General features: G+C 42.1%; 1 protein-coding gene and 1 long non-coding RNA gene across 6 annotated transcripts; both read right to left on the bottom strand.

Annotated features, from left to right (window-relative positions):
• Window positions 1–10,150: 10,150 nt before the first annotated feature.
• LOC147208711 (teneurin-2-like) lies at window positions 10,151–226,742 on the bottom strand. Of its 5 annotated transcripts, none has more exons than XM_086099655.1 (40): window positions 226,365–226,742; window positions 173,582–173,877; window positions 159,833–159,874; window positions 159,464–159,496; window positions 157,979–158,272; window positions 137,938–137,988; window positions 77,913–78,119; window positions 70,551–70,782; window positions 58,150–58,388; window positions 45,944–46,066; window positions 43,830–44,035; window positions 43,093–43,288; window positions 41,603–41,704; window positions 40,204–40,398; window positions 37,455–37,655; window positions 35,243–35,428; window positions 34,412–34,438; window positions 29,770–29,916; window positions 29,328–29,538; window positions 26,466–26,585; window positions 25,004–25,265; window positions 24,475–24,742; window positions 23,139–23,282; window positions 22,627–22,876; window positions 22,496–22,516; window positions 22,145–22,374; window positions 20,640–20,794; window positions 20,230–20,331; window positions 19,328–19,501; window positions 18,597–19,240; window positions 18,184–18,359; window positions 16,193–16,428; window positions 15,800–16,096; window positions 15,170–15,727; window positions 14,419–14,688; window positions 13,880–14,290; window positions 12,777–12,887; window positions 12,405–12,672; window positions 12,027–12,157; window positions 10,151–11,934 (listed from the first exon to the last, which is right to left on the bottom strand). In XM_086099655.1, the coding sequence occupies exons 2-40, from the start codon at window positions 173,796–173,798 to the stop codon at window positions 11,197–11,199; spliced, it is 8,475 nt and encodes a 2,824-aa protein (XP_085955781.1). In that variant the 5' UTR covers window positions 173,799–173,877; window positions 226,365–226,742; the 3' UTR covers window positions 10,151–11,196. The 5 variants fall into 5 exon arrangements, with proteins under 5 accessions (XP_085955781.1, XP_085955771.1, XP_085955789.1 ...); XM_086099645.1 differs by having other exon boundaries at window positions 43,830–44,056; XM_086099663.1 differs by lacking the exon at window positions 34,412–34,438 and having other exon boundaries at window positions 43,830–44,056.
• A 53,793-nt stretch (window positions 226,743–280,535) lies between these two features.
• Window positions 280,536–281,609, bottom strand: LOC147208712 (uncharacterized). The gene is made up of 3 exons (XR_015100294.1): window positions 281,257–281,609; window positions 280,744–280,800; window positions 280,536–280,671 (listed from the first exon to the last, which is right to left on the bottom strand). It is a non-coding gene; the product is annotated as an uncharacterized LOC147208712 (long non-coding RNA).
• Window positions 281,610–288,358: the final 6,749 nt, after the last annotated feature.

Raw genomic sequence — 288,358 nt, forward strand, 5'->3', positions numbered from 1 at the left:
GTTTTTAGCCGAAAAAAACGACCATGTATATTAAGGTGTTTTAGTGGAAAAAAAACGACCATGTATGGTAAAGTGTTTTAGCCGAAAAAAAACGACCATGAACAGTAAGGTGTTTTTAGCCGAAAAAAAGGACCATGTATAATAAGGCGTTTTTCGACGAAAAAAACGACCATGTATAGAAAGGTGTTTTGAGCCGAAAAAAACGACCATGAATAGGAAGGCGTTTTTAGCCGAAAAAAACGACCGTGTGTTGTAAGGTGTTTTGAGCCGAAAAAAACGACCATGTATAGTAAAGCGTTTTTAGCCCAAAAAAACGACCATGTATAGGAGGGCATTTTAACCCGAAAAAAACGACCATGTATAGGAGGGCGTTTTAAGCCGAAAAAAACCCGACCATCTATAGTAAAGCGTTTTTAGCTGAAAAAACCCCAACCATATATCTAGTAAGGCGTTTTTCGCCGAAACCCCCCCAACCATGTGTAGTAATCCGTTTTTAGACAAAAAAAACGGCCATGGATAGTAAGGCGTTTTTAGCCGAAAAAAACGACCATGTAGATTAAGGTGTTTTTTAGCTGAAACAAAGACCATGTATAGTAAGGCGTTTTAACAACAACAAAAAAAAAAAACGACCATGTATAGTAAGGCGTTTTTAGCCGAAAAAAAACGACCACGTATAGTAAGGTGGTTTTAGCCGAAAAAAACAACCATGTATAGTAAGGCGTTTTTAGCCGAAAAAAACGACTGCGTATTGTAAGGTGTTTTGAGCCGAAAAAAATGACCATGTATAGTAAGGCATTTTTAGATGGAAAAAAACGACCATGTATAGTAAGGCGTTTTTAGCCGAAAAAAACCCAACCATGTATCTAGTAAGGCGATTTCGCCGAAAACCCCCCAAACATGTCTAGTAATCCGTTTTAAACAAAAAAAACCGACCATGTATAGAAAGGTGTTTTGAGGCGAAAAAAACGACCATGAATAGTAAGGCGTTATAATTAAAAAAAAAAAAAAAACGACCATGTATAGTAAGGCGTTTTTAGCCGGAAAAAAAACGACCATGTATAGTAAGGCGTTTTTAGCCGAAAAAAACGACCACGTATATTAAGGTGTTTTTAGCCGGAAAAAAACGACCGCGTATTGTAAGGTGTTTTGAGACGAAAAAAACGACCATGTATAGTAAGGCGTTTGTAGCCAAAAAAACGACCATGTATAGGAGGGTGTTTTAACCCGAAAAAAATGACCATGTATAGGAGGGCGTTTTAAGCCGAAAAAAAACAACCATGTACCTAGTAAGGCGTTTTTCGCCGAAACCCCCCCAACCATGTCTAGTAATTCGTTTTAAGACAAAGAAAAGACCATGTATAGTAAGGTGTTTTTAGACGAAAAAAAACGACCATGTATAGTAAGGCGTTTTTCGACGAAAAAAAACGACCATGTATAGAAAGGCGTTTTTCGACGAAAAAAACGACCATGTACAGTATATAGTAAGGCGTTTTTAGACGAAAAAAACGACCATGTATAGTAAGGCGTTTTTAGCCCAAAAAAAAACCAACCATGTATCTAGTAAGGCGATTTTAGATGAAAAAAAACCGACCATGTGTAGTAAGGCGTTTTTATCCGAAAAAAACGACCATGTATAGTCAAGCGTTTTTAGCCGAAAAAAAGGACCATAAATAGTAAGGCGTTTTTAGCCGAAAAAACCGACCATGAATAGTAAGGCGTTTTTAGCCGAAAAAAACGACCATGTATAGTAAGGCGTATTTAGCCGAAAAAAACAACCATGTATAGGAGGGCGTTTTAAGCCGAAAAAAACGACCATGTATAGTAAGGCGTTTTAACCTGAAAAAAACCAACCATGTATAGTAAGGCGTTTTTAGCCGAAAAAAAAGACCATGTAGAGTAAGGCGTTTTTAGCCGAAAAAACCCCGACCATGTATAGTAAGGCGTTTCTCGACGAAACTAACGACCATGTATAATAAGGCGTTTTTAGCCGAAAAAAACCGACCATGTATAGGACGGCATTTTAACCCGAAAAAAACGACCATGTATAGGAGGGCGTTTTAAACCGACAAAAAAACGACCATGTATAGGAGGGCGTTTTAAACCGAAAAAAAAATGACCATGTATAGTAAGGCGTTTTTAGCCGGAAAAAAAGCGACCATGTATAGGAAGGCGTTTTTAGCCGAAAAAAACAACCGTGTATAGGAGGGCGTTTTAAGCCGAAAAAAAAGACAATGTATCGTAGGGCGTTTTTCGACCAAAAAAAGATCATGTAAGGCGTTTTTAGCCGAAAAAAACGACCACGTAGAGTCAGGCGTTTTTCGCCGAAAAAACCCCAACCATGTGTAGTAATCCGTTTTTAGACAGAAAAAAACGACCATGTATAGTAAGGCGTTTTTCGACGAAAAAAAACGACCATGTATAGAAAGGCGTTTTTCAACGAAAAAAACGACCATGTACAGTATATAGTAAGGCGTTTTTAGACGAAAAAAACGACCATGTATAGTAAGGCGTTTTTAGCCCAAAAAAAAAACAACCATGTATCTAGTAAGGCGATTTTAGATGAAAAAAAACCGACCATGTGTAGTAAGGCGTTTTTATCCGAAAAAAAACGACCATGTATAGTCAAGCGTTTTTAGCCGAAAAAAAGGACCATAAATAGTAAGGCGTTTTTAGCCGAAAAAACCGACCATGAATAGTAAGGCGTTTTTAGCCGAAAAAAACGACCATGTATAGTAAGGCGTATTTAGCCGAAAAAAACAACCATGTATAGGAGGGCGTTTTAAGCCGAAAAAAACGACCATGTATAGTAAGGCGTTTTAACCTGAAAAAAACCAACCATGTATAGTAAGGCGTTTTTAGCCGAAAAAAAAGACCATGTAGAGTAAGGCGTTTTTAGCCGAAAAAACCCCGACCATGTATAGTAAGGCGTTTCTCGACGAAACTAACGACCATGTATAATAAGGCGTTTTTAGCCGAAAAAAACCGACCATGTATAGGACGGCATTTTAACCCGAAAAAAACGACCATGTATAGGAGGGCGTTTTAAACCGACAAAAAAACGACCATGTATAGGAGGGCGTTTTAAACCGAAAAAAAAATGACCATGTATAGTAAGGCGTTTTTAGCCGGAAAAAAAGCGACCATGTATAGGAAGGCGTTTTTAGCCGAAAAAAACAACCGTGTATAGGAGGGCGTTTTAAGCCGAAAAAAAAGACAATGTATCGTAGGGCGTTTTTCGACCAAAAAAAGATCATGTAAGGCGTTTTTAGCCGAAAAAAACGACCACGTAGAGTCAGGCGTTTTTCGCCGAAAAAACCCCAACCATGTGTAGTAATCCGTTTTTAGACAAAAAAAAAAGGCCATGGATAGTAAGGCGTTTTTAGCCGAAAAAAACGACCATGTATATAGTAAGACGTTTTTAGCCGAAAAAAAACGACCATGTAGATGAATGTTTTTAGCCGAAAAAAACGACCATGTATAGTGAGGCGTTTTTAGCCGAAAAAAACGACCATGTACTGTATAGTAAGGCGTTTTTCGACGAAAAAAAGGACCATAAATAGTAAGGCGTTTTTAGCCGAAAAAAAGGACAATAAATAGTAAGGCGTTTTTAGCCGAAAATAACGACCATGAATAGTAAGGCGTTTTTAGCCGAACAAAAAACGACCATGTATAGGAGGGCGTTTTAAGCCGAAAAAAACGACCATTTATAGTAAGGCGTTTTTAGACGAAAAAAAAAACGACCATGTATAGGAAGGCATTTTTAACCCGAAAAAAAACGACCATGTAGAGTAAGGCGTTTTTAGACGAAAAAAACGACCATGTATAGTAAGGCGTTTTTAGCCCAAAAAAAAAACAACCATGTATCTAGTAAGGCGATTTTAGATGAAAAAAACCCGACCATGTGTAGTAAGGCGTTTTTATCCGAAAAAAAACGACCATGTATAGTCAAGCGTTTTTAGCCGAAAAAAAGGACCATAAATAGTAAGGCGTTTTTAGCCGAAAAAACCGCCCATGAATAGTAAGGCGTTTTTAGCCGAAAAAAACGACCATGTATAGTAAGGCGTTTTTAGCCGAAAAAAACAACCATGTATAGGAGGGCGTTTTAAGCCGAAAAAAACGACCATGTATAGTAAGGCGTTTTAACCTGAAAAAAACCAACCATGTATAGTAAGGCGTTTTTAGCCGAAAAAAAAGACCATGTAGAGTAAGGCGTTTTTAGCCGAAAAACCCCCGACCATGTATAGTAAGGCGTTTCTCGACGAAACTAACGACCATGTATAATAAGGCGTTTTTAGCCGAAAAAAACCGACCATGTATAGGACGGCATTTTAACCCGAAAAAAACGACCATGTATAGGAGGGCGTTTTAAACCGAAAAAAAACGACCATGTATAGGAGGGCGTTTTAAACCGAAAAAAAAATGACCATGTATAGTAAGGCGTTTTTAGCCGGAAAAAAAGCGACCATGTATAGGAAGGCGTTTTTAGCCGAAAAAAACAACCGTGTATAGGAGGGCGTTTTAAGCCGAAAAAAAAGACAATGTACCGTAGGGCGTTTTTCGACCAAAAAAAGATCATGTAAGGCGTTTTTAGCCGAAAAAAACGACCACGTAGAGTCAGGCGTTTTTCGCCGAAAAACCCCCAACCATGTGTAGTAATCCGTTTTTAGACAAAAAAAAAAAGGCCATGGATAGTAAGGCGTTTTTAGCCGAAAAAAACGACCATGTATATAGTAAGACGTTTTTAGCCGAAAAAAAACGACCATGTAGATGAATGTTTTTAGCCGAAAAAAACGACCATGTATAGTGAGGCGTTTTTAGCCGAAAAAAACGACCATGTACTGTATAGTAAGGCGTTTTTCGACGAAAAAAAGGACCATAAATAGTAAGGCGTTTTTAGCCGAAAAAAAGGACAATAAATAGTAAGGCGTTTTTAGCCGAAAATAACGACCATGAATAGTAAGGCGTTTTTAGCCGAACAAAAAACGACCATGTATAGGAGGGCGTTTTAAGCCGAAAAAAACGACCATTTATAGTAAGGCGTTTTTAGACGAAAAAAAAAACGACCATGTATAGGAAGGCATTTTTAACCCGAAAAAAAACGACCATGTAGAGTAAGGCGTTTTTAGCGGAAAAAAATCGACCATGTATAGTAAGGCGTTTCTCGACGAAACTAACGACCATGTATAATAAGGCGTTTTTAGCCGAAAAAAACAACCATGTATAGTAAGCCGTTTTTATTATTTTTATATATAGTAAGGCGTTTTAACCCGAAAAAAACGACCATGTATAGGAGGGTGTTTTAAACCGAAAAAAAAGACCATGTATAGTAAGGCGTTTTAACCTGAAAAAAACGACCATGTATAGTAAGGCGTTTTTAGCCTGAAAAAAAAGCGACCATGTATAGGAAGGCATTTTTAACCTGAAAAAAAACGACCATGTAGAGTAAGGTGTTTTTAGCCGAAAAAAAAAAACGAGCATGTATCGTAAGGCGTTTTTCGACGAAAATAACGACCATGTAGAGTAAGGTGTTTTTAGCGGGAAAAAAAACTACCATGTATAGTAAGGTGCTTTTAGCCGGAAAAAACCAACTGTGTGCAGTAAGGCGTTTTTAGCCGAAAAAAACGACCATGTATATTAAGGTGTTTTAGTGGAAAAAAAACGACCATGTATGGTAAAGTGTTTTAGCCGAAAAAAAACGACCATGAACAGTAAGGTGTTTTTAGCCGAAAAAAAGGACGCCTTACAAAACCATGTTTTGTAAGGCGTTTTTAGCCGAAAAAAACCGACCTTGGATAGTAAGGAGTTTTAACCCAAAAAAACGACCATGTATATATAGTAAGGCATTTTTAGCCGAAAAAACGACCATGTATAGTAAGGTGTTTTCAGCCGAAAAAAAACGACCATGTATATAGTCAGCCGTTTTTAGCCAAAAATCACGACCATGTGTACTTTGGCGTTTTTAGCCCAAAAAAAAAAAACCTGGCTCAGAACGCCTTGGTCCTTTTTTTCGGCTAAAAACGCCTTACTACACATGGTCGTGATTTTTGGCTAAAAACGGCGAACTATACATGGTCGTTTTTTTTCGGCTAAAAAAGCCTTACTACACATGGTTGTTTTTTTCGGCTAAAAACGCCTTACTACACATGGTCATGATTTTTGGCTAAAAACGGCTGACTATATACATGGTCGTTTTTTTTCGGCTGAAAACACCTTACTATACATGGTCGTTTTTTCGGCTAAAAATGCCTTACTATATATACATGGTCGTTTTTTTGGGTTAAAACTCCTTACTATCCAAGGTCGGTTTTTTTCGGCTAAAAACGCCTTACAAAACATGGTGTTTTTTTTCGGCTAAAAGCGCCTTACAAGACGTGGTCGTTTTTTTCGGCTAAAAACACCTTACTATACGTGCTCCTTTTTTTTCGTCTCAAAACGCCTTTCTATACATGGTCGTTTTTTTTTCAATTAAAAACGCCTTACTATACATGGTCGGGGTTTTTTTCGGCTAAAAGCGCCTTACTATACATGGTTGTTTTTTTTCGTTGAAAAACGCCTTACTATACATGGTCGTTTTTTTGGGTTAAAACGCCTTACTATCCATGGTCGTTTTTTTTCAGGTTAAAACGCCTAACTATACATGGTCGTTTTTTTCGGCTAAAAACGCCTTACTGTACATGGTTGTTTTTTTTCGTTGAAAAACGCCTTACTATACATGGTCGTTTTTTTGGGTTAAAACGCCTTACTATCCATGGTCGTTTTTTTCAGGTTAAAACGCCTAACTATACATGGTCGTTTTTTTCGGCTAAAAACGCCTTACTGTACATGGTCATTTTTTTCGGCTCAAAACGCCTTACTATACAGTAAATATTCCCATCCCCGGAATTCTACGGAAAGGAATATCCTTCACCCGGAATAAAAACCTATGCATTAACATTTTGACTACGATATTACATGTTACCGGAAGTTGCGTAGCGGAAATTCCACTACCTGTAACCCGGATGGAGGTGTAATGCCGCGGGAGCATAAATACACGCAACGCCCACCCGATGCGACGGAAAAGACAACGCTGTAACAAGTTTTCACTTCGCGTTTTTCAATCATCAGATTCGAAACGACGACGTGCAAGTGAGTTTTTACTGCCGTGCGTTTTACTGTAATTGTGAATGATTTTAACTTTATTCACTTACGTCCTGTAGAACGCGGCACTAGCTTAAAAGCAGCACCCACTCGACACGACCGAAGAAACGTGTTCGCTTCGCCGTTTTCATTCATCAGATTCGAAACGAAGACGTGTAAGCGACTTTATTGGCGTGCGTTTTACTGTAATTGCGAAAGATTTTAACTTTATTCACTTACATCGTGTAGATCATCGCATCGAAACGTAGAAGAACTGTAACAACTGGAGCGGAGCAAGTGAAATGCGTCCGTTTGAGCGAGGCTGGACACAAAGTTAAAAAGATCCAGCAGACACTTGGAGTCGGAAAGACGCAAATCTACGAAACTTTAAACAACAAGGCAGTGATTCAACTCCTGATGACAAGCCACCATCCAGCAAGGAAGCAATGCAAAGGGCAACAAAAATCCTTCAGTATGCACAAGAATTACCAGACATCGGTGATCAACGGGACAGTTACTTGCAACTAGCAAGAAAACTGTATGACACGCAGGCAAACATTGTCATAAACCAAAGAATGCATCCAACAAAACAATCCAAAATACATATTTTTTCCCAAGACAGAAAAAAATAAACATTAAAATACTGTACGTATTTTACTGTTGTGATTTTTTTTGGATACACCTGTATTGCAGTTTTTGTTATATAAACAGTTTTTGGACAGTCTATTTTTGTATTTTATTGATTGTGTTGTTACACGTGCATTTTGTCAACATACTTGCAGGTTCATAAAGGACATGTACCATGCTCATTTCCCAAATGAGGAATTTCTGTTATCAGGACAAATTGGACAGCGCAAACACGAGTCTGTACTAGAGAATATTTACTGTACATGGTCATTTTTTTCGGCTAAAAACACCTTACTATATATACGTGGTTGTTTTTTTTCTGGCTAAAAACGCCTTACTATATACTGTATGGTCGTTTTTTTCGGCTAAAAACGGCTTAGTATACATGGTCATTTTTTTCGGCTAAAAGCGCCTTGCTATACGTGGTCGTTTTTTTCGGCTAAAAACACCTTACTATACGTGGTCCTTTTTTTTCGTCTCAAAACGCCTTTCTATACATGGTCGGTTTTTTTCAATTAAAAACGCCTTACTATACATGGTCGGGGTTTTTCGGCTAAAAACGCCTTACTATACATGGTTGTTTTTTTTCGTTGAAAAACGCCTTACTATACATGGTCGTTTTTTTGGGTTAAAACGCCTTACTATCTATCCATGGTTGTTTTTTTCAGGTTAAAACGCCTTACTATACATGGTCGTTTTTTTCGGCTCAAAACGGCTTACTATACATGGTCATTTTCTTTCGGCTAAAAACACCTTACTATATATACGTGGTCGGTTTTTTCGGCTAAAAACGCCTTACTATATACAGTATGGTCATTTTTTTTCCGAAATACGCCTTACTATACATGGTCGTTTTTTTTTTTTTTTGTTAATACGCCTTGCTATTCATGGTCATTTTTTTCGGCTCAAAACGGCTTACTATACATGGTCATTTTTTTCGGCTAAAAACACCTTACTATATATACGTGGTCGGTTTTTTCGGCTAAAAACGCCTTACTATATATACAGTATGGTCGTTTTTTTGTCGAAATACGCCTTACTATACATGGTCGTTTTTTTTTTTTTTGTTAAAACGCCTTACTATTCATGGTCGTTTTTTTCGGCTCAAAACACCTTACTACACATGGTCGTTTTTTTCGTCTAAAAACGCCTTACTATACATGGTCGTTTTTTTTCGGCTAAAAACGCCTGACGACACATGGTCATGATTTTTGGCTAAAAACGGCTGACTATATACTTTACATGGTCATCTTTTTCGGCTAAAAACGCCTTACTATACATGGTCGTTTTTTTGGGGCTAAAAACGCCTTACTAAACATGGTCTTTTTTTTCGGCTAAAAACGCCTTACTTTATTTACCTTGTCGTTTTTTCTGGTTAAAACGCCTTACTATACATGGTCGTTTTTTTCGGCTAAAAACGGCTTACTATACATGGTCGTTTTTTTCGGCTAAAAACACCTTACTATACATGGTCGTTTTTTTTTTTTGTTAAAACGCCCTTACTATTCATGGTCGTTTTTTTTTCGGCTCAAAACACCTTACTATTCATGGTCATTTTTTTCATCTAAAACCGCCTTACTATATATACATTGTCGTTTTTTTTTTTGGGCTAAAAATGCCTTACTACACATGGTCATGATTTTTAGGTATATGTCCACTAAGCAACTAAAAAAGCAAGCTATTTGAAGCAGTTGAACTGTCTGGTCTCATCAACACTGATTGCGTTAAAATGTCACTTTGAAAGTAAGTCGACTGCTGAAATTAGCAAGGGGAGTGGGGGAGGGCATGAATATTTACTGTGTACGCCTAAAAAAAAAAAAGAAAAAAAAAGATGAAAGTGAACTAGACATTGTTGGGTTGAAATAAACAATCATGTTTTATTCATAAATTCCCCAGAAGAGTCTCGTTTTAGTGAGCGTACGTGTTATCCTTTGATAATACTGATTTGGTACAGTTTGACATCCATCACGAGTCTCTTCACAGTGAGTAGGATCCATTACTGCTACTGCTGTTGGGATCTAGGTCGGAAATCCATCTGTTTCCGAAAATAAAGGAAGAAATAAGAAAAAAACCCCCCAAACAAACAAACATCAAAACTGCAGATGCTGTAGATATGCAATATTAGAGTGCCACAAAACTCTAGAGGAGGAATACCAGCCAAAGATTTTGCACGTTACAAGCCACTTCTTAGAAATATAAAACTCGATATTCTGAACAATATTCTACTGTGCTGCATAAAGGTAGATCTATACACTGTACATTGAAATATATCTTGAAAAATCATTTTCACAGTTTTAAAGACTTTTATTTTGAGTATAAACCATTTTTAAACACTTTATTACATAAATTATTTTTTAAGAGTGACTATTATTTGCCCTGGTAGCAATCTAAAATAATACAAAACAAAACAAAATGAACATTTAATACATCATTTGCAAAAGAAAATGAACTCATACGTTACAATTCATTTTGAATTAAACTGACTGACTCATTCATGATTGTCATATATTACTAAGAATAAATAAATAGAAAATGAGTAAATTAAAATAAATATGAACTGAGCATGTTTTCTGGACTCTGTGAGCGGTGGATTCTGTACAGAAGTGCCTCGGTGAAGGTCTCACAATCCTACTGCGACTGAAACATACAAAACTACAGCATCTACGGCATCAATACGCAACATTCTGAAGTTTTGTGTAATTGGACACATACGTAGTAACATGTTTCTTCTCCCGGTTTAAAATCAACAATGTCGTGTAGTGCCAACGCCCACACGAATCGCCGTCTTTCTTCCCTTTTGCTTTGTACGGTGCACTTTCCGGTCCGTTCGTAGCAGTTCGCGGAGGGCTTCGGCTTGTGTGTTGCTTTGCTTGGTGGTGAAGTGCATCAGCAGACCGCTCAGTCAGTTATGGAAAATGGGAGGCCTGAGACAAGGTGACGACGCTGGACAAACTTCTAACATTGCCTTGTCTGTCTCTGGTGTCCTTCTTTGATGTGTTGTTGCCATGGCAACACTCCAATGTGTTGCCGTGCACTCTCGTCCTTTTTGCTTTCAGCTTTCAATAGACACACAGGAGCCGGCGGAGGTCCATTGAATGCTCAAGGGCGCTCTCAGTGTGACCCAAAGAATATGGGTGAAAATAGCAATCATCTTTTTTAAAAAGGGGAATCTTCTTATTTATTCAGTAGTGCCTTCTCACTTATTCAGTGTTTTTTTTCTCCCTTAAACGAAATGTAACTCTAGAATTTATTTTGTTGTTTTTGTTTTTTGTTGTTTTTTTTTTTGCCTGCGGCAGAAAAATTAATAATAATGTTCTGTCACTCTTTTCAAAAGTCCCTGCAGCGTTCCATGAGTAACCCCGTTTGTTGATGAAATCTCCAGAGAAAAAGGGTTGAGGAGGCTGGGAAGGGAAAAAGGGCTTATGAGGAGTCGGACAGATTCATGGTGGGCTGTTACCTCCTGCCCATCTCATTCTGTCGAAGGAACTGGATATTGTTGCTGCTGTCAGACAGTTCTGGATATTGCTCCACAGGCAGTACGTAGTAGCCTTCATAGCCTTGTACCCTGCCCATGGTTAGGAGCTGTTGTCGCTCTCCCTCAGTCCAGAGGCGGCTGCCTCCTTTTCCGTCTCTGGCCCTCTGCTGTTCCTTGGACCAGGCTCCCGCCAAGGCCCTCTGGCGAGCCAACTCCAACAGTCTTACCTTCTCCTCGTCCAACACGTCGGCAGAGAGCCCGTAGCGAATGCTCAGAACAAACGATGGCACCGCGAATTCCACCGTCACCCCTCTCCTGGAGCGGCCGCTGACTGTCACGTTGATGCCGCTCTCCAGTGACTTGCGGCCGTTTGTAAGCCCCAAGGCCAACAGGTCGCTGTCAGCTGAGCCAATTTTCACAAAGTAGTGGCAGTCCTTCCCATCCTGCGTGTAGTGGGTGCCTTCCAGGTACTGGGCGCCGTTCAGCACCAGAGCCACTTTGCGGCTGTCATCGCTGGCCAAAGATGACACGCCAGCCACCACTCTGCCCTCCTTGAGGGCCAACATCACTCCACGACCAATGATGGGGGTGCTGGTGCCGAACCAGTGTCCGGGCTTATCCTTTCGTCTGCGCCGTTCCTTGTTGAGAAGACGACCCTCAAGAGCCATGAAGGCCTGGTTGTGACGCTCCGCCGCCTGCTGCACACCAGTGATGAGCTGCACAGTCCAAACAAAAAAAAAAAATGATTGTGAGATATATTGACAAGAAGCTCACTGAGTGTCATAGACAACGTTTTCCGATTCAGTACCTGTCCATTCTCACAGTGCTGGGTAGCCTGCAGCTCGTATGGTGGTTCGACAAAATAGAGCGAGTGCCGAGGGAATCCCGGGATTATGTTACTGAGCTGGAAGCCGAACATCACCAGCCAACTCTTCACATCTACAGGATCAGATACAATTTAAATTACATTTCTGAATGGCAAATTTACTAGCCAGTCATTTCGGAATTTAATTAAATTTTTTTTTTTTGTGACGAATACAAAGTGCATGCAAAACTAGTTTCACAATGTTACCTGCAAAATCAACTTTAGATATGACTGACAGTTTTCTACTTCATGTGCTGGTCCTTTGAGTGGAAAAACATTAAAATGCCGTTCATGTGTATAAACACATGATTTTTTTCTTACCTGTGACATAATTTTTTACATCTAACATGTCACTGAGGGGATTGTTGTTCTTGAACATGTACAGATTAAAAGGAGAGGGATCTTTTCCGATCTTGGGCCAGATGCTATAGTCAGGTGAAGTCCAGCGCCCAGCCAAGACATCGTAGTCACGCTGGGTGAAGTGGACCAACTTGGTCAGGGGGTCATACAGACCGCCATGAAATCCAACCACCAGCTGGAACTCCGGGTTGGAGTCCAGGTAAACCTCCCCATATGCTGTGTATTGCACCTGAGTGAGGAGAGCATTGGCTTGTTTGGTATGAGGATACTCAGAAAACACGTTGAAACTTGAAAAGAGCGGGTAATAGGACTACCAATTTGCATTTGCAATACCTGTTTGATCATCTGTCCATTGCTGCTAAACACAGCCAATGGTGTGCCGGTGTTGTCAGATGCTATGTAGTATTCCTCTCCGCTGCTTACCTCCATGGCAAACACATGGCCCTGAACAAAAGAGATGACAATCCAAGTGGATTTGTTTTCACGTTGCTCCAATTTCCAAATTAAGATATTCATATATGCTCTGTATGAAAAAAAATATTGTGGCCTTGCTCAAAACAAAGGTCACGCCTTCTGGTTATATATCAAGAGTTGTCATTCCAGCATAAAACGAGAAGTTCGATACTCTACATGGCATTTGAAAAGTACAGTCAATTAGAATAGTAAAACAAAATAAAAGGAAGCTGAGTCTATGGGGACACAGCTCAGGAGCGCAGCTCTTTTTGTGCGCTGCATCACTCTGACAATACTGTACTCATGTGTGTGTTCTGGCTCTCTGTGTGGTGTGTAGTCAAAATATACATCATATTGTAAGTCTGATATGTCCAATAAAAATCTTAATAAAACATGGAGCTATGGCCTAATTTCCATTAATTGGTGCATTAAGTTCTTGCCAACATTTTGTCGCATATGTGATTCGAAAATTGGACCGCTTTGTTCGTCATGCACATCCAACGGGTTAAGATTTGGACTCCCCGGCGGTCAATGTTATGTGTTATGATATCTCATGCTCTATGAGCCACTCCAAATATGCTCATTAAAATATATTGATGTCATCAGTTGACTTGGATTCTTTTGGGAGCATAACATTGCCGAACCTTGACTGGAGCAACTGAAGCAAACCCAGGCCATAACATTGGCCCCATAAACTTCATGATGATGACTGCATCACTTGATCCACTCTGCTCTCCCTGATGCGGCCATCACATTGAACCAAGGTCAACAATTTGGACTCATCATAACAATTATTCCACCTGAAACCTTCCTATTAAAAACTCCCTATGGCTTTCTTAACAATTATCTTCCCTGATAATGCAAATGGACTTCGCGTGAACTTTGATGAATATCCATTTCGGTGCCCCTGCATTAAGATATATGTCAGCATCAAATCAAATGTCCTTGCTACGTGTGAGCACAATATACTCATGCAAACCTACCTGAAGGTCATAGTAGAGTGAGGAGATTTCTGAGCTTGAGTGGTTAAAAATGTGCGTCACCCTTGTTGGGTGGTTGAGGTCAGCATAGAAAAATTGAAGGTGCTGTCCAAGGCTGTTCCGTGTCGAGACCCTGCGGCCTAACCCATCATAGTGATAAACAACACTCCAGCCACCAGGGCCCCGATTGTAGGCCCTCAGCAGCTGACCCTTGGAATTGTAGTCGAAAATGTCAGAACCGCGCTGGCTGAGGTAACCGTCCTCGTCCAAACGGTACTGGACATCTCCCAGCCGCGTGATGCGATCGCGCAGGTCATAGCGCAGCGGCATGATTCGGGCGCTGTTGCCAGGGTTCAGCAGATGAAGGTTGCCATTCAGGTCATAGCTGTAACGCCATGTCGACCAGTCGTTCACCTGAATACAAAAAGAAGGCCAGAGTGTCACGTCAGTTGCGCATACAACGGGGGCATCACCAGTCTAGTGTCTGATAACACAAGACCATAAATCATCATGATACAAACTCTTCCACGTGGATTATTCACCTTGACCCCAGTCAGCTGTCCGTCTCCATCATAGTCATAGCGATACTGAGTGGTGTTGGCATAGGGCCCGATTTTCAGCTCCCTCTTTACCACCCGTCCCATGCTGTCGTACTGCACCGTCATCCAGTACATGAGGGAACGGAAGATCTCGTACTGGACCTCCTTGATACGTCCGTGGGTATCGAAATGCTTACTCAGCGTCATCACAGCTGTGGTGATAATCTGATTAATGTCGTAGTAAATGACCCCAAATTTTCCAAAGTGCTCCACCTAGAACAGACGGGTTTGCACAATATATAAGTCTGATCCATCCAAGGAACGTACTAGTACCGTATTTTCCGCACTATAAGGAACTTCGGAGCCTAAAACGCAACTTCAATGAATGGGCTATTTTAAAATGGTTTTCATATATAGGGCGCACCACATTATAAGGCGCATAGAATAGAAGCTACAATAGTGGCTGAGGTTGCGTTATACATCCACTAGGTGAAGCTACGCTAAAAGGAATACAATACAATACAGCTTTGTTTACATAGCGCTTTCACAACCGCTGCAGCTGTAACCAAGCGAGTCACAGAACATTTAAAATACAACGTCCAAGAAATCAGAATATTGATCCATATATAAGGCACATCGGTTTACAAGGCGCACTGTCTGCTTTTGAGAAAAATGAATGCTTTTAGGTGCGGAAAATGCGGTACTTAAAAATCACTTCGAAAAGTCTGCATATTCATGCGCAAAGGCAGCGCACCTTGCCAGAGATTTCATCATATCTGTAGAGGTCCACAGGTAGAGGTGTTTCACTGATGACTGGCTTCATACTTGCAATTCGGAAGCTGTTGTCGTGGTAAGTGTAGTCGAACCTTGCGTTGACCATACCCTCCTCACTGAAGCGATAGATTTGCTTGTCGATGAGTGGGCCCATTTTCCGATAGCGAATGGTGCAAGAGAATCCACCGCTCTGTAGATTGACCATCTTCAGCACGCCTGCTGTCTCATCGTAGCCAAACGTGACAGCGGTGCTGTCATACACAATCTCGGACAACTTGGCCAGCTTGCCGTACTTGTAGAGGACGCGGCGGCCGGTGCCCAGGTAATGTATGGCCTGAGGCTTGCCGTCTTCACTGAAGTCGTGGATGATGGAGGCGTTGCTCTCTGGTGGGTTGTAAGTGTTGCGGATGTACCCGATGGACACGTGTGTGAACATGGTGTGGCGGGCGACGCTTGGCATGGTGACTGCCGTGACCCGATTTGAGGGATCAAACTCAAAGATGTACTGCTTTTGGCTCTGCAGCAACAGCACCATGGACTGGGCAGAGAAAAAGTTTTGAGTGACGTACTTTTCTCCGCATAATGTAACCAATGTGAAAACTGTACTTACTTTATCAAGGTAACTGTAACTCCAAACCTTCCCGTCCACAAACGAGCGAGACAGGATGCGTCCATGGGGATCAAACTCAGTCCTCTCGCTCATGCTCCCCCGCTGCAGGCCAACGAGCTGACCAGTGGATGAATAGGACACATTGACCACCGCCAGGCTGCTGCTAGGCAACCACATAGCTGGCCGGCCCTGAGCGTCGTACATGATGCGTAGGGTAAACTTGCGATGATCGTCGTAAATCTTCTCTGTGCGTGTGTTACGGTCAAAGTCAATAGAGAGGAGGTTGCGACCGTGTGCCTGGAGAAAAGTACACGTTTACAAAGATGACTTGGATAAATATGTATTTTTTTACCATCTCCTGCGAGGGTTATGGCTGTAAACTGATCAACTCACTCTTAGCTTCCTGCCAAACACTGTAATTTTTCCTTTGGTCTGCTCCTTACGCAGACGCCATTCAATGGAGTTCAGGCCATTGTCTGTGGGAAGTGTTATATTCCTGCGGCCGATGGTAGGGCTGACATATCCTGCCAGGATGTGGGGCTCCGTGTGAAAACTTATGCCCATCCCATTGGCATACATCACTCTCAGGGTCCCATTGTTGCACATCTGGTAGTTGTTCCTGACTTGGTCTTCACAGAGAAAAGAGGTACCAATTTCAAGAATGATTGCCAGACCGTAATATAATGAGTCCAATGTTGCACGCAGCAAAACAGTTGAACCGAATGTCCCTTCAGGTAAACAAAGCTATGCCAGCATTACTTTGTTGTTATTTAAAAAAAAAAAAAACAGAGGCAAATTAAAAAGAGACCTATTCAATTGTTTTTTTCCCACAATGTCATAATTTGCAATAATAGACACGTTTGATAGAATGCAGTCGTAAGGTATGCTATTACTTCGTTCGTTTTGTGTGTTGTGTTTGTTTTATTGTTTTTCCTGTTTGCATTTTATCCATTAATCCTTGCCTGTTCATTGTCTGCATTAGTATTCATTTTAAAGTGGCCATATCATGCTACTTTAACACTTTCAACAGTTCACTATTAGCTAAATAAAAGGAATGAGCATTTTAACCTGGCTAAAAGCTCCAAAAAAGTTCATTTAGCATGATATGACCCCTTTAATATTAATCAATTCCACATTAAAAAAAACTGACAAGAGATCTAAATGATCAGTTAATCCACTACGACATCCATTTACCATAAATGAGATTTTAAATGTGGTCATATCCTTCACATACGTGTTCATTTGTGTGAGACGATTGTGCCCGCTACATATAGTATTTATGAATAATCTGACTGGATCCTAGTTGAACAATCTCTATAGTACGCTGAATAAAATCTCACATCTTTCTACAGCGTTCCACATTCCTTATCACCACAGTGTAATGAATCCCTGGCAAACACAAGAATGGAATCAGATAAGACAACGTCTAATGTTGAGCTTAAATTCTCTCTCCCAGGACTGAAAACACACATCTTAATCACAGCGAAGTGACTGAAAGGGAGATAAAATTGTTTTGGGCTTAGGAAAGGGGAAGCATGTTCTTTTTTTTTTCATTTAGAAAAGGTGAAAGGGATCAGCTGGTGCCTCCCTTTGAAACCCCACCATAAATGACAGTAATCCATAAGACCAATTTGTAATAAAGCTCCAGGCGCATTTTAACAATGCCTCAAACAGACAAGTGAATGTATTTTTTTTTCCCCACTGACTTGGCAGCAACCGCCCTGAGATAAATCTTTTCTGCACCGTCTGCCTGAACAAGTTTGTAATAAAACAGAAGCAATGGAGAGAGAGGAGGGGTGAAAGCGAGAGAAATGAGAGCTTGAGGGCTGAGTAGAATTTGCTGCGCGGGAGTTAATGAAGAGAACGAGAAAGAGCAGAAGAATGGGAGATGGTTAAGTGAGTATGTCACCAGAGAGCTGCACTGAAAGCCCACACAGGGTGGTGGAAACCTTAAAGTACTTACGGCTCTCTGAACATCTCGACCCGCTTCTTCCCACAACACAGGTGGATCATTGAATACATCTGACTCGTATTCTGTCTCAGGTCTTCCATCCTTAGAGCACGCTCTTTGCTGTCACAATACTCACGTTGGTCAGGGGGGGCCGGGGGGGGGGGGGCAATTACTCTCTTTGTTCTTCAGCTATGGCCAGACCAAATAAGCTAAGGGATAATGGGAACTGGCCGAGAGCTTCGTTTGCATCTCTATGTGTGGCTGTGCGACAAAGCTTGCAGCGCTGAATAGGATTCACCGCACACTACTAATGAATTTTGGCGCTGTGATGATATTCAAATACACAGGATGATCCCGGCTGAATATTAAAATTGTAATTCAATATCCCCGACTCAGACCCTTGAGCTCACATTGACTGTTCACTTTGCATCACCTTGAACCACAGTGTATGAGGCTTCTACAGAGGAGAGGTTGGTGACGACAGTAACGTCGTCATCTCTGCTGGAGCTCTCGATATCGATGGTGATGGAGCGTTCAATCTCACGATGGAGACTCGTAACCATGCCTGTGGGGTAGGTCACATTGGTCAGGCGACCCTCGCTGTCGTACCTGGGAGATGGGACATTTCATTGGGTCAGTATATGTGTTGAAACAAATTTGGCAGAAACCTGCAGTATGTGAAAAAGATTAGATGCAGAAAGGCCTTTTAAGCTTTTGATTGTAGTTTAAAACATGCCACCAGGGAGCAGTATAATCCTGCGCAAGCAGTGATAAAAGTGCATGTGGTTCTCATTGGGTTCCAAAAGACACATCAGAACCACACTTGTCCCACACACGCAGACTCACTGGTAGAAGGTGGTCCATCCGGTCTCATCGGTTTTGGTGGCGAGCAGGCCTGTGTTGCCGCTGTAACCCATGAGAGCCACCTCTTGACCCACGGCTGAAACACTGCGCAGTCCTCCGCTTGGGTCCAGACCCAAGGTCACCACTTGATTTTCTGGCAGGAGCACCAGTCGAAGCAGGCCGGAGCCTCCTCCCTGCCCTAGTCCTTCCCTCCTTACTTTGACTGTATTGTTGCAGTTGTCGACCAGACTTGCCAGTTCACCATCAGGGCCATAGGTGAAGTTATAGAGCGGCTCTCCAGTCACAAGGCTGATGGTTTGGACGTGCAGGCCCTCCCTATTGAATACATACAGTTCTTGTTCCCTGGGTGATGCCACCTCATAGCGAGCCCCACCAGATCCTCCAAAAGCTGGGCTGGAGAGGGCCGGGCCGGGCCGATTGGCTCGAACAGCTCTTATTCGTATGTTGTTGAGGTCCGCAATGAAGAGTGTCCCGTCAGGGGACACAGCCAAGGAGGTAGGAGAGTTCAAGCCGGCATCTGGGGCATAGCCATCGTCGCCATAGAAGCAGTTGCAATTGACGTCGTTCTTGCAGTCGCAATCAGAGGCAGCCCCAGCCAGAAGGGAGATTTCTCCATTAGAGCTTACCTAAAATGAACATTGAAGAGGATATAGTGTTTAAAAAAAAATCCATCTTGAAGAATATAAAGAAAGCGCAAAACAGCCGTGACCTACCTGTCGAACTCGGTTTATCTTTTTCTCGTCTGTCTCAGCGATGTAGAGAGTGCCAGTGTGAGACAGGGCAATGGCCGTGGCGCTCTCAAGAGCAGCGTGGATTGCCAGTTTGCTGAGGCTGTAGTCAATCCCTGGCACCTGGCAATGCATGGGCCGACCTGCTATGATGCTCACCTGTCAGAACAACATTGAAAAGGCATTTACATGCACACATTTATTTGTAACACTTTTGCAAGTGCCCGTAAAACTCAACACATCGTAGTTGGAGCTCACATACAGCCATTTTTAATTTAATCATGCAACCTCATGCACTTCAGCAGAGCTCACTCTTGGCATAAGTTTTACAACCTTCAAAAAGAAGGACCGGACTGAATAATGGGGTTTGGCGAGAACAACGAGAGAAGAGAAGAAGAAATATACACTGCACTTGACTTCATTTTGTTGCCCTCATTCTTGTGGCACCATAGGCACTGTCCCTCGCTAACAATCTGAAAGCCGGATGTTTGGTTGTTTGTACATTTTACAGATAACTCTTTGTCCGTAAAGATTGAATGTTTCATTGATTTGTTCCACAGTGGTGGTTAACTTTTGTTTCCAGGTCAATGGCAGTTATGAATACTTGAAATCGTCACGTTAAAAATGCCACTTAGTTAATAGAGGTCAATTATGATGGTTTAACCCTGGAACATATTCTTTCCATTTTTTTCCTTTGAGAAAGCTGAATGAATAGAAAGTCAAACAGTATCCCAAAGGGGAATTTTGTTCTAGGGTTCCACTGCAGTTGAATATTTCTCGAGCTAACCGTCAAGCTGTTGTCCGCCACATTGCAAGAAAACTAAATTCACATCAAAGCCCTTTTGTCAAAGTGGACACATCGGTTTTGGAGGGGTTGTGGTACAAACCTGGTGGTTCTCGGTAATGCGCAGAATGACGTTGTTCTCCAGGACATAGAGAGCGTTGTCCATAGGGTTCACCGCTAAGTCTGTGGGCCACTCCAGGCGTACCTAGCATACAGATGCGGAAGTTTCACGTTAGCTAATCGACAGTACAGTATACACTAATGGTGGCCATTTGAAAAGAGGCCAAGGTCTCCTCTTCATTTTGGAAATGAAGTGCAGTCCTCACTCTCTTTTGATCCAGTCATTTATCCGTGGACTCTTTAATAAAGGTCCCTAAATCAGAACGTCCCCCAGCCGCCGGCTGGCTGCGGTCCACGAGATTGTCATAGCTCAGCACTCACAAAGCTGTTAGATCATCATCCATCATGCCGTCACCTCCTCGCTTCTCCCCCACTTCTGAGTGACTCTCTTACCTGGCTCACGTCCATGCTGGTGTCACAGCTCAGTGGTCGCACGGCAGTCAAATCGTTGGCTCCCAGTAAAGTGGAGATGATGCCGTTTTGGTCCACCTTACGGATCATAGTGGCATCCACAAAGTACATGAGTCCATTTTTATCCACGGCGATGCCTGCAAATGCCAGAGGAGCGCCGTGAATTATGACTCATAACTCATAATTCGCAAGCGTCTGAGACATCTTAAGTCAATTAAAGCTCGGTATTTCCACCTGCAGAAAACAAATGGCACCCTGGACTGCTGATTCTCACAATTTCTCATCAGATAAGAAGGGACCAAAGTGTTTCAGTGATGGAGCGGGTGCTGAACTTTTTGATAACTGTTAGTTTTGGGATGAGTCATCAACCGAGGACGTGAGCTGATGCTGTTCCCAAAGGGAAATTCGATACTGCAAGTGGCTTTTTTTCCAGGCACTGACAATTTTCCCACCAACCGCTTTTCACCCCGATTCCCAGCCTGTACTTTCCTTTGTTACACTTTTTTTTTTCATTTCCAAGTGATGCTGTGTCAGCCTTACTAGTCAAACAGGCAAGCGTGCTCCAAAATATCTTCCCGGCACACTGATATGTAAGAACAGATGGGGGCACAGCCAAGGGCACGCAGCAAATAAAAAACAGAGACAGTGAAAGAAAAAGAACAAATACTGTAAGCAAAGAAACTGTGTACAGGCTGTGGTGACAGGTAAAAGTGACTCATTGCCTTTTTTTAGCCAATCACTTGTAACACAACTCAACCCAGCCGCGATCCCATGAAAGTATATGCTACACACATTAGTGTCACTGTCGGGAACTGTGATGTTGTGACACCCTTGACAGTTTGGTGTCACGGTTCGAAGATCCAATAATCCACTGAAATTATTCCATTCCAGTATTACATTTTTCATTAACCTGATTTATGGCCTGCTTTTGTCGTCGCCCTGCTTAAGTACAAATTGTATGCCCCCCCCCAAAAAAAGAAAGACAAGAGCATCTAAAGCAAAGACATCCACAGTTAAGGCTTAAATATTAGTTTCCCGTTGAAATCAACGGCTAAATGACCATGATGTCACATTTTAGTTTTTAAACTTTTACTTTCTAGGTATGATCATGTTGAATGGAATTAGGGTGTTATACACTTTCCAAAATGTGCATTCTGTTACATCAAATAAATCACCCCAAAAAAAGGACTGACCATCACCAACGAAAGCCCCTCAGCACGAAAGGGAACGAAAAAATTGCCATCATCTGCACAGTTTGTCCGCTGAAATGATCGACACAGTAGCTGGCATAAATAAGCGCCTTTGCTAAAGTGAAAATAATGAAAACCATTACCTGCAGTTATCCTCATTCATCATTTGATTACATACAAATCTGAAGAATGAGATCAATCAGAATCAATGAATGTAATGGCGGCTCTGTAATCATGACTAAATAGACCGTTTGCTCGCTCCACATGGGCTCATTGCACTTCTGCTGAGCCGCTCACCTTTTGGGCTCATAAGTGTAGCTTCAGTGGCTTTGCCGCCATCTCCGCAGCGTTCATCAAAGGGCAGGCACTGCTCTCCGGTCCCAGCCACAACCTCTGCATTGTCAGACAGCAGGCGACTGCCGGTTAATGAGCGAACACGGTAAATTCGTCGGGAGTTGGTGTCTGAGATAAACAATGCCCCAGATAATGGATCAACTGCCAGGAAGTACTTATTGGTTGGATTATTACTGTGGGGGACAGAAAAAAAAAACATGATCATTTAAGGGAATAGCTTTCATTTTATATTTTCAGTCACAACTTCAAGTATGTTAATTTGTATAACGGTGATGTCAGATAAAAACGTCTTACCTGTGTCTAAAATCTTTGTTCCTTCAAAGAAAAAAGACAAAACCAAAGTCAATCAAAATGGTCGCTGACAAAACTCAAAAACAAAGAGTTTCATTCAGAACCCTCTAAGATGTTTAATGTGCTGTTTTTACCTTAATTCTAGGATGCCGGTGGTGTTCATGGACGGGAAAATCCTGCGTACAAAATTGAGATCCCCTACGTAGAGGCTGCCATCGATGCCCATAGCCAAGGCAACCGGTGCGAGCAGTTTGTTGCCATCCGCAAGGCCGTTACAACTGGGGCAGGAGATGCTTCGTCTGCGGCCGTTACCCATAATGCTGCTGATGACTGGAGGCTGCTCAGTCACAAAGATGTTTTCTCCGCTTCCCTTGTGAAGAATGCCTGCACACACAGATAATAAAGATCAGAAGATAAAGATTCTTTCACAAACACAAATAGGGTGTGTGTGCCCCCCCTGAAGGCTGAGCTCTGGCGACGGGTCTGCATATCGCATGAGTGGATGTGGAACCAAACAGAAAAAAAAACATCTTTCATGATAGGGAGCTTGAAGCTGAGACTGAGACATTTCTGGACTGAATCAGTGTCATAAAAACTCAAACGAATCTGAAGACAAACTCTGCGCACAGTATGTTTGTAGACTTACTGCTTCGTGTGTTGAGTATATGGTGCTTGTCCAGTGACCAGCCACCAAGATTGTTGGGATCCAGTTCGTAACCTTGCAGGATGACAGTCCTTTTCTCCCACAGAATGAGACTGGCGCATGATTCGTACTCGTAGCCCACAGACACTGCATATTCGAAAGTTAAACAAAGAAAGAGAGGAAATAACGTAGGTGACACAAAGAAAAAGTGCCGGATCAATTAAAAAAAAAATAGAGCAAATCCTCACCGCACCAAAGCTAGTTAGCACCTGTGCCTAACTCTGCATTAACAATTTACTAACACTCGCAAATGCCGCTAAATCAACCAGCCATTGTGTTAATTGGGCTGATTACCTGCAGGCCTTTTAACATTACATGTCACACTAACTGTGTTAAAAAAAATCTTCACAGCTTCACAATCAAGGACAGGTATCTGGCTCAGAAAAGCAGAAAGATAAAATAGTAGAAGTTTGGGCTGAGTTGAGATGCCATGTTTATGGCAAGTCCAATGCCATTGCGTATGAAAGAATATACTGTCATTGTTAAAAGGAAACGCGTGTTCACATACTACCGGGTAATTGCCATTTGAGTCTCAGAGAGAGAGAGTTGTTTTCAACATCCCCAACCCTTTCACTGCTAACAGCAGGGGCGCTGTATGGGGCCGAAATGTGACCCAGAGCCCATGATTGACAGGCGCCAAAGAAGACTTTAAAAAAAAATTTAATTGGCAACTTTACAGTGGTGGGGCCTAAAATTATATCAGAGGTGGCACCATTTTCAAACAATAACATAGCTACGGTATGCTCATATCTGCTCACGGGAAAATCGATTCAACCACAAAGATGCTAGATAGGGGGTTGACATTCACGGAAAATTAGGCGTCACGAAGTGAAAGGGTTTCCCCAAGCGAAGCGTTTTCATGATTATTGTCGACGGTGGTGCCGTCTTGTGTTTTCGTGGGCTGAGTAGTGTTTGTGACAGCAGAATGTAATATCACAGAGGAATCTGCTCGCTGTTAACTGCAAACTCACTCTGATTGCTAATAACCCTTCTCTAAAGTTCCGGCTGACTGGCTGAACCAAATGCGGTTGCAATGAAATGTAGACGTATGGAAAAAAAAAAAAACTAACTGTGGCTTTACTGTATAGTAGATTGAGGCTGACTTTTTGGTGGAAATCTCAGTTTCAGGCTCCCTAATTAGAACTCTCTCTCCCTGTCATGCCCCGTCCGCTATTCGTGGCAAAGTTTCTCATCCTCTCAGTGGGCGCAAGGTTTGGAAGAACAAAAGCCTCTGACCCTTAACAACTACTGTCAAATTCATTTAGTCACTTATACTCACCGACAGCCTCGGAAAGCCCGTAGACCCTCTGCCCATAGGCATCGGTCTTATCCCAGATGTAAGTGTAGGCTAAATTAGGCGAGGCGTGGAACCACTTCTGAAAGAGGTGGCCCTCCACCGCGACCATGAGATGGACTTTGAGCAGACCCATGGACAGCGCGGAGGGGGTCATGGTCACCTTGAGCAGGGAGCGGTAACCCTGCGTCCTTGAACTTAGGTAGCACAGCTTTAGACTGGTGCCGGGCACCTCGATCTGCTCATGCAGCACCTAGAAGACAGAGAGAGGAGATGACAAGAGAAAAGGGATTAGTGGAGGGATTAGCGAGAGGGGGTGAATAATGAAGGTCACGGTTCCACTGACGGCTGAAGGACAGAAGCAGGGAAAATATAAGGAAATAGAGAAGGAGGAAACGAAGGAAAGAGGGAATCTATTGAAGCGAAAGTAGAAAGAGGCATAAAGAGGAGCGGGAAAAGAGCGAGGGAACCAGAAGGAGGATTAGCCGGCTGCCAGGGGTCAGTGGTACTGCACCTGTGTCTCCGGTATGATGGGTTTCTCCCCTGGCTTGGAGCTGAAGAAGGAGGAGAGAGGGGATGCAATCACAAGAGGATCAGGCCTGATGAAGCCACTCAGGTCACAGCCAGGGATTGTGTTCTCCTCTGTCTTAAGCACCACAGTGTCCATAGCATAAAACTGGCTCCAGGGCAGCCACACGGTACGCTCCTGGCTCAGGAAGGGGGCGCGTTCGAATCGCAGAGTCAGTGATGCACCACCGTTAGCTATCAGGTCAAACCTGGAGAGGTTTGCAAGGAGAGGGCGGGAATGAGGCACAGAGGGGGAGTGCTGCAGAGGATGAAATGTTACACCGACTCAAACATGACAGCGCTTCTCTTCTTCTTATAACACTAACTACACTGCCGCTTTAGGAAAAACCGAACAAACAAAACACACAAACAAAAAAGACCTGAAATAAAAGTGTCACAAATCAGTTCGGATCAAGTCCAAAACATCTGAAGGCAATAGCAAAGAATGTCACAGATATTTTTTTGCACATTTTGTCAGCTGTTCTTCTCGCCGCGAGTTCATTACAAACAGGGAGCTTGAAAGAAGATATTCTTATTGTTATGATAAACAGCAGGAGGTGTGACTTCTCTCAGGCGCCAACAACTGCAAGAGAATAGCATTAATTTAGGACACGTTTACTGAAGCCGGTGAAACTGCCCCTGACAGCCAACGTCACCTGTTACGTTAACCCAGGTTTGATGTTCAGATGTTGCGGCATCGCTTTCATCAAACTGAAAAAATGCTGCAAAGAAAGCGCTGGTACAACTGCGGAGAGCGAACAATTCTCAACGGCCCTAAGAAAAGAAAATCATAATTTGCTTAATTTATGAGTGGAGCTCAGTTTGAAGAAGCGATGAATCTTCATTTCAATCAGTAGCCCGCAGTCTGACTTAAATCCAATTCAACTTGCCGGAACCGGACAACCCATGTGACTCTTAAACCGGTGCTGCAAAGTATAATTTCTGAAAAAAGAAGGGAAGAAAACTGCCGAGGGTTAGTGGTCAACTTCGTACAAATGTCACCAGGTGCAAATTGAAAAAGTAGCATCCTGAACTACTGTTATGCTGGAGGACGTTGGAAGAAGCACAGCTCAGGATGAAATGTTTTCTGGGAACAATTATCGCAATGTTGATTGAGTTCGGCCCCACTTAAAAAGCTCCGCAAATAAGAATTTTGTCTGTTGTAAGAAATGTACTATGTGCATTTCACACAAAATCAAAATGTTGCATTCTGTCCTTTTGTCGACTTCCCTGTCCATATTTCTTGCCATGTTAAATCAACAGGCATTTTCTGATGAGACTGCATTTGCGTTTTGCACATCACTATCTGATGATTGAGAATCTAATTGAATCTCATCGTATCTAATCTCATTTTAGCGAACCTAATGAGGTAGTTTCAAATGCTCAACAAGGATGTCTAGTGTACATACATTCCATCCTGTCGCGTCAGCGTGTATCCATAGTGGGGGTAGTTGACAAAAGACACGTTCACCCCCACCAGAGGCGTTCCATCTGTCGTCAGCACCTGACCCCGGATAAGAGATGCCAAACTGGAAAAAGACAAAAGAGATAAAATTGAAAGAGTGGTGGGCAATATGTGAGTCAAACCATTTATCATTCCATTTGATTAAGTGCTCCGCCTTTCAATTATTTCATTTGCCCTTTTATCTATATCACTGGCTTTTGACCATTTATTAATTAGCCACAATCAGGAGGCCCCGCAGTCTAGATTACTGCCAGTCAATCTCATAAACACACCTCGACAATGATGGTCAATATTTATATGTATATATAATTATATACACATATAGTCGTGTGTGTGTGTGTGTGTGTGTGTACACTCCTATATATATATATATATATATATATATAGGTGTGTGTGTACACTCCTATATATATATATATATATATATATATATATATATATATATATATAGAGAGAGAGAGAGAGAGAGAGAGAGAGAGAGAGAGAGAGAGAGAGGGCGGCCCGGTCGTCCGGTGGTTAGCACGTCGGCTTCACAGTGCAGAGGTACCGGGTTCGATTCCAGCTCCGGCCTCCCTGTGTGGAGTTTGCATGTTCTCCCCGGGCCTGCGTGGGTTTTCTCCGGGTGCTCCGGTTTCCTCCCACATTCCAAAAACATGCATGGCAGGCTGATTGGACGCTCTAAATTGTCCCTAGGTGTGAGTGTGGGCGTGGATGGTTGTTCGTCTCTGTGTGCCCTGCGATTGGCTGGCAACTGATTCAGGGTGTCCCCCGCCTACTGCCCGGAGACGGCTGGGATAGGCTCCAGCACCCCCCGCGACCCTAGTGAGGATCAAGCGGTTCGGAAAATGGATGGATGGATGGATGGATATATATATAGACACACCAACGTGCGTGTGTCTGGGTGTGCGTGTTTATTGCACATAACATCATCTTTTACACAGTCTGCACGTGTAAGCATTTCCAGACTGAGCGAGTCCTCTCAAAAACTGCAGAGGTTCCTGACCTACTCTGCTTTGGCTGCTGGAAAATCTGAATTTATGAGCACACATCTTTAGGTCAGACTTTTACTGGAAGCACACTACATCATTGCAAAGATTTTTTTCTATGGTAAAGATTTTTTTTTATCAACCTTCGAAAAGTATCACCGTTAATTTCCAATTAATGGCTGTATTTGATAATTTGGTAAAGATGCTGCAAATGACACAAAATTTCCTTGTCAGGGTGACTGCTCCGACATTTTTTGCCATTGAGAATGAGCTACAAGTTGAACCACAGCCACTTTGCACCGAGCGGAAACTATTGAAGCGGCGTCTGACAGCTTGAAGTCAGACTTTTACTGGAAGCACACTACATCATTGTAAAACCTCCCCCTGGTGATATTCTATACATATACTCATGGGAATATTGGGGTACTGGTGATGTTCCTTCCTGTCAAACCTTCCCTGGAGCCACAGTTGTGAGCGACGTTTGTATTCCCAGTAGACCAACAAGCACACTTCTCAGTGGTGTATCCACCAAGGTAATTTGTCTCCTGTCATCATTTCTGATGTAATATTCATGAACAAAAATCACATGATGCTGGAGAGTGCATGGTCTTTAAACTTTTGACTGTTTGACACTCTTGTCAAATGTGTAGCCTGAGAGCCTTAAGTAGCCCAATTTGATCCCGGCACAATGAGGTATGCCTTCCCGCCCCAATTTCCATTGTCAAAAATTGTAACACTAAATTACAGATGTACTCCAAGTCAAATGATTAGGGTCATTTTCAGGCTTCTGCACAGCTTGCTGATGAGCTGATCATTTGTATCACGTATGATGGAGGAGGCAAAAACATGTAAAACAGGCGGTAATAGGGGCTCCGGAGGACTGCACGTGGGCACGCCGATCTACGCAGTCCCAAGCACAGTGGTTAGTGTACTAGTTTGTTGGGAGCTAGGTACAATAGTGTAGTCATACACAGCGGACCCTAGTTTGCATTACAGGTATTGTCGAATTCAGTTGACAGTAGGGGGCGGTGCAGGATAAAATGTTCTCCCCTTGAGATCGATCAAAACAGCTGGATTAGTCTGCTTAATTGTTATCCCACAAATTTTTTCTATCAACCTTTGAAAAGGGTTACCGTTAATTCCCAATTAATGGCTGTATTTGGTAATTTGGTAAAGATGCTGCGAATGACACAAAATGTCCTTGTCAGGGTGACTGCTCCGACATTTTTTGCCATTGAGAATGAGCTACAAGTTGAACCACAGCCACTTTGCACCGAGCGGAAACATTTGAAGCGGCGCTGGCATCTGATTAGAATCCCAAGGTAAGAGACCCAGTTGAAGAGATTACACAGTTTAATTGACTCGGGAATTCCCTTTGGATCCCTCAGGAGAATGTCTTGTTACTGAAGTGTTTCATCTTATCCGGTTTTCTGCCACTGTGTCCAGATAATTGTGGATGTGACACAGATATACCATATTGTAGCACAAGGTGCAAGATTTGGTCGTAATTTTTTTTTATGTATAAACCTGTTGTCTGTGAACAAAATTTATCGTTAGCCGGACACTTGCACGAAAGAGACTCCCAGTCAGTGACATAAAACCACAAAGGACAACTGAAACAGATACAGTAGCAACATACACTACTAAAATGCTGATACTCAATCCGTGTATCATTCATTGACGACACTTGTTGAGAGAAATGGTGTTTGTTTACATTGTTACAAGTGTGGCCTTCAACTCTTCATCGGCACAGAGGAGGGAAGTCGGGAGGGTTAAGTCAATCTCCAGATCAGTCTTTGTTCTTGTCGGTTCGTCCTTACCTGGAATTGAATGGGTTTTCTCCTGGAATGACATGGGTGCCATCCCGTGACACAAGCATCTTGACGCGATCGTAGAAGGAATGGACACGGGTTTGGGACAAAGGGATCTGTTGAATGACTTGCAGAGGGTCCCGGGAGCCACGGCACAGTGGACTGTTTTGACAGGGACTCTGGATGCAGCAATCTGGGTCCATGCAGTCAGTTAGTCCATCTGAGAGAGGGGCAGAAGCAATAAAGTCGTGCACATTGAAAACAAATTGGACATAGTTATTTTAACAATGAATGAAACATGAGCATTCTTATTGATGGCTTCAAATTGAGATTACCGGTAATTCAAATTCATGAAATACCATTTATAACTTTCCATAAACACTTTTGTTTTTCTTTTGTTTTGCAAATCTCCATCCCTGTATTTTTTTGTTTTCTGCTTGCCCCTGTTCACCTCCTTCGTTGTCCTTGTTGTCGGCGCAAGATGTCTCCATGGCAACACTGCAACCAGGGCCCCTCCAGCCAGTCTGACATTCACAATGCCAACTCTGCTGTCCCATGGTGCATTGCCCATTCCCATTACATAGGTTAGGACAGCCATCTGGGTAGGATAGGGGGCAAGATAAGAGAGGTCCAGGGAATGGGAGGATGGAAGAGAGGCGGGATGATTTTTTTTTTAATCATTAAAAAACAAACAAACAACTATCACTTAGTCTGATGCAATCTAACATCTGCTCAAGTGGTTTTGATGGACTAATGAATTTCATAAATGACTAAAGGGTTGAATGGTGTGAGTAACTATGGGTCAATAATAAAATTCAGCATGTCACTTTTAGTATACACAGTAAATTAGTCTTTGTAACTGTCTGTCCATTGCTCTCATTTATGAATCAGTGCATGTAATGGGATTTTGATGCTTTCAGATGGGACAATACAAGTGTATTCAATTAAATGTGAGTATTCGCATGCATGTGTACGCATAAATGGGCGCACTCTGCAAAAGATGAATTTTGACCGTCATAACCTAAGGCCCTAGAGCTAAGAGTGTTTTGCCACTAGCATGGCAAAGCTATCATCAATTTAACAAGATTGAGTGAAAATCAGAAATTCAAAGCAAAAAAAGACTGCATAATTCAAGGCGGGTTGTCAAAGCATGAATAATGGAAACAGAGTGGCGACAACAACAAGAGGCAAAAACGTTAAAAAGCGCCACGACAACAGTACATTGGGTAAAGCTGTGGAAAACAACAACATAAAAAAATAAACGGTTTAGTATTACAATGAAACAATTATAATAATAATTTAAAAAATAATTACCACAAATGAAACGGTATCATTATCATAGACTAAAATTATCATGGCCAATATTGTCATGCTATTTAAATCATGCAAACAACAGAAAATGGGAGCAACACGTTTGATTTTGAAAACTAACGTGTTCATATCCACAACCCATGGACATTAGATATTGTCAAAGAGCAACAACCAATTGTTTTTTTTCCACCTCAAAGGCCTCGATATTTATAGATGGCCATCCGTGGTCTTGCGCAAAAACTGACACATCTTAATTTTCTGTGAGCGTGCAAGGCTTGTTGAGAGTTTTGGGGAATTTTGCAGACAGCTCTGGGCGTTCCGGCAAACTGAGGCATTTCATTCACAAATATGACAACAGCGTAGTTGCAACCCTCTAAATCATTGAACAAATCACTTCACTGGAGGCGTTGTGATTATTATTATGGTTTTTATGACATTTTTCAAATCACTCCCTGGCCACGGCACATGGATGTGTGTGTGTGTGTGTGTGTGTGTGTGTGTGTGTGTGTGTGTGTGTGTGTGTTTTGGTCAGACATGGGCATGAATGATCAAGGTGCAAGGCGTCCAAGTTCCCACTTCACAGCCGTGAGATCTTTGATCGCTTTGGCCATCTTTATACATCATCCGCCTGTGGAGTTCTGCTCGCAGTTCCTCATAAACATACTTGACGTGCTTTGATCTCCTGCATGCGTGGACTGCAGCAATTCGATTTCTGCTTGTGGAGGAATGCGGCTCCCACACGCCAATTTGAAAGGAAATGATCGGAGCCGCTTCCACTGGCTGCGTTCACGCCCACAACAGTGCAAAACGCCGTTTTTAACTGCGCCAAGCTGTGTGCATCTGCAAAAAAAAAACAAACTAGTCTAGCCCACCCATGCACAGATTTATGCCATGCCGCGTGCCAGACTTGCACTGGGCACGAATTTAGCACTTTATCCATGAGATAGCCGTTCCTGATTGAGGTTCCAGACCGAGCTGTTTGGTTTTAGAGAGTTACCAGAGCCTAGAAATGTCATGACATGCAATCCTTAAATACGTACCTGTATATAGATTTGGATTTAAAAAAACCACATCAAAAAACAAACAAAAAAAAAACAATGCCCCAAATAAAGGGTTAAAAAAAACCCTAAGCATTTGATTTTATTTACATGTGAGACAGTATTGCCTTTCAGTGTTCCTCCAAAGCAAACGTCCAACTTACAAAAATGCAAACTGCATCTACTCAAAAATCTATGTGTCACATTCTAATCTATCAGGAAGAGCGAAAGACTGCAGGACACTCAATGACATTGTTTTCTCCAGCAGCAAAAAGACTCACAAATAAACTTATCACAGTGATTTCCTCAATGAATAAGGAAACAAGACTTGCATTTCTACCCCAAGAGGGGAAGGCAAAGACAGGATTGATTGATAAAAGAATATGTGCATGCACACCATTGCACTCAGTTGCAGGCAGACACACACACACACACACACACACACACACACACACACACACACACACAACCACACGCACACACAGCACACACACTCACAGTCACAACCCCACACAGACACAAGAACAGGCACATCAACAGACACACACAATCACAGGCACAGCAGGAACAAGAACACACTCCTATACACACAAACGGATGTGCACGGATGCGCGCGCGCACACACACACACACACAAACACGCACACACACACTCAAGATATGAGTTTGAATCGTGTGAAGGCACAGAGTGAAGAGGACAGACTAAACTGAGCGAGAGATTATGAAAATGAAACGTTTTTCATTGAGTCCTGCTCTGTAGATTAATGACCACATTTTCACTCAAGTTGCAATATGGGGTTTTGCCCTCTAACAAATCGCTACGTCAATAAAGCCATGCATTATGAATATAAATAGTGCAATCTAAGCCATGGCAGCAGCTAAATTAACAAGAGTTTCTCTGAGATTGGCATTCTATCATGTCTAAACCAGCAGATGAGAAAAAGTCAACAAAGGACTTTGAGAAAGACAATGTGCCATCTTGTTTGAACAAGAGCTAATTCTGTGGATGGACAGGGCGGGGAGTGGTTAATGACTTTGGTTTTTTTTTTGTTTTTTTTTTTTAATCCATAATTATTACAAGTCTCTGCATCCGCGGACCGTTCGTGATTGTGAACTATCGGTCTGAAGTGCATTGCACTTCAAGAACAAAGGCAATTAGCAGCGATTGCCTATTAAATGCAGCTGTCATTTAAAACAGTGATCACAATCCATAGTGGGCATTGATCGGCTCGCCTGGGCAGGCCAACATGGGGATCCTCTCTCTTCAATGTCAGGCCTCAGTCAACAGCCACTCATACTAACTTGAATAAAGTGAGATTTTCAGAAACTATTAACTCCACCCTTCCCACTAATGTAGCAGTTCTCGGAAATCCCCAGAAAAGGGGCCGAAATTGCCTCTGCTCGTGGGTCGGCACACACACACACACACACACACACACACACACACACACACACACACACACACACACACACACACACACACACACACACACACACACACACACACACACACACACACACACACACACACACACAAACTCTTGTGCAGTTTGCCGCGTGTGAACAAAGAAAAATCGTTTTTAAGAAGGAGTGGGGAAGATAATGACACAGACCGATAGAAAGAATGAGAACAAAGCACATGAAAGAAAGTTAAACTTCACAATGATAAAAAAGGGGGGGAAAAAAAACACCTTTCGCGTTGACTTTGTTCGGCCTCACCTTTTCTAAAGGTCATCCACGAAAGGTAATACAGGTGCTTACATAAAGGTAGATCAGATAACACACTGTAACATATATTATTTTAGTCACTGTCTCTGGATTGTCCCTCCTTTGCTTCATTTGTTTCACTAATTATTCCTGCTCTGTCTTTAACCCCGACCTTTAAATTTCCTTTTTCTTTCCTGGACAGGTTTTTCATAAGAGCTATTGCATTAAGTGTCGAAGGTGAGACGAAGCTCTCAACATTGCGCTGGGGACCCATACTGCCATGCAGTCTGCACTGGTCCTGTCATAAATTCATCTGTAAGGCTCTTACCTCTATGCCTCAACCAGACAATAGTTGTGATCCCGTTTGGATTTGTGATAGCGGTGACTTTATTGTAAGTTAAATGGGGTGAATTTGGGATAGAGGTCGAGATGTCAGACATCATTTTCTTCATACACACCCACTGCATGCTGAGAAAATACATTGATTCACTCGTCTAGCACAAATGATCATGGAAGGTGCCACAAATACCCAAATATAAAGGCACAAAGACACTCAACAGATCTGTAATGTTTGCATCAGCAGCCTCAGAAATTTTCTAGTTCCTTCAAAATGTTCTTTCAGGCTTTCATCATTTGCTCCTTTTGTGAAGCGGGGGAGTTTCACGTAAGGCATGACTCGGAATACCAGAGCTATTTATTGGCAGATTCTTTGTGCGCTACACAGAAACGCTCTCACATGCATGCACATCCACACGTTGACAGCAAAGCGCCTCAACACTGCTGATACCACGCTCGGCTCTATGGCACCCCCGCCCCCCGCGTCTGGACTCAATGACACCGGACCCCTGCAGTAGTGCACCGCTGCAAGAGGGAGTGCAATACATGTAGGGAGTTATCATTGAGGCTGGCACCCTAATCTACGTACAGATAGCACCACAGAGTCTACGGAGCCAAGCCAGGCCAAGAGCCCACAAATGTAGCAGCTAGCTTCTACCACCACAGGCTAATGAACAAAACACCAGAGTCAAGATACGGTACCTGCTTTGTTAACCATGCTCCCATGGTCTGCAGTGGGAGGAAAATGTGCAAAAGGTAAGAGAGTGGGAGAATTGGCAAATAAAGGAATACATCGATGCAAGAAACATCATGCAGAGCTGAAATGAACAACAGGCAAACTGAGATAAGCTGTGAGTGTCTGCTTGCTGGTGGAGTTTGCGCCGCGCCAAGCTGAGGCCTGACAATTCTTTCATCTTGGGCTGATGCCGCAGTCAAAGCTGCCCTACTTTCTGATGGGGGGAAAATGAGGAGATCATAAACTGCTATTCCCCTGTGCTTTCGTATGTGTTGGAGGGAGTTGTGTGTGTGTGTGTGTGTGTGTGTGTGTGTGTGTGTGTGTGTGTGTGTATCAGGTTGCAATCACAGCGCTTGCGGTGACAGCAAAATGAGACATTGCGACTAAAAGCACTGTGGGTGAATCCAAAGAAACTGGCACTCATCCATCCAAAGTGACAGTGATGTCAGTATGAGACATTGATTGATTGACATTGGGGGAAACACACAAACACACCAACCATTCACTTTTTTTTTTTACATCAGTCAGGTGAAAATTTCACCTTTTATCAAAAACCTTGGTGCTTGAAGGGCTTCCACAGTCTTACAAAACTGTTAATTCTTGCTCCGGAGTTTAGGAACCACTTTTTTTTGTTGTTCTGATTGATTCTCGGTCTTCCTAAACTTCTTCCAGCCTTATTTGTTGAAGAAGTTGGACAGGCTTGACAGATTAATTTGACTGGGTGCTGCTGCTCGGTGCACAGCAAGGCACATTAACCCCGCCCCCACCTCCACACACACGTAGTAAATTGCTCTCACCGATAGTGCAGTGCTCTCCATTCCAGCCCTGGTGACACTGACACTTGCCATCCTTGCAGGTTCCATGTTTGATGCAAAGCGGGTTGCACACACGCTGATCACAACCTGCTCCCGTCCAGCCATCCTCACAGCGGCAAGCTCCACCCATGCACACTCCGTGTGTTCCACAGTCTACGGAACACACCTCTGCAGAAGAGAGGGAGATTTAGACTCTGTATCAGATACGCCACAAAAATTGAAAACTCCGTGCGGAGTACTGATGAGAGTCAGACATAAAGGACGCTTTTAACACAGGAGAACCCAAGAACCCTTTTCCTCTTTGGAAAATGATGAATTTTACATTAAATGACTGCTATATGTTCACTGAACACCAAAATATGTTTTTTTTTCAAATATTTAATGCTTTAATCCTAATTTAGGATTAGGGCCAAATTTGACCCTTTGGGATTTAAGGGTAGCATTTGAGTAGCAGAATTTATAGGAGTCAAATTTGACCCTGTGGGTTCTCCAGCTTTAAAATGGTCAAAAGCCGGATCATCATCGCGACTTCAACAAACATATTCACTTTCAGTTTTCAGCGACACTGTGAGATGTGTTCTTTAGGCTGTGCAGCTACCTGCACTTTGCAGTGGTGTAGGACTACATTTTTTTTTTTTTTAATAGGGTTCAAAATGTGTTGGCAAGCGTACGACCTAACGTGGAGTGAAGGAATATCTGGTTATGGTAGGCTCCCATGAACGTTAAATGCAATCCGAAATAAAACTGCAATAGTCTATGGTAGCTACAATGTAATATTATTATGTAATACGATGTAATATTGTCGGAGGTGGTGGACAACCTGATATAAAAATCACGGATTGAGTGTAACCAAGAGTATTACAGTACTTTATTATTTGGGGTTTTAAATTTATTGCAGTCTTTATTGCAGCGTAGGTGACAAGTACAATTATGTGGACCAATAGAAATGTGCATATTCCCCGCACCCCCATTACAGTGCCTATCTGTAGCCAGATGCATGTGATGAGATGCTACAAGTTTGATTATGTGTCTGAGACTCCCGTGTGCTCGGAATGCAATATGCACAGATGTTTGGAACGCTCTATACTTGCTGAGGGATACTGCTGAGTGGAACAATGTTGTTTATATTAAAGTCAAGCATTGCTGCACTTTTAATGAATGCTGAAGTCCTGCTGCTGGCTTTATTTTATGAAAGACACCGAATGTAAAAATGCTCCTGATATGTATGCACGGGACGGCTTGTTTTCCACTTCACAATGGGAATTTACGAGAATGTAGGTGTCACCGCATACGATAATTTTCAGCAAAGTAATTTTGGTCCAGAACTTGTTTTTCTTCACGTGTTATGGCCTGTAATGACTGCATTGATAATCTTAAAAGGGTGCTAAATTCTCACCAAGTCCCTTGAGAGCGGAACAGTAAAAATATAGACTTTTATTTTCACTCTGCTTCAATTTGGCATTTGAGTTTTTTTTATGTTGTTTTCTTAATAAATACAACTTTGCTCTCACAGCAGCAAGGGGAAGCAGGATATTTTTTTTTTATTACTTTGCCAGGCCATCCATTTCTTGGAAGGATGCACTGCATCTTCATTAACTATGATGGCATTAGCAATATTGTTTTGGTTGTCATCGCATAAAAATTTTTTTTTGGGGGGGGTATCAATAAATAATTCATACACATATTCCAATTAATGAGTTATTCTGTGTGTTATATAAAAGGTCAAGTTTATGGCTTCATTACAACATACGTCACTACGACAACATCTTTGGCGGCCATTAGCTGAGCTTTTTCTTTTCTCCCAATTATTTTTTTGTGATCTAGTTTTCACTTTAATTGTCTGCATTTCCGTTCATACCGTAAACTGTGCTGAATTAAAGTGTGTTCGCACTCAATAGGGGTCACTTTAGCCTTTGTCATTTTGTGTTTGGTTTTGTGTTTTCATATGACCTGGTTATGTTCGCATTAAAAACACAAATCTAAGACTTCACCACAATACAGCGCAATGTCACCGGGGTTATTCAGGTGTTCAGATTCATTATTTTGTATCTTAATTGGAAAAATAAAAAAGCAAAGCTGTAAAGATAGATCAATAGCTTTCTATTATTACTCCCACAAAAAGATATAATTGGCTAATTAGATGACTGCTAACTGACTGCATTGGAAACATCAGGATCTCTTTGTTTGGACTTACCCATAGAGCAGTCAGGTCCCATCCAGTTTGGGTCACAGCTACACAGGCCAGTGTCTGGAATGAAGGCACCATGGCCGTGGCACTGGTCCGGACACTGGGCACGAGGCAGCTCACAGTGGAGCCCGCCCCAGCCTGGCTTACAGTGGCACTCGCCATTCACACAGATGCCATTGTTGGAACACGTCGGGTCCAGGCAATCCACTGCATAAAGCAAGAGAAATCCAATCAAAAAAAGACCACCGCAAATGAGCAAATGGCACATCACAGTTTACGCTTGTAGACAAAGAAATGTTATGAGTAGGTGTTTATAGACAGAAATGACAGGAGGCATCTTTTCATCCTTTGTGTACACCAAAGGATAATGCAAGAAAAGACAAGACAAGCAGAAATCACTGGGGCAATTAAAGCACACAATAATGAATAGCAGCATCTTTTAATTGTGTACTGCTATGAAAGAGCAACATGTGCATGTGATGTCTACTCAGGAGAATCTGACAAACGGCCCGCTACGGAAAAAAAAGACCCACAACAAAAGAAAAACAAAATAATTTGACAAATGACCTCCTCCCAAGTAAAAAGAACACCTCCCCACGCCCCAACCTGACCCTTCCTCTGGCTTGCCCTTTTTGCTCTGTCAAGCTCACTCATCCTCACCTCGTCCTCTTTTCACTCCTCAGCCACTATTGATCCCCCCCCACCCCCCACTACCTTTTTGCACGCATGCTCCCACATCGCAATCTCCATTTGTGTTTGCCCGGCAGAAAAGGTGACTCACAGCTATTGATTTTCATGTCAGCGGCACTCCAGGTAAATTGTTTGAGGGACTCTGCTGGGATGAATATCAGATATGAAAGCAAAGGAGATTGATTTCAGGTGAAGACCAGGAGCAATGCGGACCTCGTTCTGCAACCTATTCCCTTGACCTCTTTGGCCTGCCAATCTCCTAAACACTCGTCCTACTCCACTCTTAATCCTCCTCATATTTCCCTCTGGGACACACTTGCTCATGCTCATTCAAAGCCTCCCATTCTGACTGGCACGCATTTCACCTTATGTTGCTGCTTTGACCCCTTAAACTTTGATGCCATTTTTCCAACTCTTGCTCGTCCATCTCTGTGACGACCAAGAGTGTGGCAGGCAGGTACTTCGTAACGGAGATCAATAGATGCCATTGAATCCCTTAATAAAAATGTGTGATGTGTTTGGCTGCAGTACCATCCGTCAACTTTGTGTATATATGGAGGGAAGGGACGCTCGCTCAGTGTGAGATCGAGCGATGATGATCTGTCACACTGGCGCGAGGCAGAGTGTAGCAGTGAATGTACGATGTGCTTGTTTGGCTACAAACAACCATGTTTCTTCTAAAATAATCACCATATGCGGAGACATTATGGCTGGGAAAAGAAATGACACACGGTGATGCATCTTTATCGAGTCGATGCTCACAAGACTTCAGCAGGGTATCGCATGGGCAGCATGGTGCGCGATATCAATTGAATTCAATTTTCAAGTCAGCTAAGATTGAAATAGTATTCCTCGTATATTTGACTTTTTCTCTCCAAGTTTGATGACGAATTACAAAGTGAACGCACCCCTTTTTATTCCGAAACTGGCTCACTTGGCTTCTCTGAGAAGAAATTAAATCATACAGTCAATTAAGCACAGTATTAACAACTACAGTGACTACAAATATAAATCATTTTTAATGCAGGTATGCAAGTAAGGAACCAAACCGTGAAACCCTGCATATATCATCACGTGCAAATTTGCCTAGTTGCACACTTTTTTTTCTAGCAACCATTCTCTGTGATTCACCAAAAGTGCTGCTCCCCGTTCACTGTTTTGGTGCTCAGGCCAAAGCCATGTCTAATATCGGATAATAATATTGCTTTGGTGCCATTTTGAAGCATCTTGGCACCAAGGGGAGGGGCTTTATTTAGTAATATCTAATAGAGCAAAAACGTTTTTTTATTTTGTTAATTTATGACTTCTTGAAAATCTCCACAGTGCGTTTGTATATTTGTTATTTGTTGTGGCTACGAGGAGTGGTCATAAAAGAAATCATAAATAGAGCGCAAGCTTTTTTGTGTTTTGTCTAACCCCCCCAAAAAAAACCCGAAACAAAACACAACTCATTTGTTGGCTCTTGTACCTGTTGTTCTTTCCATTGCAAGCAGCCCACATTGTGATCTGTTGCCCCATTGAGGGCACTGGTAAACGAGATTTGGTAATTTTGAAAACGGTTGCTCAGGGTGATCCAATCCAGTATTGCTTTGAAAAAACGGCATAGAAAACGTAAAACGGATTACCTGATCCCCCATAGCATTGCCAAATCCAGATCATTTAGATCCAGATTACATTTTCGGAACGGCCGGTCCAGATAGAGGAGCATTCTGCTGCATTTGGTGCCAGGTCGGACTGCTTAAAATGTTCTCAATACCGGACTACAACTACTGTAGAGAACGTTAACAGTAGATACTGTAGGTTGCGACCCACGCTTGGCCAACAAATTCACTGCAATGTGAAGAAAATTACGGGTTTAAATGTATGGCTTAATCCTCTAAATCTAATTTTTATTGATTTAGAGGATTGACCAAATTTTCATTCAGCCATCTGGGAAATAATACCATTTCAACTTACCAAAGTGAAGTACATTTTCTAACATTTCATACTCAATTCTTCCATGCCCAGTGGCATTACTTCAACCTTCCTAAGTATTTCACAATGATTGAAATGGACCTCCTCTCACCTTCAGCACAGCTCTGGCCTTTGTAGCCGATGGAGCACACACAGTTACCATTGGTGCAGCTGCCGTGGCCGCTGCAAAGAGGGTCAAGGCATTGCGTGACAGGGACATCACACTCAGGTCCTTTCCATCCACTGTAACATGCACAGGAGCCTTTGTCGTACTGGCCGTTTCCACTGCACAGCACCGGGCATGCCGCTGGCAGAAAACAAGGAGGAGGGGGAAAATACTGTAAAATCTGGTCAATTTTGCAAGGAATAAAATATAGATCCTAAATCAAGGTTGGGTATTGCAGGGGAGGCTTGATAAGAAAAAAAAAAAGTCGTATTGTGTACCTGCGCAGTACCGAGGGGTTGTAACAAATATGGAATCACTGATTTATAGCACATATCATACACAATGTACCGGTAAGTCAATATGCTTTAAATACTGAAATGTAGAACAGAGTTAAGGGTGATCTGAAAGAAAAAGCAAAAATAAATAAATAAATAAAAATAGCTTACTAAAATAAGCATGTAGACAAGATTTTCAAAAACTTAATTTTAAAATGGGTGGCACAGTGAGAGACTGGTTAGCTTGTCCGCCTCACAGTGCAGAGGTCGTGGGTTCGATTCCTGTGCGGAGTTGTTGTCTCCCTGTGCCTCCGTGTGTTTTGACCGGGTACTTCGCTTTCATCCCACATTCCCAAAACATGCTCAGTAGGTTAATTCATCACTCTAAACCATCGGTGTCAAACTCAAGGCCCGGGGGCCAGATCTGGCCCGCCATATCATTTTATGTGGCCTACGAAAGCAAATCAACTTCCATGATACTTTGTAAATTTGTAAAAAAATTCAAATTCTCATATGTCACAGATAGGAGAGATATTGTAAGCTTTTTCTTGTAACCAAAACTCTCATTCCAGTAACTTACACAACAGTTGAATAAACCGTTATTCTTGACGCCTTTTCTTTGGTTTCAGTCAGAATGGCCCTCCGAGGGAAACAGTAACTAAAATGTGCAGATCGGGGGACCGTATTATACACAAGTAGAAAGATGGAAAAATGCTTATTCCTGGGATTTTTACGTGAACCCAATTTCAACGACATTTGTACAACTCACTCTGCTCACCTCCACACACACACACACACACACCACCTTCCCATGACTGGGTGGAGACTAAATAGAGTGGTTAGGAGGCTGGAGTGTGCCGCTGACACAAAGGGTAATTACAGGCAAAAGGTAACGAAACTATTCATCAAAACTGTCTATCTCAGGTGAGCACGGAGCAAGGGAGACATTGGTTTGGCGAGCTGCCAGTCATCATCAGTCATCTTGTCACCGCACTTAATTGTCCCAAACCTCCTCTCTTCGATGATGTTTCTCTAATTAGGGAAGGAATACGATGGTAAGTAGCCAATACCTTTGGAGCAGTCCATGCCGTGGAATCCTGGGAAGCAATGGCATACGCCAGAATTGCACTCTCCGTTCCCATGGCAATTGCGCGGGCACTCTTGCACAGAATCTGTGAGGAAGACAAAGTGTGACAGAGATGCAGAGAGAATAAGAAGATGGTGAGAAAGCATCAAAGCGTTCATTAAACCATTGCCACTACGAAATTCAAACTCGTGTGGAGCAAAGAAGCTCCAAATCTCACATTTTTACACATGCAGTATCAAAAGGAAATGTATTTAATCTTTTCCTGGGGCTTTTTCCAACGGGGAGAGCGAATGCATTCATTCCGGCAGAAGGCTTCCTCCTATTTATCTTGACCACAGAATTAAATTCAAGTAACGTGTTTTAGCAGCTTACTCGCTTTGTCTCTCTCAATTAGTTATTAAAAAGAAACATCCTAACATTTTGGTAACAGCTTACCCCTCACTTGAGGCCACAAAGGCATTATTATCACAACCAAATATGGATTGCGATGTAAGTTGGAGTGTTACATTTTGGTATTCTATTGACTTTTGTTGTCACTAAATCCGCTGAGAAGAGAGTTCAGCGGGGTTTGCTAATGCGGTCCCATTATGCTTTTGTCAGATCCCACTCTCGCTACTCAAGTGAAATCCTGCCTTTCCTTCTCTTCTGTCGGTGTCCTCATCTACTTCCTGCGAATCTCCAGCCCTCGTCTGCCTCTTATCCTAATGCCACCTCTCTTCCACTCCTCGCATAATTCCCACCACTTCACCCCGTTGTCGCTTGGCCCCCACCATTATGGCTTCCCACCAGCTCCCCACTCTTGACTCACTCCACTGTGCCCTTGCCACCTCGGCCTCTGCTTCTCGACAGTCCCCCTGGTGTAAAAGCGCTGACATGAGACAGCAACGCTGAAGGATTCTTTCTCGCTCTGCTTGACTGACTCTGTCATGTTCTCGTCATGCTGCCCCAAACACAGTCGAAATTAATTGCAGTCCCTTCAGGAGCTCAAAATAATTAATTTAAGAGGTCAAAGCAGCATTCAGTTTTTGTTGGGGTTTGATTACTCCATGATTTTTATTGATAACTATTTCAAGTAACTGAGTGGTTTTGTCTATTGCTTCGAGGACAACAAAAATACATACAAATTACACAGAGCAGGAATAACATTAAAATGAGCCTTTACAAGTGCTTGATTTTGAGCGACACTATACGAGAGTTATTAATTTAACCATTATAGTTCCTCTTACCTCATTGCAGAGGTAGCACATGGGGAGACTACAAAAAAGGTAATCAGTTGTAGCTGATATATATGTACTGTATGTATATACTGTATATATATATATATATATATATACAAACACACACACACACACTTGCGCACACTCACACACACCTCAGACTGTACATATAAATTGCATTTTAAAAGCCTGCATGTTATAGTGGCTAGACGAGACATCCACCTTACTACTTTGTTTTGTTATTATATTGACTCACCCATTATGTTTGTACTGAAGGAAACTGTCTCTCTCTCACGACCATCATTGTAAAAGGCCAGATGCCAGGCTCCGGCATCCAGGTACTGGACAAACACTGCCTCATTAAGAACCACGGTCTGGATGCTCCTCCTCTCTCTTGGAGATTCCACCACACTCCATTTCTCCTTCCCATCCAAGCGCTCCATGTAATCATACTGCAGGAAAATGTAGGGGAGAAATTTCAATGAAAAGTGAGGCATCAGAATAGCGTCAAATCTGGAATTCAGCCAGGAAGTGTGAGTGTTGCTTTTTTCTAAGAGTGTGACATTTAACTGTATGGGTCAGGAAAATACAGTAAATGTCAGTAAAAAGTGTAAGAGTGGCTGGAAACTGTGAGGAAAGGCTGCAGAAGGCAAACAAAGAGAACCACAGGGACTATGGAGCTCACTGGCCACAAATGTCGGTTTCAAAAAACTAGCCTATTCAGGAAGTGAAATGGTTATCTACAAATCAACACGGCTCTGAACTTTGTAATAAATCGAAGGGTCACATTGATGTAAGATCAATTCAATGTAACTCGTGGATTCAGTGAGTTTTTTTCAAGCAACGATTCACCAAATATCCCACGTCATGAGAACTGATGCTAATGGTTTCTCTATACATGGGACTAATGAATAAAATGCTATTTGTGTGACTAGAACATAGAGACATGTCGAAGGAAGTGTCAGATCTTCCTTTGCTTTTGCCGCTATTTACCTGTGCATGCGACGGGGGCAGGCCCTTACGAATATAGACTCCGAACAGGGCATCCTTGCCCAAGGATATGTTGAACTTGAGGAACTGTGCTTGACTGAGGTACAACAAGGACCTCCAAAATACACCAGGCGGGACTTCTTGTGTCACTCTCCTCCCGACGTCAATGTTGCCCGTGTCTATACTGCTGTTCCGTCCCGTCCACGGACCTGGGGCGAGGGGGAAAGAAACTGCATGATCTGTGATTAAAGCCATTGTCTGAATCAAAAGCTTAGAACAAAATAAACTTCTTATGTACGTCAGGGCATTTGATTGGCAGAGAGTGAGAACTTTTAGATTTCGGCCTCTTTTGCACACATAATTAGATTGTGACCTGGTTTTGACTGTTTCATCGAGTTACCTTCCATTTGCTCGTTCTGCATCTTCCTAATCACCCGCACCCTTCAATACACTAAATTCAGACCTGATAAAACCAGTTCAGACTGTGGAGTCACACAGAGTAAAACTCCAATATACTGTTAGGTTATGCCGCTCTACTGTGTGGGCGTGGCTAAAACACGAGCCCATGCACTCCGGCAGAAGTTCAGACGGACCGAACAGAACTTCTAGCTGTAAAAGTTAATGTAAAAATAAATGTAGTTCGCTATTAAATCGAGGTGCAGTGTGATACCGTTGTGTAACTAAAAAAAACTATATTACTCGTCTTAAAGACTGAGGATAAAGCAGATAAGCACACAGAATCGCAGGACGAAACTCACAGCAGACTGCAATCAGGACAGCCATCTAACCCTGGCGGCTTTGGAGCCCAGACATGAAAATATACCGGTAAGAAGAACGTGTGTGCAGAATAGTGAAGCAGTCAAAGTTACATGGCGAATAACAAGATCTGGGAACACAGGGCTCTTAGTCATACTGCTGAGCTTAAGCACAAAGTAGCTTCAAACAAGTCGGCCATGCTGTGGAAGCATGCAGAGTAAGTGAAACAAGAAAAATGCATGGAGGTGGGTCCTTAAAAGAATGCAGTGGGGGTGTGGGTGAATATACAGATATTTTATTTGGCTGATAAACGGATGATTGCTCTCCATAACTCAGCAGAGTGGTTAAAAAGCTCTTAGTGATTGCATAGCTCACATGGCGCCGTAATTTATGGACGTCTTTAAGTTGGTATGAGCCCATTTGGGTGCAAAACTCTATTAGCAGCAGACAATGTTATTTAAAAGCTTTGAAGGCAGGGGCAGTGGACTGTAAATTATGCTATTCTTTTATTTGTCAACTCAAAAGACAACAACACAGTTAGTTGAAGGTCCATCATTATCTCCGCCAAAGGGAACAGCGCGAGGGCTGGGTTTGGAGAGTACAAGTACTTTGTTACTGGACTGAATTCAAATTCTCAGCTATCTGGACTTGCTTTCTGCTCGTCACTTTTTCAACATCCGCGAATGACGATATTCTGTTAAAAGATGCATACGGAGAAGAGTGAAGTCGACAGTGGATGAGATCTTGATTTATTGATCGAAGTCTTGGGGAAAAAACAAGAACAGGGGCATCATGCCAAGATTTGAACCTGAGAGCATTTTCGATCCAGATGCAACAGATTCAAAGATGACAGCTATTCCACATCCATTGCATTATGTAAGAGAATATTTCATGCCATCGGCTACAAGAACCATTTGTGGCGAATACATTGTCTTGTGCTAGCCTAAAAACCACCAGCTTCTGGCATTGAGGAAAATCTCCATTTGATCTGAAACAAATGACAATCAACTGGATTTCTTTCCGTTGTCACTAATTTAGCATTTTTGTGGTGTCTTTTTGTGGTTTTTATGCAGAACGCAGAAGTTCAGACCAGATTATCCAGTCAGAATTTAAGCGAAGCTGTGCCCATTTATTTTGTCTTCTAACTACAAATAATTTGCAAAGCAATAAAAGAGGGAATATGCCATGCATACAGCTATTTTATTTAATGCTGAATCAAGTCATGAAGTCTACATATCTTTATCTTCATCTTTATCTGGTTTGTCTTATCCTGTTCTATTGAGTCTTTTTGCTTGCAACGTGTCCATCTCTGCAGACATGGTTGAGGCTGTTTCAGAGGGCGTGCGTACTGCAGTTCATACCTCTGCCTCCAGAAGGCAGCGTGGCCACATCACTGTTCACAGGCACAGCGCCCCCCAGTCCGTTGTTTAACACCGGGCTGTCGGACGGCTTCAGCTGCCACGTCAAACCCAGTAGGTTGATTGCTGCACACAAACGGATAGAGACAGGAAGGAGGAGAGTGGCTGTTTGTTTGAGGACATATCACATGAACAATACACGATGAAGTTTGGTATGATAACAAACACGCTTGAAAGCTCATAGCGCCAGAGGGGAGCGCAGGATCGACCCTCTAAGTATAGACTGTCATTTACATGGCTACTCGGGCAGCTTTCATCGAGTGCTCTTTTTATTCTGTGTCACTGCTGTCAATTTAAAAAAAAGAAGAAGCCATTAACTCGGCATGAGATGCTTAAAGTATAAAGCTGAGAAAGTCTGACAAAACTGGCAGCAAACCTATAAAAAAAGTTTTTTTTTCTTTTTACATTTTTCCTCCTCTATACCTCGGCATCTCACAACCGTCTTTCAAGCTGACAGCATCTCCTGCTTTTATTTGGGGGCCTTTACTCCATCTCTCAGAGAGCAGATGACAGATTGCTCTCTGAAGAGATCACTCTGTGACTCCTTCTCTTGTCCTCTTCTTTTCCTTCCATGTTCTATTATTGTCTGCTGTGGGGAAGGGACTGTGTTTGTACCTCATGCTCTTACATTTTTTTTTCTGTGTCCTTATTCAGAACTTTATTTGAGGGATGAATTCCCGAGACTAACTCATCTGTTTCATCTCGATCTCATTTTCAAGAGGTTTCTTATAATACATACCCTGAATACTAGCTCCTTTATCTCCAGACCAATTTATGCGTATCAGACAGTCATAGGAAGGGAATCTATGGATACCTTGAATTCGATGGAATATATAATGAACGATATATTTTGAGTAGGATGGACGACTAAGGAAAATTGACTTATTAAACATCAATGGTCACATGTAAAAAATGTCAATTAGATACATACAACATTAAAAGAAAAAAAACTCTCATAGGGATACATTTTACAACATTACACAACCATAAGAAATAAGAACGTGTCGTGCCAATATTTTATTTGCAGGCTCCAGTGTCTCTTTTCGGTAAAACTAAATGATGCCCATTCACCAAATAAACATAAACTTCGTTCAAAATTTGGCCAAGGTATGCATAAAGTTGGATTAATTTTTTTGGTGGTAGTTATTCGGTTTAATCTATTTTGAATAATCTTCTAGGTGTAAACAAATACAATGCTTTATCTGCTGCACCACTTATTCAAGATAATATACCGGTACTTTAAAATGGGGCGGCATGGCTCAGTGGCAGGGTGGTTGTTCCCCAACCCAGAGGTTGCTGGTTTGATCCCCGTTCATTCTGACCTTGCGCAAGATACACTGAACCGCCAGCTGCTCCTGATGCTGTGTGAATGCGCTAATAGTGCTTTGAGTACCCGAGGTAGAAAAACCCCTTTGAATCACAATTTTTTTTAACTCCTTAACTGCACGGTTTTCCATAATCGTGATTGCAACTACTGCCTATTTTTTTATGGAGCTTGTAACAAATATTTACTTGAGTACAATTTTGAATTAATGTAAAATCATCAATTGAAAGTTTACATAGATTTAAAGACTGATCTACCAGTTGTCTTTGATTCTTGAATACAATTCTTCCATCCATTTAAAAATCTGCCTTTGCTCACGAGGCTTGAGGGCGAGCTGGAGCCTATACCGGCTGTCTTGGGGCAGTAGGCGGGGTATACCCCGAACTGGTAGCCAGTCAATCGCAGAGCACACAGACGAACAACCGTTCACACCAAGGGACAATTTTGAGAGTTCCATTAACCTGCCACACATGTTTTTGGAGTGTGGGCGAAAACCCACGCAGGTGCGTGGAGAACATGCAAACTCCACACAGGAAGGCCGGAGCCAGAATTGAACCCTGCAACGCTGCAATGTGAGGCGGACGTGCTAACCAGTCGCCACTACGCCGCCTCATCTTTATGTTTCTTAAATTCTTCTCATAGGAACAATTCTCAAAATTTCTTGTGTCTGTCTATGATCAAATATTTTAAAGGTACCACATGAGGGTTTTAAACAGGCCCAGATTCTTTACTGAGTTACTTTATAAGTCCTATTTTTACTGCCATTGTAAGTTACTTTGTGGTGTGCCATGCATGAGAAGGAAAATGCGTGCCCTGGCTCAAATTTTTTGGAAAACACTGGTCTGTATGAAGCCCAACACTTTGATACACTATTCTATCGTATCTTGGGTAGAATACAGGTGTTATTTATGACTCGCAGCCTCGGGCACTCCCACGCTATGGGAGTCTGCAACACCTGCATAGAAACGCAGGAATCAATTTGGCTCTTGTCAAATTCTTTCTCCACTTGTCAAGGCATTGCACACACAGGGAGGAGTGTAAACGTTGCTGAAAAGGTGGATGTAGCTTCAGGATTCGCTGCCAGGGTACACTCATTCTCACTCCAGACATCTCATCGCTACTTGTCTGTTTTTTGTGTCTTCTTTATTATTCATTCTTCCCTCTCTCCCTTGCTCCCAGGCGATGCAAGGTGCTGACACCTGGGCTATACGCCTGGCCTCCACCACCGTCAGCTCTTTTTTATTCTTCTGGGAGGGGGCAGCGGAGGAGGTGTGTAGAAGAGGAAGGATGGCTGGGCAGACGGTGGGGGAAGGACAGTGTCCTTTCTTGTCTCTCACAGCCACCTCTCGCCCTCTTCCCTCATCGTGTCGACCTTCATTTGTGTCCCTCTTTTCCATTTGAAGTCCCTGACTTTCCTTCTTATCTTTTGCCTGTCCTCCCCATAGATAACAGTCTTGCATCCCCGCACGCGTTCAGTGACACGCGCACACACAGATAGTATCAGGGGGAGAAATTGATGGAAAGATTACCCATTGTATCAGATGAATTGTCGTCTATTGTGATGGCGCTCTCAATCTAGGTCATGCCCAAGAATACAAGCGACTGCTGTGCCCTTTGCTGAGCTGTGTGTGTTGTTTCCCGACTGACATTTGCTCTCGAGAGGTGCAAAAGCCACCCATAGATGGCACTTTTTCTGTTTGATGATGGTGGATCGAAAGCAACAGGTGTCTTTGCAATAAGACAGCTCAGCAGACAAAGAGAGCAAGCAGTATCCATCCATCCATTCATTTTCTGATCCGCTTTATCCTCGCGAGGGGTGCTGGGGTCTATCACAGCTGTCTTCGGGCAGCAGGCGGGGGACACCATGAACTGGTTGCTAGCAGGGCACACAGAGACGAACAACCATCCGTGCTCACACTCACACCGAGTGACAATTTGAGTGTTCAATCAGGGTGCCATGCATGTTTTTGGAATGTGGGAGGAAACCGGAGTACCCGGAGAAAACCCACGCAGGCCCGGGGAGAACATCCAAACTCCACACAGGGAGGCCGGAGCTGGAATTGAACCCGGAACTCGCTTCTTTGTCAAGGGGTGGTTACATGAAACTGATCTATTTATCTTTTTTGCCATAATTTTAACCAATTTCAAAGTTTCCAAGCTTCTACTACAGTTCGCTGAGATGCAACATACCAAGAACACTAATTTGAATTAAATTCAAGTGACAGAGACTAGCAGAAGTATAGTCAGATTTAGGTTGCGGTCTTTTTAACTTGAGCTTCCCCTTACTCATGTTAGCTTTGTCTCACACACACACACACACACACACACACACACACACACACACACACACACACACACACACACACACACACACACACACACACACGATCACAGAGAAGCAGGTTTAACAAGCAAACGAGTTGGATTAAAAATAGATCAGTTGCTTCATGTGGTTTTTATGTAATCTCAATGCATAATTCAGAGAGGCAAAGTGCTTGCCGGTATCATCTGCAAAAGACAGCATCCAAAGCAGCAGAGCACGTGATGCTGTGACAAAAAAGAAAGAGTGAGGGTCAGTGGACAGAGGAAGGAGGAGGGGTGATTAAAAAGGAGGAGGTGCCCGCTGAGCACAGAGAAGGCCAATGGTCAGAGGCCGAAGGAAGAAATCGTGTCATGCTTTCCGAACGTCTGGAGTGAGAAGAGGAACAGAGAGAATATGAAAAGACAGCAAGAACTGAGAGAATATTAATGCACAAATCCCCCGAGGATGAAAAAGAGCAAGAAAACAGGCAAGGGAAGATGTTGCGGGAAAAAGAGCAGATAAATGAGGGCCATGCAGACGAAAAGAGGAAAAGGATGACGCAGAAAGGGAAAGATTTAAGCGACAAATGGCTCCATATTAATTGACTGGTTGGGGAAGAAAATGGTCATGATTCATGGTCTCACAGTAAGTGGTTCCCAACATGGCGATCGGAGAGAAACACCAACCGGCATTGTGTTTGTGAAGTATTTATATGTCCTGAGTAAAAGGATGTAAATGGATTTCTGCATTAGAGGACAAGACAGAGTGGAAGAGAAATAAGGTGACTTTTTGGAAGACGATGCACCGAATGCCCTGATGTTGGGAAATCCTGAGTCTGCCCTCTGAAATGCCTTCCGAATGATCATTTCTCTATCTCTTTCTCTCTTATCCTGTTTCTTTCTACTTTTTGGGAACTGACAATTTAATATACCAGTGCAGCGACAGTTGGATGGGATTAATACCAAAAGAATTTCTGGGGCTACAATGGATTTTCAAATCAGCTGAAAATCACAAAATTACAACATTGATTATAGTAAGAAGGGTATTGGAATAATGAGGTATGAATACATGGTGGGAATACATAAATTCCACTTCTTCCCACTTCTTTTCAAACTGCACTGAAAAAATGGTGGGTTGAATTTACTCAATTTCATTTCATCAAGTGTCTTCACAAAATAAAATCATTTGGAGCCAGGTATATTTTTCAAGTAGATGTGTAGTCTACTTAAAAAAAAAATCCTTGCATCCAGGTAATTTTATTCTGCGCAACAACTTTACGAAATAAAATTGAGTAAATTCACCGAAAACTTTTTACAGTGCATTTTATTTTCTTTGTCTATTATTGTACTTAAAATTATTGTAGTACATGTTTGGAATAAAAGCAGGATTTAGTCTTGTTACCAAGATAAAATGCAAAAGGCAGGAATAAATGGAGGACCCCGCAGCTGATTAATACACCACCACCAAAAAAAGTGTTTCCTCGTGGCTGGAAACATTATGAATGACGCAAGAGCAATCTGAATGGGCGTCTGGTACGGGTTTTGCGGCAGTGGCATGGCTTCATGTTCATACTAACTTTCCTTCTCAATACATGGTCTCACTTTGATCTCACGTTAGTATTAGCATTAGTGTGAAAAATGAGCTTTTATACCGTGTGAGTGAAGGATTTTGCTATTGCAAATAATCTCTTGCAATACAACTCCACAAAAACCATGGGAGTGGAAATGCCTGTCTCCTTTGTACACACAAAGGCAGCTGCAATTCTCTTTGCCCAGCTCTCATGGCCATCCCAATAATAACGTAATAACTGTTTTAAATTGCCACTAAATGAACAACTCTGACCTCTATTAGGCTGGTAATTGTCGCTGAGACCAGCCCTCTATCCTGTTAATTAGTTTAGGAAGCCTCTTGCTTGCTTTTCTACCAGACGCCCCAAGACTCTCCATCCGTCACTAATACTAATTCTTAATTTTGAGTGGCACTTATTTTTATATATATACTGTATATACATATATATACTGTATATATACAGTATATGTATAAATACACACACACACACACACAATACTCATACAATACAAAGTCAGGGATATTTGGCTTCTCAGGTGAAATTTCAGGACGAGCCTCAAATGCCATAGATTTCACCTGAAAGCCGACTACCCCTAACATTTTGTGCTTGGTATGGTTTGCCTCAGACAAACGGCTTCAAATATGCAAACAAATATAATCTTTCCAACTCTTCATCTTAATATTGACATTAAGACGACACACACACACACACAGACATAGACACACACGTACACACAAACGCACACCGGCACTGATCAACCCCCACGGGACCTTCTCACCCAGCTGATGCAACCCAACTGAAACTGCTTGCAACACAAAAAAAGGTTGCTCATGAGAGCTACTACACCTACATGGCACGTTAGAAGCGGGAAGTCACTTCATCAGGCAGACAAAGTGGCTTCTCTATTGGCCCTAAGATATTGAGACGACTCTATGCAAATGTGACTGCGCATGCACAAGACACTCGCAAATAGTGTTTTTTTTTTTTGTGCACGATGGGCCAAATGAAAAGAGATGTGAATCTAGGCGATGCCCTCCTTTGTGAATACTCATTTCCTTTTCGGATATCTCTACCTTATCCTCTCCTCCCTCCTCTGCTTTGCCCATCCTCCACTTTCTCTGTTCCAAATCCACCCATTCTGCCACGTCTCATCCAACCAGCCCTTCTCCCTCTCATCGATCTGTATTAGAAACAGGATATGAGGAACTATGCTATCTTATCGTAGATCAGAGAGAATGAGTGAGGGGCAATCAAGGACGGAGGCCGAGAGACCAAATGGGAGAAACACAAGCGAAGAGAGGAAACGGTATTCTCTCATCTCATCCCTCTCCTGTTGCCAACACAGGACTAGAGAAGCACTGTGGGGCCTAATTGGACTGACAATTGAGCTCCGATAAGACCCGCACTAATGAATAAATGAATGAGAAAATAAATGAATCAAACAAGCCCTTCCATGCTAATGCAAGCAATACGAACGCTGCTCGGCCATGACGTCAGTGAGGCTGCTAATTAAAAATGTTGCGGGTTAAATGCACTCATCACAACACACGAGCTTATCCAATCTAAATAGGCAAGGGTAGTTCAAGGATAAACAGTGATGATACAAACACTTTGGCAAGCTGTCTGCTTGTTTAAACTGGACAATGGAGATGACCATTTACCCCTCTGGTACAGATGGTGTAGCACCTTGTGCATGGCCCTGGCTCTGCCCTTTTTTGCGGGTCTGGCACAGTGTGGTAAGAGTCTAACCTTTCTCAGTGCGACAGGCCCTGCTGCTACGGGCACAAGCGCCATGGCTGATCCTTATGCCCAGGATCCTGCTTATCACCATATGCCCCAGTGCGGCTTCACCTTTGCACAAACTCACACTAAATGGATGTGGACAAGGAAACACACAACACACACACACACACACGCACCTACTCACAGGTACTGGCATGAGCGACACATCCTGACCTCTAGCTGTTCTACCTTGGATAAGCAGAAGGAAAGCCACATGTAGATGGAGAGGGGGACTTTGGGGTCAAGGAGCTTGGTTTGGAGAGGAGCCACATTGTGAAAGCTGGAGGTTGGACACAGTGACACATTTCCCGCCTACGAGGTTGTTTTCGGTCTTAGTGCTCGTTAGGAAAAGAGCAGAAGCCAACACTGCAAAAAATAGCAGATTTTGTTACTCACGCAAACTGTGAGAGACATTGTTCACGGACCGCCGGTATTAGTTGATTTGCATGAAGAGGGTTTTGATGGTACTCTGCAGATTTCAAAGAAAACACTCCTGTGCGCTATATGGCAACTTAGACGCTCTTCTTTTTACAGCAGGAAATTGTCATTCCAAGAGCCAGTTTGTTTCCTTATTAAAATCAAATGGAACCGTTTCAAAATGAGATGGCTCTTTCAAGAAATTTGACCATCGCCAATGTGATCAAGTGATCAATCGTTTGAATTTCACCAGCCTGCAACTACTGTGTGTGTGTACAATGGTAAAATGATTGATTGTCTTGAAACAAAGAATATTTATCATACGACACACTGCTGCAGTCAGGCTACAAATAAAGCACAAAGAACCAGAAGTGATTATGATTAGGTTTGAAATGTGTGACAGCCATGATTGATTGAAAGTGGCTTACAGGCATGAAGGTCAGACCCGATGACTACGTCTGCATATATGAGTATATGAGTGTACACGGTAAATACGGGATACTGCAGTTTTTAAAAATGAAGCCCAGGGCCAGTTTAGTGCCGGGTCTCTGTTTTGCTTGAGAACTTGAGAATTGTTTCTATGAGAATATAAGAAAAGTGCCTTTAAAGCTTTGTCACGTTTAATCATTTTGTTCAACAGTTGTCCACCAAACACACAAACATGGTACATGCCTGCAAAGGAGCGAGCACTAACAAGTTTAGTTATCGTAGTCAAACATCTACGTTTATTTTGACATGACCTCCATCTGTCAAGTGTAAGTCAAGCAGGCATCCTTCGTTTTACTCTGTTCAGTTTCAATTTTCACGTCGTGTCCTCCTGGCCCTACTGGTGTCCTTCACAGTCACTCTGTCCTTTCTGTGACTCAGTCACACACCCTCTGTTCGGTGTTCGCCGTGATCAATTAAGAAACATTAGTCTCACTGATATTCCAGGCAACCTTGTCTGGGAAGCAAGCAATAAACCCGTTTTGAGTAAATCACCTACCCCTCACCACAGAGGCTTTTGCCCTGGCCTCTTATGGAGCAGCCCCAGCCACACTGTGTCTTCAGTCATCAATCCTCCTTTCGTTTCCCGCTGACGTTTTGGCAACATGGTGACAATGACACATTTTCCTTCTTCCCATCTGGCCTCTCTGTTCCAAACTCCATTACACACATTTCTCGGTTTTTTTTGCCCTTTTGCCTTCCTCTTTGTCGGCAGTTTGCCGTGCATGATGACGGACCCGCATCTGCTCCTGTATGCCAGCCGCTCACCTGTATCCTAGCAACAACCTCTCCTTTTGCTCTGGTGCTCGGAACAAGTAAAGCAGACGTAGGGCGAATGAAGAACAAGCTCTTTCATTTTGTCATTTATTTAGTACAGTTCTGCCTCCTCACGAGGCCAATACAAACGGCAAGAAGAGTAGAGCAATGGGGAGGCACACACGAACGCAAGCATACTCACAGTTATCTACATTTGCCATCGACATGGCTTTCTGCAAGATCGACTTCAATCATCTCAAATTGTTCTCTATTGTAGTCTCTCGTCTGTTTAAAGGCAGATCAGGTCCCTCCATTTCTGTAAGAATTTCTGAAGCTCTGTGTGTACAATAGTAATAATTATAGAAAAAAAAGATATGAAAAAAATATGGCCTCCTTCCATCTGTTTTCAGAACTGCAAAAGTATAATATGCAATATTAGTAATATTTATCAATTAAGGGTTAAGTTCAGAAACAGCTATAAATTACATCGCACGGTAGGGTCCGTATTGCGCAAGCTGTTATACTGTAGGTCAAAATTAAAAGCAAAAAACGAATATATCACAAAAACGTAATGCGCTAGAAAAAAAAGTGGACTTTTTTATTTTAATCCGCATCAAGTTGAGGGACACATAAAGCCACCTCTGATCAAAATTTGCGCGCTGAGAGGGAAAGAATATGAAAGAAGGCCAGTACACTCGTGGTAAAACAATGGGAATTGAGTTCCACGTGACCATCCTGTCGCATGTGCTCACACAAAAACCCACATGCACCAACAAAGAAGAAAAGTGCTGTTCAGGCACATGTGTCCTGGTGTAATTTATGAGGGGGGCTCCTGGGCGAGCGCCTAAGAGAGGTCCTCTTCACGCTGCATGGCTCTGGGCACTCTGTTCAATCCTGCCAGTAAGCACCATGCTCTAAATACACACACACACACACACACACACACACACACACACACACACACACACACACACACACACACACACACACACACACACACACACGCACACACACACACACACACACAGCACAGCACAAAAACGATGTAGAAAATCCCCTTATGAGCAGTGAACTCTTTCGACTGAAACTCACTGCACGATTACTGCAACAAAAAGCTAGGTAAACACAAGGGTTTCAGGCTTGGCAGCTCTGCTCGAATTCTGTTCAGCTCAGACAAAACATCAAAACCATCCCTTTACAACAGCTGAAAACGGCCTTGGAGTTTTCCAAATTAAGAATAACAGAGCTATTGTGCGTTACGGGCTGAATTATAACCAGCTCGACTATTATACAAATAAAACTCATGTTTACAATCGTATCAAATATTCCTAGAATAGTGAAGGAATTTATTTTAAAATGCATTAAAATAGAGCAAACTCACATATTCAATGTGTTCTTGTTATTTCAAGCGGGTATTCTTTTTTTTTTTTTGTAACATTCAGGAATACAGTACATGACATACACCGCATTTCAGCCATCACAGGAGTGCACACAGTGAGCAACAGTGAGTCGTGCTTCAGGGCACCTCAGTCATGATAGCGAGCTAGATAAATAGCTAGATTAGAGGAGGGATATGAAGAGAAGGGGACATTAATCAATCAATCCCTCCACATACACGCACGCACGCACATCCGCCCGCACATTGCCGGTCAGGAGAACCGGGGCCAGAATATTTTCTATTCAGCTAAGCTACGGCTGGCCCATTTAATTAATCAGAATGTCTATTTCTGAGAATGTAGCACACATAAACCAATGCATGTTCCTCATTAGACTCTAGCATCATCTTATTACGATTATCTGAACCCGTATGTCGTGCAATAAAGAACTGAAATGGAGGCATCCAATGAATCAAAAAAAGGTGGGCAAAATGATAAATAATCTCTATCGACAGTATGTGCTGCTTTAGCATGATGGGCGAGGCATTTGAGGAGGGCAGATCCCCCCCCCCCCCTCCCCCCTCCTTGCAATCCCAGCTGCATAGCTCCATATGTGGTTGTCCAGTGCAGTGTGACCGTGAAAGCCCAGGAGAGAAAGGATCTGTCTTAAAGCCAGAGGCGAGGGGCCTTGATCTGCTCAGGAGGACTCTCAAGGGCACTCTGTGGGTAGAGGTGAAGTGTGGGCAGGAGCCCCCCCCCCCCCCACCCCACATGCACGCACACACAAAAATGGAGCAAAAACACACACGTACAGATGCTGTCCTGTATTGTATTATTGTCCAATGTCTGTAGTGTATTATATACTCTATGTATTGTTCAATGTATGTAGCGGCATGGGGGGCCTGTCCTCCAAGACAAGTTTCTCCTACGGGAGACCAAATAAAAAGTCAAATCAAAAAAATCAAATCAATCAAACGGGAAGGAAAATAGCACGTGCATATCATGCACACCCGTATTTAAAGTCACATTCTGGACAAATCCAGAGAGGGTATCTGGGGACCTGGGATAGGTGGATTGAGATGTATACATACATGGATATCAATAATGTAAGTCAGACATTGTAAATAAGTTATGTGAAGACGATAAAGAGTTGGGCGGGGGTGTGCGTTTCTGCTGATGTGACTTTTGCATCGGCTTTATCACCCCTCTCTGTTGATTCTTGTCTCTGGCGTAAGAGGCCAATCAACGGCTCTGTGACGCAACTGCCCGCACCTTCGACCACAACACCAACAGACACACACATTTCATCTGATTGGCTTCCTGTGCTGCACCGCAGTGAATCCTGTGTGACCAGAAGTGTACAAAAGTGGTGCACAATTGTGCGCATGTGGTTAAAATAAATCATGGGTGCCAAAATGAAGGATGAGGAATGTGCCTAAAATTTATGAAAATAGATGTGGGCAAGTCTAAGCACCTTGAACATCATTGATGGACTTTTAGTAAATCCTATGCTATCCTTGTGGATCAACGGACAAGTAGAGCACCAGGTTGGTCTCAATGTGCACCGACGGAGCTGCTGCCGGTGTCGAGATTTACACAGTGGAGTGGTGGAAATTGGGGATTCTCTTGGAAATGTGTATTGTGTATGTGTAGTGCCCATACCACAGAGAACAGTGCCAAGTCAAGTTGGCTGATTATGTGCGACAGCACAGTGAGTTTACTTTCAAGTTGCTATTCTTTTATTTCCAAAAGAGAAAAGCAACGAGAGTTGTACAACTCAACAATATGCGATCATAGAGGTTTCGCGGCATTGTCATTGTTCATTTATTTGTTTTTCAGTACTTCTTTTGAAAGTGACATCGCAATTTGTTTCGTAATGTGCTCAGTTTTGCTGGTTAGGGTTAAAGGTTAGGGTTGTGTGAAATCATTTACATATTTCACTACTTAGTTGATTCAGTGAGCCCGTTTGCACACCCGGTTTTCCTCTGAGGTAAAAAAAAATGCATGTGCACCTACGTTCATTTTATTTACCAGCACTGTCTGTACATTTAATTCCTATTCAGAAGGAATATCTCATTCAGAGTCTGCTTGAAATGGGAACTTCTGACTTAGTGATACTAGAGAAAGACTTCTTACCAATAAAGTAGGACAACAGGATGGCCAGCAAGGCAGCTGCAGCGATGGCCGTCACCGCTGCACATTTCCAGCTGCAGTACCTGGATGGCTTCTTGAGCTTGAAGGCTGAGCGGGAAAACGTGTTTCTGGGTAGCAAACGAGGGGGTGGAGAATACACCGTTCCAGAAGTAAGAGGGTAGCCAGGAGAGGAGCTACTGAACAACGGGGTGGTCCCTGACGATGTCTTGAATAAGAAGTGCCTGAAGACAAGAAAACAAGACACAACACATGTTAGCTGTCAATGCCGAAGGATGTCTACGGTGTCACACTAACTTTAGCATATTTATGTGTGTTCAAAGCTCATCGTTCAAGAATGGCAGAGGTGGCGGTTCAATAGCACATAGTATCTTGAAAATGCCTTTTCATGTGGGCTGGTTTTTTTTTGGTTTTTTTTTTTAGCCATTGGATGTGCACATATTACAATGTTTTCACTCAGGAAGAGGTAAAGTATTTCAACATATTAGAACAAAAAAAAAAAGGTATATGTGGACTAAACCTTGTAGGGAAAACATGGACTGGACATGAGAAACGACCAATGACATTTGAAGCAGTTGGGTCACATATGTGCAAACCTTGGACCAATTCCATCTTCCAATGTGTTCGTCCCGCCATATGAGTTCAAACATGCCTGAACTGATTGTATCTCCAGTACAACCTGCTCCATTCCAAGGTCATTTTTGAACCTTCAAATTCTCTTTTATTTCCGCTAAATTCCTTTGCTTTGCTTCTGTTCACACATCTTACAGGATATTGCTGGTCCTTCACATATGATGGCTGTGGAGAATCTTTGTTTTTCCTCTCTCCTGTTCTCGTTGCCCCAATGGGGTCAAGGCTCAGAGAGAGGATAAAAGAGGAATCTAAACCGTCATCCCTTTGCTCATATTATCCATTATCCTCTGCAATTGCTGCACCTGCTCACACATTGCACAGCCCCTTCTGCGTTCTCGCTTTCCATTTTATTCTTTCTCCATTTCCTATGCTATTATTTTTCAGAAAGCACAAAGCATCTAACATTATGCATCTTTTCATTCTCCTATAAAATCCTTTTCTTCTCTTTCTTTTCAGACGTACGTTGCTCTGACTGACAAAGAACATTGTAGACTTGAAACAAGCGAAACAGGACTTGAAGAAACTTTTTCAAAGGACACAGGAAAGACTTCGTTTTACCCTTGCGGCAACTTTTACAAGACACTTCCACACATGTACAAGAACTGAGGAGGTACCACAGACTACGCTGATGTGACTGATCAGAGAAAGGTGAGGTCAATCCAGCCTCAAAGACGATCTTCAGTCAGGATTGCTCGTGTGTGTGTGTGCTTGTCAATTTTGTAGGAGTGTGATGACATTCTTGCAAGGAGAGGATTTCTGCTCAAGGACACCTCAAGGACAATTAGCAAGAACAATAATATTAATTTCCATAAAACATAAACTAGCTCGTGCTTAGCTGGGTAGCACATTCACCTCAAAGTGCAGAGGTGTAGATTTTGATTCCGGCTCCGGCCTTCCTGTGTGGAGTTTGCATCTTCTCCCTGCGTCTATGTAAGTTTCTCCGGGTAGTCCGGTTCCCTCCCATATTACAAAAACGTGCATGGCAGGTTCATGGATCACTCTTCTAGTCCCTAGGTATGATTGTGATGGTTGTTCATCTGTGCGTGCCCTGTAATTGGCTGGCAACCAGTTCAGGGTGTACCCCGCCCGCTGCCCAACGACAGCTGAGGTAGGCTCCGAGACCCTCATGAGGATCAGCGGATCAGAAAATGGAAGGACAAATGGATCAAAGAAGCTGCACAACTACTCATGACTTTCATAGCTGCACACGGTCACACTTGTATTCGTGTACAACACAAAAACATTTGTGAAAATGACAGAACTAATTATATAGTGGAGAAATGTACACCGAAAAATAGTTTCACAAATTAAATTGATCTATAGACCCTTTCCATTTGTCTGTGTGCTTTATATGTCATAAGTCTGGTGAACCTGAGAACTGAGTTTGCCATTCTGCACTGGTATTACTGCATTGGACATAACATTTTTTGATCTCCAAACCTTGAACAAAGTGTACCGGTAGTTTTCTTTTCTTTGTGTGTGTATGACAATGTGGAAAAGGTTAATTACAACTAGAGAACTGGAAATGGAATCAATTGTGATGAAAGAAATTAGTTCAGACATCTTAACCTTCTCTTTACGGTACAAAATGGCTTGCCAACAACCTAAAAAAAAGAGAGAATGGAAAGTACAGTGGAATGAGAGCTGTGCATCGCCGTGATGTGAAGGACTGGCAGTTAATTATCTTCTGCATAACCATCACCACAACTGACACAGGTCAATGTATTTCATTTATCATAGCACCTTCAATTATTACCACTATAAATTCAATAATTCTGGTCAAACTCTCATTTGTTTGACTTTAAATTTTAGTTGAAATCATTTGTTCCACATTCCAAGCAATTGTCAAATGAATTTAACCTCAAATGTACACACCCACAAAACACACACACACACACACACACACACACACACACACACACACACACACACACTAGTCAACCTTTTGATAGCAAGTGACAAGCATACGACAGCTAACCCCCAGGGAGGGTAGCTAGCGCCAATCGTTACATGCTAATACAGCATTATACACCTTCATTCAGTGCACCTTCTTGTCAAGTAGAGTAAGCAGCCCCACACCAGCGCTTATATAAGAATCAACAATTCTGCTTAGTCATCTACAGGCGAACATTTCCTCGCTCACACAGAGACCTGCTGTATAAAAGTCAAGAGAAATATTTAAAATGGAGCACTTATGATTCTTGCCAAGTATAGCATCTTTCCTTCCTTCCTTCCCGCTTCTTTTTTTTTTTGCTCCTTATTTCTTTACATTTTGTAAGGCTCACAAAAGACGGAAAAGAGTGATTTTTGAAAATGGAACATTCTTTTTAAAGTGTTAGGTGTAAAAAAAAATCAAGGGCATCAAAGGCAGCTGTCCTTGTTAATATCTCAGCTCTGTTCTCACATGCACTCATTGTTCAATTATGAAACAAAGTTTTAGACACATTTTTATATTCTATCATTTCATAATCATTATTATTTTTATAGTGCATACCCTATTCAGGCTCGCAGGGAGCTGGAAGCCTATCCCTGTGGGCAAAAGTCAGACGACACTCTGAACCGGCCTCCAGACAATAATGGGATACACATAGCGAAAGACGAGCACACACTCTCACATTCACTGAGTGCAAACTAGTTTTCAGTGAATAAAATTTTAGCATATCGTCGCTGTCCGGTGAAAACCTCATGTATCCAAATATGGTCAAATATTTTTTGCACAAATCAATACTGATGACCCGTCACCACTTTGTTATTTGTATGCAGTATCAACCAATATAAAATGGTGAAGACCTTAAAGAATGAGTTTGCGAAGATGACGTCGGACAAACCTGTGTTTTTGTGCTCTACTTTGTAATAAAAGGCTTTTTACAATGTGTGCTTTTAACACTTCTGATGTGCATGGCTGCTCCAGGCTCCATTTTAATCAATGGAAGCGTAATAAACTCACATTTTTTTTTTCAGCATACTGTATTAAATTACTGATTGAATGCATTTCTGGCATGGAGTTGTGTTAGTTGTGCATTGGTATATGACCACATTACGAGGTATAATTCAACATGAACAAAGCAATGTTATGGAACTCAAGCAAGCTGGTATTTTTGGGAGATTTCCTGCAAATTTGTCATTTTTGACCATATGAGGATTCCGCTCAACAGTAACGAGATACTGGGCATTCTAATCGCTGTCTTATATGCCCCCTAGTTCTGACAAAGTCTATCTGCTATGTATGCTGCATTTAAGGAATTTTGTAGCATGTTTTATGAACCATATTGCTGATATTCAAAGCGCTTTTTTTTAAAGGAATACTAGATTGTGATTTGCTTCTTGGCTAAAATGCTAACGTCACGTGTGCATTCAAAATATGTGTCAATGTTCAATTTTCCTCCCTCCTTGGCAAAAAGAATCAGTTGTAACCCACCACTGTTACTGGATTTGATGACTGCTATTTAAAATATGCTTAGCTCCACTACTGAGACACCCGGTATCCTTTTGATGTCTTTAATAACTGCTGTTTCATATCAGCATGTCTACTCATCTAAGAACAGTCAGTGAAAACAGGTGAGGTGCTCAGAGCATGACGATATTATGTGGGAACAGCATTTCGCTCGCTATCAATTATTCATTCAGCCTCAACTGTCTCTCGCCCTCTCATCATCGCATGCCACTGATTGCTGGATTGGCATCCTGCTGGATTTTTTTTCCCCCACTTCAACTGTAGCCTTTTTACCTGTCATTTGAGTTTCGTGACAAGGGAAAACAGACTGGAGACCACAGGAGAGAAAAACACCTCAGATAGAAGCTGAAGGAATGCGCGCACAAAGAAACATGTGGTTATTCTCTAAAAATAACTGCCTCTCAGTGACAAAGCCATCAATATTAATATGCATGCATAAGCTTACAAAAACCCAAAATGTAAAAGCTCCTGTGTGTACATGCACACGTGCATCAAGGTCAACCAGCATGTGCCTTCGCTACAACTCCTTTTCACCACCCGTGTGTCACGTTACGCACGAAGCAGGAAAAGGGAACTGCTTCGTACGTAACGGAGAAAACGAAAACAAGCGGATCCCCGAAATAGCAGACACCGACAAGGACTTTGTAAAACAATAATATTTATTATAAACAAAAATCCCGCCTAATAAAACAACAGAAAACGCTGGTCTCAGAACGATAGCCAGGAAATAAGGAACGTGACAACAGAAAGCGCTGGTAAAAACGACCACCAGGAAATAAGGAAATACGACAACAGAAAACGCTTGCAAAACAACGGCAAGGAAAAATATGTTAAACGAGTACTGATTTACGTACGCTAAGAAAATGTTTTCCGTGGGACGACGATAATATAACCAACCGCGAATGGTGTCGAACAATATGTGTAATCATAGGCAATAGCAGTGGCACGGCATGCAATACTCCGGCAATGGGTCGACCGCCGGAGCGCCTAGATATAGCAGGTGCAATCTCTGGCAAATAGGCAGCAGGTGTGCAGGCGGCAGAAGTGAACGCGTGCCACCTGCTGCCGAATACGGACCATGACACCGTGATACTGCTGGCAAGGATGAGACACAATGCAACTGATATGTGCAACAAATGACTTGCATTCCACGTGAGACAATGCGCAGTACATGATCTGCATGCATTTTAATATTTTTTTTTTTTAGCATTACTGCATGCGAGAGGGGCCGCTGTAAGCTTGGCATGAGATGAAAATATGTCTACAAGCCATACCAGGGATGGAAAGTGTCGAACGCACTCTGGGGAGGTAATTGACATTGATTTATGTTGGAGAGGACCACGGAGGGTTTCTATCATAGAAGGCAGCTGGCAATCACAGCTCTGTATCATTAAGCCTAGCTATTTGTATATGTGTGTGTGTGTGTGTGTGTGTGTGTGATGGATTGATTATTTTTAGTCATCATACATTCGCTTATTAGATTGATTGATTGATTGATTATGCTTGCAAAGAAGAACGCTTATGCTTGCAATCATTAATTGACTATGCCCGCAATGAAGAATGCTTCTGCTTTTAATAAAGATACATTCTTTATTATGTACTCACATTTTATCCATTATATACTCACTTTTATAACCAAGAATGCTTGGTGCACTGTGTGGAAGTTTAGGGACGCAACCACCTTTCCGAGGACGTGGTTGGGAAGAGATAAGTGTTAAGACTAAACAGTGAGCAAGGTTGGACAGTGAATGGAGCCATCAACACCAGCTGCAATGTGATGTTTTTGTAACAATTGCACATATGTATGTAATTTACACTCACATACACACACATAGTCAAACAAGTTCAGTGTGTGTTCAACAGCCCCCACCCTTTAGGTTGGACACGCCTATGTAGTAGCTTTCCCAATAAATGAGGAGGTGAAGGGGGAGATCGTTAGGGTGATGTGCGGAGAACTGAAACCGAACGCTTCTCCTCATTCCCTCCTGGTACCAGAATTGAGTCTCCTGTCTCCTCCTTGTGTTTTATTCCTGAGTGTCAAATTGGACTAACCTGACAGTGTGTGTGTGTGCATGTGTGTGTGTGAGAGAGAGAGCGCTGTGGAATTGTCCTCGGTGGTCCAGCATGGAAACGTCACACGTAATTAGAGAGTGCTGACAGAGACCCCTCAGCTACATTCTTTCCCTCCCGCATGGCTGAAGCAGCAAGTAACGAGCGCAACCTCGCTGTCATCTAACGCATGCAACACTCTCGCACACACAAGGAGCAGGCAGACACGAACATACATGTACACGCACAAACAATCACAACTGACGTGGGTTTTCTTCTGTGTACCGTATGTGCCTGAAAACACTTAATTTGCATTTGCAGGAAAAAAAAAAGAATTATGGAGGATGGACAAGGGGCTGAAGATTTGAAGAGCGAATTGTGTATTTTCTCACTGCTTTGCAACCCCATTGAGATAAAAGAGGACCTGGACAATTAACCAGAGAACAGAGAGCGTGCTGGGTAATTAGCAGGAAGTCAAAGCGAGCATTTCCCTTGAGCGGAGACATTTTTGCAAACATACACATGCGCCTCCATTTCTTCAGTTCTCCAACATGTGGTTGTTCTGCACTGTACTCAGGGAATGATCATCATCAGAAGATAACTAATGGGAAGTCAACACTGGATGAAGCCAGATCTGAGCGTTAAACAAAAGGCCCAAGGATATTGCCTCGAGAATTGTTTCCAACCACAATTATGGGAATTGGTACAAAGCAGAAGGACAGATGGATGAAGAACAATAGCGGTTCATTTGATTCATGTTCCTCTGAAGGAGGACATGATTCTTTTTGAAAGATCAAATGCATCAAAGTTACCTCATATGGTGTTCGAGTAACCTGTTATTTTTATTTTAATTGCTACAATATAACACCAATGCCCAATGGGCAGAGCTTGAAACTGTGCCATTTTCAACTCGGATAGTAGCAAGATAATTGACAATGTTGGCATAGGGTGCCACTCGTTGTAAAGTCATGAAAATAAATTCTGGGTCATGTTTCATGGAACAAGCGAAGGAGGGGGAGAGAAAATTTGCTTGGTGCGGATACATAGGGGCAGAGCTGTGAGCGTCTGTTGCAAGGTGCTTGGGAGATAACAGCGGGAATAGTGTGGGTGTCAAACTCTCTCACTGGGAAAAGTGTGAGTGTTGAAACGCCTTCCCCACCGGCATCCACCCCAGCATCAACGTACAGCTGTTATTTTTCCTTCCCATTATTTTTGTTGCTTTGAGCAAATCATTCTGATGAGCTAAAAATGGCCTCACGTTTTGGGGGATGCACCTAATGAATGGATGATGCTGATTTATTTTTTTTCTTTGTAGGTTCACGCGAGCCCTATTTTTCATCCTTCATCAAAGTCCTTCTGGCTTGCACAGCTGCTCCCCATTATTCATCCTCTGTCATTCCTGAAGGTAGCATCTCCAAATCTGGGCCACCTTAATGCATTTGATGGTAACCTTGCAGCTCTGCTACTCCATCCAGATAAATTGAGACGCTGCAGCCATCACATTGATCGTATTTCTTTCCGTGATTTGGGTCCCATGGAGGAGTGAGCAGGTGGTAAGCCCATAGAATATAGAATGAAAACCCATCTCAGATTCCCAAGGGAGGCACAAACCGGAAATCTGGTGTTTGATCACAAAAGTCCAGCACAAATGTGAATGTGCACTTGCATAAATAATGCCACGCAAACTCTATAGTCCTAGCTCACAAAAGTAAAAGAATCCACGTTCGAGCATCTAGCCAAACAATCTCCTTCTCTCACCACATTTCTTTATTTGTCTGCCAATCTATTTTTCTCTTTCACCACGACAAAAAACCAAAAAAAATACACTTAGCCATTTTCTTGCCCCTTTTATATTCCCAGGTTATATTTCTAGGCAACATCACCCCCCCCCCCCCCACCCCCCTCCAGTGTGTATTCATCTCTTTCTTCCCCTGCCAGTCATCCAGACCCTGGGGTGTTCTGAGGTGATCAATCTTCATCCTCTCAGTGCTGTCACACTATTCGGTCAATCCAAAAGACACACACACGCATACAATTGCAACGGGTGGATGACAAATGCCAAGATTTACATACATTCCCAGAGAGGAAAGTTTGCATTCAGGGATGCAAACAACAAGCACACAGACACATAAACACACACAAAGGGACACATTTCATTGCTTCCTTATAGTTCCTTTTTATAATGACATATGTTACACCAATGTAGAAAGTATATGGCTTGGTTCTCAGCCAGTGAATAGCCATCGCCATGCCCTGATAGGAGGTCCTAGTTTTGACTACAAAGTGTAGGTGACCGCTCTGCACTGAGGAAGCTTCACACCTTTGCTCTAACCTTCCCAAAATGTACAACACGACAAAACATCGGGACTGCAAAGGGAACAGCAGCAGTGCTTGTTTCTGTCTCATTAATAAAACAGTCAGTAACGTCAGTGAAAGGAATCATCGAAACACAATTCTAACAATGGGTTACCAAGGTTTTCCGATTGTTGTATTCTGTCTCTTTGCTGGCAAAAGCCAATTTGGGAAAATTTCCATTCAAAGACCCAATAAAAGTGCCTTTTGTTTTTTTATTGTGAGACAAAGTGCACTGCATCATGACAACATATGTTTGTAATATTTCACTCTGAATAAGATCTTCCTGGCTTCTAGTATGATGCAGTACAATACAAACATACGTGACAGTGATCCTCAAATCTAAAGCCACAATCCCACTGAGGGGCGAACATTTGCAGATGCTGATGAGGATAGAAAAATCCACATTCCCGTTAGAGTTCGTCAGGGTTCCTTCAAGGTCGGAAATGTTCGCAAAATGTCCTGTTTTAGCATTTTTTTTCTTGTCGTAAGGAAACTTTGAACATGTTCAATATTCCCTCGTGACAAGAAAAGTACAAGAGAAAGTCTGCCGAACGTCTGGCAACCGTTTGGTCATTTGCGACCTTGAACGAACCCTGACGAACTCATGAATGCAACATTGTCTGCCTTCGAAAACAATTGTTTATTCGCCGCTCATTGGGAGATGGGCTCAAGTAAAGCTTTTATTTGATGGTACAGTGGTGCCTTGAGATACAAGTAACCCAATTTATGATTTTTTAAATTTAATTTAATTTATTATTATTATTTATTAATTTTTTTATGCCACGCTGGGCTTCAGGCGGACTTGGGGCACTACACGTCCCCGATGCACCTGGCAAGTTGGTGACAGAAAGTAGACTACAATTTAGACCAGGGGTGCCCATTACGTGGATCCTGATCTACCGGTTGGTCTAAGACAGGTCCCAAGTAGATCCGAGGAGTGTCGAGGAGAAAAAAAACAAACAACCATTTGTGTGTTTTTGTACATGTTAGTAATATTTTTTTTGTGTTAATGTATGCTGCACCCTAATCAGTCCCATTTTCACAAAAAAAAAAATAGTTAAAAAATAAAATAAAGCAGGCGGCCCGGTAGTCCAGTGGTTAGCACGTCAGCTTCACAGTGCAGAGGTACCGGGTTCAATTCCAGCTGCGGCCTCCCTGTGTGGAGTTTGCATGTTCTCCCCGGGGCTGCGTGGGGTTTTCTCCGGGTGCTCCGGTTTCCTCCCACATTCCAAAAACATGCATGGCAGGCTGATTGGACGCTCTAAATTGTCCCTAGGTGTGAGTGTGGGCGTGAATGGTTGTTCGTCTCTGTGTGCCCTGCGATTGGCTGGCAACTGATTCAGGGTGTCCCCGCCTACTGCCCGAAGACGGCTGGGATAGGCTCCAGCACCCCCCGCGACCCTAGTGAGGATCAAGCGGTTCGGAAAATGGATGGATGGATAAAATAAAGCAGGTAAATCTTGAATTTATGGTGGCGCGGGATTACGTCACCGGACGTTGTTAGCGCTCAGCAGTCTGCAATTGCAGCTTGTGATCAGAGCTGTTGCGTTCTATCTTTTATCGTCATTATTCTCATTCAGAGTTTGCTTCGTGTACAATTCACCGAGGGCATGGACAAAGAATAGGAATCTAGGAAGGCCCAGGGAAGCACTTTAAAATGGTACGTGTGAGCCATGATAGTTAACAGGCTACAAAAGTGCATCGCATGCCTCAGTTTCAGGCTGTTTCTCATCATGGCGTGTGTGTGTGTGTGTGTGTGTGTGCGCGCACGCGCGTGCCGGTAAGGGTAGATCCGGGGAGGTTAGTTGATCGAAAAGTAGATCTTCGGTCCAAAAGGTTTGGGCACCCCTGATTTAGACCATCTCTAAGCAGGTCTAAACTGAAGCATAGGTAGTGTAATGCGATTTTGGTGGATTTAATCAAGGAACAGGCCGACACATTCTGAGCCCCGGGAAAATGTGTGGTGGATGTCATTGTACCCCTCTGAATAATCCTAAAAAAACAATTTATTGAAGGAATTAGTGTTAATATCATTTTAAGAATATTTTTTCAAAGCAACCCCTTATGGGGGAGGTTTGGAGGATGTTACACACACAGACACACAATTTTGGGTAGAAGGCAGTCTCCAAGTGCCCACTTCACAGTGGCCAATTTAACATCATCCACAAGTGGAAATCGTCTTGCAGTCCTATTCAAATGTACTTTTTTGCACCAATCTCCCCCAGCTTCATGCCATGTAGACTGAGCGCCTCTCCCCGTGCTGAATTTCAAAGGAATGAGGGTAGCCGCTTCCATTGATGGCAAAAAAGTCGGCTCTGTTCCCACCCACAACGGCGCAACCTGCGCTAGTCCAGTAAAATACCAAAAGAAGAAAAAGTCCTCTCATGCGCACAGTTGGACTGCACTGTGCACTTGACTTGCGCTGGACATGAAATGCGGGCCCATTGTATTGAAACCCACCACACACTCTTTTACATTTTTCAAATGTACCTGATGTTTTCGTGCTCTTTCGCAGGTATGACAGCAACAATGACTGCAAATAACTATTGTGAGTGCAAATGCCTCATGCTGAAAGCCATAGCTCCAATGGCCTTCCACATGTACACATGCATCAGTACAGAGTGAGCATAAAGCTGCGATCAGTGAAGCTGAATTAAACATAGCCAGGCCTCATTAATTTTGCAAAGGGCCAGCACACTGGGGAGCACATCCAAAACCATCAGTGCTGGAAGCCCCTCTGCCCAGCAGGAGAAACACAACTACAGCTTACGGAGTAAATGCTCAAAAACGTGCAAATGCAAGTGAGCGTATGTGCAGCGTCACTCTCACCACGTGACTCATGAAGTGCAACGCCCTGCAGGAGGACTCCGCCCCATAAACGCGCTCTTGAACACAGAGAACAGTTGTTGGCCTGAGTGAAGGGTTTTGTATTTCCTTCTTTTGTGCAGGTAGCATGCCAACAGAGTGCAGACTAACGGCAGTGAGCTTGAAAGTGTTATTCCTCAAGATGAAGAGGAAGATACATTGGAGTGGAAGGCTTTTGGGAATCACAAACAAATGGAAATGCTTTTATCAAGACGGTCAGGTTTTCTTATGTTCCACTCCATTAACAAAATATGATCATTCAGTGCGTGTGTGGGCCTACGTTATGTGCAGCTCATGTGGAAATGTCACTATTTGCTGTTAATGTGAACATTGTTTACTTATTGTGCCATAATTGACTGGGCAGTGAAAAAGAAAAATAAATTGGAAATTCCTGGACCTCCCACCTTAACATAGTTGTAGATCTCTTGAAAATAAATAAATATAAATAAAATAAGAAACATATACAGTAAATAAAGCTGTGGTTTGTATTTTTTTTATTACTATTTCACATTTTGTACTTAAATGGAAAAAAATTGTTTATGTCACATGGATTCATGGAATACTTTGAAAATCATTGTCATTTATGAATTTCCCTTTATCGGAAGCACACCATTAATGGCCAAACTGTGCACAATAGTCTTAAAGAATACTTACAGAATAAAAACAATAGGTCACTTTCTTTTTGACAAATTATGACACCGCTGTACTACAATAATGGTCATGATGGTGGTACTTGGAGAGCTAACTACTATGTATTTGGAGGTGGTACTTGGTGTCAAAGGTTTGAGAACCGCTGCTCTAAAACATTCTGGACCAGTACTACTTCCTCCACAGCTCTCATTATTTCTCTTAACGGTTCTTTCTCACACCATCACCATGTGCTGACAGCAATGCTCTTTAGCAGCATGTCTCTGGACTTTCATTCCTCACTATTGATTACTGGGCCGCACTTACTGTCAGCGGCTCTGGAAATCAGCATCAGGTAGACACATTGACTGTAACAATAGAGGCAAAGAAGAAAATCACTGACCTGGTTTCTAGTGGAACATTGCTGTTGAGTACCCAGCTGTCTTGGAGCTGCACAGATTCGGGAGTGGTAGGTCCGTCTCCGGTTCCTGGGGCTGGGGCGTGAATGGGGTTGCGGCCACCTCTCAGGGTATTTCTGTTTAGGCTGTTTGCAGACTGGTGTGACAAGGTGTGATGGTTGTGTGAAGGGGGCAGCGGAGGCCGAAGTTTGGACTGGGTGTGGTGGTTGGCCACCCCTGGAAGAAGACAAGTCAAATGATTGAAGGCACGTGAAATAAATAAATATATATAAAAATACATGAGAGAATGAAAAATAGACGATAGAGGGGAGTGAAACTCGGCAAGAAAACATTCCCGCTTAATGTTGAGCAACCAATGTTGGGACAACAGGTGTCACATTTTAACGGTGAGAATTAATTGACACAGCATTTCCAACAACACAAAAGTCATAATTGCTTTTTATATATTTCCCCAATGCTTTAGCAGCTCTTTAACCTCACAGCAGACAAACGATGTGTGTGTTTGGGGGTTGGGGGGGGGGGGTCAGTATTATAGCACTCAGCATAGAATGATCCCTCCCTCCTCCTTGTTCTTATTTTGGGGAAAAACATGTCAGCTAGAATCTAATACAGTACTGGGTCTTCCAGCACTGAGCTAATGGACTGTTGAGTGAGAGAGCTGGAAAAACAAACCCAGATGACCCAGACAAGAAGACCCAATCAGACATCCTTTTTCTCTCTAATGTTCTGTGTGTGCGTTGTACCCCAGAGCTTGTGCATACATGTATTTGTGCATAGATATCAATAAAGCGCATACTGTAAAATGAGGGCAAGCTCCATAAAGTTGCAGCACACTTTTTGTATTTGCATTCCTTTTCGTGCACGCCCACACACACACACACACACACACACACACACACACACACACACACACACACACACACACACACACACACACACACACACACACACACACACACACACACACACACACAAGATGCACATTCACACATCGGCAAAATAATGTAATCAGTAACAATCCCTTCCCTTTGCAGCAAATACTTTCTCATCTATTATGAAGTCGGAATAGACATGATGGGATTACTGCATCAATTGTAATACAATTGACTTTGAACTTTCCTCACACATGGTTTCGCTCTCACCATTGAACACAACTAATTGGACAACACCTTACAATAACTCTGTTTGCATGTTACCTTCCTAATAGAAATTAAAAGAGGAGACGCAGTTTATACAGTAGCTGCACCTTGAAGTGGCATCAGAGAAATCTCGTGTAACACAGTTACATAAGGTCCCCATTATTGATCATCTCTTGACTTTGATGAGGAAAGAAGACAACAGAATAGGAGATAAGAATTGGCTGCTTTTCTCCTTCGACCTTTGAAATGAATAGGTCTCCCTGGATGGGCATTCACATTAGATACAAGGCAGTGAGCTTTCTTGTAGTTCCGGATGCTTGGAAGGTGACCCGCTTCCATTGCCACTGGGATGCAGGTCCCACCCAAATGCTACTGAGGAACAGATCCTCGTGAAAGCAGACAAGAAGAGAAGGAGACACCAGGAAGATGGAGGAGGCCTGACCTATTCCTAACAACTGAGACAGAAAACATCTGTTTCGACATGCAGGGATGCTCTTGGGAGAAAAGACACACAGGCACTGTCAAGTACTGTGCATCCACTAATGCAAACAAGCACACACTTGAGAACCTGCAAGACATTTTGCGATCAGCTCTTGCATCATCTATGCAGAGGGTGTAGATTGCTGTGAAAGTAGGCGGATGTCTCTTGTCCTCCGCGTGTCCGATTGTCTTATATGTTGTCTATGTTGTATTGCTTCCCTTGCTGTCGGTGAATTTTAAAAGCACGCAGAGATAACGCTTGCTTGCTAAAACTCTTCTATGAGTAAATTTTGTAAATTTGCCTCTTTGCCAAAGACATATTCAGACCAACAAAATATATGTGTAGGCATAGATAGACCATAAGTCCTCACAACACAAAAATACGAGTAATGTATTCGCTGCCTTACACACCGGTTTGCTTATTGAAATGTGCATACACCAAGACATGCTGTTTTCTATTAAACTTCCTGCTGTAAATATTGAGCATATTTTGGGGAATCTCAATTTGCATAAATATTGCAGCAACACAGCGGAACACTGGTGAGTGCATCTACTTCATCGTTGAGAGGCCCCTGGATCCAATCTTCTCCTGTGCTTGCATGAGTTTTCGCCCTGCATGCGAGCTTCTTCCCGCATTGTTTGTCTGCATGTGCCCTGCGACTGACTAGCGACCAGTCCAGGGTGCTCCCCAACTAGAATTTGCACCCTTTGACCCACAGTCATATTTAAAACAAGCAGTACAGACAAACAGACAGATGGATGAATATTGTGAGGCACATCTCGTCTGGAGTGGGATTATGTTTGGCAGCGCTACAGCTAATATTTTAGCCCACCTGTTTTGTTGCAGATCAAACGGACCCAATTGGTTGCAAGATTTTTTTTTGCAAATGAAAATTCATACATCATGATGAGTAGCAGAACTCATAATGAGACATAAAAATAAATGTTTCTTGGGTGTTCCTGACACGGGCTAATTAATAAACACATGCTGGCCCGAATGAACCCAAGAACATTCTTTTTATTTTTTATTTTTGTTAACATAACGAGAGGGTTACGTTTGAATAACATTCAAATCACATCAAGATTTGAAGATGAAACAGAGCAATGTTACTTTTATGAATGACAACCAGTGGCAAGGTCAGCTTGCCCTAAAGTCCCAATCCCACTTGTGACACTTAATGAAGGTAGCAAAATGCATGTCCATGTCAATTTCGACACACGCAGGAGAATAATTTCAAGGAAATTCATGGACCCCTAATATCTACATAGAACTATCGAGAGCTGGTATATGAGTGAAAAGGCAGATGCAAAATCATTTTCATTTGTTTTCCTTCACTCCTACAGAACTAATGAAGAGAACAGATTATCTACCAGAGCGGAGACAAAGCACAGTAACGTGTGAATGGGTCCGATCAAATAACGATAGCAGACTGATTCATTTGAATTGTCCATTACTATAGAACAAGCTGCAGGTAGGCTAATAGGTTGCTTTCCCAGGAAGCCATTTTGAAAGAAGACATGGTGGATAAACAGAGCAATTAGGGAACAGCTAGCTCTCCTTTTATTCTTCTCTTATCAATGTTTTCACTGCATGGGTAAACAACCATTTTTGAAATATTTTCTCAACAACCTCTGTTGGATTTTCAATCCAGACAAAAGCTCAGAGGCCCTCTGACTGCTATGTTGACTGACCCAATTTAGTCCCACCACAACCCTGTCGCTGTAAAGCGCAAGGTTAGGATCCGGCTAATCCCTCGAAGTTCATTATATCACTCAATTGAAAGGAGACTCATTCAGCAGAGGAAACATTAGGCTGCTAACCCGCCTCCCCTGTAAAGAAAACCGTCTTCAGTGTGTGTGCGTGAGTGTGTGTGTGCGGATTGCCATCTGGCAGCAGCAACCAACTGAGATAGTTTGTTTCGCAGCCCTGGATAGGCAAAGTGTTTATTGACATTTTCTGTGGTTAACAGAGAAAAGTTGCTGGGGAGGACGTGTGTGTGTGTGTGTGTGTGTGTGTGTGTGTGTGTACATCAGAAATGCCCATTCAGCAGTTAAGCGGGATCATTGCAAGGCTCTGCCACCCCCTTCTCCTCATTGCCAACCCTATCCGCTGTCCTTTTCACTTCACTTCATCTCTTTACCACATGAGTCACATCCTTCTTCAGTCTTTCCTTTTACAAAGAAAAAAGGCACAATTATTTTTTTCATGCAATTTTTCAGGAAGACAATAGCCATGCTCTCCATGTCTTACATCATAATCCCAGGTGCTCTTAGTTCATCTCCTTTGTCTGAGCAAATCTCGCCCTGCCTATTTGTCATTCTTCTCAGGCAAGCTGGAGGAGAGATTGAGGTGAAACATCTCATACAAACACACATGCACACAGGATACCTTTATAATATATAAAGTCATAGGGGGTGGGGGGGGGGCTTTGTACAGTCTGGACTTTTAGCAACAATCTCACTCACACAAAACCTCACACTTTGGACAAAGTAACATTTAAGCATATTGTACTCATAACTCATTTATAAGAACTGTTGCTTTGGAACGGGTCACAGTTCGAGGCGTGACCCATAACTACAATGATTTTACTCAATTTTATCTCGCCAATTGTTTGCACTAAATATAACAATCTGAATCCAGATACATTTCAAAAATATTACATAGTCTCCCGGCAAATGGCTGGCAACCAGTTCAGGTTGTAGCCCGCCGACTACCCGAAGAGAACTGGGATAGCCCGCAACACGCAACATTTTATAATTGCTTGACACTTGCCATTATTTTCAACGGCAAAAGTTTTTCTGAAATTTGAAAAAAGTCCACCCTCACTTGAATTGGTTTGTTCTTGGACGTTTGTCTGTGCATGAAATGATACAAGCATGCGCAATGACAAACTGAAACATGCACACACACACACTCACACACACGCACACACGCGCACACACACACACATACACACACACACACACCGCCTCTGCCTTGGCTAGTCATCTTTGTCTAATTAGGAGGCAATAATCTGCTAGAGAAGAGTCATCACGTTCAGCCAAAAACAAGCTATGAGCACAAATGCAAGTGTGTATTTCACCCACACTCACACATTTGCATATAAATACACACATGCTGTTACGCGAATGTCACCCTTACATAAGCGCTATTAGAAAAGAACATTCGTGCACAATAAGCAAACGTGTCTTTCATTTTCCTTTGTTTGTGCAGCTTTGTTTCAACAAAGCCATTAAACATTTATCACATTAGCAGTGACTTAAGGTGAATGCCCTGGCAGCAGAAGGCTCGTCACTTTGGACTAAAAATAACTTAGCTTTCCCCCCCATGCATAATGAATGGCTTGAGACAGCGCTAACGTTAGCTCTTTCCAGGAGTGATCTGCTATGCTCCGTTTGGTCGTCTTAACTCTCCTGGTGTTCTGGGGAAATGTTCCCAGACAGGTGCTCTGCGCCAGATATTATTCCCATATAAACAGTCGCAAACCCAATTCCCAGCCAATCCAGGGCAAAAGTGTTCCGTCCCATTCGACTGTCATGCCTGACTGAAAACACAAGTCATGTCTGTCCACCTGTTAGCTTTGGTAATGGGAGACTACTTTGCCAACACACACACACACACACACACACACGGACGCACACACACACACACACACACACACACACACACACACACACACACACACACACACGGACGCACACACACACACACACACACACACAAACACACACACACACACACGCGCGCGCACGCATACACACAGTGACATGCATGCATATAAACAGCATGCAGCTTCCTGCAGGATTATCTCACAGTGGTCACTTTCTGCTTGGCCTGGTCAGGGTCATTTCATTCTCAGCGTCCACTCTCGATACACCACCACATCCAACACGCATATGGTCACACAGGCCCTCATTCATGCAGACAGACATGCAGTCACATGTGGGGTGTTTTATTTAATTGCCACTATTTACATGTCCTTCAACATACCAGGGAAGTACCAGGCTGCCACTCTAAACTCATTTGTAGATGCCGTGAGCCCGCTTTTTGAATTATTGTATCGAGCAGCTCTCAGAAATAGCCTTTGTCATCTACATTGGCCCCTATTCCTTGTTTCTTTGACTCCTGTACCTTCTTTCCATTTGTACTTTTTCCCTTTTTTAAAATTCAGTCTTTTCTTGCTTTCACAGAGGAAGTTTCACGAAAAAACTTCATAGGTTTGCCGCCCTTGTTTGCTGCCTCTATGATTATAAGCTCAGCCGAGATTTCAAAGAGGCCCCTCGAACACAAAGTGTGGGTGTATATAAACAAGAGCAAGAGATTGAGAAAGTGTGCCTATGAGCCTCACTTTCCCTCTTTGCCAGAGTCTGCCATTAGGGTGTCGGTGGCAGAGTGAATTTATTTGCTGCGCGGTTACTGGGCTAATGATTGATGTTGCCCCAGCAAACAGTAAACCAATTAGGAGGCTGATGTAACGTCATTTTAAAAGCCTCCTAATCACGTTCTTCTTGAACCTGGGACCCGGGCCTTCCCTAATGAAGATTTATACTGGATCAAAGGAGAGCCTAACGCCATTAACAATAGATTGTATTCCACCAAAAATCACATTAGGACTTTCCCTTTCCCTCCCATCAGACCTCTGCTAAATATATCTACTGATTACAAGTGTAGAGGCACAGAGGAGAGGAGAAACAAGGGTGGAGAGAGGGGGTGGGGGACACACACTAAGATAGATATAGTTGGCCCACAGTAACTAATTGTTGAGACAAATGTGTATGCTGATGCACATCATTGCAGTTGTGTGTGTTCAAATGAGGAAAATAAATAGCCGCAACGTGCTGATACCAGCACACAGGGCCTGTAACTACCACCAAGAGAATTTCAAGTGACAACAGAGAGTGCACATGTTGGGGAAACTAATTTACTTTTCTTTTGTAACACACAGTCTCCTGCTTTTTAAATCCATCACATGCTGACAGTTTATTTTGTGCAGAATTATTCACGGCGGAGTGTATACAGTATACACCTGCATACTTTCATAAAATACCTTTACAATGATAGCTCCTCAATGGCAGAAAAAACTAGTTGCATCAAAGAAGCAGGTGGAATCTTTGACCAAAATCTGTGTCAAAGTTTTCTTGTATGATTTATTATTTATCATTATCAAATACTGAATGTTTTGGCTTTCAAAAATGTATAAAAATGAATGAAAATGAAACATCCACCAGTTTTTCACCACTTATGCAATTAGTGCCCCTCTGTTAAAAAGCAAAAAAATATATATCACGGTCCAAAACTTTGGACTATTCTGAGGCGGCCTTAAATGAGCCCTGGTCGAAATTCTATTGAACATCTGTGGAAGGAGCTGCAGTTTTGATAACTGGAGCAATTTGCTCACAAAAAATACACAACAATCACAAAAAAGATCTTTCAGGACAATTTCAGCACTGCTTCAAGTGATCGCAGTCCATTGTGGACCTCAGGTGGTTTAACAGAGTGGATACAACAATTTTAGAGTTTAACTTTGAAAATGTATTTGTCACTGTTTTCCATATCAGTCTGTAAATGATTAAAAAGACAATGTAAAGCCACTGATCATCCACCATCTAAAACAGAACAGCAAATGTCACACACGTAATGACCGAAAACGAAAACGGTGATGGATGGCATGAATGTCTTCATACATTTAAAGAATGAAGGTGTGGATGAGTCGGTAGATTTCTTACCGGTGGAGGACGGCTGGGCCCGGAGCAAGTATGAATCATCTGGGTGGGGCTCCAGGTGAGAATGGGTGGAGTTTTTCTCCAGAAGGGGAACCTGACACTCCCTGATGGGCGGAGACGGGCCAGGGGAGGGATGGTGTGGGGCGGACGAGGAGGACGGATGGGAAGGATGGAGCAGGGAAGAGGAAGAGGTTGGAGGCATTGGGCGACCTGGAGGATGGAAGGAGACAAAGGCGAATGGTGAAAGTTAGACAAAACCGATGGTGATGACTGACAGTGATGTAGTTGGCCTGTTCCGGGTTGCTGACATCCAAACATTGGTGCAGAGTCACATATTTATACAAATCATCGACACAATGTGCTTGAGTGTGGGGAAAGAAAAATGTTCTCACAAGGACTATTTTGGAAGCACAAATAAAAATGGTTCACACGGTGAGAAGCAAACAAAAACTCACAATCTGTATGAATACCGGTAAATGTAAAACAATCAGCCTCGCTGGATGTCAGGCAAGAGACACGTTGAACTTTTGAGATTGTTCGTCCTTGCAAAATGGATGCATGACAAATCAACCCGTGCTGTCTGTGCAATTTAGCAAAATTGGAACTTGTCTTTTATTTGACGACAGATGCCTGCTCTTCTTGATGTCTGCCATTATCCTTTCATTTACCAAAGAGAGAACGTTCTGTTTCCCTCTCACCGAATGGGATGATGCCTTCTCCGTTTCATTTGGACCCTGTTGTAGCCTCATTCTCTACTTGGGTACGACCCGAGAACAGCCACTCTTTAAATAGCCAGAACCATTGGGACATGCGGACACAATCAGGCTGTCCCGTACACCAGAGAGACAAAAGAGGGATGGAGAGAAAGTTGCTCTACTCTCCAAAGGTTTGCAAATCAAGGACAAAGACAAATCTAATAAATTCTAATTAGAGTCAGCTCAAAATATAGAGTAATTATGTCTGCCATATTTGTAGCTCAATCAATCAACAACATTGTTAGAATGAGGCCATCGACTTCAGTTAATCCACTAAAGAACTCAGGTTATTATCACCGCTAATTAAACAGTCACACAGAGACGCAGTGATACAAAGACAATTATTTATTTTCTCTTGAATTTAAAATCAAAATTGTAGCCTTTGGCTCCAAATGAGTTTTTTTTTTTTTTACAGCTTTCAAAAACAAAAAAACCCCACATCAACTTGTCTGTTGACACAACAGACAAGTTCTAGTGAAGAATGACCTTTGTTTGTCACTTTCACTTTTTCTAAAGGTAGACCTTAAAGAAAGAAGCAGGATTCTATGAATAAAAATGGCCACGGGTGTGAGGGTGATTGTCTCGGCCTTGTCTCTCTACAGGAGCCCTGCGATGGGCTGGCAGTCACTTCAGGTTATACCTCACTTCTTTTGCTAAATTGTGAGTATGAAGTTGATTTTTTTCCTCTTTTAGCCTTTGACTAAATCAGTATCCCAAAATATATTTTCCCCCATAAGTATTTCTTTGAAACAAAGACATTGACGTGCATCATTATTGCGGCAGGAGCTCAATGGTAATGACATGCCCTTGGGTACCGCAGAGTCGCCGTAGAGTCCTGCCTCTAGTAATTATCATCACGCATAGAAAGTTTGATATTACAAAATGGACCTTCCAATTACAGTGCATTGACTGATTTAAAATGGAGATCCCCCCCCCCCCTCCATGTGCAATATTGTGCCATGAAATAGCGCAGGGTATCATCAAACAGCGCAGTTGGACACAGTCTCATCAATGTGAGGTGCATTTAATCAATACAGGTGCCATCACGGCTTTATAGAGATATATCTGATCGAAGAGGAGCCGGAGCGATGCCTCTCTTCTGTCCTATCGCCCAAACGGCCCCATCTTGGAGCAGCGTGTCATGGAAAGCAGAGCTGGCATCGATCCTCGGCTCTGCATTAACTGCACCCAAGAGAGACGACCAGCTTTGTCTTCTATATAGCGATGTGTCTGCAGAACCGCGTGTGTGTGTGTGCGCGCGCATGCGAGTGTGGGCAGGCAAACGTGCGTGCTTCCGGTCAATCTCATCAGGACAAACTGAGTAAAAAAAAAGAAAAAGAATAAAGCAAACACTGTGGTGTACATGACGGAATAGGTGGGGTGGGGGGGGGGGGGGTGACAGACTGATGTCAAGGCAGGGGGGAGGGGAGATGGACGTTGGTTTTTCAGGGGTCATGAGGTCAACCACATTAAAGGAGAGCACAGGATTGGACTGAAACAACAGTGGGGAAAAGAGAGGACCGACAAAAATCTAAGAGAACGGAATGGAAGAAGGCAACATGAATGGATGAAGAAAGGCAGGAAAAACAAATGAAGAGGGAAAGAGGGAATAGGCGACCTTTACTTATGTAAAAAAGCAATTGATCCCCCCAAAAATCAATCACGCCCTTCTATTGATGTTTGAGATGGGATATAGCTATTTGCATATTTTACAAGGCCTCTAATCAGGCAGTTGGTGACAACATGTGGTAAACATCTGCCTGAGTGAGTGTTGATGCGTGTGTATGCGTGTGCATGCGTGTGTGTGTGTGTGTGTGTGTGTGTGTGTGTGTGTGTGTGCAGCAGCACAAATCCAAGCCCGCTTTGCTTCTGCATACTATTAATGCATGTGGACACAATTAGATGAGCCTGAACTCACTTGTGTAAGCTTATGTATTTTCTGGGGTGGTTATTAATATTTTAAATCACTTTAATTACAAAACTACCCCCCCAAAAATGCTATAGTTGGCCAAAAGCAATTAAGGGAAGTTTAATCTCTTTAGCAATTATGCTGCAGGGCATCCTTAACTCAGGCGTTTCTGCCCGCTACATTTCCGAGAAAGGTCAGTGAAAATTGGTTTGTGTTATTAGAACAAAAGCTTGGCAATGAGCTCACGTGGTTCTCTTGACAATCACATCGTTGCCATCTTTTAGCCGCCTCCCTGGCCATCTGCATACGTTCCTCCACGGCACGCAATTGTAAAATCCAAAGTGTGGATTAGTATGACAACTATGTGCACTACCAAGGAGCAAACAAAGCTTTTGTCTAAGTACAGTGCCAGGCGGGATACTACTTGACTTTTGTATACTGTAGAAATGCAATGATTAATTGATTAATTGACCTAGTCGATTATCAAATAAATGGAACCTTATTTTGAAGATGGATGAATCATTTCATTTCGAGACCTTGTTTATTCAACATTTTCTGCCTCTCAACAGAAAATATCAGACTTCTGTAGTCCTCCAAGAAAGCAGACTGATTAATTTTGTGTTGAATCAAAATTTGCAAACATCTTTTATATTCTTGCATATTTTCTGACATTTCACAGACCAAACCAGTAAATGATTCCATCCATCCATTTTCAACACCGTTTATCCTGAACAGGGTTGCAGGGAGTTGCTGGAGCCCATCCCAGCTGACTTTGAGCGGAAGACAGACTACACCTTGAACTGGTTGCTAGTCAGTCACAGGGAACAGCTCGAGACAAACAACAATTCACACCCACACCGTCAATGAGTGGGAAGCGATCCCACAATGTCCGCACACAAGTCCGGTGAGTGGACCAGTACACCATCAGCGACAGTAAGTGAATCATCCATCCATCCATTTTCTGATACTCTTATCCTCATAAGTGTTGCGGGGCGTGCTGGAGCCTATCCCTGTCTTCAGGCAGTAGGCGGGGTACACCCTGAACTGTTTGACCGAAACCCTAACTGTAGGGACAATTTAGAGTGTGAGCACGGATGGTTGTTCGACTATGTGTGCCCTGGGATTTGCTGGCAACCCTAACCCTAACCCAAGGGACAATTTAGAGCTACAATGTGTGCTTTTGAAATGTGAGAGGAAACCGGAGTACCCGGAGAAAACCCACGGAGGCACAGGGAGAACATGCAAACTCCACAGAATGTTTTTGAATAAAGCGAAACATTTTAAAACAAGTTTATTTTAACCGATTCATGAATTAATTGACAAGATACTTGACAGATGAACGGATTATTAAAATAACCGGTAGTTGCACATTGGTTAGGACGTTGTATCACCAACCATGCTGTGGCATTACACAGGCCTCTAATATCGCTCTGCGGTGATGCCTCTCCTCGCTGTCCTTGTCGCTATTTCTGTCCCTCCTTTACCTCCTGCCACCCACCTCGCTCCGTCCACCCATCTGGCTGAGGTGAGGTGCGGAGAGAGTGCAGGGATGGAACAACAGCTGGAGCCCCGTCAGAAAAGGATAGACAAATTACCCCTCTAACGAGAGCCGTTTATCATCTCTTCATCTACCCCATATTTCCACCCAGCCTCGACTCCACACGTCTACACACCCGGATGGCAACACTGTAAAAATAATCCCATAATTTGACTCTCGACGATGCTCTTATTTCACTCCTGGTGTGCTGTGTCGTTGTCGTCAATCTGTTTGTGCTTCAATTAGGGAAATAATGACGAGGATGGGAAACGGTCCAGTGAATTGTGCATCGGAGGATGGGTAAAAAGAGGACCGGGCACACCTATGCTGGCACATGTGGAGAGCCATTACTAGAGCTGCTGTCAGCACAGATGTTAGACTGAGGGGGAGCTGTCAGTCAGTGTATGTGCCTCTATATGCATGCAGTACATTCAAACTTTGTTCCAACGTACCATAACGCATCCATACATTATAACGATAGTTCGTTGTAACCATTTCCAATAAAATGGCCGCAAACTACGATGTATAGTACAGTATGATCATTTATAGATGTAAAAACATGAACAGGTAATACAGTATAAACACGTCAATTATAAATACAGGACGTACATCGGAAGAAAAAATGATTTTATGAGACATGAAACAAACAACTGCAGGCACACAGAATAGAAGCTACAACAGTGGCTGTGGTTGCATTTTACATCCACTGTCACTTGGTAGTCTCGGCTGGGCTTTGTCTGGGGAAACTCCCTTTTGAAAGTGAGAGACAATTTCAGCCTTCACAGACAGTGAGATTTGCTTCTGTTTACCAGACATGTTTTTAGACCATGTGCCCAGGACCGTGCCACGCCTCTGTGAGCTACGGCAGGAAGTACAAACATTTACTGAGTCGATCAGTGGTGTTGCTAAGCAACGGAGGGGAATCCAGTGCTGTCCATTTAGTTTGTAAGCAAGGCTTCGGCAGGAGTGATCTTCCCGCGGTCTGTTGTCACAAAAGCCTTGTCACTATTCTGTGGGAAAGATTCGGTCGTGATAATAAAGTTTACATTGTAAAGGTGTTTGTTTTAAGCAAAATCAGCAAATGGAAAATCAATGATGAGAAATCCATCCATTCATCCATCCATTTTCTGATCCGCTTTATCCTCACAAGGACTGCAGGGTGTGCTGGAGCCTATCCCAGCTCTCTTCGGGCAGTTGGCGGGGGACACCCTGAACCGGTTTCCAGCCAATCGCAGGGCACAAAGAAACAAACAACCATCTGCGCTCACGCTCACACCTCGGTACAATTTAGAGTGTTCAATCAGCCTGCCATGCCTATTTTTGGATTGTGGGAGGAAACTGGAGTACCCAGGAAAAATCCACACAGGCACAGGGAAAACATGCAAACTTCCCACAGGAAGGCCGGAGCTGGGATGGAACCCACGACCTCTGCACTGTGAAGTCGACACGCTAACCACTTGACCACCGGGCCACGCAATGAGAAATCGGGACTTTGAAATGTGAATGTTGTAGGGGTGAAAACGGGCTATGCTGAAATAAGGTGCGGCTGTACATGTTGGATTGCAGTGTGTATGGGATGTCATCTGAAGGCTTTATACAGCTTCTGACACAACAGGCCCCCTTTACTCGTTATCTGCCTCTTCCATCGCATCTTCATCACTTGCTTTCTCCTCTATTCATGCCTTTTCTTGACATCTAATTGTGTGGCGAGATGCACACCTGGTGTGTGACTGAGCGCAACAAATGGATGTCACACATTGCAACTATCAATAAGTGGTTCCTGTCAGCTTTGCAAATGCTGAATGTGTGCTGTCACAACCCCAGCCTCTTTCGGTAATCAGTTCCACTGCAGGGAAGGAGGGATACGACGAGCAAAGAGGAAAGAGAGATAAGAGTGCGATTCCACAGACTTGCGCTTGTGCAACAGACAGCGCTTTAATTAATAAAGTTGGGCTTTTGCAGCCTAAAGAGGTGATTGTATCACCGGCGCTGTCTTTGATGTGTAACACGGTCTGGGTTCTTCTCTGGCCCGCAGCTCCCCTCTTGCTCCCCTTTTCATCTTGCTTGCATTACTCCATCACCCCAAAAGTATGCTGCCAGTCTTTCAAATTAAAAAAAAAACTGCAGCCAAATAGGCTTCTTACAAAGCCTCCAATTGAAGCAGGAGGATGGGAAAATGCTGCATAGATGTAGAACATCATTTTTCAACATTTGCTCCTGGGATGTATCACTAGTCAGGTCAAATTATTTTCATGCGGTTCACCAATTACATTTTGATTGCACCTGTCAATCTGGTCACTGCATCTGAGCTGTAATGCCCCCCCCCCCCCCCACCCCAATGCTCCCCATCGAACCTCCTCATGTGCTGGTTGGTGTGTCATGTATTAGTATTTGGGTGTTTGCTGAGGTGTGTGTGTGTGTGTGTGTGTGTATATATATATATATATATATATATATATATATATATATATATATATATATATATATATATATATATATATACACAGGTATATATATATATTTTTTGCAAATAATATATATATATATATATATATATATATATATATAAGCTCCTTAAAGGAGCTTTGTCTGGGGTTGTTGCAAAGTCGACACAGGAACATTAGACCCCTATTCAAACCCCGAACATCAGAACTAAGGAAGCACTGGGCCACAAAATCAGTCACTTTATGCCAATTCCATGTGGTCTGTCCATCTTCATTTCTGATTTTTACTATTTACTATAAATCATGACCAACATTTGAACCGGAAAAAAAATGCCAGTAAAGTCACGTAAAACTGCATTTCATCACATTAAACATTAGCCATATGAGTTAATATTTTTTATTTATTTATCTATTTATTTATTTATTACAACAATGTGCTACTAAGGACACCATATTTTCCGCACAATAAAATAAAATAAAAGCATTCATGCACTTTATATGTAGATCAATATTCTGACTTTGTGGACATAGTATTTTAAATGACAGATGTGCTTTGTTACAGCTGCAGCCGTTGTCAAGGCTCTATCTAAATAAAGCTATATTGCGTTGTATTACTTTTTGCGTCGCTCCATCTAGTGGATGTAAAATGCAACCACAGCCACTGTTGTAGCTTTTATTCTGTGTGCCTGACAATGCAGTGCGCCCTATATGTGAAAATAATTTAAATAGGCCATTCATAGAAGGTGCGCCTTATACTTCGAAGCACTTTACAGTGTGGAAAATACGGTAGTTTAACACAAATCAGCCACGGTGTAATCTGAACTGTTCCTCTTCCATTGTTCGCCGACTGCCAACATCTGTTAGCTGGCTAATTGGCTTTCAAGCCACTCCACACACACTCTCCCACATTTCAACTTCAATGGTGTTGATGTCTTTGCTCTGATTGTATTGTTTTCCCTTTCAAAAACGCATGTGTCATTCAGATGTTATTTGAAGTGAAATGTGAATGAAACGAAGAGAGAAATCATTTGTTTGTTTCCACAATAGAGTTTATTTTGTTCAGTGTTCAATTTGCTGCAAATTATGCTTTTGTTGGTTCTTTATTGAAACAGCACAGCACCTCAACACCTGGTGCAGATATAAGGATGCTTTAGATTAAAAGGGAATAATGATTGATCATAATTATTATCTGAAAATATAATTTGGAGACATCCAGAAAATCCTGAGTCATTTGGTTTGTAATTAAGCTGAACGATTTTATCGGACGACTTTTTAGGGTTTTTTTTCCATTCAGTGTAAACAATACTTCTAATATCAACTATCACAAGACCGCAGATAAATGATAACTAAACATAAGGTGTCCATGAGCATTCTACAATCAGAGTAATTAAAGGCACGTTAAATCTACTTGTGATGTTCTGTTCAAGTGGCAGTGCTTTTATCTTGAGAGGAGAAGAGCAAAGTCACAAGATAAGAAAAATAATCAAAACACTCAACCTTTTAACCTATCTGCACAAACACAACACGGCACCTCTCTGCATCTGCTAATTGAAAAATGCATTCTTGGAACTGAGAATAGCGAGTGCTTGTGTGTTTTCAAGGCTACATATTAGGATGCTACAACACATTCACACTGTCCACTGTCAGATGTCCCCTCCCTAACTTGGGGCAACCCTGAAGGATGCATTACCATATAAATTACAGATATGTTGTTTCTGCTGCTGTAGATTTATGGAATTGTTATGGATTATTGCTTTGGACCCTTTTTGGATGCAGTCAAAATAAATTGCCTCCTCTTTCCATAAAAATGCAGCCACAGGCATGGGTGAAAGAAGATTCGCCTTCCCCTGTAAGTGCACATGCGTGTGCATGTCGTACACAGGCAAACCTGAACACAACCAGGCGCAGAGAAAAATTCTCTCAGCCTTCCTTTACTTCTAAACATGCTCTTTACAGACTCAAAGGATTTGCAAGAGATAATCATCAATATATGTGTGTGTATGCGTGTGCGAGCGCTGCCACTTCGTATGTACAGCGACGTCACTGAGTTCAATATGCCTCCAACTACATGCAATAAAAATTAAAAAAAAAACAGGCAGGCATATGATCACAAGGGTTTAGGAAATTGATCATTACCACATGGAAAATAAAAATGTTCTTTTTAAATACAGTTGTTAGTCCTAAAAAAATGACACTGCATGGATCAGTCACTCGAGCCTGTTCTGTATACAAGGTGAGGCACTCTAAATGAGTCGAAAACAGATGCCTTGAGAATTTAAATGTCATAACAAATGTGTTGTAAATAATGTAACAAACCATCATTTTGAAATGGTGCTTTAAGTCATCTGTGCAATGGAATTTCTGTGCAATGTTTGTGGAGTTGTTGTGCAATTATGAAGGCAGCACATAGCACCCTGGCGAACACGCCTGCAGGTTTAGGAATGCCGTCTTACATTTTGATTTTGACGGGAACACGTGTTAGTCTGTATCTGTCGGAGGTTGCAGAATCAAAAAGGTTACAGCAATACATTCTTTTTTGATGCTGCTGAATCTAGCAATGCAGCAAAGGGTGGTACTGCAAGCTAAACAATCTAATTTTTTGCCTACTTTAGAACAACCTATTTGTGTACAAAATGTGCACTGTTGGTACCATTGTTCGTGGCAGATAATGGACCCTGAATGGGCATACACAAGTTACTCATGCACTACAAGAGGTAAATTACAACTTTTTGACCTTTATTAAGATAAAAACAACCACACATGATTTAACAGTGTGTGTGTGTGTAGCTTCCTGGCCTCTGGTGCACACACACAAATATACGGTATATATATAAAGGGCTCTGAATTACATTGGTGTGTTGGCATGTCAGGAAGGGGAAGCCTACACTTAAACTACATTCACACACAAACAACAGCACAAATGTGAGTCAGTATGCAGCAGGTGTACAATATTATAAACTGTAAAAATCTGCTGATTGCAAAGGGAAGAAAATACTGAAGTGGGTCACTGTTTGACAACATGTTGGACCATACTTTCTGAGGACCACCCATAGGTATTCACGTCCCTTTGCTTTGTTATGATGCTGTTAAAAAGATCTGATGCAACCAGTTACATTCAAAAGTCACAACTAATAAAATATATTGCACTTGTGCGCAGTCTAAGTATTCAATTATCGGTATACACACACCTCTACTGCAAGGCCCCAGAGGCTGCACCAACAAAACAAGAGGCACCGCAAACTGAGCACAAACATGAAGGCCAAAGAATTCCGCAAACAATTAAAGGAACACATTTATAGGTAAGCCAAAGTTGGGTTAAAATAACAACAATATAAACAAATCTTTGATGATTCGCAGGAATACCATCAAATCCATCATTATTCAAATAATATTTGATTCCACAACTAACCTGCCTCGAGAGTGCTTGCCCACGGAACAGAAAAAGGAGGGAATGAATCAGAGAGGAAGACAGACCATTGGTAACCATAAGTTACCATTAGAAAAGCTTCCGAGTTCAACTCACAGTGGGTGCATTTTGGGGTCATCATGAATGTGCGAAAATCACGGTGGCAAGATGCGACAAGCTTACAGACCCTGATCCAAAATGATTTGCAGCCGTGATGGCAGCAAATGGTGCCCCTTCAAAGTGATGATTTTAGTGGTGGTAGTTATGTGCATGCCAATTTAGTTTTTTTTTTTTCGTTTTTATATCGCGCGTGTGTGTGTGTGTGTGGTGTGTGTGTTCAATTGCCCTTTTCACGTAGTTACAAAGTAACAAAAACATATATTACATACTATTATTACCAACATCATTAAAAAGAAAATGAAGCCTCCTAAAGGACCATGTGAGAAAAACAACGCTTCTCTTGGGCAGATTAAAAAAAAAAAAAGATACAAAAAAACCCTGGCTTTTACAATTCCTAAGAGACTCAGAAATCCAGTGCCCAGATATAGGATTGCAAGCGCATCTTTATTAAGGCACAGGCTAATGCCGGTAGCAGAGTTTTTATTACCAGCAATCAGCCATTCTGTCTATTCAGCCAGGAACAGGATGCCATTAAAAATCAAATGCATACAAAATAAGTCTCACAAATTAATAGGGAAACATAAACACAAGTTTGGGGCTGAAACACCGCATACATACTGCCCCCAGTTTTTATTATCTGGGGGAAACAAATACCAAATATGATTTTCTGGATATCAACACAAGCCGATCCGATCAAATTATTGGCAAATGAAAATATTATGGTCACTATAACAATGGAGTTTTTCTAACAAATGGTTTCAAGACAGCGGAAAATCATAAGGACCAATCCGGAAAGACATAAAAAAGCATGAAAGAAAGACTGAGAAAATGAAGGAGGGAGCACTAAGATTCTTTGTTTGCCTCAACACAGACGAGGGACATTGCGTCCTAGAGCAGGTAAAATAAGAATTGTATGTTGCTACAAAATCCGGAATGAATTCCATTTCAGTGAAGATTACACGCGACATAATGTGAAGTTGGTATGTGTGGCACAGTCAGCAATATTTTCACCGACAATTAATAAGAATGCACCCAAAAATGGAGGCACTGTGATCAGCATGTGCAAGCTGTATTTTGGAGCCTGAGGATGAAGATTGTTCTGCAGCCGGGGAAAAAAAAGAAAAGAAAAAAAAGTCAGCAGCTCTTTGATGTTCCGTCTATTTTTAGGAACGACAGACTCATAAGAGACACGGGGAAAAAAAACATCGTCAAATATATTTAGTCGAACTAGCTTTCACCCGAACTGTGTCTCTTGAAGTGAGTCGCTTGGACAAAATGACTCAGACTTTTGTATTCCAGATGTGCTTCTGCCTTGTGGTCTGTGTCATTTATTATCTAGAGACACCCGTGCGTGTGTTTGTCTGGGACACAGAGCTCCCTTTTCAAGATTCAAGATCTTCTCTGGGATCCACCTGCTCTTCCAAACCGGATGGCTCAAAATGATGAAGTGCACATTTAAATACAGTCATTACCGAATTAATGGAGGCTCTTCAAATTGATAACATCCGCTCATATAATAATGCAATAATTGCAATTTTTAATCACATTCCTAGCTAATGTGTAGATATTCAAAAGCAAATTAGCCTGAATTGACTCTTCATCGATCTAAACAAACACCATAAAACTGAAATTGTGTTACAGATTTGACTTTTGACTAACTTTTAATTGGTTTACTCAGTTTAATTGCTTTCCAGATTACTTCCACAGGCCTTCATTATCACCATTTTATTATATTACACTCCCAATTTATTTCCCAGTTTGTTTCACTGTGGATTTAGAGGATTGGATTTTCTGGAATGTCATCGTATTGCAAATGTTATGCTTTTTTTTTTCAGACAAATCCTGTACCTTGAGCTCTTCATTACTTGGGGGGTGTAATTTGAGCTGCTGCCACGGTGAATCCGAAATTAATTCCATGCAGATTACCAGTTTAACCAGAATGGCATACGATGTATCCAAAACATGTGTTGCTTGTTCCACATTGACAAAACATGCCAACCTCCATCCCTGTATGTTTGTGACTATGTGAGTGTGATGGGAGGTGAGTGAAGTTTACTATGCATGTGGATGCCCTCTGAGGTAAGAGCTGCTCTGGCCATGGATGGCTGAGTTGAAAATCTGCATGTTTGTCATGGGGAAGCACTGAGTGACAAGCCTCTGAGAGCCATGTCAGCAAATACTGTCTATCTGTCGATCTTTTTGTTGATGTAACAAACAGAAAGATGTTTGTCATCTGTCTGTCCACCAGTTTTCCATCCGTCCAGCCTTCCCTACTTAATAACATGGATACTTCCATGCATTTTCTATACTGTTATACTATCGGGGGGTCACCCGGACTGGAGCCTATCTGATCGGTGACTATGGACAGTGTGAAGCTGAAACCTGAGTGAGAATCTATCACACATCAGCTACAGTATGTAAATCACTATACATTCTACCATCTGTGCATCCAACTATTTTTTTGATTTGTACATGAATCCACACATCCATTTGTGATCATCTTTAGTGATATAACTTCTTGATTTAAATAAATAAATCCATCCATACATACATACAGTACATAAAAAGAAAAAATACTGTACTCATCAAAAAAGGTTGCGTGAACTAAAAATTTCAAGACAACAACTGTTAATGCAATTTTAAATTGGGCAATTCAACTAAATATTTTCAGTTTTGCTGTTGAGTGGAATGGGCTTTCTGGCATTTTGCAACAAATAAACAAGAGTTGACATATCTGTCTTTTTTTAATCCCCTTATCCTGACAAGGGTCGCTGGTGTGTTGGAGCCTATCCCAGCTGTCTTCGGGCAGTAGGTGGGGTACACCCTGTACTGGTGACCAGCCAATTGCAGGGCACACATCGAAAAACAATCATTCGCGCTCACACTCACACAATTTCGAATGTTCCATTAACCTGCCATGTATGTTTTTGGACTGTGGGATGAAATGAGAGTACTTGGAGAAAACCCGCAGAACATGCAAACTCGACGAAGGAAGGACGTAGCCTGAATTGAACCCTGCACCTCTGCACTGTGAGGTGCAAACCAGTCGCCCACTGTGCCCGCCCCCCACTTAAATATATAAGGAAAAATAACTCAGCAACTAACATTGTTGACATAAATGTCAATATTTTATATCTTAAAGTTGTTTAAAATTAAATGCCCCCCCCAAAAAAAGACACTAGTTGCGTTTTTACAGTGTCCCTATTACATCTATCACGCTTACTTAGCATCTATCGATTTTCTTTCCATCGACCAATTTTTCTTAAAACCACCCATTCTATCTATTCATAAAGACATCTGTTTTTAACCTACCTACCTACCAACTTATGTTTTCATTTTGCTGAAATTGTCATTCAACCTTACAATTAGCTCAGCTTGCATCAGCAGACACCAGAGGACTCAGAGGAATACATAGGTTCCCATGCTGATGGACTTCACATGCCGTTGTGCATCCACATGTACACCAGAGTGTGTATTTGTGTGCCACTTTTACACAAACACTCTCTCGCAAATGTGATGCAACTCTCCAAGGCACGACCTGGAAAACCTATTGCACCAGGTCCAGTCAAGCAAAAGGAAAAAGATTCGGCTCAAGCGGAGAGACAGCCAGCACCGTCAAAATGTTCACCATTTGACATTAGTCCCACTCCAAACTACTGCACCCTTTGCTCCCTTTGAATTATACTGCATAGCTGGAAGACAAATAAGAAATACAGATTTTTGTAGGGCAAAATCCAAGTCAATCAATTTAAGATGAGAGTGTTGAATGAGATGTTTAATTACTGCATGACCTGGGGTATATTAGCACATATTAATGAGGATCATTAACCTAGAAGTAACTAAGACACTTCCTCTTTAACTAAAACAGATAGCACCTTGACTGCCAGACATGCCACTATCACTATGTGCATGTGTCTGCATGATTAATTTGATTTAAAGGGAGTTTTTTTTTTTAAATAAATAGCAATGAATGGCCACTTTGATGAACATTCTTAAACGACTTGAGTCAAAGTGCTTTTGTAGTTAGTTCTGCGAATCCAAGGAAAAGAAAAACATGTCATAAAAAGATGAATGAGACAAGAAGAACGTCACCGTATGACTTCTGGTCAAGGTGTTTTTAAAGACTATGGAAAGGCACAACTAAATATTTCAGTCCCCTTTCGGATGACACATTTATTTCACTGCAGTGATGGACAACTTATAAGAGGATGGAGCAGTCATGCATGCACACATAGGAACAATCTACCGTACTTTCCGCACTATAAGGCACACTAAAAAGCATTCAATTTTCTCAAAAGCCGACCGTGCGCCTTATAATCCGACGCACCTTAAATATGGATCAATATTCTGATTTCTTGGGTGTAGTATTTTAAATGTTCTGTAAAGTGCTTTGTTACAACTGTAGCGGTTGTGAAAGCTTTGTAGAAATAAAGCTGTATTGTATTGTATTCACTTTACCATAGCGCCATCTAGTGGACGCATAATGCAACAACAGCCACTATTGTAGCTTCTATTCTATGCGTCTTATTATGCGTTGCACCCTCTATATGAAAACTGTTTTAAAATAATAATAATATAATAATAGATTTTATTTATAAGCGCCTTTCAAGACACCCAAGGACACTTTACAATAACAAAAAACACAAAACAATACGGGTTGAGCAGCGGCAGCCAAAACGCGCCATTCATTGAACGTACGCCTTAGGGCCTTATAGTGTGGAAAATACAGGAAAATAAGTTCAAATGTGTGCCAAAGATGCTGCTATGGCCACAGGCTCTTACAGCCAAGTTTCTTTTACATCCCAAATCTCTCCCGTCAATGCATCATCTGGAATAAAAAATATCAATAGCATCACGAACACAGGGCCAGTGTGACAACTACGTTGCAGATACACACAGGCACAAAGGGTGCATGGATAAACTATATACCAACAAAGCCAAGCGAGCCAGATTTCATTGTGTTGTGAAGCCAAGGGAAAAAATTAGAAGCGTGTTGCTGGTTACATGCACAATGGAAGCAATCACTTGAACTCTCTGCTGTTCTGTCTGTTGCCCATAATGAATAATGGGCTATAATACGACTCTCTAGCAGCCATTTACATTAAACGCTCTAATGGTATGTGCAGTAAGGCAGAATGTGCCATATTACTTGCACTTTCTTTAATCCAACCATGGCAAGCGGGACTATTGTACATGTTCTCTAAATGGAATTCCTGAATGTGTGTCCCACCCAGTCTGTGTGGCTGTATCCATCTTCAGCACATTAATTGCCATTCCCGGGGGTGTCAGAACTCCAGTGGGACATCTGCACCTTCATTAGAATCTACTGATCATCATGCTGCAGTACCTAGAGAGGGCCCGTTTCCCTCTTTCATCACTCTTTCTCTGCGTCTCAGCGCCTCCCACCCATTCTGCCACCCCTCATTGTTTTTTATATGCCGCTATATTCTCAGCCAGCCTCCGCACTCTTGTTTTCTTTAAACATCATCCGAGGCATTTCTTTGGTTTATCGGTCTGATGCAGGGACGAAGAAAACACTGGGAAAGCGCAAGAAGCTCTTGCGACAAAGTTGTGGACGAGATGAACTTTGAAGATAGTCTTCTTGTGCTTAATAAAATGGCTGCTCTGTGGTATGTTCATTTTAGGATTTCAACAGCTGCCCTCTCATCCTTCAACATTTCTGTCACTTTTTCTGTCATTTTCTGCACATCCTCCCCGCCCACATCTTTGCACATTCTTTTGCATTTTTATTCCCATCAGCCTTCCTTTCGTCATTATCTTTGTGTTAATACTTCTTTGTCTCCCTCCCAAGCTCAAGTGGTTTTTAGCCCCATGGGGTACGTTCACGAGCACTCCACAGAGCCCTACAGACATGTAATGTACCCCCGCCTCCCTCATTGCCTGACTTGCATGCTCCTCCTCCTCTTCTTTCTCCACAGCGGATGGGTGATGCCAGCTGGAGGAACCAGAGAGAAATGGGCCCAATTACAGCATTGGGAACTGAAAGTTGGCTAATTAACAGTAATCCGTTAAAAAATTTTTGATTTTTCAACAAGAATCATCTCTCCGTCTGTCACATGACAAACCCGTGTATTTGAGTACACATTCACATGTGCCACCATTTATAACCCCACAACCCCCACCATCAAAATAAAAAAAAAGAAGATTGCTTGCAGGTACACGCAGGACACACGCAAATACAGGCACAATGACATTGAGCCCTACAGCCTTCACATTTACCAATCCAAGCTCACATGCCCATACAAATATGAGCTGATCCACTTGCTCAGCTGTATTTACTGCAAGGGCAATGTGTTGATTACGTTAGAGCGGCTGATTATTGCGGTGTGACAGTAAAGGAAACAAATATCCTTCATAGGCAGGCATCTATCTCAGCGAGAGGGCTCCTAGCTATAGACTACAGCGCAAATGAGTGTGTCGTGTGCAGCTATGACAGTCACAAAGAGAGGGCAGGAAGATGAGCAAGAGGGGGAGAATGAAAAGAAGTGAATGATGACACAAATGAGAACAAAAAAGTTAGAGAAGCACCAGATGGAGAGGGGGAAACAGCTGAATAAAGAATGAGATGAAAACATGGATGGATGGAAAGAGGAGATGAATTAGGAGCAATTCTCCTGGCTTTGTGAGGCAGTTCCCCCCCAACAAAGGGATAATGATGGTTTGAGGCAAGAACAAAAGGTTCAAAGACAGAAAAGATGCTATCTGTGGTAGAACACAAGAAATGCCACCACCCACATGTGCATGCAGAATTTAAGGTGTGGTTAAATGTGGAACGATGGAGTAGGAAAGCAGGAGGATCAAAAATATTGTCAGTGTTAAAGCAACCTAACAGGTGTGTACAGGACACAATTCTTTTGAAATGACTGGCTCATCTCCCAAACGCTATTGCATGCATGTGCGCACGCGCGCGCGCACACACACACACACACGCGCACGCACACGCATGCACACACACACACACACACACGCACACACACACACACACACACACACACACATTTTGACTGATCGTGTTATAAAGTTAACTCAAACAGAACTCAGGTGTGATGAGGGCATATGGGTCCACAGGAGAAAAGTTATTTTAGCCTGTATTGATGTGGCGACTAGTGAAGTGTATTCGACTGTTAGAATGCTTCTATCAAAAAGGTATTTTTCGGTGGTTGGTTGGCCCTATCAGTCAGTTTCTTCCCCTGACCTGCAGTGTCCCTAACGGTCAGTTTTATGGCCGATCCATTTTACACTCTTCATGGTCCCTCTCAAAGACATCGTCTAATCTCAACAAATCTCATACCGCTTCGTATGCAAATGACCTCTATCTTTTTTTTTCTTCTTGTAACCGGCTTCGAACAAATAAAACACTTTGTACATGCACTGCATGATTTCTTGGCTGCAATCAAGGGCTGGATGGCTCAAACCTCACTTCAGTTGAATTCGGTGAAATTCAGGGATTCATTGTTGCTACGGACGGCTCGGCTCCAAAAATTATATTCTACTTAGAGTCACTTTCTAAAAATGTGCACCTCATCATAAGTAACGCTGGGGTCATATTCAATTGGGCCATGCTTTTGGTGAAGAGTTGAAACCAAATTGTCATTTTTTTCCCCCAACTTGGGTCCAACTCATTCTGAACCAGATAATTTTGAATATTGCAATTGTCTCTTCATCTGTCTCAACAAAGCTTGATTTGACAATCTCCAATTTAATAAGACTGCAGTTGCTGGGGGTTTTTTTGTGCCTAGGTTCAGCCACATCATTTCCATTCTGTTGTCCTTGCATGGTTTTTTGTTTTAGGATTCAGTACAACATTTTAACAGTCACCGACAGCACCCTCAATGGTGGGGCTCTTCCCTACCTGGGGGATCTGGTGAAAATAGAGCACCTGGTCACAACGAATAGTAAACAATCTCTCTATTTATGAGCCTCTTCCAAAGAACATGGTTTGAGCTTGTATCCATGCTAATCTTACTTTCATCTCATCCCATGGTCTTAACTCTTCCAGCAAACATTTGATCAATTCACAGTTCTCACCATGGATTCTGCTGGAATGAGTTAGATTCGCTCTGGTTCTGTGATACAACCTACTTTTCAGGTTCCACTTGCTCTGTCTTTGTCCATCTCTCACACCTAATGACGAATGCTGAGTGATGCAGGATACATTCACTTTGTTTGAGTGTGAGTGTGTGTGTGTGTGTGTGTGTGTGTGTGTGCGTGTGTGCGTGTGTGTGCGCGTGTGTGAGTGAGCGAGAGACTGGAATGTAAGGTGTCTGGGAACGGGAGATGAGTTTCCTCCGCTGATCCCATTTTGCTGTCTAGGCCCTGCTGTCCACCCTGAAAGAAAATCCGATGGTAATGCGATCACAATCAGTTACAGTGCAGGCATAGTGAGATGGACAAATGGACACACTGGCAAATGCTCATACACACAGAGCAACATGCTCCCATACCACTTTCACAAGCGAGTCATGCAGAAAATTGTGGATACGGTGATGAGGAGAGCGTAGTCCATGTGTAGTGAGGATGGACTTTTTAATTTACATTTTTAATGCAAAATATCATTCAAAGAGAGAAAATTGGGAATCTCATTATACTGCTTCTTTATAACACACAAGGCACATCCATCTCACCGATGTGTCCTAAAGAATATGCACAATGCACATAAACATAGGTGTAATCAACCTGTAGGGCCCTCCAGCTATAATCACCACAGGAGAAAAAGGCTCTTCCGCCAACATCATAAATACAGGGAGGAATAATCGACTGTCTTCCAGATATCATTAATCACACATAATCTACAGTACATCTGTGCCACGATCTTCCCAACCCGCAAACCACCCCAAACAGTGATCCAGGCAGGGTAAGTGCAAAGGTTTGTTGAGCACCAGATGCTTCTGATGGAAGATATGCAATTATAGAATTACATATGTGATGATTTAACGCTTCAAGTAAAAAGTTAGAGTACTGAGTGAAAGCTTCGGAGTATGTTTTTTTTAAAAGCGGAACTGCAAGCGAGGACTGACCTGAAAAGTAAATGGGTTTCAATGGACTGCCATAAATATATATGCTACATGATGCAGTGAAGTAGTACAGTAAGGAAAATGTATGACTTCAGATTGTCATGTGAGGAGCAGAATTTAGACCCATGAGCAGACAGGATACGGAAGTGGTACAAAATGCAAAGTGAAAACAGAGAGCAGGGCTGGATGCAGAAGGCATCAAAGAAAGCTTGACGCATACCGGGCTTAAATACCGAGAGACATCGGGCTACACCCAATCCTATGTGATCAAAAAAAAACAAAATGACAAAACAAATGACCATAGCTACTGACAACATGATAGACCCAACCAAAAATCCAGTCACAACCAGTCAGAACAGTACCTCCCATTCAAGGGGCACTACCTGGTGACCTACTCGGCTTGTGCGAAAACTCCCAGAGAAAAGAAAACTCAAGGGTGAGGGACCTTGAGACCCAGAAACGTTTCTTGGAGCCATGTGGTCGAAGGGCGGAAGGGGCGAAAGGTGAAAGAGGAAATAGCAAGGAGAGTCCGGCGGGCAGCCTGAAGGGCGAGCGCACGGGTCTTTAAATCATCATTCGGGAGGCCATACTTGAGGGAAGGGCAGCTGCAGGGTTTGTGCCACCGGTGCTGGGGAGGATCACGGCTGATAGATGTGTGCCGCTGGAGCAGGATTGTGCAACTGCCAGGGCTTGCGTCGCCGAAACAGAGCCATGTGGTGGCCGTGTGACATGTATCGCAGGAACAGGGACTGGTGGCAGCTGTGAGTTATGCGCTGGGCTTGCTCCGGTGGAAGTTGGATCATGTAGTGGTCGGAGGGCTTGCACCACCAAAGCCGAGTTGGGTGGTGGCAAAAGGACGTGCGCTGCTGGAACAGGGACTGATGGCAGCCACAGGACATGTGCCACTGGAACAGGAATGGGGGAGGCAAAGGGAAACAGTCTGGTAAGTTACATTCCCTAGGGGTCTTCCATCAATGACACTTGCTGGTCGGGGCGAGTCCGGAGACTGGCTCCTGGCACAGGGAGTCTTTTGGTCGGAGTGGGCACTTGCTGATGAAATACATGTAGACCCTGCGCAACCTGCAATGAATTGGCCTCCCTGGTCTTCCCCAAAATCCAGTTAATATAGGCCAATTTACTACAATTGTCCAAATTCATGCTCAGTTGCTGCTCGAAGACAAAGGAACAGTTCAGCAGGAATTCCACAACCTACTACCTTTCCCGAATAACATGATCACTTCCTGATTGGAGGTGCAGGGATGGGCTGGAGCAGGTGGTGACGTCTGCGGCAAAGCGCTGGATCTTGGCTGGATAGCTATCGTGTTGATGGTGGTGGAAAGGCTGGGAATAGATTCCATAATCTCCCCCAGGAGTTGTTCATGTGTGCCGAGCAGTGCTTCCTGAGTGTGGGGGAAATTGTGTCTGAGTCTGCTGGGACCATGACAAGTCAGAATATACTGTCACTCGAAGAGCACAATTTGGACCCAGAAGCAGACAGTGAAGTGGAAAAACAGAAAGTCTTTACATACAAAAATACAAAGTCACAACAGAGAGCAGGGCTGGATGTCGAAGGCATCGCAGAAAGCTTGACGTTCTGACAACGTGTCACTGAGCAAGTCGAGCTTAAATATTGAAAGACGTCAGGCCATGCCCAATCAAACCCTATAAAAACAATATAAAAGACCAAAGCAACTGACTGAGCTCAAAACACAGTCACAACCAGTCACCACACAGATTTCACGAAAATGAACTATCCATTATTGTAAAGACATTAACAGTTTACACTTCTTCCTGCATGTTTGGGCTTCTAACAATGTCCATCGCTCTGCCTACTTAAGTTAAATACTTCCTGCAGATAGGGATGCCCCACCTTCAGGGTCACAGCAAGTCAGTGATGTCATCCAGAAGGAATGTCGGTGGCCCTCTAGGAGCCCCTGGGGATCCCTGTGGCGTGCCTGTGTCAAGAATGATCATCAACGGGCCATCAGACTGACAGGCTGAGGAGCAACCACCTGCAGGAATACAAGTGCTCAGGCCACTGACGGAAATGGTGCAAGAGTTTGCCGTTGAGAGTTTGCCAGCTTTTCATGTACACGAGTTCTACATACCTGCAGAGTCTATGCAATCCTTTAAGGGTCATTTGGGTTAGGTGTAACATCAAAAAAATGCTAAATACTGGGTGTGGAGTGAATGATCTCAAACTGATTAATATAATTAAACTTTCATATGATTGAATTCGAAGTAAGTCTTGTCTATTTGAAGAAAACAAAACATTTTAAAACTGAATTTATTTTAATGTGTTCTCAAAGCAGCAGGATTTGTGGCAGCACTCTTAAAATCATCTCATGAAGACCCCCCCTCCACTTCAAATAAATAAATAAATGCAAGCACACAGATGGAGAGTAAACCCAAAGCTGACCTTTTTCTCCTTTCTTTCCCTGTTCCCTTTCTCCAACCTCATTTCATGCTGTTTTTGTCCTCAATAACTTTCCTGCAGTTCCGGAAGCCCAGAACAGCACTGTAGGAGCTTGATCACTACTGTGCCTGGTTACTTCACATATACATGGCCACAACAGGCCCTATTTTTATTCTGAGCGCACGTCTAGCGCGAAGCTCAGTCTAACTGTGGGTAGAGTTTCTTTTCTTGTGGTATTTTGCTAGATTTTGCTCCAGTACCATTGGGCGCAATGGTGTTTCCGCCTTTGTGATGGAGATACTGGCAAATCCTCGTGGCATCCCTCATTTGCCACAAAATCGGGGCGGTCAGAGCACAGTACCCCCGAGCACCCCGTGCTTGACAGCGCGGAAACAGAACTAGTCTTGCTGGGGTCAGTGATATCGGCAAGTAAACTTCAAGCTTTTTAATTGCTGATAATGAGGTCAGCCTTGCAAGTGACCTGGTGAATTAGAGACCGTCTTGCATCCCTGATCCTTCACCGCCCTACCCCTGCAATAGTGTCGGGGGGTCTATTAAATATTTCAGATGCCATTGATTTTAAGTTGCTCAATGAATTAATTTCTACAATGATTTCTACCAAATTCAGAAACATTTTGAGCAAGACCACTGCCCCGGCACGAAAATGTCAATGTGCCTGTTTTTACGCTGAACGCAGACTACTTTCTGTTACCAAATTGCCGGTAGTGAGGTAATTCGTGTGCCGGAATGCCTCAAACACACTAGACTAGACTTGCGTTGGCACGAACATGACGTTATTCTATTTTTACGGCAAGCACATTAGTGCCAGTCTACCAAAGTAGAGCCTAACATCTTTTCTTTTTGCTGTTGAAATAATACAGGGTGTGTTTCTACAAGTTTGTCCAGTTTCTCCATTTACCTTCTTGTTTGCTGACTTGAATTTGTTGCTGAGTGTTTTTCTTCCTAAGGCCCAGCTTTTACTATTACTTTCTTACTCTTACTTATACTCACATTAAGCTTACATCGAATTTCCTTTCAAACTCAAAGTCATGTCTTCTCACGACCCCCCACTGGGGAGAAAAAAAAAAACTAACTTTCAAAGTCTACCAAATAATGAGTCACCCATGCACACATAGCTCTATGAAAACAAACCAAGACACACTCCCACAGAGGCACGGAACTAACATAAAGCCTCTTTTCTAATTATTCACAAAGTGACTTGTGAGTGTTCCAGTTAAAGGATCACAGAGTGAGTCACAACACGTTCAGATGGCCGTCATTTTCAGAATAAAACAGACGGGCACACATAATCAATTAGCTGGGGAGCGCACATATGCTTGTTGCATGACTCGGGATCATCATAAGGTATCGATAGCTGCGGAGGACAGTCTGGCCACACACTGATGGCAATGCCTCCCATATGGGGTTAGTGCAGTCAAACAGACAGACGGATGTCTGGAATGGCTGATGGCTCCCCACTGATTAATTCGGGGAGATGATGAGGGAGGGGTGAAATCTGAACACAGTGATGGGAATAATCAGAGGCAGTGAGCTGTACTTTCCCCGACATTTAAATACGGTGACCAGAAGCTATTATAGTCTCTGTTCAAATTCCTTCTCAGCATCACAGTTCACCCACAGCAGACGTTGCATCCCCCCACCCCCTTCTCTTTGAAAACACTTTTTCACGTTATATTCCCCTTTGAAACTTTGCACACACATTCAGCTTGAACCCGTTTTGTTTGTAGCTACTGGGCTAGAAGTACCACCCATATAGCGCTAACAACTTCAACAACAACGCCAGCAACTTCAACAACAACAACACCAGCAACTCTAGAGGTGCCGTGAGGTAGGTGGGTGCCTCATTCCTCCATGGTTCATCCCCTGAGAACAATCCCTCTTTTCCGCATTTCTATTACCAGTGTGTTTTTTTTTTTTCGAGGGTGATGGTCTATATGCTTTCTGTACGGAAATGATTAGCGGTAATAAGAAAAATAAGTTAATCAAGAATCAATACAGTAGGATGATGACAAACAAGATTTTTACCTTTGGCTATCATTCTCACCTCTCTACTCATCCCTGTGCTCATCTTCTCAACATCCAAATCCCTCCATCACCCTCTCTCTGGTGGAGCATAGTAATCCCATTAGGATCAATATTCCAGGCGAGTGAGCATCCTTTCACTGCAGCAATTACAAACCTTTAGAGACATAAAGGAGAGCATTTCTTCACAGCTTAGACCATCAATCAACTGTTTAGCTTCAAAGGTAGAGGCTTTGTGTGTGTGTGTGTGTGTGTGTGTGTGTGTGTGTGCGAGAGAGAGAGAGAGAGAGAGAGAGAGAGAGAGAGAAAGAGAGAGAGAGAGAGAGCTTGCACATGCCTTTATTCTCAATTGTTTTGTTTGTGTTATTTACGTGACTGTTTTTTACAGATCATATTATGAGGAGCGCTGAATTCATGGGATCGTTTCCACCCATCTGCTGCTGCACCAGAGTCATATCACCTCCCTTGTGTAAGGATGTATTAGCATTGTCCACAAAGGGAATACACACACAGCAAAGCTTTGGTGTTTAATAGCCAGGGGTTAATATTTGATGCCTTCATGCTATCGCCCTCACTCTTGTGATCCCTCCGCCATCCTCCGCTTCCACACCACTGAGAGTTTCTGCGCCAATCCCCCCACCCCCCGACCCCCCTTTTGCAGCAACAGTGTGTGGCATGTGTGCCAAACACACTTAATGCCAATTCAAACAAATGGTTAAACTCCTTTCTTTTGACAGATGTAGAGCCTTCCTGTGATTGTAATTGCACAAAAAAGCAGTTTCTCGCTGTGATGAATAGCACAGCTAAAACGTTCTCTCCGTCTCCCTCTAAATAGCCCCGGTTCCTTCGTCTCTGCCTCTAATGAGGTGGCGTGACTGACAGAAATGGCGAGGGCATATCAGTTCTCATCTTGTCAGCTCTGTGGCCAATTGTGCCCCTCAATGTCACAGGGCTGCTCTTTGCCCAAAGGCCTCCGCCTTCCATCTAGCTAACTGCTCCACAACCCCCATCTGGCACGTCTCGCCCTGAGACAAAGTCAGCCTCAGTTGGTGTTACTCTGGAGGCACAATTGATGGCCAACTCGAGATTCCGGATTGGTCGCAACAAAACTAGGGTCACTGGAAAATGCACTTCATCAAATGGAACCCGCATAGTGACTCGACGGAGGAAATGCGATTCGAGTCTAGGTCAGACTTTTAAGAGAGTATAACAATTTAATCAGTTGTTTAGCGGAGCATAAAATAGAAAACGCTCCACTTCAGGACGGATGCCGCTGTGTGTGCTACAGTGAAAGGCCTTCTAAAAAGAGTGCTCGGAGACAACATCCAGACAATCTGAGTAAATGACAGTTCCAAATGGTCTTCTATTTTTATTGAAAATGCAGAACTCCATTGTAGCCTGTGGCTCACACCGCCATTCCGATTCTTTGTCATGAAAAAAATCAATTAGACTATCATTAGACCAGGCTGATGATGAGGTTCTGTTTATCGTTAACTGCACATTATTTGATTCTTCATTTAACAGGCAGCGCCTCATTTACTGATGATCCATTTAACAAATGTTGTTCTAAAAGTTTCTCAATATGTTGAGTTTTGAATGTATTTGTCTTGTGTTGCGCACAGTTTCCATGCTAATTTCATTTTTAGAGAGGCAATAAAAAAGTGAAAAACAAATGGAGGGGCTGCAGGCTTTCTATTATAAGGTTGTTGTACACATGAGCAAAGATTGTAAATCAATATGTAAAAAAAAAAAAAACAGAGTGGAGCGCATAAAAGACTTGGTGAAAGATGGCACCCTGGCTAGTGGATCAACTGCTAACAAAATTAGTGACGGCAAATGCCAGCAGGAGTAGGCCAAGTCTAAAGCCATGCCATCCCTCAATTAGGCTTTTCGTCTACATACCACAGAACCAAGAACAGATTGAATCCTATACAGCCAGCACTGGCTGTTCTTTGCCTTCATCCCAATTCTATAAATCTCCAAATACTAACGCTCATGAAATGCACACTGCAGTTTTGTGAGCATCACTTCACAGCCTTTTGGGACCAAATTTGACTCTGTCCTCTTCAGCCGTTCCGCTATTGGTGAATCTAGCAAATTCAGCTAATGCACATCCCATTCCATTACATTATCTCACTTTCAACATGCTTTAGTTCCAACAATTGTATACACACACACACACACACACACACACACACACACACACACGCTATCAGTCACTTTTCTGATCTCCAACTTGTTCCTCTCATCCCCTCGAGATGGAGAGAGAAGACAAACAAGGGAACAAGGGATACAAACAGAACAGAGAAAGAAGCAGGGTGCAGGACATCATCCTCTGAATCAGTCTGTGCATATTTTCATCTTGCTCACAGAGTAACTCCCACAAGGCACCAGTGTGCCAAATCGAATGCCTCCTATTTCTTCTTCCTCTGTAATACAAGTTACAGAGAAAATCTCATAAAAGTTCTGTGAAGACAAAGTATTTCTTCCTTTCAAACTCACAATCGAAACATTTCAATGCCCAAACACTGATTTGACCAGTATTACATTTTGAAGTTATTTCAAACCATGTTTGGACACCATTGTCCAATTCAAGTCTAAAACAACCAAAGTAATAAATAATAATAAAGTAATACATAAATGCACATCCGAAGAAACATTTAGAGGAAGTAAAATATGGCAATTTGGGTTGATCTCAGTGAAAATAAAAACGTCTTTGGGTTCTTCTCCCATGCTCATGTTTATGCTGGTGAATAAATATGCGCAGACATTCTGAAAGCCACAATCAGAGCCCTGCTTGTCTGTCAGACTGCTAACTTGGTTGACCGATGAAGAGACAAGTAGCAAGAAGCAAAGGGGCGCATGAGAAGAAAACAAGAACAGAATGCCGCATGTGTTTATTTGCCACAAGGTGGAGGTGAGGAGATTCTAGCCTTCTAAAGATAGATGGAGGTGACAAAAACTCTGACCAAACAAAACAAAAGAATAGATCCTGTCGGTGTGTGTGTGTGTGTGTGTGTGTGTGTGTGTGTGTGTGTGTGTGTGTGTGTGTGTGTGTGATTATGTAGTATGTGCACACCAGCAGGGAATTGTGTAGGTGAATGGCAAGGTGTAATAAGAAATGTGACCTATTGATTGGTTGAAGAATGATGTCTCAGCTTTTGAGAGCAGTGATGGTGCTGAGACAACAACACACCAAAACAAAGTGTTTCATTCCAGTTGACATTAGCTTTGATTCAACCACATTTAACGTCTAACATGCACGTCTATGACAGATAAAATCCGTTCATTATATAATGATGAGTTGTAGTTGCGGTAGCCTCATGGCTGTTGGGTATCATTGTGAGAGTCTTAAACAGAAGAGGGAATGGGCTTCGCCAGATTGGCAATCCAATAAAATGACTGTGGTGTTAAGAGGATCAGCAGACCATCCAGGGGAACAACACGTCGAAAGTTCTGCTCTACTCGTATAATTAAACCGCTGTGATTTATAGGGGCTTTGAAGCCTGTGCCGACTCACTCATGGTAGAAAGATGAACAGTACTGAACTGCTCTATGAACGCACACCAAAAGTGAAAATCTTCTCCGCCTTTGATCTCATCCCCCTTTTATCAAAGGTGGGAGTTGCTGCAAACGAGACGGGGAGGATAAAAGAGCACAACTTAACCTTGATGCTCTGGCTTGACTTTAAGGATTGGTCATAACAGCAGATGACAAGAGAACGCGGTGAGCATGATGCAACCGATAACGCTTGCTGTCCTTCGTCTTATGACCCACCGTGTAAACAGAGATCAGAGGAGTCACAACACCAGAGGTCTATGGATGGACCAAACAGTTTAAATGCCAGGAAGGGGATTGATTAGTTGACCTGACCTGGACTTAGATGTCAATGAGATGGATCGGGAAAGAACATCAAAAGGTGCCTCTTTGAGTAATTGTGTGTGTGTGTGTGTGTGTGTGTGTGTGTGTGTACGCGCGCGCATGATCAAACGCCGGGCTCTCGGTCAGTTATTGACAAATATGTTTGATATCCTGAATAGAGAAAAGGTGAGAGGAATCAGAAAGAATAAAAAGCATTGTTCTATTCAGGCCATTCTCCCGCAGAACGCAACATCTTTGCTAACTCTTGAGTCAAACACAAACAATGGTATAATGATTGAGTTGGATGGGCTGCAGGGGTTCAACAATGAAACATGATTGTTATTTTAAAAAAAGCCTTTGTAGAACTGTTGTTCCCAAACCGTAAGTTGGAGTTCCTTGACAATTTTGGATTTTTTGAGTATTTAATTTATACTCATAATTATCCCTGAGGGCAAATTCATTTTCCATTTTTTGTTCTTTTTTTGCACACTGCACAAAGAAGCAGACCACACTCATGTAGGTAAGCGAGGACAGATGTCAGAGTGATGGGACACGCGTGCAGTGACTGCACACCTGAGCCGAGTCTTGTGGGTTAAAATTACCATCTATTTGTTTTCATCAACACAGCCACCCAGCTCTTCTCGTTCCTCCCACCTAACCTTCCCTTCCAGGAATGTTTGAGTACATTCAGTATCAGCTGTCTTTCTTTCCATATGTGGAGTGGTGTGATCAGTAAGACAATCTTTCATTACCGTGGTCAATTTTTGGTCTGTTAATTGTCATAATTCATTTAATAATATAGATTTACTTGCATCTTTAGCTGAACTGAGATGCCCCTGAAACTGTACAAACACCAAACTGTGACCTGGCGTTATTACATAAACACATTGACAAAAGTATTGGGACTATGTTAGAGTCTCTGCTGCGATCTCTTTACATGACATCATCCACTGTGGCAACCATTCTTTTTAGAAAGAAAAAAAAAACCTAACTAACATTTCACGCCCATTGAGCTGAGATCGAATAATATTGGTTGACGCCTTGCATGATAGTCGTGGTCGAGGGTTTTGCATTACTTCAGTGGCCTTTAACTTCAGAGGTTTCGTTGTCCATACAATGATCTTCAGTGACTATTCCTTCCAACGCCTACAACTGAGCATTGACAACCAATTTATGCAGAGATTGTCCCCATCCAGTGCCCATCGAGGCAATCTGGCTATCTGATAAGATCCAGTAGACTGATGAAGGAAATGCATATACACTACAAGGAGAAAGATTGGAAAGATGAAGGTGAGGGTGGGGAGTAGGCTCAGAACAACAATGAAGCAAAATCCCGAGATAAATGAGGTGCTATTTCAGTGGTAGGATTTATGTACCGTCAACATTACCCCCGTTATTAGGGGGAATCCAATTACTGGGTGCCGATCCTCTCCATTTTCCCGTCGAGTAAAGATAGGGGAGCAAAAGAGTGAAGGATGAAATGGACACATACACCGTGTGAGGAAGAACAGTAACATGTCAGTGTAATTTGTTAAAATTCCATCACATATTTCAATATTTAAAAAATGGGAAGGTGGAGCACACTCCAAATTTTCTAGATAGGGACAGGGAATTGAGCTGCGGGATGCGCAACAAAAAGAAAAGCTTTAAAGGACACAGGCGAATACTCCTGAGTATGTAACCGCTGTAAGAAATTATGGAACGAAGATAGGGAGGGGCAATTTGAAAAGATGGAAGCTCCCGCTAGATTTATTTGCATGGACCTCCACTTTATCGCCTGATAAATTATACATGAAGGATGCAAAGACAATAATTATGGGGCGTTTTAGTGCGGAACAACGGGATGAGGACAGACGTAGCGGCAGAGAAGCGGAAAACTCCCGTCGGCCAAGAAATTCTCAGTGGAAATATCTCGAGAGGGGGCTAAGAGAGGAGGAATCAGAGTGCATTATGATAATATAATGGAGGCTACTTAAGTATACTGTACGTGGTGGGTGGTCCAAGTTCGTCTCCACGCTGAACAATGCATGCTCAATTCTTTGAAAAGAAAAATGCCCTCAGGTAATGACAACTTTTGGCTCATTTGAATGCTTTTATGACCTTGCCTGCAGCTCCACGGCAAACACATGTAGATAGATGCTTGATGAATCTCCTGTCTGTACCATATACTCCTTATCCCTCCCACCCCCCCTGCATGTGTGTGTGTGTGTGTTTACTCTGCGTGCCTCTTCACAATGCATACTTTCCCTTAGCTCTTTATAATCGTTATATCTATTAAACCGTCATCTTCTGGATAGATAGGGAATGCCAGCAAACATTTAGCATGTTGTGCGCAAATCGTCTGTGTGTGTGTGTGTGTGTGTGTGTGTGTGTGTGCGCATGAGCTTACGTGCGTGAATGTGAGCGAGTCATGGAGAGAGGGCAAGAGAGAGACAGCGAGAAGCTGCACAATCTATAAATGAGAAAAAAAGGGTGGTAATGGAGGCAATACAAATTGACAATCTAACCAAAAAAAAAAAAAAAATGGCTGACATAAAATCAAAGAGCGCCTCCTCATGCACCGTCCCCCTGTTCAGCTGTACCAGCGTGTGTCTGCTCAGGAGTCTTTTATCTCGTGTTCCACGAGGCTCGTTGCAAAGCTGGGACACGAGCGGCGAGCGATCGCAGCAGTACTGTGGTACCCTTACAACGCACAGCCACTTAACCCAGGCTAACTCTCTCACTCAGTGCACTCAATAGCCAGTCTGACAAAAATGGAAAGCCCGCAACAGCATGCTGCTTAACATAAAAGCTATATAAAGACGCGGAGGCTTGTTAATACTCTGTCCATGGTCCACGGACTTATCCTCTCTGGCTCAGTGTGCAAGGCTATGTGTGCACGCGCACGTATATGATCCTTAGTGGCTTGCTGGAGGCAATGCCTTAGTGCATGGCACCATCAGCTCTGAGGCAAATAGCGTTGCAGCCCTAACTGCTTCCTCATCCTAAAAATGCACGCACACACACACACACACAAATGCATGCGCACACACTGAAATGAAAGGTCAATTTCTTACCACACCACTGCTCTGGCCAAGAAACCTAAATTGATTGATTTGACTGCATTCTACTGCAGGCTGAGTGAGAAGAATGGAGGAAAATGGAAAAAAAGGAGAACGACAGTCAGAGACGGGCGAAGAGAACTTGTCGAATCGAGTCAGAGGTGGCCAGATGGATGGGAAAGAAATCAAGAGGCAGTTCATGCTGAATGATCGACATTGGCCTTATAAATTACCAGAAACCATCCGTGCCATCATCCGATATTATCTGTGGCAGACACTCGCAATTCTGTGTGAACCTGGCATGGTTGAAGCGTGAGAGGAGAAGTGCGATTGGATCACTCTATTATGGTCATGGTGTCGGAAGGGGGAGATTTGTGTGAACAGATGGTGTTTACCTAGTAGCAGGTTGGTTGGATCACCTAACCACCCCCGCTCGGCCGACCATACCATTTTAGCACCCGCACACCGAATACAAACACACAGACAGGCAGCCACCTCGCGATGTGAAGAACAAAAATGGACCAATATGAAGGCCACTCCTCTCGTGTGAATGAGCGCTGATAAGTCACCGAGCCGCTGTCGGGGAAACGATGGTGCGATGGTGATAAGCGAGGGGTGAGAAAATGAGAGAGAAAGGGAACGGCGAAGATAGTAAGAGGCATGGAGAGGAGGAGCAGAATGGGGCCATTGGTCTCTCTTTCCTGGTCTGTAGTTATGTAGGTCATGTTTTCCTTGGGCTGGAGAGTATAGGAATTTGTAAATCTAACGTAATAAGGCATTGGGCCTGCAGTGACGCCTTCAAAGATGCTCTCTCCTGCTCATTTTCCGTGGCCCATTGCACAGCTAGCCAGGCGCCACCAGGTGATCTGGGAAGCGAAAATGGAATGCGGGTGGATAAATAGACAAAGGAGGGTTGATTGATTTTCAGTTTCTGAGGAGGAGAATATGAAAAAGTCTATAACACGTTCATATTTCCATTTAGAGTCAATAGACACAAAGAGCGTGTAATCTTCAAAGGACACATTTGCGGCCTCTGAATTTGAGAGGAAACCAGAAATGTTTGGTATTTCATGCCCCCTTTCAGAGACTTTTTTTTTCTTCTTTTCCTCGGCTCTTTTATGTTGAGGCGGGTAAGAGGGCTCAGGCAGAATGACAATACCCTTTCTCATAAATAATTTACCTGTCGCTTTGACCAAAACAGAAAAAAGTGAGAAAGGAGGAAAGGCAAAATTGACCACTTCTACGCCATTTGGGGGTGTTTTCTTGATGACTGTGCATGTCCTATCTGTGTGCAACACACACACACGCACGCAAGCAGACAAAGACGGCCTCACGGCAGGGTGAGGTCTGACAGCGCTCTCCACAGACCAGCTTGTGTTGCTAAAATAAGGCAGTCTGGAAAGAGGTGAATTCCCCTTGAGTGGGGCGCAGTAGAGCACTAAAAGCTAAGTGGAGATGGAAAAAGCCTCTAGAACCAAGGTAGAGAGGGAGAGATGAAAGACTCGTAGAGGAGCTGAAGAGGAGGAGAGAGCTGTGGGGGTAGTTGCTTGGGGAGAGTGCAGGAGCAGAGAGGCATATTCGAGTATATGCATTTTAGGTGGAAACAGTTTGTGGCAGGAGATACAAACATCCTAATCGATAAAACGGATGTTCGAATTTTTCTCATTTGGAATTTGATCATTTCGCACATTCTCACATTTTAGAAACATTGTTTCATGATTGACATTCGTTATCTGATGGATAGATCGACGCAAGGTCGATGCACTGGATAATATTTCTGCAGAGTTTACAGCAGTGGAACCCAATTAGCTCAATCTAAATCTGCACTAAAAAGCCTTTCCTGTATAACGACAAGAATGCATGCCGGGCAGGTATAACAATCACAATATGTTTATTGTTGTGGTCGTCGTGCTGTTTTCACAAGAATTCCTGTGTCTAATTTTCTGGGCAGGAAGTATTTGACCTCGAGTTGGTGTGTCTGGGTTCTTAGCCTGTGGTGTTCTTTGTGGTAGAAGCCGCGGACAGATGAAACAAGGGAGTGACTTAATAGGGCACTTTTGATCTATTGGGCTCACAGCAACCAACCTCCCCATATACTTGAACTTCAGTGTCACTGCCTCTAATCTCGCTGCCCTCACTCACACTGTACATCCCTTTCCCATTACCAGCCTTTGTACCTCTGCAGGAAGGCCTGGCAAATAAGTTAAGAGGCAGTAACACCTTGTCTGCATGACTTGAATGTTTATTGAAACATGCTGGATAGATGGATATGTGGCTTTATTCATTTGCAAGGATGGACATTTTCAAAGCAGCTGATCTTAAATTGACTGGTGGGGGCAAAATCCTCACTTGACAATTCGTCTTCTTAGTATTATTGGAACTTGGAAATGTTGTGGGGGTTTTGTATGCATGCGGTCATGACTGGGTTATGCAGCAAAAACAAGCGAGCCAGAGGAGTTATGCTCCGTGTTGTATGGGGCTTTTATCCGCAGACTGCTGACTGTACTCTTGCAGCCAGTCTTTTTCTGGCCGGCTATTCTAATGAAACGACAAGTCCTATGTCGACTCAACATGGATGCTCTTCTCACCATGTCGCAGTACCGCTGTTTCAATCTCACGGTCGGTGCGAATATGACAGAGTGAGATATGAGTGCATGAGCACGAAGGGAAAGGCAAAAAAAAAAAAAAGCCTGTAAACAACTTTTGCCTGATCTCAGAGTCACATAGTTGTTGCTCTAGGAGCAGCAAGAGACCAAAGATAAGTGATAAGACAATGGTGTCTGACGGGAAGCACTCCACATACTGTTGTTTTTCTCTTTCCATCTGCAAACTCTTTTTCCCCCTGCAAGCTGCAAGCCGCCGTGTGTGTGTTTTAGTGGGTGAACGACTGCCACAGTCCTATAGCCTCCCAAGAGAGCTCACTTCAAACAGACTTGAGAAGCATTGCCAAGGGTTCACTCACTGGCTGCGTGTATGTGTGCACAGCGCACACATTTGTATCCATACCATGCCTCCAATTTACCTTTTAGGTCCCTCATCTGCTCTGCTATCTCTCTTTTCATTCCACGACACACAGCGATTCGGATCAAAGTATCGCTGCTAAATGTCACATCACATTTAATGCTCCTCTCGTTGTCAGATATAATTACACAATGATATCTGTTGAGCAGGGGATAATGTGTCCTCCCCCCAAAAAAGTTCATGCTGATAACAAACAAACAACACCCCTTATTGCTGCCGGGTATGTGCATGTGCTGTCACCTCATGTCAGAGCTTTTATACAGAATTACAGACTCTTTTGCCCACTGATGTTTGCTCAACGCAACTTTTGGTGAAAAAAAAAAAGCCAGCGGAGGCCTTGAAGCGTTGTGCTGCTCCAAATTAAATAAATATAAATACAAAACACTTTGAACAGTGAAATGGCATTGACTCAACTCTCGTTACGTTTGAGTAGGTGTCGCTAGACGTGAACAGCCATGTGTGCAATTAGGGACGTGAGAGAGCAAATACTTTTCTCGCGCAAACAAACAAATACAAAAAGGTGCAAGGAGGATTTGTTTCCCTTAGCATATCACAAAAGTGTTGCAGTACACAGGACTAAACTATTAGCCTCGAGTATCTTTTCATTCCCTCTCTCCGACTTCTTGCCTGTCTGGAATGTTTTCCCCCTGCTTGCATAACTTTTACCCGTGTATTTCACATGCTTCTCACATTCCACAATTCTTACGCCATAGAAAGAAATTCCACAAATTTCAAGTACAAACCTTGAAGAAGTCGGTTTTGTTTTGTATTGGCAAGCCGTGTTCAGATCGTTTTCCGTCCGCGTTCGCCTCGATCGTCTCAATTCCACCTTTCTACCCCTCCAGTTCCTCCTCTGCATGAAAAAAGTGAGAGGTCTACCTGCTGGATAATCCTGAATTACATACCTAATCCTCTCATCATGTTGGCAAAACACACATATGGATGAGCGCACACACACATACACGTAAACATTCACATAATTGTGTGTGCTTATGTGCCTCACAGTTGCGAAGGGGAGGTTATGATGACATTGTTAAATTCTCATCTGATGGGTTTTGGAAATAAAATGTAATCTTAGCGGAGGAGTAGCTAACGTTGACTTCCGAGCAACTTGACAGCAAACAGCGGGCATAATGGAAGGTCCCAGTAGAGGTTTGACAAGCTGGTGAGGCGTCTTGTTGGGCTGACCGCCAAGGAAAGAAGGGTGATCAACAATGATGCAAGGAAACGTCACAAATTGCCCTTGGCAGTGGTGGAAGTTAACAATCGATCAGCTTTTAATGGCGAAAAGCTCAATTTGAGGTGCGGGAAGTGCCAAACTAAAGATTAAAAGGCATTCATGGTGATGATAAAAATACGTATCATCTGTTGGCCATTTGAATTTATTTTAGATGAATGTTGGAAATATATATTGAGACAGGCATTCAGAAAGACCTAAGCTTGTTACTCGCACATTTTCACCAGTCTTGCTGCACGTAGCTTCTGCCCTTAACAAATAGTGAGCGTTTTTATTATCAGTTCATATGATTATGTGTGTGTGTGTGTGTCGTGGGTGTGTGTGTGTGTGTGTGTGTGTGTGCGTGTGTGTGTGAGAGAGAGAGAGACTGTGTTTCTGACTAGCCTGTAAATAGAAGGCGTATATTGATCAATAGCAATCTCCGGTGAGCCTTCTCAACAGAAATGGAAGCCCACCTGAGCTGGCATTTGGCCAATGCCATCGCTGCTGCATCAGGCTGAAAGCAAACTTGTGCACATGAACACGTACGCTTTCAGACGTCCATCAAAGATGCATTAGTGGAACAAAGGCGGAGAATGTGTGTCAATGCGAGAGCTCAAAACGGAGAAGTGAATACAAGTCCAACAGCCACACTGTCACATAAATATCATGTGAGACGTGGTTAATTTGTTCATTGAAATCATTTCACAGCCTCTTTTGTTTCATCGTGTTTCTTTGTTCAAGTTGACCTCACGGCGAGTTTGTGTTTTCATACATGCACACATATTTCCAACATTAATTTGCAAGATCTTCCTACGCTATGCTCTTGAAAATATCCTCTGCATTAGCTATTTTTGACTTAAAAGCTGCAAGCTACCTGAGCGGATTGAGGAGCCATGTCGCGCTGCCGTGATGCAACGCTCTAGTGTTCGAGCCGCTGTCCTCAGCCTGTCCCTTAGAATTGGTCTCACATGAACGAGGTAGTGACAGTCAGTGAGGGAAACACGACCTGGCGGCGTGGGGTGACTCAGTCCGGGCTGGAGACAGGAAGGCTCTCCTCCTTTTTACATTTTTTTATGGGAATCACAGAGACCCCGAAGAGAACGTTTGTGAGAGGAGGAAGGAGGGAAGATAGCACAGAGAACAAAAGGGGTGAATAAGGCAGTAAAGGAAGCATCATGGAGTCAATGCTTAGGGGAGAAGGATATTCAAGCTGAATAGAAGAGTGAAGAAAGTGTGAAGCGGCAGCAGCAGCGAGGCAACGGTGGCAGCGGAAAATTTGTTCACAAGAAGAATGGAACATGCAACGGTTAGTTGGGTTTCAAGTTTACAAACAACCGTGGGATGAGTCAATGACTCACTGCTGTCATCTCAAAACCCAGGGGGTATAATAAGTCTACATAGATGAACAATGGAACATCTTAGACAAAAAGAAAACTCCTTTCCAACTCAAAGTCTGGGATCAATTTTTCACTTGGGCATGACTGAAACTGAGACACTTTCATCCGTCACACAGTTAGCCATAGCATAGATCGATCACTTGCGGTGTTCGTGTTGCATGGCTAACAAATGGGATCGCGCTGCATGTTAGTGTTGCCGTGATTGAAGATTGGATGCTTTCCAGCTTACAGATAAATTAAAGGAAGAATGGATGATGAATGGGTGTCTGTCTGTCTATCCATCTAAAACTGCAATTCATAATTTATGCTAAAAAAATATTTTTTCGAATCCACATTCATTGACTACTAATGCTGCTTAATTCAATTCAGTTGACCTCAATTGTATTTTTATTTCGCGAACATTTTCTCACAGGATTGTCAAGGTTACGTTTACAACCTTAACCTTAATACACTAAAACCCAGAACATCCCGCTCCGCCTTCACGGAGTGAGAAACCTTGAACGGAACCAAGATTTGCTCACAGTGTAGTCAAATCCAATTTGTTCCATAAATCCGGAAGCGCGTGTATGATCAGATTGGCTTTACGGGGGTCCACCCATCAGCACTGTCTGCCTGTACGGATTGCATTGATTGCTGTGGTAAGAGCAGAGGACAGTAAGTATCTTGGTCACGGACAATAACAAAATAACAAAAACGTTTGAGCAGTGGGAAAATGTAAATACAGTGATCCCTCGCTATTTCGCGGTTCGTCTATCGCGGCTTCAGTGCATCGCGGATTTTTTCAAACATATTCATAAAAAAAAAAAAAAATCACACACATGGAGTACAGTAATGTATATGTATGTATGTGCTCTATGTGACTCACTGTTGTTTTGCTGACTTTTGCAGCTTCTCGCGGACTGTTTGCGGACTTAAAAAAAAAAAGGTTAATTGTTCGCTATTTCGCGGATTTTCGTTTATCGCGGGTCGTTTCAGATTACTGGACAGCATCGGAGCCATACAAGCACTTACTGTACATTGAAAGGTTGCAGCGCACAAGCGCTCCGCAGTATCACAAATGCACAGCTCCAACAAGCAATGCGGAGACTGGAAGTCCATGTCGCGTGTGCGTGTGTATCGAACAGAAAAGAATGGAAACTTCTCAGAACAAATTCCAGTTTAAATAATTGCATAAAGGAAGTTATATGACATTTCTAACTACAACTTGTATAAAAGCTGCATTTGAAGAAAAAAAAAAGAAAAGTAGTCATCCTAAAAAAGTAGCCGTCCTAAAAATCCCATGATGCCAAGCAAAAATGCTGCTGAGAAGCTATGCGCAGCATAAAGACATAAAACCAATTTGATTGGATGTTTAGTTTTCGGGCGATGCCGCGGCATCAAGGATGCATCTTACATTGTGTGTGATGTTGCATTCGATAATCTTGGGGAAAACCGCCAAATATTGCTGATCCAAAGCAAAAGAATCTCACGATTAGTCAGCCGCCATTTACTTGACAGAGTGTGAATTCGTTGAGAAACCTACTGTTCAAACGTTTAGTGGTTTTTTTCTTTTCTTTTTCGTCAGCGCTTAGAAAAGTGTGAATTTTTGAGGATCAACGTTCACACGTAGAGAGTGCAGAACATGATTAGATGGTGTCAGCCGAGGATGGAGGGGTGCTTTGAGGCACAGGAGGAGTGGGATGTGTTAAGGGCTAGGTGACACACATGGCAGCGCCACATGCAGATGGCACACATGGATGAACAGCCAGCGTGGTGAAGCATGAAATCGGCCACCTCGCTGGACCCCCCATAGCCCCCCACCACCCCCATTCCGCAACCCTACATACATACACAGACACACTGAGAAAAGCAGTCAGCCTGCCAATCGCCTCACCCAAATCACCACTGTGAAAATTAAAACCAACACACGTCCATGCAAAAAAAATAAAAACCCTATAACCACCGAACACCCCCCCAACACACACATACACGGTAATGGAAAATTCCTCACTACAGTTATGAGGAGAAGAATTTTGAGTAGATGAATTTTCAGGATCTGACGGAAAACATTTTTTTCACGTCAACAATTCCCATTCTTACAAGTTCCTCATGATGCTGCTACAAACAAGATAGTCTTGTTGGCTTACTGCATTACCATCAGAATGATGTAAAACCTCCCACTTGAGCACCTGACGAGAGACTGGACAGATTGGACATGCAAAAATGATGATCAAGATTTCAACAGTGCTCTCACAAACACAGAAAGGCAAATATAACTGCCAGGCCGCATGTATAATGGACAACGGTACAGGTGCTGATGGTCCTGAACACAATAAAGTGCGCTGCCTCGAGGAAGGACACAGGGGGGCTGAAAGCAATCTTCCAGTTGACCTTGAGTGGGAAGGACAAAATGTGTGATGGAAGGGAAGAAAAAAAGCCAACGCGAGGAAAAGGAGTGAAATACATAATCTATCTCCAGCGGTGGATGGAGCAAATGCTTTTAGGTGATTGAGGACGAATCAACCTCACACACCGGATAAACTGGAAAGCAGGGAGAAGCTAATTTTCCTCATGCAGAGCGCAATAGAGAAATTAAAATGGGGAAAAAAAGAAGGCGTTAAAAATGAGGATCTAGAGCAGTGGGTGGAGAGGAAAGCAGAGTCAGTAAAGAGGCCGAAGTCAGTGCAAGCGCCGACAGAGAGTGAGTGAAGCAGACAGAGACAGATGGACGGAGTAGAGAGGCAAAGCCAGAGTACAAGAGAGCGGCCTTTGTAGATGACTGTCACTGTTCACTTTCGAGTCAGCATTGCCTTTTAATGACTCACGACAAAATTCTCACACTGTGCATGTGTGTGTGTATGACCCACTAGTTTTATATCAGAGATTTTTTTTTTCACCATCTGGTCCCACACATGCTAATTTTTTAGCCGTGACACGCACATTTCAAATGCTTTGCTATTCTTCCTCTCTCGTACATTGTGCTTCCTCCACTTCCCTTACCCCTTGCATCTCCCGCTTCCCCATATTTCTATTTATTTCTATATTTCTACACTGCTCATCCTCATTAGTGTTTTGGGTGAGCTGGTTTGGGCGAGAGATGGGCTACACCCTGACATGTTTGCCAGCCTATCTCTCTCTCTCTCTCTCTCTCTCTCTCTCTCTCTCTCTCTCTCTCTCTCTCTCTCTCTCTATATATATATATATATATATATAGATAGATATATAGATAGATATATGCACACACAAACTCTATAAGTGTATCATTGAATAAAATGCGTCAGTATGTTCAAACAAGTGTCTGAGACTGTGGAAGAGTGAGGGATGTCGAGAATGTGCGCACTCTCAGTACCTTAGGTGGCCATTAGGTGGAGCTGGTGCCTGGCAGAGAGAGGAAAGGGCAGGCTGAACAAATGTAGGACTTTCCTCTATTTTCCTCAATTGCTATCATTAATTTATCTTGCTGAATCTGTTCTTTTTTTTTGGTATACGTGCTCGTGCTATACTGTGTCAAAATGCTCCATTTTATGAATAAAATACCCTTGAAAGTACCTTTATACAGCTTAAAATGATCCGATGCTGAAGTATAAGCCAAATGAAAGTTCTGTGAAATTCCATGCAATGGCTATTTTTCCCATACTCAAAACTGCATGAGACCTTTCCCAGCCTTGTGAGAACACACACAGAGACACACACCTAGGCGGCATGCACTCCTTGGCACTGTGCAAAAAAAGGGGGCTCCACCTCGAGGAGGAGTGCAGGTCACCACAGATGACACTCCGTCTGTGTCACTCTTTTTTTCCTTTTTTTTTTTTTTGCTGTTTCTGGTGCACAGATGGGCTCAATCACACCTATTTCTCTCTCAGAACGCCCTTGGACACGTTCTCATTCAGCATCGGCATTTATTCATGTCTGTTTTGTTTAGTGTCACAAATGGAGGTGGTTGATCCATCTGTCTTAATTTACACAACAAGTAAATTGGGAGCATGAGTAGAATTAAATTTATTTCATACATGTGACATTTGAGGTAACAAGTGTGGATGGGGGTAACTTGAAAGCCAATAGCAAAGTCAACTACTAATCTGTCACCTGTCTCCAGTGAGAACCAAGTCAGAACCCTGCCAATTAGTCACCATGGATACCGCAGGAACTCTGCGGCCTACCATGTGGGGGGGGGGGGGGCGGGGGGAGACACATCAATGTCAAAGCACACGAAAGAATAAAAATACATTCAAAACGAGCCAGATTTAGTCCATGTCATAATGTTTGATCAGTCTTGAATTGAAACGCCAAATAACTAAAAGTAACCTTGTCGACAGTACACTGAAGTGCCAACACATGTATTAATTAAATCAAGAGAAAGAGGGTAATCAGAGCCCCGTACTTTTCTTGCCATGAGCTACCTGCCACTCACTATACTTACAATTAACTCAAAAGGTGATCCCTACAAGGCTGGAGGGCACAGTATACACACACAGCACAGCGGCAACTTCAAACGAATGGCCAAACCGCACACACATGCACATGCACTTGACAATCAGAACTTTAAAGGGCACATGGAAGCCAAGTTTGTCTGCGCGCACTTGCACATGTACTCACTCCACACACTCAAATGGCAATATACAAGGCAAAGTTAAAAAAAATAAAAATAAATCAAAAACAGAGTCGACAATGTGAGGTATCCACAGCAGCAGATTGGTGAGGTGAAATCAAGGCTCTATTGTTCCTGACGATATTGTCAGGAGACACCGCAGTTATATGTCAAATTCCCATTACAGCACAATAGTATGGGACAGCTGTCAAGTGTCTGGGGGTCTTACCTGTCTCGTGAGAGAGGGTCTTTGTTCTTCCTGTGTTGCCCGAGTGATGCATCGCTCTGCACTTCTATCGCTTTGTGATTAACCCTCTATACCCTTACGTCCTCTCCTCTCCTCCACTCCGCTCTCGTCAGAAAGCCCTTGTCTTCTTTCTCAATGTTTGTTGCACCCCGTTTTCTTGCACTGTCTGCCCCCTCGCAGTTCTTCTATTTTCTCTCCTTTCTGTCTGTTTTGAGGCAAGCTTTGAGAAGCTGAGTCCACTCGCTGAGTGCCAGAGTGCTGCGCGAGACAGGCGGAGGGAAAAGGAGTTTCTACAGAAGCACACTCAAGCAGTGTGGGACAAGACACTAAAACACACGTGGAGCTGTTGCACTGCGGAGACGAACGCTGCACATCAACATGCTTCAGGCAAAAAAGATCACCACGGAGCTTGGTGCTTCTACCCCCTTTGCCAGGAGACTGCACGTCTTTTTGTCCCACTCTCACTTCTTGTCCTTAGTCCTTTTTAAGATCAATCCAACAGACATCAAGGTCAAGGCGGGCGCGGAGGACTAGATGGATGAGGAGACACTCGGAACAGAAAAGGGAGAGACTTTCAGCCTGTGGCAGGCAGAGCAGAAGGGAAGGAAAGATGTGGCTGCAGCTCCATCCTCCATCTGGTCGCAGCTGAGACTGAGAGCAGACTCGTCGAGCACACGCTCCCCGCTCCTTCACCCCCCACTCTCTCTCTCTCTCTCTCTCTGCAATCTAGTGAGATGCAGAGGGAGAAAGAGCGACTGTGAAAGCTAATGAGTGAGCCGAAGGGATGGAGAAAGGGACGGGAGACAAAAACAAAGGAGTGTAGCCTTGAGAGAAGGGCGAGCAGGTGACAATGGAAATGGCAGAATGCTAGGGACCAACAGAATGTTTGCTGGGGAAGAAGCAAAATGTTTACATCATTTAGGATAAGAAATAACAATACATTGAGAAGAGCAAGTGATTGAAGACTGTAGGAGAGTATGGATCACAAGGAAAAAATAATAATCAAATGGCAATAAGGACGGAGGGCACCGCAGATATTAGCCAACGTTATGTCAGATCTCTCATGGGATTTACAATCCAGTCTCAAAATGACCCAACATGAATTTGAATAGAAAATATCACTCAGTACAATCTCGAGAAACAACGTAAACGCTGCAGTAAAGGGTGCACAAATCAGCAAGCTACCAATTTCATACAACACATGACTTTTAGAAGATGATCAGATACATGATGAATAAGCTGAACCACGAAACATTGATCTATTGAAAGACAATTCCATACGATGAAGATGAGCAGCAACACTTGTCATCATGCTTTCAAGTGACTTGGAGTCCCCCTAATATCCAGCAGAGGGCAGCCATCCTGTCCTGTTTCAACCAGTAGGCTGATGTAACTTTGAATTCATCATAATTGGACGCTTTGTGGGGAAAAAAAAATAAACAAAAAAAGAAACCCACACTTGTAACATAACAGAGACTATTGAGAAATTCAACTCTTAGCCAGGAATTATGCATTCAGACAACCCTCTAAAAAACATGTCAACTATTCCGTGCTTCTGGCACTGATGTGGATAATGAACCATAAACAGCAAAAGATGAATGACACAGACCTTTAAATGGACAGTGATTGAAAGCAGAGAGAGCAATAGTCAACCCTCTTTGAACAGCAGGCCGACATCTGAAGAAACCATTGGACAAAAGAGTGTGCGCGTGTGGAGTGGAAGTGTCGGAACCATTGAAAAATGCCAAGGCTCTGTGCCATGGCTGCAGAAGCCATTGTTAGCCTCATTTGAGACCTCTTCATGTGACATTGCCAGATATCATCATCTGCGGCACCCCGGCGTGCACATAGGTGGTTTGTATGTGTCAGCACGTACGTGCATGTTCACACATAAATATGTGGGGATCAAGCCTGCCGTGAGCACATACAGTTCTGCTCCCTTGGTATACACACTTGAGTACACAGGTGTTGAGACAAGATTTACAGCAGAGGCGGGGCAAGGTGGAGGGGATAGGGGCGGGGGTGGGGGGGAGTGGTGGGCGATTGCGGCTATGACTTCATCCCAATAAAACTGAGAGTGGCGCCCAGGTAGGCTCAGTGGGAGGCGGCGGATTTTTAGATGAGGTTTACATCAATTTGTCATGATGAAAAACTCATTCGAGACAGAAACAAATTGCTTTCTTGACAACACCTTGTAATACTCTATCATGAGCACATGGGCACATTCACCTCTCAAGAGCCCCCGCTCGGCACATGTGCATCCGCATGCGCAGCATGCATGGCATCGAAGAGTGAGAGATGTTCTTCATCGGGTTATTCATCATTGCCAACCTGCATTGTTATGTCTGCACGTACCCCTAAAATCTTTTGTCTACCTGTACAATTCAGGCTCCTCCTCCCACTTGCCATAATGACTGGTCAACTTATTGTTTTTAACAGTTGTATGACATTGAAAAATAAGACGCTAAGGTGTATCAGCGATTGTTATCGTTCCCTCGTCTTATGTTGTCCAAAGTTTATTGTTTTAACACATTTATATTACAGGGGTGCTGCTCTGAAACCGTAGGTGTGTCTCAGCCCTAAAGGGAATGATAACATCCCCAAAATTGTGTAGATATTTATATTAAGATTATTATTATTATTTTACTGCCCATTTTCTCTTTAAAAAAAAAGTTTGATCCAGCTCACCCCCTCCCATCACTGCTTTGGAGCGGTGAGCACCAGTGAGGCATGATAATCTCGGTCCTGCCATGTGGAGTCAAAACGCGTAAGTGTAGCTTGCTTTCTGTGACCTTCTACTTAACACCAAGACATTATTGTCATTACGCGGCTGCTTTTTGTTTACGGTGTTTACTGTTTGATCAAGTCGCGAGCGAGGAGTAAGCTGAATTTTCTTTTCAAGCTCGGAATGATGTATCAGTTTATGTCTTACTGGATGTAAAGCACTTTGCTTGGTTATCAGCCTTTTGGTTAATGGCACACAGCGAGAGAGAGAGAGAGAGAGAGAGAGTGAGAGAGAGAGAGAGGGAGAGAGAAAGAGAGAGGGGACAATTCGGTTTATTATTTCATTACCGATGTCCCCCCACATTCAAAAGCGCACAGCCATTGAACATATCAGCAGAATGTCTTCTAAACAAGACATCTATTAATTAACAACTTAATTTACTAGTTGCTTCATTTCACTTTGTGAGGAGGAGAAGAACAGCCTTTCAAGAAAATCGGCATGCAATTTGGTTCTCACTGTAGGGGGTTCCTTTTCTCTAGAAAAAATGCTGCGGTTTTAAAAGATGTCCTTTTCCAGATATCATGGTTGCCATTTGGTTGATTTGACCATTACAATATTTTGCTTGTGTGTGCTGTGGATCATCATTGAAAGAACCTTTCTCACATTTGGTTTATTCACAGACTTCTCTGAACATTTTTTTGTTTTTGAATGGATGGATGGATGGATGCCGATGACACTTTGATTCTGAAAGTGGTTAATTCAATTTCAGGTTTTTTGTCATTGCAAGATTATCTATTTTAATTCAAGTCAAACAGCAAAGATAAACTATAGGGTTCAACCTTGGCAATTCCACTGTGTTTGGTGTTTCCTTTACGACTTTTCGATAATGTTCTCCAGTCGCCACTATCCACCCTGCAAAAATAATTTCCTTGGTGATACTTTTTCTCCTCCTTCTCTCGCGGTTGCCTTTTCCAGCACCCCCATCTCTACGTGCTCCTCCCCTTCACCTGCCTCCCAAACTGAAATACGGAGGAGAAGAAAAGGAAGGAGGGAGAGAGGGAGGGAGTGAGAGGGGAATAGATGGAGAGGGAAGGTGTGCTGTAAAGGTGCCCCCTTGGGTTGAACATGGTCATTTGTCATCAGGCTGAAAGCTTAAGAAAAGACTAGTTAACCTTTACAGCGGATCCCCGTGAGACACAGGAATAAACACAGCAAAGCAAAATGCCTCCTCGGCAAACACACACACACACACACACACACACACACACACACACACACACACACACACACACACACACACACACACACACACACACACACACACACCCTTGCAAGACCCTTACAGCACGTTTTAAAATGCACGATCAATAGTGGGGAAAACATTGCAGAAGAAGCCACCTGCACCCTTGACAACTCTTCTCCCTCAAGAAAGCTTGGTTGTCTCGGAAGTCCTTTTCCTTCCACATACTTCATCCTCCCCCATCCTCATGATTCCCACAGCCCACACAGCCAGAGTAATTAATCAACTTGTGCTAATGAGCTATTAACTAATAACAGACTGACATGCCTCTGCCTGCATGCGCCCGCGTGTGTCTACGCAAGCATATGAGAGTGTCACCAGGGCCACCCCTCAACACACTCATGTGATTAATAAGGTTAAGCTCTTATTAGGCAGGGGAGCGCAAGATGTAAACCCACAAGCCCCTTGTGCATGCATTAAAAATAACACACAAATCTCTCAATACTTTCATCAGCATCACTGATGTTGGCTTCATCTAAAGCACAAGTTAAGGAAAAACAAATTAGGGCATTGGGAAGGAAAAAAAACTCAATTGTTTCATACATTACACCATAGATTCATTACAGTACCAGTAAACCGACACTAAACTTATTCAGTCTACTTTGTCACCACAACACAGGTGAATTTATAAAGCGCTACAAGTGCTAGCAATTTGAATTTCTCGCACAATTGTAGATGTTCATGATTGATGATATTGAACTCTTACGGTAACAATTTATCAACTGAGGGATTGATTGATCTAAAAATAGGAAGGAGGAAAAAAAATCATCAAAACAATGGCCTCTAACCTGGTAATCACTTTCTGTCCTACTCTGACTTTCACGTCGGAGTACAGTGCCATGGACAGCAACACAAAAGGGGCCTCTCTCTTTTTTTTTGGGGGGGGTGAAGAAGTCTCAGACCGATGCCATTGTTTTGACCACACACAGATTTAGGCACACATACAAACATGCACAAACACAGGTACAGAAAAGCTCTAAATAATAGCACTGAAACATTGCAAATGCCAGAGTGTGCACAAACATGATGTGCAGTTTGTGTACCGTTACAAATATTCACTTCTCAATGTCTCTGACGCAAACAGTGTGTCCCTTTGGAGAACGTTTGCTCATATCGAGACTCATTTGCATTTTTCCTTTCCCCTCATGTTTTCGTGTGTGTGCAGCTTCAGAAGTGAACAGCTGCTTAATGGTCATCGCTCTTCAGAGACGGGACTTGGGGAGGCACATTGGGGGCTGGGGGCCAGCATCGTTTTGTGAATATGCACACACTCACACACACACAAATACAAATACTTAGGCCGAGGCACACAACAGGTATAGGCTTGATCAGCTCTGTAAGCAAATTGTGACCATTGACCAGATGTTTTCCTTCCCAAAAGTGACATTGTAGCATTTTCATGCTATTTAATTTTACTACAATGGAAAAGCAAGACTGGCACATACACTTAATAGTAGCCTATAAGAGACAAAGAGTTAGGTTCTCGAAAATATAGTGGGAATAGAAAAGGTATGAATAAAATAATGTTAAATATTTATGTCACCGGATGTTCCAAGCAGCTGATTGAGGGCCTAATTCTGTGCCAGGCTGATATCATTGACATCTTTGGGCTCTCTGAGCTAAATACATGGATGGCTGCACAGAAGGAGCAGTGGAGGGTGTGTGTAATTCCTCATTTAAATAGCAAAAAAGGGGGGATTGAAGCTGGATTTTGTGGAGTACAGGAGGTTGAGTGCTTCCGATAATTATTGGGACGGCTCAAAATGTTGGCATTTTTGCTTATTTTTCGTGCACCACAACACAAGAGTCCATGTCCCAAAAGAAAGAAATGCGCTTATCCTTGTTGCAGCCATTTGACGGCTTGACTTGAACAGCATTCATACACACACACACACACACACACACACACACGCACAGATGCCAAAAGAAGGGATTTAGCAAAGTCACAAAGGGTAAGAGAACGGTCAGTGCCTCGTAGTGTGAAGCATGGAGAGCCGTCATGGCACTTATTTGCCCAGTAGGGAAGTGAATGTTCTGCTATTTATGCCATTTATTAAGCAGACATCTAACTGCTCAGGTAAAGCTACAATAAAATAATAGTTTTTGTAGTAGTAAGTATTCTTTCTACATGTGGAAGCATGTCCAAATTTTGCTTGAGTTTTATGGTACAGCCTCCAACGATATCTCTGGTTTAAACTAGAGTAGCCGTTGAGTAACATTCACAAGTAAAGCAGAGGAATGAAATGTCAAATCACATCAGGGGTAAGGCAGAAATTATCTGATTCATTTTATGCATGCGGCTAAAGTGGATCTGATCCAGGCCAACAACTGGATCAAAGACAATGATTGCATTTTCCAAATGAACATTCTCTCTTCAGCTGCCGTATTTCAAACAGTGACTGGAGCATTTCTACTATCTTTAATTATTGCCACTGCATCATAGGTGGTCCCATTTTACAGCATCCAAAAAATATGTTTTCTTTGTCACTGGAAGGAAAAAAAATGTTCATTTGAGTCAAAAATTTGTTAAAACCAGTTGATATTATCTTCAGGGCTCTTATTGCCTTTTTCTTTCATTCCACCATCTGTGATTAAAACCTTCAGCGATTTCATTTTCTTCTGTCAAATGAGAACCACATTGATTTATAAAATATCATGGATATCTAACACAAGAAAGCTAAGCAGCTTCATGCCAGAGGTTGGACCATTATGTGCATGTTCCTTGTCAGAATTCTCCTGAGCCCACTTACCAATTGATGCCTTTCAAACTTTAAAAGATGCTGTTCTTGTGCCAAAACAAGAATGTATTGATATTGACTGAGCTTGAGACAGGAGGAACACGGAGGCTTTCAAATGTCTTTCGCTTTTAGAGAGCGTTTATCTTTGTCAAAGCAAGTTCCAGGCGGCTTCAGAATGCTAATGGTTCATGATGTGGAAAAAGGTGCCGCAATCAAATGCATTATCAGAAAATGTCAACCCTCAGCGAGTGGCCATTTCCAAGTGGCCATTTCCAATGCAAAAAAAAAAAAAAAGAAAAACACCAGCCAAGTTGAGGCCAGTTCACATTCTATAGAGTAGAATATCTGAGTTTATCTCTCCATGACTTAAAAGATGAACAAATTCTTTTTCACATACACATTTTTCCTTACCTACCATATCCTTTAAAAATTGCAACATCTGAGATGTCTGAGTAAATTTCATTTGAATATACTTTTTTCGGGAAGAATCAGCAACTTTCCTCCCTCGTTTTTGTTTCCTGAGCACTATGCCCTGTCGGCACGATTTGAATGCGTCAAACCACTGGTCAGTTGGACAGAAACACCACAAATGCAGTTCAGACCAACGTATGGTGCTGAGATGAGAGGCAGAGTTTGGAGGAATCAATAGGACAAGCAGGGGACATGGGAGCGCTAACATGGCGACAAATGACCTCCCAACATCACAGAATTGGTAAGCCTGTGGAGAGGCAAGTAAATAAAAAGCCTGGATTGTCAGGCTCAAGAAGGCCTGAGAAATGGTGAGCAAGATCAAACAGAAGAATTGATGGCCTTGTAATTTTGTATTTTCTGCCCTCTAAGGATGATACATCTCTCTACAGGGATTTTAAATCAGACTCCAACAAGCATCGCCGCAACAAACCTGTCACGGCTAAGTAAACAGCACAGTGCAAACAAATGAAAAGCCCGTGTGAAGTGCTTCTCGACATGAAAGATACACAAGTTCAAAGCCGAAAGAAAGGTTTTCCCTCATAGCTAAACATCATTTTTAGTCATTTGGAGAGCCAAAACCAATAGACTCGCAAAAAGTGAATTTTGAGATTATAATGCGTTTGTTTCACCAACTAAGGATGGAGGAGCTGCTTTAAACACACAAGACGAACAGACAACCTGGGAGAGGAGAATTCAGTCGTGGAGTGGAGGGCTGCACGGGGAGGAGTGGGGGCGGTGGGGGTGCAAATTTGTGTGAGCTCATTGTCTGAATGAATTGTGCATGCTCCAAATAGTTATCTTTAGTCGATAAGTAATTTCAATGTGCGAGCCTTGTAGATCACACAACATTAATTCCTTCCAATTAGACACGCTTGAATTCCCAATAAAACGTGAAATGCACAAACACATAACGCAAGTATGGGATCAACTAGAACAATGGGAGAGGGGCGTAAAGTGAGAGGGGTGGAAAAGGGGCCACAAATGAGTTTGAGGGTTTCTGACATTATGATACACGAGGAGAGAAGGCACTCCCAAAAGGAGATGTATAAAAATAGGGTTGCACCTTTCCCCTGACACTTTTCTTGTCTGCCCATTTATCCAATCACGGCTTTCTCATCTCTCTCCTCCCGCTCTCCTTTCACCTATGACTCTCGTGCTGTTCTCTTATAGCGGTTGTCCTCGGATTTTTTTTTCTTTTTTCTCTCAGCGTCCTTCCTACATCCTCTTGCTCAGAGCAGCAGGTTTCATTTGTCTTCATTTTATAATACTGTGTACACCGGATCGATTCAATATGAAAAGAACCACATGACTTAGCATTGTTTTGTGAAAAGCATGCAAGGCGCACACCGGCTACATTTGGTAGTGTAAATGCAACACAGCAATGCCAAATTGACAAATTGAAGAACACTGGATATTTCTATTTCAGGAAAAATGTGAATTTATATACAGTACCGTTTTGGTTATTTAGAGCTTGTTGTGGCCAGGGAGCATTTTCTAGGTAAGATGTTCATGCAGTCACACACTGAATTTTTGCTGCAACAAAGATTTATTTAAACAGATCTTTAAAGGAAACACGTGGCGGAAACTACTTTTTAATGGCTTGTCTCCCTGGAGTGACTGCCCTAGACCATCAAGTGTGAAATTAAATAATCAAGTCCATCGTTTGTTATCTGCCTATTTCCGAAAACGTGACTGAGAACAAGCTTTTTGGCACTTCTGTCCCACTGTTACCTAACAGTGGGTCTCATTTTCATGACAACTGTAGATCCTCGTGAAGTTTCTGAGCCCATGACATGATCAGCTAGGCCGGGAGGTTGTAGGACACTCTGAGACAGCCAGATTGTCTGAAACACTGTCAGTTAGAAGCAATATCATGTCAAAACCAAAAGGTAAGCAGAACCGCATGGGTTTTGCTGGCTGCACAGAAAGGATTGCTCGTTCATGTTGCGCACGTGTTGGCAGAAGTTATTTGTGGGCCTTGTTTTACCCCTGCCCTACAAATCTGCACACACACTGTGGATGGGCTCTGCTTCCACAGATAGAAACTACTCAACTAACAACGCCTAAGCTAAAGCCCTGTTTGTCACGGTCATTAAAGCAAGTCTACCATTGACCCAGCAGTACTGCAGGCCTATTTGGAGTAGGGTATACATTCGTTTACTTGAAAGAGGCAGGTCTAAATTGAAAACATGCACAGGATGTCAGTTTAACTGCAAAGTATACTATACTTACGACTAGACTGTTTTCTCATCAAAACATCATTCCATTCCTCTCAAGCATTACATGAGACAAGAGCACAAACTGGAATCGATGCAGCCCTCTTTTTGTTTAGATATAAAGAGATGTGTTGAGTTCAGCAATCCCGTTTTCCAAAAGACAATCTTCCGATGTCCGATCTCATATGTCTCAGTTTTTTGGGGGTTTTTTTCTGATGAACCTCTCTCCCCATTTCTCTGCTGCTCTCTGGAGAGGAAAAACAAATAACTGTCAGGGTCAGGTTTCCAGATGAATTCCAAATGACTCTGAAGGGCAGAGGGGCCAACCAGCTTTGTCAAGAGAAAATGCTGTTTCATGACACACACGCACTAACGTGAAAGCTAGAACACAAGCGGGGTTACATGAATGTGGTCCACTTGATGACCCCCCCATGCGGAGAGCAGCTACTTTTTGAATCAATACTGAATTTTAAGTCGGCGACTCTCAAGGTGAAGAAGGTGAGCGAGTGCAAAGCATGTGTGCACAAATTTGAACAGGCATGTGATAGGCACCCACTTGATGAGTGTGATGCTTTAAAGCTCAGTCATCAGTGAAAACAGCTCCACAGAAACTTTCCATAAAATAAAAACATCAATTTATCTCTCCGTGCACAGCTCAATTTTCACCCAAGATGAGCAGATCAATAATTTGTCATCATATCAATCATTTTCATTCACCATTGTCTGACTGTCAACCTCGTCCACTTCGGCTCTACCCCGATTCATCCATCACGGCTAAGATAGAGCTTTACACAATGCAGTGAGTAAAGATACAGGTTAAATCGCTTGAGTATTTCTAATACTGTGTTATGTGTAAGACAACACTGTGAGCTCTATATTCGAAGACAGAGAACAAAACTGGCACATTTTGATTTTTATTCTGGTTCAAGCCTTGTTTACATACTTGGGAATTTTGCAGACAGCAGTGCTCCAGGCTGCGTGTTCCGGCGGTTTTCTTTTTAATGTCCTCGGCACACCTGATAGTTTGGTGGCTGAAGGTGGACTACACTTTACGCCCCCTAGAAACAAGTGTAAGTTGGTGGTGGTGTGACACGATTTTGATCGGGGCACAGGCAGACAGATTCCGCGGTCCGTGTACGTGTTTGATAAATTCCATTGTTTTTGATTTATACATTTGGAAGGACACATCATGATTATAATTATTATTATTATTATTGCCGGAATTATTGGTGGCACGCTGGGCATCTGGATAGCACGTCGGCAGTCACAGTGTTGCAGACACACATATTTTCTAACGGTCCTTCTTCATTCATGCTTCTTCTGGGCACTATGTATCGAAATTTAGCACTGGCATTTTAAAATTTGGGCGACCCGGTGGTCTACTGGTTAGTGCGTCAGCCTCACAGTGTGGTGCAGGGTTGGATTCCTGTGTGGAGTTTGCATGTTCTCCCCGTGCCTGTCTGGGTTTTCTCCGGGTACTTTGATTTCCTCCCACATTCCTAAAACATCCATGGCAGGTTGTGGAACACTCTAAATTGTCCCTACTTGTGATTGTGAGCATGAATGTTTGATTGGATGTACCCCAACTATTGCCCGAAGACAGCTGGGAGAGGCTCCAACACGCCCGCGACCCTCGTGAGGATAAGCGGATCAGATAATGGATTGATGGATGGATCTATATCTTTACTATGGCTTATTCCTGAAATTGTATAAGATAAGATAAGATAACCTTTATTTGTCCCACACTGGGGACATTTGCAGTCTACATCAGCAAAATTGGGTGTGGTGGGGGGGGGGGGTAGAAAAGAAAAAACAAAGTGTTGCATGCACAAAATAAATGTTTCAGAAAAAGAACTGTACACAGTATAGAATGCAATATACAGTAAATAAGTTGCAGCTCATGCATATTGTTGGTTCTGAAGGGCCAGGTGAAAAGACATGTCATGTTTGATTCGGCGCTACATCTGTGACTTTGTGACCGTATTCACAGGAGTTCCAAATTTTAATTGCGGCAAAAACATTGACCACTTATGAAAACTATTTAAATGATGAAAACCAAACCCCACACACCGCACGCTGGTTTCTGCCGTGTCATTAATGTGTAGCAGGCCTTCATGTTTTTTCTCTCTCTTTGATTTTGGCAACCAGATCAGATAAATATGTGTGTGAGTGTGTTTGTATGTGACTGCGTGTGCAGCTTGTGTGGATGTGTAAGCGAGAAAGACAGACGGAGAGCAAGGGAGCACGAGAGAGAGAGAGAGAGCAATTCACCTCCAACACATTTGCCGTGCAGGATGAGCCTCTGCTGTGTGTCTGTGAACTGCCAACCCTCTATCATCCTCCTAACACATGGCCTCTGTGGAGAGTGTACTGTATTTCATATATATATACTGTATATATCCATCCATCCATCCATTTTCCGAACCGCTTGATCCTCACTAGGGTCGCGGGGGGTGCTGGAGCCTATCCCAGCCGTCTTCGGGCAGTAGGCGGGGGACACCCTGAATCAGTTGCCAGCCAATCGCATAGTGTATATATATATATACCTGTATATATACTGTGTGTGTGTGTGTATATATATATATATATATATATTTTTTTTTTTTTCCTGTGTGGATGCTGTAAGAGGTAACGACTCGGCTATAAGACAGAGCCACAGATTGAGTTCCACTCTAAATTTAGAGCTCGATGTGTGGGCCTGAAAACACAAAATGGGATTTTGTTTTTAATCACATGACATAGATGAGGGTAAGGGGCGAACTTGGACGCAGGTGTGTGGGTGAACCGGGAAGAGTGAGTAATCTCTCAGTTTTCATACCTCTTTCATCCCACAGCAGCAATCTTTCGAAAGGTCCTTAACGCACAGAGTCAAGAACACTTAGACCTAATTGTGAACTGGTGTGTGTGTGTGAGAGAGAGAGAGAGAGAGAGAGAGAGACAGAGAGAGACAGTTTGCTGAGGGCTAATATCACATACATGCAGTTGTGATTTAATCAGTCAGGTCCACATATTTGGATAGTGACACAATTTTTATATTTTCTTACTATCCCATAATCACACTGGATTCCAAAAAGCCAAGTGTTGACGTCTCGTGATAGCTTCCTTGAGTGCTAACAATAAACCCTCACATTTTTGAATTTTTAATGATAGATCCAGGCATAGCTTATCTGTCTCCTCAGATGTCTTTTGAAAACAGAAAATACAGAGAAACAAATAGCAAACTGTTGTCAATATCAAATAAAAGCTACCTACAAAAAATAAATAAATAAAACTAAAAATAAATGAGTACTGCTTTTGGAGTAAGAAAATTCCCAGTTCGTCCCTGAAAAGGTAAAAACGTAGGGTGAAGATGCAGGGAGGAAAAGGTGACAACTGAGAAAAATCAATTTGACACGACACAAAAGATTTGAAACTGAAATGAAATCGAAAGAACACTTAGACGAGCTGCGACAATGCTGGTTTCTTCTTTGTCCTCTTGCTCTGTCTTTGTGTTTGGCTCTCAGTGAGTGACCTCATGCTATTGTTTTGAACCATTTGCCTTGGATTAGTCCACATCACCTCATCGATGTCGGGTAGTAAGTGTCAGATGTAGTGCCATGACTAGTTTAACTCGATTTCTCCGGTGCGTTGTGGTCACGTCACTGCTTTCAACATAAAAATTGCTTTTCAGTAGTAAAGCTACGTTTGTGATTCTACAATACAATAGAGTCGAAAAGAAGCTGCATTACGTCAGTTTGAGAACTTTTTGGTTAACCTTCACCTGGTCCTTTTATCTTTCATGCTCGCAATTGTATATAACTTCCAGAAGACTGCATATTCTCAGTTGCACTATTTAATGAATGCCAGAATGATGGGGAGACAACCGTGGAAGCCTATTCTGCCAGATGCGAAAGAACGTCTAATCCACGTTGATCGTGATCGACCGGTAGTGCACGTGCGCGGTAACGGGTCGCTGGAGGTTGGTTGATCGAAAAGTCGATCTTTTGGTCTAATCTGTCCAAAAAAGTTCCTATTCTTGATACTCCTGAACAGCCCCCACACAGGAGGGTGGTTCAGGAAGGATTAAGTCACCCAAATGACAGTATGTCACTTCACAGTCCTATCTGGTTCCAACTAGGTATGTCTGCAAGGTTAAAGATTGATAGCAAGAAGCTTAAAGGCTACACCTTAACAAATTTATGTCACTTATCATCCCCTGACAAATTAGTTCCAATGCAACCCAAAAGAAAGCTCCTGCCAACATCTGAGAACACAAATTTGAGGGCTCTCGAGGTATTTACAGAAGGTAGCACAACAGTGGCGAGCTAAGCTAATCTTCACATAGTTTATTTCATTAGATTTTCTATGCTAGTCAAGTACTTATTTGACTGCTGCGTGTGCTTTGTTGTTTCAGAGTCCTGTTGTGGCCGTTCTTTGGAAAATAGCAGTTCTGTTCAAAAATGCAAATGCCATCTGATAAAAGATGCTTTGTCTGCACGGTTTTCAAGTGGGGAAGAAGAGACTATCCTTTTGTTGCTGATTCCCATTTAGAGGCCCTTGATTGGCTTGTAGCAAAGATCAACTAGGGACGTTTGAACCGCATGCATTGTTATTGATTATGGTGAGTTATTGTTTTCTGCCCTTAAATAAATAGCTATGACTTTGCAAAGGATCACTGAAAAACAGGCTTGGGCAAACACACACTGACCCATTGATCCGATTTTAAAGGTGACTGGGCTTTGCTATTGATTGCAACTGTCTGGACAGGCGTGCCACTGTATTGTTTGTTTGTTTGTTTATTGAACATAAAACATATATACAGTAATAATTTGACAGAAAATAAGGTAGATAAAAAAGTAAAAAGAAAGAAATCAATCTTCATTCAACACAGTTATTATGTTCAAGGGAGTAGGAAGAAGTAAAAAACTTATCTAGTCCTACCCCGTTATGTGATTGTATCTAATAAATCATTTTTATATCAATCAGAAAAGAAAAAAGTAAGAAGAAAGAAGTCTCCATTAAGGCTCATACTTTACCCTTAACCGTGATATTTTTACAACTTTTGGTTTGTATCGGGATTATATACTTCCACACCCTGACACTCTTGTGTCAATTTTCTATTGTATTCATAATGGATATTTCTATACCTTTCTCTATTTATCAACTTAGTTCTGATTTATCATTATATTTAATGTTTTGAATTTATCATTTTAACTCTGATTGATGTAGGTTGAAATGATAAATTCAAAACATTAAATATAATGATAAATCAGAACTAAGTTGATAAATAGAGAAAGGTATATAAATATCCATTATGAATACAAGAGAAAATTGACACAAGAGTGTCAGGGTGTGGAAGTATATAATCCCGATACAAACCAAAAGTTGTAAAAATGGTTGTACAATGGCCAAAGCTTTTAATGCAGCGAGAAGGCGCAATATGCACCATATAGCCTACTTGAAAAGTTGACAAGACCAGTAAATGGCGATATACTGTATCTCAGCATTTTATTTCCAGCCAAGAAAAGGGCTCAGCAAAGATTTAGAAACTGATGAAATGCAAGCTTCTCTTTGAATTTGGTCAAGGTGACGACACTCAGATACTTATCTGATGATTAGTCAGCTCTGAGCATTAAGCATCTAATGTGACAGTTTTCACAATCAGGGGTTAAAGACTAGAAAAAAATGGATTAACTCATCTATTCTCGTCCCATCTATCTGAGTGTCTGCAAAAACAAAGTCAAGCTATTAGAGTGAGTATTGAGTGGAGACAAAATGGTTTGAAGAGAAATATTGACATGAGTGTAGCCATTTTTGTTTGCTTTTTCCCCCCCCTGCTGTTTTTAAATTGGAATCCATTTCTTTGTTTGGCATCCACGCTGTGACTGAACAGCAAGGATGACTTCATGGATTTATAAGAATGAAATGCCACCGGTCACCCAAGGACTGTTGGGTGGGTCTATAGTTCGCACAGTGGAAAGGACAGTTGGAGAAAGATTCATTTTCATATCTAATACGCAAGGGTGACACACAAGAGTGGACTTTGCTGATCGTGTTCCTCTTAAGAAAATGACCAGCTCGGTATATCATGAGGGGCAGGATGCAGATGCTGCTTCCAGTTCATTTATGCATCTTTCTAGTAACAGTCTATATGGATATATCTATGACTGGACTCCCAGGAGACTCTTTGTACCTTTCCCATTGTAAAACTGGTGCACAACTTTTTTTTTCTTAGCAAGTGGCACAGCAGTTTGGGTGTGGGCATTTGAAGTTACTACTTACAGTGTGGTAGCGCAACGAAGACACTGATAATTAGCATTTAGATGCAATATCAACAGCAATAGCCGTACAACACGAAATTGCCCAACCGTAATTGAGTAAGCAAATAATACGCCAGCAGTAGCAGCTAAAGCGGGGAAGCAATTTGCACCTATATTTGTGAACAAAATTGGCCTTTGATGACATCCACAACACATCAAGCTGTACGGTAAATGTGAAAAATGAGTATTGAGACACCCGGTCAAGTGTTAATGGGTTTTCATGGGTGGACATGGTCTTCTGGGACAATTCAATATTGTGAGGCATTTTGCATATTTTGTCCATGTATCAATAATCAGAAGCCGTAAAGTCAGAGGCTGCAATATTTGATGGGGTGAGGTCAAGCCTCTCACTTTTTCATCTCATCTTAAACATGCTGTAACAAAAACATGGCCTAAAATGTCTCGATGGGGACACCCGCACTGCCTAATGGGACACCTTGCAAAGAATTAAGAATCAAGGAGATCAAGGGGGAATTTACCCAATCCCTAATTGATTAATTCATTAATAGCTTCTGGTAGACCTTTGTCCATATCATAGTGTTATGTTTCAAGCAATGCCACACTCTCTGGCCATTTCAAATCAACAGGGGACAGCACAGTACATACCACGAGGCGATGGCAAGCTTCGCCTCACCACACTGTGTGGGGCCCCACAGCACTGGGCTCCATTCGATGAGACAGCATGGGGCACAGATCGATATGGATTAAAACTCTGTGTGGAGCTACTTATTGACTCCTCCCCAATTCTGTCTGAAGTTAAATGTGCTCAGTTATTATCAGTGATTATAGAATTTTAACCTTTTACAACATAGCCTAAAGTGGAGTTCGGGTGGTAAACCAGTGTGAACTGAGGGCCATTACAAATTTAAAAAAGGAAAAAAATAAAAAAATAAAAAAAGAGCTCCGCCACTTCCTCTTTGTGACACCTATGGGGCAGATATATCAAGTACTTAGAACGCTGCTTGGTGAGGGAGCTGCAATCTTGGTCTCATTCCACCTGCCATACCTCAACCGAGACACACACATACAGCGAGCGGCCTGGCGGTCGGTATAGGTCTCAATCCCCCTGGCAGTGCTGGACTCCCCATAGCGCTCGGCAGGATTTCAGAGATAATCCAGGCGCTCGCAGACAGTCACTGAATGTTAATCCGCACCCATCGCTTTAACTGCACTGTTAAATCTCAATCATACTCTCAATCATTCCTCCTCCTTATACCCGTTCACCCCCACCTTTTTATCCATTACTCTCCTTCCTATGGCTGAGTCTACGAAAATCTTGCCCACACAACTTGATCCTCGTTCTATCATCTGATTTTAACTCTATCCTTTCTCTTCATCCCTGATTTTTTTTGGAAGCTATAAAACCTCAGCCTTATTCTCTCCTCTCTATTTTCTCTCCCGACTCAGCCCTCTATCACCCGAGCAACCGTCCTCTAATCTTCGGGGGAAAAAAACAAACAAACAAAAAATAAAACACCTATCCGTCTGTTGTAATTATTCTGACACAGATTCTAATTTCATTTTATTTGTCTTTTGGAGCAATAAAGTGACAGCATGAGAACTGTTCCTTCTGAAAATTACAAAAACAACCTCTTAATTTGAAGTCAGAAAAAAATATTACCGCTGCTCTCTCCACGCATCTCAGGGTTCATGTAAAAACTTTTTATTTATATTTTTTGTTCTTAATTATTTGAATAATGAAACAAGTAAATGAGACAGAGAAGTCAGACGCATCTGTGCAATGGGGAGAAACTGGGAATTTTTTTCTCAGAAAAAGATTCATCTATGCCCGGATGTTTGTGCAGCACATAAATCTAAATGAAAATCGATGAGACAAAGCATCCAACAAACACTGTCGCTCTTGTGTTGCTACCCAGACTATTTACTCTGTTACACTTAAGTAACTTTTTGGATAATGCTACATACATTTTATTTTGACTTGAATTTCATATTGGAGAAGAAATGCTTCTTTTACGTCATTAAACGGAGCTACATTCTGCTCACTACTATTGTTTTCATCCATCAGTGCTTACACGATCTACAGTGAGACCCCTGCCCCGGGCGTTGTCACGTGACTCTGTTTGACCAAGTCTGCATAACTACTTGCAAATCCACTTCAGTACTCAAACTGAGAAAAGCAGTCTCACGGTTGCACAAAAAGTCTGTAGCATGACACAGAAGCAAAGTTTTCATCCATCCATCCATTTTCAACAAGGCTTATCCTGAACAAGATCAGGGTTGGGGGGTGGGGGGTGCTGGAGCTGATGCCAGCTAACTTTGGGCGGAAAGGCAGACCATCGTCACAGAGTGGGAATTGATCCCATGCTGCCCATAGACAAGTCAGGCATGTGTACCAATACAAAGTGACTTAATTTAAGTGAAGTATGGTAGAAACAAGAATCAGAAGAGGCAGAACAATTTATGATTACCTTAAACACTATGTAACGAACCAGCTATGTAATGCACTAAGTTGTGTTGTTCCTGTTCATCTCTATAGTCTGTGCCAGTGGTTAGCCCGTCGACCTCACAGCGCAGAGGTTGTGCTCCGGCCTTCCTGTGTGGAGTTTGCATGTTCTCCCCGGGCCTTTGTGGGCTTTCTCTGGGTACTCCGGTTTCCTCCCACATTCAAAAAACATGCATGGCAAGGCTGATTGAACACTCTAAATTGTCCCTAGGTGTGAGTGTGAACGTAAAGGGTTGTTCGTCTGTGTGTGCCCTACAATTGGCTGGCGACTGGTTCAGGGTGTCTCCCGCCCACTGCACGAAGACAGCTGGGATAGGCTCCAGCACCCCCCGCGACCCTTGTGAGGATAAAGTGGATCGGAAAATGAAGAATGTATGAATGAATTATTCTAAAGAGTAGTCATAGTACAATATTTGTGAAACAAAATGATTTTATCATCTTGTTGAAATCCACAGATCTTCCCTCGGTGAGGCATCTGAACGAAATGTAATGGCACAATGTCGAAAGTGCTGTAGAGATGTGAATTTTAGGACAATTATAACAATATGAGCGATTATCATATCCAAAAAGGCTTTTCAACAGACTGGAGGATAATGTTATGTTCCCATTTGGAGCCCAGATAAAAGCTATTACACGCTGTGCAACTGGCTCTATTATCCAGGTATCAACTATATAAACAGACAAAAGGAGTCAATTACAGAGGCACAACATCACAGGAAAGACAACCACATAATAAACAGATAAACCTAGGGGTTGGCTGGGTATTTTAAGGCAGGCGATTAGCAGTCATGACTTACTGATCACATAGTCTCCAAATGGATCCTCATTCTCCTCATCATCTAGATAAGCTGGAGAGGAAGGAATAGAGGGGGGAAAAAAGAAAAAGAAACAAAAAACATTATGAGAAATCAAGACAGGATGACACCGTATGAGTGGAAAATAATGAAAACAAAATTGCAACTGAACAACAAAGAATGCTCCACTAAAATGTATTTAAAAGGGATCAAAACAGCCACAGACAACGTCTCTTTCATGTACTTTCTGAACAGAAATCTCTCCTACAATGCACCATTAAATTTCAGTCGGCTAAAACTTTTAGCACCATGAAGAGGTAAATACGATTACTCATAATTGACTGGAGGACTCTCATTTTTCTTCTCTCGCTCTGTCTCCGATCGTCTTGCTCTCTGGTATATCTGATGATGACATGAGAGGCCATTAAAGCCCACTAAATGTTCCATTACAGCAGCAGCCGTAGCAGTCATCGAGTAAAATGTCCGGCGACAATAATATATCACTAGGCTGCATTTACCTGATGATTATCACGACTTCATGCTGCCAATTAGTCACAAACCACTGTAATGGTTGACGTTGGTGATCTTGAACTTGATGTTCAAACCGTCCTTCATCCGACTGCACTTCTCTCTTCATTCATTGTTCATGTATACGTTTCCTTTTTGGATCACAATTAAATTGCATGTCCCTAATATATAAACACCAACCCTCCTTTGTCAGATATTTTGTCCTTGTTAAATGTTCCATGGTCAGCCGTCAATAGTATTTTTGCAAGCCGTTTAGAAAGCACATCAACTCAGAGTGAGATCAGTGAGCACCAAGGGACATACAGCGGAGCGTAAAAGTCACCATCATTCTGCTGACTCAATAAATTAGGAGTTCCTGACTTCCTCTAGCATTAACTTCTGGGGGGAAAAAGTGCAGTAGGAATTTCATGGCAAGGCTCTCTAAAGCCTGCTTTGTGATATATGACCAAGCTTAAAGTCGAGGTTTGAGGGAGTGGTGTGCTGCCAGTAGACTGTGCGGCAGTCTTAACATGTGGGCAATTATTAGTGCTTGTGATTTTGTTGGATGCAGGAGAATACCTCTGTCTGTCTGTCTCTCTCTCTGTCACACACACATACATTATATATATATATATATATATATATATATATATATAAAAGGCAGACGTCATCATCGCCATCCACAAAAAAAAAAAGAGCTGACAGCCCTAATATTGCAGAACGTTGGGTTTAACAAGTGCGCTGAAATCGAGAGTTGACAGGAGTATTTAATCAAACGTCATAAGGCATGACTCCTTCTTGTAAATGGCTACAAGTCAGGCTTAGATTTTTTTGGAAGCTCCAAAATTGCATTGCTGGATAGAAGACATCACACTTTTTAAATTTTTTTATTTGTACAATTACAAAAAGATACGATCTACCCGTCGGTTCTCATTTTGTTTGTGCCTCCTCAGTGCAGTTATGCATAGCTGTTCCATTTGCTTCTTCCTTTCAGCCGTGTTATCTAAAGACATAACATCAGCCATCGCAATTCATCTCAGGTTTGATCAATCACGTTGCATGTTGGATTGATCCATCTTTTTAATACTCCTCCCGGAACGTGTAAAGTGAAGTGTGTTGCACTTACGTGTTTTTGGCGGACAAATTCCTAGGCACGCTCAATTTCTAGATCAGCTTGCACAACCTTTTGCGTGAGCAAACAGGTTAGCTCCTGTTTTTGCATGAACAAACATTTTGTTCAATCAAGCCCAAATCAGTTAGGCTGGACTTTGTAAAAGTATTTTCGAATAAATAGTTCTTCCTCACGCCACATTTTTAAACAGCTATACTCACTAGAAACGATCTGCAATAAAAACTTTGCCTGAGGCTTATGAAAAAAATCATTCAAAGCACCACTATTGGACTTGACAGGCCATTATGAAACGTGGTCATTTACAGCACCTACAAGAAAAGAAAAAAAACCTAGAAGATATTTGTGCATATCTAAACAGGGGCACAGGGTAAACCTTGTGATCAGTATGCTGAGGACTGACCCTGACCGCAGGATATATACTGAACCTTGACTTCTCTTTAAGACCGACATGCATACAGGCATGCCGCATGCATGTGTACGTCCGTTTACCGCACTTGTTGCAACACATTGGAAAAAGTCCTTGAAGTACCGGTATGTGTAGTACGAAGGCACATTCACACACACGAGCATCCACACACAGGCGTGTGAGTGTTTGCAAAAGCAGGCTGTCAGTGCTGTTCTTACACACCATTCATCACAAGCTACTAATTCCGTTGGACCATTGTCAAGGCGTTCTCACCCTGCGTTGTTCTCTGAAAAGTCATTCAGACCCTAACGCGCGAACCTTTCCAACACATCCCCACAGATAGGCAGAGACCTTGAGGTGACAGTGTTGGTCTTGAGCCCATCATTCCAACAATATCAGTGCTTCTTGAATTTGACGGACAGGTAGCACAGGCAACTGTGTTACTGGTGGAAAGATGGGTGGGTAAACTGAAGTTCAGCTCAGGCAGCTGGCTAAAATAAAGCCTCTGCTTTCTCAACAACACTTTGAAACAGTAATTCATGCCTTTGTCACATCTCGGTTGAATTAAAGTAATGCACTTTAGTTTGGAGTCAGCCAATCCTCCATTAAGCATCTCCAGTCGGTCCAAAATTCTGCTGTTCGCCTCCTGACAGGTACTTGTAAGAGGGAGCACATCACTCCGACTCTGGCATCCCTTCACTGGCTCCCAATACATTTTAGAGTTCTTTTTAGGATTATATTACCGTATTTTCCGCACTAAAAGGCGCACCTAAAAGCCTTCCATTTTCTTAAAAACTCACAGTGTGCCTTAAAATCCGATGCGTCTTGTGTATGGTCATTACGGTAATATTTCGACCCCAAAATGGCTCCTTGCTCGAGACATGCTGTCAACGCAGAGTTCAAACTTAAGGCGATCGGTTACGCAGTTGAACATGGAAATAGAGCAGCGGCAAGAGAGGTCAACGTTAACGAGTCAATGTTATAACTTGCTGTTGGTTAAGTGAACTGTGTCGCTGCTTCATTAAATATGTTTTACTGACATCTGATCATTCTGTTGGTGTTTCCTTGAGCGGAGCTCCATCTCGTGTATGCATTGTATGTTGCATCTTATAATGCGGTGCGCCCAATATATGAAAAAAATTACAAAATAGGCCATTCATTGAAGTTTATTTCCAGTGGAAAATATGGTTTTGGTTTTCAAATCTTGAAATGGACTCACCCTGCCTTACCTCTCTGAGCTCCTCCGCCTCAACACATCTGCCCGGTGTCTTGAGTCAACGGACCAGACACTATTACAGTTACCGAGGACTACGTGGAGATTCAGAGGGGATCGAGCCTTTTCTGTTGCTGGTCCCTCGCTTTGGAATGACCTCCCCGCAAACATTAGGCAGACCCCCTCGCTGCCCATCTTTAAAACTCATTATAAAACTCTTTTTTATTCTTTGGCTTTTGACTCAGCATGAGATTTGATTTTTAGTTTGACTATTTTTGTGCCTTCTACTGTCTTTCGTTATTAATTTATTGTTTTATCGTTTATTGTTGTATGGATTATGTTTGCTCCATGTACAGCATTATGTATACAGCAGTGGTTGTTTTAATGTGTTCTATAAATATAGCAGAGTTGAGTTCAATTGAGCCGATTTGGACAAAATGTTAAAAAGGTCGACCCGGCCTAGGCTGGTCACAAGAAAATCACTGGACAACACACAGGCAGACTTCACTTTTGCGAACGTACACTGTACAGTACACTGTAACATTGTAGACTGTGAGTATATACTATACTATACTATACTATATTTTCGTATTTTCACGACTATAAGGCGCCATTAAAAGTCTTAAATTTTCTCCAAAATGGACAGGACGCCTTATGATGCGGAGCGTCTTGTGTATGCGCTGAGTTCCAAAACCTGACTGAGAGCCGACACGCTGTTTATATAGAGAAAAGGCGGAAGTGACTGTGGACAAGCATGCGGCAAAGAAGTCGGCCAATCAGTGAAGGGTGGGCGTGTATATATACATATATGGAGAGAGAGAGAGAAAAGGCAGACGTGAGTGAGGACAGGCATGCGGGGAAGAAGTCCGCTAATGAGTGAAGGGTGGGCGTGTAAGTGGACGCTAAAGGGACGCCCCAAGCAGGTACCAACACATGTATAGAGTGTGGCTATGTGCATTGTTGCAAAACAACTTCGGTTTTGGGTTCTAAGAATCCCCGAAAATAAATTCTACAAAGAGACACGCCTACGAAGCTCAGTTCAAACTTCAAGCCATCGGTTATGCTTTTGGCATGCGTGTCCATCTCACAGCAGCGGTGAAAAACCAAGTCAAGCAAATGAACTCTGAGCTTGCGAACGGCATGGGAACAATGGATGATCGATGGCAAACACAACTTTACAAAGAGTGAGAGGCAGCGCCGGGCGAGTTACGCCACAATTTGCGAATGGATTGTGGCTGCTTGGACGAACGTGTCTGCTTGCACTGTTGTTCGAGTTTTTGGCAAAGCCGGCATCATTTCTGTGAAGCCACATGGCAATGAGAGTGACTCTGACAACGAGAGGGAACACGGTGTTTTTGATGGATTACCGGTACTTGCACAATTGTTCAATTCTGATACAGAGGATGAGGACTTTGATGGATTTCTGGGTGATGATTGATCAAAAAACGTGAGTACATTGTACGATGGCTAAATAAAATACAACGGAACTCAGTTTTCTGTTGCCTTTTTAAAAACGTGTTTTTAGCTTGTATGTGTATGTCTTGGCATGCTACCGTATGCTTCAAGCTAACGTGTTTTTAGCGTCCGCGCATGCATGCCGTATGTTTAAGCTGGCGTATGTTTTACCACTTTAAAACTGCGCCCAATAATACAGTGCGTTTTGTCTATGTGTAAAATACAGAAATAGCACCCATTAATGAGACTGCGCCCAACCATACGGTGCGCCGAATGGTCGTGAAAATACGGTATTTGTTTTTTAAACTGTGAGACCCAGAGAAAAACCTCTTCACGGTCACCACGTTGAAAAGTTTTAGCTTGCCAGAAAGTAAGCAATGATGGGCAATCAGGTAACTAAGCATGCTCAGATGAAAAAAGGGTTGGACAGAAAGGCCCGACTAAATTTAGCACCACCTTTTCATTCTCTAATTATGAGATTAATACATCCCGTCACAGACGTCACAATGCTTGCTTATGATTTATTATCTTGCAAAGCAGATGGAAAGATTGAGCCAGAAAAGGAAGACGGAGAGAAACATTGTCTGAAGGCAGCTAATCAGCATGCCAGTCTGATTCGGCCAGCCCGGACCAAAGCGTATGCAACCATAACGGGTGTCTTTGTTTGTAAACCCAGCAAGCAATAAACCAAGATTTATGAGTATCAAGCAACTGGGTGGCATGTGCAACATCTGGCACCCTGACATTGGACAATCCAATTTAAACTTTAAAGGTAGTGGTTGATAGGAAAATTAAAGGAAGAATTCATTCATTTTACATGTGCAGCTTGATGGGGAATAATTCGTTCGTTTAACTTATAAAAATGCGTAAGAGCTGAAAAATATACCTTGATATTATTCATTTCCCTTTGCTGGGAATATTTTCAACACAGATGCACATCTATGTTGGATCCAACGAGCCGTAACCCGTGCAATTTACCGCTCGACACACAATGGACAACAAGGAGGACACAAAGAAAAACAAATGCCATAATGCATAGCGAAAATTTGAAACAGCAAACAAGGTGCACACTGGAATGTTATTCCACAATTTTTTCCCCAAAATGTACTTACACTTACTGTTTTGTTGAGCCTCTGGTGTGTACAAGAGTAAGGAGGCAAGCACAAGAAGTGATCTACAGTGGGAGATGAGACATGCCGCGCAAGTGACATTAAAAGCAAACGCCATGCCGAATATTTTTAACATGCAAGTAGTGGGAGATGACCACGGATGGATGACTTGCGTTCACTCAAACCTTCTGCCTTCTGGACATTATGCCCATAATGTGAGCAGAGTTTGTGCTCATAGATTCAGCCACTGAGACACGTGACCAAAGCAGCATTCAAATCCTAAAGCACGGAAGGTAGGAGAACATTGTCCATGCGTGTGATCTTACCCATTCTCCAATGTAGTTTGTGCCATCAAAAGTAGAATCTCACTTGGTAGACTTACTTCTTAATGTTGGCTGGAAACAATATGGTTTCATTCTTATATAATGCTATAGATCTGGCGTAGCTCTCTATGCGTACATCAGTCTGCAGTCTAGTCCAAAGTTGACACACGTTTCATGAACATGGCGGCCAGCTATGTCATTTTTAAAAGCGTTTTTAAAGTGATTAAAAGTACATGAAAAATAATGAAGATGTCAAATTAATTATAGACAAAAGATTAACTTTTTACTGCTGCAAAGGTCATACATATCAGACGTATCCCTTTAAATAAGGGCAGTTTTGTTATATCCTCATGTAATTTACTTCACACATCAAGGATACGTAAGGATTGGATGGGAGTGGATTTAAAGACAAATATTGTCACGGTAAAATAAGAAATGGCAGCAGTACCATATTTATTCATGTTAAAAACATTTGCTGCAGTCGCCAAACAAAAGCCACTGATAATTAAAAGCTTAGTATCTGCCTGTTTGCTTTTCTAATTAGTGGACGGGGATTGTGCAGCTTAATCAGTTGTATTAAAAAAAAAAAAAAGACAACTGGAAACACTGGCAACAAATGTCTGACTTTACAGTGGATAAATAGACCTGGGCATTGAAATATTACGCCTTTAGTAACAATGTCAAACACTCCACCCCAACATCTCTCTATCTACCACCATGTATTGAGTATGACTCGCTCCTGTGTATATGACGTCCCCCCCCAAAATCATGATTTTGAAAGCTGATTTTGATTTGGACTCACGTATTATACGCTGGTTTGATTTTATTTGCTGGTTGCACCCTTCTGTGGCAAACTGACTACTCCATTTAGCTTATTCAGCTGGCACTTTGGTGCCGAGCTTCTCTACTTAAAAGGTGTGGAAGTACAGTATAAAAAAATAGTCAGAACGTTGCCATAATTTAAACTGTTGGCTCTCTTCCATCCTTCAGCAGCCCACAGCTGATAGCGGCCCTTACACATTCAAATTGTGGGTACATTTGTCTTTTGTGGCTTTTTACCAAACACCCCTTCTTCTTCTGTGTTCTTCTCACCACTCAAGTTGGAGTTTGAATATTCCAGAAATAACGATCTCAGGCTATGTCGGTAACATAATTGTATCTTTGCTCAGAAATTGAGGTATTATCCATATTGAAATTTGTATTTCATTAGGTTCTTCAAACAAATGTTGAAGTTCTCTGAAGTACCACAAATGCTTACCTAAACGAAACAAAAGTGGATAAAACTTGCTGTGCGTTTTTTTGCACATGCGCTGACGACGCTCATACTTCCATGGACAGAAGCAGTCACTAAGTACTAAGCCTAAGCAATAATTACATGTGCTCAAGGCATATTACAAATTCACGGACGACCATTTCTGCTCTCTAATGAACTTCAACACCGTGTTATGTCAAACGTACGCGGTAGCAACAGATATGATATGACATGATGACAGATATTAATATGGTGGCGCCCACAACACTCTATGATTCATGGTGCATAGCGCAAATACATTTGTACCATTAGACATTACACATCCTCTTGGAATGAAAGTGAGACTTTTTCACAACATCTATAATTTTCTTCTGTGTCTCAACAGAGGTGGAAACGTTTCTCTCTGTTCCCTCCGTGCCCTTGTTGACCCGACTTGCTGACTTCTGTCTTGTGAGGTCTTTTGTCTAAAAATTGTCAATCTGAGCCTCTCACTGCATTTCCCTCCAAAATCTAAAAATCATGGAAGTGATCATCTCTCAACACAATCTTTTCGGCAAGGAAATGGGGTACAGATGAACCTGCATGTCCTGATACACAATGGACTTGTGTGGGAGATGGAGGGTAATATGACTGGTGATATATTCTGACGAGGGTTGAAGACGTTTTTTTTTTTTTTTTGCATTGAAATACGACTGAAAAAGTGGGGGTCGTCTTATATTCAGGGTCTCGACATTATACCCATTCACGACGCTAGATGGCGCCAGATATCATTGAAGCGAATGCTGAACTTGGCTCCCCATGCCAAAGTGAACCCCTGTCACGAAGAATTAAAATAAAATTAGCAGTAGTACGAAGAAGAAAAATAAAAAAATAGCGGTAAGAAAGAAAAGAGAAGAAAATAATAAAAGAGATAACATAAAATGGAGAAACGTAGCAACAATCTGGAGAAAAGTGGGTCGAAGATCGGCCAGGTTAACCGGCAGCTGAGGAGAAGTTATGATGTAATTTACATTTCAAAAACCAGAAGCCATTCATTTACGAATGTGATTGCACTTTAGTTTACATATTTAAATGTTCAGATATTAAGATTTGAATGAGGCAAAATAACATGCTTTTTCTCTCAAATATATTGTTATAATCATTTGTTTCAGATGTATGTAATAATTTTATGTATAAAAATTAATTTGGTGTTCAAAACGTCTTTTCAAACATGAGTCTTGCAAAAGAGGGGGTCGTCTTATAATCAGGGCCGTCTTATATTCGGGCCAATGCGGTAATTGGAATTCTGATAACAGGCATTGTACTGTTTGGAGATGGCACTTTCCTGATTTATTGCAAAAATTGTAAGATGATGGCAGTACTTCGAGAGGCTGGACATTATGACTGAAGGGCTGCAGGGCCGTCAACCCTCAGACTCAGGTGATGTGGGAGTTCAATCACAGGCTAGATGCGATTCTTGAACTCAGAGAATGGATGCCATATTGGAGAGGTTGTCTGATCACCTCGGCGAGAATTGACTGCAATTTGGATATTTGGAACCAGAGGTTCTCAATTCATCCAGTAAATTTTGAATCGGCCGTAACCAAAACAATTATCTACATTGGCGCCAGGCTTGAGAAGTCTAATCTCTTGGATGTTTTGCAGATATGAAGCTTGGCCCCTCTCCGATGCTGTCTCCACGACAACGTGTATACGTCATTGGTTATCACACGGCAGAGACGATTGGAGCAGGAAACTCAGCGGAAGTGATGAAAACAGTCGAACGCATACACAAACAGAACTCAAATTACATAGATTTTGTCCCTCTGTTCAATGCCTTCCTAGCTTTCCCTCCGCCATCTCTCCCTTCATCACAGCGCAGAATAATGGGACGACGTGACATGCTTAATTGAGGCTGCGGGAATCTCCAGGGTCTGGTTGTTTTGTTGTTCTGTTTGCTAACTAGCAGCGCAGATACAACGTCTGAACACCCCTGTTCAAATGCCAGGTTTTTGTGACAAAAAAAAAAATAAATTAGACCAAGATAATTAGTTACAAAATATTCTTCACCATGTGACCGTTTGCAACCTTGAACAAACGCTGACGAAAAACTCAACATTTGGGCCATGCACAAATGTTTGCCAACACTCGATGCTCATTGAGATACGGGCTTAACTGGTATGTCCCTCACGAGGCGGTCTCACGAGTAGAGTTTGTGTCAAAAAAAAAAAAGTGTACAGTTGTATCCATAACTGTTGGCATGGCTCCAGTAAATCAAGACGATGGAATACAGCTGATTTGCCCATGACCTGCTGATGGGTTGGAGAGAGGTCAAAGCCCATGCCAGCACCCATGGCACTGCAACAGCGACGTCATAGGTGTCAAACTCCAGTTCTGGAGCGCCGCCGCGCTGCATGTTTTCCATCGATCCCTGTTGCATTTGTATCAGGTGTGTTTATATCAGGAGTTTGACACCATGAGCTAGGTTGACTATAGGGATGTAACAATAATCTCTGTGCACACGCACAGTGTTTTAATAGATCTGAATTCCTATTCAATCATTCTTCTCATTCACGTTTTCTGTTTCTGCTGTCGAACTATGGAGCAAGTATGAAATGCTGAGTGAAACGCGGCTCAGTAAGACTACCTGTTACCCGTCGCTATCTCAAAGCCCTTGTCATAGTCGCTGTGGCTCTACTGAAATCAGAGTCGTATTTCATCTCAGAGCACACAGCCAAAAGTGACGGCAGGCCCACTCCAGCTCTCTGTCACTCAACAGAGGAGACAGAGAGCGGGAGAAAGACCTCACAGTTGATATACAGTGTTAGAGCAACACTCTTGATTATAAAGTTGCCAGTTTGGGCGCTTCTTCGGAGAAAATAAATCCTTACTTGGATTTTAAAAGCTGGTAAGTCAAGCAACAAAGTCACATGGAAACACTGGGCAGCAGGATTGTTCGAAGGGAATATGCAATTTGATTGGTTGGTCGCAGCATGTGGGGCGCTGTGCTATCTCGAAGCAGAGATGAAGCAGAAAAGTGACATTTCCATGAGTCTCCCTCTCTGTACAGATTCCACCTTGCATCGCTTCAGATCTGCGATCCCTAGGCTCAAAAGTGCGGATCAAACCGTTGCCAATTCCTAGCGGATCGCAGTGAAGTCCGTAAGGGAGCCTCCACGCCGAATTGACGGGACTTTCCATCACTGGAGAGTTGGTGCGAAGTGGTAATGACCTTCGGGTCAGCAAAATCCCGGGGGACCGCGTCCGGCGGTATACAAATCCACGCAGTCCTGGCGTTAAGCGCCTAGCAAGGTGGCGGACCGGATCCCCAAGCCAACCATCCCCCTGGGTTATGAAGGAATGCCCACCCTTCAAAATAAAACACCGGGCCCGGCGCACCCACGGTCCAACCTCGGGTGCTGCAGACCCCCTGGACCACCACCGTCGGCCACCGCGCTGCCGTGGACCCTGGCCACGGGGTCGAAGTGCGGGGGCGGGGTTGTGACCCGTCCCCCTCCCTCACGCTACATAGCCCCCAGGATGGCGATCTCCCCCCCCTGTGTTGGATCGTCTCAGGTGCCTCTTTGCACAACCTACACCTTGGGTCTTGTCTGGTGTGGTATATCTGGGCCTCAATGGCTCTGGTGCTCAGGGCCTGCTCCTGAGCAGCCAGGATGAGTGCCTCTGTGCTGTCCTTCAGGCCAGCCCACTCTAGCCACTGATAGGACTTCTTGAGATCGGCCACTTCAGTTATGGTCCGGTGGTACATCCCGTGTAGGGGCTTGTCCTCCCATGATGGTCCCTCTTCCAGCGCCTCATCTTCTGTTCCCCATTGTCTGAGGCATTCTCTGAGTACGTCATCCGTTGGAGCCTTCTCCTTGATGTATTCATGGAGCTTGGATGTTTCATCCTGGACAGTGGCTCTCACACTCACTAGTCCCCGGCCTCCTTCCTTTCGGCTTGCGTACAGTCTCAGGGTGCTGGATTTGGGATGGAACCCTCCGTGCATGGTTAGGAGCTTTCGGGTCTTAACGTCCGTGGTCTGAATCTCTTCCTTTGGCCACCTTATTATTCCTGCAGGGTATCTGATCACTGGCAGGGCATAGCTGTTTATTGCCCGGGTCTTATTCTTGCCATTGACCTGGCTTCTTAGGACTTGCCTCACTCGCTGGAGGTATTTGGCCGTAGCCGCTTTCCTTGTTGCCAGTTCGAGGTTGCCATTGGCTTGTGGTATACCGAGGTACTTGTAGCTGTCCTCAATGTCTGCTATTGTTCCTTCAGGGAGTGAGACCCCTTCAGTGCGGACTACCTTTCCTCTCTTAGTCACCATCCGACTACATTTCTCAAGCCCGAATGACATCCCGATGTCGCTGCTGTAGATCCTGGTTGTGTGGATCAGGGAGTCTATGTCCCTTTCGCTCTTAGCATACAGCTTTATGTCATCCATGTAGAGGAGGTGACTGATTGTAGCTCCATTTCTGAGGTGGTATCCATAGCCTGTCTTGGTGATTACTTGGCTTAGGGGGTTCAGTCCTATGCAGAACAGTAGTGGGGAGAGTGCATCACCTTGGTATATGCCACATTTGATGGACACTTGGGTAAGTGGCTTGCCATTGGCTTCAAGTGTGGTTTTCCACATCCTCATCGAGTTCGCAACGAAGGCTCTTAGGATCCTGTTCACCATATACAACTCCAAGCATTCAGTGATCCATGTATGTGGCATCGAGTCATAGGCTTTCTTGTAATCAATCCAGGCTGTGCACAGGTTGGTATGCCGGGACCACCGTCTCCCGTACGCCAAACCGATGCCTTACCAACTGAGCTATCCATTGTTTTTATATATATATGTGTGTGTGTGTGTGTGTGTGTGTGTGTGTGTGTGTGTGTGTGTGTGTGGCATCCTGAAAAATGGGGTCTAGACCTCGCTCCTCAGCAAGCTCTGGAAAACCTGATATCAACCCTGAATTCGGAGTGTCGGAGGATGGAATAATCTAAAACACGCAGGTTAGTGGCCCTCAAAGATCAAAGTTGGCCACACCTGGGCTGGACAAATCTACGTGTTACAATATCTGCATATTGCAGCTAGTAAAGAAACATGTACCATGATTATTAAAAATGAAGAAAAAGACCAAAATTATTTGAACAGGTGTGACACCAATATTTTTCTGTGACAGGCTTTGGGGGTAAATATTGATTCTAATTCACCATATATTCCTTAACTTCTGCATTCAGTCATCCAACGGGGACATGAGTGAAAACTTGCCGCCGTTGACAGAGAGCAATGTTGAATTGAATGTTCAGGCCTTGTGTTTAATGAAAGAGAAATGCAGTGCATATGGGTGGACCCTGGTAGACAACCACAAAGCAGTGGACTGTGGAGCACAGCTGTAAAAGCTGCACTGCGCAGCAGGTATAAATCAATGCCAAAGCTTGGTCTTATTTCATCTTATGCGTGTTTTAATCATTTTTTCCTTCTGATCAATGCTGTTTGAATGGGGACATCAGGCGCAACTGTAGGAATTTACAAGCTCTCTTTCTCCTGCTTGTGTTTCCAAGCGGGCATTTTATGAGGCAGTGCAGAGTAGGGCAGTAAATCTTTGGTTCTACATTGGCAAAATGAAATCTCCTGATGCTGCTCTTCACACACATATTTGTTTGTCTCACCATGGTGCTCCCACAAATTGAACTTCTATCAGCTCTGCCAAGTCAACATTCGATTCGCTTTATTTTAATAGCGTCTGGAAGGTGCTATAAAAGTGAAGTGTCAAGATCCAATACTTGACAGTAAAGTGGAAGGTAGGAAAACTTTGGAATGTTTGACCTGCATTTGGGTAACTCATTGAAAAATGTCTAAATTCATCACTAAAAACATCATGGTGTTATGATGATGATGATGATGATTCCCACGACTGCTTCTTCTAGTATTATGAGGGTCGGGCATCGATAACCAAGAATCAAGTCGCACATTACAGTTCTCCTGAAATCATTCAGATTTTAAAATCCATCCATCCATTTTTCGATCCGCTTATCCTCACACGGGTCGTGGGGGTGTGCAAGAACCGATCACAGATGTCTTTGGGCTGCAACCCTGAACTGGTTGACAGCCAATCACAGGGCATACGAAGACGAACAACCATCCGCGCTCACATTCACCTAGGGACAATTCATACCTGGAGAAAATCCATGCAGGCATGGGACGAACATGCAAACTCCACACAGGAAGGCTGGAGCCGGAATTGAATCCTGCACTTCTACACTGTGAGGTCGACACCAGTCGACCACCGGTCCGCCCAGATTTGAAAGTGTCGGTGATAAATTTCGATACCTAGTGCACAGAAGAAGCACGAATGAAGAAGGGCCGTTAGAAAATGTGTGTGCGTAGCACGCAGCCCCTCCCATTCGCCAGAACTGCGAAGTGAGTGCACGGCAGATTGAACTCTCCCCGCTGACCTCTCCTCCTCCCGGGTGGCCCCACCGCCCGGCCTGGCACGGGCGGCCGGCGGCAGCTCTGGAGGCACGTCGGCACTTCTCGCAAAAATCTGATTTCGTGTGCTTTCATGTTTCATTGTTTATTTTTTATAATCATCATTTCACTGAATAAATGCATATTAATAAAAATAATCAACTACTGACATTTTTACCCATTTACACCAAGAGGATATATTCATCAACAGGCTTGATTACAATGAATCACTACAAATATAAAGCATACTCAAAGTTCTGTAAACTAATTAATTTAGTGCTTCCTCTTTCCAGTATTTTGGTGTTAATTGTGGTGAGAGTGGCAAAGGCACCCGACACTTGACGGAAACCAATTTTATGTCTTCCGCATCACACGCTTTAATTTGTTATCGACACAAGTTTCATTCATCACAGACTTCACAACTTTGGTAGAACTAAAGTCATGCAGAAGCTGGAGAAATGATAGCTTCTCGAAACATCTTTTTTTTTTTCAACTCACTTTTCATTCTGACACTGTGTGGGATGTATTTAATTTAACATTCAACATTTGACATGCTCACATGCTGGGCCATGCCAGCCCTTCAAATTCTGTTCAATCTTCTATGACCGTGCTTTCAGCAAAAAGCAGACCACCCAAATTGGAGTCGTTGATTGAGTGCAGGATTCACTTTCTCTTTATCAGGGATTTATACTGAGGACGTCACAGAATACTTTGATTCAGTCACGTCAGGCTGACATTTGAGACAACATTGGACATTGATTTTAACTGTCATTGCATTCAATAACTTTGAATGACTATTCAATAACTAATTTTTTTATTTTTTTCTTTCTTTTACTCCTGTGTGTGTGTGCGTGTGTGTGTGTGTGTGTGTGTGTGTGTAATAAAACTGGCCATTTGAGACAGCTAGTGCCTCAATTTAATCTTACAAAAACTCTAAATTGATACATTTGACTCTTTGTCATATAATTTAGTAATACTAAGAAAAAAATACATGTCAGTAATACATAATCTCAAGGAAGCTGTGTGGCAACATTTAGTTTATAAGCAACAGTCAGGTGTTCTGCAAACACTAAGACGAGCAGAAGCACAAACGTGATTGATCTGATATCTGTCATTGTTTCTATTTTGGTACGTAAGAGCCACAATCACGCACACATGCACACTCAACCACACAAAGACTCCCGCCTTGGGGGGGGGGGGGGAGGAAACCTCGACCTTTAAACTGACACCTGTCAGTCATGCCAGCATGCTGCACAGATAGTAGCTGGTGAGACACACAGCGTGAGACAAAAGAAGACAGAGGGAGAAGCTTGCAAGATGAAAAAGGAGGTGGAGGAGGTGATGATGAAGAGGAGAAGAGGAAGCAAGACTTTGGAAGCTTATTAGAGATGCTGTGAGATGAGAGAAGTGCAGCTTGGCGTTTTGGCACATCACCATCTTTTTGATTTGTTAGCTTGTGTTTATGATGTTTCTCTGTCTGCCTCAGTCAATATCTATTATTAGATTCTCAGATCCTCCCCCTGCTTTTTTGACACTCTTGTAGCTCCTGCTTCACACTTACCCATATGACCGAGATTTATACCCACATGTACCTGGAGCCAGGGAAAATGAAACAGTCATTTTATTTAGGCCTGCGGGAGTCAAATCGTACTTCTGAGCACTTTGAGGTGCCACCAGTGTCAGATGTTATGTTTGGACCAAGATGCAGGAGTAGAGGTGGGGTGTTTCTCATTTCTCAACTAAGCAGCTTAGCAAGTGGCTTTATCAGACACACTCACGCACACACCGCTCACTTTTATCCGGCTTCCTGTTTGCCTTTGATCCCTCCAGTAGTCAGGCCCAAAGCCACGAGCCACTGGACCTGAGTACACTGAGTGTAAATGTAAAAAGTGAACACAGAGAACAAAACAAGTGGGCATTACTTTGTCGCTTGCTCCTTTAAGTGGCTGTGCGCGCACACACGAACACACACGAACACACACACACACACACACACACTTGGCTAAATATAGCAGCAACGATGATTTAAATGGTAATACTAACCATTTCAAATTCTATAGTCATCAGGTATCAGAAAACCGTGAGCCATTTGATCCCTAATTAGAATGGAACATTGGCCAACACATTTTTCCATAGCCAAATGAAAAATTGCATGAGGCTCTATCCAATACAAATTTATGAACACTTAGCTCACAGATGCATACAGATCACACGGCACTGTGATGTCACTGATGTGGTCACCTTGCCCACAGGGACAGACAAAGTTCACTGTCGTCATAGAAAGTTCCGGAGTTGGTTGCTACACAGCAACAATAAGGTCTGGATATCGACTGTATTTGATTCACAAGGGCTCACTTTGATTCACAATTCATTTTGATTGATTTTCAATTCACGCAGTTGCAATTTTACTTTCATATGGAAGACATTGAGCCAAATTAATCATGCATGTTAATTAATCATGCATGTTTTATTGAACATGGCCTGCTCAAAATAAATGACAATTTAAATCAATTCCAACCACAGGGCAAACTACTGTATGTAGATAGAGTGACAAACACACACTGCAAACTCATGATATAAAAATATCCATATGAGGTTTTATGAATCGATATCAGGCTATGTAAAGGAAACTCGAAACAAATTGATGAATCTTTTTTTTTTTTTTTTTAAACCCAGTCCTGGTTACAGTTAAATTACTATTGGTTCGCTCCCTTTTAGAAATAACATAATTATATTTTTGCCCTGCTCTCAGCAGTGCTGTGCTGACAATGTGTGTCCATACAGCAGGGGTCGGTAACCTATGGCTCGCGAGCCATATCTGCTGGCTCTTTTGATGATTGCAACTGGCTTGCAGATAAAACTAAATATTCCCGCTTGTTTAATCCTTCGATCGATTTTTTTTTACTGCTCATTTCCGGTTCAGGGCTTCAGTTGGCTCCAGGAGCAATTTTGATTGGACAATACTGGCCTACATTGGCCGCTGCTGCGGAAACCGGTAAACGCCCCCTTTTGAATCAACCCGCTCGGTCATTAGCTCAAAGCTAATCCTAAATGAATAAGATGGCGAAAAGAAAAAAAGATGACGAGTATGGAATACTTCAGGACGAATGAACCAAAGGATTCGCCTTTGTGGAGAGAACAGGTTCTGCAGTGTGTCTGATTTGCAATGACAAAATACCATCGGTGAAACGGTCGAATGTAAAGCGTCACTTTGACACGCGCCATGTTACGTTCACATCAAAATACCATGCGAGAGACAGCAGAAAGGAAAGCGTGCAAGCTACTGAACAGGGTGCAAGCCAGCCAGCAGCAATTCTGCGTATGGACGCAGCAAGTTGACTATAATTCCGCTACTTTTGCTGGATTTTTAGCAATCGTGAGGAACGGAAAACCATTCACATTAAGTGAGTATTATAATACATTTCCAAATATTTTGCTTTTGTGGCTCTTTTAGTCAAAAAGGTTCCCGACCCCTGCCATACAGTATTTATACTATATAAGATAAGATAAGATAAGATAAGAAAACCTTTATTAGTCTCGCAATGGAGAAATTCCCGATTCACAGCAGCAAAGTTATGAAAGGAAGAAGTAGAACAACAAAATATAGGAGCTGCTGGAAAGGCAGCCACTCACGCGGCGCCATTTTGAAGTCAAAATAACAAAAATAACACACTAACCACCAAGCACAGAGTTTCCTCCTTGATGAATGTCGTGGCCAAAACATGCTGAAAAAAGTCCACATCAGGTCCACACGACGTAACAACAAACACAAAGTGACAAAACAAACCAAAAAAAACAACAAAAAAAGCAAGGCTCATGAGAGCACTTGCCGACGGCTGCCTACTCAGGCGCCATCTTGACTTCAAAGCATATACTATGCTTCCCCCCACCCCCCTTTTTTTTCAATCTACCAGCATTACATGATTTCTTATTTGATTATGGGAAATGAACTGATTCGGAGCTATTCACATTTGCATCACGATGCATCACAGAATCAATTATTTCCTCCATCCCTACTTTTGAAGTACAACAAAAAAAAAAATCATCACAATAATAAAACACACTCACATCATAAGGCCAGCAGAGATAATCATAATTTACTGCCATATTAAAAGTCTAATTTTAAAAAGCCTCAAAAGGCAGCATCTGGAGCAGATATTGTGGTTGTGAGATTATTTTGGTAATTAACCACAAACCAATTATCAGATATTGGGATGAGAGGTGCATCTCAGGTAAAGTGTTTCATGGTGTGCTGAATGGATGTTGAGCAGTTTGATCGGTTGACACACGTCTCAGATTTTGAGGGCCGACAGTCAGACAGAAATTTAAGCACATCTGTTCAAGCGGCTGATGAAAATGTAATTAATTAAGTTGTTGTTTGTTACTTCAATCCACTTTTCATTAACCTCTATTGACAGATGTGAGAATCTCACGTGGCAGTGTATGACTACTTCAGGATTAACAAGAAAATTGGATCCTTGCAATAAATAACTTTGCTGGAAGTATAAACGATTCCCTCTGGGAACCTTTCAAACTCAAACTGCTGGGAAGCAACACTTCAGAAATGCTCAATTTCGTTTTCTTCTAAAAATACAAAATTATGTTTTGGGTGACAAAAATGTGAGCGGTGAGCTCTCAGCAAATCTTAGGGTGAAGATGAAGGGTAATGCAATGCAACAAAAATAGACTCATCCAACAAATCCAATCCACTTTTGTATCATATGGCGGCTGCACTTGACGAAAAGCAAAATCATGATTGAAACAAAGCTCATCAACACAGTTTCACCATTCCGCCTAACCTGAACTGTTCAATTCAGCTGCACAAATAGTGCCCCGCCCTGATACTGCTTTACATGAAAAGCTGCAAAACGCCAACCCCATTGCATGATATCAGATTTGAGAGTTGGGGCAATGCGAAACGAAACACAATAATTGGAGTGTGACGGCTCAGAGCTTCTAAGGCAGAGCCGCAATGGTTGAATAGGTTCTATAACGTGTCCCGGAACGCTACTCACGAGATACAGATGGTTCATGTGGTACATCTGATAGCATTCCAGTGTAATGCAACAATCACACCATGTGGCTACATGATGCCTGTGTGTTGAATAAAAAATGTTCTTGATGCAGAGTTGGCTGGCCTGTGAAATTGAATGAGGTTATTGCAGAAGCTTACCGGTAATTTAAAAAAAAAAAAAAAAACATCAAACGTATTCCCTACAATCTTAGGCACAGGAGTGCGCCAGCGGTTTAGGCCGCATTCAGGCATCATTGTTGTTTTAGTTGCATATATTTCCACAGGTGTCATGTTGGAAACGTTTCTCGAAAAAATGTGACCGCTGTCTCCACTTGCAGAGGTACGCAAAAAATGTGTTATGGATTTTGACAAACCTTTGTTTCTGGATGAAGGTGCATATAGAGGAATGTACTTCTTATTATTCAGTCAATATGGTATCAGTGAAAGAGTCCAAGGAACCTTAACCATGCTCCACGTTTTCCTTTTGTTCATAGTTAAGCTTTCGGATGAGATATGCACTCCACAAGTGATAACCGAGTTAATGTAGTATATTGTCAGTGTAGAAATAGTAAAGCAAGACATCAAATAAAGCCCATGAGGAATACATGGTGTACTGCAGTGCAGTTCTATATCATGCTAAAAAGTTGTGGTGGAACTTTCATCGGTCCATTTTTCTTTAATGCTCGCTCTATAATATATATACCGGTACATACACACACTGCTTAGCCCATGTGACAATGTCTGGATCCGCCGTCTTAACTGGTTTCAACTAATGTGTGTGCCAAGGGTGTCATATCGAGAAAGCAAGATGCAGAGCCAGGAAAAAGGACAGAGACGTGACTAGCTCACATGACTTCTTGACTTTTGTGCCAGAGGCCTAATCTAACAATACAAAGCAACAATAAACATGTTGCGAATCAATACTTCCTTCTCCAACAATGTTAAAATAGTTTTTTATTGTTGTCATTGTAGAATTGTTAAATAAAATGATATTGGATTGTGTTTAATTGACCCTTATGAATTGCTTGATAAAAGAGTCAAGTTTATATGTGACATAATGATGCTTGTTTTGTTCTGTGTCATCTTATCGTTTGGCACAATTCCTTTAATTGTTATACAAGTGTGCTTTCATCAGGTTCTAAATATGATGGTGTCTGCATGTTAACTCGTCAGCCCCTCAAGGAGTCCTACCAGCTTCGTCGTCCGACTTGTTTTCATTCTCAGAGTCGGTGAGGGTCAGAGCAGAGTTCTCGTGGCTGGACACGCCGGAGCTGCGACGGGACTTCACCCTTCCTCCTCCAGCCCAAAGCTGAATGGCTCTGTCCGGTGACAGGGGACCATCCGGATCAGAGTCTGCATCGGAGCCAGCGCTGAGGGAATAACCCCTTTGGAGGAGGCCCAGTTCAGGACAGTAGGGGACAGCGGCGGGATGAGGAGCAGGTGTTTGATCGCACACTCCCAGTTCAGCCAGGGTAAAGTTCCCTCCTACGAGCGAAAAACAGCAGTTACACAGGTGGAGTAAAGGAATGAGGTGGCTAAGTGCAGTAAAAGTGGTAAATGGAGCCATTTACACGAGTGCTGACACAAACAAACACGCCAACTGGCATACAAATCTACAACCACACGCAGAGAGGCAAACTAATTATAAAACTATGGAGGAGGTGGCTGAGAATTGCAATTGTTGATGCACTCAGGAGAGGAGAGATGACACAGCATGAATCAGCTACACACTACAAAGAGCTTCTGGAAGGAAAAGCGTTTGAGGTGGTGTGCAGACTTGTTGTGAGCATCTTCGATAGTGTTGGTCCATCACTTTGTGTCTCCTCATTTGCACTCAAAAGTCGTTGATCAAAGTGTTGTATGACCGGAGCTGCGATATTACCTTCTGGTCAAAACATCTCACCTGGAAAATTCTGCATGCGGCATCCGAAGGTTAAGCGAACAAAATGCAGTCTGAAACAACACCAGCATTGCTTCAGACTATCCCCCACCTCACCCGCCCATTTGAGACAAACTGACTTGTCTCACCTCAAATAAAAATAGAAAATTATCCAAATTAAAGCACATCAAAGGAGATCAATAGCAAAGCATTGCAGCCCAATTAAATCCAAGCTGAAGAAAAAGCAATTACGGGAAAAAGGCATGCTCAACCAACTTATCCTTTATAGTAATTAAAAGAGTATTGTGGATGCAATCGATCACGATCAGCTGTTGGGGTAGAGGGATCAGGGGGAAAAAAACAGTTGCGTTTCACTTCATTAGCAGATTGTGAGGAAGGCGAAGGGGACGGGGGATGAAACTGGCGACAAGGAACTGTCACGGTGGTGGCATTCTATATGAATGGGCGCGCTGAGAATCACACAGCTGCGTGACTCGGTCAACTGTGACTCATCAGGAGCAATCAGAGGGCGAAGAATTAAAGTGATGAAATTCATCTGCTTGATCTCCTCGTCTGCTCTTTAAAAGCTTGGGGGGGTTGGGGTGGGGGGGGGTCTGAAAAAGTGAGCAGATGCATGGAGCGGGAACGCCTCTCGGGAAAGTTGGAGTGGTAAAAGGAAGTTATTTCTATACACAGCCACAGTGAAAAAAAAATACATGTCTACATCTCGCGAAAACTTGCTACGCTTCTAACCGACTGCACGGAACCAAACCATACATTACATCAACGAATATTACCAGCTGCCTTCTTCTTCGGTTGTCTTCCTCCCACTTCAAAAAAAAAAAAAAAGAAATAAAATACATACAATAAATATTTATTTACATAGCGCTTGCACAACAGCTGCAACAGTAATAAAGTGCTTTACAGAATATTTAAGATGAAATAAGAACACAACACGTAGCATAAAACATAGACAATAACATCGACAATTCATAACAACGATTCCTACATAACCCTTGTTGTTCGAAGCGGTTATCGATGAAAGAACATAACAGCGAAATAAAGCGACTGGTGAATTTACTACAACTACATCATTCTACAATCGATTTCTACTACAATGCTGTTGTCTAAGAACAAGCGCTTTATCCTTGTTGCTGTTATCATACCTGAGAGGAAGTATCGAAGGACGGGAGAAAATTCCAGGAGGCCTGGGAGAGTAAAGCAGACGAAGAACCGACTGTGAGGAATGTAACGTTGTACCGTGAAAAACGATTCTACAGCTAATTTGTTTTCATCCACCAAGCTAGGATGATGGTAGCCACATGACAAAGAAAGAAAAGATTTCCTCTCCGCTTTACACAGTGAATTCTACCACACATTATCTACTTGCGACATCACACGGGCTGTCAATCCACGAAATTAACATCCCACAAACAGTGACTACACATGAAACATCCAATCACTCTGTAATCCCAGGAGTGGTAGGCCTAGTCCTGCGCTCGAGCAATCTACATGAAGTCAAAAAAAGATGGATTGGCGCGAGACTCTGCAGTAGACATGAAAATCTATCTCACTTAGTTCATAACTCGAAACCCAATAACATGTTTTGTTCCTTGATATTATGACAAATGTGGAGGGGGCAATGTGCCACATTTTAATCCGATCAATGTCCTTCTCATTGACGCCATATTTCAATTGTGTATAGTGTATGATATTGTTTCGCCCTCGTGGGCCACAGTATCAGGTAGACCAGCACAAAGAAGGAAAGGAAGAGACAGAAAAAGCAATGTCAATGCAGCCAAATCAAGCCGTCAAAAATCTTACCGACTCTACATATAAACACCTCATCATGACACGCATTGTTCAATAGATACTGCACCTTTCTGGCAACGTCAATCAAAGTGAACGTGAATCTTCTGCAAAGGTGTTTTTTTGTTGTTGTTGTTGTAAGTAGTTGTAATTGTAAATAATTGTGCAAGTCCATGTAATGTGGTAAGTGAGTTTATTTGCATGCTCCCTTGGAGGTATTTTTCATTATGTTTATGTTGCTCCTGTGCTTTGTCCACTGGCCATTGAACATCAATGTTTCAATTGCATGTGCCGCTACAGTTACAGTAAATAATTGATAAACTATCGGTGTAAATGTAAATATTATAGTCGGAAGAGTAATGACTACACACCATTTCCAAAAGAGTAATAATTTGCAATACAGACAACATTATTATTTGTGGCGATTACAAATAAATGAATTTCATAAATGGCATGTTTATTTTTTTCATGTCTTTTGACACAAGGAATTGTTGCGTGACCGGAAGCCGCAGAGGGCCCTCATAAAGTGTTGCCTCTCATCATTTGGGGTTCATGCTTCACAGATCATATATAAGTTACACAAGTGTATTAGGTTGATACTCTGCCGTAGTTTGCACTCATCCATTACGCTAAATGTACTTCCCCTGATAAAAGTCATTATGGAAGTGCGTGGTGGCAAATGTGTGTAATTTGCCGTCTCTGTGTGCGTGTGTCTACATGTAATTGTTTGTGAGTAGGCACACTTGTGGGATCGTACTGCCTGTCATTAAAAAATAATTTGTGCTTGTTAGCAGTTTGACAGGCAAAGTCTGTTTGCAGTAACTTTACGCTGGTTATTGTCCTCTCATCCCATCCTTCCATCCATTATCTGAAACCGCTTAATGCTTACGAGGGTAGCAGGGTGTGCTGGAGCCTATCCCAGCTGTCTTCGGGCAGTAGACGGGGGACACCCGAACTAGTTGCCAGCCAATGGCAGGGCACACATAGACAACTATTTGCATTCACAATCACACCTAGGGACAATTTAGAGTGTTCCATTAACCTGCCACACATGTTTTTGGAATGTGGGAGGAAACCGGAGTACCCGCAAAAAAAGCTCATAGGCACATGGAGAACGCGCAAACTCCACACAGGAAGGCCAAAGCTCAGATTTGAACCTTGGACCAATGTACTGTGAGGCCGACGCGCTAGCCAGTTGAGCACTGTGCTGCCAATGCGCCTCGTCCACAATGTTTGATTCTTCAATGAATTTTATTCCTTAACTCTTTAAATATTATATATATTTCTTTTGTGCATGCAAATACTTCATGTTTTTCTACTTTTTTCCCTCCAAATTTTGCTGCTGTATTTTTCTCCATTGTGAGACAAATAAAGTTTATCTTATCTTATCTTAATATAGTAATTGTAACTTGCAATGATGTTGCTTTTTTTTTCCCGAAAACCAAGAGGTCACATGGTGCAGGGCAACCACCAAGCAAGCATTTTGAGCTTTGGCGGTTTACAGTGCCTTCAGATTTCTTTCTTTTTGCACACTTGTAGAGAAGAATTTTGCTCCTTGGAAGCAGTGGTCATAAAAAGCGCCTAAAAAATAAGCCAAGAGCAGCTGACATTATGTTTTTTAATAGGAGTTCCACTTTTCTGAGAAAATGCCTGTTTTTTTTAGATAATTTCCAGCCATTTTCACTGGTAGCCAGATGGCACATTTTACCAAAAGTTCACATCTCGAAAGAAACTCAAAAGTCTGTCAGTCTATCACTGACAGATGCCCATTTTGCTGACAAGCGACAGAAAACTTTAAAAATAAGGACAACTAAGCACTGACGTTAGTGAGTTTTCATCCATGAGTGTATGTGTGTGTGTAAAGTACTTTGGACAGGTAGCATATGATGAAGATACACTCATATATCGTGCACTGCATTTACCATTTTAATTACGGTACATTGGACTTTTCATCTGGTGGATTATGACTTTTTTTTTTCCTTTTGTTTGTTAGTTTTGTTTTTTTCAAGGGACTAACGATAGACTGACTGGCGGATCGGTGAAATTCACTGCCGGAAGCAACGGTGGATGTGCGGTTAAAACAACATGATGGGCAGACTCAGCCAGTCTGTTAGACTGGCTGATTATTACAGTTGGTTCTGCTTGAAATAATGACAGATTGACGTTGACGGATCCTGCCCAGGCAGCTGACGAATGACGAATGGGCAAAATTTTGAAATTGCCCACCTCTGGTAGTATTTACCATGCATGTTAGGAGGACATTCACTTATGAGCCGACTCCGACCAGGAGTCATTTAGTCATGAAAACACCATTTACAGCTTCATTGACAAATAATGCCATTCAAATACCAACAGTAAACAAACACTTATCTCATTGCTAACTTGTCTTGTTTTGTCTAACAGCATAATCCTTTAGGTGAGGACAAGATGACTGTTTTTGATCTAAAAGAGGACGGAAGCCATTGAATGTGCCTGCTTATGATGCCATTGACGCTTCACTTGCATGTTGAAATTCTTCGTTTGCGCTCTTGATGGATCCAGTGACTCGCTCTCCACGCTCATTAAAGACTGCGGATAGCACTCACACGCACGCGCATACACTTAAATCTTATGATCACAATTCAGCCTCCGTCAGACTGCGGTCTGTCTCAAGCAAATGTTTATGTAAATTGCTATTTCTAAAGTGCAGCCTCTTTGTTACCATTGTAATGCATGTTTGTTTAAACATGCAAAAAAGGACTCCAGAGACAGTTGCGGGAGTTTGAGATAGAGAAAATTCATTAATTTTCATAGATGTGGTCATTGAATTCATTATGTGTCCAATATGAAAATGTGCCGGCTGAGTTCAGCCGATACAAAACGGGGGGGGGGGGGGGGGGGGGGGGGGGGCTGAACCTGTAATGGACAGAGATTCTCAGATGAGGCAGTGAAATCCCTGGTCATGGCCAGCAGCAGCGTATAGAGGGATGAGACGGCCAGAGAATGACGGGGACAAACTTTGTGATTGACGACAGGGTATATAATGAAAGCACCCAATCACTGAGGAGGAGAGTAAGAGAATCATTTTGCTTTGACTGGAATACATATTTTACCCTGAGGGCTCAAGGTCATTGTTATGTGTGAGAAACAATGGTGGATATGGGAATTTGTTCACCTAATATTATCAAACATCCTCACACAACACATCCTCACTAACCATACGATAGTGTTTCGAAGGTGAATGTGATTAAGCCAACTCTAAGGCTACTCATGAATAAAGTTGGAGTAAAATCCAAAGCAACAGCAATGCAAAAATATGTATTTAGAAAGACAACATAAGAAGATAATGAGGCTTAATTTTAATGGCTCAATTCTATATGGCTTTTGTAGATGGCAATTCTAAATTGGTTAACCACTTTCAAGTGCTGCCAATGTAATATTGACTGTGAAAACCAAGTTGCAGTGAATATATCAGTGGGCACAAGATAAAAAACAAAATAATTTGAAAAAACAGCATGGAGGAGATCTACTATGGCCAAGGTATGAAGCTAGAACGTTAGAACAGGGTACAGCAAGTAAAATGGTCAAGTGCAGTGAACTACTGCACAGAGGTTAGAAATTGAGGTCGGGGGGAACAGCCACAGGAAACAAGTTCATTTCCCTGCCTGTTGAGTACATGTACCTGTGTTTGGGTAAATACAAACTGTGGCAGATTTCTGGAGCTGGATTTGCTAATGTAGCACCCATAGCTAAGGCACATTAACAGGGAAAGCTAATCCTAAAATACTGTATAAGCTTTTCGTAATCACTTCGTCAAATTTGAGAATAACAGTGATGAAAAATGTCAAATTGACAATACAGTAAGACTCCTCTACAACGAAACCTACATGGGCGAAAATATCCCCTAGTGTGAAAAAATCTTAATGCATGAACACTATTCCCACTCTCCTGCCCCCCCATACAATGAAAAAAACCCTGTTGCGTTATACGAAATCTTTTTCTCTGCTCTTGCCTCGCGACGAGATTCACTACAACAAAGTCTAATCCAATAGCGACCTCTACTGCTTCGTTCAGAAACAGCAACAGCAACCACCACACGGGTTTACACATGCGCAGTAGTCCAGGAAGTATTTGTTATTGCTAGTTTCAGATGCAGCAAGAACGTTGCATTGCTAAAATGGCTACAGAACGGACCTTTGGATGTCGAGCAGCGAAGACAAGAATAGCTCTGATGCTGGAAGAGAGGGTAAACGTGATCAAAATGAAAGATGGAGGAAGCAAAATAAAATACATTATCCAAGAAATTGATGTAAGTGAAAGTGAATGCAAATCATAAATTTCACAATTTTTTTCTCCTTTTTTTCTTTCTACACTGACTATATGAAGCGTCAAATAAGTGTATGCTCATACTTATGCACTATTGGAATAAAAATAAAGAGTACACATACGTTTGTGTGTGTGTGTGTTTACATCTGAGATCAAATTTGCTACAGTGAAAACCCCCCGTTGTGAAAAATTTCTTGCTGCAAACATGATTTCTTTGTAGAGGAGTTTCACTGTAGTGAGTAGTGCTATGCAGTGCTAAGTACAGAAGATACCATGTAGAGCAGTGGTGTCAAACTCAATTTTGTAGTGGGCCACATCGAAGTTACGTTTTCCCTGAGCGGGCCATTATGACTGAGAATTTTGTGAAACTGTATATATGTTTGATCATCTCCACATATTACATATAAAGTGCACAGCAAATTGGTGGATAACTAGTTTGGAAACCAGAAGTCAAAAATACTGGTTAGTTCAGCCATTGATTACGTTGCTGTCATAAGTACATAATGAGATCATGCTTGTAATCTCTCTTTGTAATGATGGATTCATTCATTCATTTTTCGATCCGAGTCACGGGTCACGGCGGGTGCTAGCGCCTATCCCAGCCGTCTTCGGGCAGTACGCGGGGAACACCCTGAACCGGTTGCCAGCCAATCGCAAGGCACATAGAGGCGAATAACCATTTGCACTTACACTCACACAAAAGGACAATTTTGAGTGTTCAATCAGCCTGCCATGGACTTTTTTGGAATGTGGGAGGAAACCGGAGTACCCAGAGAAAACCCACGCAGGCCCGGGGAGAACATGCAAACTCCACACAGGGAGGCCGAAGCTGGAATTGAACCCGGTACCTCTGCACTGTGAGGTCGACGCGCTAACCACTGGTCTACCGGGCCGCCTGTAATGATGGATTACACATGACAATTTTAAATTTTGGTTGAGACTTCAGCAAGCATCATGGAAAAGTTGACATGCTTGATTTGCTCTCGCGGGTCACAGAAAATGGTATGACGGGCTAGATCTGGCCCCCGGGCCTTGAGTTTGGCACCTGTGATGTAGAGGAGAAAGGGTAGAACAGTGGAGACTTCCAACACCTGTGTCATGCATGTTTATAAATACTTTGTAAGACATACATGTTTTCATAATAAATGTTTTCACTATAAACTGTTGTCAACTTGTATAAAAGTACACGGTGATTTCGCTGGAATTGTAGTTTGACGGCAAGTTAGATGTGTTTCCCCTCCCAAGCTTGAGATGATCAAAAATAAAGCTATCATAGTGAGTACGGGACTTGTCAGGTGACCAGAAATGAACCAAATGAATACTAATGTTGTTTGTGCTGTCGGGTAAAGCAAATGTCTGTTTGCTGACTTCTTTACATTGTAATGATGTGCGGGTAATAGCTCGCTGTGCTGCCACTAATTGGACCAAAACAGCAAATCCAGACTGCGACAATTGTTTTACCATTCCCAAAACTCATTTGCAATGACTTTAACATGGTGTTAGTACCATGTACAATAGAGCTGTCATGTGCAGATAGTTTTGAAAGAATATGTTGGATGCTCTTTATCACAGCTCTGCAGACTCATCAATATGGATGTCGTTATCTGGCACAGGGTGAAGGAATATATTCTATATCAACTTAAATTAGGCCTATAACTTATTATTAGTCATAACACAATGCTATGATTTACAGGGGCTATTGTGACTTTGTGACGTGATCTCAAGTCAACTCATAACATACAGTTTCATCGTTCTTTTGGTGTAAATGACTAAAATACAACGTGGCATACAGACTGATAAATGGTTTTATCTGAGACGTCATCATGTTTGGACAGACTGTCTCATAATTCACAATTAGGATTATTTTTTGACTCCTATTGTATAGTGTGTGACAGCTAAACAAACATTGTTACAAAGAGATGTAAACAACTTCCGGTATATTGAGACATTTTAGGTAAATGTTAATTTCGAGTGTCGATTCAAATCCTTTATCATAGCATAGAATAACATTTCAATATTTAACATTTTAGCAGCTTAGCCCGAATGATGCGTCATGGTCAAACGCTTCCAACAGCTCCTAAGTGGCATCTGATCATTTGGTAGCCATAGAACCCACAGGGGCTCTTGCACCTGCTAATGAGGTGCCTAATATAGGAGCGAGAAATGTCACCAGTCCTTGGTTCGCTATCCCCCTGCCCAGAGGACAGCAGTATGGTTGGTGCAAGACATGACAGGACATGACAATGTAATACAGTAGAATTCTGTAGGAGGGCTTGTTACTGAATAATGTATTGTTGAGCAAATGAGCAGTGAAACAACTTGCGACTCTTAGCAGGGCACAGACTAACTATTATTATTAGTCTTTTAGTCAATTTCTTGATTTATTGCAAAAAATAAGAGATACAGTATTTAGCCAACCAGACAGACTCCATCCATAGTGGTGGATAAACATCAGAAGACAGTTTTTAAATATAGTAGTCCCAAGTGAAAGCAACATGCAGAAAAAAAAAGCAAAAATATCAGGGACGGAAGAAAAGAACGAGAGAAAATGTGGATGGTGAAGGTGCCACGAGTGATCGGGGCGCTGCTGGCAGTAACCCCGAAGCAGGATGGCTGGCTTCAGCAGATACCAGGAACAACATCAGACCCCTCGTACACAGAAACACAATCGTGGGAACAGCTATCATCCTGCACAGAACCCTCGGGCTTCCCTGCCCCTGGTAAGACCCGAGCTTGAAGGAGAATAACTTGTAAAAATAACACCCTGGTGTGTGAACTGACCAAATATATAAATTTGTGAAATAAAATAATACTTTAATTAATAAATTACTACTTTTGCAGGAGTAGAAATGAAATGAATGTATCGCTGTACTCCCTTTTATGTAATGTCAATATCCAATAACATACATCTTTATTTATCCATCCATCCATTATCTGAGCCGCTTATTCTCACAAGGGTCCCTGGTGTGCTGGAGCCTATCGCAGGTGTCTTCGGGCAGTAGACGGAGTACACCCTGAACTGGCTGCCAGCCTTCATCTGTGATCATAGCATTCCTCTTATGATACATCACTGATTCATATTGGTTTAGCAAACACAATTATGGGCTGAAGTTATCTCAGGTAAAACAAATCCGAAAAGTAATGTGGAATAATTCTCCTTGAGTCAAGAGCATCCCGCAGAAGCAAAATCAACAGTGAAATGTGACACACGGTAACATCAGACGGGCAGCAAATCATTGGCATAGATATAATTTTTGTGACTGAGGCAAGGGTATAACGAGTATCAAAAGTGACTTATGCATAAGAAATGTGACATATATCCAAACACAAACACATACGCATACACAAAATCTGTGGCAGGGGAACAACTTTAATTATAGCTTTGAAGACAAGTGAGTCAGCCGAGGGGGGTTGGGTTGGAAGCACTTGATAACAGTGACATTTACAATCTGCCTCATTTATCAAAGGCTGCCAAAGCAGAGTCACAAAGGGTCATTACACAGTAAACATAGATTAACTCAATCACGTAATCAGCATAGTTTGGTCATAATTTATTTTAACTCTTAGAAAGTCACAAATTAGTGAGCCTTCCGTCATTTGTCTTGTGTCTACCTCATATTTGCATGAGTGTGTACTTGTAGTTTTCAAAGTTAATGTCATTAGCATGACGGTTTTGTTACTCAATAATTGATTGGGTTTACCTTGAAATCTGCAATTGACATCAGTTGAAATGTATGACAGAGAGACCAGAGTTGTTTGCTGCTCAGGCAGTTATATGCTAAGTACTGTGTGTTAATTTACAGGATGGTTCTCCTGTGACAGTAGAGAACAATATCATCTGCCACCCACATCCCCAAAGCTGGTTAAGGAAAAAACAAAAGACGGATTGTCAAACTATGAAACACAATTAAAAATCGATAGCAGATTGGTGAAATGTGGTTGAAGAAACTTTCGGATCTGGGCTATGTGACCTCACTATGTGACCTCCCCATTTAACAGTCCAGTCAACCGTCAAAGGACATTTATTGTCTTTCTATTGTCCAAATTAAGTCTGTCATGCTAATTCATGTGCACTACTTGTTGTCACATCACCTGCAGGGGTCTGGTGCCAAAGAACTCATGCGAGAAACACTGCAGTTTGTTGATTGGTCAACAGATATTCTTCACACACCTCTATCCATATCCGAATAGAAATAATGTAAACAGGAACACTAGAAAAAAAAAAGCATGCATTTAAACAAAACCTGTTTTCGTGTAATATGCAGCCGCATACTAGGAAGGAATAACAAAAGGAACTTTTGTTGAGTGATGCCTTGTACTGCTCAATAGTATGTTGAATTCAGACGCAGACACTCTGATGCTGGTTCTTGGGGTATTCATTCATTCGTACCGATTTTGTGGGAAAACTGTTTCAAGAAGGTCATTTGTCCCATATCCTGTCTATCAAAGAACATATGCAGACATCGTGTATAGGAGTGAAATGAGCACCAGAACACTTTTAGTGACTTCTGTGCTTTATGGCTGAGGTACGCTATAGAGCTTCAGCAGCTGGCAGAGGCACCAAATGCCGGCGAGAAGACAAAGAGGGAAGAGGGGATGAATTGTAGATAATCTTTTCTCCATTTATTTTTAATAGCGTGCAGCTGCGTTGAATTCTATTTGATCATCAGTTGTCTGGTTGGTCTCCATGGACACGCAAAAACATCAATTTGAGTGAATGCAAATTGATTTCATTTTCAATTCAAATTCTATATTCACAAATTGTAGATAAACAAATATGACTATTTGGTGTCGACAGACAGATAAGCCAGATCGAAGTCGGCATTCTTCACTAGAGTATTGACGAAATGTCACAGACGGATGCCGGTTTGGATGACGAATGATGACTGACGCATGTGAGTTTTCATCCGTCCGTGTAATCAGTACTAACCGGGTCAAGTACCGACACACCTCTCACTCCATCACTGACGGATGGCCAGAGTTTGATGGACTGACAATGACAGAAGGTGACCAGGCTGCCGATGAATGACACATGACGGACCGGCAAAATTGAGTCAACTGCCCACCTCCTTTCTTAACAGCAGGAGAACTGTAGAACATGTACCACATGTGTGGCCAACACATTCTAAATTTCTAGAATACAGCTGTTCAACTCACTCTTAAGAAGTGCTTAAAGTCGTCAAAGGCTTAATCACGAATGACGAGGTAGTGTTAGGAGCGGTAGCTGTTGTTGCTTTGGCGGGATTTGGGACATCTTCTAAATGCAAAAAGAAGAGTTCAGACAACCTGCTGTAGCGTTTGCCTGTCATCATGCCAGTGACATAAATGTTGTCTGGGCAACAAGGTGAGAGATATAAAACAATCCTGAAAGTAAGCTGGAGAATACAGCACATATAAATGCAAAGTCAGAGAAAAAAACAACGTATTCTGCCTGACATCCTCAAACCATTTAAAACATACTGTTTGTGTATGTACCATTAAAAAGTAAATCAAACAATCAGGATCCAATCATCCGGTTTGACTGTTTCAATAATGTTACTTTAACCAATATGTTGTAATATTAGTTTTGCATTTGATGGAAATAATTAGCATTGTGCAAACTCCATTCTTCACTTGAGGAGGAGGAGGTGAAAATGATTCCTTTTTGTCATGTGAATCATGACTTGTAAATGTCACTTTTTTCTTAGCCAGTTCACATCACAAGTTCAAAGCAAAATATAAAATGTCACGTGTCGAGTCTTTGGTTCGGGCTTTTTAATCCCTTTTTAACACACACACACACACACAAAAACATCCAATTTAGGATTTGTAAATCTGAAGAGAACGGTACATAAGTAAAGGAAATTTATCAGTTACGTGTGAATACATCAGGTGAAGCCGATAAAGCTCAAGTCGTAAAATGTAATGAATGTAACAAATAGAACACCCACGAATCAAAGAAGACAGCACGGTTATGAGGATGACCATGCGTTGGTAACAGCATAGTATGGCAAGGAAAACCAACCATGTGGGGGTGAATGGTTGTTCTTCTCTGGATGTGCCCTGCAACTGACTGCCGACCAGTTCAGGGTGTAGTCTACCTTCCGCCCGAAGTCAGCTGGGATAGGTTCCAGCCCACTTGACCCTGTTCAGGTTAAGTGGTGTTGAAAATGGATGGATGAAATGCATAAAAGTAATTTACACACACACACGCACACGCACACACTGTATTTGAAACAGTACGTCCATACATGCATCAATCTGTTCAAAATAACAAATACATGATGAAAATACTATTGAAGTTACAATCACGAGGCGTCTAATTCTAAATTATTCAGCTGGTGATTTTCTCACTTTGTCTCTCCCACTCTTCCTCATTTGTTGTCGACTGAGCTCTCTACCTCCTGTGGTGTCACAGTCCTTATGGTGCTGCAACACTGTTGGTCTCCTGTGGCCGCACTTCCCACGATGCATCTGTGGCTCTGGGCTTTTGACAGAGTTGATAGGCTGAGAGGACTTCAGTATTGACCAGCCATCGCCTGGTGCGATGTCAGCTTGGTACAGCAGTGAAGTATGGCTGACACGCACCACTGATTTTCAGTCTTTAATCCATGATGCCACTCAATCTCTTTGCCTTGCTGTGCTATTGCATCCACAGAACAAATTGTCATTTTTTTTCTTTTTTAATGTTCACCTTTTACGTTTCCTGTTACACATGGATACTGTATACCTAATAACAAACATATGTCATTGTTCGCATTGTCTTTCTGTGTCATAAACAGAAAAGAGCCTTGCATGGATCAATCCAATTGAGTCTCACTTCTTTCACCAGTCAGGGATTGATACTGCCTGATTCATGTACAGTACCGCCATAATATAGATGGAACGCATGTGCCCCTGCGTAGACGCATATGATTTTAAAGACATGTGAAAGAGAGCAGGAATGCCCTTTAATGATGACCTACTATAACGGCCTATCAGCAAACAGAGGATGCAGAAATTCACAATCACAAGCCCACCATTGCCAAAGATCTATACTGCGTGCCTAAAATAGGTTGCCACATGATACCAGAGGTGTCAAAGTGTCACCTCTGCACGATACTAATAAAACATGAGACAGTCAAATTCATGAGTTTTATGCTTATAATACAACTGGAAAAAGGTCCTGTCAGGATGATCTTACATGGGACTCAAAAATGTGCATGAAATGAAAATATTAATATACTTCATTACTCCGTCAATTTGGTCTTTTTTTTCTATGCATTTAGTAAATACATACGTACATATAAATATATTGTTGCATGTATATAATTCTTCAACACGTCTTAACTGAATACAATAAGCGCTGTTATTTCATGAAAAGACACACTGTATAATATATGCCAACTGGAATTTACTTTCCATTGGGCTACTACATGCATGCTGTCAAACAAATTTTCGAAAATGTTACTTATAAAATATATGATATCAAGTTAGAATTTGATCCGACAATACTGACAAACAGGGCTGGGGAATAAAAGTCGACCGCGATTTAAAAAAAATGTTTTGCCCTGAACCTTTCTTGGCCACATTGCACTCCATTCACAAAGACAAGTATAGGCTACACAAGTCCAGTGCATTCACATTGCATGACCTTTTCACAGTTTATTAGCAACCTCTTTTGGTGGAAAGATGACACTGCAGTCAATGATTTTTTCCACATCTTGTAAATATGTATTTGGCATAGTTTTGACACAGGATGCCCTTCGTGAAGCAGGCCACTTATTTTAACACAGGTGGTGGCTTGGAATGAGGGTCTAATATACCCAATAAAACTATTTGTGTCAAAGATGGCAATTGCTCAGATGCAAGTTAACGAGTTTTTACTTTACTATTGCTAGTTAGAATTTAAATACCCAGGGATCGTTAGCTGGAATGTACTGCATGGTGCTTGTAACCTAGCTCATCATGGTAAGATGTGTCACAGTTGTTAAAGGAAAGTCATTTGTGGTGAACTGCAAGAATGCTAAACTCAGCTTAGCTTAAGTCAATATAGGTATTCAATGTAATGCACGTCTGTGCTTGCAGTGGGTCATGGGCTCACTCGCGACCACAGAGATGCGTTCTTCATGGACATGCCATCGCAATAATGGTATTCTTGGTGCGAGGCAAGGAGCAGCAGGCAAGCGTGACAGTCGTGACTAGATCATTGATTACAGTGAAATGTATTTTGGATCTTTTATTGTATTATATACTGTATATACCATATTTTCCGGACTGTAAGGCGGACCTAAAAGCATTCAATTTTCTCAAAAGCCAACAATGCGCCTTATAATCCGATGTGTCTTATATATGGATATAGATTCTGATTTATTGTACGTAGTATTTTAAATATTCTGTAAAGTGCTTTGTTATAGCGGCAGAGGTTGTGAAAGCTCTATGTAAAAAAGGTGTATTGTCTTGTATTCCCTTTAGCCCAGCTCTATCTAGTGGATGCGTAACGCAACCGCAACCACTATTGTAGCTTCTATTCCATGTGCCTATAATGTGGTGCGCCCGATATATGAAACCAATTTTAAAACAGGCCATTCATTGAAGGCCCTCCTCCATTGCGGGCTATAAGAGCAGTCTAAATGGCCCGACACCATTGAATGGTGTAATATGAAAATATTGTTTACATTTGGCTGAGAGTAGTGTTAATATACATCAACGTTGGCACACATAATTCTTTATAGATACATCGGTATCGCTGTCAAAGTGTTGAAACTAACTTTTTTTTTTCTTAAATCAAGAGCGGAGGGTGTGTGCACATATTCCCAAAATGCTTTGGCACAAAGACCCACCTTGTCTTGGGTACTCATCAGCCTCGTGATGAACAAGGTCGGTCACGCAACCGCTGTAGTGCAGCCTCTGCTCATGCTCGAAAGCCTTGAGTGTCTCGCTGGAGCTGTACGACTTCTGGGTTGGCACGCGGCACTCATCTGCATCCAGGGATGAGGTGTTATAAGGGGAGTCCTTGGAGCAGGTCAGGGAGTGCTGCCTTCGGTCCTTTAGATCCATGATGGCGTGTGTCAGGGCGTTGGAGGCAAGTGTACGACTCCAAGTTGGCCTCACGACAGTTTATCTGCACTTCAGTAACCTGGACAATGGAAATGAAGGGAAGGAAGGTATAAAGTTAATTCTCTCTTGTTTTTTTCTTTCCCATGAATATGTCGGGGAAGTTCAGTAAAAGTAAGTGTGGTGAATTGGCATATACCGTATTTTCCGGACTATAAATCGCAGTTTTTTTCATAGTTTGGCTGGGAGTGCGATTTATACTCTGGAGCGATTTATGTGTGAAATTATTAACATGTGAATATGTCATATGGGGAGTTGTTTAAAAGTGACACCTAGGATGAAGATTTCATTGGATTTAGTGATTTGGAGTGAAACTGATAGTTTGGTCAACTTGTTAGCATGTTCTTTATGCTAGAGTTATCTGAATAACTCTTCATTTGTTACGTCGTTACTGACATTATCAGGCATGTCAGTCATGTAACGTTTGTATACCGTACACTTATTCAGTTGTACTCTTATTCTGTTGTTCTCTATTTTATTTTTATTTTAAATTGCCTTTCAAGATGACATGTATGTTTTTGGTGTTGGATTTTATCAAATAAATTTCCCCCAAAAATGTGACTTATATACGTTTCTTCCTTCTTAATTATGTATTTTTGGGCTGGTGCGATTTATAATCTGGAGTGACGTATAATCTGAAAAATACGGTAATCAACCAAACAAAAATACTACACATATGATCATTGTGTGGAAAAGCTGCTTTGCACTTGGTCCATACAGATGGACTATGTGAGGCTGGTTTAAAATGTATTGAAATCTTTTGACAAAGTAAATTGGCTGGTGCCAGCCCAGCATGAATACAAACAGATAAAACGGACAATAGTGATGACCAAAGCGGTCAGAGAAAGAAAAGAATACTGTACAAGAAGAACAATAACATAATTAAAAAAGAATAAAGATAATTATGATTACAAAAGAGTAAAAAGGAAGGAGGTCGGAGAAGTAGACAGATGCAACAGGAAGGATATAAGAATAGGAGAAATGACTTCAGGGTATTGCTCGTCTCTCCCTCATTATCACAGTGAGAATGAATCCCACTCCCTCTGAGGCTGTAAGGGATAATCAAACACCACCAGACACAGATCTGCACACACAAAACTTCACAAACACTAATACATACACACACAAATTCACAACCAGTGGATGGAGCCACCTATGCACACGCAAACATTTGTTTCATGAACTTAACACAGCCAAAAAAGAACTTTCAACGCAAAAAAAATCATGGAGACACTGTTGCCTCTGTTGCCTCAGTTGTCCATTGTTATTGCATCACAATCAACCAGGCAAATTTAAACGTATTCGCATCTTATACATGTGGACACAGATTATACATTGTGATGCTCACACACCATGACACTAGTGAAAGAGCCTGGAGCAATGTAGTACATTAGCAGCCAAAGATCAAAGTGCAACAATACAACAACCAGCAGTAATTGACAACAATGCCCCCAGCAGCTGCCAGTTACAGGGTATTTAAGGTCATAACAGACTGGCTTGCTTCTTGTGAAAGGAAGTCTGGTCCACCCACTGCATTACAGCAGCCTATCACATTTTCACAACTCCCAGTCTGGAGAGTATTTGTCAATATCAGGGCAGGCAAGAGCTTTCCAAAAATGAGGTCTAATTGGATTCTGAAAGTGTGATGTAACTAATTGCACATTGGGACGGCTTGAAGGAGACTGAGGGGAAGAGAGAGAGAGAGAGAGAGAGAGAGAGAGAGAGAGAGAGAGAGAGAGAGAGAGAGAGAGAGAGAGAGAGAGAGAGAGTCCAGAAGGGGAGTCAATCCTTTATGAGGGCTCATTTTAAAATGCTTAGTAAGTAGTATTGAAAAGTGCCCTGCTATGTGCATTGATTAACAGTAGGATTTAAGTCTCATAAAGAGCTCATTATGCTCCGGTATCCATCACACAAGCTATTAGGAGTTCAACCTTAATGTGTTTGTACCTTGAATGGAGAAATCGGGAGGAATATAGTGGGGGCATTGGCTGGCATAATGCACATAATGTGCAAAGAAAGCTTTGTGCAAGTGTGTGCGTACGATTAAGATTAGAATCGTGTTTTCTGAAAGTTGCCGTTAAGACCGGTACAACTAATCCGTCAACTTCACGACAACATAATGCAGTGAAAAACCTCTCCGTTGGTCCCCGAAACAATATATTTCAATTACTCCACCCAATATCGGAGCCGTTTATCCTCACAAGGGGTGCGGGCTATCACAGCTGTCTTTGAGCAGTAGGTTGGGGTCACTCTGAAGAAGAAATCATGCTCACACTCACACCTAGGGACAATTTAGAGCAGGGGTGTCAAACTCATTTTTGTCGGGGGCCAGATTTTAATTACAGTTTCACTTGGAGGGCCGGTATGACTGAAAGCATATAAGATAGAAGTCAAGAAAAACGGTTTATTCACCTACTGTTTAAGTTACTCTAATAAGGAGTTTGGTCACAAGAAAATGCTTACAGTGTCACTCTTATTTATTACAAATGAGAATTTGACATTTTGGTCGAAATTTTAGCAAGCATCATGAATGTTGATTTGCTTTCGCAAATGATGTGGTGGGCCAGATCTGGCCCCCGGGCCTTGTGTTTGACACCAGTTATTTAGAGTGTTCCATTAACCTACCATGCATGTTTTTGGAATGTGGGAGGAAACCGGAGTACCCGAAGAAAACCCACGTAGGCACGGGGAGAATATACAAAATCCACACAGGAAGTCCAGAGCCCGGAATTGAACCACAGAACTCTGCACTGTAAGGTGTACGTGCTAACCCAGGGGTGGGCAAACTTTTTGGCTCAGGGGCCGCATTGACTTTTAAAATTTGACAGAAGGGCCAGGTCAGCACGAACTATGGTACATAAAAAAAACCTGCATTTGTTGACAGTCCATATCAAACATCAACAGAACAAAAGCATGAAAGTACTGTATTAATATACTTTTTTAAATGACAACAGTGTTGTTGATGACCTATTTTAGCCTGTGCATTGCTGCAGATGGGTTGTGATCAGACCAGTAGAAGTAGAGCGATACAGAGGTCCTAGGTGTACTGAATGTTAAGCCAAGAATCAGAAACACCACACCATTTACTTTCCCACAATACTTCTAAAATCCAAAATTTGTGGGATTTTTTTTTTCTAAACTATAATTATCATGCGTGTGTTCAGGAAGTGAAACAAGATGAACAAGCAAGGGTGAGAACACAAAATGGAATACATTACTCTCAAAGTGTCTTGGAAGAAGATGAAGATGAACAATGTGACGAAGAAGAAAAAGAAAACCAACCACTTGGGACAATACTGCACTTGCCTTGTTAATCGTGGAGTGACGTCTTTGCTATACAGTATCTCGTTGCTTTCCAATAAAAATGTCTACTTGTATAATGCATGGTGTTGAACTTTTTTCATAATCAGATGCTCTGTAGAGCTGCTTGTCGTGTAATGAGTCTCAGGTCAAACGACAAAAATTATGTGTTAATATAACACATCCATATTTAGAGATACGCTCACAGTGCAGAAGTGTAGGGTTTGAGTGCAGGGGTCTTCGTGTGTGGAGTTCTATCCATGCTTGTGGGGGTTTTCTCCGGGTATAAAGGTTTCCTCTCACATTTCAAAAACATGTACGATGGGTTAATGGAACATACCAAATCACCCGTAGGTGTGATTGTGAGTGTGGGTGCTTGGTTATTTGTCTTATGTGTGCCCTGCATGTGGCTGGCAAGCAGTTCAGGGTGACCCAGTCGACTGCCTGAAGTCAGCTGGGATAGACTTTGGCACGCCTGCGACCCTCACGAGGATAAACGGCTCAGATAATGGATGCATGTATGGATATAAGACGTGTATCCATTTGACACTAGAATTGTGACCAAAGTTGACTCATGCTTTTCATCAAACCTCTTCACTTCACATATTTAATCCAAATTTTTTTTGAGCACCAACATTTTTCTCAGACCTATTCCCAATCAATATGACTTGCTTCAGCCTCTTGTGCTTGAGGCCGCAGAACACACTGTTTTCGTCCTGATTTTGCCCCTTCTAAACCAAAGATGTCAAATGATAGCTAAAGATAATCCTATTCGATCATTTCGGTCTGTTGTGCTGGTACGAGTGGATTTGGTCAGATATTGTCGTCGAAAATGGGTTTAGGGCAACAGTCTTATCTTAAATGTGTTCAATATGAACGAGGAAAAAATTTCAAAGGTTGTGAGGAAAGCTGACTGCTCTCAAATGACCTGATACAGTGAACAGTGACATAGACGAAATGTAGCCATTCAAAAAAGCATGACAGATGAACAAGGAAGTGTTGTAAATAAAACAAAATATATCCAGAATCTTAATGTGTGTGTTGTATTCTTTCTGTATGGAGTCTGTCACGTGTAAAAAAATATATATATATATACATTTTTGTGAACCAGGCCTAAGGTGGATCTCATATACAGTATATATACTGTATATATATATAGATGGATTCATATATTCATAATACAAACAGTTAGAAACAGGTGTTTTACGTGTGTGCAGAAGCCACACAAAAAAAGACTTGGGAGTTAACAAGTTCTTTGACAGTGTAAGTAGGTTTAAGTGCTCGATAAGCAGGAGGAGTAAGGTCATCGAATGAGAGATAGATGGATAAAGTGAAGAAAGCCAAGGGGGTAAATCACAAGATCAGGATTGCATATCAATCACATTCCACCCACCTGTGTTTTCCTCAAGGTCACCAAGAGAGCCATTTCCACAAAGAAGCAAGCGCCTAACTTGAGCTTGTTAATTATTCTGGTGACAGCAGCTTGACTTCCCATGAACATCAGACAGATGTGGATTATCCCGTTTATAAGAATGGCACTGGCTCATTATCATGATTGCTGCCATTGTAAAATTCAGTACTATGGTACCAGCAGGGACCACAGATATTTGCATTTTTATACACAAACATTCAGAAAGTGTCTGCACAATCAGAAATACAAATGCAAAGATGACGGAGACAATAGACATGCCCGCGACCATGAAGTGACCGTGAAATCCAGGCACAGTAAGAAATGTAATTGGAAGATGACGGAAAAGATGGATACATCAGTTTGGAAATACGGAGGTGAGGTTTGTCTCAGATATTTTGTTTTTCCTGCAAATAACATCTCACTAAAAGTGGCACAATGTACGGTAGATGCACTACCAATGAAAATCACATTAACCTAATCGAAGGCTAATGACAATATAACTCACAAAGCGTTATGCAACACAAATTAAAGGGATAGGTTGTAAATACTAAAACGACGAGCAACAGTTGAATGTCGCTTTCACTTATCTCTCCCCCCCCACACTCCCCTTCTCCAGTGTCTGACGGAAGCCTTGGCCCTCAATAATGTGGAAAAGACGTGCACTGCACAAAACATGCTTTGAAAACAAGCAGATGTGAGTCATGGCTGCAATGCAGATAGCAGAACCTGACTGACAGCCAGACAGACAGATGGACAGACACTTATTTTATGTATAATATAATACAGTACATTATACAAGTTTTTTTTTTTACAATTAATTAAAAATAAAAAAGAGGCACTAAATTTGATCAAATGTTGCTAAATCCATGTCACTTCTGAATTTTCTCGTTGCCCTAGAGCCCTTGCTAGTCTTATGCCCAGTTGTTCACGCAGAAGGGGCATCTTTGGCTTTTTGAAGATGGAATGACTAATAGCAACAAAACATGGGTTAAAAAAAAAACAAGCTTATCAGAGCTCAAGGACAGATGCATTGTGCAAGTGTGTGGTCATTTTTATCTATCTAGCTTCAAAAGATGTGTGATTCATTAGACTCAATAGATGTGCTTCCTGATAATGTTCAGCGCCTCAGTAACAGGTAGCGATTGAGTGATACAACGGCTGCATCGGTCACGTGACTTTTTCTCCAAGAGATACACGCACCGCCACGGAGTCTTCGCTCTTTTTAACTCGTGTCGATACACGGCACCCATCACTAGCAGACATCTCCATCAAGTGATGACATTGAGGAGACTATTGTACTTGTTTGTCTGGATATTTACTTTCACTTACGGACAAAATTAAAAAGTAGTCAAGGAATATAATGTTGTTTGAGGCGCGGATTTCTGCATATTGATGACTGCATACATTCTCATGTGCTCATCAAGTGACCTCAACACACTTATACCTTCTCCCGCCTTGCCCATTTGTCATCTCTTCTCTCCTGGAGGGAATTTTTGGTGGAGGTTGCGAGCATGTAAACATAGGCGCGAGGACCTAGGGACATGCACTAGGGGAATGAAATGAGCCCATAATCAACGCAGTCTGATCGACGAAACCCCGGTGTGTATGAATTCACCCCGGCGAATAAGCAGGGGACACACGCTGTGTGTTTGAATCAGTCATCACCGAAACGGGAGTCCATCAAAATCGCACTGAGAAGGTCCATCAGAACTGACCCGGTTAATGATGCGACCACGAAAACCCACTTCCTTGGGTTCTTAGCCCGTTAGATCTTTTTTAAAGTTTCCCATCATTCTTCATGTGATTTTGTCTTTCTTGTTTGGTTTTGTTTCCAACTGTTCTTGTCATCCGGGTCCTTTGCGTCAACAAGTTAGCTCCCTCAACCTTTTGTATCTTATCCAGGTGTTCCTTGTTGTCTTGTCAGTTTGCTTGTATTTAGTTCCCTGTCTTCTGTCAGTGTTGGTCGAAACATTGTTGCTACCACATTGCTTGGTCCTTCTGTCTCGAGTTTTTGTTTGTTGCTTTGGTTTCTTGGTATTTTCAGGACTTTGTGTTTTATGTTCAGTACGCCCTGCTTCTCCTGCCTACCTGCTATTATTGGGTCCACTACCTTCACGCGAAACATGACAGAAATGAGGAAACAAAACTATGAAGCAAAGGTGAGGACGGGTGATGGCCACAGGGCGGGTAGGGACAGGTAGTGTCCGCAAGACATGCCCTGCCAAAGCAGGGAAAGTTGGCGGCCTCATGACATGCCCTGCCCAGGGACTGGTTGCGGTCGCAAGATGCGCCCCGTCGAAGCAGGGAAAGGTAGGGCCGCATGACATGGCCCGGCGAAGCAGGGAAATGTGGCGGCTGCAGGACGTGCACCGCTGTACCAGGGATAGGTGGCGGCCGCAGGATGTGTGTAGCCGTAGCAGGGACAGGCAACGACTGCAGGATGTGCATCTCTTGAGCCAAGTGGTCACGAAATCAATTCTTGCCTCAGGTCCCGCAGGGTCAATTTTTGGTCAGGTCGATCCGACATGTCTGCGTGATGGTTGGTGACCCAAAAAAAAACAACAAAAAAAAAACACAAAGTCTTGAAACCAAAGTAACAAACAAAGGCTGAAGGAGCTCAGTGTTTGACACAAGGGACCCGGATGATAAGAACAGGTGGAAACAAAACCAAACTAGGAAGACAAAAATCGAAACCAAAACAGAATCAAGACATTATTGATGGAAATACACCATTCTAATCAGGAATGTTGTAGGTACATATTTCACCTTCTATGTTCTCCTCTATGTCCTCTCATTCTGTCATTTGCTAAAATATAAATAAAAGGGTGAGGGACAATCCAATAGGGTGCCACATAGCCTCTGTTTATTAAACTAATCCTTCAATCCACATTCTTCGGGCCTCGCAAACTCCTCACATTGCCTTAATCTGAGTCAAAACAAAGGGATTCGATATGACATGGTCCCTCTCTCTGTGTCACTCGATTGCTGCCAGTGTGGGTTTGGGGTTATGTGCAAACACTGAAAAACCCACTGGCACTGTTGCATGAGCTTGCTCGTCACACCCATATTTGCTGAAGACTGATTTGTGCAAACCACGTCTTGTGTGCTGTGAGTGCAGGCTGGCTGCGGCGAGTCAGGCAGTTAGTGCCAAGATGCAAACAAACTGGGTAATGACACATAGCTCAAAAACTCACGGGAGACATGACAGGGAAAATGAGAATAAGCTGTGGTAAAGAAACAAAGCAACAGCGTGGAGAATATAGCCAGAATAACTAAACAAACCAAGCTTATAATATAGACACAACACGATGGGGCGGGGGCAGTCAATTTGATTTGCAGAGAATGCCAGAGCACACATTTGTGCATACAGGCCTGCAACAGTTCATAGTTAAAAAGCAAATAACTCGTCAGCCAGTCAATGTGGCAGACACTCAGTGAGCATGCAGACAAGGTCGCCGGGATCTGCTCAAGTCCAAACCAAGCATTAAAAAGGAAAACAAAAAAGTGAGTGAATTTGGCAATGGTTGCTGATGCCAGACGGGTTAAGTTTGAAACAGTTGATCCACTGGGATTTTCAACACAAACAGCCCTCAGTTTTCTGAGAATGCCCCGACAAAAGCAAATGAACTAAAAAAAAATATATATATATATATATAAAGACAGTGTGATGACATGTTGGTGATTATAGAAAATGCTTCAAAATTTTGTGAAAATACAGTTAGTTGGATCGTGCCAAAAAGTCATGAAAGGCGTAACTGCATGGGCACACCTTTGTTTAAAGATTATAATGAAAAATAAATATGAGTTTAACTAACTGATTGTAAAGAAGGTAGCCAGAGATACCTTCAATAGAACAACGATGAAAGTCTGTATGCATACGCTGGGATCATATTCTCAAATTATGGACCTGTCCGTGTCTGCCTGTGTATCCGACTTCAGAGCCCAGGCGAATGTCTGGCGGTGTAGAAAAGCCGTCAGTCGGTTTGCAGTCTAACACCGTTAGCAGGAACCTCGTATAGGTACATTGCTTGTTCTTTTTTTCAATGAAGGAATTCCCATTCAGCTTCATTCTGTTCAATCTAAATTGCACAGGCTAGTTCACCTCTGCCCGAGGACGAAGCCACAATGTAGACTCGGGGCAAACTTTGCCGTGAAGCTACCAGTGAGTGATTAAAACAACCGAGAGCTGACAAGCTAGGCATTCTGTCTGCAACGGAAAGGGCCAAGGCTTAATAACTCAGTGTCACGCCTTGACATTCTTACCATCTGTCCGGGTAAAATATTCATATGTGCAATAAATGTCGCTGGGGACAGACGGTGACACTGTCTAATTAACACTATGACAGAGGTGACACTTGAAGGGCTTTGGCTGATTTCAACTGTACAACATGTTTCACTGTGAAGAATCGTACTGTATACGCAGAGGTGAGCCAGTGAGGATCCCGGAAGTCAGCTCCACTTCCACACCATCTCTCGGAGGAAAGTTTACCGATTGTTCAACAAAACTGCTAGTTGGAGAAATAAGACACACATCAAAAGGTGTATTTTTAATGGCAGCGGGCTGTATGGAACCCAAGAGTGAGAGAACCCTGCAGTGAGGAAATGCCAGAGAAGAGTCATTTCCTTGGGCTGAAATGTCAAAAAGCTGCAGAAGGGTGAGGGGAGACGTTTCTCTGACTTATACAGCGTGACTTGCTTCAAACCAGGTAGACACATCTGGGTCACAACAAGCCACAGTGATTCATACCTGAACCTCAAAGAAGATTGTCACTACCTGAGAGGTACACACCATCAAAGGTGGGAAATTGTTCTTGAACTTTGTTAAGGAGAATAACAACAAATCAGAAGCAGAGAATAAGGGTGTCTCAAAAGAAGCTTATTTCGAAAATCCCTGTTGCGTTTATATTTGTCTACCCATGTCTAACACGGTCATTTTAGAGCTGTCACATTCAGGGATTTGCATATTACATCACTTTAGATCAATTGTTTGAAGGATTGTCGATCATGTCGTATTTTATAGCGCTAACATTGATATGAATGAGGTTATGCTGTATAGGAGCTCGATCTTTGCAGCAATGGAGGCAAAATGGTTTTCACTACTTGGGAGCAAACAGCAGGGAGAGATAGTGACATGCTAATCGATATTGAAAAATCGATACCTCCGATAGCAGATCTTTGTGCGCTAAGATCAATTCTCAAATCAAAATATCAATACCGTACCATTGATATTGATACGTCTGTCATAAAGTTAATGTGCTGTTTATTGTCTACAGTAACACTTAAGTTGCTATTGAGATATTGTCTCCATGATGCATGGTTGCTGAGAATTACTTTTTCTTTCGCCTTGAGTGCAGTGGCATGCCACGTTGCTAATTAAGACACTCCGGGCTCTATTTCTGTTGACAGCGAATCCACCGATTTTCATATAAGCACAAGGCTCGCTGTGCGTGTTTCCCAGTTTGGCAGACCAGTTTCTGCCAAGCTGGGCTGGCAAGAACAGCAGAAGGAATGCCTTGGAAATGTGCATGGCACAGTGACAATTTGGTGGCAGAAAGTCCATCATCCATAACCACATCAAGGTGGCTAGCGCAGTAGAGACAGCTGGTCCAACATGACATATTTCTTTCAAAAATATGGGAACAGTGGGCATCAAGCCCTCTGAAGCATTGTACTTTTCATTGCATTCGAGTAATTCGGCACCTGCAGATTCAGCCATTTGGGGATTTTTTTCAATGCAATTATAATGGGTGTCAATAGTTCGTGAATTTTCACATGACGGCCCCCAAGAATAGTGGGGGATCCACTGTATTTTCCCACTGGGCAGTACAGCTATTCGGGCCAAATGAACAATCAGTGTGGGGGTTGTCTCCAAGTGTCCACTCAACTGTCCAGATATGCTTCTGCCATTTCACTTCTCTGGTGCCCAACTAGCGCGCTGCAATTAAAGGGGACAAAAGGAGCCAGTTTACTTGGCCATTACTGAATTCAGCTGTGACCACTCCCAGAGCGGCGCAGCCCTCCCTCTCACAGTCAGCCGGTCTACACTTGTCTGCAACGTTACCAACATTGGATCTAAGCTATTTCAGTTCTACAAACAGCCAAGATGCATTTTGTGACATTTTTCATAAGGAGTTGTTGCAACACAACAAACCTTATAAAACATCTCAGATTAAACCAGAACACAGAAGATGATGCGTTGATGAAGCGTGCTGAAGAGAACACAGTGTCAGGTACTGCTGTTCGGGCAAGGCAGATGTCTTTGACACTATCCAGGTAAAGAGACAAAAATGTGGAGCTTTTAGTGGCGCTCAAGCATTGTTGCTGCTGGAGTTGTTCAAATTCATAAATATGGTTATTAATTAAGTATGTAAGTAAATGAATACAAGCTTCAAAAATTACTATCTTGGAACAATAACGTGCCTCATTGAGATCATCTCGATCAGCCAAAAAAGATGAGATTTATTCTCGTAAGTTTTTTTAAATTGATCATACAAAGTGAATTACATAGATTAGGTAGAGAGCAATTGTGATAAAAAAGCAATGGGAAATGTATGTATCAGAAAAGATGGATTTAAAAAACATCTTGAATTTGTTTCAACTGTTAAACATTTTAAAACATAGGTATTAACACACTTATGCAACTATTGTGGCATTTATTTGTGAAATTAAATATTTACTGGCAATTTCAATTTGATTTGCAATGTGTTACGTCATACGTCATCATCGGGCGCCGACAGGTATGGCAGCCTCGGTCACACGCTCCCTAGTATTATCCCTGTTTTTGTCATTTTCGTTAGTTTTTGGCGACCCTGAGCGGCTTACTTACACGAGGGAAAAGTTGCTGCGCATTGGGAAGTCTACGCTCGGTCTTTTTTCACCAGCACACGAAAACCCACAAGGTTTTTCGGAGCTAATCGCGAGCGGAGCGGCTGCGCTGTACGGAGCATGGAAACGCCGCCGGAGGGGGACGTGCTCGTCAAGCTCCGGCAGCGCGGATTTCGAACCCCGCTCCCATCGATCCATCTTGCTAATCTCTGCCAAACAAGATGGATGAACTTCTTCTCCTCACAAAGACCAACAAAACCTTTGCACGTTCTGCTGAGCTCTGCTTCACTGAAACCTGGCTCAGTGACCGCCACCCGGATTCCGCGCTACATCTACCCGGCTTCCGCCTTCTCCGAGCCGACCGCGACACGGAGCTATCAGGGAAATCTAAAGGTGGCGGGATTTGCTTCTATATCAACAACTGCACTGATGTCACGAAGCTCGACGCACACTGCAGCCCGGACCTGGAGTCGCTGTCTTTAAACTGCAAGCCATTCTACTCGCCACGTGAGTTCACCTCCTTTTTACTAGTCGGTGTTTACATTGCGCCACAAGCTAACGCTAACACGGCGATACAAACGCTAGCCGAACAAGTAAACAAACTCGAACTAAAATACCCAGAGTCACCCCTGATAATTTTGGGCGATTTTAATAGAGCACATCTTAACCGTGAACTTCCCAGATATAAGCAGCACATCGACTGTTTCACCAGAGAAGGCAACATTCTAGACCACTGCTATACAACAATCAAAAATTCATACCGATCGGTCGCCCGTGCAGCATTGGGTCTTTCTGACCACAATTTAATCCACTTAATACCTACATACAGACAGAAACTCAAATGTGTTAAACCGGTTGTTAAGACTGTGAAAAAATGGACAGATGAAGCAAAGCTAGCTCTACAAGAATGCTTAGACTGCACTGATTGGGGCGTCTTTGAAACTTCAACGGGCACACTGGATGAATACACAGACACTGTAACATCATACATCAGTTTCTGTGAGGACATGTGTGTACCAACGAAGTCCTTCCGCTCCTTCAACAATAACAAGCCATGGTTTACTCCCAAACTCAGGCAACTCAGGAAAGAGAAAGAGGCTGCATTTAGAAGTGGAGATCGGGCACTGTACAAACACGCCCGAAACCAATTGACAAAGGAAATTAACATCACTAAGAGAAGCTATGCAGAGAGGCTGAAAAACCAGTTCTCTGCTAACGACTCTGCATCTGTATGGAATGGCCTGAAAGCAATCACTAACTATAGAATGCCACCCCCCCAAACAGTGAACAATAAGGGTCTTGCTAATGAACTAAACATGTTTTTCTGCCGATTTGAAAAGGTCACCCCCATTTCCCACACACACCCACCTCTACCAGAAACCACTCTACCTACCCCCCCACCCTCTTTTTCTCCACTACAGATCCACGAACAGGACGTGAGACGGCTCTTCAAGCAGCAGAAGATCAAGAAAGCTGCGGGGCCCGACAAAGTGTCCCCCTCCTGCCTGAAAGTCTGCGCTGACCAGCTGGCTCCGGTCTTCACACAAATCTTCAACAGATCCCTGGAGCTGTGTGAGGTCCCATCCTGCTTCAAACAGTCTACCATCATCCCAGTTCCCAAGAAATCGGCAACATCGGAACTGAACGACTATAGGCCTGTCGCCCTGACGTCTGTGGTCATGAAGTCCTTTGAACGCCTTGTGCTGAACCACCTAAAGAACGTCACCGGACCCCTGCTGGACCCTCTCCAGTTTGCCTACCGGTCAAACAGGTCTGTGGAAGACGCAGTCAACATAGGTCTGCACTACATCCTCGAGCACCTCGACAGCACAGGGACTTACGCAAGGATTCTGTTTGTGGATTTCAGCTCTGCGTTCAACACCATCATCCCGGAACTCCTCACCCCCAAACTTCTCCACCTCGGTGTGTCCCCTACGATCTGCCAGTGGATCCTCAGCTTCCTGACGGGACGGACACAACAGGTGAGACTGGGAGCAACAACATCATCAATACGCACCACCAGCACTGGAGCCCCACAGGGATGTGTCCTCTCTCCACTGCTCTTCTCTCTCTACACAAACGATTGCACCTCAACAGATCCAGCTGTCAAACTCATAAAGTTCGCAGATGACACCACGGTCATCGGTCTCATCAAAGACGGCGACGAGTCTGCGTACCGCCAACAAGTGGAGCAGCTGGAGCTCTGGTGCAGCCGACACAACCTCGGGCTGAACACGCTCAAGACTGTAGAGATGATCGTGGACTTTAGGAAACATTCTTCTCCACAGTTGCCCCTCACACTATCCAACTGCCCTGTGTCAACCGTCGAGACCTTCAAGTTCCTGGGAATCACAGTCTCCCAGGACATGAAGTGGGAAGTCAACACCATCTCCATCCTGAAAAGGGCCCAGCAGAGGATGTACTTCCTGAGGCTGCTGAGGAAGCATGGCCTGCCACAGGAGGTGCTACGACAGTTCTACACGGCAGTCATCGAATCAATCCTGTGTTCTTCCATCACGGTTTGGTTTGGGGCCGCCACAAAAAAGGACAAAATCCGACTTCAACGGACAGTTAGGACGGCGGAAAAAATCATTGGCACCGCCCTACCCACTCTTGAGGACTTGCACACTGCAAGAATCAAGACAAGGGCACGGAAAATACTCCTGGATCCCCCGCACCCTGCCCACCACCTTTTCCAGCTACTCCCCTCAGGCAGACGCTACAGATCCATGCGCACCAAATCCAGTAGACACTTAAACAGCTTCTTCCCTCTAGCCATTAACTCCTTAAACAGTCACTGACGTAGTCACTCTTCTTGTACTACAAATACTGCTACTGGTTACTCTAAAATGGTTCAATGATTTGTTGTTAACGATGATACTAATGCAGCATGTTATACCGGAGACAAATTCCTTGTGTGTTCTACATACTTGGCCAATAAAGATGATTCTGATTCTGATTCTAAAAACAACAAGCACTTGTCTGATACATACTGTACATACACAATATAAGCCAGAGTTTAAATACATTAATCATCATCATCATCTAGCTTGCATTCGTTATGCAACTATGATTTGAAAGACACAGCCTTTTTTTTCATTTTCAGCATTTCCCAGACATATGATGTGGATTTGGGAAGAGTATCGAGATCGGATCGGTATCACCGATACCAGCTTGAATCTTACCCAGTACTGGGTCGGAAATGAAATCTTTGGTATCAAACATCTCAACAGGGAGCTTCATTTTCACACCTAGACCATTTGCAGAAGAAACTAAGGAACTAAGAAAAAATGTCAATGAGTGTGGGACTAACAGTTTGGAAAAAGCACAAGAACCCCTTCCTTTTGTCATGCCCTTGCATACACATGTGCCCCCTAGTAGTAGTAACCCACCCAGTTGTGAAGACAGCAAGCAAACACCATCAGTGACACACTGAAAACGTCGTCAGCTCTGCAGCACCCAAGGGAACAATCAGGGGAGTTAGGTGTCTTGCAGTTCCTTCAATGCAATTTATCTTATTTTGTCACTGCCAACCCTGAAGGCAAGCTGGTTCAATGTTCACAAGTATCATTGCTAGAAAGAATTCTATTCAACAACACTGATTGCAATTCAACAGGGCACTACTTCACTGTCCATAAAATATGAACTTTTCCAAGCTATTTGAGAGATGCCATACTGTAAATGAGAAGATAATCAATTTATGTACTACGCCGATTGAAATGGCAAACATACTGTATGTCAGTAGGGTGCATAAAATATCTACTTTTTACCTTAACTGATACAAGAACATTATTCCCCCACTTTCAGCCCCGTCTGTACACTTACTTCCATTGCCTGCTCCTGAGAGAGGCTTTTGTATGAAGCACCTTTAATGGGATTGTGAGGGATATATTGGACTCCAAGATGAGTTTTGACACACGGTGTGTGGATCATGCGTGTACACGCTGAAGTGTGTGTGTTTTTTGGATTGTCATGTAGGGTGCTTTATTATGCCACTTTTACCACTTGTGTTACTGTGTGCACTCACACTCCAAAGCCATTAGATTCTATATAAAATCCCAAAACTGAAAACTTGGAAGCTGAGAGCAGCGCAATCAGTAGGCCGCTAGCCTGCAGAGTGCATCTCTGCACTCTTGATCTGTTACAGGCCATTTCCTGATTGATGGTACTGTTGCACTTTAATGTGTAATCTTCAAAATCTGTGGCATTATCTGTTCTTTCAAGGGTGCCTTTTTTTTATCAATTCTAGAGGTGGAATGTTGTACTGGACAGCTAGTATACGTATGCTCTTTTTTGACTGGACGTAAATGTCCACTGTACTGCAAGTGTCTCCAAAGGAATCGGCTCAGTGTCTTGAAATGGCGTTTGTGCCTTTGGGGCCAGCAGAAGACAGCTACAGCCACTCCAGCACCAATGACATAGCTGACTGGTTCCATTTAGCATGCTAGATTTAGCTTCATTAGAGAAGACGTGGCTGGGAAGGCATACGGAAGAAATTAAATGAGGGATAAGATGGGTGGAGCTGACAGACACTGTAGGCCAGGGCAGGACCACTTTGCAAAATGGCTGAACAAATGCAAAAACTATCTCATAAAATCTTATAAAGACGACATATATATAATGGCCAGCCAGCAGAGGGACATGTAGTGATGTACCTGTTGGAGATAAATTAGGATTGCAAAAAAAAAAAAAGAAACTATATTTCATTCAAAAAACAGTACCGGTAGTTGGCAAAAGAAAGGGCAATGTCCTGAGTCCCTTTCTGGGCACGCCAAACAACAAAACAAGAAGAACCATAGCATAGCATAGCAACAGAGCTCACCCAACGTAAAGGATGGCAGCTGGCGCAGTGAGATTGTACGTTAGTAAAACCTCACTCTTCTGAGCCTTCAAAGCGACTGACTTGGTGGCCAGTGTTCTCAACCTGGCGATGTGGTGTCGTCACTGATTTGAAGAAGCCCAAGTAGGTGGAAATCAGATGGCGCAGGAGCCGCCACCGTTACGCCAATGGGCGCAAAAGTTATACAGCACAATTAACATTTTTATATCATACTCTGAATCATACAATAACATGATTGCACAACACTACACTGGACCAGGAGGTGCTTCCTGTTCTTCCATCTCGTACATGACGCTGGAGTGGGGCCTGATGGCTCGCTCCCAACTGTGATTCTCTGACTAATTTTATTAAGTTTATTGCGAGTTAGAAACCGAATCAGTGAGCTAGAAGGTACAAAATGACACTCACATAGCCTAATTAATAGAAAATTAAGTCATTTCTCCAAGACTGTGAACAGAACCGTGAAGGGTGGAGCTTATCAAAGCACCGGTCTTTAATAATTCAGCCTCGGGGACAGTTTAGTACCGGGGCTCGGTACCCATCCCTAATCAGGTTAGATTTGTGGCTCTTGAGTCTTAAACACACTTGGCTGTGTCCAGCTCGGCCTCACTTAGGCACGGCGATACTATGACTCCGCTGACATTAATTACTCCATGAATGTCATCACTACACTGTAATTCCTTTGTTAGTACTGTGATAGAAATAAGTGAAAAATAGTGGTTTTGTTTGCTTGTCAATGATACTGAAAGATTCAAGTTGACTGTTCTCGTACCTTTGTGCACAGGCCGATATCGTATTTCATGCTCCCTGCGCATTCACCACTGCAGTACGTTCCCAACTAAGGAGCTTGAGGTAATGTGGCAGTTTTATTTGTTTACAATGTTTAGGCTTCCCACAAATAGCATGTGACGCAGTCCTTCACTGAGAATAGTTACATTTAGGCAATCGACTGGGCTTGTTTCGTCACGAGAGCTGCAGCTCAATTCATTTGTAATGAAGCAAAAATCCAATAGAGTTTTCTAAGTGGCTCGAGGAAAGTAGAGAGTCAGAGGAATGTCGGGAAATGGATAAAAGGAGGGGCGGGGGGCGTTGTGGCGGTTTGCTGAGTCTGTAATTTAAAATGGATAACCTGCCGCTGGTATACTTGTGTAAACGTATAGACTGAGCAATGCCGCCTCTCCAATCCCATCTACTCGACTTAAATATGAATGACCGATAAAATATAGATGCTCCGCCACTGCTATCAGTTACTGAACCCCTCTCCATATTTCCTTCTGTCTCTGAGTGTGTCTGCAAAGACCTCCCACTCAACCTTGTGTACCCCTCTGGCAACAGCAAAAACCTTGTTTGAGGAGCCAACAGTCCGTGCTCACTTCCATTACTAGATATGACGACATCTGAGACAAATTCCCTAGAAAAGCTCCAGCAGTGATGAGCGGTGGGAAATTAAACCGAGGCAGAGTTGCAGTAGTTTGCCTCAGAGATGACGGTGTCTGAGAAGTGAACTGGTGTGAGTCATGGCACCTCATGTGTCATGTGAATAATTATTGCATGCATGTGCGAATCTTCTTCACGACCCCACACGCCTTGTCCTCTGCAAGCTGCTCAGCTTCTCACTCCATTTGCTGCAGACTTCATACACATCTGCTCACAAAATGCATTTCTCTCCCTCTCTATCTTTCTGTCGCTCTCTTGCTCCCACTCACACACACACACACACACACACACACACGCACACACACACACACACACACACACACACACACACACACACACACACACACACACACACTACTGAGTCACGCAGCCTCTGAACACTTATTTGCAGTTTGTGACACAACAGCAGCCGCCTCTCAACAACGTCAGCCCAGAGCTCCCTCTCATCTGGCTAATTACATTCGCCTTTGCTACAGCAAGTTCACACACCACTGCGCGCGTGTGTGTGAGAGAGAGAGAGAGAGAGAGAATGAAAGAGAAAGTATGGGGGAAAAAATCACCCTTGCAAACTTTAGGCAACTCAGACATTCCTTTCTATGTAGTTGAAGACAGCACATAAAAAAAAAGTCTGAAGCTTCCAAAAAGCTCTTGTGAAGTCAAGGATAAAAAGCCAGCAAGTAGGCGAGTGGATAGAAAGGTGGGAGGAGGGGATGGATACACCCTCTGAGAAGAGCAAGTGAGAAAATGCAGTGAGGGGAAAAGTATTGTCTCAAGGGAAAATAATACCTCATTGATGTAACAATTTCCCCTTAACCTCAAACAATGCATTTCTGAGCAAAGAGGGACAGAAACCTGGGAGTTTTCTTGATACGGTGCATCCAAGTTCCTTCTCCTCAGTCCCTTTCTTAGGCTTGCTTTAGATTGCTTGAGCAGGAATTAGAACGTCTCTCGGTGAAATGACACTTTATTCAAGAATTTGCCTCTGTGATTAACCTGCTTAATTTGCTAATGCAACTGTAATCAAGCTTTTCATCTCTCCCAGAGGGGTTCCAAAGCTTTTGAAAGAGACAAATCACGTTAGTGATGAGCTCTATTCTGATCTGTTTCCTCTTTACCTAACCTTCAAACGAAGAAGCAAACATGTTTTTGGAAACATCTCAAGAAGTAACGTTCATTCCATCCAAAAATCGAATATGCATGGCGCAGCTGCAAACTGACCAAGACATGACTCTTTACCTCAAATTGACAGAACGAGCGAGGAGACCACTGTCCAGAGAAGAAGCCAAGAGGCCCATGGTCACTCTGGACGAGCTGCAGAAATCCACAGCTCAGGTGGCACGGGACCACTACAAGCCGTGTGCTCCACAAATCTGGCCTTCATAGAAGAGTAGCAAGAAGAATCATACCAATATCCGTGGGGAGGGAACTGTTGAAATCACATCTCTAAATTATAGTTGATTTCCCGAATTTATTCAAACACCTATAATACTAACAGTGCTGCATGTTTAAAATGTAGTTTGGTTATTGATTCAATCAAATTTGTTTTAAAAAATAGCAAGATATTTTTGTCTAGATCAAGGGTCACCAACGTGGCGTCATCGTAAGTTGATGACACTCGCAATGTTGTAAAAGTAAGAATTTAAAAATGTGAACACTGGCAGAGATTTCGAGATGTAAAGTGTCGCATGTGAGATGAAAATTTAAAACAGCACCATTATCCATCCATCCGTCTACTGTTTTTGCAACACCGCATATCCTGAACGGACTCTTGTACAGCAACATTATGAAAAGTAATTTTAGTCAATGTCTTATTTTATAAGGGTGTATCAAGCTGGTTGCCCTTTGCATTGATCAGTCCTCAAGAAGTAGCTCTTAGTTGTAAAATGATTTGTGACCCCTGGTCTAAAATCCCGCTAATGTTTTTATGGAGAAAAATAGGGTGCTGCAAAGAAAATGAAAAATATTTAGTGGATATGTTTTTGCTTGTTTTTTTGTATTTATGTCACGTTTGCGAGGTGGTGGTGGTGGACCCCAAAAAAGCAGCAAGGAGGGAGGAGCTGGGTGTACTTGACGAATTGTATTTAAAACAAAGAAAACGAAATCCAAAACAAAGTCCAAAGTAACAAACAAAAACCATGACTTAAACAAAAACTATCAATAACCAAAACACTACTAGAACAAACATGACAGCAGCAAAGGAACAACGAACATGACAGTAGCATACCAACAGCCACAAACAAACATGACAGCAGCAAACAGCAACAATGACCCGACAATGAGTGGTCGGGCTGGGAGTCCTTTTAAAGCCACTGATTATCTAACGACCAACAGGTGTGCGGCTGCAGGGAAAAGCCCCACAGTGCCACCTGTTGGTCACAAACCGAAACATGACAATTTATGAACAAGCAAAAAAATGATATTTATTTTTATTCAAAGACCCGATCATCCAATAGAATGTTAAGAAGGATATCTGAATTCCAAAATATTCAATAGTTGCAGCCCTACCTGTGACTAATCCATACAGAATCCATATAAAACAAGACCCGCACTCAAACACATGAATACTTCATTCATGTCAGGAAGTGCATCCAAATATAATATCAGGATAGATTTTACATTTATTTCCGGAACAAGCGATTACATTTTGTTGAAGTGAAGATTTATGGCCCATGCCTCTCATTGTGAGATATAAAACAAACTTCTTCTGAAGCAGTGTCACTTTCTACCCACTCCTGCTCTCACACAGATAGAAACAGTCCGTCTAAGTTTCAAAGCCTGTGAAATATTCATAAGTAGCGAAAGGAAAAAAAAAACTTCTAATACACGTAACAAGACACCACTGCTTTTGTCATCACTCTCACTCACATTTCGCTCTTCCTTCCCTCCTGTCTCTTTCGTGGTCCCTCTTTCTGTGGTTCTCATGAATAATGGACACTTACAGAAGCCAATGTCTCAGATTGTTCCAGCTTTTGGATCCAGCTCTGACTGCTGCACTGATCAAAATCGTCTTCCTAATTAACCGTAAAAGTCTTTGTCATGCAAATGTATGGCCACACAACAGTGACTACAGTATGTTGCGCTTGGGAGTTCAAATTAAAGGCTGACGTTGAACACCTGCAAACAAGTTGCACCCCATGAACAAATTCATGTGAGGGCATTCTTGTGTGACCATTAAAATGCAACAACAAAATCATTAATAACACAAATACAACATGAAACTCTCATCCTCTAAAATACAGCAACACAGAGACATAAAACATTTTTGAAATGTATTTTTGCGCAGCCCACCTTTTACAAAAAACAGCTACCTTGAGTGCATGAGTCCATTGCCCCGAAAATACCCAAATGTTTTGTTACATACTTAAAAAAAGTTGTACACACACACACACACACACACACCCTCCCGTCAGCTGAGATAGGCTGTCTCCAGCAAGTTGCACAGAAAATGGATGGCTCGTTCAAGCTATGGTATGAGCTCTACATTGTGAAGCTTAATGTGTCGAACTTTGGATTTATTTGCTGACAGTAAAATATGTCTTTTTGTTTGTTTTGCTGATTAAAATGCTGAGGGTTTTTGGATGTGCTTCTTCAACTGAACTCCTGATGAGACTGACTTGAGCGCAATTCTCCTGAGAGATCGGGGGACATGCATCACGCTGATTCTTGCCCGATTAATATTTAAAGGATGCAGTGTTCTGTTATCTTAATCAGACCTGCAAGGTAGTTTATGGAGGGTTATAACCTGTACATTCAAATTTTCTGACAAGGCAAGAAGACAATCAGCGGACCAACTGTGACTCATATCACTGAAACATATTTATTTTCATGACGACTGTACTCCTCTATGTCAATGTGTAGTCTATCCTCTTTTAATCCTCTCGTCTCTTCATTATGCTAATTAGGACCAAACTCATAAAGATCACACTCCTAAGTGCTCTTTTCTCTCTTTCCTTCTATCTGGCTCGTGTTTCCCTTTGTGGTGTACTATGCCGATTTAATCACGATGGCTCAGAGACTTATGAGCATAAAAACACAGTTTTAACCCTGCTGCCATTGATGTACTGTTCACTTAATGGTGTTAACAGCCGATTTCACTGCAAATTAAATGTTAATTTTGCCCAGAAAGTATCAATTCAAGCACACTGGTTTGTGTTGTACCTGTGAGTGTGAATTTAAATAAGCCTTGTTTGCATGCTTCAGTGCCCGCGAGAATGTGCAACCTCACTTGCATTTAGTGTTCTGGCAGACGGTAAGCAAACACCCCTCTGTGAACTCTTTACAAATCTTGTCAGGCAATACACCAGCATTCTGCTCTTGATCACTCGAATGGGAAGATACTTTCTTGCTGCCTTTCATTTCATAATGCCAAATGTTATTTGATTTATGTTACACTATTCAATGTCGCCCTGACAAAATCTGTTAACAAAAATAAATAAATCAATCATTGACCGTATTTATCTATCTGCAAGCCAAACATGTTCCCGTGGCTCTCTTCTACTTCATAGCCGGAGGAGAGTTCTCCCACTGGCTGTGAAAATCAGAGTGTGTCTCAAAAACAAAGGAGAGAGCTGAAGTTGCTTTTTGGCAACAGCAATACAAGACCTAAGAACAGACGGCAGATTTTATTAAAATACCTTTTTTTTTCTTTTTTTCTATTTTTTTTTTTTTTTTTTTTGCTTTTAGCACCGCATTTCTCTCTATTGCTTTCCCATAGACTCGTTTGGCACAATTCTACTTGCGACTACTGTATAACGTAAAAGTGAATATTTCTTTCTTTTTTATTTCAATAAGCTTTGGCACGCGTAGAAACACACACACACACACACACACACACACACACACACACACACACACACACACACACACACACACACACAGAGTATACATCCCAAACTTTGTTTCATTGTTACTCAAGATCCAAGATGATATGAATGCAAAAGTGTCAGGGTGGAGCATTCTTGAAAGAGTGTTTTGGGTGTTGTCATAACTTTGTCTTTTTTAAGTCACAAAGTATAAATAATATGTAGAAATTAAATGAATTAACATTTTATCATTTGTAATTAAAATTGTTTTATATACATGTTACAGATGTAGATGTTCCGATAATGCTTTTTTGGCATTCATGTCCAAGTCCCTATCCAATTCCTTGCCATTTCATTCAGAAAAAAAGGCGTTCATCCAATTGTTCTCAAATTAATATAGAACGATGCATGCATCAATGTGTATGTACACTTTTATTTGGAAGTTGTAACATCGTTTCACCACGTAACAGATTACTTGACTTTTCTCCAGACCGTGTTGGGGCACCCTTTATTTTTGTTACAAACTGTTGCTACCGAAGACAACACCACCAAATTGTCCTGAAATTATGTCCAATCGCTAATTAAAGTCACTTTAAAAAAATGGCTTAACTGGCTGACAATGTATTGTACGGCACCTGTTGTGAGCGCTCAAGTTAATCGACATAAATGACTGTATACTTTGATGCTGACAGCCTGACACAGTTGCCATTCCTACTGATCACTTTTTCATGAACCATTGTATTTTTTTGAGTTTGAAATGCCCTGGATGAATGAAATTACAAGCATGGAAAAAGATCTGAAATTAGACATAAAACTGTATTTTGAAATCATGCCACTATTTCATTATACTAATTCAAAATATGATGCTCAGTATAACATGCCAGAACATTTCACCCATGCATTCGTTTTAATTATGTGATTTATTTCACACAGTCCAAATTAACACTGAAATTAGCCTGTACACGTGAAGCCATCAATCAGCTACTGTAACTGACTGTCTCAGCCCACCTTTTGCTCTCCGTCTCCCACTCATTTAAACCTGATGAAACAGTCATTGCCCTCAGCTACATTACTGCTCACTGGCTGCATTTAGTGTACATGTACAGAGTGAATCCGAGCTTTGGCGAAAGCCAGGAGAAAATAAGAGGGATTTTTGTGTTCGTCTGAAACCAAACCTAAAAACGTTCGGTATGGTGAGTTTTATATCACCTTAAAAGAAACATGCATTTGTAGACCTGCCACAGGGCTACATCTTCCTATGACGCTTGTTTATCAGAACCACATGACAGAATTAGGGGGACTGGCGGCAAAGAAAATCGACATACTCTGAACAGAGAGCTTGCTTGTAAGAGAGAGAGACAGACACATATTGTCAGGGGAGGGGTTGTCACATACAACCGAAGCAACGTCAAGATAGGAAAATGTCACAAGAAAAAAAATTTTTTGAATAATTTCAGATTTAAATCAAAAGAGGTACTTGCGAGCGTTAACTCAGCACTGCATGTTTGCTGTGAGAGGTCATGCCTAATGAGGTGGCTGGAAGCGCTGTGGGTGTATTTAACAATAATATGAAATGAAAGCAACATAAAAAGCTGCATATAAAATGACTGGCAGGGTAAGGCAGATAATACACACTATAACCTTTATAGAACTCAGCATGTTCACAAATCCACAGTTTAAATGTCAATGGCAGGAGACAACACAAAGTGCTGGATGTATAGAGCACTTACTGTCAAGCTTTTGAATGACGATTTCAAGGATACCTTGTCAAAGACATTGTTTTTAAAGTAGTGCTAGCTTTCCAGTCAATGCTTGTGGACACATTTTTCGATGAACCTTTGAGTGATTAGCAACGTGACAAAAAGTAAGTTCAAATATGTATTTCTGCATGAGGTACAAAAGCCTTCACCAGCACGAGTCTAATATTACAGAGGTTCAAAAATGTAAGCGAGACAGAGAAATTGGGGGAGGTCGAGGGGGGCCTCAAGTCAAATTCCAGAGCAATAGCAAAAACGTACGGAATAGCATCTGTTACTGACAGACCAACAACAAATGAACTTTTAATTAATTGACATTTGCTCCCAATTATTCCTTCTCAAATCTACACTGATGCTGTTACTGGGAACTAATGAGAGCTGCGCTTTAGCAGAGCAAATGTCCAACCTTATAATTTTAATCGTATTTTTTAAATATAAATCAATGAGCTGGTTAAGTCTAAAGGGTGAAATTGGTTTTAATGATTTGCTTATATAGCTGGGCATGAAGAAATTAAGCAAGTTATCTCCTTCATTTGTAGTCGCTAACATGCAAACAAACCACGAGGGTTTTGAGTGTGTGACACCGTCGAGCAGTTCTCAACATATTGGAGCCAGTCCAGAACCGCAAAAAGACGGTTTGAAAAATAAAAATAAAAAAGAAACAACAAAAGGATGAATGAGGCCCTCACTGACATGGTTTGTTAGTGATGGCAAGATTCGAACGCTGTTTGTAGAGGTTTGTAGAGGAGTATTAAATTTGAATGAACAGGTGGAGCCCGGAAACAACTCCCTGTCTGCAAACTCCATGAGATACAGAGATCCATGTCGAGAGATAGTTGTCCAACCTTCCCGTGCAGCTCCTTTGCAGCCCAAATATGAGGTTTGTGATGACAGCGGAACATTCAACAGACTACCACAATTGATGGAAGTGGTCTCGCGTTAGAGCCGATCGTCCATTAAATTGAGGTCCTTTGTGTGTGTGTGTGTGGGGGGGGGGGGGGGGGGGGGGTCCAAACATGTTTTGAGGTTGAGGTCAGCATGCGAAAATATTTTCACACTGAATCCACCCAACTGTGGAGCTTACTTCAGTGTTTGGAAATTAGGATGAATATTTGCCTTTGAGCATTGTTATATTACCTGTCTGTATGTGTTCCTTCAGCATTTGTGTGTGCTTATTTGTCATTTCAGGGAATATCACTCCCCAAAGTCAATGCAAATTTTCTTTTAGCATGTCAATGGGAGTTTACATTGACTTAAGCATTAGCACTGGTCATGTTTTTAAAACAAAGCATGTGTTTTATTGAAACATACAATATCTGTAATTCTTTTTGTTGTGTGTATAGTTTTACATTAAACTCCAACTGGGGTATTCCTTAACAACTTATAGCATGCTCAGTATGGGGAGAATCACATACACATCACACGCTTGCCCCACAAGCAACACAGTACATTCAGGGTACTTTCACAACATCGGGAACTTGAAGACACACCACACAATTTGGTACATGAATCGTCTTTCTTCTATTAGAATACTTTTATGGTTGTTTAGAAGCCCAAATCAAAATTAAAATTAAATTTCAATTAACTTCCCAGCCTTGGTTCATTTTACAAACTAAGTATGGTGAACATGTACTGTTTTGTGAGGTGTCTTAGGCAGTGTATGACCAAGATAAGAATTGGTCCACCTGATTTAGCACTGTTTAATGATTACTGATGAAGTTGCTCAGTTAAATACAGACCAACAATTAAGAACCTGCCAGTCCCGAGTCCACGTTACTAATGAGCTGGAGCGTGCCCAGGCCTGTGCACCTTTGTGCTGAGGTGTGTGTCAAACCTAATGGAAACGCTTGTTTTAATCACACCAGAATCTTAAAGGCTTTGCCGTTGCTGTCACTGTCAATGTCTGTACAAGCTTTATCTCATGGGGCTGAAGCTCGACAGATGGGCGAGGGTTCAGGAGGGAAAAAAAAACAAGTCCTTGACTGGGCCTGGGGTGGTGGCTGTTGCATTCGGCTTTTCACATCTGCCATTTACACACGGCAAAGCTGACCTTACCTCCCATGGGCCATTGTAGAATATTACTGCCGTTGGCATTTCCAAGCGTATCTTATTCTTTAACCTCGTTTATCATGGCATCTGATTTTGTGATTGTTTCTCATAACCTGCATCTGCCCTCATTTCATTTGTCTACTTTGTCACATTCTTTTTTGTTCATTTTTTTTCATTCCGTTTTTTTTTCAAGCCAATCTTATTCGAAGTAGACAATTGCTGCTTTCGAATATAAAGCAAAATTTCCGTACTGACTTGCTGACCTTTTCCACCACAGCTGTTCTGCCATTTTTTGGAATCGCTGATGTCCTCCACGTGACTTTTCCTCATCTGTCATCTTTTCTAGCAATCTCTTTTTTTTAATTAAAAATAAATAAATAAGACTTTATTGAACTGGTTTGCATGTATTGGGTTGCGAAAAATTGAGCAAAACAGAAAACCTGGCATTCTTCTCCAAATAGCTCTGTCTTAAGAAATACAAGCTCTTCGTCCTGTGTATGTGTTGGCAAGTGTGTGTGTCACATTGAAAGCACAAAGGCAGACTGGAATTTTAACAGCGCTCATATGAGTGACACACAGACACACGCATGCATCCACACACAATAACAAAATCCTCAACTGCATTTGTACGCATCATTCTGTCTTTCTTACTGCCTGCTCATTCCCACTTTTTGAACCCCAATCCCATCTAAAAGAGGATTTATGAGGGGTCACACCGCATCACTCCAGCGCAACACAATCTCAATTGGACGCAGAACAACCGTATTCCAGATATCCATGAAATCGAGGCATTACTGGATGGCAACTATTTGACATCTCTATCTTTTTTCATCACTTATGCAGACTGAACATCAATGCAAGTGCTGGTAGATTCTTCAGTGTTGTGTATTTCAGGGTATTTCGTCATGTATGTAATGTCACATTTAAATTGAATCAACATTCTGGTCGGAATAAAATTTTGTCTGTTTTGGTAGACAGACACCCGTGTGCTCAGTGGAAAAAGGAAGCAACTTCATTTTTGGTGCTGCAGCTAGTCGACCGTGTTTGGAACCGCATTGCACCTCTCTGGGCGTTCCGGTGGACCGAGCTGCTGCGCCCCTGGCGCATCTAGCAATTTGGTTACAGAAAGTAGAGTGCCTTCAGTGTAAAATTGGGCACGTCTTAATCTTCCTGCGGTGGCAAGAGAAGTTTTGCATCTTTGTGAATTTGGTAGACGCACCACACGTCACTGGGTGTTCTGGCTGATGCAACGGGCACGCCCCCGGCACATCTCACAATTCTGTGACAAAAAGTAGACTCATACTACGTCTGAGTGTGAGCACGGATGGTTGTTCGTCTCTGTGTGCCCTACGATTGGCTGGCAACCGGTTCAGGGTGTCCCCCGCCTACTGCCCGAAGACGGCTGGGATAGGCTCCAGCACCCCCCGTGACCCTTGTGAGGATAACGCGGATCGGAAAATGAATGAATGAATGAAAGTAGACTCGTTTTTAGACTTTGAAAGAGCACGTTTAATCGTTAGCCCAGGTGGTTTTTTGGTGGAGGTTTGGCGCTCCACAGTTGTGAATGGTGGATGTTATCATTCTCATTCATACATATGACAACAGCATGAGACGAGGTCATCTGCAATGGGAGATCTTGTCGTTGACCGGTGTAAACACACTCTGCAATATGCGCTCCCACCACCCTGATTTTAATGAGAATGCGGGTGACCAATTAGATTGGCTGGAAGTTTGTTTGCTGCTTCCATCCCACAACGGTGCAAATGCCGCCTTCGCCCAATCCTACCTGTGCAAAGTCTATGAAAATTGTCTTTATTCTTAAGGCCTACAAAGCAACAAATCCAGAAGTACACAGATATTCCGTTTGCAAATGTCACATGACCGTACTCAGAAAACAGGCGAGCCGTGATTGGTCGTAACCTTAGCCCTGAACAACTGTAATGTCATTTTCAGTTGAGAGCAAGTGGCAAAATGACTGCTCCTTGACATGGAAAGGATTTTCCACAAATGCAATATTTATCAGAATACCGTGCTTGGACTAGTGGGTCCAAATAGAACATATTATTGTCAAGAAAATGTTGATTTGATGTCCCCTTTTAATACATTGCCAAGGTATCGGATCGGAACCCAGTATCGGGGAAATCGTCAAAATCAGGTGACTCGGACTCAGACACGGGTGCAAAAAATTGTGATGGAGACATCCCTCGACAACTCTTCAGACTCTGCTAAGACACATATTCAGACCATGCGAAGACACAAAATAGGACGACTTGCAATCGTCTGGGACGACATTGCACACGATTTTGGTGTGTCCTCGAGGGAATCCTACCCAATTAACCAGGAGAACATATGTGAAGTCAGTAATCATATCCCAAAGGTGTTAGGAGAATACCTTAAATGTCAGGGTTTCCAATTTCCTGCACACCGTACTCATCCAACCATGCCTTAATGGTCCTTCATTTGTGCACAGGAGATGCAGTTATAGTTCCTACGAAGTTTGAAGCGTAAAACATTCAGGGGGAACTAATGTGACATTGCCTGACTTCTTATTGTTTATTATTTTAAAAATGTGTGTTCAAGACTTTTGTCCATTTTGTTTTTTTCCAGTGTTTTCTAGTGCCTATATGTTTCCCTGAAGACATTTTCATCCAATGACCAGCCTGGCAGTCTTTTCCAAATGAGTTTTATTGCCTCTGTCTCCCTTCTTTCTCTTAATTGTGCTCTGACACCTTCATATTCTGTTCGCGCTTACTCTGTCAGCCTGCAGCAGGCTTTATTTCTCCTTTTTGCATCGCGGTGTTGTTTGACTGTGGATCAGCTGTGCGCTGAGAGGGAGTTTCAGGCTGATTAAAGAGATGATTTATCAGGGCAAGATGTTGAAGAAATTCCCTGATCACTCCTCAAATCACATCCCTTCAAATAAGCTCCATCCATGCAACCAACCACAGAAAGTACTCAGTCCCAAGACACAGGCATTTATATTCATGCATGTACACAAATACTTTTTTTGCTCTCGCACATGAAGCACATTACGCATTGTAACTAGCGTGATGCGAACAATATGAATTAAAGCCCTTTCATATCTGACTCACTAAATAAAGTTGCCAAAGCACACAAAGCAATATAAAAAATAATTAACATATGAAAACACAAATGGATTTCTGTGGAATTCACATGTCTCAGAAAAAGACCAGAATCCAGGACTTGCAGACATCCACAGGTTTCAGTGGCTCAAGCCTCTTCGGTGACTGCGTCGGTTACACAGGTGGGTGTGAAATTGGTCTAGATGGGAAAATCGCTTCATCTTGAAAACTTTGTAAGAAAGACGCATGAGGAATTGATTTAAGCGTGAATGGGAGAATATGCCCGCAAATAGTCGCAGCTACAGGAGTGAGCATGGTCGTATGCAAAACATGGAGTGGATTTTGAGTAAAAAGGATGTTCAAGTGGATTTGGATAACAAACCACAAGGAGGCCTCGCTCGGCCTAACAGTATGAGGAGAAGGCAATCAATTGATTTATTATTGTAGAAGTCATTAATTGCAGTCCATCCTTCACATTATTTTCTTTTACATTTTGCTGCTTTTGGTTGGCTTGCCTGGCAGTCTTTGCGACCCAGATGCTAACAGAGGGACGCAACACGGCAAGCATGGTCGCAATGAAAACATGAAATGGTTTGAGGATTTTTTTTTTTTTTAATGTAACAAAATCATTCAGGGAGGCTGAAGGATATTCTCGCGAGGCTTTATCCTCACTAAAATAGGCCTAACAATGCCACTGGCTTCAAGCAACTGATGCTTTAACACACAAGGAACACGTGATACGGTGAACCAATGAACAGCATTTGCTCACACTGAAAGATATATATTCTCTCCGCCCTAAAGGAAAAGCAATTTTTACTGGATCTTTTCCACAAGACCTCATTGATATCCAGTGCAATGTGGTTCGACACCGTGCAACTCTAAATTTGCCTGTATGCTGTAAAGTAAAATGTGTATTGCTTAGAAATCAGTGAGTGAGTGGTGGGTGCAACGAATGGATCGCAATTTGTCTTGATACTGTATCTTAAGAGAGTCATGACAGTGGGTAGTCGTGGTCATTTCTTTCAAATATCCTAAAAACGTTCTCTCATGCCACATTAAGAACAAGCATCGACTGAAGTCGACAGTCTGGAGTTCTCAGTGGTTTATAAAAGTATGATAGTCTCAAAGCGATCTCTTCATCAAGAATGCATGCCTTCTAAAAGAAGTAGATTCAATGAGAAGGCCACTTTTACCAGGCTGTGGCTTTCATTTTCCCTTTTTTTGTGATTAAATAGTGTCTAACTCACCTTTTTGTTCAATCCATTTTCTGTCACCCATCCTTAATCTACTTCTGCCGCAGTTAGTGATTTCCTATATTTCTCAAGAACTTTCACATGCTCCAGAAAACATAGTCGATTTTATGAGAAGCCAAAGCCAGCATAACTGTGGATCGCAGCTTTATGTGAGCCAAAACACAACAATCATTGTCTACTGTGCATCAACACCTTTACATGTCTCATCAGTACAACTCTTTTGTCCAAAATGTATATACAACTATCAATGTGTATTAAAAGCATATTGCATCTAGATGTTTAAAATATTATGCTTTTATTTTTGCATTGATTTAGAAGAGAGTGGGTATTTAATGACAAGCAGTTTAGCGGGGTAGAAGGTGAAAAAAAAATCGAGCAAAATCTCAAACTCAAAAAAAACTTCCATTAAACATTTATGTCTCCAGTGTTACACATCTGCTGTGGATTTAAGCCAGGATTTATTTGCCGCGTCCTTTCAAAAAGAGCTCATCAAAACCGGACATCTCAGTGCAAATTCCCATCAGTGATGTGTTTTTCCAAAGTGATGTAATTAGATGCATAGCGACATCACTGCAACCGCGCCAATTCCTAAGGGGAGTGGGCAGTGACTGGCTCTAGTCATGGAATACATGTACCGTCATTAGGTAATTAGGATGAAGAAAAAAAAAAGGTAACTGAATTTTGCTCCAGTTACAAATACCAAAAAATAAATAAAACTGAATTCACAGTACGGGAACACAGGAAATTTTATGGACTACATTTTGCTCTAAAAAGGTTATTTGTACCAAGTCTAAACAGGGTAAATGAGAGTAGAAAGTCAATATTGCTTCAAATTGTTTTCAGTGTAAAATTTACTCGACATATTTTATTCTCAACTTTTACTCCGTTTCAACTGGGGAAAAAATGTTGTCTTTTTAGAGTAAAATGTACCCCATAAAATGTACCTTGTACATTTCGCAAACATTTATATTCTCAGGATTACAATTTAATGTGAAGCGGTGGTCGATCAATTTGCCCCCAAAAAAAGAACAAAATCCCACAAGTTTTTGGTCTTTCGTCTCCACACACATCACTCTGTTAAACCCCTGCGGCAAATTCCAAGTTGGCTTTCAGCTGGCCTTGGCCTGGCCGGGGATCAGGCTGTTTAGCCGGGTGGAGCAGAGGTGGAGGAGGCGCCCACTGCGGTAGTCCTCCTGTTCCAAGTGCCTAATCACCCAGGACCCCATTCCAGCCACGGCCAACAGGCGGTGGGAAGCCCCCCCCCGACACCTCGAAACGCAACCCCCAGTCACACAGAGAATATGACTAAAAAGTTGCTTCATTTTGAAAATGTTCAAATCATCATGTGCTCTTGTACACACAACTCTTCTTGGTCATTGAATCTGAAAACTTAAATTCACAAGTAAGCAAAAATGAGGGGGAAAAAAAAGACCAAGCAATGAGACAGAAAAAGAGCCAACAATTTCCAGAGAAAAGGTGCATTTCGGGGAACCCCAATTTTGTTTTGGGTTTTTTTTTGTGTTTGTTTGTTTGTTTTGACAATAATATGTTCTATGCAGCCCCACGAGTCCAAATACAGCATTCTGATTAATATTGTGTTTGTGGAATACGAGTAGTAAAATCCACCCATCCACCCGGGGTGGCCATTTTGCCACTTGCTGTCGACTGAAAATGATATCACAGTTGCTTAGGACTCAGGTAACAATCAACCATCAGCCAAAATTAATTTAGTAGAGAGGCCTTCCGGAATAAAACAGTACTGTTTTACATACCACTGCGGTCAACAGACACAACTGTAATATTTGGGCTTGTACTACTGTAGTACAACCACTAGAGGCAAGTTTTGTGTTTGATGGGGAACAGAGATAGACTGGGTGTATTTCAGCTAATTCACTTCAATTGAGAAATGAGTTCAACCACACTTGAAGTGTTTATCTTCCACTTTTTCCTTTTGCAGCCTGTTTCACTGATCCGTTCAGGCAAAGACAGAGTGTCGGCCTTGAATGGTGATGAGTGTGTGCTGCACTGTAACCCCTGTCAGCTGAGGGATTTCTTATCAATCCTTTTAAACAAAATGACTGAGTCAGCAAAGATTCTTTTATCTGATGTTTAAAAGTGCCTTTTTCCTTTCAGTGTTATACCTTTACACTTTTTCACACAATTCCTCCGAGTCTTCTTGAAAGTAACGATTTTGCACCTTGGCTGCATGAAAGCTATGTGACTCATTAGCTCATTCCTGTGGTCAGCATTTGGAGTAAATGGAACTGTGTCAAGAGGCTAGCTGCCCTCATGGCACATCGCGTGGGAGGACAACAGGGAGTTTAATGACAGCAGACAAGAAATTTCTGCCGGGTTTGTGGAGAGGCGTCTTTGCAGCACATGCTCAAACACACATGCATTGAAGAGAAACCGTGTTAGTGAAGATAGAATTCATTGGTTGTGTGCCCTCAGTTTTCTTATACTGTATTGTATTTTTTTTAATGTTACACTGTTACTATAGTTGATAGCTGTTGCATTAACTGTTGCATCCATTTGGTCATAATGTGTGTGCGCGTGTATGTTTTGTTTATTGTAGAGTTCATTCATTACACGGAGAAGCTGGATATGAAAAAAATAGACTCATGCGTGCAACATAATTTTATTTACGTGAACTTTGACATTTAGGAGGGAAAAATAAAAACCTGTCTCGCTTTATTTGAAATTGAGTTTCAATGAACAAAGCTGAGTGGCTAGAGGCATGAAATGTGAACATAATCAAAGTTGTGAGATTTTGTTGAATAAGTGAGACAATAAGAAAATTGTTTGAATGGAAAATTGAGAAGTGGGCAGTCACGGTGTTTCGCACCAAGAACCAAGAGACATGAAGACATTTTAAATCGACATGAAGACATTTTAAAAGGGATAAGGGCACTTTACTCTCTCTCTGCTTCCTACCATCCATCCCTCTTGGCTTCCTGCGCTTCTCCTTTCCTTGTGCTGCTATTGCGACTCCGTCTTTGTCCACAAGCTCCTGATACTGCACCCGCTTTCGCGGGAGCATCTCTGGGGTTTACCAACTAGCTCATCTGGCTCTGAAGAATTTCCAATGTGGGATGAGAGCCTTTTTCTTTGGTCGAAACACAGACAAGCTGTGTGAAGATTAAAGTGCTACCTCCCCAAGACTGCGCCAAGACACCAAGAGCGACGACAATGTCGAGCAGGGGTGTCCAAACCTGGTCCCTCACTTCATACTGTTAGGTGGCGCAAGCCCTCGTCGTGTAACACAATTAGAGTACACCTACCGATCCATTCGAAGGAATCAGGCTTAACCAAATGCGCTCTTTTCGTAGGAAAAAGCCCTAATTGTGATTCTGACACCACCTGGTGCCATCGCCATAATCTTTTCTACTCATGTCTTGAGGTCTGCTGCTATGCGCAATTTTAATTAAAGAAAAACTGTTGATTATTGAAAAAAGGAAAACAATTGATTGTTCATTTTTAAGCAAAGTGTCTTATTTTCCCCCGTGTATGTATAATTCTTCTTTAACCAGGCAAAAATATATTGAGTCAGAATATGCAATTATTCTAAAGAATGTTCACGTAAACACTCGAATAATAAAATATGAAATAGTTGCAGCCGCAATGCAAACCCTGAATAAATCGGTGTGAATAATTATTGTGACAAATCATTCATATGATCCGTGTCTCTATATCGAAGAATATCATTAATAATTCATGAAAAGTAATACGAGTAGATGTTTTATTTCCAAAGTGTTTATCAATATGATAGCTCTTAGCATGAATCGGTACTCAAGAAGTAGCTCTCAGGTTCCAAAAAAGTTGGCGACGCCTGCTCTTTATTTCGCTTGTTTTGGATTCCCCATTATGTCACGTAGGTAAGATTAAGGTAGAATTTCGTCATGACCTGACACACACACACACACACACACACACACACACACACACACACACGTAAGATGACGTTTAAAAGTGGCAGAGAAACCAGGCTGAATTTGTCCTGGTACCGTGGAGGGGAGTTGATGTTAGTGAGGCTGGCAGCCATGGATGGCTGGGAGCCACGAAGGCTTTGGTCCGCCTCTCAAATGTTGCACAACCGTGCAGTCATGTCTGACTGTGTGACTGCGTATGTGCCTGATTTATTTTGTATTCCATAGAACAAAGTATTCATTCACTGCTTAAAAAAAAAAAAAAAAAAAAACAGGGAAGGGGAAGCACAAGCAATGTTGCTCTCTGTGAGAGATTGTGGTAATCCCAGTGGATCTAAACGCTGATCCTCTTTGACTCTCAAAGTGTAAGGGGTCACACCAAGCTTGAGCTGGGAGCAGAAATCAGAGCAGATAAAATATTTGGGAGCTAAATTCACCCACGGCAGACTGGAAAGGATCAACTTTTTATCAATGCAGTGAAATATGGATTAAAAAAATATCCAAATTAGCAGTCAGCATATACTATACATATGTGTGTGTGTGTGTGTGTGTGTGTGTGTGTGTACATGAGGTGAAAAACAAAAATCAGAGGTATATTGGGACATTATCGATGAAAATATTGTGACAGCTGCACTGCCTAATTGAAGGCCATGAAGATGAGCTTGTGGGCTCCAACTGTAGTCCAAGGATGAGGGTGAAGCCCAGCAAACAGTCCAGATGGGTCAGCAGCACATGAGCCAAATCCATCTTTAACCAGCAGGATCAGGGAGTCCTACCTCACAACTAGAAGGGCAGCGATCTCCCTCACATGCACAATCTTACAGTCTCACACACACACACACACACACACACACACACACACACACATACACACACACATACACACACACACACACACACACACACACACTGCATGCAAAAATCACTGTGTCTGTTTCCGGACATTTAGTTTGAGAAAGTGACCAAATGGAAGCTAACTCATTGCTATGCTAACTGCAGTAATATAGTATATAGCCTTATTGATTACCATCCATAAAAACTGGTTTGTGTCCCTTTCAGTAGGCTGTAATATAAGGTATTAAGTCTTTTTCCAAACTTGTTTATTTTCATATGGGCTGGAGCACTTCAGATGCCAAGTGGGTTTTCCCTTATATTGAGCATATTGATTTTAAAACATTTATGCAACATTGCTCCGCATCACTGCTTTTAGAATATTCTCTGGAGAGTTGTTTGGTGCTGTGAAAGCTTGTAGCATTCGCCTGCTTGTTCTTTCTTTTATGAACTGAATTGTGGTACTTGTATGTGTAACTAAGTCATTTTGTACTTGCTCAACCAACATCTTACAATTGACTTAGCCCGATGAGTTCATGGTGATATTTAGTAACGCTTAATGGCTTATTACAGAATTGACTGATTGTCATGAAAGGTTCCGAGTTGTCAGGGGAGAGGTTTAGAAAATAGTTCTCGCTCCACCGTCTTGAAATGTGTGATTATGCAAATCGGCTTCAGTGTCTTCTTGACTGCGGCACGGGAAAAGCTGAGGCATTGAGACGGAAATGCCAACAATTACAATTACAATTTGTAAGAGTATTTGTCAGAAAACTGCGGGGAACATTTAAAAAGAAATAAAAATGAGCATGAATTGGGTTTGGGGCAAATTGTTATCACAGATGTTCCAGTGCTGCGATTGAAATAAGGAACCCAGTTTCTCTGCTCTCAAAAGAACGCTCACCCACTGAGCTTCTATTTCTTTAGTTCAGCTTACCCGGTGTGTGATCCACTTTCCAATGGTACCAAATGCTCTTTTATTGCATTCATTGGTAACACCAGAACGGCTCACGCTTCGAAAGAAGTGAAAGGGGTTCCATTGTGCGATATTTTCACTGAATTGTGAGTAATGTGGCTAAGCAAAGACGACACCTGGGGATGAGAAAATAGGACAAAAGAAAAGACAATCCCAATTGGATGACTTTATTTTTCTTTGAGGAAATAAAAGAGCTAAAAACCATAATACAGGAAGCACCCCCATTTTGTTCCCCTGATTCCTACCAGCTTCGACCAGCTTAGGACCCAAATAGATCAGCCAAGATATCAAAGAGCTGCGGGATAGATTCAAACAATTTAGTTGGCCAACCTAATCTTGACTGTGGAACAAAAACAAGTCGGAATACAAAGAAATTACATTGACTGAGCCTTTCTGATCTCGCTTATAGTTTTGATTTGCCAGTTTTCTTGGGGGAGGCGGGGGGGTTGTGAAATGCAGTGCTGTGGAGAATGAAGTCAAAGGAAGAGTTAACAATCTAAAAAGAATGTATTGTTTTTTACATCACTCTCCAGGTAAAGACAATGTAATTGAAAGGAACAAAGTGGACTCTGAATGTGCACTGCAAAAACATGGACTACAGAGACAAACCACTCAAACATTTAATCAACCAGCTCAGCTCACAGATCCCTCAGCTCAGTCTGAATCTTAATTGTGCATTTCACCGAGACATTTTGGACAGTTTCTGACTCCATCTTTGGGGGAAGCGTTACATTTTTAATTGTTTTCAATATATTGCATGTTGCCATATGCCCCAATACTTAAGCCAAAGAAAGGCATGGAGTAGGTTGCCCACATATACTACTCAGCCTGGGTATATACAATGCAGAGTTTGAAAGCACTTTTGTGGCATGGACTTGACCTTTCTGAATGCAAATACCCCCCCACCCCCCCCGGGGAAATATATTTGAATCCAAAAACACACACTCATTTGGTCACAAGTCATTCATGGCGTTCTTGGAAAAATAACCATTAAGACTCACACTCAGACCTACGGACAATTTAGAGACATCAAAAAACTCAAAACGTGTTCATGGATGAGAAAGTTGTTTTTGATGCTCAATGAATTTGATTTTTCCTGCAGCAACTCCTATTCAACAACCCTGTTCCCATTCTGCTTCAAACGACCACTGGATTTAAACAAACACAGAAGGCGGTTGAAGTGATTTTGTCGGTACGCTCCACATGCTAAATCCATGAAAATCCCTGCAACAAAATCCAGAAAAATAGCATATGGCTTGAGCATTTGCTGTTTGATAAAGGCTAAGCAAACAGGGATAAACAAGTATTTTTTTTTGGCACCAGCAATTTTTTAATGCAGATCTTATAGCTGATGTGGGCTTATTGTTATTGTTTTCACAAATAGCATCCAATATGGAGGGCACGTGACTTGACTCACTGTTTCCTGATACACGCAACATGCTTTTGCCTGTGTTTACAAAATAACTCATTAGACAGAATGTATAACAGATTGTATGTTCCGTGTTTGACCAATTAATAACCAGTGGATTTATACAATTCATTAAAGAAGGTTGTGTCCGTATTCTGCATCTTTGGCAAATATAGCAGTGTACGCTCACTGTCCTATTTTTAATGAGCATGGATGTTCATCAATAATTGAGTGCAAAGTCCCAGATGAAAACTTACAAAACCGGTGCTCGGTTGGAAAGCAGAAATGATTTTAATCAGAACATTTATTATTATTATTATTTGTTTTAACTGGAGTTGTGTTTAATCCTCAAACCAAGCAGAGGAGAATCCCACATCCTCAAATTAACCATCAAACGCATCAATAAAAAGGAACATTTCAAACCTGGATGATGTCGGTGACTTCACAGCAATAAATAAAGTCATTGAAGACCTTTCCCACAATCATATTTTTCAATCAGCGTAAAGATGATGATGTAACAAAGGCAGTGGGGTAGACTAACAGAATTACACACTTCGCTGAGATAAACAAACACACACACACACACACGCACATACACAGTCGTGACGTAAGATTTCTATACGCAGTGCCACAGACACGAACAAAAAGCAATCTTAAGGCGAGATGACGCCTGGTCACAACAGGAAGCCGGGGAACTAACTTAAAACGTGGCTGGCCAAAACATATCAATATCACTTATCCAATGTTTTATACTCAGAGGGCATATTAATGTAGGGCTCCGCAAGCATCAACTGTGAATGATAAGGTCCTTCACTGTGAGCCTTTGTTTGTTGTTTTGTGCGTATTAGGTGAGATTAGGATGATTCACCTTGATTTGTGGAACATTCGCCTCTTCTGCACCGAGGTGAGCAGGAGACTGAATGGGGTTGGTCTGACATAAAGGTGCTTCCACAAAGGATTATGTTACAGCCCTCTTTATGTCGCCTTGCTTTCTCACTCCCACACAAGTCTTCCGTGATATCCTGGCACAATGTTGCGTCGTGTTAGTATCATGACATACCGCACACATGATTAATGTTAGCATTATAATAAATGAAAGTAGTGTGATGTGGACATACAGGAAGAGTGTGCCCTCATGTGACACTCTGTTAGTCAGCCATAGGGGGCCCTGCCCCAACCCAATGGAGGCCTGGATCTCGAAGAGTGATTTTTTTTTTCTTTTTACATTTTAATATTACTTTGTCATAGTAGCATTGTTGAACAATAAGGTATTAAAATATAGATAGCAGAAATAATGATATGATTTTGTTTGATTGATGACTAGTCTTACCTGATTGATGGCTAGTCTTACCTACAGCAGCCTATAACAGCCTGACTGAAAATAATGTTTGGTGCACAGACTTATGCGTGACAAATTCCTTCACGTTGGTGTGCAAGAATCCTGCCAATTTTTGAATCTGCAAGTTTTCTTGTGCGGCATCGCGTTGTGTGGCGAGATACGTCAGTCAGACATGGAAGTATTTATAAAAATTGAAGACATTGCGGTAGACTAGCGCTGGAACACTCTAAAACATCACCGTAAAAATAGCTTCTCACCTGCAACTGATTGTGGCATTGACATTTCAGACTTTTTAATTGAATGATGACCATGTCAATACTCCCGACTGATGGACCAACCGATAGGTAGATAATCTGTTGGACACACAAACACAGCTGTAGCAGACATATGGAACAAGAGTCCCTCTTTCCCACTGTGCTTATTAAGACATTACAGCTCTTTGCACCAAGCTGCACTAATCCTACAGCCTTATGCTTACGGGTACCGCAGCCAAGTGGCCTTATAGAGAGGCCTTCTCCCTCATCCCCTTTGTACGATCGTAACCTCTCTGCGCGTGAGCATCTGTGACTATGATGAATAGACAAGGCGAAAGAAGAGAGAGTGAATGTGAGACATCGCACAAGTGAGGTCACTGAGGATAGAAAAAGCGAAGAGCATGGACAAGGTAGAGAAAGAGAATGAGGAGGAAGTAGTGCATACAAATTCACAAATTGCATACAAAAGCCACTACGAGCACTCTGCCCCTGTGTTTATGTCCTTCTGAGGCATGTGGGCGTCTGTGTGCCTGTGTGTGTGTGTGTGTGTGTGTGTGTCTGTGCACGCGTAAGGCCGGGGTAGGTTAAACTTGTACTCCTGAAGTGTTCCCAGAAGAGATTAATCATCCTGTGCTAGAATGCAGCATCTTGGTCATAAATCATCACCTGACCCCCCTCGCTCTGCTGCTGCCACACGTCGCCGTGAAGTCAGGGTAAAAGGAATGTCAATCTATAGCCAAGGTGAACAAACAAATTCTTTGATTGATACAGGATGTGAAAGGCAGGTAATTAAGCCTTTATTTACCATGAGTAAATTCTCGTTCATTTCGAATGACCTATCAAAAGGGTGAAACAAAAAACTTGGACAAATCATTTCTCAGACATTTTAGAGGATAATAAAATGAATCGATTTCTTCTTTTTTTTTTTGTTGACGGACTTCTGCTCCACAGTTTGGATCAGAAGACTAGAATAATTTTGTGATTGATTTATTCTCTGACGCATTATTATTCATGTATAAAGACAGTAAACGTGAAATAGTCATTCAAACTTAAATTTGCATATGGTGCCAGTACCAATTTTGACAGGGTCAACGGCTTTAATGTCATAACTCAAACAATGCCTAATTGTAAAGTAAACTTTGTGTGCCCGAGAAAAATAAGTGGACCGGTTGCCAGTCAGTTGCAGAGCAAACACTATCTATTGAGAGACAACCATTCACTCTCACACTGATGCTGTCTTTGAGTGGGAACTAATCAGGTGCTGCCTGCACCTTAATCAGGCGAACAAATTCAATGCAGTTGTAAATTCTTACACACACACACACACACACACAGGGTTCGGTTCCGGTTCTGGCCTCCCTGTGTGGAGTTTGCATGTTCTCCCCGTACCTGCGTGGGTTTTCTCAGGGCACTCAGGTTTTCTCCCACATTCCAAAAACATGCATGGCAGCCTGATTGAACACTCTAAATCAGCCTTCCTCAACTGGCGGACCGCGATCCACGACCGGACCGCCGACCTCCTCTGTCCGGACCTCCTCTGTCCGGACCCTCAGCAAATTGTATAAAATAATAAATTATAAAGTGATTTTTACGCTATACATTTTATATTTTTGGACTACAATCTGCGCATTAGCGCGATCGCTTGTTAAAATTATCCGTTGTATTCTTTGCGTGCACTAACAGATGTATTGTAGAGGACCGCAGCAGTGTGTGTATAATGTTTGACTAACTGGAGACCCTGGCTGAGCAGGGCATGTCGGCGATAACGATGCGCTGATTGGCTCCTCTGAACTTAAGGTGTGCCCATACATGAGCGTCAGCATATACGATGCGCTGATTGGCTCCTCTGAACTTAAGGTGTTCCAATACGTAAGCGTCAGCACGCGTCTATCCCAATACACACGCATTCAAAATGGATGATTGTGTCAGGAAACAGACGCATGCGCGACGCCACTGTGCTCACAGCTTCAGCCCAGGAGAGCCGCACACAGACAATTAGACAAGACGAATCGCAGGAGGTTTCGATTGTGTGCAGTTTTGCTCCCGTCTACTCAGGGATCTTTGCAGCTGTTTAACAGCAGAACACCGCAACATGGTAAATGTGCCTCAACACAATACCTCTCATTATTTGCTGTGTACTGGCAAAGTGAATAATTGTTATTTTCATGCACCCCATTATTGGTTGGTTGTGTTGAGGAGGGGGAGCTGTCAATTTGCTTTTGGCCCTCCTTGGACACAGGTTCTTTTATCTCTCTACAAGGTGGAAGAAGACCCAACACCACGTCGTCTTCAGTTGTGAGGAGTGTTGATTTGTATAAGCTTGGCTTGACCATACTAAATGGGCATATAGCCCTGCTGCCCATGACCGCCGTGCATGGGACCGGACCTTGGTCTTATTAAAAAAAAAAAAAAAAGTGGACCTACAGCATTTCTAGTTGAGGACCACTGCTCTAAATTGTCCCTAGATGTGAGTGTGAGTGCGGATGGTTGTTCGTCTCTGTGTGCCCTGCGATTGGCTGGCAACCGGTGCAGGGTGCCCCCCGCCTACTGCCCGGAGACGGCTGGGATGAATGGATAATTTATATTAGGGTTTATGTCGTGCCAAAACTTGCGCAATAAAATGTGAATTGAAAACGGTGTACGTTCTGCAAGTATTTACGAATAATACCGGGAAATGGAAATAACTTTGGAAGAGAATTTACTGTGTGCACCCCTACACTCCTAAAATGTTAAGTTACGCTGTATTCCGTACTATATTTCCAGCTGCTCCTCCAAAGCTGAAGGGCAGTGGAATCCAGTGGACACTCCTCACCCATCGATGAAGTTTTTACACCTTCATGCTCACATTCAGTTATGCCGTACGTTGTGATTCAGGAACAAATAAAATGGCTGTTCTTTCAGTTAGGTTCAAGTGCAGGAAATTGATTCTTTAATAAAAATTCAACAGCCAAGTTTCATTACGTTTCAGAGCTTATTCTCTTTCCCTTGCGGAGGGGAAAAATATCAGTTCATTAAATTACTTTTCTGGAAAGTCTCGAGGGATGCCATCTTAACTCCCACCCTCTTTCACAAGGCCATTTTAGACTGTAACTAGGCATGTCTGCTTAGAAATGCAGGCAGGGAGAAGAAGCAAGCGCATGTAAGCGATGCATGGAAGCACACTACATTTTCTGAAATCAATGGCTGCCAAAGGGTTTGCGGTAATTCCATTGAATAGAGCAGGGAACGGAACGATCCCATCAATCAAGGTTGAGGGAGTTTGCATGCCACAAATGGTAACGCTGCTGTAATTTGAAATTGCAAATGAAGAACGTGTGTACAGATGCATGCATGGTTGCACTCAGTACATGCTTGGATATGTCCATGGCTAAAAGGGGTAGATTCCTCCCTCATCTTTTACGACTGCACACATTTTGAGGAACCTGTGCATGTGTTTTCTAGGCATGCCAACATCTTTTTGTCACCAATCGTGACTTATTCTTTTTTTTTTTCTATCAGCCCTCAATACTCAACATTGAGAATTTTTCTCTTTGCGCTTATCCTTAGTCATGAATCAGGGCTTTGAAACACGAAGGTTTCATGGAGCAAACATGGAGCATTTACATGGAGCAAAGAGGGGGGAAACAGACTGACAGACAGACACATTTCACGAATAGTCATTTCTTTTGCCACCGAGACCAAAGAATCCAGTTCTGTGCCCACAACAGAACCAGCCTGTTCATGTGCGCTGAAATCCTTCTTTTTGATTTTGCTGCCTCCAAAGCACATTTAGAAATGCAACGAGACCAAGGTGGCCAAAGGCAGTTAGTTCAGTTCCATTGTGCAGGGTTGTCTTGATAAAATTGAATGAGATGCCTTTCAATGTATATGTCCATCCATTCAACCATTTTCTGATCTGCTTTGTCCTCACAAGGGTCCTGGGGCATGCTGGAGCCTATCCCAGCCATCTTCGGGCAGTAGGAGGAGTACACCCTATACTGGTTGCCAGCCAATGGCAGGGCACACATAGACAAACAACCACTCACACTCACGCTCACACTTATCGGTGTGAATTTAGAGTGTTCCATGAACCTGCCATGCATGTTTTTGGAGCGTGGGGGGAAAACCGAGTACCCGGAGGCAACCCACGCATGCAGGCACAGGGAGAACATGCAAACTCCACACAGGAAGGCCAGAGCCGGAATCGAACCCTGCACCTCTGCACTGTGAGGTGCGTTAACCAGTCATCCACCGGGCCGCCCTATATACAAGTGTGTGTGTGTGTGTGTATTTTATACAGTAATCCCTCGTTTATCGCGGTTAATGGGGACCAAAACCACCCGCGATAAACGAAAATCCGCGAAGTAGCGACCCCCCCTCCATATACAGTAGGTACATGTACATAATATTTATAAGGCCAAATTTAATGGTATACATGCATGTAGAAGTACATTTTTAAGTAATTAACATGACTTAATGCTGTATACTAATAGATTTAAACATGTATAAGTTAGGTTAATTTATGAATAACAAAATACAGTAAACATATACATGTAGTACTGTATATGTTGCTCTATGTGACTCGCTGTTGTTTTGCTGACTTTCGCTGCTTCTCGCGGACCTTTGTCGTACTTTTTGCGGACTTAAAAAAAAAAAATTATGAATATGTTTGAAAAAATCCGCGATGCACTGAAGCCTAGCTAAACGAACCGCGAAATAGCGAGGGATCACTGTATATCTATAGATCTCTCTCTATCTATATATATATATATATATATATATATATATATATATACAGGGGTGCCCATTATGTCGATCCTGATCTACCGGTAGATCTAAGACAGGTCCCAAGTAGATCCGAGGAGTGTCGAGGAGGAAAAAAAAACAAATAACCATTTGTGTGTCTTTAAACATGTTAGTAATATATATGTTTTTGTTATTGTACGCTGCACCCTAATCATCCTATCAGTCTCGTTTTCACAAACAAAAAAAATAAAAAATAAATAAAATAAAGCAGGTAAATCTTGAATTTACAGTGGCGCGTGATTACGTCACCGGAAGTTGTTAGCGCTCAGCAGTCTGCAATTGCATCTTGTGATCAGAGCTGTTGCGCTCTGTCTTTTATCGTCATTATTCTCATTCAGAGTTTGCTTCGTGTACACTTCACCGAGGGCACGGGCAAAGAATAGGAACCTAGGAGGGCCCAGGGAAGCACTTTAAAATGGTACGTGTGAGCTACGATAGTTAAAAGGCTGCAAAAGTGCATCGCATGCCTCAGTTTCTCATCATGGCGTGCGTGTGTGTGTGTGTGCGCGCGCGTGCCGGTAAGGGTAGATCCCGGGAGGTTTGTTGATCAAAAAGTAGATCTTCGGTCCAAAAAATTTTGGGCACCCCTGTATATATATATATATATATATATATATATATATATACAGTATATACAGTATGAGAGAGAGAGAGAGAGAGAGAGACACGAAAATCCAAAGTAAGTCTTCTGTGCTGATATTTTTTTTAGATGCTTCACAAAAAGTAGAAGGATCTCCTGGAAAGTAGATGCCTGGTCAACACAGTATTCTAGTTTCCATATGGAATGAAAAATGATTGACGTTTCTCTTTATTGCTAATCCATTAACACAAACATCATACGTACCTGCCATTAATCTGAGCCATTATTCATGAGTTCATATGCTTGAAAGCACATACTGGAGGTTGGAGATGCTAGACTACTTAACAAGAAGTGCAGCCGTAGGCCCACAAAGAGCCAGAGGCATGTTGAGGAGGTTGAGTTAAAACCAGTCAGTCAGTTGAATGACAGATGCACAGTCATAACTATCATCCCTGATATCATCCGGCTGTGCCATCATTTGACTGCTGTCAGAAAGCTCTACTTTTTGGAAAGCATTGCTAACGCTGAGTGTCACAAGCCACACATTCATTTGAACACACACAGTATTCTTCCAAGTGTTGTCTGATCCACACAATGTGACTCACCATATCGAAATCATACGAGAACTTCATAGGTTGTTACTCATGTAGGTCACAAAGAAGGGGCATCGAGGGGAGGATGGCATTCATGGGCTTCAGATTTCAATATATGGTTGGAGCAAAGCAAACCAAAGTCTGCAACAAAAGTCCTCAAGTTCCACAAGAAAACTTCATTGAATATATTAATATAGGTCTGAAAATGTTTTTCATTCTGAAGTAAGTGCAATAATTTGTCTTGAATGCCTTTTTAAGGGTCGGTGTTCCAATTGAGAGATAATGTGGAATTATTTCTGACAGTATGCTGCACATTAAGTCTCTCCATCCTACTTCAAGACAGTTAATTGGCAATCAACCAAAGTGTGCTCCAAGAACAAGTACACAGTAGAGCTCGGAGATATGAAATTTTAAATATATTTATATATACTGTATATATTTTTTTTGGGGGGGGGGGGGGGTCACGATACAGGCCATTCAAGTAATGTGGAATACATAACCCTAAATCAAAATGCCCTCACGGGATTAAATTGCAAAGATAGCAGGGCAGTATATGTGTTTCCTAACTTGAGTATCCTTCAAAATCATCTAATGTACACCTTATAAGTGAAGCATTAACATTAAAATTGAATTATTAATTCACTTGCCAAGTCACATTTGCCGCCCTGTGTCCAAAATTGTCTTCTTAAAGAATCTGCAGGTTGCTTCATGTTTTTTTGTTTGTCTTTTAAGATGTTGTGGCTAATGCCAGTTCTTTATGGTTGTTAAAGCAAATTTGATCATTAATAAAGTGTTAGCTGACATGACTGACAGAAAAAAAGAGTGCGAGCTTTGGCACTCGCAGTCAGGCTAACCAATTAAATGGCTATTTTGATCATCTAAAAAAAACATTTCAAGTTTCTTTTGAATATGGATGTTAATTTTCAGTTGTAAAAACAGAGATGGACTCGGTGAAGCCAATAACAATATTTTGCGAGTTCAATAGCCGAGACCAAGATTAGGCACAACACAAAAAAAATAATTAAAAAACAAGTCGATTGCGGACTGCAAGCCTGCGGTGAGTGCAAGCTGACGTATCATCAGCTCCAATATAATATATCAACGAAGACGGAATACTGCTGCAACTGGGCTTGCCTTTGCACAGCAATTCAGGATTACGAATGAGACAACCACTTGCCTGAAGACATCACATTTTCTAGCTTCCCAAAACAAAATGTATAATGCCTCACAGATGCAATTAGGGATAAACAAAACATAGAAGGGTAAACAATATTAGCTCCTTCAAGATGGACAACCCAGAGAATGAATGGATGAATATGCTCAACTCATGCCACTTCACTTCATGCCCTGTCAAAAATAACACCATATAAAAAAACACTTTCACTCACCACACTCCAAGATAACGAAGCACCTTTTCTTTAAAACTCAGAGTTCTTAATTAATCAGTGGTGACACGAGGTTATTTCTCCTTCCATTACCACAATGATGTGTCCAAAATATTAAGATGCTTCAGGGGTAATGAACTGTACCGCACAAGTCTTAGTTGTTATTCAAAATTTAGTTGATGAAAGAGCATCCATGCCATCAATTCCATTTACCAATGGAACACTGACCACCTGCCTAGGGCTTAAAATGGATCAAAATCAACAACAACAAAAAACAACTCAAGCTTTGGGATCCAGGCGAAAGAGACTGCTCAGAATGAACCAAAGTCCCCCCCACCCTCATCCCCTCCCCCACAGCATGCAAACATATCAAGCTAAAACAAACCGTACTATAGATGCTATATAAAAGTTTATTAATTTGGAGAAGCACAATATGTCAAAAAAATATTACCATCGAGATAATGTCCTGCGCATATGCACAGTGATCCCTCGCTACTTCGCGATTCACTTATTGCGGCTTCAGTGCATCACGGATTTTTCAAAAATATTTACCCCCCCCCCCAAAAAAAGTAGCGAAAAGGCCGCAAAAGGTCTGCGAGAGGCAGCGAAAGTCAGCAAAACAACAGCGAGTCACATAGAGCAACATATACAGTACTGTATGTATTTTTCATGTTTATGTTGACTGTATTTTGTTATTTATACACTAAACTAATCTAACTTATACATATATATATATATATATATATATATTAGTATTGGTGGTCCAGTGGTTAGCGCGTCGACCTCACAGTGCAGAGGTCGTATGTAGCATTACGTAATGTTAATTGCTACAAACATTTACTTCTATATAGTTAGTTAGTTAGTTAGTTCCGCCCGCTCCTATTTGGAACATTGGGCGACGAGCCTCCTCCATTTGTTCCGGTCACTGGCGACCCTTCTTGCTCCATGCCAGCTGACACCCATCTCACTGAGGTCTTCTTTGGCAGTCTGTCTCCACGTCTTCTTCTATATGCAAGTATATAATTAAATTTGGCCTTCTAAATATTATATACTGTATACTCGTACACATGTACATATACCTGTACATCCATGGGGGGGGGGGGGGGGTTACCTACTTCGCTGATTTTCCTCTTTCGCGGGGGGGGTTTCGGTCCCCATTAACCGAGGTAAGCAAAGGATCACTGTATATCGCAAAGGCATGCAATAAGCTGGAATTGTATGTTTTTAGATGCAAGCTTTAATATGCATCGGCATGCAATAAGAGAACAATGTCGAGGAGCATTACTAAACACAAAATAACAATATTATGCAGCCCTATTTTAATTGGTCATAAATTTTACCCCAAATTGATTACATTTTCAAGCAATTGCCTATCCTATTGTACTCAACACTATCAGGCATGTCCACATTTTTTTTTGCTAAGTAACCAAACACACTTTGTAATAGCCTACATTAAATTGAGCAAAAAAAGTGTCCAAATATCAACTAAAGTCATCGTTTCATTTCGGATTTTTGGACAGAAAATAAAAGGCAACAACTAAGGGTTCATTACTGTCGTTAAGGTAATTAAACTGCATTGTAATAATTGATGCAATTGTGCCTTTTTTTTTTTTAAATGTGAGAGACATCTGACTGTAATTTGGCAATAGCGCGACGCTGGCCCTGCGACAAACATTCAACCCGCTATGTGGGTTCATTATCCAACTCTGAGTGGGCTCTGAATTGGTTTGGAAGACCAAACGGTTAGCTGGGCTTGCAGTACCAACATGCCTAGTGTGAAAACGGCATTAGTGAAATTGGACCCTTGAGGTTTTTTAATGCTCTTTTCCATCTGTTTGCCTGTGTGCATGTTAAGGGTTGTATCTACGCAACTGAGCACAAGACACAGCACAAGGAGTCACAATAAATATAACAGCCCCTGAAGAAGGCGCATTGTCCCAAGAGGGTGTTCATTTAATATGCGTGCCTATTTATGTGCATACAGCGTATACTGCCGTGCTTACGCATTCGGGTTATTGTGTGAAGCCTGGGTCTCTAATCCCCTAATCTGTTGAACCTGGAAGTCACTGCAGTTATCTGTCAGCCGGGTCAGAAAGAGGCTCAACACTATAACACATGCACAAGCGTACACACACAGCCAAACGCATTAACACTCCCACAAACACCCGCACAGTGAGAGTAATTTAGTCAACAGGGTCAGCCTCATTCAGTCGAATCAAGATTGATGCTCCTCTGTCCAAACCTCACAGGTGTTGGAATAAACTGTAGACATACGTAACCCAAATAGAGGTATTGAGAGCAGGCAGAAAGAGGTAGAGTGACTCACTCCACTTATTTTCACCTCTAAATTAAAAACAGCATGTTCCAATGCAGTCAGGAATAGTGTCTGTATAAAAGCTCATTAAAACCCATTTCTGAAAGACTGAATTGGAAGTTTCATGTGGGTCTCAAGACAAATTCACATACATATCTTTCTCATTTTATTTGATACAAAATGCCTCCATAGGCCCAATGTATTTATTTAGTCTAATTATTTAGTCCCCCTTAAATGCAGGCCTTGCCATTATCACCAGTTTACCCGTTCAGGTCAGCTTTCAGGCACAACGTTTTTATTTACATTTCCTACCTTATTATCATTTGAGCCATGATGAGTTGTTATTTTTAAGAAGTGCGTCTCCAAAAGGAGGATTAGGAAATACTGATCAACATGGTGATGGCATTCAGCTAAGCTTCTGGCGCATAAGGTCCAGCCAGGACACAGACTCTGAGAACCTTTAATGCTCTGACGCTTGTGTTGGTTCCAAAGCTCTAAGGCCTGTCTCTTTATGTATAAATACACACACGTCTTTGTGTGTGTGTGTGGGTGGGTTGATGGGTATGTGCCAAATAGGACACCCTGAGGGTTTGTCTGGAGCGTGTGGTTGACATGGCCTGCTGCTGTCCAGTGTGCTCCCCTATTAGTGCTCGTACACATGCAAACACATACTATGCACGCACTCTGGCAAACACACAACACTGCTTGACACAAAGGTGACAGATGCTTTTACAGTTTAAGTCAGTACTGTGTATTTGGACATTTAAAAAAATAATATATATATATATTATTTTTTTGTACGTCTATACACATATATATATATATGTGTATAGACGTACACATTTCAAAGTGCTTAGTGATCACACTGCAATCTGTAGGCGAGGCTTTCCTTTTGAATTCTACGAACGTGTCAAAAGCTCAAGGTGGAGGGACAGGAAGCCATACTACAGACACCGATAGATCACACAGACTCATGACTGCTTGGCGAGAGGGAAAGGTGCAGGAGGCGAAGGTACTGAGAGAAACTGTGTGGGTTTTGTGCATGTGTGATCTCAGCGGGACGGCTCATCATCTCTCTGTGTTGTTATGTCATAAGTTAATGGTAACTGCTGGACTAGGGAACCCACTGGATGGGTAGTGGGTGGGATTGTATTTTTTTTTTCCTTTCAGTGCATCCCACCAGAAAGTGGTGGTACTGTATTGGGATGCATTCTTAACTTGCAAAAACACGTTGCACAAGCATGCCAAATGAATCTTCATTCCCGACTGAAAAGATTCCTTCAATGTACTGGAGACTGCAGCTGGCCTTAGCTTTCGGCCGTAATTTACAATTTAGTTCTTGAATGTCCACGTTGTGCCTCTAACCATTTTTTATTTTTTTAATCGTCTATATCTACTTTCAAGTGATCACTGCATTTACTAGCGAATCACCTGAAACAACCGCATACACCCAAAATGCAGGGGTAGGGGCTGGGGTTAAGGGTCAACCACAAAAATTGGTCGACACAAAAATGTCTGCCTCAAAAGCATTAATTAATAATTTTATACACATATTTGCGATGCCTGAAACCATTGTTTCATTTTTCAGCATAAACATTGGTACGGATGGACGCCTGCGCATCAGTCTTCTGTCACTTCAATGGATTATGTCCGGGGGTTTTTTCTCCCCATAAAATTGGCCAAATTAAAGTTTTATGCCATTAGTGCTAAACAGATCTTCCGCCACTTGGAAAGGGGAGCACGGGTAGGCAAATGCTTGACGAGCTGGTGGCTGTTCTACTCCAAAGGTAGGAATTATTGTTCGTTTTAAGGAATAAAGTACATCCAACCACCGCAATTTAGAATGCACTATATTGTATTCATTTCACCTATGATGCGGGTTAATATTGTCCTAAAATTTTGAAGATGACGCAACTTGATGCTTCTCTGGTGAACTCATCTTAGCGTTGCTTGCTCCAAAACTGCATGGCTAAAGCAGTGATCGCGTTTGAGTGCAACGAGACTTGATTATTGTGGGAAATGTCTAAGATAATTAAATAAGGATAAGGAAAGTGTGACAGTCACTGTTGGATAATATTTTAAGAAGAAACCATTAATGGCCGTGAGAGGCACTTGAGATTGTGAGTCCCTGGCTTAGATGGTTAGCACAATTAAAATGTTCTTTACTTTGAAGCAGGGATGGCTCCAGGATTTTTGTTCTTTTCCGGGGCTTAGGGAGGACTTAATGGATACATCGGGGCGGGGCTGAGATCATAATTCATAAATTTTAGAGTATAAAATCAAATGCTGGTGGGGCTTAACTTGGGCTACACAAATTTCTGACGGGGCTATCGCCCTCCTTGGGCTGATGTCGCGCCATTCCTGCTTTGAAAGTTACTTTACTGTTCAAACATCAAGTTTGGCAAACTCAAGTGTGATGTGTAGAGGCATCCAGATCACTTTCATACATATTCCACAGGAAAAAAAAAGGTAGCCTGGGTGGGGGGTGGCGCCATTTTCCAGAGTACTGTAATTGAAATGATAATCAATCGAATAATGGATTCCCAAAATCTCTATTTGCGACAGAACATGTAACTGTGTTAAAATTTCTAATCATAAAACGAACCGTTGATGAATACTTGGCATTTTGACAGTAATTATATTAAAACTATGCACGAATACTATGAAAGCTTAGAGTCCATGTACTTAATATGAGGGCACCGGAAGCACTGTTTCAGAATCAAATAAAGAGTGATACATAATTAGGGGAGGGGAAATGGGAATACAGATGTGACCATTAAGACACACAATTGTGACCCTCAACCGGGGGCGGGGTGAAGAGTCCCGGTAATGACAGGTCAAGCATCAAATTAAAGCCCACTGGCCACTCAGTCTGTGTCATGATGACACAAGAGCATCTTTATTAAGTGCAGAAACTCTTCGACAGACGAGTTTAGTGTGTGTATGTGTGTGTACCTTGGACACTAAATCTTGGCCTTTAGTGAATATACACCTGATTGAATTTCATTTTCATTGAACAGTTAAGTAAGGCGCGCGTGATGGCACTCGTGCACGTTTGCAGCCTCCCGAATACCTGCCTTAGAAAAATAGCTCCACTCCACACTGGCGGCACATACAACCTTGTAGCGCATACTAGCAAAAGGAGCACGGTCGCGCCATTGTCAGCCAAGTGCAGTCCCTCCCCACACATGACCGTGAACGTTATTCAATGAAAGGCACCTCAATGTCATGACACTGCTCTGCTCTCCCCACACTCTCTGACAAAAGATTGCATCGACGCATCGCATGAACTACGAGCATCCACAGAAGCTGAACACAAACAGTCATTGTAAGCATCTCTGTTGCGTTTTAAAACATCACGTACCTGTTTTCCAGAAGCGTTCAGCGCATAATCCTCCGTCTTCGATGTGCAACTTTTTTTTTTCTTGGCGCCCAACAAAAGGGTTTCACACGTGTATTTACTTTTCTTTGCCTTCCTGGTCTTAATAAGGCTCTACAGTATGCGGGCAAGCTGCGGAAAAAAGAAGCAAAAAAACCTCCCGCAAAACATTTGAGCATACGCCGGACTCAAACGGAGCAATCCATCCGGTGTCAAAGCAGGTAGCAGGAAAGAAAAAAAAAACACAGAGAGAGCGCTAACTTTATAAAATGGCCATACGGCTGACACACGGAGCAGTGCGCAAACGTCGAGTCCTCACTGAAGAGAACGAGTCAGACACGCTGTCGGACATACTGCGAAAGGCATCAACAAACGGCAATGACCGAGGCACGGGAGCGCGCGTTCACGGTCGAGCCAGCGGTCATTATTATTATCTGAGCATGCAGGCTTTAATCCACTGTGCACTGTCGGTTGCAGCAGCATCCTTGTAAGCAACGGGCAGGTGCAATTGATTTACTTGAAATCGGACTTTTGCATGCAAATCACGATTTCATTGTCCTTCAACTCACATCTTCGGGTGTCCACTTATATTTAAAAAAAAAAGCGTCTTATAAATGTTAAGGTAGTTGTATAATCGAAATATCATCAGACACCTTGAAATTGATTATGGACAATCAATCTGAGTTTTCTTGATCATTATCAATCAAGCTTCCATTCAAACCATGCATGTATTGAATGAAGACAAGTTTACACGAGGCGTAAACTGTAAAAAAAAAATACGTCCTTACGAATTTTGCTTGCAGTTATCACAGATAGGTAAATTCCCGTCCCATTGTTTTGCATGCCATTGATTTACAAAATCTAAATTGACATCGACGTCCATCCATAGACATCAATGGAGACCAAGCTATAAGTCTGAAGAGAAGTCTGTCGTGTCCCACCTTGGTCATTCATATTTCTGGCATCGCAAAGGAAGCACCTGCGTCAAACTTTTAACATCAATCAATGGGTTAACATTCCGCGCCCCAGATAGGAAGTGTCACTTTTAGACAACAAAGAAAAATAAAACAAATTAACTCATCATGAATGATATTCTATGTAGTCTGCACGACACTTGTGTTTCAAAATGTTCCTATTATTAATGATTGTTATTTTGTCTTCGAATTTGAACATTAATTGATTGGGCTCTTATTTCTTTGTCGTTTCTGATCTATATAGGTGCCCGTTTTAAATAGTGCTCCCTAGTGTTCAGACTGAAATACCACATGCTGAAATGTTTTGTTTTCCAGTCCGCATTTAGGCGAATGAAATATGGGGAAAGACCATGAAATTGGTTCTTAAAATGTCAGTAACGACAATGTCTTTCTGTAAAAAGTGTTCGATTTGTTTGAAACCTATGCCATATTCGAGAAACGTTTGCATTAATTTTCTTTTAATCATATTTGATGAAACATAAAACATGTTTTCATCACAACTGCAAGACGTAAAGGCATGAGCAAATATTGTCAAGTACTCAAATGTAAGTATTTGTCAGGAAAAAAAATGTTTTGGTGGTTTAAGTTTTGATCATATCACATTTCTCTAATGTCACACCTCTATAATAATTTTTTGCGCAAAAGTTGACGTGCATGCCTGCTCAGTACAGTCTCAACCTTCCATGTCCCAGTGCTCATTGCAGTGGTCTTCATGCATCTCGATTCAAATAGTGCACCCACTACACTGCAGGCTACTCTTCACATTAGTGCACTGCCTAATGGGCTTTTGCAATATTAGCAGCAATAGAAAGGTGTAATAACAGGAGCACGCAATCATGCACCATAACAAGGGAAAGCATAGTTAACAGTTACACTATTGCTACTCCCTCTATGAGCAAGCTGTAAATACATATTTCCCAGTGGAGGTATGGTAATAACTTCTGCTTATTTGAAAACATCCCGTAAAGAGAACCTTGTGGCTCTTTTGATAAAGACTTCATTTCAGAGGCATTTTTAATGCATAACTGGGGATTGACATGGAACATGAGCCAACATTGTGCCTTTTATTTATTTTTTTTTTTCCAATTCTGTGTTGGTTTTCTGGTTTCTAGCCCAGTGCGTCTTATAAGTTAGGGGTGAAACATTTTTTTTTTTACCAATAAAATACGTAGCACTTTTATGTAAACAATACAATTTGACACGATAAAGGTGATTTTGATAGGGTAACAATGTTGTTTCTGAAAATAAATCAATTATAATTAAGGGTAACTCGAAATGAACTCAATAGATTTCATTGGATTTTATTTCAAAACCAACTGAGCTTTAATGAATCATCATTGCCATCAGATCAAGCTATTTTCCTGAATGTTCTTGCATAAACAAAGTGAAACAGAACAAGCTAGTTCTCTTTGCGAACCGACCTTATTATGAGAAATAGATGTTTCGTTATATGCATTAAAACATCAATGTAAACAAACCCTTCTGATAAAGTGCTTTATACAGTATATTTGAATAATATTCAACAATCTCTTTTTGGGGAACCAAAAAAATACATGCACAAATAAAACCCGTATATTTTACAATTGCATTAACCTGCTGCTGTAATTGTTCTGTTGAAAGAACTGTGCCAAACAGTAAACACTTTTGGTTGGCTTGAATTTTTTCAAACACATCAGTTGGTCTGAGAGCAAGACACTATGTAATAAGTGGGGGCGGGGTTTCGAGCATAAGGAGATTGATTGAGTTTTACATTAAAAAAGGCAGCGACATCTTTTCGCTCTGTGCCGCTGTTTATTCATTCAAGTTTGCTGCTGTTCATGATGCCATTGCGACGGTCAAGGCCTCCATTCCCGTTAGATTTCACTCGGCATTTGCAAAGGCTACACATGGCAACCATCTCCTTTGGTGCAAAATCCAAAGTGCTTCCACAGAAATGAAAGCATTGCTTAAATCTTAATAATCTCGTCCGTCCTCGCCGCCATAATCTATGTTGATCTATTATTGGCTATGCTGTGTGTACGATGTAAGCGTCGACCAGAGATGACATAAGAGCAGAAAACAAATATAGTACAAGTTTATTAAAAATAAAAGGGCATTGGAAATTTTGAATAGCAAATGGTTTTATTAATTATATCAAGTCAATCAATCAATAACTTGTGTGTCAATGTGTGGCCATCATCGATGTGTACTAGTCCAGTGCCAGTGCTGGAGCCTACCTTGTTACAACTGCCGCTGTTGTGAAAGCGCTATATAAATCAGCATGTATTGTATTGTATTGTATTGTACCTCAGCTGACTCCGGGCAGTCGGTAGAGTTCACCCTGAACTGGTTGCCAGAAAATCGCAGGGCACACATACAAGAACAACCATTCACACTCACAATGACACCAAAGGACAATTTAAAGTGATCAGTTAACCTATCGTGCATGTTTTTGGGATGTGAGAGCAGACTGGAGTACAAAACTCACGCACGGGGAGAACATGAAAACACCACACAGGAAAGCCAGACCCTGGAATCGAAGTCCGGACCTTCGCACTGTCAAGCGGACACGCTAACCGTTTCACCATTTCCTATTCAAATTATTTTCATCTGTAGAATCCTCTTGTCGAGAAAGAAACAAGAGTAAAACCAATTTAGTGCTGTGTCTCTTATCCTCACCCAGTGTTTAAATGGTCACTCGAAATAGTGTGGTCAATTGTGTTGAGGGATGCACTGAGATCCAACAAAAGAAGGGAGCCCTCCCATTCATAAGCTCTTAGAAGCAGACTTGAGGGCCATCTCAGTATGCTCAGCTCTAAAGCCGCATTCACGTTTCTCAAAAAGATTGTTAAAAGACATAAAATGTCAAAAGCTGTGCAGGAACTACATCCATCCATCCATCCATCCGTGTTCCGATCCGCTTGATCCTCACAAGGGTCGCGGGGGGGTACTGGAGCCCATCCGAGCTGTCTTCGGGCAGTAGGCGGGGGACACCCTGAACCGGTTGCCAGCCACTCGCAGGGCACACAGAGACGAACAACCATCCGCGCTCACACTCAAACCTAGGGACAATTTAAAGTATTCCATGAACCAACCATGCATGATTTTGGAATGTGGGAGGAAGCCAGAGTACCCGCAGAAAACCCATGCAGGCCGGGGGAGAACATGCAAACTCCATACAGGAAGCCGCAGCCGGGATCGAACCCCTCTGCATTGTGAGGTTGAAACGCTAAACACTGGACCACTGGGCACTTGCAGAAACCCCATTTTCGAAAATTGGGCACAAAGTTTTGAAATTGGTCGATTAGTTATTAAAAAAAGAAAGATCAAGCTTAGGTTTCTTGAAAAAAGAAAAAAAAAGCCTTTTGATCACAACATTTTTAAAAGTAGAGCACACCAAACCCTCGATGTGGGAACTGTTCATAATACATACAATGGTGGGAACCAGAAAATTTAAAACCTCAGAGAAATTTTGTGGGGCTTGCATCCAGGCAGCCGAATGTTGGCTTCATATGAACTCTAAAAATGGTAGAAGGGACACTGACTCAAAATTGCTAAAATGACTGAATATTCCTGCCTGGGTTTAATGTATTGAGTGCTCTGCAATATTGCAATACCCCCCCCCCCCCTAATGTTCCTAAAGATTGAGGTAAAATAAATAAATAAAAATTAAAAAAAAGAAAAGAAAAGAAAAACATAGTAGGGTTTGTGGTAGAACCTAAAACTTGAAATTAAATTTCACAGTTTAAATGATGCTCTAAAATTCAATTTGACCCAAATGCTTCCCTCGCATCTTTGACAAAACATGCATTTTCCCAAGCACATTTTAACTAACATAGCCTAAAAAAATATGCCTACTTTTCTGAGTTCATGACAAATAAAAACTACAGCACAGATAAACACTCGGGGTTGTCTTCCACAATGCCTCATCTATGTGGCCGTCTGAGTGATGCAATTTCAGAAATACTCGACAGTGAGTTGAGCGAGAAAAGAAAAGAGAAGGTGGACGGAGCATGTCAATCTATTTACAGGCGTGAATTTCAACAGGTGGCAAGACATAAATGACCCAACCACCTGTTATAATTGACACGCTATTGTGTGTACCGTTTAATATCTTCTTGCAAAAGTCCTCAGAACCTAAGTGAATAAACTTCATGAAATAAAGAACACCATATCTGGCAATCCTCTTTTCTCTCTCCATTTATACTTAATTCCATGCATATGGACAGATCAAGAGATTAGCCTTAGTATGTCCTTTAACACATACTGAGTAAGCATGGATGTGGAAGCTCGCCAGTCCAGATTAGATCACACAGAAGCAGGCTGATGCTTTGTCTTTTTGTTCATCGCTTTAAAACCCGTCTCGGGGCAAATAGCTGCCAGCTTCTGCCTACAGGGTGCCCTTGGCCTTCCATCGACCATAATGCAGAAGATCCCATCACAACCCAACATCCTCACTTTTGCCATTTTCGATCAAGCACCGTTTACAAATCTCCTTTTTTCTTTATTGCCATTAAAACGCCATTAAGACACCAATCCCTTATTAACAAGTGAAGACTTCCGCTGCTTATTTGTTCCCGCTTTCTATCCGTTTCATGTTAGAATTCGAAAGTAACTGCTCATTTAAAAAGTGATGGATCCGCACATAATCTGACCCTTGAAGTCTTGCTTGAGTCACGTTTAAATAAGCAAAAAATAAAAATAAAAAAATCCTAGGGAAGTTGTCGGGTATGATATGTGCAGACGAGTGAGCTGACCTTTCTCATTTATGAGCCAATATTAGCACAAGCCATTATGACCTATCAAAGTGTAATGCTTAATAGCTAATGCCCAGGGGTCCTTCAACCTTGAAGCGCTCAAGTTGTGAATTGCATTATCGGTGCTATATGTACAATTACAGGCGCACAGTGTCAGGGGTTCTCTTTAACCTTCTGCAAGGGTTCTCCCCCAGACATCAATCACGAGCAATAATAGCCGCACCTTTAAGGGTTAAATCTCCACCAAGTGAACATCCAAGTTCTCCGTCAGTGGCCTGGCAAATATGTGATTGGGGATCATTGGAAAGATTCAGTCCACTGTTAATTGTGTAATCAATTTGATTAACTTGCAAAATGCAAATTACCAAATTAAAGCAACTGGATTCATAGAATTACCACTGATGAAGACGGAGAAATGGTATCATTTCTCTTTTACTGAAAACAGACTCAATACGCTACACTGTCTGTATATTTTACACACACACACACACACACACAATGACAGATTATTGCCCATGATATTTCAAATAAATAAATAAATAAGCAAGTCCTATTTTGGTTTGCATCAAGTGCAAATTTGATTCAAGAGAGATTCAAAAACTTTTTAATCATGAGAACGTTTTGGGGGACTTATCCGCTGACTCTCCTTTATTTTTAAATTTTCGATCTTTTGACTCTGGCAAACCATCACTACAGTGGCCAGGGCACTCTCCTTTTGCCCTGTGATTTGTGGTTCAATAAAATAATAGAGCTGGCACTTCACTTCAAAACATTGTTTTCTGATAATAACAGAGGTCACGTTTTCTGATTGCAATAGGTTTGGGGCTGTCAATAGGTCCTTGATTATCAGCCATTGCTGTATTATTATTATTATTTTTTCCATAAGATTGTCCAGGTCCGTCCACTTCAATTGCATCACTCTGTGTGCGGTGTGATTTAGAGGTTTCAGTAAAAACACCGCCGACTCAGATGATGTGGTTCACTGCCTTGACTCCGATCAGTGAGCCACATCATCTGAGTCGGCAGTGTTCTGGTGAGTCCTCTAACTGGAGTCAGTGAACCAAATCAAATCACGCGAGTTTGCCGTCTTTCTTTGGGTCCGCTAACTCCCCTTGTGAACTTAGCAGCAGTCAGCCACAGGACTCATAGCATCCGGGTTATTAGAGAACTCAGACTCATTATTTAGACCAAGATTCAAATCGACCATCTGGATTACTTGGGAACAGCCAGCTCTCGTGTCTGGGTTCTCTGACGCATGATCAGCAAAGATGCTGAGTAAAATGTCTGTACACATGATGTGATAGGGGGAGACTTGATTAAAAACCAGCGGTGGCCTATCCAACAGTAAGCCACCCCCCTCCTGCATTTCTCACCTCCTCCCTGCTTTTTTAACGGAGCCATATCTCCAACTTCTTTACTTCCCACCTACCTAAAACCCCTGCTGCTCTGTAAGCTGCCTGAAGCTTCTCGATGTATGCTGACCGTTCTAATGCTCTTCTGAAGGCACACTGCACACATGTAAACACACACACACACACACACACACACACACACACACACACTGGCATAACCTACCCCCCAAATACTGTAAATGCTCATTTGCCCCCCGCTGCTTGATGCAGTTTTGGCAGACGGCGGCAGCTCGGCTATCCAGCTTTCACCACTCTGTCGCTTTCTCTGCTGTACCTATTAATGAAACACACCAGCCAGCTCTCACCGCGGTGAATGTAATTAAAGCACAGTAGGGGGATCTGTAAATTAGAAGTTAAAATTCACATTTTTATTGAGTAATTGACACCAAAGCACAGAAAAACCTCCTGAAATGAATGCAGTTTTAAACGGTGCCACAACCGTAGAAAAGACACAACACTGAACATTTATTTCATGCTGTTTTTGCAAAAGGTGATGTCCAGGTCTGTCCGTAAATGCATGCACAGCACATGGAGGCCATCGTTATTTTAAAACTTGCAATTTTGCCAGCCATGTTAAAACCAGAGGTTCTTCGCTTCCACAAATTAACGTCTAAAAAAAAAATCTAACTTTCCAAGTACTCCCATAATGGCAAATTTTTAAAAATGCAGAAGCACAGGAAGTGTTAATCAAAATTGGACAGTTTTTTTAAAGAAGTACAATAGTTTAAGATGAAACTTTGCAACTTATAGTCAGGGGTGAAAATGCTTAAATAATGATTCAAAGATATTGCGCAATATTGCACTTAATGAAAATTTAAAAACTAAGATTTTTTTAAGATTACATTCAAATAGATTGTACTTAAAAGTTAATACAACATAACTGTACTTATTCAGTCAGTATATAGAGTATGTAAGTAAGTGTGTGTGTGTGTGTGTGTGTGTGTGTATGTGTGTGTATATATATATATACATTTGGGAATCTCTCTCTCTCTGTTTTATAATTCATCAGTCGAGAATGCAATTAAAAGCAACTGATTGAGATACTTTTAATGTGTAGGAATTGAAACAAAAGATGAGACTACATGCATTGCAAGTACACGTGACATCACCAGTTATCGTGCAGTACATTTTTACGGATTGACAAGATAAGAACATCTTTATTTATCTCACAATGGAGAAATTTGCAATTTGCAGCAGCAACATTTGGAGGGGAGAAAGTAAAAAAAAAAAAATCCAGAAGTCCAGTTTCATTCGCAAAGGCGTACGGGACAGACGACTGTTTCTTCAAATCATTGAGCATTGAATCAGTTTTAAATACCCAGAAACACAGTGATAAAAAACCCCGCCTCCTCTGTAGGCCAGGCTGACCTTGGATATGCCAGACAACCACTGTGGACCTGCAACATCAACAATGCAACCATTGCACCTGGGTTTTTTCTTGAATCAAATCAGGTAACAAAAACACCAAAGACTGATGTATGAGAAGCCTTTTGGATCCACACAAGGAAGCCTTCACCAATGAATAACTCTGATCACATCTGACACTTTATTCAGATATGAGGTTTGAGTCACTGTTGAAAGATTCTCAATTAAAGTTTTCGACGAGTCTGTCAGAGTTTTGCAATGCTATTGATAAGTCATTGATGCAGAGTTTCCACAAATGTAATTGAGGATTTAACTACCAAAGAATATTGTGTTTTAAATTTTTACCAGTGAAGTACAAGACAAGAGGTGAGGACATTTAATCCAGGTTGTGGTATCTGCATGACCTCAACTATTTTAATCACAATTGAGTTGCCAGAACAACATGTTAAGCACAGACTACTTTCTCGAAAGAGAAGAAGCAACACTTCCGAGGTCTTGTAGGTATTAACGCCTTCTCTTTTCTGTGCAGTCAAGGTCAACTCCTGTATTAAAAATCCAAACACAAAAACTGACTGACACCAGACAGGAATCACACTTCACTGACATGAAAGTTAACATTCATCCACACAGAGACGAACAACCATCCGTGCTCACACTCACACCTAGGAACAATTTGGAATGTGGGAGGAAACCGGAGTACCCGGAGAAAACCCACGCAAGCCTGGGGACATGCAAACTCCACACAGGAACTCCGGAGCCGGGACTGAACCCACGACCCTCTTCAAGATAAGCGGATAGATGGATGAATTTACAGGTATATATATACATCTATGCCAACCACGCATTGTGACAGGCAGAACAATCAACTGCTCTTCCACTAGAAGACAGAAGGTACATAATTAACTTGTCTATCGGTATCCATTTTCTGTTCATTGTTTTGCACAGTGGTGTGTTGTGAGACTTTTTTTGATGTGAAAAGAGTGCCTTAGCTCACTGAAGCATGGGAAACATCGAGTTTTGTGCATGTTTTTGGAATGTGGGAGCAAAGCGGAGTACCCGGAGAACACCTATTCAGGCATGGGGGAGAACATTGGAAGTGCAAACAGGAACCCAGAGCTTTTTTTATTATGGATTTCTAAAGTCTCAAAATTGTGTGGTCGATTTTGCTGGACTATTATTTACATCGACTGCAGCACATGGGTTAAAAGAGCCCGTGACCATTGGAGTACAATACAGTATACAGTACCAACCATCAACTTTGCATGAGTAGGGAGTATTGGAAATGTTTACCACTGTGCTCATAGATTTATGAATCCAAAGTACATTTGGGAATCTCTCTCTCTCTGTTTTATAATTCATCAGTAGAGAATGCAATTAAAAGCAACTGATTGAGATACTTTTAATGGGTAGGAATTGAAACAAAAGATGAGACTACATGCATTGCAAGTACACGTCACATCACCAGTTATCGTGCAGTACATTTTTACGGATTGACCCTGAGTGTTGAATTTAGTGTCATTGTGCATGAATCCCCCTATTTGTATGCTTGTTTGGACACATACTTTGCTTCCCTTATTTGTATGTCTGTGTGACTGACACTGAATTTAACGGTTCTTCCCCCATGGACATAGGCCAATTTTCTCCGTAAGGTGTCTTGTGACTGTTTCGAAAGAGAAGATGGAGATTCCTTTTTGCTTCAGCTTGGCCAGTAAATGGTGCATGCCTCCCTCCATCAATCACAGAGCTATGCCACCAGACAGCTTGCTGCCTAATATACACATCCATTAGGGTTCTCAGGGAAAAATCACTTGAATCTCAAATAATATTCCAAGCAGCCGCAGCTCCGAATCAGGTAAAAGCAGTTGTCGACAAAAGAAAAGCACATTGTAATAAGGCACCGCGGTGGGGATGTAATTACCGGTAGTTCATTGGTCTTACAGAGGTTTGAATTATAGTTTGTACTTTCCACTTTCTGCCTGTGCTTGCAGAGGTTTTCTTCATGTACTCGAGCTTCCTCCCACATTCCAAAAAATGTGCACGTTAGGTAAATCTAAGCCACTTAATTACCCAAACCAGAGAATGTGAGTCACGATGATTCTTTTCCGATATGCCCCCTTGGGATTGGCTGGCGACGCGTCCAGGGTGTACTCTGCCTGTCACTCGAAGTCAGTTGGAAACTGCTCCAGCTCACTTGCGGCCTGTATCACTAACTCTTGAGTCTTAACCCTATCATTTTTCCCAGGCCATCACTTCAACCATCGTGAGCTGCTTCTTGCTTGTGCGTCTGGCACAAGCCTCTGGTTATTGGAGAATATTGAATTGATGTTCCTTTAAAATGTCGAGTTGCCTTTGCAGTACGGTAAGGGCTATTACTCATCTGCCCTCAAAATTCACCTTCCTTCATCTGCCAGCAGTCACATCATCACTAATAACCAAAGAGGTCATTCCATTAGCAGGAAGGTATGGCCATTTCACTGTCCCCACAGAGTTTGACGCAAATGTGGGTTTCTTTGAATCTTGATCAATTAGTTTTCTTCTTATTTTTTTCCAGTCGTTCTTAATGGATATTTATCAGGTATATGTAAACTATTTTGCTCAATGTTTTCTCATTCTGACGAATCATATGATTTGACTAAATTAAGATGATGCCCAATGTCAGTGACCTTCTTTTTGTATCTTAAGTGTAGCTGCAAGATGTTTTTTTCACTTTATTTCCACCACACCATGTACAGTCATTAAATGCTGTGGAAACTATTGTTCATATAAATGAAGTATGTTAATTGAGAGTGTGAAGGCGCTGTGCCGCACTTCTTCTCAGACATGAGTCACCTTGAATGGAACAAAAATGAATACGACTTAATTCAGCGCATCGTACAACACCTGCAGCTATATCAAAGCCTTTTAGAGATAACATAAAATAACAAGAATACAACAACATGAGAAAGTGACAGCAGTAATCAAAACAGAACGACCGTAGGCGAGGGACACCCTGAACCGGTTGCCAACCAATCGCAGGGCACACAGAGACGTACAACCATCCGCGCTCACACTCACATCTAGGGACAATTTAGAGTGGTCAATCAGCCTGCCATGCATATTTTTGGAATGTGGGAGGAAACCGGAGTACCCGGAGAAACCCCACACAGGAGGGGTTTGCATCCCAGAGCTGGGATTGAACCCGGTACCTCTGCACTGTGAGGTCGACGCGCTAACCGCTGGATCACCGGGCCTATATTGAACACTGAGCGACTAGTTGTTTTGTGGTCAACCGTTACTGTGGGGTTCGAAGTAACCATTTAGACCACATTCTCTGCATGTAACCCCTCTGACTAGGGTTGCTTGAGTAGTAGCATTCCAACAGAGCCATGTTATCGCATCTCGCCCATCTCCGCTTTGTTCCAGTAGCCCATTTTTCATCAAGGTGCTCTGGTTCCCCAGCACCTGACGCAGACCTTGTTTGGCCCGGCATGTCATTCATTTTATTGTCTCTCATCATTGTATGAGGTAGGCATTAGCGTGAAGGATCTTGCCTAAGGACCCACACTGGATGGTGTTATGTGCTCGTTTTTTGCCCCAAGCGGGATTCGAATCACCGTCTCCCGTATGCCAAACCGATGCCTTACCAACTGAGCTATCCAGCCGCTATATATACCGTATTTTCACGACTATAAGGCGCCATTAAAAGTCTAAAATTGTCTCCAAAATGGACAGGACGCCTTATGATGCGGAGCGTCTTGTCTATGCGCTGAGTTCCAAAACCTGACTGACAGCCGACACGCTGTTTATATAGAGAAAAGGCGGAAGTGACTGTGGACAGGCATGCGGCAAAGAAGTCGGCCAATCAGTGAAGGGTGGGCGTGTAAGTGGACGCTAAAGGGACGCTACAAGCAGGTACCAACACCTGTATAGAGTGTGGCTATGTGCATTGTTTCAAAACAACTTCGGTTTTGGTTTCTAAGAACCCCCGAAAATAAATTCTACAAAGAGACACGCCTACGAAGCTCAGTTCAAACTTCAAGCCATCGGTTATGCTTTTGGTATGCGTGCCCATCTCACAGCAGCGGTGAAAAACCAAGTCAAGCAAATGAACTCTGAGCTTGCCGTTATTCCCGGAGGCTTAACTAAAGAACGCCAACCGCTGGACATCGGCATCAACCGGGCGTTCAAAGTAAAGTTGCGAACGGCATGGGAACAATGATTGATCGATGGCAAACACAACTTTACAAAGAGTGAGAGGCAGCGCTGGGCGAGTTACGCCACAATGTGCGAATGGATTGTGGCTGCTTGGACGAACGTGTCTGCTTGCACTGTTGTTCGAGTTTTTGGCAAAGCCGGCATCATTTCTGTGGAGCCACATGGCAATGAGAGTGACTGACAACGAGAGGGAACACGGCGTTTTTGATGGATTACCGGTACTTGCACAATTGTTCAATTCTGATACAGAGATGAGGACTTTGATGGATTTCTGGGTGATGATTGATCAAAAAACGTGAGTACATTGTACGATGGCTAAATAAAATACAACAGAACTCAGTTTTCCGTTGCCTTTTTAAAAACGTGTTTTTAGCTTATATCTGTATGTCTTGGCATGCTACCGTATGCTACAAGCTAACGTGTTTTTAGCGTGCGCGCATGCATGCCGTATGTTTAAGCTAGCGTATGTTTTACTACTTTAAAATTGCGCCCAATAATACAGTGCGTTTTGTCTATGTGTAAAATACAGAAATAGCACCCATTAATGAGACTGCGCCCAACCATACGGTGCGTCGAATGGTCGTGAAAATACGGTATATATGTATAGGCCCGGTGATCTATATATTTAAATATATATTAAAAAAAAATCCTCGTCTCACCCCTCGGGTGGTGTCCGTCCCTCATTCAGCTCGGGTCCTCTACCAGAGGCCAGGAAGCTTGAGGGTTCTGCGCAGTATCCTTGCTGTTCCCAGCACTGCACATTTCTGGACTGAGATGTCCGATGTTGTTCAGTATCTGCCAGGATGTAAGGTTGCTTTTAACTGTGGTGGGGACATGAAGGGGATCATACCAGAGGGAGACTGGGGTTTCTGTTTGAGTACAAAGCACCTGCTGTCTGACCAGTGACGGAAAAAAGGGAGGATCAGAGAGATGTTCCATTTGGGCACCCTGTTTTGGGCTGTAATGTGCAGAGGGGTATTGAAACTCCAAATGCTCCCATCGTGCACTCCTTTATTCCGTCCCAGTGATATTGTAATGAGAGAAGAAGAAACATGAAGGTGCGAGTGCTTTATCTGCTAATATGGCCCAGTTGAGCAGAGGACAAATACCAATCTTCAAGGGGCTCCTCTCATTCGTTCCCCTCAAAAGGTTTGGACACGCCACCATCAGCCTCTAACAAGCACTCAACTTATTGTGATTTATTCTCCCTATTTTATGGTGAAGAATAGGGTGGGATATTCTGTCAGTGATGGGGAGAAAGTGCTTACCTCCTGATATATCTGTGAGTAGTTGCTACCACATGTGCAGTGGAAAGCAGGACAAATAAATTTGTTATTCTAAGTTTAGACCACCCTGAAATTCTTTTTCAGCCCCACAGGGTTGACACATACATCTTCTACTTCCTCCCTGCGGCGTACGCAGTGGAAAAGCACACAACGATTTTGAGTTCAACTGAGTTACTGTGTCTCAGAGAAGGTCTCTTCTAGTTATCAAATTAATCATCTGCTAAATGCAAATTACTGCCCTACATGGAACCATCAGCAAACAGCTAGAACTCACAAGGCATCATGGACAGATGGCCTCCAGAACCACTGCGGTATTGACCTACTGCTGTCTCGTTACACTCTTCTCCTAACTTGTGTCTGCATCATCTGTTTCATCACCACATAAGTCTACTTCATGTTCTTTTCTCAGTCGTCATTTCATGCAGGCATGGGATCCAGCCCACCTACTTCAATTTGTGTATTCTCTCCTGCTCTTACTTTTCCCATTTTACTTCTTCTTTGCTGACTTTCTCCTCCGCTGGCTGAGTGAGTGTACCTGCAGACAACAAGCATCAGCATTAAACCAATCCATCTTCCCTTTTAAGTTATATGAGGGGATGTAAAGCTGATTTATTTTCTAAAATTGCCTGCCCTTTATGATACTTTCAAGCAGACTGCGGCACTACTAGCTCAGTGAAGAAGTCAGAGGAGCAGAGTCTCTGACCTATTTAGGAAACTGGCAAGAGAGCAGCCAGGGAACATCAAAATACTTCAAAGGCTCCCTTTGAATCCGTCGTTACGGCCAACTTAGTGTGAGTATGTGCATGCACAAGTGCACCCACACAAGCACATCCAAATGCACCAACTTTGAGCGTGCACAATCTTCATCAGCTTGCAGTCTCATTCCTATGCTTGCGCTCTCTCTCTCTCTTTCCCTCCCTCCTTCCCTCTCCCTCTCCCAATATATTCTGTCTGAGCTCTTCGTTTGAACTGTGTCCCACATTGCTAAGTATGGAGAAGTCAGAGAAATCACATTTAACGGTGGGTCTGCCACTAGCATCATGACTCAGGCTGCATGAAAATTCTCTTCCTGGGCCAGATGTATAGAAACACATAAACACTGACTATAATCTTAGTTCTTGTCGGGAACAAATTGTATATTTTTTTTCCATTTCACCTTGCAGCCAAAATCCAAACACGTTCTGGGTCGTCAACAATGAAATATGTGTAACATATGATTTTCAAGGCAGCACGGTGGTTGGCGGGTTAGCATGTCCGCGTCACAGTGCTGAGGTCGTGGGTCAGAATCTGGCCTTGGCCTTCCTGTATAAAGTTTGCATGTTCTCCCCATGCCTGTGTGGGTTTTCTCCCGGTACTCTGGTTTGCTCCCACTTTCCAAAAGCATGCATGGTAGGGTGATGGAACACTCTACATTGTCCCGAGGTATGACTGTGAGTGTGAATGGTTCTTTGTCTGTGTGCCCTGCGATTGGCGGCAACCGGTTCAGGGTGTACCCCACCTACTGGCCTATAACAGGTGGGAAGAGCTCTAGTATGCCCGCGGCCCTCGTGAGGATAAGTGGCTCAGATAAAGGATGGACGGATACCATTTTCAAAACTTTGCCAGCCGTAGTTGCTTCATACACAGTGGATACCCTCTAAAATTGGCATTGTTTTGTTTTAAACAATGGCAAAAATATTTTTAAAAATGGGCAAGTACCCACTAGATAGCTCCATTTTTTTGGTTTGTTTTGGTTATTCATTGGACCCATTTTTTGGGTTCAATAACTAACCGAAAATGTTGTTGCTTTTTGACACAATTTTATTTTTGCCCCAACTGTGTTGAGTGTGTATACACCTCTGTTTAAATGCAGGTTTTTTTGTGAAATGAAAAATGTGATCAAGATATAACACCTCAAATCGGTAACTGAGGATGAGGCTGTGTTCAGGAAGAGCAAATGACATTCAGTCACATGTTAAATGGGAGTTGGCACACACCGCCAACATTTATAATACCGCTGCTCTGCCCCACATAAATTCTGTTTTTCTTTCATGCTTTTCGTGATTTTTTTTCCCCCAGCAGAACCTAAACATTTCTGTGCTAACACCAACTGCTATTTCAAACAATGCGTTGTATTTCTCTTCCCCTTTTTGAAGACCCCCGTTCCAGATGAAGAGAACGCCAAGGCATGACCAGCTACAGATATATTATTTTACTTTATGTTAACTGTTTTGTTAAGCGCTTTGTTACAGCTTCATTTTTTTGTGAAAGCGCTATATAAATCAGGGTGTGTGTGTGTGTGTGTGGGTGGGTGTGACATATGGTGCTGTTTTGGTGCGCCAAATATACCTTTTGGAATTATGGCCAGAAACCTCAACCTTGTTTTCATCGGAACACAACGAAATCCTCCAAACCTATGAAAAGGATTTGAAATCATGTATCTTGGGCGATTTTTTTTTCATTGTTAAAACCTGGCATTCAAACGAGTGGTGTAAACTTTTTATATCCACTGTAGCAAAATCTCTTTGGGACAAACCTACTGTTTGTCACGACACGTTGCACGGGGAAAATTGACTTCTGTATGGTAGAAATCTCTCATCAGCTGGTGGCAGGCCCTTGGACGGAAGGACTGAGTGACCAGATTCTTCCTCCCTGTCAATTTCTTGCCAGACCTTTGCTGATGTCACCTTCAGTCGCTAATTCATCACTTTGCAGAAGACCCCAAATGTGTCATGTTTTAACCATTAACTTTGCACCATTAAAGAGAGCAAGCCACTTTCAACAATTTTGATTGGTCAATAATTTGTAGAAATAACACCCACCCATGTGGGCTGACTAATAGCATCGATTTGTGAAGAAAATATTAAACATACAAGTGATTTATACTTTCATGAAATTGTATTAATTTATTTCCAGCAGTCTATCATCATAATTTTTTAGCATTGTTCTCTATGCCTCCATACATCGACTAATACGATAAGATAAGATAAGAAAACCTTTATTAGTCTCGCAATGGAGAAATTCCAGATTCACAGCAGCAAAGTTTTGAAAGGAAGAAGTAGAACAACAAAATATAGGAGCCGCTGGAAAGGCAGCCAAATGTATGCTGGATTTATTATTATTATTATTTTTTTTTTTTACTCAGATTCCAGAGTCACCAAATAAGGCAAATTATAATCTGAATTTCCTGTTCTTCAATATTACGTGTGCTTTGATTGCAAAATGTTGGCAGTTTTGACAGATGAAGAGGACAGCAAATCCGGTTTTCGCCATTGCACAGTCTGCCCAAAACGAAGCTGTCTTCAGCACAACGGACAGCTCTCCACAGAGCGTGTCAGAACCTTGGACAGAGCCGCTGCTTCGATAGCCTATTGCAGCAGTCTTCTAAAAGAGGTATATCTCTAATTCATTTGCAGTGCGTTCGTTCACTGCACTGGATAGGTTTTCTTGTGCTCTGAGAGTGTGCGACCAGTGCGCATTTGCGCAGCTTAGAGGGAACATTGGTGCCATTGCATCTCCAATGTCAGGCGATAGACCGCACAGGCGTGCTATATTGGATAATTTCCCACAGCACACCTGACAATATCTTGCGGCACACCAGTTTGCCGTGGCACAGGGTTTGAAAAACACTGGTATAGAAGACTGCTGCAATTGTCGAATAAGTGAGAGGATATGAGTGTGCATGTACAGTATCTCACTTGAAGGCTCTTCTTGTTGTTAATTGTGTTGGTGACCCTACTCTTGTGCTCTGCTTATTTTTTATTTTCATGTTTGGGGCAAAAATGAAATGGTTCAGGGAGGATGACCTATAAATATGTCCTGCATACATCCTTAGACAGCTAAGGATTTACTTTGGAGTATACTTTGGATTTACTTTACTTTGGAGTCAGCCAGTCCTCCATTAAGCGCCTTCAGCTGGTCCAGAATGCCGCCGCTCGCCTCTTGACTGGTACTCGTAAGAGGGAGCACATAACTCCTACTCTGGCATCCCTTCACTGGCTCCCCATTCATTTTAGAGTTATTTTCAAGATCCTCTTATTTGTTTTCAAATCTCTGAATAATCTCGCGCCACCTTACCTCTCTGAGCTCATCCGCCCCTACACACCTGCCCGGCGCCTCAGGTCTGTGGACCAGACTTTATTAGAAGTACCAAGAACTAAACTGAGGCTCAGAGGGGATCGAGCCTTTTCTGTTGCTGGTCCCTCTCTCTGGAATGACCTCCCACTAAACATTCGGCAAGCCTCCTCGCTGCCCATCTTCAAAACCCTCCTCAAAACTCACTTGTATTCTTTGGCATTCGACTCAGCATGACTTAGATTTGTTCTTGGTTTTACTGTTTGGTGCTTTCTACCGCCTTTATTACCAATTTGTCTTACTGTTTATTGTGCATGTTAAATTGCTCCATGTACAGCACTTTGTATGCAGCGATGGCTGTTTGAAAGTGCTCTATAAATACTGTTGACTTGACTTGACTTGACATCCATACTTTACATATGGTATCTTGAAATTTCTTACGTGAACCCCCCTCCCCCAGTACAGCTGTGTCTGTGTTTGTGCAAGTAGCATGAGTGATTATTTTGGGTCACAATATCTAGATGTTGATGTTGATATGTGTGTGGGACCGTGTGTACTTCATAGTACCAGGGGGTGTTTCTTTGTGAAGCATTTCTCCGCCATGGAGCATTAAATAAATGGCCGTAAAAGCATTAGAGGGCCTTTTAGTATATCGAATGAACCAGCAGGACAATAGAACCACTGGGGTACTCGCTTGTCACATTGTATGCAAATAAAAAATAAAATTTAACTCATTGTTTGTTTGTTTTTTTCCTTTTACATGACTATTCCCGATGGATGTGTACATGTGTATGTCCCCTAATGTAGGACATGTAGATACATTCAAGTATGTCTGCAGTGTTACGATTAGAGTCCTAAGATATATGTGCATCTGTATGTCTGTGGTGAAGCTGGCCCCAATGGACTCCATAGTTTTTTTTTCTTCCTGGGAAGGATTTGGGACAAAGGTGGGGGCTACTTGTTTTAGGCGGTGGGACTGAGGGGTGACAGCATGCTAGAGTCATGAATACATTCAGGGCAGTGGAAAAAAAGAGTGTACTCAAAGTGCCACAGTAGGGGGCTACTGAAGAAATGATTCAGACACAGTGAACAACTCGGAAAACCAAAGGAACATGTTGACAGTAAAGCTGTGTACCACCCTACCATATATCTAACTTGAGATCGGTTATTGGGAAAAAAAGCAACACCTAACACTAAACTATAGCATTATATTTTAGCTACTGTGCTTAGTTAGATAACCGTGGAAGGGAGTTTTTGCAACAAATGTCCAGGCTCACACGCAAAGAACAATTCATATTAATGATAGTAACTAAATGTCTCAACTCACAGACTGATACTGTTCACTGACTAATACTTTCACATATAGACCAACAAAGTGTCAACAAAAATCTCTGGCAACAAAGAACCAGGAAATTCCAATAAGAACAAAATGTGCTTGCAATAGGCAAGGTAAAATAGTAATCCAAGTAATACACAAAACGAAAATGCCAAAAGTCCAATTGTGCAATACTTCAATCGGAAGCTGTTAACAAACACACCAAAATACTTACAAAAAGAGAATCGGAACAGTAGCAACTATGAAGATGAACGCAACATCAAGAAAATATCTCTTGAGCATGAACAGCAAGCAAGGTCAATACGCCGACAGTGACTAGGCAGGTTGGCAGTCCTTAAGTGCATGGCAGCCTTGATTGTTAACAAGGCACAAGTGCACCTGCTGAAGAGGTATGCCCTTCACTCCAGCTGGTGCTGAAAACAAAGACAGAGCCCAAATATGACAAATTTAGAGTGTTCCATTAACTTGCCATGCATGTTTTTGAAATGTGGGAGGAAACCAGAGTAGCCGGAGGAAACCCACGCAGGCACAGGAAGAACATGCAAATTCCACGCAGGACGGCCGGGGCCTGGAATCGAACCCTGCACCTCTGTAATGTGAGGCAGATGTGCCAACCAGTCCCCCCACAGTGCCGACTCTTTTGTAAACAAATTTCAAACTTCATTAATACATTCTTCATATTTATGTAGATTTAGCTCACCATCATGCTTGCATCCTTGCCTACTTGCATTGTTTAAAAAGTGCAATATAGAAATAATAACTGACTCTATACACCTGATGCATTTAACGAACGCGGGAGACATTTGTACACCGTTCAGTATATACTGCATGGCCAGTGGAGAGTCAGAGTGGCTTTTGCTTGCAGGAGCAGAACTCCACCATGTGGAAAAAAGCAAGACCCCACAAAGACAATGCAGGAGCGTTGCTCATAAAGCATATCACCACTCCACAGAGTGTGCACTGTGTGTGTGCGGCACGAGGACACGTCGGGAAACACAAATACGTCCCAATCGCCACGATTATGTCACAGTGGGGCAAAAAAAAAAGCAATTCGAATTATTAATAGATCAAAATATACGGAACCCACAAATCCACTATTTATCAAATTAAATACGATGAAATTTTATGACCTGGTTGACTTTAAAATCGCCCAATTAAGGTACAAAGCACACAATAACCTGCTCTGCCAAAACATTCAGAGGTTTTTTGAAATTCGAGAAAGCAGCTATGATTTAAGAGGTACCAACTTATTCAAAAAACTCAAAACAAGAACAAACATCAAGCAAAGAAGTGTATCTATCAATGGTGTTAATCTGTGGAATAATCTCGAAACGGACCTGAAAATGAGTAAATCGCTTGCTGAGTTCAAAAACAAATTCAAAAAAATAGTACAAACAACCTACATCAATCAGTTAAAATGATAAATTCAAAACATTAAATATAATGATAAATCAGAACTAAGTTGATAAATAGAGAAAGGTATATAAATATCCATTATGAATACAAGAGAAAATTGACACAAGAGTGTCAGGGTGTGGAAGTATATAATCCCGATACAAACCAAAAGTTGTAAAAATATCACGGTTAAGGGTAAAGTATGAGCCTTAATGGAGACTTCTTTCTTCTTACTTTTTTCTTTTCTGATTGATATAAAAATGATTTATTAGATACAATCACATAACGGGGTAGGACTAGATATGTTTTTTACTTCTTCCTACTCCCTTGAACATAATAACTGTGTTGAATGAAGATTGATTTCTTTCTTTTTACTTTTTTTATCTACCTTATTTTCTGTCAAATTTTTACTGTATATGTTTTATGTTCAATAAACAAACAAACAAACAAAAAACAAACAAAACAGTGCAGAACGATTCACGAACAGACACATTTTTTTAACCGGAAACTCGATTGCTTAATTTTTCACTTGATGGGCGCAGCTGTAACGGGGCATTATAATTACACAAAATCTGTGAAATGATAAATCATCGATATGTTCCTTTACTGCCAAATGGTGGAACAAAAAGTTTTATTTGCTCTCCTACTTCAATAATGAATGCCTCTTTGTGTCATGTTTTGCGAGGTGGTAGTTGGAGGACCCCAAAAAGCAGGGAGGCAGGGAGGAGCAGGGTGAACTGACCAATATGTATTTAACAAAAATACAAATAGGAGTACACCGGGAAAAAAAAAAAACTAACTGAAGTACTCATACAAAGTTCAGAAAACCAAAATGAACCAAAGTAACAAAAACCTATGACAGAAACAAAACATGACAGGAGCACACAGACACTCATATAACTCACAATGATCCAACAAAGACTGACAGAAACCAGGGAACTAAATACAAGCGAAGTGACGAGACAACGAAAAACACCTGGACAAGACACAAAGTGCTGAGGGAGCTGATTAGGACACAAATGACGAGAACAGCTGCAGACAAAAAAGGCACATGAAGGAATAAAACCAAATGTAACCTAAACAAAAACATAACACTTTGAATTTGAACTCATGTGTCTTTGATGTCCATGGGGACGTGTACGCTGAATCAATATAATTGACCAGGAGGACATTGTTTTCTGCTGTAGTCGTCAGGCTTTGTCAAGTGCGATGATTAAAAGCAACGAACACAAGAAATCCTGCTGTGTGTCATCAATATGCTTAGACACAAGGCAGTTGGACCACACTGGTTACATAGACACTCCAGAGACCCAACTATTTGCATACAACAATGAAAAACTCATTTTTTGGTAGTATGTTCCCTTTCAGAGCCATTATCAATCTTTCATTTCATTCATCCATCCATTTTCTGATCCGCTTTATCCTCACAAGGGTCGCGGGGCGTGCTGGAGCCTATCCCAGCCGTCTTCGGGCAGGCGAAGGGACACCCTGACCCGGTTCCCAGCCAATCGCAGGGCACACAGAGACGAACAACCATCCGCGCTCACACTCACACCTAGGGACAATTTGGAGTGTTCAATCAGCCTGCCATGCATGTTTTTTTGGAATGTGGGAGGAAACCGGAGTACCCGGAGAAAACCCACGCAGGCCCAGGGAGAACATGCAAACTCCACGCAGGAAAGCCGGAGATGGAATCAAACCGGGTACCTCTGCACTGTGGGGTTGACGCGCTAACCACGTGACCCTTTTCAACCACTTGACCTTCAATTGCTGAAGTATTTTACAGAAGAGGGTAAAGTGGGTTAAGCCCTTAAAAACCAGCAGGCCATAAAGATGACCTCTTTTGTTTTGTAAAACACGGCACAACAACTGCTGGCTGATCTGCTAAGAGCAGACAGAGGTAGGCCTACCAGTTTTAGTGCCAAGGCTGTTTGCTCCAGGGCAGCAGTGTCTCACACCATAGAGGACAGGGGAGCAGGCAGGCATGAGAGCCAAAGCCGCACTATATCCGCAGGCTGTGTGACATGGCAATCATGGCCACAACACTGACATAAACCCCAGCCAAAGATGATGGCATGTTACCACCGCTGAAGGCCTCTGACTTAGTCATTTGCTTCAGTCAAACATGATCCAATGTCCACCTCATCTATATTGTCCACTGCACTAAACACTTAAGTAATCCACCCTACACTAAACAATATATCGTGTAAAGCAGCAGCGTGCTTGGTTTGGGGAGTTGTGCCATGAATGAGACACTGAACGTTCACTGCAGGTGGATGCAGGTTTCATAAACAGTGAACCATTCAACAACCACTGCCTGCTAATCAATCTATTAGGACAAAGCAGCATTTTCTGCATTCAACATAACTGACTGTACGCTGATGCACACCAAAGCTATAAAGCTCAGCTGGCCGTGTAACAGCCTAGCATTTCAAATTATGGACAGAACAATGCAGTACACTCTCCTCCTCTTTCAGTTAGCTGTTTCGAATGAAAAAGCTGTAATAATGTTGTTGTTGTGGTAATATTCTTGTTGAGTTCTTTTTTTTTTTTTTCCAGAGTCGTGCTCCTGTTTGTATTCTCTGATTCTGTATTCAGTGTGTCACTGACAAAGCAGACTATCGCAGCAATATATTTCTTTGTTATGGTTGTGGTGTCAGAAAATGCACAGCCAAATGCAAAGTAGTTGCAGAAGGCATAGCAATGAGAGGGGAAAAGTTTATTAAGTAAACAACGGCTGTGCATCGGAAACCCAGTATGAACCTGAGAAGAGGAAACAAATAAACTTGGGTTCAGCATAAGAAAGTGGGACTTAATCATTTGACTAAATACATTAAAGGTTAAGCGGGCAACATGAAGGGACAAGGAAGCCAAGGAGTTCATTTCAAAAATTGAGGCCGGAAACACACATGAAGACAATCGGGCTGTTTTCGGCAAAAATTGTACCAAAATGTCAAATTGTCACATGTGATAAATAACTTGGAGATTTTGTCCTGTTTACACTCACTTGACCAATAATTGAACGAACTATTATAGTTGACTGATTTCCAAACTAGTAATCCATCATTTTGTTATACAATGATACGATTTATTTGGTTTCATTGTCATGACGGTCCTCCGAAGAAAGACGTAACGCCAAAGTGGCCCGCGACAAAAATGTGTTTGACACCCCTGTCCTAGCGGATTTTTAAATTTAAAAAAATGTTTTTTTTTGGGTGGAGGGTGGGGTGTATAGAGAAAGTGGGTTCTCCAGATGGCACGAAGTATTTTCCAAAGCAAGTCTTTTCTTGACGACATCTCCTGCTCCCACTCCCGCATCCGGTTCTCTTGGGATACACTCGTCAACCATCGGCACGTTCCCGGAAGTGTCTGCTCGTCTTCATGTTTGTGAGTTCACATGTGATTATACGAGAGTTCTGCCTCATGGTACTGGATTCTAGATTATAAGAGGTGGAAAAGGATCTGTATGTGTGTTGTTCTCTGTTGAAATTGAACAGACCACAAACACACACACATACACACACACGCACACGCACGCGCACAATATGACCATAACTGTTTAATGGCTGTTTTTTTCTCTTTGGGTCTGTGGTCTGTCACAAATAAAATCTGATTTCATTGATTTGAAAAATCCTTATGTGTGTACCAGGCCTTCGATTTTGTTTTGAAAAGCCCTTTACCATGTCTGTTCTTTTTCATTTCATTTTCCAAAGACATGGTGGTTCGGACTTAATTTATTGTGTTTATTGTTCGGTTCATTTGGAGAATTATGAAGCTGGACCAAAAAACACCCAGGAAAAAGTTCATTGACTTTAATTAGAAAAATGGTTGATATGAAGGAAACGAGGCAAAACAAAAAGTGAACATGATGCAGAAAGAGAAGACTTGAGACAACTCATTACCTGTGAGTATGACAACCAGATAGGCACAGCTGTTTTTCATCACAACGATGATCTTATTCATTATCTGTTGCCATTGCAGTGTGGCCTAGAACGATTAGGACAAAGTAGCACCCCCCATAGTGGTGATATTTCTCCAAATATTTAAAATAAAAATCCCCTTGATCCATCCTGTTTTGTGGTATTTAAAATAAACCAAAATAGACCAGAAGATTCTGTGAAATTTAGCACTGACCTCGACTTTGGATTAAAGTGTATGCTTGTCAGACCATCTCTTAACTCCCTCGAGTGTTCTATTGCGGTCAATTATTTTAACGCGTCTTCAAAACCCCTATACCAATTGCCCAGCTGCAGTTTTACATTCACAACATCCTGCAATATCAATCAATGGAGCACAGATGAAGAAAGTCAAGATGTCAGTCAATATTGTCCTCACCTTGTGGGGTTTCAGGTTGCTAACTTCTCCTTCAGAAGATAGAAAAGGTTGGCCACCACAGACACATCACGGCATGACTGAATATGGATTGTTCTACACAGTCAGACACTTTTATTCTAATGACAAAAACAAGACATCTGACTTATCTGGGAAATATACAGTAGGCTTTTCCTGCTTAACTCTATGGTGACCAAAGGCAGAGAAAGTCAAAGACCCAAAGTCGACATGCCTGAAGACTTTCATCAGAAGTCTGGCCAGCTTTTTTTTTTTTGTCCTTTGGCAGCGGTTGTATTTGCTGCTTTTCCAGGAGTCAGACATCAAGCTAGACAGCTTGGCATGTGAGGCTTGATAAAAGCCTCATTAGACGAGTAATTGCCAAAGTATTCTTTAAATCATAATTACAAGACAAGAGAAGCATTGCAACGGTCATGCCATCTTGAGAAAGAAAAAAACTAAACAAAACAGATGCTCAAATGTGTCTTCCCCATGTGTGCTGTGTAATGCCCACCTGCTTCGTAAATCTATCAATTTCCAACGAGCAGACCTAACATACTTAATGGCATGGCAGTATTAAGACCCCTTTCGGCAATAGTGTACGTCAGAGATACTCAAATATGAATCTTAAAAGGCCTTAGTCAGGCCAAATGCCAGTAATATTCTAAATCAAACGTCATTATCATCTTCAGAAAAATGAAAACGGGGTCTTCAAAAAATGAATATCTCAATATAGATTGGTAAATAAACCAACATAGGATAAATAACAATAATCAAATGAGTACACTCACAAATGACAACTTTCAAGAACGCCGTTAAGAAAGCAACACTTACTCAGTTAACATAGCAGTTCACGTACCATGCTGTTATTTTGAAAGACAAAACACACCACTTCCGACAGCTGAATTAGCCATTTTAGCAACAGATGCCCAGCAACTTTCACTAATTATCATCATGTAAAACACTCGAGTAAGGCAATCTGGTGCTAACAAAGTGACTATGCTAGTGACAGTGACACTGTCACACCCTCTGCTTCCAGCTACCATGAAGTCAAGTGAACAACAAATATACAAATTTAATGTACTGTATATGTATAATCCATATATCCATTATCTGAGCTGCTTATCCTCACGAGGGTCGCAGGCATGCTGGAGCCTATCCCAGCCGTCTTTGTGAAGCAGGCTGACCAGGCTGGCAACCCTGAATTGGTTGCCAGCCAATCGCAGGGCACACATAGACGTGCAACCATCCGCGCCCACAGTCGCACCGAAGGACAATTTAGAGTATTCCATTAACCTACCATGCCTGTTTTTGGAATGTGGGAGCAAACTAGAATACCCAGAGAAAACCTACGTAGGCATAGGGAGAAAATGCAAACTCCATGCAGGAAGGCCGGAGCCTGGAATCCAACCCTGGACCTCTGTGCTGTGAGGTGGACGTGCTAACCAGTCGACGATCGTGCCGCCTACGTGAAAATTAATAAACTAAATGTTGTAAGCACTATTCCATTTTTAAGTATTCTTGTTTGATGAATATACAGCATGGTTTCAATGACCGAAACTAAATCGATTAACTGCCACACTGAATACAAGACTGAACTCCCCGTAAGTCAAACATGAACATTTTTTCTGAGTTTATTTTGCAGCGGTTGGAGAGATGTTATTTTTAATGCAGTTTGCTTCAGGTTCCAGTCATATTTAAAAATCAGTAGCCTGTATAATATTCTGAAATAAATTACTATGTGAGAAAGCAATTGGGCAAATGTGTGGGAAAAGTAAAATTCACTTTTGGGGAAATTAAAGTGTACTTTCTCGACAAAGACACTTCTAAGAGGAAATTCCCACAGATGATCATAAAACCAAGTAGCAACATTGATTCTTTGTGCCTAATTCTCATGTCCACACAACACAAATTTTCCAGAGAAAATCCTAAGGGACAAAGAGATGGGTGACAATCCGATGAGAGACAGGAAGAGAGACCCATCCTGTGATGGATCCCTTTGGATGGTCCCAGGAGTGCAAAGGGTGTTGGGGCTGGTGGACCAGGCCAACCGGTAGCTGGAGCATGCATGACAAGCTGCATCGGAGCCACTGACACATCTCTGTGTCTGAGCACTGACTCAAGCGGACACCACGGACTGCAAAGTGACTTGAATCTCAAACATAGCCACTCAGGCAAGGCCGTTTGAGTGATATGAATACATACGCTCCAAAATGTTCGAAATAAATTCAAGTACATCTTCCCCTCAAAGCCATACTGCGAGCAAAAAAAAACCTAAACCCTCGAATTCTCATTGAAGAAGGCTCCTCACATGGCTGAAATGTTACAAAAACATTTAGAAAAGTGCAAATTATTGAGGCAAAGTTGGTAAGCTAGTTCGTGCTTTATTTATTATTTTATTTTTCATCTGCCGATTCACATTTTTTCATTGACCCTTGTTCATTTTAGCTGCAATGTAAATTGTTCTCACTTGCTTTTATGCTACTCCTCTTTGACTGAGTATCCCCTCTTCTTCAATCCCTGGCAACATCTTTTCTGAGATGGACTAGTACTGGGGAGATTCATTTAGGCCTGGAATTGCACACATCGCTGCTATATTGAATCTAACCAAGCCAGACTGCAGCAAAAGGACATCTGGATGAGTGAAATTGGATATTCGAGTAGTTCAATACGTTTGAGGTCAAGACTGGATCGAGGCAAAGGCAATTATTCATGTTTGGCTGAGAACTTGACCAACGTCTGAAATAAAACAACACATATTAATGGGATCATTACTGTAATAAGCAGAAGTGATGAATCCTCTTGGTTGAATGGAGAAACTCTCTGAAGAACAAACAAGCTGGAGAGCAACACTAATAGGTATTTACAATGTATGCTGTGACCAGGATGGGGACATTCCAGTGTTTTCTTTCTCGGTCTAAATTGTCAATTTTTCCGAGTGGAGAGAGGATCAATTTTCCCCTGCAAGATTTTTGTCCAATGGAAGGTATAAGTCGGAAAAGGCCAACAATGTTGATCATACACCTCACAAGAATATAAATCTTAAAAGTGGTAAGACTTTATTGAACTACTTGTAATTAATACCTGTACAAAAATTTTAGGCCAATAAAGCAAAGCAAAAAGAAATGGCTCTCTTTATTCTTCTTCTTATTATTATTATTATTACTACATAGAGTATAATGGTTCCTTTGTCATTGCATTTAGTCAAGGGAGTCAAATAAATCAGCCTCATATCTCAGTCATGCCGGTGTACTAAATTTGTAGCTTATAAGCGGCGGTGGGTGTTTCAGTAAATTTTGCTGGTACGTCATTCGTCATTCACCAGAGGCCGGGCCACCTATCTATTATCTTCAGTCTGTCATCATTTCAAAATGACCAAATCTGACATCATAAGTCCTTCACTCTGACATGATTTTAATCATCCTTCCATCATTACTAAACTAAAGTCTGTCCGTCCCTACTATTTCAGGACCGGCATATCTTAGATCTTTAAAGTTCAAAAATAAAACACACATATACAAACAGTGTGGCGATTGGGAATATGGGACAATGTCATTGCAGTTTGTGGGACCCAAAGGAATACAACAGAGCCAGCTTCCTTTAGTGGCTGGGACGATCATGAAAAGGAGCTGGCTTGGAAAATGGGAACCGGGATTTAGCATCCCAGGTCACATGATTGACTTGCGATGTTTAGATTTTCTTTTTTCCTTCTGTTAGATAATGATTAGACCCTCTCCCGCTCCATTAGAAGCAACCCCGCGATATTCAACCCCGCAAACAAACACAATACTGACCGGTTAGAGATGATTCAGATAACGGATGAAAACACACTACCGTTGGTATTTAGTGTGTCCGTTTTTCGAAGTTTCATTTGTCATGCATCGTTTGTGAGCAAACTGGTTGTCCGTCTGTGACGTACTGATGAATCTTCCGTCAGTATTGACCAAATGCCCATCTCTACTTATAATCCAAATGTAATCATACATCTGAATTTTAAGAACACATTTACGACACTGATTATTCTTCCAATGTGTAATTCGTCCAGATTCATCAGTTTTTGAACAACATCTGGGAAAGGGGGATCAAATCATTCGTATTTGTGCAAAGAGGAGAGACATTCCATTCACGTTGATGAGTTATGTACAAAGTATTGATGTTGATTATTTCGGATTGGCTCTCTTCTTCTCAATGCCAGATTGCATTCCCATCACCTCTGATGGGTCTGGTGGTGTCCACAGTAAATTATGCCTGATTTGCTGGTGCTGCATCAGCATAACAGGAAGAGATTTGACCATCTTTCTGCATACTCATAATGCAATCGAATGATATAGAATATGACGTAATGTAAAGGAAAACAACAGTGAACTGACATGATGTACGGAACTCTGCACTCTGGCAAGTGTAAATGAAACCTAGAAAGTTGAACACCATGTCAAGTGCATTTACCAGATGTAATGTCTGCCGGTCGACATATTAAGGTGGACAAAATGACTTATATTTCTGAAAGTCACGAAATACAAAAACAACATTCAAAAAATTAGCCATCCACCTATCCAATATATGATTTGCTTATCCTCACAAGGGTCGCAGGCTTAGGGCAGCAGGCGTTACCAGCGCACACATCGACAAACAACCATTCACGCTTACAATCACACTTAAGAGCGTTCAATCAACCTACCATGTATACTTTTGGAAAGCGGAAGGAAACCGGAGTACCCGGAGAAAACTCACGCAGGCACAGGGGGAACGTGCAAACTCCACAGAGGAAGTCCAGGTCTGGATTCGAACCCCGGCGGACGTGCTTACCAATTGACCACCGTGCCACTACGAAAAATAACTTCCTTCCTTCCAAGTCATTGTTTTACTTTTGTGGTCCCACACGATTATCTTTGAAAAACAAAAACAAAACCAAAAACCCCCCACACAAATTGGACAAAGTGTTGGTACCCTTAATTTAATTCATCCATCCATCCATCCATTTTCCGAACCGCTTGATCCTCACTAGGGTCGCGGTGGGTGCTGGAGCCTATCCCAGCCATCTCCGGGCAGTAGGCGGGGGACACCCTGAATCAGTTGCCAGCCAATCGCAGGGCACACAGAGACGAACAACCATCCACGCCCACACTCACACCTAGGGACAATTTAGAGCGTCCAATCAGCCTGACATGCATGTTTTTGGAAAGTGGGAGGAAACCGGAGCACCCGGAGAAAACCCACGCAGGCCCGGGGAGAACATGCAAACTCCACACAGGGAGGCCGGAGCTGGAATCGAACCCGGTACCTCTGCACTGTGAAGCCGACGTGCTAACCACTGGATTTACCGGGCCGCTACTCTCTCTACATGCAGTTAATTATTTTTAATTGCACAAAATCTTGAAAGAATCACTGCAGTCAAATGGTTTCTATAATTGTCACTAAGACTTAGCAGTATGTCTTAACATGTATGTTGGCCCAATATATCCTGTTGAACAATTTTGTCAGCGTGTGCTTTGTTTACTCTCCGAATTATATAATCCTGCATTGCTGTAGAGTGGAGACGCTGCTTGATGGACATTGGGGGAAAAGCTTTGCTGTGGCCCAACAGTAGTGGCTGATGCCTGGGATCAATAGCAGCTAATTACAACCCACATTGATCGAGAAGGCCCACTAATTTAGAGTCAAGCCCAGAGCCGCTTCGTACAGAACCATTGAAGCAACTCCAATCCCACCCTCTGGCCCTGTAAACATCTCTCTCAGCAGTCAGCAGCTCATTATCTCTGAAGAGCAACTGGTTGAGCATTTGTCTGTCTCAGAGGATTAACTTCATCACTGCAGGATTGGGCACCTTGACTGGAAATGATAGAGATTCTCAAATGCTCGCTTCACTTTTCCATTTCTTCTCTCAGCATGATGACGGAAACTTTTCATGTGACAAACTTGTGTCTATTAAGCTTAAACGTTCTCATGGCATACCTATTGGGTGCAGAATAAAGCGAAGGGCTACCAGTTTGATTCACACCGAATTAGGAAATTTGCTCAATTCATTTGGGGGGAAAAAATCTCCTCCTCATTGTTAAACCTGCTAGCTCTGTGGTCCCCACTATTTTTCTGACACGGCCCACTTTTTGGCCAAACGGATATTTCATTGACAGGAAACCATTCATTTGGGGGCACTTATCAAGTCAAGTCAAGTGAGCTTTTATTGTCAAATATGCTCTATGTGTAACATACAGCACAGATGAAATTACTTTCCTCTCTCAACCACAGTGCAACCATGGTTACCGGTCTGCTTCGCTGCAGCCATAAGACCAGCAAATATTCGTAGACAGGCCGGGCCTGACAAACTCTTCCATCCGGGTTTTAATGTACATTTGGAGCACATACGCTCCAATACAAAAAAAGAAACAAAAGAAAAGGTTTTTTTTTTACATCTACATAGCTGTGAGGCCTGCTAACAAATGTCCTGAGAACCGGTGGTTGGGAACCCGTGCCCTAATTTGTCCCCACAAACACTATGGGCCCATCATGCGTTACAATAATGACCTTTGAACGATCCTAGATTTTTATAAGGTATTATAATAATAATAACACATTTAATTTTGAAAACGCTTTTCATCGTACTCCAAGACACTTTACAAGAAAAAATGTGCTGCTTGTTTGTACTGGACATGTTGCTGATATCTCGATGTGCTACTATGTGGGATGAATGACAAATTTATCATCGTGTAAGTAGGCAATCTATCTTCTGTCATGTGCCGCTTTTAATTTTAGAATCATTTATTTCCCCTTTTTGTCGAATGGCTTCTGCGAAGTCCTCAGGACGTTGCTTTCTGTAAAATTATTGCATTGCATCTATTCCTCCCAGGTTCAGGTTTCCCGATACGATGAACTCGATTCACCTCAATTTTCTCCAGCAGCTGCAATTTTTCCTTAAAGATTTCCAATACTTGTTATTCAGTATCTGACCATTTCCCTTTGCATTTCCTTATAGAAAAAGCCCTATGCATTTTGCCACATATTGGAATAAATATGTGGGTTGAAACCTAAGATATTTTTTTTTGCAGTACTTTACTGTTAATGCAATGTGTGTTGCAAGAAATACTGAATTGTTTTATTTACAGTATGTGAGAAGCAGTGAAAAGATGACACTACTTTTTCACGCCTATCAGTCCTTCAGTGTTTCACCCTTGCTTCCTGGTTGCGTTCGTCTCAGTCTATATTAGTTCGGCCAATTTACTGTATCTTCCAATCAGTCATTCTTCCCATAATTTAATACACAACTTGGTAGCATTGCCTCGCTCTGGAGCTCGTTGGCACTTTTCCAAATTGAGTGTTTTCACTCACACACCTATTTCTTTCGTCGCCTCTTTCTCATCAGTCTCACCTCATTTCCACCTCTTGCTCCAATTGCCGGATCACCCCAAGCTCCTCTTAAAGTCCGCATTCATTGCTGCTGAATTTAATCGAAGGAGAGCTGGGACTGTAATTGCTTTTCGGACTATGGCGTGGTCCTTTCATGGTATCTCACAGCACAAGGATATAGACATACACATGAACATACCATACATTTCACTTCTTGTCTGCAACATCTTAATATAAGGCAACCTACAGTGTGATTTCCTCCCCAAAACATTAAATAGAAAGGTTTTGATTATTACTGCCTTCCTTCCACAGTCAACTGGGATAGGCTGCGGCAACTCCCCGCGATCCTGTTTAGGAAAAGTGATGTTGAAAATGGATGGATGGATGGTGTTGATCATTATGTGGTAAGTGCTTAAGTGTCTCTGATCTACATGTGCTGAACATAAGCAGAAATAGTGTGTATCAATAATGAAGAACAGCAACATATTTTACTTAACCTTTATGCAGCTCTAAATGTCCCTTTATAAAAGTGTAGACAAGACAAGGTTATTTGTTGCGAATGATTGTTCCTTGATGGATCAATTGTTATGCAGTTCCTCTGGGCCTGTATCATGTGACCTTTATGATGTCATATATGCCCTTGGAGACGTGTGGTCAGTACGTCAAGCTTTCACCCAGTGACAGTGTTATCTCTCTTCCGTATCTTCTGCATCCAGCCCTGATCCCTTTGAATTTTAGTAGCTAAAGATCTTTACGTCGTACATTCCGTGTCCTGCCTGCTTCTGGGTTCTAATTCCCCTCATCACGTGGCATTATTTCTACCCTCGATTTTTCAAATGGGTTTGCCACACACATAAATAAGACAAATCTATTAGGGTAGCAAACTCTCTGGACTGAAAGAGTAAAATTTTTCTATCAATCTTCAGCAGGCGCACTGAGTCAGTCATAATGAAAACGTATTGTTTTATTCCCCCGGTTTCCCCATCGGGTCAGCCCTTCTGGATGCTCAATGCTCAATAGTCTCTGCTTGCATGGCAAAGGTGTTCTGCGTTTGCTCAAAACACTACACTGTGACAATACTGTTTGAGCTGTGCTGTTGTATTCAGTTAAAAGTTGCTCCTTATTTGCTTTGTCGTCAGTGCGTATGTCTTTGAGACCGACGTGAAAAGCAACAGAGAAACAAGGGATCAAAGGAACTATGCCGATGAAAAGGCAGGAGTGCCATCCAAGCGTCAAGTTTGACTACAGCTGGCAGTCAATGTGTTGGGTGACTGGGTGTGAGCTGTGGTCCTGGATGAATCTGCATTTAACGCAACTGAAGAGCCTATCCCAACAGTCAAAACGCGATACGCAGGCTACACCCAGCCAATTGCACGGACATGGTAGATGAACTGCCTGGAATTAACACGCTCCAAAATTGTAGTTGTACTAATCATCTTTTTCTTTCATTTTTGTAGTCACATCTTACAGCACAAGCATTGATCTGCAAGAGGGCTCCCACAGCCTCAGAGTGGTCTCGCTTTTAGTGATTAGTAATTTCAACGGCATCCATATAACAGTGGAACAGTCATCAAAGACTTTACAAAGAATAAAATGTGAATAAAAGTGGTCAGGGAGGCTGCCAAGAGGCCGAGAACAACACTTTAGTAGCTGCAGGAATTCCTGGCAATTCCTGTCGGTTGAGTACATGTGACAACAATCTCTTGTCTTGTTTTAATGTCTGGACAATTGGGTAGGTTGGCAAGATGTAAGCCATATTTTACAAAGAAAACATAAATAATTAGAGGGACTTTAAATCAAGGCTCATGTGTGCTGACTCCCACTTAACATTCAATTGAATGGAATTGCTTGATTCTGAACTCAGCCACATGCCAGTTATAAGAGGGTGCGTGCATTTTTTTTGTGCACAACAAAACACTATTGCTGCAATGCTGAAAGAATCAGCAGAAACAGAAGTGGATAACAAATTAAATCAAAGTAAATACCAGATACAACGTGTTAAATTATGTTAGTTGATGCTACCTGGTGTGTTACCTCAAATGAAGCAAAGTATGCTGATAGCTCACCCGAAACAGTGTCATCTTCTGAATCCAAAGCAGAGTCATCATTGCTTCTGCTGTGCTGTTTTTACCGACTTTTAGAATAGTTCGAAAGTGTTGTAACAGAAACAGAGCCGAGAAAACAGAGCACCCCACAGAGTGAGGTTTGTTTACAACACAGAAGAAGAGCAATGATGAGTCGGAATACAGACAGGAGGTAAAAATCTGGCGAACTCCTGAAAAGATGTGATGGTGGACTTTTGGATGGACAGAAACATTTCACCAGCAAATGCAGAAAAAAGGCCCCCCTGCATCATCGAGGACACCCTCTCCTCCATTCTTTGGTCTCAGGCAGGGGGCAATGGAGCATCTGGTTCAGGAGTACCAGGCTAAGGAACAACTGTTTGCCACAGCTCTGTTACTTTCTCACTTATTTTGCACTTTCAACTCTTTTTGCGGGCGGCCCGGTAGTCCAGTGGTTAGCACGTCGGCTTAACAGTGCAGAGGTACCGGGTTCGATTCCAGGCCTCCCTGTGTGGAGTTTGCATGTTCTCCCCGGGCCTGCGTGGGTTTTCTCCGGGTGCTCCAGTTTCCTCCCACATTCCAAAAACATGCATGGCAGGCTGATTGGACGCTCTAAATTGTCCCTAGGTGTGAGTGTGGGCGTGGATGGTTGTTCCTCTCCGTGTGCCCTGCGATTGGCTGGCAACTGATTCAGGGTTGCCCTGGACATATATTGTATCATGATACTGATGACCTCAAAACTGGTTGTAGGAGATTGGAATCTTGCTCCACTCATCAGGAAAGTACGAGCAGTGAATAAAACTCTGCATCTCCTCGATGTAAAATGCCAAGGTGAAGGAAGGGAAACATATATTTTCTCTCATTGTTTTTGTAATATTATCATTTGAGTTGTTTTATTTTATGTACAGCACTTCGTGACGACATCTATTGCTGTTAAAATGTTCAATAATAAAGTTGACTTGAGTAATAAACATAATTACATTTTTGTGATGGACAGGTGGTACAAGATACTGATAGATAAAAACAGCAATCGACAAAGTTAGGAAGCTAGGGAAGATGATGTCCTGCAAATTCTGAGCATCTCATTGCAATTAATGAAAGTAAACACAGTCTGAACAAGCCTAATGCAACAGCTCAGACATAATAAACACACTCACACCACTGAGATGTGGAATACAACACATTTCAGCAAACCGTCTTTTTCGACATTGAGCGCTGCTTCAAATGTATGTGAGCCTTTAATTAACAGTTACCTCGAAATATGGTATTGAAAGGAACTCCAAACACGTTTGTCTTTGACTGTGCTCATTTGCTCTGCACTTAACACCTCAGAGTGAGGTGAAAATTCAATTAAAATGATTTTTCTTGTACAAAGACATAGACAAACTCATGGTAGACTCTTGTCCTTTCATTCACAAGTGTAATTTGGTGATGAAGGAACATTGTGTTTTGTCATCCAATGAAAATAATGAATTTCCTTGATGTCTCATCGACGGGAAGAACACTTTTCGCATGGAAAATGCAACATTGATCATTTACAGTCTTTATGGGAATAGAACTTGAAACTTGATTCAACCTGACAAGGCACACTGCAAGAGCAATGCTTTTTCTGCATCAACAAGTCACTTCTCAGGAACTGCGCAGAAAGTGAGTGCAAAAACACCCTGAAAAGTATTTATTTGTGTTTTAAAATTACATATCAATTGTATATGTCATGCGGCGTAGATCAGCAGTTTAAAAACGGCAAGAATGATGAAATCACTTTTTTTAAGATAAGATAAGAAATCCTTTATTTGTCTCGCAATGGAGAAATTCCCGATTCACAGCAGCAAAGTTATGAAAGGAAGAAGTAGAACAACAAAATATAGGAGCTGCTGGAAAGGCAGCCACTCACGCGGCGCCATTTTGAAGTCAAAATAACAAAAATAACACAACACATAGGACACAAACAGTCGTGCAATCTTCACCACCTTTCTGCATACACTTTGTTGTCTGAAGCAGTTATAGATGAAAGAGGAGAGGATCAAAGTGTCCTTTCACCAGTGGATCAGAGACGTCATGCTGAAAATGTGCACACGTCTGCTACAAGCTAAGTTTTGAAAGCAAACACGAAGCTGTAGCGTCCATTGACGAAAAAGAGATTGGCTCACATCTCCTGTCCCATGTAAATCCACTTCAATTCCAAGCCACGACTCCCAGTTCCACATCCGCATTGGCGCTCCGCGTTAACGCTCCTTTCTTCTCATCGTCGGCTCCTCAAGCCTTACATCCATCCAGCCGCAGACCGTTCAACAGCACCGATCTCTCCGCTGAACAAAGTGGGGCTGTGAAAAATGCTGCCCATAACAGGCGCAAGACACAAGCGCCCCGGGACTGTCCAGCAACGATAGTCAAATGGCGCCGACATTCCTCCCAGGCAAAAACAGTGCTGGTATACCCATGCTGCCGAGAAGGCGCAACCACCAAGCACAGAGTTTCCTCCTTGATGAATGTCGTGGCCAAAAAATGCTGCAAAAAGTCCACATTAGGTCCACACGACGTAACAACAAACACAAAGTGACAAAACTGGGGGGGTCTTTTATTTTTTGGTTATATCCACACACACACACACACACACACACACACACACACTGCTATTCATTGTTGAAGTTTTATTCACAAAAAAGTTATTTCAAAAAATCTGTATACCTAGCCCTTTCCATTATCAAGATGAACTGCTGATGTGTCTCAGTGCTGAAGACAAATGGGCTAAATCAGACAGCACTCTGTCCTTCCCCCAAAAGAATGCCCACTGTCGGAACAATGTGCTTTTTCTCTGACAGATTCTCCTACGACTTCCCTGCTGACAAAGAGCTCAAACTACAAACTAGAAATAATCACGCAAGAGCAAATAATACAAAAAATTTCCCCATTTCTGGGGGAGACAAATGTTTTCCTGTGATAAAATGTTTATCTATTTGTTACATTTTTATGACCGTAATTAAGGCACTCAATACATGTTGCATTGTTAAGGTTAAGACAGAAAAATCGTGAGGGCATGAACTCTTTGTTTGGAGTTACAATTCCCATTAGAAGATGTCAGCATTTTCCAAAATGCACCACATGCTGTATTATTTGTTTTTCTGTTTCTGTTATCCTGTAACCTTGACGCTCTTCAAGTCAAAGTCACAAATACACACCCTGTTTTGTTATCTTTTTTTCCACTCCATTTTCCATTCCAAGCCTCTTGGCATATACAGCATAAAAATGTATGGGGATGATCCATCTTTTAATCAGTCCAGTTATGGTCCTGTAACACGGAAACTATATGATGGATTGCCACAATTTGGCAGCAGTATGAGCCCAAATTACTTGGTGACCCCCTGACTTTTTCACTTGTGTCACCAACAGTTTGACATTTATGCATCTTGGCGAAATTACTTGACTTGTTATTGTATGTGTTGCCATGGAGCTTTGCACAAATAACAAAGGAACACCGTGATTAGCGCTAATTAGCAGATGCTAGTATACTCACACTCTACTGTTGAAACATATTAACATATATGAGATACAGTAGCATCACTACAGTGGCATTTTCCTTGTGAGCGCATTGCAATAATGACATTCACATTTAGGGAGGCACTGAGCTGTGCCAAAAATGCACTGTCAAAGACATTCTGGCTTAATGTTCTGTGTTGCATTCAGTTTTCGGAATTGTCATTTATGTTAACTGTGCAGTGGCGGTTCTGGGGGGGGGGCAACGGGGGCCAGTGCCCCTGTAGCACCGATTCTGGCCCCCCCTGTGGCCCCCCCTCCGAGCGCAGATTACGCAGTCGTGCCGAGTCGCCGACGCGAAAGGTGGAACCAAAGTGCGTGATTTAACATTCTAGTCGGACCCTTTAGTGCGCTGCGCCATTTAAAAATGAGCGGGAAAATGAGAAGCAGTCCGCAGAGAAGGAAATTACCACGACACGAGTGCTATTTGCGTGTGTGTGTGTGTGTGTGCATGTGTGCGCGCGCGTGTGTGTGTGTGCGCGCGCGTGTTTGCGTGTGCATGTGTGTGTGTGCGTGTGTGTGTGTGCGCGTGTGTGTGTGTGTAACTTTTTTAGTCTCCCTTTATATTTTAATTTTTATTTAACAGGATCAATATATAAGACATTGCCTTTTAAAATTTGGATAATTATATGCATGTAAAACATCTAGCTTCAGTGTATTTGCAATTTTTGTCCCCGGCAGGCTGTTACCATATCATCCCCTGGCTTGAATATTCTCAACAGACATATTGTTGCGCTTGCAGACATTTTAGCCCTCCTAATACTGTTTTTTTATCATCACTGTAATGTTATGACTACAATTTCAAAGTCTGAAGAAATAAAAAGTCAAATAAGATTTTGAATGTGTCTTTTTAGCCCTGGGTTGAATGTGCCCCCCCCATCAAAACCCCTGGCCCCAGCCCGGCCCCCTCAGTGAAATTGATCCAGAACCGCCCCTGTAACTGTGGTAGAGGGGGGCAAAATGAGCTGTCCTTAACTCATGCATAAACACAGGCGAACAAGACAACAACATCAGTGATACACGATTATGTCTCACTGCCTTTATTTTGACTGTTGCCATGAATTTGTTTCACACCAAAATATGCCAATGCCACACACAACCAACTAACAGGCTGAAAGTCAAACTGAACCTCATTTTCCCCTGCGCAATTTAAAACTTTTCCCAAGTGACTAAACAACATGTCTGTGACATTCTTTTGTTAAAATACACCAATGATCAAGAATTACAGGATAACACACTTTACATACCGTATTTCTTGTCTTGTTCAAATCAGCTCATTTTTAGGGGTCGGCCTTGTCTGCTCCAATTGAACCAACCCTCATTACGCTTCATTACGCCTCAAATGTCATCATCGTGATGACAGGGGGTGGAGCCAAAGCTTTATAAAAGAGTGGCTTCACCGGCCATCTCTTGACATCTTGCCACCAATCGCTTGCGAAACAGCAGGCTGGATGTTGCTTTTGAATGTGTGCAGACTGAACAGAAATTTGGCTGTCACCACTTCCTGTCGCCAGGTGGGCTAGCTTCCGTCATCGCGTGTCTGAATGTGCGCCACATCTATCTCCTTGGAGAAGCAGGGACCAGAGTGTGGAGGAAGAAGCAGAAGCTCATAAAGGCAACTAAGCGTTTTATTATATGCACTCATACACTACGCTGTGTGTATGAAACAGATGGATGCATTTCCGAACACAAACACTATTGACAAGCATTGAAGTAAGGGACGATTATCAGAGGCTAACGTAAGTTAATGCTAATTTGTGCATCCAACCAAAACCCAAAGAAGAACTGCTTACTTTTTGGTAGCAGGGACATGATATTCATGGAGGATACGGCTGTTTCTGCATAATACACACACACACACACACACACACACACACACACACACACACACACACACACACACACACTGGATGGTTTAAGATGTACCTCCGGCGACCCATTTCGCGCTATTGATTGGGAAATGGAGCAATATTGTAAAGTTTGATAAATACAGGTACCTGCATCTGGTGTCCCCGTTGTTGTGTCTCATCTTATATTTGCCAAATCAACCCCCCTGGTTAATTTTAATGCAAGGTGCCGTGCTAGGAACAGATGTGACGTCAAGGCGATGACTGGGTCGCCCCTTGCATGCACCAGTTGTGATTGAGTGATACGCCAGATTGCTTGCCTATGGATGTGACACATTTAAGCTGAAATATGATTGGAAGAAAAAAACATTAAAAAAAACACAGAGAGGAGGCGGAGAGAAGCCACGCAGTCAAGACATACACAATGAAATTAAAACAAAAGACTGTTGTAAATGGAGGTCTGTGTTTCTGACAGTGTTTGTGCCTTCAAAGAAGGCCTTGACCGAATGCCATTGATAGAATCTGTATATTTATGTAGAGGCCTGTCTCAGTCTTTTTTTCCCCAGTTCACCAGTGATGTTCATCACCTCAATGCAAAATATGCAAATCATCTACATCTTCCAATATACCGCACGAAGCTCAGCCAATCTTACGTTCGGAATGGGGTGCTAACTGGACAATATATATATATATATATAAATATATATATATATATATATATATATGCATCTTGTACTCATTTATATTTCAGAGAGAATCGACTTCAAGTGCTCTCAACCACAGAGTAGTCAGTCCCAGTAACTGTTGATATTTTACACAGTTCGACCCTGTTTCTCTTACTGTGCACTAAAAAGAGCACACCCATCGACTGAGTAAGTTCTGACATTGTGGTAGCATTAACAGCCTATTGTGGAATGGGGCTCTCTGGCACACAAGCCCGTAATGAAGATGCCAAAGTCACTCCTAATCTTCTGGCTCTAATGGTGTCACACAATGTGACTGCAGTCAATACACACTACCATATGGCATCGCTGGCACATGGCACCCTGGGACACTTACGGTTATACACCTAGTGGCACGCATGAATTATAATATACTACGATAGAGGTGTACAAAACAATTTTAGTTTTCTTCTCACAGGAGCGCCGGTGCTCATTGGTGGTTGTTGGTCAGTTTTTTCCCAATCCACAGATGGCATTGGATCAACTTAGAGACCTCCGGTCTGGGACCGTGTGATCAGCTGATTTGGCACAGTTCTCCATGAAAGCCGTCTCCAGTATTTTTCGTACCACAGACTGGTGTCACCTCAAGGCAATTGGCATCTTTTTCCCCCCTCTATCTTTAATGTTACCTGTTACTCAAAAATGCGATTTGAAGATATCAGAAAGTCATTTTCAATTTTAATACTTATTTTCTGTGAAAAGTTGAACATGACTGATCGATAAAACATCCATCCATCCAGCCAGCCATCAAATGATCCGCTTTATCCTCACGAGGGTCGCAAGGCATGCTGGAGCCTAGCCCGGCTGACTTTGGGCAGCAAGCGGGGTACACTCTGAACTGATTGCCAAATAAAACATCCATGCATCCATCCATTTTCCGATCCGCTTATCCTCACAAGGATAGGGGCGTGCTGGAGTCTATCCCAGCTGTCTTCGGGAAGTAGGCGGGGGACACAGTGAGCTGGTTGCCACCCAATCGCAGAGCACACATTGATGAACAAGCATCCGCGCTTGCACTCACACCGAGGGACAATACAGAGTGTTCCGTTAACCTGCCACGCATGTTTTAGGAATGTGGAAGAAAACCGGAGTACCTGGAGAAAACCCAAATAAAACATGTTTATTCTAATTGAAATCCTAACTCTGATCAGGAAATAACTTATTAGTTTTCTAATTCCAGTATGAGCCCAGGGAGTTGGAAGTTAGGATGCTTTACTCTGAATAGATGTATAATTTTACCCCTAGCTATTAGAACTGAGGCATCATGTCACGCATCAAATTTAACCCATAGGCAACCAAATCTAATTTGTTTGCAACACACCAAGCGCAAATCCACACAAAAGTCCAGGCTGTGGACATTTTTTTGAATTCCTCCTATACACTATATGCTAAGTTAAATCACTTCCAACATACTTTGACATGACAGTAACTAAGCTATATATGATAGCGCTTTAAAGAAAAAAAAGTTGTGTTATGCTCAATGAATAAAATTTCAACTCCAATTTTTTATAAATATGTACTATCTATGGTCATTTTAATTGGGTAGCTGATATATGTGATGTCAATGTGATGTAACTTACATATTTATCTTAATTTTAGATTCAGGGGTAAGAGCACCCACAGGCCAAAATGAGGAGTCAGACATTGGCACAGCGGCCACAGACATGATCCTGGAGGCTGATGAGAGCCATCTACCTGCTGACTCACCTGTTCATTGCAGAACTTCAGGTGTGTGTGTGTGAGAATGAGTGTTTTTGCGTGGTGTATGTTATGCGTTATCTTCTTTTTTTAAATGTTACTTTTCGAAACACTATAAATGCGGTGACTTTCATGTACACTAATGACAATCCCATTTTCTCTTGAATATAAGTGCCTCAATGAAAAATCCCACCAAGTGCTGTGCCTGAGAATGAGCTTTTGGTGTTAATTGGCCTTCAGTTCTGACTGACACAATTGGGACACAGCTGGTTTGTCGTGGACCAAGTGAGGTACCTGCTGACTTTGCTTGCTGTCAAATTGACAGTAACGCAACAGTGATGACATGAAAAAAAAAATATTCCACTTAATATTTTACAAAGTAAATTGCGTGACATGTTATGTCAATGAAAGGCAATGTGAAAAACTCTACTTCATTTGTAAGTGGATTCTAAATGGGAAATGGAGTGGGGTGCCAAATAAAATCTCGCCCAGGACATCAGATTGGCTGGGTCCTGCACTTTCCCTTCAGGTTAATAGTCTGGGTGTCATCCATGACAGCACACTTTCATAGCATTCACATATCAATAAACCACTATCCTGGTCTGTAGTCTTGTTACCTCCCGTATTGATTATTGCAAATCTCTCTTCTTTGACCTGTATCACCAGTCCGTACATACGATCCAACCGGTCCAGAACTTTGCTGCACGCCTCATTACCCAATCCCCCTCTTCCCATCACAATACACCTATCCTCCAGCAAATTCACAGGCTCCCGGTTAGACAGCGGATCCACTTCAAACTCCGGCTTTATACCTTCAAGGCCATTCACATCATCCCTCCATATTTGTCTGACCTCCCCCATGTCGCAGTTCCAGCCTGCACCGTCAGGTCCTCCTCCTCCATCCGACTGCACACTTTGCTCGTCTCAGTACCATGGGAAGCAGAGCTCCCCAGCTCTGTGACTCTGTACCCCTGACCTCCACGAGACCGAATCTCTCATTACATTCAAATACAAACTCAAAATATATCCGTTCAGTATCATATACGCACTTTAACTTCTTTGCCCTATATTTTTTCTCTATTCATTTCATGTTTGATTGATGTACAGTAGTATCCTTAACGGTTTTGAAAAATGTTTAAAATGAAATAGTTTAACATATTATTTTAATTCTTCTTATTATTATTATTTTCATCTATCCATCCATTTTCTAATCTGTTTATCCTTATGTGGGTCACAGGCATGCGAGAGTCTATCCCACCTGTCTTCGGGCAGCAGGCGGGGTACACCCTAAACTGGTTGCCAGCCAATCGCTGGGCACACATAGACGAACAACCGTCCGCACTCACAATCACAGCTAGGGACAATTTAGAGTGTTCCATTAACCTTCCATGCATGTTTTTGGAATGAGGGAGGAAACTGGAGAAACCCCATGCAAGCACCGTGCCACCATTATGATTAGTTCTATTATTATTACTTGACTTACGACTTTCTCGAACCAAGTAATGACTTGACTCAACTTGTAATTTGGTTTGAACTCGACTTGCTTGATTTTTTTTTTTTTTTTCTGACTGTAACTTGAGACTTGCTTGAGACCCAAAGAGGATGACTTCAGACTTGCGTGTGAATGCTTGGTGGTGATCGGAGGAAAAGTAAGCACATATTGGCAAGCTTGGTTTCGTCAGCCTGCCCCAGAGCAGCTCTGACTACAGAGCGTCGTTTCCCACCACCAGAGCATGGCTGTGTGAGAGCATGAATTATGTATCCATTGTGGAGCAACCTTAAGTGGCCGGAAAAGCGCTCTAGAAAATTGATGCATTATAATTATTATTATTATTATTATTATTACTTGCGATTTGTACATCTGTGACTTATTCCCACCTCTGGTATTTGTGCATGTGTTCAAAGGAGTGTTGAAATGTCAGACTACTCCACCAGTAAATTGAACATGCAGAATCGTCCCGTGGCTGAACTTGAGTTATACTTCCACTCACAAAGGCCTTGGTAACTTCTAATTCTAGACCTCTCAGTTATGTATCCATCCATGAAGACCCAATTACCACCGATGGAGTTGTTACTTCCTGTCTGACAATCACATCTGTTAGACTGTGAGTTTTTCTGCCTGGAAAAAAAAATCAATTAAGGATTGATTAAGCTTTTAATAACTACTCCAGTAGAAGTAAAGGCTGCAGAGCACTGCTGTTGATTGGGCTGAAATGAGACTGATGCACGAGGATGAGAGGAATCAATTTATTGGGCCAGATTGGTTACATGTTTACACTTTATTGTGGCATAAGCATTGACAACAACTAATATGGATAATTGCTGTGCAATGTCATTTGTATGTGCCATGAAAAATAATTTATGAGGTGGCAGGGGATGTGTAATATCATTTTAGCATGCAGTATCACGCATATTGACAAAGAACCATTCATCCTGCATAGTCTTAGCAGCCATGGGTCAGTGACTGGACGATCGGTCTTTATTGGTGAAGAAAATGTATTTGACATTTTATCACATTCTTAAAGTACTGCACTTAAAAAAAATCTAATGTGTATGTATGTTATGTACAAAGTGCAGGTGTGGATTTATATTTTGATTCAGTCTGATTTAGCATATGAAGTGGAGCTCTGCTTTCGGGTGCCGGGACATATTTTCATGAGCAACATGGCTTCTTTCTAGCAGACTCATTCTTTCAAATCAAAGGACCTCAATTCATTGTTAAACTACACGGGGACCTGAAATGGAAGCAATTAAATTCCAAAGTGAAATATCATACATTTATTGTGTGCTTGAAAATGTTTTCTCTTTTTACCTTCATGTTGATGATCACAAGAGTGGTGCACTCAGCCATTACCCACCCTCCCATCCTGCCACTCCTTCTCCCTCCATTTTTGAAAGGCTTTTAGTTGTTCTATTCTTTCTCCGACATGGCCTCGCATACTCATTTAATTTCTCATTTACAGACTGATAATCAGAATGTCATTACAGTGTTCACACTGGGCCACAGTAGGGGTAATTGAGCAGCATAAAAAGGCATTGGAAAAAGGGATGAATAATAGGACTGGAGATGTGGGGGGGCTGAGTGGCAATGTGGACCTGGGCCTGCTTCCCTCAGGTGTTTGGCCTCAATGGAGTCGGGTCCACCCTGGCATTAACGGTTTACCACGGCTGCTTCAAGTTCATTTTTCAGCCCCGGCACATCTGAGGCTGAAAAGGCATCAACACTCATTTGGAAGAAAGGGGGAAAATCAATAGAAGATTTTTTTTTTTTTTGAAGGTCAAAGTCAGGCGTGAACAATAACTTTGCTTCATGCAACACCTGTAGATTAAGATGCAACGGCAGATGATTTTGCCCTTAATGGGCCTGCTTTTATGACAAGTGCCCTTCACTACATCTATACAATGAGCATGTCAACCCAAGTGATGGCAAAGCCTATTTCTCACTGGGATGCTACAAAGTCTTTATCGCTCAGAATGACTCCATTACAACTGTCTACGTGTCTCTCCTCCAAAGTGACCACTTAATTGATTGTTCGGTCAATGAGATTTTACTTTTTTCTGCCTTCTTGTGTCCTGAACAATGCCAAAATGGACTCCTCAATATTGAAGCGGCAAAACACAAAAGTTGCTTTCATACTGGTTTTCCAGTAAGTTGGTGCATCAGTTGTAACAGTAGAGCTGGGATTTAATTCCAATCGCCTATTTCAGACAGAACTCATCAAATAAGAGCAGTGACTCATTTGAATTGTGTGTTCACATAGCTGATGTCTCTCGGCGCAATGGCCGAAGGATATGAATGTGTCTGATTTGTGCTTTCACAGAATTTGATGCCGCTCAGTGCAATGAACTAATTAGATGCATGGAGACATCGGCCCAACACCCACAATTGCTTTTAACAACACAGAAGAGCGTTGATCATGAGTCTCAATCTCATGTTAAACCATCCACGTTGCGGTTGATGCCATCACACTTCTGACACCATTGATAATACCTCGGAAGATGCCAAATTCACGGGTTAACTTCATCCCTCGTCTCACTCGGGTACCTTACAAAAGGGAACGGTGAGCTGAGAAAAAAAAATGTGAAAAAGGCAAATGGGACCTCTCGTACTATCTAATGTTATTTGTTTAGTTGTCCATTCCTCTCCGACATTCGCTGAGTGTAGTGTGGCAGCTTGGCACTGGGCCAGGACCGTTTGGCCATGGTGGTACATTTCCATCTCATTCATCACATAAAGACAGATAATCAGAAAGTCATTACAGTAGCTTGACACCAGTGCTTGCCCCAGGAAGACAGAGTAATTGAGTACTACAGAAGGGGGGAGAGCAGACGGAGCCAAGGCTATACGGTAATGCATGTGAGATGTCTACATAAGGGTGGTGGGGGGTGGGATTACAAAAACACTGATGTCCAGAAAGTGAAAATGACAGTTGAGGGGGTCGTGAATTATTTAGCTTTGTGGATTAAGACAATAGTTTGAAAAAGAAGCCAGTGAGGACGTAAACACTCGAGAAACTGAGACGAAACATTTCACCTTTAAATTTGCTGTGATATTTAAGTACAATCAAAGGTTTACTCTTTGAAGCTTTAAATGACCACAAAGTAGGAGGTCACATCTAGCTGTTATCTTTTTTATCAGGACCTCTAGAGTCATTACAGCAGGCAAAAGGTCAGGGGTGGACCGTTTCGTTAACTTTTTTTTCATGACGATGACAAGACGTATGTGAGTTTTCGCTGACGAGACGAGACTATTGTAAGCAAAATTGTTAGCGTGTGGTCTGTCAGATGTTCAAAAAGCATGCCATCTCTTCCTATTGTCCTATTATATATTATATTATATTATTATTACATTATATATATTATATTCCTATTATTATTATAATCTGTCTGTCGGGAAATATAAGCAATGCTGCTGCAACCCATCCTTGTTTGTTTCACGCAACTCAACACGTCTGTGGTCAATTTGTTATTGTTGTTATAGGGGGAGTAAAAGAGGACGTTTGAGTCACACACACGGACACAATTTCCATTTTGTTATTTTTTCCAGATCGGGTCTCCAAAAAGTCAACTAAAGGTGTGCTTGGAAGGAGATAGGATCTAGTGACGCAGTTGGCGCAGACGTTTTTGCTGTCGTGGTGGCCCTGAATAACTGTCTATTATGTGATGAAGTTTCTTTCTTTCAAAACATTTTTGTCTTTTAATCAAAGTTGCTTTGTCTCAATGTGGCGAGATCGGTTTGAGGGTTTCGTAGCCTCATTAACAAGTTGAATACCACATATTACAAGAGCAGGTGTGGGACCGGTCCACAGACCAAGGATAGGGGACCTCACCTGAAAAGTGTTGTCTTGTGCTCTAAGGGTTGTAGGGTGCCTGTGTTTGTTTTTACCAGTCTGTGTGCTCACACTTGCCCATGCAAGCCCATTTTTTCAATCCCAATAAAATGTACCGTTTATTTTAAAGAAAGCATACTATTTAATGAGTGGACAGCAGTTTAATTTTCACAAGTACACATCAGCCTAAAATAAAAAAAAAGGCCGCACAGATCGAAGGCCTCATAGAAAAATATCAACTAAGTTGGACAGAAACTAATGAAAATGGTCCTGATTTTTTTTTAAACTATGTCCAAGATAAGGTCGGAGGGGGGTGTCGACACACCCGCTGTGTGTAATAGAATTCTAGAGACACAGCAGGTGTCCACCTCATTATGATTCACAGCTAAGCCCAAAATCATGAGTATGCCACATGCATTGGCCATGTTTTCAAGTCTTTCATTTTGAAACAAAGGATGATGGGAGACACAAATGTGGTTCTTTATGCATACTCACCGTGACTTTGTGTGTGCACACAGGCGTGTGTGTATATGTGAGAGAGAGATGAAAAACGAATTCCAGCTGGGGTCTTCACAACAGCATGTTTGACAAATCCCAGGTTGTATATTTTGTTGTATAACCACCAAACAGTCCCCATTGATTGCACAGACAACGGGAAATGTTTTAGTGCCCCCCCCCACCCCTCTACCATTTTATTTACAGCCCTTGCACTTCTCTCCCATATTTCATAGGTCATTCCAGAATTGGAGGACATTTGGACTCCTTCTCTGTTCTGATTTTGTGCTCCACATTCATCAATAATATTACTCCTACTCATAAAAAAAATCTAAAAATTGTTTCTAAAGTCGGACTAAAATGGAGGTGAGAGAACCCTGTTAATGTTGTGCAAGCCTGTCACTCTAATCAAAGCAACAGGGTTGCAGATCCGGAAAAAATGTTAGCTTTCTCTCAGTAGTAGAAAATAACTTTTTAGCTAGCTGTTACCACTGACCAAGAGGACAAACCTACTTATATAAGTAAGTCAAGAAAAAAGAAAAGAATAATAACTGTCTTATTCTGATCATATGCATAACGGTGTTGCATAAGGTAGAGTGAGACATTCAGTGAGGGCTATCTATGTTTTTAAAATATGAAAGACAGATGAGAAGACATACCTTTGCACAATTCATTCTTTTAGGAAACTGTTGGATGATATCAAGTCCAGCAGATCATGCTTTCTTCTTCTTCTACCATGCTAAATAGGCGAAGTTCAAGACCCAAGCGACCAAGGTAGTTCAGAATGTTGTGCCTGCCATGACCAACTCAGGAGTGCATGCACTCAGTTTAATTGACACAAAATCATTTGCTTTTGCAAGCAAGCCAATGAAGTGATCCCAAATCATAACTTCCCAAGGCAAACTTTCCGACTTTCCCAAGGCATTGCAAATTCACCTTGAAGCTGCCATAAACGCTCTGATGGTTGCATGCAACCAGTCTTGTGTCAGTCAAACTCCCAATAATTGCTATTCACTTCCCAAAGAACCCCTCTATCTTTGGCAAAAACAATGGCCACCTGGACTCATTTTAAACAAGAGTGGAATGTGGTCTTCTGAATAAATGGCCCACAGCTGCTCTGGTTTTCCCTTTCCAACATATCTGCTTTGGGCCAAAATAAAAATCATGAGTTCACTATTCATTTGTCTTAACAAAATACACCATTTATCTATCCATCTATCTTGTTTGCAGGTTATTCTTGTGAGGGTCATGGGGAGTGGGAGCCTATCGCACCTAACATAGGAGAGGATAGGAGGCAGGATATGCTGGACTCTTTACCTGTCAATCAAGAGGAGACAGACAATCATTCACACTCCGATTAATACCGATGAACACTTTAGAGTCTTCAGTGAACTGAGCCAACATGTTTTTGGCCTGTGGGATCTTGTGTGAGAACACTGCAAATCAATGGACCATTATGCAAAGCTCATAAAATACCTTTAAAAAAATCTGACTGACAGATACAGTAACTTATTCAAACAGCACTGACATGAAATGTTTGATCAAGATTGACAGTGCTCTATAGCCATTGTCGATACAACACAAAAAAAGTCTCTGAAACATAAATTTAATCAAGCAGTAAAATCCATATGTTTTTATCCATCTCAGGGGGTGTCCATTTTGCTGACTCACCTGTTTTCTGAGTTTGGTCATGTGATGTTTGCAAGCAGAGCCGTGATTGGTTGTTCCTGTGCCCTTGCACAACTGTAATGTAATTTTCCATCAACAAGCGGCAAAATGGTTGTCGGCTGATGGATAAAAATAGGTGGATTTTGCCACTTAACTCATATTCAGCAATGCATTAGTAATCAGAATGCTGTGTTTAAACTAGTGGAGACAGGGGTGGGGGGGGGGGGATACAACCTTTTATTATATTTTTGAATGGTTGACTTCCGCTGTAAATCCATAGCATGACTCCTGAGGCAAGGCTGAGCACAGAGTGGACTGAAGAAGAAGAAGAAGAAACATCAAGGAGGGCCGTCACGAACAGGAGCCACAAGCAGCTCGAAGCCACAGAGTCAAAGCCCCACAAGGACCTACCCAAGGCCAATATGTTTAAAATGGTTTAAATCCCCTTCCCCATTTATTCCTATCTGCCACACATAAATTTGCCACATTTCACACAGCTTTTATCCCTCTCCGCAACTCCTGCAGAATGAATCCCTCGCAGGTATATACATACACATACAAATAAAACTGAAGAACTGGATTTACCGTGTCATTATATCAGGAAAAATTGTGCATGTGTAAAACAGAAGAACTGGATTTACCGTGTCATTATCTCAGGAAAGATTGTGCATGTGTTGTGCACATGCCAAATCAAGGCCAGCATTGTGTGTGTGAGTACATATCATGGAAAAAAAAGAGTCCCGTATTTTCCACACTATAAGGCGCTTTAGAGTATACGGCGCACCTTCAATGAATGGCCTATTTTTAAACTGTTTACATATATAGGGCGCATATATAAGGCACACAGAATATAAGCTTCAATAGTGGCTACGGTGGCTTATGCATCCACAAGATGGAGCTGCGCTAAAGAGAATACAATACAAGCTTTATTTATATAGAGACTTTGCAACGGTTGCAGCTGTTATACAGCACTTTACACAATATTTAAAATATTACATCCAAGAAATCAGAATATTGATCTATATGTAGCTACCTCAGGATATAACATGAAGCACGACACAAAGTACATAAAAATATAGGGTTTATTCCGTGGCAAGCTGTGAAAACCGGTCACAAACACGGACATGAAACATGTAACTACAAATGGTATTAAAAAACAATAAATGAAAGGCAAAAATTATGAGGACAATTGATTCAACAAAAAGGAGAACTTTGTGAACTCACATCCAAAAGGGGCTAAATATCCTTCAAAGTCTTGCTTGTCTGCTTCTTCGTTTATGCTTTTGGTATTATCGTCATTTCATAATGACTGTGCAGAGCTCACAAAGTAGTTGTCCGTTTGAGTGTGTGCTAGCGAATGCACATGTCAAGTAGTGTTGGGCAGAACTCTTTTACGTTACACGTTACTGCTAATAATCACTACTAGATGGCATAGGAATACTAACAGGGAAACAACTCAATGGGGAATATAATCGACCTAACTCAATTCTACTGTATTTATCAAGCACTTTAAAACAGCCATTGCTGTATGCAAAGTGCTGTACATGGACCAACATATATACTACAATAAAATAATAAATTAATAACGAAGACAATAGACAATAGAAAGCACAAAACAGTAAAACTAAGGCTTGCCGAATGTTCAGTGGGAGGATCATTCCAAAGAGAGTGACCAGCAACTATAACACCATATATAAGGCACATCGGATTATAAGGCGCACTGTCGGCTTTTGAGAAAATTGAATGCTTTTAGGTGCGCCTTGTAGTACGGAAAATACAGTACTTGGCCAAATTATTCTGGAAGAACAACCTTACAAAACTTTACACTGAACTCACACCTAGGGACAATTTAGTGTGTTCCATTAACCTGTCATGCATGCTTTTGGAATGTGGGAGGCAACCGGATTACCCGTAGAAAACCCACGCAGGCCCGGGAAAAACATGTAAACTCCACACAGGGAGGCCGGAGACAGAATCGAACCCTGCACCTCTGCAGTGTGGGGTCAACGCACTAACCACTGGACACCGACCCACCCAAGCGTGAATCAACCAAACTTAATTTGCCAATACAGTAACATAATGTCTTCTGGACAATAATGGAAGCAGCAGTGCTATTGTTGTGTCTGGGTGAGTTCACTATTTTTACAAATTCTCTGAAGTCATACCCAATTCTTACATTATTTACCACAGTTCCCTCACCGTATGATTTATGTCATAAAAAATTATGAAAAATGAATCCATTTTGGAGCTCACATGTCCTTTCCTGACACAGTTCACATCTTTTCTTAAGAACGGTGGTGTTACTTAATGAGAGGAGCACAAAGAGAACGAGAAAGTACGTGGAAGACAAAGGGAATGAGGTGGAAAGATATATTGTCGAGGCAAATTGTGAAGTGAAATGGCGAAGCTGTCTCTCTCAGCTCTGGGACCGGGTCATGTCAGTCTGATCTCATTATCCAGCACTTAGTCCTCGAACAAACAGCCAATGGCCTTCTTACTTCCCTTCATCTCTCCGTCTCTCCCTCACTTCATCCTTTCCTAACAACTAGCACTGCTCATGTCCTAACAACTCGTTTGGCTCACTTACTGTCTAATGACTGCCACTCCTTATTGCATGCGTTTCAAATCCCATTTATCTCCACTATTGTAGGCTCACATTCAGACCATTCTCTAATGCCCAGAGAGAGCACAGTGGAGAGGGGGAGAGAGTGGGAGAGAAGTGGAGTAGGCTGGCTGAAGGAAGATGCTGGGATGGCAGCAAGAAACCTTCCCCCTTTATTAGTCACAGAGGTAATATCATTCCCGGGTGCATCTTCAAAAATAGTTCATTTCCTTCCTCACTTTATTTTGTGCTAGATCATACAAAACAGGATGTATCCCTCTATTTTTTGCTTCCATGTCATCCACTTTCACGTTCCTCCTTCGCTGCGTTCCGTGTCCCCGTTTCCTCTCCGTCTTTGTCCTGAGTGTTAATGTGTTTGATGGAGGTCTTTCACCCAGCAAGCACTATTACAGTCATTTCCTCTATAATGTGAATGAAGGCAATCCATTATTTATCTCAGACATGCTCATTACTCCCGAGTCCATACCCTCCGAAACTTTCACAGACACTCCTCCAAATGATTTTACTCTGGCCGTGGTATCCTGTATTGGTGTGCATAGTGTGGTGGGCGCAAGTAATGGCTAAGTTTATCAAGTATCAAGTACAACTTTATTGTCAAATGTGCTGTATGTGTATTTATATTGTATTTATAATCAGCGATTGTGACTTGCTAAGAAAGCTCAATATATCTAATGGTCAAAACATAAAGGTTTGCGACGGTTCAGTATTTGTGATATTGATTTGATAGTGTAATGAGTTACATGTGTAAGTGAAAGTTACATTGTTACAACAATGGAAAATGAAAAAAAAAAACATATTCTTTGTTTCAATAGGATGTGTTGAGTGTTATTCCCAGTCATTTGGAGAGGTTTTAGTTAATCATAGCAGTTTATGTACTTATTTATTCTTTGCAACACCGGCAGAGGTGAACAAAAATACAATGCCGTAAAAAAAGTTTTTGCCCTCTTCTCAAATTTTTACTAACACAGTCCGAACACAAACCAGGTGGAGTGTGGATCCCTAAACTGCAGAGTCAGGTAAACTGTGTTGCAAAAAATAATAATTTATAGAAAACCAAAGTACTGACGAAGTATAAAGAGAAATCGCTGACAACAACAAGGCCGGAAAACCAGATATGAAAAGAATGTGGTTGCAAACGACAAGGTAAATTTGACAACCAACGTACTCAAAACGAAATGTCAAGAATGCAAACACGCGAGACGAGTCCAAAATGACTTGAGAACCCAAGTACTTACTAAACAAGAATCTAGCGAAACAAGAGCGACTATGAACGTGGGCAAGCGATCTAGAAAATATCACTTGAGCAGAAACAGCGAGCAAGGTCAATAATCCAACAGGGACTTTGGATCTTGGCAGTCTTTGAATACCACCATTGAATACCACCCCTTTTCACTGGAGCAACCCCCTCAATCCCTCACATTTTACTGAATTTTGACTGATTTGCAAGGCCCACAGAATTTTCTGTTCTATGGCTATATATACATGCAACCTGTCAAAAGAAAGGTGAGACTCTCTTCTTTCAGCAGAAAAAAAAGTTGGTTTCTATCTTTCTCCGTTCGTTGGCAATCAGCATTAGAAAACTGCTAAGTTTAATGGGAAAGGCCGATTTTCTGCAGAAATCCAGAGAAAATGGGCTTTTTGTAAAAGCATGCATTTCAAGCATCATTTCAAGTTTTACACTATTTTTTGCTTTTGTGGCAGCTCAAATACCTCGATAATGTGTTCCTCCTACAAAAGAACATGACAAATAATGTTTTTGTAGCAAAATAATTTATTTGCACACAACAAAACTATTGAACTATGAACAAAAGTGCAGCTGTGGAGAAGATGGTTTTTGGCTTCCATCCAGTTTGTCACCATCAATTCATCCCACCACGTCCAGATGCACGACCTATAAATTATAGAAACATAAAAAGTTGCAAATATATCTTGCTGCAGAGTGAGGTACAATAATTTTATTTACCTTTCTTTCCACCACCAAAGCGAGGAGTCGTCATCTTTTGGCTTCTGGTTGGACAATCTGTAATGTATAGAAGTATGTACAATTACCACACTTTTATTTTTCTATATTTTTTATTGTTGCTTTCCACTTACATTTCAACATCTCTCACACACACACATACATGCTCGCACACTGCTATTTACACCATTCATTCCATGTTGCTCAGCATCCAATTTGAAATGAAATGGAATATGAATTTAACACGAGTGGTTTTAGCAGAGCTGAGCGGACCAAATGTGTTCTGTTTTTTTTTGTTAGTTTGTTTTTTGAAAACCTATGGCGACATGCAAGTCAGCGCATTTACGGCGCATATTTTCATCCACATCTACGAGACGCATCAACCGTACATAAATGATGAGTGTTACTGGCAACTTCATAGTATAGCGGGGAATGTAGCGGTGCATAAAAGCGACTGAGGAGGCATAAGAAGTGATGAGGTTTTGAATGGGAACTTGCAAGCTAGTCAGCAGTTACCTCCTCGTTCCAGCGGCTCTGGCGAGGACTCTCAGCTGCTTTCCGTTATGTCCGAAGGCACATATTCGTCCGACATCGGGATCCAAATCGCTCTTCAATTCATCGTTTTCGCCGTCGTCTTTACGAGACGATTCCAACGAATCGCTGACGTGTGCCCGGCGTCGGCCATGCGAAGCAATGCAGCCTCTTTGCCGTCATCGCTGGAAGTCGCCGGGGAGACGATTTGTGGGCGACGTGGGGCATCGGGAGGCACAAAATGCTCTGCCAAGCGATGATCGCTGACGTGGAGCAAGTTCATCTTCATCAGATGAACTCGAAACTCGGCGTGAGCTATGCGGGCTGCGTGTAGCACGCCATGTAAATTTCCCCAGTGTGGGACAAATAAAGGATATCTTATCTTATGTTTGTGCAGGCCGACGTTCGTTTGACGGGTGCCGCTTTCGATTACTGACCGAAGCGTCATTTTCTCTTCCACACAAACACCATCTCCTTTGTTGTTTTGTTTCGAGGACGCTTTTATACCGAAAAAAAAATCATTTTTAGTTAGTTATTTCCTTTTCCCCATCGTTGCTAGTTGCTAATGTTCCAATCCACTATCCACATACGCCCCTCCTTCACTGTACTCCCTTTCTACTCCTTCTGCGGCGTGATCCTGGTTGATTTTTGCACCACTGCCACCCGATGGCCATTTTTTTGCTATTTAACATTGCCGTCAAGCCTAATCCTGTGGTGAGAAGTTGCATCGGACTCTCTTGCACCCTCCCCCATGAAAACACGTGATTGACGTATTAATACGTCATGGGGAGGGAACGGCTATGCGCAAATTGACGTATTTATACGTCAAAGGGTGTAAATGAGTTAAATACTTGACTAGGCTTGATTAGGGACAAGACACTGGTGCGCCGCTGAAGAGGTACGCTATCCACTCCAGCTGATCCTAAAACAAACAAACAAAGAAAAAAAACACAGACAGAACAAAACCATGACACTTACATTTTTTGGAATAGTTTCACCAACATTTGAAATTCTCATATGTAATAAATAAGAGAGTGATTATAAGCATTTTCATGTGGCCAAACCCCTCTTCACGGTTACTTAAATAGATGAAGAAACCATTATTCGTGACTTCTTTAGATGGTCTCACAGTCATAATGGCCCTCCAAGGGAAACGGGAATTACAATGTGGCCCGCGACAAAGATGAGTTTGACACCCTTGGTCTAATGGGTCTTCTTATGCTTACCTTCTCCGAGATCAGTTGAACACAACATTAAAAGTTCATGACAATGACAGTCAAACTCTCTCATTAAATTATTTGCCACTGAAATAAACATTGCAAAAAATACGGTTCTAGAATCTTGACCAAGCATTTCTTCACATGTAAAAAGGTTGGCATATCTCAAGTTCTCAGCTGAGAGGGCGTATAAAAAATGAATTCCTCCAGTGTGTTTTGTTTTGCTTTGTATTTCATTAAATATCTACTTTTTCCAAATGCAACCACAAAAGAATAGCAGTGATTGCAAATCCAAAGGAAGACTTGCCGCCCACAGTACAATACGACTACGTCAACAAACCACAAATAAGTATTAAAAAGATGTAAATAAATAAATAAAATAACAATATGTACTTTGTTATCTAGAATGTGAGTAAATGTTAAATCTTTTTACGCAAGATGAGTCTTGCACGACTCATGCAAGAATGTCAGATTAAGAGAGCTACACACAGAGCACCTGACAGGCTTTGGAAGAATCTAGCCAGCTCTCTGGCAACCAGTCACGGATTCCATAATATGGTCCATAGTGGGGCTTGAATAAAAGTACCAGAGACATTTTATTTCATTGATGCAATCTAAACTGTCAGGTTCTCTGCAGCACAGCGGTGTTTACCTTGAAGTAGCACTTAAACCTAGTTTGAACTGTTATAGTACCAACTGTGAACTGCACTGCAACAGGAAACTTGTCCTCACCACCATGCATCACAGAGGAGTCACAATATCTTTGCTCTATGTATGCCATAATGGGAGCAGTCCATTTATGGAGGAAGTTAATAGTCGTTTAGGATGTCAGCTTCACTCCAATATATTTTCAGATTTCCCGGAGTAGCTGCGATTATGGAGAGTAATTCCATGCTAAATAAAGCTGCTGCATTACAAGACATATATCTATGTTTGCAGACAGGAAAATCAATAAGTTCAGTGATGGAAATAAGTCATCACCATAAGGGGACATGATTGCATTAGTGTGCAACAGGAGAAAAAAAACACTTAAAGTAATAGTTTTCAGGAAAAAAAGTCCGTTTTTTTTCAAATTATTTTAATTGACTTTTTAAAAAGTCTAAAAATTTCTTTTTTAATGACCCCTGTTTCATAATACATTAATAACACACATGTGATTTTTGGGGCACGTACAGGAGCTATTTTCCACTTTGTACAAGGATCCATCTCCTTCCACTTACTATTAAGTAACTATTAACTATCAAGCTCATGAGCCATCTCTAACCTCACCCACCATACACATCTGTCTCCTCCATGCTTACAAGCCACACCTGATCCTCCCTCTGTTACTTGTGCATGTGACAAGTGCAGTGGAAGACGTTCCAGAGAGCCCCCCGCCCCCCCACGCATACAACATCTCTGCTGTCAGGCTAGCCTCAGTCACAGTCTCTACTCCTGTCTAGTGCTGAGGTGCACACACACTGCAAATTAATCCCTACGCCCTGTCTACTGCACATAGTGCTCGTGTCAAAAGTAGTATGCCGTGCAGAAATTCCGGTGACATTTGAGTAAGACAGACACACTATTGGAAGCCATAATAGTTAGAAACAAAACGCCGAGAGGGAATAATGGAGAGTGGTAGGCCTAATGAATGGAGAGATTTAGGAAAGAAGAAAAATAGGATAAAACATGCAGGCTAATGAAGGGTAAATGAAAGGACACAAATAAAGAAGCTAATGAGACAGATGCATCAACCTGCTGTGACCTTTCCCTCTTTATCTAATCATGCATGGCTTAATATATTTTTTTTTGATACACTGACTAGGATATATAATACTTTGTAGTTTGCTGTTGTTCAAGGCCCTTACATACATATTCACACATATTACAACTGGAAATCATAACTATTTGTTTTGATAATGCTCATTTATATTTACTTTATCTCTTAACTACATTAACTGCACAGCAACAATCGGGCATTAAAAAGTGTCGTACATAACAGCTGGCCATTAAAAGGTGTCATAGACAGTAAAATGCCAAAAGTGCCAAAAATGAAAACAAAGGACCGCCTTGCTGTGATTATAGTTCGTTTTATAAATGTGTAATCCAGATTCAGTTACCGGTAGCTTTTGTTTTTTCGTTTTTATTTTATTTAGTTAGCACGTTTTTTTTTTTTCAATTTTAGTGTTAGTTATATGGTTAGCTTGCATTTACTAAAATAACCTTGACTGAGGGACACAGCTGACTTCAGTCAACATCATTTATGAGTGTGAAATGGCATGACCTGAACACCTACAGCGATGGACGCAACTCCGAGGGTCATTCATTTGGATTGATTGATTCTTTTGTTGGCAAAAATAGGATGGCAAAACACATGGTTTGGACCTCACGGAATGAAGATAACAACAACCTCTAACTTCATTCATCATTACGAAACCCATAGACATGTAAGATAACATAATCGTTTAGCTTGTGATGTGAACACTGGTTTGCGACCAGCACACTATATGATTGTGAATATTTATCTATTTAGAACTTCAAAAGTAACTCCCATGCACCCAAACGCAGATGCCAATGGCAGAATGCAAAACAACCCCAAAACAAAACGAATGGTTTCATTGGATTTATGATATTTATTCTGATTTCAGTTCCACTCTATGAGAAATTCACTTAAATCTGAAGGATACAGGTTTGCATGGAGAATCTAACCTGTTCAGAAGACTTCCAGGACTTTTGCCGCAAAAGAGAGACTGTATTTCAAACCCAAATTTGAAGTTTTCTCCTTCAGCGTGGGCCAGACAATAGCCCAGCACATCTACAGACAGATCCTCTGGCATTTTCTTCACTCAGTGTGAGGTGAGTGTTACGGTAGGACCTCTCATGGCTGCCTCACCATGACAATGCACCCGCTCATAATGCGTATCTGTCTGTTCCAAATACAGTGCAGTGAGTGCTGCAGCAACCTCCCTAGTTACCTGCTCCTTGTGATGCCCCCCATCACCCCCACCCTTTCCCAAACTCAAGTGGGATCGTAAAAGGGACCTGCTTTAAAGATGTGGAACCATCAAAATGGTGTTGATGACAGAGCAGCAGAGGATCTTGAAATAATCTTTTTAGGAATGCATGAAGACATAGAAAGTGTGCTAGACTCCAAGGAGTCTACTTTAATGGGGGGGAAAAAAAACAGAACTGTAGTTTGTAGTGTGTGTGTGTGTATATACATATATATAAAAACAAACAAACAAAAAATTGTGTATATATATATATATAGACTCAAGCTAATGGCACTTTCTACCCATTGGCACAATTACTGGGTGTCATCACAGTTGCAGAGGACTGAGGAGGCATTTATTTTATTTTATGTAATGTATACATATCCAAGTGTATTTCTGTCCAAGTCTGTGTTGTGTTCCGTGTCAAAAGTACAGAAGCATGTGGGTTGACAGAACAACCCAATATTTGGACTGAGAAGGGAAAAAAAGTGCAGGACTGCAGATACTGAGACGAAACCAATCACTGCAGGGGGAGGAGGTCAGACATGTTGAAGCGGGTAATAGCAGCAGCTGGCTTAAGCCATGGGTTTGGGGCGAATGCATGACTGTCAATTTTATACTTTGACTCCTGTCGAGTCCTGTTTTCCATCGATCATTTTCAAAGCGCGTAGGAAATATATGCGTCTGTGTGTTGGCATTTTTGTAGTTTATCTGGCTGTTTGGTATTTTGTTTCACTGCAAGATCATTGGAAGACAACCACTCCTAACCTATCAGAGCAGTCACAATGCTGTTCCCGGCAAAGCTCTCATTGCTAACAAAGGCCATATTCAATATGGATGACACTATGGCCTGGGTACCTTCTGTGGTGAATGCTAGCTTCCCATCAACATGCCATATCTAATCTCATGTGGTGTACATTGTGTCCTGTATTAGCATGCACACGCTTAGACACAAACATCGATTGTCAGTGTTGCGAAATTGTTAGCTTCAGTCAATCAGTGCACTATAAAAACCAAGACGTGTCTGCAAGGCTGGTTTACGACACGAAAAACAAACAAACGAAAAAAACCCCAACATGTCACATTTCCAAGACTCTTGAAGAATCTAAGATCAAATCATTGGTGAATGAATATAGTGTGACAATGACTTGACAAATGCAAATCTCAAGATAACCCTAATTCTCCTTTTAGGATGAAAACATTGTATGCTACCGTGACAGTACTTATTGTCATGGACAGTTATTTCCTCTCACGTGGAGCAATATGTACAGTTTGAGTCTAATGTGATGCAACACGATAGTCAGCCTTGGTGTGTCTTGGCCCTCCATGTGAAGTCAGGCTGTCACAATGTAGACAAGCACGTAAGAAAACAGATGGACGAACAATCTTTTTTTTTTTTTAACAGGCCATCCAACATGCTCATACCAATGTTAGAATGAATTCTGTTTTATTATTTTTTTAACAAAGTATAAGTTTCAGTATTTTATGTGTTAATGTGCATAATCTGACTTCTATACTGCTATTAGTGCTCCCCTGGCTTCCTTTTTCTGAACCGTGAAAGCAAACATAATGATACTTCTCAAGAGCCAAAACGTTTGTCTGGTTTTGTCATTTCCAACGTCAGCTCGATGAATATATCTGGATGATATTGTCCACATCAAATTACAGCTTTTGGCTCTATTGTGGCTTTTGGGGCCAATTGAAATTGAAACTTTTTTTTCTCCCTTTTAGCAGTATAAAGGAGGGAAAGGTTTAGCATTTAGAAACATTTTGAATAGCTACAAAAAAAACAAAAAAACAAAAACATTTTTAGGTGGTTTGAGCAACCGACGCATTGTGCAAACAAACTGGAATTTAAAGAGTAACAAACTGGAATTTAAGGAGTAAAAACTTATAGAAATACACTTCTAGCGACAGTTTTGCAATTACAGTATTCAATTCATTCACAGTAATTAAAAAAAAAGTCATCAGTGACAGGGAGGTAAGGCACAGGTATTTCACGTTGAGCTTCATGGACAGAGTGATACATATCGGACATATATGACTGTCCCAGGAGATGCTCTGGCCTTAATTATGCCAATGTGGCTCATCAGTCTCCATGCTGGCCTATGCGCTCCATGTCGTTTCTCCTTGTGGAGAGGAATTATACATTATGGCAGAGTTTGTCCGCATAATTAGTCAGTCAGATTAATGGCAGAACATTGACAGAACAAACTGGCATCCCACTGGTTACATGGCTACCCAGGGAACCCTGCCATGACCAGTAGAAAAATAGATGTCGTGAGAAGCAATGCGAAGAGCATACGAGGAGAAGGATATCCTGGCACCTGCTTTTTCACAACAACTGGAGGACATTTACCGGCTACGTTATTCTTGTGTAAAATGATTTGAGCTCCAAAGGGTGCAATAAGGCTAAAACTAAAGAACAAAAAAACCAACATGGAGAAATAAGAAAGAATTGCGATAGGAGGAAATAGAGATAATGAGAAAAGATGGGGTAATGTAAAAAGGGCGAAGAAAAGGGCTGAAGAGAGGAAAGCAAGTCATGCAGGGACTTGCTAATTGGAACAACAGAAGCAGTGCTCAATTCCTATGTGACTAATTCTATGCCAGGAAGTATTGTTGGTGACATTGTGCACTAAGTGTAGTTCTTCCCAGCTATTGATGTTAAGGATGGTGGCAAAAAACCCCAGGAGAGGGAGTATTTCATGACTTCATCATGGCCCTGTGGAATATGGTCCTGCCCGGGGAGCAGAGGAAACTGCTCCGAATGGTTAAATGGGGAATGTTGATGCACAGCTGTTTTCATACGTCTCCAGAACGGTTCAATCAGATTCAAGTCTTGGCTCTGGCATTGTAACTGTTGAAAGATTCGTCATTTCCCAAGTTTGAGCACTA

This window comes from Hippocampus guttulatus, chromosome 2 (assembly GCF_054856545.1).
Source record: "Hippocampus guttulatus isolate MCC_2025c chromosome 2, RoL_Hgut_1.0, whole genome shotgun sequence".
NCBI classification, from domain to species: Eukaryota; Metazoa; Chordata; class Actinopteri; order Syngnathiformes; family Syngnathidae; genus Hippocampus; species Hippocampus guttulatus.

Coding starts and splice junctions, on each gene's coding strand:
- LOC147208711 (XM_086099645.1), bottom strand. CDS start 173,798: ATGGATCTAAAGGACCGAAGGCAGCACTCCCTGACCTGCTCCAAGGAC. Junction 58,389..70,550: donor AATGTTCCACTAGAAACCAG/GTCAGTGATTTT, acceptor TCTTGTCTTCAG/GCACTTCTTATTCAAGACAT. Junction 29,539..29,769: donor CAACAAGGACAACGAAGGAG/GTGAACAGGGGC, acceptor CCCCTCTCTCAG/ATGGACTAACTGACTGCATG.